At 43.2% G+C, this 286,479-nt stretch overlaps 18 protein-coding genes across 21 annotated transcripts in view; 10 read left to right on the top strand and 8 right to left on the bottom strand.

Annotated features, from left to right (window-relative positions):
• LOC142959002 (zinc finger FYVE domain-containing protein 1) overlaps positions 1 to 6,954 on the top strand; it is a 7,073-nt gene extending 119 nt beyond the window's left edge. The window contains exons 1-12 of the mRNA XM_076100098.1: positions 1 to 111; positions 776 to 1,057; positions 1,247 to 1,469; positions 1,578 to 1,795; positions 1,923 to 2,029; positions 3,101 to 3,209; positions 3,346 to 3,443; positions 3,550 to 3,667; positions 3,879 to 4,049; positions 4,193 to 4,385; positions 4,736 to 4,834; positions 5,044 to 6,954. The exon at positions 1 to 111 is cut by the window's left edge and continues 119 nt beyond it. Coding sequence (XP_075956213.1) covers positions 1 to 111; positions 776 to 1,057; positions 1,247 to 1,469; positions 1,578 to 1,795; positions 1,923 to 2,029; positions 3,101 to 3,209; positions 3,346 to 3,443; positions 3,550 to 3,667; positions 3,879 to 4,049; positions 4,193 to 4,385; positions 4,736 to 4,834; positions 5,044 to 5,303 — 1,989 coding nt within the window. The 3' untranslated portion in view covers positions 5,304 to 6,954. The remainder of the gene's footprint in view (positions 112 to 775; positions 1,058 to 1,246; positions 1,470 to 1,577; positions 1,796 to 1,922; positions 2,030 to 3,100; positions 3,210 to 3,345; positions 3,444 to 3,549; positions 3,668 to 3,878; positions 4,050 to 4,192; positions 4,386 to 4,735; positions 4,835 to 5,043) is intronic.
• A 9,585-nt stretch (positions 6,955 to 16,539) lies between these two features.
• numbl (NUMB like endocytic adaptor protein) lies at positions 16,540 to 30,757 on the bottom strand. The gene is made up of 10 exons (XM_076100529.1): positions 30,632 to 30,757; positions 27,826 to 27,900; positions 26,236 to 26,310; positions 23,649 to 23,789; positions 21,861 to 22,065; positions 21,367 to 21,636; positions 17,782 to 17,967; positions 17,468 to 17,699; positions 17,285 to 17,294; positions 16,540 to 17,217 (listed from the first exon to the last, which is right to left on the bottom strand). The coding sequence occupies exons 1-10, from the start codon at positions 30,755 to 30,757 to the stop codon at positions 16,540 to 16,542; spliced, it is 1,998 nt and encodes a 665-aa protein (XP_075956644.1).
• A 41,467-nt stretch (positions 30,758 to 72,224) lies between these two features.
• coq8b (coenzyme Q8B) lies at positions 72,225 to 83,337 on the bottom strand. The gene is made up of 16 exons (XM_076100324.1): positions 83,180 to 83,337; positions 82,470 to 82,651; positions 82,216 to 82,366; positions 81,559 to 81,764; positions 81,198 to 81,264; positions 79,573 to 79,647; positions 79,084 to 79,203; positions 78,922 to 79,007; positions 77,842 to 77,982; positions 77,670 to 77,751; positions 76,500 to 76,593; positions 75,727 to 75,868; positions 74,949 to 75,056; positions 74,776 to 74,841; positions 74,402 to 74,488; positions 72,225 to 73,365 (listed from the first exon to the last, which is right to left on the bottom strand). Coding segments are annotated over exons 1-16 (1,929 nt in total). The 5' UTR covers positions 83,181 to 83,337; the 3' UTR covers positions 72,225 to 73,044.
• A 2,273-nt stretch (positions 83,338 to 85,610) lies between these two features.
• Positions 85,611 to 95,199, top strand: fbxo46 (F-box protein 46). 2 transcript variants are annotated; one of them, XM_076100869.1, is made up of 4 exons: positions 85,611 to 85,977; positions 86,962 to 87,118; positions 90,838 to 91,471; positions 91,573 to 95,199. In XM_076100869.1, the coding sequence occupies exons 3-4, from the start codon at positions 90,986 to 90,988 to the stop codon at positions 93,376 to 93,378; spliced, it is 2,292 nt and encodes a 763-aa protein (XP_075956984.1). In that variant the 5' UTR covers positions 85,611 to 85,977; positions 86,962 to 87,118; positions 90,838 to 90,985; the 3' UTR covers positions 93,379 to 95,199. The 2 variants fall into 2 exon arrangements, with proteins under 2 accessions (XP_075956984.1, XP_075956983.1); XM_076100868.1 differs by lacking the exon at positions 86,962 to 87,118.
• A 4,181-nt stretch (positions 95,200 to 99,380) lies between these two features.
• Positions 99,381 to 104,572, bottom strand: LOC142959549 (kelch repeat and BTB domain-containing protein 8). Its single transcript, XM_076100870.1, has 5 exons — positions 104,065 to 104,572; positions 103,351 to 103,504; positions 103,146 to 103,224; positions 102,285 to 102,512; positions 99,381 to 102,164 (listed from the first exon to the last, which is right to left on the bottom strand). The coding sequence occupies exons 2-5, from the start codon at positions 103,502 to 103,504 to the stop codon at positions 100,667 to 100,669; spliced, it is 1,959 nt and encodes a 652-aa protein (XP_075956985.1). The 5' UTR covers positions 104,065 to 104,572; the 3' UTR covers positions 99,381 to 100,666.
• Positions 99,406 to 111,835, top strand: sars2 (seryl-tRNA synthetase 2, mitochondrial). The gene is made up of 17 exons (XM_076100871.1): positions 99,406 to 103,475; positions 104,119 to 105,286; positions 106,065 to 106,160; positions 106,277 to 106,306; positions 106,454 to 106,594; positions 106,724 to 106,778; positions 106,855 to 106,918; positions 107,114 to 107,219; positions 107,312 to 107,359; positions 107,656 to 107,764; positions 108,396 to 108,441; positions 108,527 to 108,614; positions 108,817 to 108,929; positions 109,070 to 109,163; positions 110,059 to 110,151; positions 110,248 to 110,313; positions 111,305 to 111,835. The coding sequence occupies exons 2-17, from the start codon at positions 105,005 to 105,007 to the stop codon at positions 111,443 to 111,445; spliced, it is 1,572 nt and encodes a 523-aa protein (XP_075956986.1). The 5' UTR covers positions 99,406 to 103,475; positions 104,119 to 105,004; the 3' UTR covers positions 111,446 to 111,835.
• Positions 111,836 to 119,211: 7,376 nt separating this feature from the next.
• Positions 119,212 to 124,188, bottom strand: LOC142959499 (inositol-tetrakisphosphate 1-kinase-like). The gene is made up of 10 exons (XM_076100804.1): positions 123,923 to 124,188; positions 123,565 to 123,589; positions 121,505 to 121,627; positions 121,280 to 121,397; positions 121,081 to 121,182; positions 120,780 to 120,820; positions 120,525 to 120,690; positions 119,965 to 120,032; positions 119,595 to 119,757; positions 119,212 to 119,519 (listed from the first exon to the last, which is right to left on the bottom strand). The coding sequence occupies exons 1-10, from the start codon at positions 124,129 to 124,131 to the stop codon at positions 119,368 to 119,370; spliced, it is 1,167 nt and encodes a 388-aa protein (XP_075956919.1). The 5' UTR covers positions 124,132 to 124,188; the 3' UTR covers positions 119,212 to 119,367.
• A 172-nt stretch (positions 124,189 to 124,360) lies between these two features.
• Positions 124,361 to 128,236, top strand: LOC142959448 (proteasome subunit alpha type-6-like). Its single transcript, XM_076100711.1, has 7 exons — positions 124,361 to 124,615; positions 125,510 to 125,604; positions 126,002 to 126,083; positions 126,309 to 126,464; positions 126,720 to 126,898; positions 126,979 to 127,073; positions 127,658 to 128,236. Exons 1-7 carry the CDS (start codon positions 124,540 to 124,542, stop codon positions 127,713 to 127,715), a joined length of 741 nt encoding a protein of 246 aa, XP_075956826.1. The 5' UTR covers positions 124,361 to 124,539; the 3' UTR covers positions 127,716 to 128,236.
• An 11,746-nt stretch (positions 128,237 to 139,982) lies between these two features.
• LOC142959128 (homeobox protein otx5-like) lies at positions 139,983 to 144,883 on the top strand. The gene is made up of 3 exons (XM_076100311.1): positions 139,983 to 140,805; positions 142,030 to 142,181; positions 142,427 to 144,883. The coding sequence occupies exons 1-3, from the start codon at positions 140,709 to 140,711 to the stop codon at positions 143,063 to 143,065; spliced, it is 888 nt and encodes a 295-aa protein (XP_075956426.1). The 5' UTR covers positions 139,983 to 140,708; the 3' UTR covers positions 143,066 to 144,883.
• Positions 144,884 to 159,231: 14,348 nt separating this feature from the next.
• On the bottom strand, positions 159,232 to 162,313 carry LOC142959637 (histone H3.3A). Its single transcript, XM_076101011.1, has 4 exons — positions 162,163 to 162,313; positions 161,131 to 161,274; positions 160,862 to 161,015; positions 159,232 to 160,772 (listed from the first exon to the last, which is right to left on the bottom strand). The coding sequence occupies exons 2-4, from the start codon at positions 161,256 to 161,258 to the stop codon at positions 160,644 to 160,646; spliced, it is 411 nt and encodes a 136-aa protein (XP_075957126.1). The 5' UTR covers positions 161,259 to 161,274; positions 162,163 to 162,313; the 3' UTR covers positions 159,232 to 160,643.
• Positions 162,314 to 162,898: 585 nt separating this feature from the next.
• On the bottom strand, positions 162,899 to 165,830 carry LOC142959638 (histone H3.3A). The gene is made up of 4 exons (XM_076101012.1): positions 165,675 to 165,830; positions 164,615 to 164,758; positions 163,911 to 164,064; positions 162,899 to 163,820 (listed from the first exon to the last, which is right to left on the bottom strand). Exons 2-4 carry the CDS (start codon positions 164,740 to 164,742, stop codon positions 163,692 to 163,694), a joined length of 411 nt encoding a protein of 136 aa, XP_075957127.1. The 5' UTR covers positions 164,743 to 164,758; positions 165,675 to 165,830; the 3' UTR covers positions 162,899 to 163,691.
• A 383-nt stretch (positions 165,831 to 166,213) lies between these two features.
• Positions 166,214 to 172,110, top strand: nop53 (NOP53 ribosome biogenesis factor). 2 transcript variants are annotated; one of them, XM_076101007.1, is made up of 12 exons: positions 166,214 to 166,589; positions 167,235 to 167,311; positions 167,437 to 167,536; positions 168,080 to 168,282; positions 168,664 to 168,719; positions 168,835 to 168,930; positions 169,105 to 169,206; positions 169,310 to 169,468; positions 170,043 to 170,218; positions 171,213 to 171,279; positions 171,669 to 171,745; positions 171,870 to 172,110. In XM_076101007.1, exons 1-12 carry the CDS (start codon positions 166,384 to 166,386, stop codon positions 171,928 to 171,930), a joined length of 1,380 nt encoding a protein of 459 aa, XP_075957122.1. In that variant the 5' UTR covers positions 166,214 to 166,383; the 3' UTR covers positions 171,931 to 172,110. The 2 variants fall into 2 exon arrangements, with proteins under 2 accessions (XP_075957122.1, XP_075957121.1); XM_076101006.1 differs by having other exon boundaries at positions 166,224 to 166,589; positions 167,434 to 167,536.
• Positions 172,111 to 173,545: 1,435 nt separating this feature from the next.
• gjd1b (gap junction protein delta 1b) lies at positions 173,546 to 204,979 on the top strand. The gene is made up of 4 exons (XM_076101008.1): positions 173,546 to 174,306; positions 174,469 to 174,542; positions 175,873 to 176,885; positions 204,130 to 204,979. Exons 3-4 carry the CDS (start codon positions 176,815 to 176,817, stop codon positions 204,977 to 204,979), a joined length of 921 nt encoding a protein of 306 aa, XP_075957123.1. The 5' UTR covers positions 173,546 to 174,306; positions 174,469 to 174,542; positions 175,873 to 176,814.
• A 26,097-nt stretch (positions 204,980 to 231,076) lies between these two features.
• dmac2 (distal membrane arm assembly component 2) lies at positions 231,077 to 234,631 on the top strand. Its single transcript, XM_076100844.1, has 6 exons — positions 231,077 to 231,121; positions 231,379 to 231,569; positions 232,295 to 232,375; positions 233,139 to 233,278; positions 233,462 to 233,624; positions 233,708 to 234,631. Exons 1-6 carry the CDS (start codon positions 231,104 to 231,106, stop codon positions 233,877 to 233,879), a joined length of 765 nt encoding a protein of 254 aa, XP_075956959.1. The 5' UTR covers positions 231,077 to 231,103; the 3' UTR covers positions 233,880 to 234,631.
• Positions 234,632 to 235,132: 501 nt separating this feature from the next.
• On the top strand, positions 235,133 to 241,293 carry sirt2 (sirtuin 2 (silent mating type information regulation 2, homolog) 2 (S. cerevisiae)). The gene is made up of 16 exons (XM_076100444.1): positions 235,133 to 235,271; positions 235,416 to 235,468; positions 235,689 to 235,737; positions 236,004 to 236,114; positions 236,236 to 236,277; positions 236,371 to 236,477; positions 236,863 to 236,919; positions 237,074 to 237,142; positions 237,219 to 237,348; positions 237,430 to 237,489; positions 237,614 to 237,669; positions 237,770 to 237,846; positions 238,058 to 238,109; positions 238,201 to 238,268; positions 238,854 to 238,920; positions 240,327 to 241,293. The coding sequence occupies exons 1-16, from the start codon at positions 235,256 to 235,258 to the stop codon at positions 240,471 to 240,473; spliced, it is 1,161 nt and encodes a 386-aa protein (XP_075956559.1). The 5' UTR covers positions 235,133 to 235,255; the 3' UTR covers positions 240,474 to 241,293.
• A 600-nt stretch (positions 241,294 to 241,893) lies between these two features.
• rinl (Ras and Rab interactor-like) lies at positions 241,894 to 252,692 on the top strand. 2 transcript variants are annotated; one of them, XM_076100242.1, is made up of 11 exons: positions 241,894 to 242,148; positions 242,293 to 242,565; positions 245,664 to 245,775; positions 246,460 to 246,532; positions 246,762 to 246,850; positions 246,951 to 247,033; positions 247,620 to 247,833; positions 248,275 to 248,979; positions 249,089 to 249,406; positions 249,494 to 249,625; positions 250,522 to 252,692. In XM_076100242.1, exons 2-11 carry the CDS (start codon positions 242,386 to 242,388, stop codon positions 250,989 to 250,991), a joined length of 2,376 nt encoding a protein of 791 aa, XP_075956357.1. In that variant the 5' UTR covers positions 241,894 to 242,148; positions 242,293 to 242,385; the 3' UTR covers positions 250,992 to 252,692. The 2 variants fall into 2 exon arrangements, with proteins under 2 accessions (XP_075956357.1, XP_075956358.1); XM_076100243.1 differs by having other exon boundaries at positions 250,568 to 250,764.
• A 7,038-nt stretch (positions 252,693 to 259,730) lies between these two features.
• Positions 259,731 to 269,324, bottom strand: meis3 (myeloid ecotropic viral integration site 3). Its single transcript, XM_076100332.1, has 12 exons — positions 269,313 to 269,324; positions 265,285 to 265,424; positions 264,783 to 264,957; positions 264,639 to 264,689; positions 264,502 to 264,552; positions 264,166 to 264,315; positions 263,889 to 263,997; positions 263,310 to 263,455; positions 262,618 to 262,694; positions 261,585 to 261,643; positions 261,383 to 261,466; positions 259,731 to 259,965 (listed from the first exon to the last, which is right to left on the bottom strand). The coding sequence occupies exons 1-12, from the start codon at positions 269,322 to 269,324 to the stop codon at positions 259,766 to 259,768; spliced, it is 1,254 nt and encodes a 417-aa protein (XP_075956447.1). The 3' UTR covers positions 259,731 to 259,765.
• An 8,396-nt stretch (positions 269,325 to 277,720) lies between these two features.
• Positions 277,721 to 284,395, bottom strand: prss16 (serine protease 16). The gene is given in 13 exon segments (XM_076100058.1): positions 277,721 to 277,780; positions 277,873 to 278,027; positions 278,863 to 279,042; positions 279,185 to 279,326; positions 279,556 to 279,720; positions 280,812 to 280,928; positions 281,019 to 281,066; positions 281,516 to 281,593; positions 281,691 to 281,835; positions 282,058 to 282,250; positions 282,717 to 282,816; positions 283,406 to 283,548; positions 284,237 to 284,395. Coding segments are annotated over 13 exon segments (1,587 nt in total). The 5' UTR covers positions 284,298 to 284,395.
• Positions 284,396 to 286,479: the final 2,084 nt, after the last annotated feature.

Raw genomic sequence — 286,479 nt, 5'->3', positions numbered from 1 at the left:
GAAATACTGATGAAAGAAATGGAGAGTATCTCGATCGGTCCAATGAAGGCAGAGGAGTGTCCCGACGGCGGACGGAGCTTCCTGCTGGTGGACGAGCAAGAAAACCTCCAGGTAGAGTTAAGCTAACGATGCTAACAGCTAGCCGCTAAGCTACACAACACACATTCTGATGAAGGCCACCAACTGTCGGTTTGTCACCGATGCTAACAGTGACAGTGCTGATAAATAAGACGTATTAGCTTTTAAAAAAACGAGCTAAAGTGAAGTAATGTTTTTTTAACTTAAATTGACAGATGTTTACTCCACATAATAACAACACTCGTCGTGTTTAGCACGTAGCAAATGGACTCCTCACTGGGGAAGACCCAGGTGAGTCATGCCGCCCAGCTGACACCTTCTCATGTATTTGTTGTGGCAGAAGGACAAAGTGCAGGCGATAACGAGGGTTGTTGTACTTATATCCATATAGTCTGGGATGTATTATGTGTGTGTGTGTGTGTGAGAGAGAGAGAGAGAGCAGATCATTGTTAATGAATATACAGTCCTCATTTCAAAGATTTCTGTCTGCACTGAATGTAGATAGTCTCTAATATAGTGGCTAGGTCTTTGTTTAGTTGTGTGTTAAAGCTCCTTGTCACCCAAGACAGAGTTGTTCTCACAAATTCAATACGCTTGATTCAATGAAGTCAGCAGGGGAGCCAATTATATCATGTTAAGATCCGTCTTCTGAACACGCAAATGACTCTCCACTCACCATTTTCTTCTCCCTCCAAAGGTCCGCGACGAGTCTGAGTTCGTGGACCGACTCGGCTGTGGGGACGTGGCGGGAGTCAAGGTCCTCTCCATCTTTGGCAACACCGGCGACGGCAAGTCCCACACCCTCAACCACATCCTGTTCGGTGGTGAGAGCGTGTTCTACACCTCCAAGTCCCCCAGCTCCTGTACGGTGGGAGTATGGGCCGCCTACGACCCCACCCTCAGCCTGCTCTCCCTGGACACCGAGGGCCTGTTGGGGGCCGCGGCCAATCAGAACCAGAGGATGCGGCTGCTGCTGAAGGTAGTTTTAGTGGTCGCTGTATCGGTTTTGTTGGAATTGACTGATGGCTGGATGTATTTAACTCTCCTTATGCTCATACTGTAACTTCTCTGCAAAACTGTGCACACTTCATCTGTATTCCACTTCTCCATGTCTCCTGTTTTAGATGCTACGTAGCTCTGTATATTTATCCACTCCCTTGTTTACCAGGTGTTGGCGGTGTCTGATATAGTAGTCTATCGTACGCGGGCCGAGCGCCTCCACAACGACATGTTCCAGTTCCTGAGCAACGCCTCGGGGGCCTACCTGAAGCACTTCACCCCGGAGCTCAGGGCCCTCTCCAACCGCTGTGGTATGGACGTGCCCCTCTCTTCTCTTGGGCCAGCTATCATCATCTTCCAGGAAACGACGCACACCCAGTTACTCGGTCATGGTAAGGGAGGGGAATATACTTTTCTTTGCATGAATATACTGTAAACACAGTTCTACGAGCATGATTCTTTACCCTCTTACAGGATTAATGTTTACGGGTTTCTTGTAGATTCTAAGGGGGCCGGCAACGCCGACACGCTGCTCCAGAAGCGTTTCCACGATCTGGGTTTGGGGACAGAGGCCTTCAACTCGGTGCAGTACGTTGGCACTCAGACCATCACGCCTCCCACTGACTACAGCAGGCTGCTGGAGGCCGTCAGGCAGCAAGTGAAGAACACTCACACACGCTCCCCCCGCCAGCCCGGGATAGTGTTTCACGCACTGGAGGTGAATGGTGGATTTAGAGAAATTGAACAGAGATGAAGACAGTTTTGTCTTGCGGTCTCTCATCTTGTTTTGTGTCCACGTTTCCTCTCTCCCATCTCCCTCTGGCTTCCTTTTTTACATCCTTAAGGCCCTAAGTGAGCGTTTCTGTGGGGAGCTGTCAGACGATAAGATGACCCCCCACTCCTTCTTCCCAGACGAGTACTTCACCTGCTCTGCTGTCTGCCTCAGCTGCAAGTAAGTTTCTTTTTTGTCTTCAGTTTTTCTATTCGGTCTGAAATTTTACAGCCACTCTTCTGCACCTTTTGCTAAATTACATTTCTCAGCACTTACATTCTTCAGTGCTCCCAAATCCCTTTTCTGTACTTTCTAAAGATAAAAAAAATATTCTTTGGAATAAAAATAATCATGTGAATCGTTTGGGTATTCAAGAATGTCAGAGATGGCTGGATCACACTTTTAGATTTATTTCTGGGCTGCAGATGTCAGAGTTCACCGATGCTTTATGAGAGATGAGAGATCTCTTGCCCCACTGCTCGCCAAATTTTTCACTGAACAGAGCATTAACGTATGGTAATGTAATTCAATAGAACTTCTGTTAGCTGTTAGCCGTTAGCTGTAGCTCTCCTCCTGCAGATTCAACTTGGATATGTTCTTCACAATGTAGCATTGTGACTAGAAAGCATTGATGCCGATCTCCCTATGACATATCTTTCTGAATATTGGCCGATAATATGATGGTTAAACTGTGTAATTAATCCGCGGTTCACATGCTTGCCGAACCCCCACGGTACAGTCTCCAGTTTAACAGCGTTTCTTCTGATGCTTAGAATCGTACTGTGGAGACGTAGTCGATGTATTTTTATACGTCCTAAATCATGTCTGGTGCAGATCTCTAATTTCTAAATGTTTCTCTGAATGTTGTCTCTTTACTTGAGTTGGGGAACATCCTTCCTCTTCAACATCTTCACACAGCAGTTAAAGGCTTTTATTGCCAGATGGAAACACAAACAGAGATCTTTCGGCTGCCTCTGGCTGAATAACAGATTTGTAATTTATTCTCTTAAAGCAGAAGTCTGTTGTTGGTCTTCTAGATGTCTCCCCAGTGGGACACATTAAACGTGATGTGTTTTCCATATTTGTGGAAAGGAGAAATGGAAGTCCTCTTCTCTTTGTGCTTCTTCTGGATGCAAAGCTGAGAGTGGGAGAAATCCTAACGCTGGTTCTGAACGGAGCCGGTCCGCCTCACTGACTCTGACGTCTGTCATGTTGGTCTGTAAAGGTTTGCTTTCTCTGTGTCGTCTCCAGCGTTCGCTGTAAAAATGGAATGAACCATCTGAGAGACAGGGTGCCCCACATGGCAGATGGACTGTGCCAGTATGTACACCAGTACAACAACAAGGTCCTTATCTGTAAGGTAAGACTCCTCGCGCCAGCTGGGTCAGGGGAACTGGGTCCCAGTTCAAAATGTGATGTTTATATGGTTTCATCTCACAATAAATAACACACTACGCATTACAGTTTCTGTATTATTGTCTGTGTCGTGTCCCCAGAGGTGCTATGAAGGAGGAAGAGAAGTGATTGTTTTGCCCAAAACGTCAGCTTCCACTGACAACCCGTGGTATGGACTGGCCAAGTATGCCTGGTCAGGGTACGTAGATATGCACACACACACACATGCACACCTTTTCATTGCCTTTCATCCGATCATCATGCATGTTGTCCCCCCCCCCCCCTCCCCCCTCTCTCTCTCTCAGCTATGTGTTGGAGTGCGCTACCTGTGGTGTAATCTACCGCAGCAGACAGTACTGGATGGGGAACCAGGACCCTGAGAGTGGCGTGGTGCGATCTGAGATCAAGCATGTCTGGGAGGGGGTGAGTCCTCCACGCTTCTTCTACAAGATCACTAAATACTGAGATCATTGTTTCAGCATCTGGTGGACGAGATTACTAAGAGTTATCTTGCATCCATGTTCCTCGGGGCCTGTCATCCCTCTCTCCCTTCTTGACTATAAAACCCTGCAACCCTCTCTATTTCAATTGTTTGTATTTTTTGTCATCCCTCTTTCCTCTTTCTTTCTTTCAGTCGGACACCTTTCTGACCAACCACCAGAACGCTGCCCAGAGGGTCCTGGACGGGATGAACTACGTGATCCAGTCGGTGTCGGAGTACAGCACCGGGCCCACCAAGGCTGTCGCTGCCTGGGTCACTGACCAGGTGGCACCGCCATACTGGAGAACCAACACCGAGATCACTGTGAGTATGAAGAGCTGAAGCCGAGACAAAGCTGTTAATTAGAGTACAATTAAAGTTGTAATACGCAAGGCCACATGTGAAAGAAAAGGGCTACCATGCAGAGCCTGAGAGTGTTGAAGGTTTTTCTACCTTTTGAACTCGAGGCCTGTCACGGCTGTCGGAAAGTGTTCGAGGAGGCGGAGAGGAAGCACCACTGCCGGTCGTGTGGCGAGGGTTTCTGCCACCCCTGCTCCGGCCACAGGATGCCGGTGCCGGAGAGAGGCTGGGGCAGTGGGCCGGTCCGGGTGTGTAAGGCCTGCTACCAGCAGGGAGGGCCAGCGGACACCAACAGCCAGGGTAAGACACCTCCAACCAGTCAGTGAATCTCAACCAGCCGCTTTGTGTTTAATTACAGAGAAGTCATTTTAATACAGCAACAAATATTGATAGATCTTTATACATTGTGTGGTTTCATGCAGAGCAGGGTTAATAATGATGAATAGGCATTTCATTTTCAAGCATGTTATTCCTTTAATTTGTCATTTCAAAGCTTAACTACACTTAGATTTCCATTTAAATGAATTTACAGAGAGCGTAAATCTCTGATTTTGTGTATTTAAATGCGTATTGTGTCCGTGATGGCTGCTTACATGTATTTATGTAATCTGCTTCTTTCTCTCACACACACACACTTTTCTTCTCTTCAGTGAGTAAGGTGGAGCCTCGTGGGCTGATAGCTCGCAGAGTGACCGAGGTGGCCCAGTCTACACTGGACCTGGTCACCACAGCTGTGGACTACCCTCTCTGTGAGTGCAGCGGCATTTCACCTCTACACACAATAACTCTGGGTTAAATGGCTTTTGACCAATCAGATGTTTTGTTGAACATGATTCTAATTAACTTTTTTGCAGTACAAAAATACATTGTTTGGTCTGGAAATGATCCGTCCATCATGAGTTATTCAATAGCAGTTTAGAGATTCACAAATATCTACCGTTCCGTCCGCTCTCCTCAGGTTTTATGAAAGATGTGGCTCGGCCGGACTACTGGGTGCCAGACCAGGACATCACCCAGTGCCACCAGTGCTCCAAAACCTTCACTCCGGTGATGTCCAAGCACCACTGCAGGGCCTGTGGACAGGGCGTGTGCGGCCCGTGCTCCACTCACGTCAAGCCTGTTCCCTGCCGAGGCTGGGACCACCCGGTGCGAGTGTGTGACGGCTGCCACGCTTCCTCAGATGATCCACACACACACAAAAACACAAACCCGCTGTGAATCCCGCTGCTGATGCTGCTGCTCCAAGAGGACGAGGAGAATCGATTATGCAGCACTAAATGGCGTCAGCCTTGTTTTAGCGTGAAGAACGACGGGCTGTTCCGGTCTGGTTTTCTCAGTGCTGACTTAGGATCAGCTTTCCATCTCATCTGCAGCGGCTATGAGGTAAAAATCATCATAGATCACCGTCTGACTGGACACATGTGATTTTAATGAAGACATGCAGACTCCTCTCAGTTCCCGTCATAACAGCAGAGCTTTTACTCTCAACTGCACTCAACTGTAGTCTCCCTTGTTCCGTCATTTGTGTTTTCAATTTGACCAGTTTGTCTGCTGAAAATGAGAATATGACGAGAACAAGTCAAAGGGAGGCACTGGGAATAGTGGGGGAGATCTGAACGTTGGGGATTTTGAAACCGGTCTGTTTGAAAATCAGAGCATCGAGCAGAAAAGTAGGGATCGTGTGAGGTGATCTTTGTTTCTATCCTCCTCACAATCATCCTCTTGATGGACGGAGGGAGGAAACTAAAGCAGTTCAGACTCTGTGTGTTTCTGTGTTACTCTGGACAGAAAGATCGACAGTGTGCCTTCATGGGAATCTTCATTCCCATTTCTATAGCTCATAAGAATAGTTTTCGGGGATTCTTCAGTGTAATCTACAGCCTCTTACAGTTGTATCTACAGTACGGGGAAGCGGATAGGAAGAGAAAACCTTTAGCACAACACATAGACATTCCAATGCATGGAGATACCTGTGTACTGATGTAGAACACTCTGTTGAGCCACTGATGCGTCAGAAAGCTCTCTTAATATAAAGGCTGCACTCGACTGGACTCTTGAGCTCAAATCACTTGTGTGGTGTTTATGGAAACAAAAAGAGTTCCTCTGTTTAACATACTGGATAAATGAATGCAGTTAATCTCTGTCTAGAAATAATCAAGTCATATTTTAAAAGATGTCTTCCAGAGAAATCTGGAAATTGACAATCTTGATTTTACTTTCTTAAATCGGACGTGTCTAAATAAAGGAAACAAAGGAAGCCTTTGTGTAAATGTATCACACGTACTGCCTTCCTCTCTAATCTCTTCATAATAATCATTTAATAGCATTAATGTGAAACACAGTAACTACATGACAACAGAAAGACGATGTGGCAATAACAAAGACAACTGCTTGTCACTCAAACAATGATTAATCTGCTAAATGAGTGAAAACTATCTGATGGTGAGGCTGAAATCTGTAGATAGATGTGTGTGTGTTTTCACCCAGCAGGACACAGTTTGTTTTAGCCTGTATTAGAAAAGACATGTTCGTATATATCCCAATCAATAATACCTCCGTTTTGCTTTTCTTTAAAGTTGTTAAAGTCAGGGAGTTATTTAGCTAATTCTATGCACAATTTGGTGATACCGTACTGTACTACGTTCTTTTTGTTTGATTATGTTTTCCCATCATAAAAACCACCTTTAGCAGCGTTCATTTCTTATGTGGCTGCAGGTGGAAGAGACGTTTGTGAACAGCTCGTTCTCGTGTTTTTATATAAAAAGCTTAATAACGAGGCTGGATCAGTTCTTTTCCATTTGCATTAGCAGTAAATATGTTCCGTTTGTTGTCATATGAGATGAGATTAAAGAGTTCCATGCAAATTCTACTTGGTGGAGTAATACGTGTGTTTTCTGTACATGTAACTGGCACAGAGGTTCCTTTTCCTTCAGGCTCCGTATGAACCTGTGTGTCAAACACACATGAGCTTAAGTTCAAGCCAAGGTAAGTGAAAGCGGGTGGTGTGTTTGTCTGAACATTCAAATTATGTTTACGTCTCTGAGAACTTGATCTTTCATTTGTGAAATTATCAATAAACAAACACAAGATGGAAGTGATTACCTCCATTAAGTCATTCTCCTCTCGTGTCTTGGTTCCTTATAGTGAGCGATGCAGCGCCTCCAGCTGCACCTCAGCCTGTTCACACCTGTTTGTTGTTTACTCCTCCTCTTGTTGTTTGTCTTTGTATCTTTCTCTCTCAGAAGACGTGAGACTTTCCTCCAGCTGGTTTACCCAGAGAATCTCTCTCTCTCTGTCTGTCTGTCTCTGTCTCTCTCTCTCTCCCCTACATCGTCTGATTCTAGGTTATCTAAAGTTCATGGTCCCTGATGTCCAGCGCTCTAATGGACTAATATCCATGAAGCAGTGTTCATTTCCTTCACAAACCAATTATGCGAGGCTAAATTGACTTAAGCCTCACAGTCACAGACTCCTACACAGAACGTCAATGTGGAGACAATAGACAGGAGTGTCTGTATATAGACTGTAGATGCTATTCTGTATGACAGAGCACACATCAAAGTATATCACTTATATATATATAAGTGATATATAAAAATATATTGAAGTAGTTTTATTGGTTATTGAATTGAGGTAATGATCAGCTGGAGATTATCGTGTTCTTTTTATTTAATACTACAGCACTTAGCCACTCGGTGCTCATTCCTGCACACACTTTAAAGTTACTATGCTGTAAAACTGATTTATGTGAACCTGCACTTGTGGAAAGAGAGCCTGAAGTTTAGCTGAAAGGTTGTGTTGGTGTAGACAGGCTGAGGTTTAGCCTCTGGTGCTGCTGCAGATACATTGCGTTTCTTCCCCAGTTGTCTCCACTGTTATTCCTCTGTGTGGTCCCCGCAAACTGGAAATATCCTTCAAGACTCGTTCAGGCAGTGATGACAAAAACCACCAGTTTTCTCTACAGGCCTCTGTCCAAAGCCTGGTCTGAGAGGCAGAAACAAGCTCGTTATGTAATTGCATTAAAAACGTCATAAAAAATGTCTTGCTATACTATGTCACGAAAAACAAAACAAAAAGTCATAGTATCGTATGCCATAAAAATCGATTGTACGTATTAGTATTAGTATTAGTACATAGTACATACAAGTGTAGTATGTCATCAAAAAGTCACTAATTTATCATTGTATTATCATGAAAATGTCATTAGTAATGTCTTACTATATATACTATGTCTTGAAAAAAATTTGTGTATAGTATGCCATGCAAATTACATAAATAAATGTCATAGTATAGCGTGTCATAAAACACTCAGTCATGAAGAAATGTCAACGTAAATATGGCTTAAAAAAAGTAAAAAAATAATTATTACAGTATTGTCATGAAAAGTCAAAATATGTTTTACCATTATGTCACGAAAAAAACAAAATGCGATGAAAATTGTATGTACAAATTGTCATAGTAAAGTATGCCATAAAAACGTAAAAAATGTCAGTGTTGTATGGTTTAAAAAAAGTCACAAAAAATGTCATCGTATGACGTCATTCTATGACTGTTTTTGTGACATTTTCATGACACACAATACTACGACTTTTTATGACTTACTATACTATGAAAGTTTTTTATGACTCATAACTATGACATTTTTACAACATTTTTTTAAGTTGGTACTGTGACGGTGTCCATCAGTGTGAAACAGTATTTGTCACGAAATGTTATGCCTCGAGACAATTTAGTATGAGAGCGATCTGTAAAGGTTGCTGGTACCACTGCAAGTCTTCTGACATGCTCAGTTATTAAACAATGACCTCAAAAGAATGTAAGAGTCTTGGCTTCTGGTGGCGGGCCTACTGTAAAGCATGAAATATGTTGTACGGTCCATGTTGTGCTGTCCTGTTTCTACACAGGGGGGCGCTAGATGAGCAGAAATACTGTAGCTGCGCCATGATTAATTATACATCAGACCACCTACTGTTAACTGTCCTGGGTGAGTCCCAGCAGGGGACCTTACTATAAAGCTGTCCTATTTGGAAGTCAGGAATTTGCATCATCTCTGCAACTAAGTTATTCATGTTTCAAGAAACCTCTCTTCATAAGCAGAGCTGACACGACAAAGATGGTGCGGGGAAACGTATCAAAATGTTGTAATCCACAGTGGTTTACCCGTGAGCCACATGTTAAACCAGCAGAGGTGATTGGGTCTGTATATGATTACATATGTGTGTTTTGTTTGCAGCGATGATGTCACAAGTCATAATGCATCATCACATACTCAGAGGAGCTTTATTCGATTACATAAGCATAAACAGTTGGATTATTACAGTTTAATCAGAGCTCTATAATGTTAATAGAGATGTCATTTTAAATATAGACTTATATATTAGATATGCCAAACGGGGAGTGAGCAAGTGATTGAGGTTGTGACTGAGCACTCAATTGACTTAGTTTTAAAGACCTGTCATCTCCGTGCCCTTTAGACCTGTTAGGACTGCAGTCCTGGTCCTCTCTGACACCCAGCGCTGATGAGTGACAGCTGCTGGGAGGGGGGGAGGGGGGGGTTGGAAGCTGACACTGTGTGAGCGTGTGGACTGCAGGTCTGGGCAAAGATGGAAGTCTCGCCTACGTTATTTCACAGTCCTTAACCCTCAACCAACCATCTGTTGTTTTAAACAAAGAGGTTTTTTTATCTTTAAATCTAAAAACTGCCGTCCAACACAGTCTGACGGCAGTTTGTGAAATAGTCACAAAATGCAATATATTGGTTTGGTGTACAGGGACACGAACTCATTTTTAATCGTGACGTTTGAAACACTTTTTTTACTTTGTCAAATGAAAGTTAGGTTCAGGAAAAACATACTGGTTGGGATTGAAAAAACTACGTACAGTTGGGTTCAAATGTTAGATTTAGGCAACAAAACCACATCAAGGTGTTGAACATCGGTCTCGTTGTTGAAAGTCACCATAAGTGGTCTGTCTTTATGTTCAAAACTACATCACTAACTCTGATTGTTGCATACGTGAATGTGTTTAATTCGTGTGTCCACCACGAAAAAGAATCCTAATTGATTTTCCATTTGCAGTCTTTTCGTCCTGAGCGACATGGAGGGAAAAAAACAACGTACAATTCGTGTCCATGCACACAAAACCAATAGATTGCATTTCCTGCCATGACACTGGGCTGAACCATCTCATGCGTTACACCGAAAAATCTCTATATCTGCCGAGTCAATCGCTGCGTTTCTGCCCTCAACTCTGATGGGACTTGTCATTTTGCGACGGGCCTCCGATGTCATAAGAGACAGCAGTGGTGTCAACACGTTGCCTGTCACAAATGCCAGAGTCGGGCACAGTTGTTGGATTCTGTTCATGTCTTGATGGAGAATGTGTGTGTGTGTGTGTGTGTGTGTGTGTGTGTGTGTGTGTATGTGTGTGTGTGTGTGTGTCCGGTGTATGCATGCCCTTGCCTTGGCATTTGAGGTTGCTTCAAACCCTGAGGGCCAAAGTTAGTATGTCTTGACGTGTGCATAATTCTACACACACACACACACACACACACACACACACACACACACACACACACACACAGACACACTGCATGCAACCCCTTCATGGGAGCCTGTCATAGCCTGATTGCTCCATACACAAGCATTAAAATGGATCACTCCTTTACGTCCTTCCAGCGTTACCCTTACGGTTTACGTTATTGTCCCTGTCATTGATGTTGGAACCAGCTGTGTACTAAACAATAGGCAAGCTGCTGCACTGATCAATAGCAAACACATGCAATTAATCAATGTAATTACTTCCTTCTAGCTTCAAGACCTGCAAGGTCACATTGCCAACACTGTATACATTGCAATTAGCAGCATTCGACCAATGTGTGTGTGTGTGTGTGTGTGTGTGTGTGTGTGTGTGTGTGAGACTGAGAAACAGTGATGGAGTGCAAGAATTCTTGAAAGAATTCCTGATATGTCACTTAAAATGCAGGTAATATCATATATCGGATCTCAGGTAAAAGCTTTTATATACAATGCAGTGTGTGCATGTGTGTGTCTGTACCTTTCTGTAATGAAGTAGCGATAGAAGGATGTGTGTGTGTCTGTGTGTGTGTGTGTGTGTGTGTGTGTGTGTGTGTGTGTGTGTGTGTGTGTGTGTGTGTAGCATCGATGCATTATCCAGTGCTGATCTGACAATCTGGGCATGGCCCATTACACAAATACCATTACCGAGTCTACGCTTATACTGCTATCAGATGTTGTCATCAGACCGACGCGCACACACACACACACACTGCATGGACACACAGGCACATCCTTCCTTTCCATCTCTATTTAATTACATACATACTGTATACACACTGATGCAAAGAGTTGAAAGTGGCAACAACCTTCATTTGGCAGACACTAAAAACAGTGAAGAGAGAGAGAGAGAGAGAGAGTGAGAGAGAGAGAGAGACAGAGAGAGAGAGAGAGAGAGAGAGAGAGAGAGAGCGAGCACTAATTGGAAGTGAAACAACACAGCCCACAGGGATGTTTTCTATCCACGCACTTAAAGATATCTGCCTCTCCTCTAGTATTAGTTGCAATAACACAACACACCCTCTGGTATGATTATTAGCTTGAAGTAATCTGTTCTGAGTGATCAGAACACACACACACACACACACACACACACACACACACACTTCAAATTAGAGCAGCTGTGCACATAAATTATGCCTTTTAAACACAAATGAAGAACAGGGGATGTCCTCCAACACACACATGCACACACACACACACACACACGCACACGCACACACACATTTGTCCTAACTGCCTTGAGAATCCATTAAGATGATATTCAGCTACTATCATTTCTTCTGGCACTTTAGTTTTTACATAGGAGGCAGTTTTTGCTGACTACGGCGCTTTTCAGCAGTTATAAATTAGCCTTTCACTGCGTAACCATGGTAACCAAGAATCTCCGTCTCCTATGTAGGTTGCTGCAACTAAGTTGACTATACAGAAGGAGGCACAGTGCACAGCTAGGGGGAGGCACTGTGGTTGTAAGGGGGGTGGCAGATATTAGGTAGTATTGTGATTATAACTATAAGCTAAAGAACCATTTAGCAGTTTTTAACGATAGTTTATTTACATGCTTTATAGTATAGTGTTTAGATGGTACATACAAATATAATTATCTGTATTTTGTGAACATGTAACAACGCTAGCTGCACCTGTAAACATCCCAGAAGTGGCTCAAAAATGTGCGGATGTTACAAATAGACTTTACTGTAACTATTTATCTATCAATTCTTTATATGACAATATTACATCACTGAAACCTAAGAAGCATTTATGTTTGACAGTTGATTTTGATATTTTGCACGTGTGGATTTACACAAAGTGGATTTTGATGAACACGTCTGGGGAACTAAACAGATTGTTAGAAAATCAGTGCAATCAATTTGGATCATTTTGAGGCTAATGTAGTGCATCCCTGGATCAGCTTGTTTGTTCATTCGTATATTTACAGTCTGTGTGAAAGCAACAAGAAATGTCTATACTGAACTAAAGATTTGGGAACTACACTGTGTTTTGTGAATTATGATTTTCATTCAACGATTGTGCCAAAGCACCTTAAAAAAACGTATTAAAAAAACAACAAAGAGCCCCGATCAAATAACATGAAATCCTCTAATTTGGCCTCATCAACGCTGCTTTTGATTTAACTTTCACACGAGCAGCACGATGAACGAATTAAAGAAAACAAGTGTCCGTCCACTGGAGTTTCATAACAGTTATAAAGCTCTTTGGCTCCTCGGCAACACACACTCACCGACTGTCCTCAGATCAGAGGACAATGGCCGAGTGAGAGTTACTGCTACCACCGCTCAAGAGCCCAGTGTGTGTGTGTGTGTGTGTGTGTGTGTGTGTGTGTGTGTGTGTGCGTAGCCGTCCCGTTTCTCACAGCCCTCAAGAAGAAAAGAGGCCTTGTCTCGTTCCATTAGTGACCTGAGCTGCTGCAGCACCGATCAGTCCGGCCGACTGGAAGACAGCACTGGTTAGACAGTTGCATCCAGGAGCTGGAGGGTTGGGGGGGGGGGGGGGGGGTAACTCTGAGAGGAGAGAGACAATAAGGTACAGACCAAAGAAGGAGATGTACCTTTGGATGTCGTTGTCTTTGTATGTACCTTTGGTAAATCGTCACAATGTAGCTAAAGAGCAATAACACATTTAAAGGAATAGTTTTGGGGGATTTTATGTTCTTTCCTTCTGAGGCACCGGTGAGACGATCGTTACCTCTGTCTGGTGTCAATCATCTCATGTAACTCTCAGCAAGAATGCGAGAAAATCTCCCAAAATGTCAAACTATTCACTATTTTCCCCCATTCTGTATTCCCATTTCTGGATGGAGTGTTTTGTACTGATGTATTCATGTTCATCCGAGCAGTAGAAGTGCCCGGAAAAAATAATTCGACATGTATTTTTGGAACCAGGGGTGCCCAAATTAGCTTTTCCCACTTTGCAATTCTATTGCTTTATACCAATTAGCTTTTAAAGCCTTGCTCTGCGATTTAAATACATTCAGAAATCAGTTTAACCTGTTATGCACCATTCACTGAGTCAAATTCCTTGTTTGTTTAACGTACTTGGCAATAAACAGTTTTGATTCAGATTCAGATTCTTCTATCCAGTTGAATAAAATACACATGCTTCACTTTTTAGCTTTTGACATGTTTTACAAGTTTGTCATAAATTCATTTAAAAACTGGATGGAAAGAAGAAAGTAAAGTAAGAGTCAGCCGTTGAGATCCATGAAGCAGAAATAAAAAGAAAGTGAAGCGTAAAGGATGAAGAGATAAATTGAGAGAATGAAAAGGTCATAAAATAAATGATGGAAAAGATTTTTAAAAACTACAGCAGTTTGTGAAAAGCTAAAAAGCCACCACTTAACAAACCTGAACAGGAGTAATATTATATTACTTTATTTATCTTTTGTACAATGTAATTACAATACAAATATGTAGGTTTAAATACAAAACTTCTGTAAATAAAGATTAAAAATAAATCCCACTGGTTTGCTTTGTTACCATCACTAAACTATGGTTTTACAATCAAGTTTATGAGGTCATTTAGTTTGCTTTAACGCGGAACACAATTAACCTACATTTCTAATTTGGAGGGCCGGCGAACAAGAGTCGAGGGCGAAAATATATCTTCAAAGAAATAAAAGCATTGATTTCAGGAGCGAACCAGTCTGGTCTCGTACAGAGGGGAGGGTAGAGAGAGACATTTGGATTTGTTTTTTCGTGGGGAAGAAGTATTGATTTGTCCGAAAACAAAGGACAAAAACCCTGGAGGACCCGAGATGGTATAAATTAGGCCTGTGGCACAAACATTTTATGTTCTCTGAGAAGGCAGCCTATCCGCCACAGGAAGAGACCTAACGAAACTGTAGGGAGTTAATGAGCAGGAAACCTAATAAGTGGCAGTCCATATCCATACAATTCAATTCCCGGGCAACATAACAGGAGCATCTCTGGTCAGTTTACAGTTTTTATATAACATACAGAAAACCACCTGCTCGCTACACGTCACGTAGAAAAGCCCTTCTATAGAGAACGTCTCTGCTTCGTAATGTTGCATTTTCTTTTACGACTCAAAGTGAAAACACAGAAAGCTCCGTTGGTATTATTGAAGTTTGGACTACATTGTATGAGGACTGTAAATATATAATCGGCAACATATTTTTAATAGGATGCAAAGTGTTGATTGTGAGGTTTTAGGAGCTGAGGAACATGGTGCCGAGATGGGCGTGGCTTGGCCTCGAGACAAAAAAAGATGTTAGAAAAACAGCAGACAGTGCTCTGGTTGTGGGCTACGCGATGAATGTGTCTTTGTTCTCAATATTTTCACACACTCTGGCCCTCACTCTTTTCTCTTTTTCCTTCCTTCAAACTTCCTCCATCTCATTTTCTATAAAGGCATGGCTCCATTCTCTCCTTCAGCCTCTCACATACAGGTTATCCCTCGTTTTGTTTCCCTCTAGCAGTCTATTCTTCTGCTACTCTGTTTTCTTTCCCCATTTGTCTCTCAATCAAATATGTATCCGAAATATATCCATTATTTCTCTCTCATTTGCCACGCCTCGGTTTAAGTCTGCACATGTTCCTCTTCTCTTTTTTTTTTAACCTCAAATCATCAAGCCCATCATCTGTAATGAGTGCAGTACTACTACAGTAGCACAATAGAGGTGAAGACACAATCATACTGTACGTGATGAGACTATACCCTGTGTTTTAACACATTCAAAGATTATGAAAGTCGGAATGTAGTGCATCGTTTTTTTCCAACTATAGTTCCACAGTGTTGTACAGTGTTTCCACTGAGTTGTTAGAGTTCCTCGGGTTCGTCTGGAGAAGATGGACTTGTGCTGTATTGCCCAGAGTGTCTGTGTGCTGGATATCCTGAAGTGATGTTTGAGTGACGCCATGTTGACTCATCTGGCATCACCAGCAGTGGAGCGTATATATGTGAGGGCCAACAGGTGGAAGAAACATGCCGCTATATACACTTACTGTCTCACATGTCGAACTACACACTGCTGGACCATCAGCCCGGGGTTGTTTTGGTTCCTGTTACATAACTCAGTTTCCCACAATGCTTTCCCTCTACCTGTGTGCGACCTGTAGTTTCCCCTCATCTTTACGGTTCAACTAAAATAAATACGGGGGATGAAAAACGACACTGCTTTAAAAATTAGATTTTTAAGTATATATAACTTGTTAAAAAATAAAAATGAAGTACAATAAATTAAATAATTTGGCCATAAATCTCTACTATTAGTCAGTAAGTCCTTTTGGGTTGGTAGAATCGGGTCTGACAACATTGGCTAGTCCTTTCGGGTGTCCAATCTTTTCGCTGTGCTCGGCTAAGATCAGAATCCGTCTGATCGTCGGTCAATCGCTTCTCTTGTGACGTAGCCGTATCCGCTAAATTCTCCACCAGAAAAAAAGAAAACAAACATCTCATGGGTTTGGAATGCATCTGAGTGGAGTCCCTTTTTAAAGAAAGAAACCACTGAGTTGTGTCCCCCCCCCCCCCCCCCCCCCCATAATGTCCTCAGGGGGGTCACATACAGTACATCCAGGGTCTTGCAGCAAGTAAAGTAAAGCCAGAGTGGAGAAGTGAAAGCAGGAGAGAGAGGTGGGCAGCGGGTGGAGTCGAAGGAATTCATTCCATCAAGTCTGGTGAGCTAGAGACCTGATCCTCCAATGGCAACTTCCTCCAAAGCTCTCATGGGAGTGTAAAGGAAGCAATTAAGATCATTTTCACATCGACTCCTATGAGAGCTTGTAGCAAGTTGCTAGGCTGCCACAGGTCAGATGCTAGGCTAGCTTTAAGGACCTGCTTATAGGCCCGCCTTTCTCAGGTATTAACGTGAGCTACAGCTTTGGGAGGCCAACTCTGGCTTAAAGCTCAATCTCAAAAGTCTTTTGAAGATTGTTGGAGAACGGGTTGGCTGCTGCAGCTGGTGCCTTATTCCCAGGCTGCTGAGGCGCCGGTTTGGCCTCCAGCGCCGCCCACTTGGCCTCAAAGCGATCATCGTCTTGGGAAACGCTAGCTGCCGGAGCTGTTAGCTGGCTGCCCTCCGGCGGCCAGCTGCTACTGCTGCCGCAGTTCCCGCCACTGTTGCTGGTCCCATTCTGGAGGGCCATCGTGGCGCTGCTGTGCGGTGGTAGGCCATTAAGGGCTGTCGATAACGGCGGAGTGGGAGAGAAAGGCGGTGTGGAAAACCCTCCGGGGTGCCCGACTGCACTGGGTACTCCTGGGTAAGAATGGTGCTGCCCGGCTGCTCCGAATGCCCCTCCTACGGCCGAGCTCATGGCTCCACCTGCACCGGATGAGCCTGTGGCGGTGCAAAAGACGTTAGCCACCATTTGCGATGGTGTGATGCCTACCACAGGTACGCTGGCGTTGGAATATGTCATACTGCTGGCGAGGCCTGGCATGTAGGTCTGCATATGCACAAATGCCGGTTGGACAGGCTGGCTGGCGAACATTCCCACAGGAGCCGGCATGGTATCAAAGGCCAAGGGGAAGGGTTGCATGGAGTTTGGAAGTGAGCCTGGGGGCCCGGGGAGGGAGGGCTGCATCATGGAGGCCCCAGACATGCACGGACCGGACATGGTGGGAATGGACATGGAAGGTAGAGACATAGGGGGGCCTGAGACTGGGGGGCCTGGTATTAGAGGAACCGATGATATTGACATGGGTGGGAGGGGCATCGGCGCCTGACTTGAGAGAGCACAGGGGCCCGATAGAAGAGGTTTGGGCATGCTGCCAAGGGGCAAAGGGACAGTGGACACCGTGGCAGCTGACATGACTGCCTGACTGGACATCTGCTGACTCGACATGGAGGGCGGTCCAGGGATGATGGGGATGGCGGGGCCCGGGGGAGGAGTCTGTTGAGCCTTGACAGCCTTGGAGACCTCCTCCAGCCATCTCTCGGCCTCGGAGGGTGTGCGCCTGTGTCCACTCTGCATCTGCATCTGCATCTGCATCTGCATCGCCACAGAAACGGGAGGAGGAGAGTGAAGTGGAGGCTCCGGCTGCACCCAGGAAGAAGTGCCTAGAGGGATGAAGTTTAAGAATTAGACCACCGCTGCGTTCAGTTCAAATTGTGTTCTATTTCACCCTTTCTTCTTTCTTACCCTGCATTGGTCCAGGTGGTGGAGGCAGGGCAGGGGGCACAATGCAGGCTGGGGGGCCATTTGCAGGCAAAGAAGGGTTGGAGAAGAACTCATCCGAAGGGTTAGTGAAGGAGTTGTTGATTTGGCTGCACAGGGCGTTGATACCACAGTCTCCCTCACAAGGCAACCCCATGTCCATCTCTGGTACTAGCAAGAAAGGGACACACAGAGGGAAGGCGGGGTGGGAAAGGAGAGGAAGACAGTGGAGATGAAAAGAAGAGGTGGAATGGTGGACGGAGGGGAATGTGTAAAAGGGACAAACAGACAAAAAGAGAGAGAGAAAAATGTTTATTCATTTGTTTAACAGAGCTAGTTAGCGTCAAAGAAACTGAAGGGGTGAAGGCTTGACCTAAAAAGCATCAAAAACACAAGATTCTCAAGACAAACATGGCATTGTGCTAATCTCCACCTTCTTACTAAAAATAAAAAGGTTCATACTAAGTCACAAGCATGTGCGCATGCCAAGCAAAAGCTGTGCAAACAAGTATATATAGCGTTTTATTCATGTGGTTTCAGCCTGTTATGTCACTGCCTGGTGTGTCTTGTGCAGTGGGATGACTCAGACAGAGGTGAATTTGGCTTAGCTTATCCATGTTTTTAAACCAACTGTAACTGATCCGACCAGCGAGGGATTAGGCCGCATAATGTTCCTGTCTGACTTTGGGTTTGGACTACAGCTCTTTAACCGTTCCTGCACAGACCGCAGATATAAATAGACATAATATCTAATTCCCCGTTCCTTGTCCCCTGGTCCCTCCCGTAACAGCGAGGGCCTCAGAGACAGAGGAATTTTGTTTCTTCCTCTACTCCCTCATCCTTCTGTCATCCTATTGACAAGGCATGACAGAAATCCTCCCTTGGAATCTTGTTTCCCAGTTTGACGCCCAAATGGTCTAATTTTGGTTTTTGGTTTACTACCTCCCTCATCCTTCCTGTTTTTGCTGCCCCCATCCACGCTCTACATGCACAGTCGACCCAAAACACTGGACAAATCAAGAGTTTGACGGTGGCATTTTTGACATTGTTGTTTCGTTTTACATCGTGCAGAGGAATGAATGTAAAGAGGAGTGGGATTAAAGTGAAGTAAAATGAATGCATGTTTCCCACAGAGTGGCCCATTGTGGGTCAAAACCCCAAACCTTTACAAGCCCACTCTTCTTATTCATGCATATCTCTCTCATCTGTGTGCATTGTGTGGCTACAGGCCTTGAATTATATTGCAGGGTGCAGAGGGCGCTGGAGGCATGAGTAAGGTCTCCCATTAAAGATGTCTCTGTGTTTTGTTCTGCAAAGACCGACCCTGTGATCCTCCCCTTTCCCCATTCTTGTCAACGTCCCGCAGAGTTCAGAAGCCCTCTAAGCACCTCCCATGTGTGTCTATATGTGTATGTGTGTGTGTGTGTGTGTGTGTGTGTTTCTCTCAGTGCAGTTGCAGGTTAAGGGCTTGTAGGGGGCTTGCTGAAGGCTAACCAGGACAGCTGATTGACCGCACAAATCAATACACACATTGTGTGAGAGTCACAAGGGATCAGGGAGGCAGTGTGAATGTGTGTGTGTGTGTGTGCAGAGGTAGAGAGAAAAAGCACATAGGATTCAAACTGCATCAAATTCACCACTACTGGATATATACTTTAACCAGCATGGGAGAATAGAGGAGACGGAAATGAAAGGAGTGGATGTGAGTGAGAGTGGGAGTTGAATGTTGTGGTTTAGTATTCCAGTCAACTCTCTCATCTCTCCTAATGACTATAATCAACTCCGCAGCGTTCTGATCCTGTAGCACCACACTGAGTGGGTGTGTCCATGTAAGGGGGGTTACCTCTGAGGGGTAAAGTGAAGAATTACACATTGTCTGCAGGAAAACATGAATAACTAGAATTAACGCCTCGCGTTTGTATGCCTCCGTCAACGAGTCAAGCTGCGGTTTGTCTGTGCGAAATGTCCTCACTTCATAATTTTATCCTATTAGACATTTGTGAGAGATTGGTTTATGAATTCTTGATTTACGGGTAACAACGTGTTTCACAGTAACTTTGAGCTTTGATCACCAAATTCTAATCAGGTAATTTGTGTGTCCAAGTCGAAGTTTCTTCCAAATTCCCTCCAGGCCTTCCTGCGTTCACTAGAATGGGATGTTCGGATGGACAACCCATAAACATAAAGCCTCCAGATACGGGTGTTGCCGGTGCAGAGGAATAATAATGCATCTGACATGTGCTGAAGGTTTATTCTGCAATATGTTTGCTCAGACCTCTTCAGATGGAGGTCACTCATGCCACACTGAAGCCAAATGGAAAATGTAATAATGCTCCAATCAGCAAACAACCATGACGTCCGTGGAACACGGAGTCCCACATGTGTGCTTTCTGTTTGTGTGTACAGGCAGCAGTAATGCTCCTTGACTTCTTTGAAAAAACAAATAACAATTTGGGTGTTTGAGTTTACGAAATCCCTCAAAAAAAAACAATGTGTGAGTGAGAGATCCCAGCTGATTTCAATGAGCGAACTGGGGAGACATTGTGATACCAAGTATGAGTTAAATGTGGATCAAACACCTCTAGAAACAAGTCCAGTGTTCGTGAAATTAAGTTGATGCATTTGCATTTTGCATCTGCAGTTAATATCATGAACCTCTATGATTTAGGTTCCTCTCTGACTACAGCTAGTAAGCTTTCATTTATTTCTACATGAATGATTTCTTCATTATTTGTTTGATCAGATATATGATTAGAAAATAATATTCTAGTGTGACGTGTGATGATTTTGTTCAACAGCTTTAACCGTGTCGGTCTGGTAAACTCTTTGTGAACCCTGCATCCTGCTGCAGATCCACAATCATCCCATGATTGTCTAAATGTTGCCCATTTGCTTTTCCACTTGAAAGGAACTTGGAATGAAATTCAAGGAAACAAATTTAATCAAAACTAATACTGCCCCATAATGTAACGACCCATCAGTCTCAGAGAGTGAATTATTGGGCTTAATAAGGGGTCTGAACCATAAAAAACACACAAATTGAGTATTCGTTTTAAGATAAATAACTAAAAGTGCAAATATAATTTGATATGGTACTGTGTATTAATATATCAACGGAACAATAATTTGCAAGTAGCCACCAAATCACACACCCAATTAGAAATTGCTAAAATATAAGAAAATGTTGAATCCTGTCTGTCGAACCTTCAAGACTTTCTCTATTTTTGAGCAAACAGCCAATAACTGCAGAGTTATTACTGCCGGCACAAGGCACCAACTGCTGCTGTTGAGGGGCTTTTTTCACCCCCCCACAGATTCCACATAATGAATCTGACCTGAATATAAAATTCACAATGGAAACATTACATAACTTTCCCTTTTTACTAACCTCAACTGGCCCCTAATCATGTTCATATGGTCCCAAACCCCAGCTTTTAATAAAACCAGTTCAACATAATTAACAAATGAAAGTTTCTGCAGAGAGGAAACAGAAGTTACCAGGGTCAGAAGGTCAGCAGGTCACCACCACCAGCAGCATTGAGTCAGTGAGTCAAGAACGTCTCAACTCACCAGGGTTCTTGTCCTGGTAGTCGGTCTTGCGTTGCAGCGTGGATGGCAGGTCGTTGAGGCGGAGCGACAGCTGCCTCTTGAAGGGAGAGTTCTTCTGGCTGAGGGCCGGGAATCCCCGGAACGAGCCTTGACGCACCAGCTGCTCGATGGGCGCGTGTCGGCGAGGGATGGCGTGAGGCCCGCCGGGTTCGGGCCGCTCCATGGGGGACGCCGATCCCTCGGGCGGGGAGGCAGTTCCGGGTGGGAGGGCTGGGATGGCAGAAGGTTGTTCTGGAGGAGGAAGTGGGTGCATGGTCATTTCTGTTCAAACCCTATCACCCCTGTACATATTCTACAGATGATCTAATCTTAAGTGACTTCTTGCTATGACCCTCTATGAGTTTCCTCAGCATGTGCTTGACTTTTAACATTTTAAAGGGGGCAACTCACATGTCACATGTATGAGCAGTACTTGAAAGACACACATGAGTATGTGCGCACACTTTGAAATCTACCTTTCTTCTTGTCCTGCAGCTTGTCGTCTCTCTCGCTGCCGCAGCTCTGCTGGCAGGTCGGGTTGGAGCGGAAGGAGCCCTCGCGCACGAACGAGGTGCGACTGGCGTCAAAGGACGCCGTCACGCCGCACTCCTTCTCCCGCCGCTGCTTCCTCTCCAGACAGGCGGCAAAGGCACAGCCGACTGCGTGGCTCAGCCTCTCCCCCTGGTGGAGCAAAAAACACACAAGTGTTTAAAGGTCACGTCTACACTTGACCTACACACTCCTCCAGTCTTCATTGTGACATTGGTTTTTTTTGTTGTCAACCTTCACATCAAGTTCATACGTTCACGTAAAATAAAACATCACAGAGAACATCGGATTAGGCTGCAATTATCCAACTCAAATCTCTTCTGTTGTCAAACGTCAAAATGAGTTCACGCTCCGCGGCTCTGAATAAATCGAATACCCGCCTGCCTTTTTTGCAATTTATTCCTAATTCCCCCGACTTTCTCCCCCCTATCGTCACTCCGTGTCTCTTCATAGACAGCCATGACTGCTGTGGGAAAGACACAGTTCCGTTTAAGATGAGCAGATGGAGATATGGAGAGTGTGGTGGAAAATAGAGACAGACAGAGATGGACAGATAACTCCACAGGCTTCTGTCTAATCCCGCAGCTCTGCGCTGCGCTCTCTTCCGTCCACATGAATAATCTATCACGCAGTCTAAGCTGATGAAACCGCCATGGGAGTGACACCACAACGCACCACGACAGCATTGTTTATATTGCAGTTGTCTTTAAATTACAAAACTCCTCATCCCAAAGGTCGGTCAGATGGAAACACGAGAGGTTAGAACTCAGCTGAACACAACTGTGCAGGATGGGCTGATGTGTCTGAATGAGACATGCACGGCAAATTGTACCGTATGTGAAAAATGTGGAATGTAACTGAAGCTCATGACTGTTTCATAACCTGATAAATTGCCTGGTGTATAAAGTGCCCATCACAGTTTCCCAAAGGAAAGTTATCGTCGAAAAACAAAACGTAAACACTTCATAATCTTATTAAATTTCACAAAATCGTCACATTGCAGAAGCTTAAACAAGCAAAATACTGTGATTTTTTTGCTTCATAAATAACCTGTGCAACAAACAATGAGTGATGATACTTTGTTGTTGATCGACTAATTGATCATTTTATCATTTAGCTCGTTAAGTTCATTCATCCTCATTCAAATTCATTCATCTGTAAAAACCTAAATAACTAAAAATAATAGCCTTGAAGCGGAGCCTTTGTATGTAATGTAATTCGCTCTATTTTGAAAGCTTCATGGTGTTATTTCTATTATTCAGCAGTTCAGTTTTTAGTAGCCTTAAACAAACACCATTACCCATAATCCCTAGAGTAGACCATCGCGAGTAAACGTCACAAGCCAAGCGGCTGTGTTTAGCTCAGACATGTCTGCGTTATAGTATCTCATGTCATAAAAAAGTCATAACAAAGTGTAGCACGACATGTAAAAAAAGTAATCGTGTCATAAAAAAGAGAGCTTTGGTGAATATTATGTTCGTGGACCAAGTTACGATTACATAAGTACCTGCACTGCCAGCCTGGTACATTGTCATTGGGGGTGTAGTTTATTTTTATGCTCATCAATTGTTTATAGTTTAACTTTGTTGAATTCATAAAGCTTTCAGTTTTAGTAAGTTTGTCTGAAAGGACGATGAACTGAAAGGCTGAATGAGGGCAGAGTGCAGCTCCTGTGACGAGCAAAGAGGAAAATGTTAGGTTAACCGTCCTCTCACCGAGTCTTTGAGAGCCATGAAGCAGTGGCACATCCACCGTCTGGTAGTGCCGTCTCGGCAGATGTAAGAGAAGGCCTTGTCATAGTTACGATCGGGGGCGCAGAACGAAACCTTCTCTATGGTCTGGTCCACAATCAGGTCCTGAGAGAGAGAAACGGGGACAAAGAGAGAGAATCAGATTTGACAGTTCACACAAAAAACACTCAAAGTCAATCGCATCGAGCAGCTAGATCGCATCAAATGTGACACGGCTTTCAACCTCTGCTAACCCCATGAAACCCCTCTCACTCCGACCTATTTACACATCCACCAGTTACAAAAAAGAAAGTGGCTCCAGACTAACGACACTGAACCCTCTTTTCATCTCTGCGATGTTTCCACCACTTGCCCTTCCTTCTATAAAAGGGTTATTCAGCCTGTCTCAGCGCCTATAGTCACTGCAGAGGAAACTAAAAGGGGCCCTTCTCTTTCTCTGTGTACATTAAGGGGCCCCCGGCTCACCTCTTTGACTCACCGAAAAACAGAAAAGGAAGGAAAACAAGGGGGCGAGAGGGAGGAGAAAGGGAGGAGAGGGTTCACACACTCATCCACGCACTTCCTCCCTCTCCTGCGGTGTCGCCCCGAAAAACAAAGAGAGGGGAGGAGGAGGAGAGAGGAAGAGGGAGGACGAGGACGGGAAAGAAGGGGAGGAAGAGGTAGAAGAATAACAGTCCATTCATTGTGGGCCAATTAGTGACTGAAGGGGGATGCTGGTACCGAGGTGAAAGGCTGAGCAGAGAGCAGTGGGTTACAGTGAGTTGCTCTGTGTCACATATTACTGTTCCTGTTTCTGTGTTTTCTGTTTTTATGACTCACGTGTGGTCATGTGAGGTGGCGAAAGTGCGAGAAGAAAGTGTGTGTTTGTGGGTAAAGATGACTCAGCTCGTGTCCCTAAATCACCGAAAGGAAGGACACCGCGCAGCAGCCTGTGACTCAGAGCGTCTCTGTGCCGTCTTCACCGTTTCTTTCTATCGATGCATTATGAAGGTCGTTCGGAGCTTTTGTCTCTATTGTGCACGCAGACGCATATACGAACGGTGCCTTCACTGATGGTGGGAAAGTCTGAATAGACGTGTGGGAGTCGTCAGGTGCGCTTGCTGATTCATAAACCGAGGCTGAGCTCAAGATAAAGCTCTGATGATGAAGAGGCGAGAAAGAAAGAAAGAAGGACTGTAAGAGTCATCAGTGCTCGGTTTGTAATCAAATATTAATATGTTAAACTTGTTCACAGTCACCAACTGTTTGGTGCTGGGCGGGTCGTGTACGGTGGGTTTAGCAGAGCTTATTTTGCTCAAAACAGTAAAGTTGCTGTTTGTAAAACCAAACCAATGAGATAAAAGATGCTAAAATGCTCCGTAAAGCTGAGATGAAATGCAGTTCTCATAGTGTGTTCATCACCGTGAGGGACATTTTTCAATAACTCTTTACAACGCTGGATAATCTGAAATGTTTGGCTCACTATTTGGATTACAAATAGTATAATACTAATAATAACGGACAATGTGGGTAAAGTCTGAGCACATTCATCCAAAAACATTTTCAATTCATGTCAATCTCATTTCATTTCTATTACAAGTTTTCTGTTGTGTTTAAATTAGGCATTATCTAAAGCTACAGACCGGAGAGATAAAGTATTAAAATAAACACCTAAATGTGTATTTTGGATGTTTTCTTTCTAGTAGTCTGAAAGAATACATGATATGAAGGCAAAATAGTCCAAAATGTCAAAATTGAGCAGTGCATTAAAAAAGAAGAAGATGTTTTTGCCTACAGGGTGTCTCGCCGTAAGTTTGTTGAAAATATGCAAAATATAATACTGCAGCTTTATCTTTGAATATGTTTGGATGAGACACATCCCTGAAGGGAAGAAAAGAGGGAGATCAAAGTGGGGGGAGATGAGGTCACGTGTGTGGCCTCGAAAGATAAAAAAAAAAAAAAAGGCTTCGCTCTCTCTTTTCTCTGCTGCTCTTTATTCTGCTCGGCTTTCAATAGAGCCTCAGAGATCTGCGCTCACTCTGCTGGAGGCCTCCCTGGCCGCCAGGCACTCCTCAAGTGCATGTTTGTGTGTGTGTGTGTGTGTGTGTGTGTGTGTGTGTGTGTGTGTGCGTTTGTGTGCGTGTCTATGTTTACTTGATCTTCCCTCCCCCACTAGGCACCTTCAGCAAGAAACCATGAGTCACATATGTCAGGTCTGAAACTATACACACACACACACACACACACAGGGGCCCAAACTAGCCTGGCAGCATCAAGATAGTAGATGCACGGTGGTGTCATCAAACTGGGACAGAATGAGACTTTTGTCTTAACTGAATTTGAGAGTATAAAAGAAAGAAGATGCTGCGCGGAGGGAGGGAAACTCTTTCTTGTTGTCGTCAGAGACTTGAGGACGAAGCCGTAGATAGAACACCTGTGCGGTGTGTGATGCACATGACTGCAGGACTCACACTTCCCCTCCTCGTCCTTGTTGCCGAGTGACTGATGCAGTAGATAGAAAGGGAAGACAGAGGGGAGGATGGAACAAAACAAAGAAAATGTGTTCGCTTACCTTAGTTTTTTCATCCACCACCCTGAGTCCATCTGCTGAAACCCACAACACTGCCTTGACTGTCTTTTTCCCGCTCTGGAAAGACAAAAAAGGAGCAGTAGTCTAAGTAAATCATTTTTAACTCAAGAGGCAAGCGAACCAAGTCGCACAGTAAATGCATATCACCAGATGTTGCTGTATTCTGGCAGCGGTGTGAACAACAAACAACTAGCATGTAAAAAGCCACTTGTACTACTACTCATGGTCATGTAAAGTGATCGTTACATCGTTACAGCAGATGAGGTGGTGCTGAGTTAAGATCGGAGAGGCGGGCAGAGTCAAAAACTGTGCCAGCTGGCACTGAGGATCATTTCTCCAGAGGAGGGCAGCAGGCAGAGCTAATAACACACTCAGCAATGGCCGCGCTAAAAATATACACAGGCTAAAAAAGCTACAACTCCATGTGAGTGTGCAAGTGTGTGTGTGTGTGTGTGTGTGTGTGTGTGTGTGTGCACACGAGTCTGCATATGAGCTTGTGTGTGAGTAAGGGAAACAGAAAGCCAGAGCACTGCAGGAAATGGCTTTGAAACCCACTGCGAAGCGACACGGAGCCTCAATTGTTTTGCATAATCCCATTGAGAGGAAGACAGCGGGAGTGAGAATGGAGGTGAAGAAACTGAGAGTGATGGAGGGAAAAGAGGGGAGGAGGAAGAGATGGAGGAGAGGAAAGCTAAATTGGGAGGTGGAGCGGAGGGAATCAAAAGAAAGAGATAACTTTGGTAGAAAGTTTTTCAACTGCGGAGAGAGAGCGACGCTGAAGGAGGACGCGAACATAGATGGAGGATAGAGTCGACCCAGCGAGGGAGAATGAAAAGAGAAAAACAAATGAAAGGGAACGGAGGTGGGAGGAGAGGGAGACGAGAGTGAATGCATGAAACATTTCTCCTGTATGCAGTTCAACTGTGATTCAGTTAACTCTCTGAGATTTTCTGACAAAGTGGTGCCTTTTGTTCGATAAAGTTTCTACTTGGGGGGATTCAGGTTTGGGGTCAGTTTTGTTGCGCAGCCTGATTCTTACATGAAAGTCGAGGTTAACTCCAGTTACATCAAATGATACATCATACAGATGTGAAGACACAGACTCACAGTTTTCTTCGCTGCGAGTGTGTGTGGCTGTCTGACACTGGCCGGTCTGTGTCACTCTGTTCACACCCTCTTTGATCCAATCCAGCTTCCCCGGGGGGGAAACTGTGTGTGTGTGTGTGTGTGTGTGTATGTGTCAGTGTGCATTTCTATGTGTTTATGCTAGCCCACATCTAATTTGCTGCTCTCTTGAGCGTAGTGGGATCAGACAGACTGATGAGCAGACAGACAGATATGGAATAAGACCCACCGGGGAGGGCGATGAGGGAGATGAAGGTGGTAAAGAAGAGAAAATAACAACAGGGGGCAACTGCAGACAGTATCGAGTGTGTGTTTGTGTGTGTTTGCTCCTTTGGTCGATACTTTACTGCATGAGCTTTTTCGCAACTGGGTCTGTAATGAGCTCTGAAGTACTTCAGCAGAGGACTGTGTGTGTGTGTGTGTGCGTGTGTGTGGGGATGTACTTACAACTTTTAGCTTCTTCACCGCCTCCTCGCATACGTGCATCCCTCTCGACTCCTCCACCTCGACCAACCCCAGGTACTGCAGAGAGATCAGAGCAGAAATATCAACAGATGCAGCTGAGCTGGAAACTATGTGAAAACAACAGACAAGAGACGAAGTGACATAAAAAGCGACCAAAGCCTCATTAGTTTCAGTATTTTTAAGAGTGCTATGAAATTGACAAGGAAAGTAGCTAATAAGCAGCCATACTGGATTTACAGCCACATGTTGCTGCTGATAATAAGGAAGGGGTTGTAATAATCTATAGCCTCACGACCCCTTATGTTGTGTCTCCAGTGTTGTGGGCTCTGTGGTTTTACGGGGAGCCCACAGAGACTCAATTAAAGCTCCATTCAGAAGCCAAGTGGTGAGGCAAGTTTTAAGGAGAGCTCTGAGTTTTTTGGGGGAGAGATTGGTCCCTGAACTGATATACCTGTTGTAAACAATAAGTGAAGTGTGGCAGAATTATGAATGAGAGTTGTTTTTTTTTAAACATTGCAGGTTTTAAGCTCGCAGAACACAAATAGACAGTTCTTCCAGAGCGATGTCGTCGTTAGATGCGGATGCGTGTGGGAGGGTTTAAAACAAACCAGATTTAAATGACTGAGAGCTTGCAAGGAGGTCAACAACATGAGAAGTTGTTGTTTCATAAACTGCACGAATCGCAAAAGTAATTGGTGGAAAATGTTCAGAGTGCATGATTAGCAATTAGCATCCAGCAATCTGGGCAAGAAGACGTGGACTTTAACAAGGTGGTGAATGGTTTTGCGCAGAAACTGTAAATATATTGCAAAAGTTCACCAGGTTTTATAATCAAAGCTTGATGGTCTATTTGACTCTAATTGGACCATAATGTACTAAATGAACATCATGCTGTATTGAAGAAGACTTGAAACTAGAGATTGAGACCATAAACTCATGTTTACAATGTTTACTGAGGTAATAAATCAAGTAGAGTTATTTTCTCATAGACTTCTTTCTTAGAGGAGTTGACCCCCTGCTAGCTATTAGAGACTATGCAAGCTTAAAAGACTTCCGCATTGGCTTCACCTTTCAGAACCCTCGTGTAATATTTGTCTGTTTGCTTCACTTTCCAGCAGGACATTTTTTTAGAACTTTCCAAACTTCTCTAAAAGTCAACTTTTCACTCTGAGCAACAACAACAAACAAAAACCTGTTTTCTTTCCTCTGGTGCGGTTGAGCAGCTCTCACAGAGGCATTAATAGTGCATGAGTCGTGAATACATTTAGAGTGAAAACGGAGATGAAGGCAGAGATGTGAGAAAGGAAGGATGAACAAAGGGGGACGAGGAGGAAAGAAAGGCTACAATAAAGAGACTGAGAGGTTTTTTTAGTGCTACCGTGCCTCATCGCGAAGTCTGCGGAGCATTACCATCAGCACCGTTCTCCATTAGCTTGCCACTCACGCTGCCTTTTTCAACACTATTCTCTTCCTTCGTCTTTCTCTCTCTGCCTCGTATTCTTCTTCTGCTTCTACATTCAGTCTGCAGCCCTTTTCTGTCTTTTTGCCCATCTTATCCCCTTCTATGTCTCTCTCTCTCTCTCGCTCTCATTTCATATCTCACAATGTCTCTCCGTCCCCCTCTGCGCGCCCTCATCCCTCACCCTGTCATTTCCTGTGGAGTCCTTAATCTACAACTCCACCTCGATGTTATTCCTCCCTCTTTGTCCTCCATCTCTCACCGTCATTGTCTCTCCGGCCGTTCACATACTAACGCTGGTTATCAGTAAATTGGGCCATCAATAATGCCTCTTATTTGCACTTATTGCACATGAGGCATTTATCTCAGAGTGAAGAGACATTTTAATTACAACCTGGTTTGTATAAGGATCAAGGCTTTTCAGTCCTACTAATATAAAGAAATATCTTTATTTATTGGACATGAATATATAAAAAAGCTAAAATTCACATGTTTCCAATATTAAGGCAACCAATCCACCAAATACGTACCATTAAATACACCAAACTCTGCCATGTTTGTGTGATACAGTCTGTAATCCATGTACATTTTGGGGATATTCACCTACACAATGAGATGGACACTAAAATGCTTACATTTGTGTCTCAAACCCATTAAAATCTCCAAAAATCAAATCAGTTGTCTTGCGTTTTTAGAGGAACAGTTCAGCATTTTGAAACATACGCTTATTCGTTCTCTGGCAGAGAGTTAGACGACAATATGGATATCAGTCTCATATCACGCTGAATATGAAGCTACAGCCAGCAGAAGCAAATTGGCTTAGCTTAGCTTAGCATAAAGAACCAGGCTGGTTGTTTCCAGTCTTTATGCTAAGCTAAGTTTACAAGCACATTTTTCCAAAATACCAAACTGCTCCTTTAAGAAAAACAAAAATTAACCCAACCCAAATCGTACATAAATTACATCCGTGTAACGCTGTTGTATAACAGACCTACATGTGTGAGGCTTTGTCCAGAAGCAGATTCTGGATTTGCTCTTCTTCTGTGGTGTTCAAGGATAAAGTGCTGAATAAATGAGGATCTAGTGCACCTTTTATTTTAGAGCATCCTTAAACAGGAAGCACTGGCGTGGGTTGTGATAAATATACGGTGTTCTAGGTGTACGGTGTACCCATCTTTCCCCCTTTTTGCTTGGCCCTGCAGAATTATAGTGTTTATTATGTCAGACGTATGCTGTGAGTTTATGGTGAGAATATTCCCTCTGGGGAGGAAACACATTGACATATGATTATCACAGTGGACCAGAACTGTACCGGCTTTGGATACTCACCCGAACGGGGAAGTTACATTTGCCCTTCCGTACAGCCTCCTCGTCCGCCTGCCACTGATGCGGTCTGCTGGCCTCTGGCACGTAGGTGGGCTTCTTCCTCCTCAGGCTCTGACGAAGCTTGTTCATCTCCGGGGTCACGTGCTCCCTGGTACTGTGGACGACAGGAAGGGACGCTGGTTAAGTGGTGCAGCACAACATATAGAGCAGCCATTACTAAAACATGTGGGAGATTTTATTTAAGTTTGTTCCATAGTCTTTTGTCAACGTATCCTCATACAACGGTTCGTATGATATTTTACACAAAATTCAGTTTGTTTTACTGATAAAAAAATGTCTAAATGCATTTATTTAATCTAAATTCTACATGTTTTCAATAACATACTTAAAACAAGGTTGTGATTCATCAAATGTGTATCCCTCAGAAATAGCTGTGATGGTTTGTCATTTTTAAAAAGTGGGTCCTTAGAAAAAACCTTTTTGGGAACCAGTAGCCTAAAGGGCTGCATGTTACCTCTGTAATTTTAAAAACACTAAGAAAGTCACACACGACTAACTGACTCCCTTTAACACACACACACACACACACACACACACACACACACACACACACACACACACACACACACACACACACACACACACACACACACACACACACACACACACACACACACACACACACACACACACACACACACACACACACACACACACACACACACACACACACACACACACACACACAAACACACACACACACACACAAACAGCAACCATTCCCACTCAATCTAACAGTAAGGCTCGTTAAAAAGCGAATTAAATGCAACAAACTATAATTTAAAGAAAAGCCGCTTGAGAGCCTTTGAGCCGAGACTGTGGTCCTGCGTCTCATCCAGGATTATGAGTGAAGTGGGATGCATTTCATTGATTAGCTGAAGCTCGTTATGCAGTTATCATCCCTAACAAGGCAGTCGGTGCATTAGCGTCACGAACACCACGATGCTCCATTGATTCCCCATTCAGAGACGGGTTTGTACAAATCACACAGGTAGAGCGTTAACGCTAATGAACACAAAGCATAGGGGGTGCTTTCATCTCTCCAAGAAACAACGAGAACGCTGAGGGAATGCTGATCGCCTCACACACACACACACACACACACGATCCTCTCTGTGCTGCTTAATTAGACCATTCAGCCCCTGGCCTGTTTAGCGATGCTAATTTCCCATGCACAATGAAACATGACGCCATCAAAACATGACCTGCTTAAAAATGATAATTACTGTTTTCATTCCTCCACAGTCACATCAACCCTCAACAGAAGCTCGGGAGTACAATAAAAAACATCTCTCATGGCGTGCGCCCTTTCTATCAAGACTGAATTAACGGCATCAACAGCTCCTCCGCTTTAAATTTAAATTCCCTTTTCCTCCTGTTTTTCTTAAGTCCACATCATCCAGACAAGTCTCTTTTATGACTCTCCGCACGTTCCTCACTTTAAAAAGTATTGTAAATAGAGAAAAATCAAGAGCAAAGGGCCAAGAAAAGAAAATAACAACAGAGGAGAAATGTCTAAAGTATTCTTGTATTATTTTCTTACCGTCTGGTTGCCCCATGAATCGGCATCCTGGCTAAAACAGGCCGTGAAATCACACAAATATCACACTGAACATATGTCCATACGTAAGAGGTGATCTGTATACTGAAGGGAAGAAACCTCTCTGCTCTGCCACACAGAGTTTACAAGCACAGGTATATATACACACACACAGACACATCACTTCTCATAATCACTGCTATGTTACTGGCAATGGGTGCCAAAGGCAGTTAGACGTTCCCCGTGGGTTTCACACACGCACACACACACATTCAAAGTATTCCAATGAAACAGCTCGAGTGGCTTTACTCATTTCTGGCATGTCAGGCACGCGTCCTCTGCCAAACACACACACACACACACACACACACACACACATGCTCTGCAGCTCCACACATGTCGAGGCTTGTGCCAGTCATTTCTGGGCAGAGCGCCACCTGACTGGCACCTGGTTGGCAGCAGGTGTGTGTGTGTGTGTGTGTGTGTGTGTGTGTGTGTGTGTGTGTGTGTGTGTGTGTGTGTGTGTGTGTGTGTGAAAGGGGTAAAAGATAGCTGGTGTGTAATACCCGACACAAGGTGGTGGAGGGTTGCGTTATAGTGGACAGGGTGTGGGGCTGCTGGTAAGGGAATACAAGAAGCCCTGTAACTGCCCTCATATGGTTTGGGACAGCAGGAGAGGAGGAGTGAGTGAGCGAATAGACAGCTCATGCCAAGCCAAAGACTCATAAATGAAATGATGTGAACTGACGGTGACGGGACAACTGGAAGAAGTGGAAGAAGTGGAGGGAAGAAGGAATGACTCGTTCTAATAAAATGGAAATGCGTGGGGTTTGCGTGGTTTGACAGAAAAAGTTTAACTGGAGAAAATACCAGAAGGATAAGGACAGACAGAAAGAACAAACCACTTCATGTTTATTCTATCATTGAGAAAATCTAACAACCTAGATCAGATTAATTCTCTTTAGAGCACAAGAGAGTATACTGTCGGATGACACTGACATTAATATAGTCTCTGAAACATTTATCTGACACATTCTCCATTGTACTGTCCTCTAAAGTGACAATAAGGGCCGAGCACTCTCATGCTTCAGATTAAATATAGAATTGTAAATCCTTTCGCTGCTGAAGAAATGTGAAGACAAACGTTTTATACGTTCTTTCACTGTAAGATTACATTTCTCCGGGATGGCTTCATCCATTCAAAGCTCAGGACCGAATCAGCAAAAGAGAGCCTGAACTCATCACCAGCACCAAAAACTTCAGCACCACAACACACAGATTCACAGGTATTTATTTAGTCATTGTTGTTAATGCTTCAATGGAGAAAAAAGAAATGAGGTGAGAAAACGAGTATTGTGACACTTGATAACAGCCATCAGTCATCCTGTTTTAATTAAAAGGAAATATAAGATGGTTAAAGTAACAGTGTGTAGCTTTTGGGGGGATCTATTGGCAGAAATGGAATATATTATTATTAAGTATTTTTTCTTTAGTGTACAATCCCCTGAAAATAAGAATAGTTGTGTTTTCGTTACCTTAGAATGAGACGTGACTCATGAGGAGGAGGGACTTTCCTACGAACCGTGGTATGAGGATACTTTGCGTTGGCATGCGATTTCAAACACAGCCCCTTGCCTTTATGCTAAGCTAAGCTAGCAATGTGCACATTTACTCTATAGCTGTGAGAGTGGCGTCAATCTTCCCGTCTAACTTTAAATACGCGTATTTCCCAAAATGTCAAAATATTCCTTTAAACTGAGATAGAAATTCCCTCCGAAATATACTCAGATGGCAATGTGGAGGAAGCCCAAAATAAAGTCCATGTAGGTGTCTTGGCGGGAGGACATAAAAATATGAACAAAGCCAGACTGCAGTTACAACTCAAGTGAAAACAAGCTGATAGACCTTCTCCTGCCGAGCAGCACAGTGTGAAATGAACAGAAATCTGGTAGCAAACCCTCTTTGATGAAGAGACACATTTGGGCGGAGACATTACCCAGCATGCAACGGGTAAAGGCCCTGCATAGCAGTGACCTTACCCCGCACAACAAGAACCATCTGCATGAGTTTAAAAAAAGACAAGAGAGAGACTTGGGGTGGGTGCGGGTGGGGCTGGCAGGCAGACGAGGACGGAAAGCATCAAAGTAGATCTATAAATCACAAGTCCCGCTCTCGTCATAAACCCACGCAAAAATACTCATAAGCACTTCAGCGCAGACTACACAAACAGGAGGCCTGGTGCCAAAAAACACACATTGTTGAGTTAGCAGCCATCTGGGATGCATTGTAGCAGAGAGACGACCTACGGTCATATGATCGCACACTTTCAAGTCTGCTCACCCGGGTTGACCTCCCTCCCTTCCTCCCTATATACTCCTCTTCATCGCCGGTGTTTATACTCCAGATCTCTCCTCTCACTTCTCTGTTATTATCGCAACAGGCGGACGCAAAAGTGGATTTTATGACGCTAAATGTCTGGAGCTCTGGCAAATATGACTGCGAGGAAATGGGTTTCACAGGAATGAAATTTAGCGAAAAAAAGCTTCGCCCACGCGCTCAGACTAATAAACTGTTAAGTTGGTTTTTTAACTGTTAGCAGGTTGGGACAAGTGTCCCTAACAATGCGTTTCAGTAATATCAGTTTATTAGCTTACACAATTAATAAATTATGTCATTCTGCATTCGTACGTGTGTGAGTGTGTGTGTGTTCACCTCTGTATCACCTCTACATAATCTATGTTAAGACTGCATGAACTCACGTGTGTCCAGCTGTGTTTTGCGCTCGCCAGATGTGAGTCTGATTGATATGTTTGGCCCTCTCCCTCTCATTTGCACACACCCATACACACACACACACACACACACACACACACACACACACACACACACACACACACACACACACACACACACACACACACACACACACACACACACACACACACACACACACACACACACACACACACACACACACACACACACACACACACACACACACACACACACACACACACACACAGTGCTCCTCCCTGATCCAGATGTTCTGTGTTCAACAGCGGCTCAGAGATTTTGGCAAAAACGGGATACACTCCTCCCTCACACTTCTTCTCAACCAGATGCTTGCAAAACACAACTCGTACAGGGAGGGAGACAGAGGTGTGATGTCGCCCCACACACACACACACACACACACACACACACACACACACACGTAACACGAACACACACAGTGAGTCATTGCCACCTCGCATTACGGTAAGCCATATGTCTGTGGAGCTCCGGGGAGACCGCGAGAGGAAGTGTGTGTGTGTGTGCGTGCAGGGGATTGTCTTGGCTTAGCCATTGAGCTGACCACTTTATATGGACACGGTGTACCTCTCTCTGTTCACTCAAACTCAGGTTGTGACTTATTGGCTGAACAGCGAGAGAGGCTGGTGTGTTTTGTCAAAGCATCTAGTGAGACTGTGAGGCCCAGTGGAGGGAAAAGGCATCGTAGGTCAGTACATCTGCACACAGTGAAAAGTGATGTACTGTTTCAGGATGCAGCGTTATGCTTTTGGTACAACTATCTGACAAGCATTTACACATTTATGCAGCAAAGCGACTAAATCATTTCTCCACTTTTTAGAGTTTTTGCTCCAGAGAGAAGGCAGAAAAATATAGTGACACACTTTTTATTCTTGACATTTCTTCAACATAATAAAGACTTTTGTTGTAGTTTCTTGGCGAAACACAAACTGCTGACACTAACTTTGTGGCCATGAAACAGAATTTCTCTGCACAAGAATCAGATCAGAGTCTATGATATAATGTAGAAGTAGTATTTTTTATCTCATCAGTACCACAAATATAAAGCCTGAACATGTAAGACCGTCTTGGTAAATGCTCAACAGAAACCTGACGATATTACATCACACGTGACACAACTTTCTAATAAAGCACCATTTATAAAAGTTTGTCCTAAATGCTTCATCAGTAGTTAATTAATCGTGAACTGAAGCTTCATCAGTCAGTTATTAGCCATTAGTAGAAAGAACCTTGAGGAGCATTTGTTGCATGTTTTACAGAATTATTCTGTGACCGTCACACTTTATCTGTCTTCACATCTTCAGCTTCATTAACCTTACGATGGATTGTCTTTCATACTAATCACGTTACAGACACACACAAAAAAGCACGTGCACTCACATAAACACACAAAGTTTCTCCTCCATTCATTTTACAACCAGCTTTGAATGTCACTCCAACGTTGACTCATCTCTGGGCTAATATGAGGCAGTATGCAAACACCCAGTGAAAAGAATTAATTCAAAAACACAGTAGACACAGGCGCATTATGCTGACACACACACACACACAGAAATCTGACCCACTTTTTGGGCCCCGCAGACTTTAACTGACACAGAGTGACCCGAATAAGGACACAGACTCTTACTATCATCCAAATCCCTCTCTTCCTCTCTCTCCTCCTCTTCCTCACTCACACCAATGTACAAAAAGTGACAGGTGGTCTGTGTTTGTGATTAAAGAATAAGGAGAGGACGTAATGGAGGAAAAGTAGGGCGCTTGTGTTTAGACTGAAGGCTGACAGGACAGGACGGCCTTATTCACAGCAGTGGTTTATATGAACGTGTGAGAGAGTGAGAGACAGAGAGCGAGCTACGTGCTCCTCGAAGCTCTTCCTTCCTGGAGATGACAGTGTATGAAGTCTTTTTTTGACAGACAGCAGAACCGCTGCAACAAACACAGATTTTCATATAACACACGTGAATATTCCAGTGTTTGTCTTGTGTTTTTACGAGGAAAATAACAATCAATAAGACAGCTTTGTAGCACTGAATATTTTTCAAATTATTGCGCAGTATAAAAAAACACTTTTTCTTTTGGCTTTTAAGAGATTTCATACATATATATTGGCCAACAACAGGTATGGCAGTGCCTCAGATATTGTGTCCTTATTGTGACGTTGATGGCTTTGGTGACAAGATAACAAGTTGAGAAGATACAACATGAGTATGAGAAAGTTTTGGAGTTGTTGTTAATTCGATTTTTCTCTTGCATGCTAGCTGTTTCCATGTGCTGGAAGTTGAAAATCAGGTCTGGTGAAAACCCTGAAATTGATTGAAATCCCTAAAAGTGCAAAGAGTTGCTCCCTGCTTAAAATAACATCAGAACACAACTGTTAAAATGTGTTCCGTCTCTCTGCTGCTGCTGCTGATCATCAGAAGTCAGACTATACAGAACCGACTGTGATTAAACTTCTACGGCTGTTAAACAACACAATGCCACCAATCATTCAATCACTACATCAACAAGTATAACGTATAACAGCTGAAATAAAGTCATGAAAACCGCAATGTGCAGTCTGCACTCGCGCTGCCTGTGAAACATAAACACCTTTTAGTGCTGCAGCTACAACGGGCAAAAATATGCTGCATACTGTACACATGTAGGGGGCTAATGAAGCATAGTCTTCTGTCAGCGAGGAGGCAAACACAGCTGAATGGCATCAGTGGTGGTCCTTTTTGTTGAGATTAGGTGTGTGTGTGTGTGTGTGTGTGTGTGTGTGTGTGTACAGACAGATGTACAGTAACAGCTGAAGCAGTGCCACATGTTTAACCATCAGCCTGGCACCTACTGAGACTATTGTTCCTCTGTTTCTCCTTTAGAGACACACACACACACACACACACACACACACACACACACACACACACACACACACACACACACACACACACACACACACACACACACACACACACACACACACACACACACACACACACACACACACACACACACACACACACACACACACACACACACACACACACACACCATAAAGCAGGTCCACTCTATACAAAATGGGGTGTGTGGGTTCATATATCTCTCTGTCGTTGAAAATCAGAACCAATGCACAATCCATAGTCATTTATAATGCAGTAATGGTCAATACTATATTATATAAAATGGTGTGTATGTCTTTGAATGATTTTGCCATACTGTTAAATTCATTATTTATAAAGTGAATTCCGTTTGGTTGCGGTGCATTCCCTGTAGTGTGCAGGGTTAATATTTTATTTGAAGAGAAAGCCAAATGTGACTAGAATAGAAGAGATACACTCACTGCCAGCGTCTACCTTCACCGTAAGCACATAATTACACATTTCGAAGCACACCGGCAAGAAGGAAAGTTAATTTATTTTGATTTTCATGTGAGGGAATGGCACAGCAAAGTCATTTCTCAGTACATTTGGCTCAGCGAGGAGGCTGCAAACGAGACAGAAATGTGTCATAAGGCGAGGACACGAAGAACTTGGGAGAAACGCTTCGGTGACTCAAGCGACACCGAACCAAACACGGCTACTATATGAATTGATTTCCAGCTGCGCTGATTCGATTTTCTAATAACAAAAGGGCGGCAAACGCTCATGATTGATAGTTTCTTTCACTGCCATTTGCTTTGCCCCGCCTCGTTGGGTGGGTCATATTGATTGACAACAGTATGAGCTATGGCTGCTCATCAGTGACTACAAGAAAGATTAGAGGCTCGAAGGATTAAAGGAAGATGAGGGGTGTGTGTGTGTGTGTGTGTGTGTGTGTGTGTGTGTGTGTGTGTGTGTGTGTGTGTGTGTGTGCGTGTGTGTGTGTGTTTGTGTGTCACAACGTCAACTTGGTTACAGATGCCAATTACTGCAGCTTGACATTGACGGGTAGACACATCCTGTTCCTCCTCTGACCCTCTAATGCAATGTGATCTTTCAGGGGGGTTTCTGAAAGCTGTCCTAATATAATTATAGTGTGCGTGTGCGTGTGTGTGTTTGCAGTCTGGTGGTCATCTTGTATAATAAGATTGAATTGCACTCTGTGACTCAGGCTGCAATGCACTGTGGGAATTCTGTGCGGCATCACGGTAACAGGTGGACTGAGCGTGAGAAAAGATGACTGGACGAAGCGGTGACTCAACCTGCTGATTGGGGACCAGTGCTGTCACTGCAACTTGGATAGCTTCTTTCAGCTTGGGTCTTTTAATCGTCGCTGTGGTCATAAGATAACTTCCATCAGTGATGATTGCATTGTTCTCATTTTACATCTGAAAACACAGCAACATCGGGGCAAGAAGCACGAGCAGCCGGACAGTCAGACAGGTTAACGACATGCTAACAGTTTAGCCAGATTGTCTGAACCACTTCATTTAACTAGAAATGAGCACAACTGAAATATCTGTAATATTCTCAAATGTCAAAGCACACACAGCCAGTGTCAAATGTGTGTAAATTGTGGTGGATGGTAAGTTTGGCTACTTTGGATAAACCAGTGATAGTCGTGTGAACGTTTGTGTGTCTGACATATTTTTAATCGATGTCGCAACGACGTTCCCAGAGCAAATTAATTCACCAAGTTAATTGTGATCCCGGCAATTAACGGTGAAACCCCTGCACAGAGGTTTGTAATGTAAAAAAAAAAAAAAAAAAGTTGTAAACATTACAAACTAATCGTACCAGGAATGTGCACTGGCATGTGTTTTATTGGCCACTGCAGACACACATCAAAGTTAACCTTGACACCTTAGGGTATATAAACTATAAAATAACTTAATAACTAATCCCGACTACAGTGATGGGGTGCTATCTGCAGTGGAAAACATAATTGAGAAAAGCACCTGGTACCAAAGAGTGAGTCGAGTCAAGCCGAACCGTGCAGTGAAAATGAGACATTAGACAACCTTTAGACACGATAGGTAAACTCTAAAGAAAGTACTTGGAATGAAATGAGACGTCAACACCATGAAGACGGATGGATCCAGCACAGGTTTCCAGAGCCGACACGGTTTGACTGTGGCTAATGGAGATTTAGTGACACTCACACTTTTAAACTGACACACAAAACCACGACACGCTTTTCTAATTTTCCGCATATACATAGAATTCATACAGTGCACACGTCATGTTCTCGCTCTTCCTGCCTCCCTCGTTCGAGGCTCAGATGAAACGAGGGGACCGAGGAGGTCAGTCAGTCTGAGAAAACATCCCGCAATTAAAATTATCTGCTTCCTCGGTCTTTTTCTGCAAATGGGATTTTCGCTGGGAAAACTTCAAGTGAAGTCGTGTTAGCTTTGTGTGACGGTGCAGTCACACGTCTACACACACATGCACTGTCACCTCAACACCGGGAGACACACACACACATGCACACACAGCTCCCACACCTATTATCCTCTTCCTCCAGGCCTATCATTACAGCACTGTGTCACTGCCACTCCTGCTGCTGTTTCAGTCCCCACCCACCCACGTTAAGCCTGGAGAGGACTGTGTGTGTTGTGTGTGTGTGTGTGTGTGTGTGTGTGTGTGTGTGTGTGAGTGAGTGTAGCTTGTGTTTGTGCAGGGAAACTTGCGTCCGCACTCTTTTTTTTTTTGTATGAAAAATAATTCGTTTTTCAGTGTACACATCATTGCATGCATTGCGTTTGTGCACAAAAGTCTGTGCATGCTTGAATGACCTCATACCTGTGTGTGCGTGCGTATGTGCGTGTGTGTGTGTGTGTGTGTGTTTGTCTGAATGGGTTCCAAGATACAAAAGAGAGGCAGATTAACATAACAATATCCAAATCCCCCTCTGCCCTTGGACCATGCAGGCAAAGAGGGCACGGACCACGCCGCTGGCTTTATGCTTGTTTGTGATTGTGTGCCTGTAGATGCATTCATGTGTGTCTGCATCCGTGTCCAAAGCATGCCCGTGTTTGCATGCATATACGTACATGTGTCTATGATAGGAAAAGTGTGTGTGTGTGTGTGTGTGTGTGTGTGTGTGTGTGTGTGTGTGTGTGTGTGTGTGTGTGTGTGGAGGCTAATCTAAACAAAGTGCAGCCAGGCGTGAAGTGGAGCAGTCTAGTCGATATGCTCCAGTATCATAATGTCATGCTGTGTTCCCACTTTGTATTCCCCGCTATCAGTCTAGACCCGTGCAGAAGGCCGGCTTATCAGCTGTGCTACGTCTCTGATACGACAACAGAGTATACGCGGCACACTTTCATCTCCGGGGTAAGAGATGAGACTCACAAACCAGGGACATTATGGAATAACTTGAGTTTATTCCAGTCAGGATGGAAATTCACACCGATGCTCCTAAACGCCATATTTGCCATCAGGTGTTCGCAAACACACGTTGGACACTATGGTTTACTTTTGTGAAGTGACTTTACAGTACTTTCAGAACCTATTGTTGCTGCTGTAACTTGTCGATGTCTTGTCAACCCCACCCTCGAGCTTGAATTGTGCAGGTTTTACGTCAGACTCTTGGGTCGGAGAGGAATGCCAAGTGACCCGGTGTGACTGCAGCCTGAACTCTCACAGTCAAACTAAGCTTTCTATAAAGTTCTGAGTGTGATAAAGTCTTTCCTCATCTCTTTCCCCTTCATTTCAGCCCCATTAGGCCTGCTTTCTCAGGTCTCTAACCTCTTCCTCTTCCCATTTTAATTATAACCCTCTCTAATGTTGGCACAAATCTGCAAGATACTTTTCATATTCTGTCATTCTATGATGATAGAAACCAAGAAACACAACCGTCAATCTATTTCTATCTCCTACTTCTGCTGAGAAATGGGAGGAAATTCATATTTTCTCCATAACGAATCTACTTTTCCTCGGCTTTTCCCTTTCACACGCTCTATTCACACATCCCATCTTTTTCATCCTTCCCTTCTCAAACTCAACTTTCACTTTCACACCCCTCCTCTCATCTTCTCCCTCCCGTTGTGTCTCCGTCTTGCCGTTCTTCGTTTGTCCTCATTTCACTCGTTACATTGGTCTCTTGTCTTCCGCGGTGTTCTCACACTTTGCCACGTTCTCTTTCTTTCTTTCTTTTTTTTGGCAGCACACATGAGAGCTGTCCTTCTCAATTATCTAATCGCGAGGGCAGAAAAGAAAAAAGAGAGGAAGTGTTGAATTCGGGAGGGAATTTAAGCAAAGCGGTCCTTCCCTACAGAAGGCATGCAAACACAAATATTTTCTGCTCTGTGTATGGCAGGTGGACACGCACACGCATGTGAACATACTAATATCTGTATGTGAACACAAAAACATGTGGAGGCTCTAACGCTATGCAAGAAAAAAAAATGTTGGGTGTTTGTGTCAGAGAAGCGGGTTTAATCTCTTCCATATGGGCATGGGGGCTAATGCATCTGCTAAGGCTATTAGCCGCTATGAGCCCTGTGGATCCCGGCTGGACTAGACCTATTATCAGTTTGGCAGTGACTGAAAATACTCCATAGCCAATAACCCAACAACAACAACCGCAGAGGCAACAGCAACAACAACAACAAACCACAGCTATCACTGTCACGAAGAAAAACCCACATCTCCTGTTGACCTCTATAGAGCTCGCAGATTCCCGCCATTTCGAAACAGGGTGAACTTGATGGACAGAAAAGGAGGCGAGGCTGAGAAAAATAGCCCAAAGGTACTGACTGCTATGGCAACAGTCGACCCAGTTTGAAAACCGAACTACTCCCAGATGCACAAACAGACACGGAAACGCAGAAAAAGCAGATAAATCTATGCATGGATACACATAAAGTGCATACGCATGTCGGATGTCGCCTGCCAGCATCTGAACAAACACTAACACACAGCTCACGCCCCACCTTACTCTGTGTTTGACTCACCTGAGCTCGATGGCCTCCCCCATCTCGCCACAAGAACTCATCTCACGCCCAGGGACGACAGCAGATGAGAGGAGATGCAGAGCTGACGAGCTGAGAGGAAACAAACTCCCTCAGACTCGCGGTGACGACAACAGCGCAAGAAGAAGAAGAAGAAGATGAGAGGAGAGAGAGAGAGAGAGAGAGAGAGCATGTGATGATGTTGCGCTCAGAGTGAGGGACAGAGAGGAGAGCGAGAGCAGAGCCGAGGAACAGAACCACACCTCTTCTTAAGGGATTAACTTGAAAAAAAAAAAAAAGGATCTCTGACCACATTCGCAAAGACACGCACAGTGATGCACCCAAACACAGTCAAACTGCCCACGGCCCAGCATGCCTGGTGCACAGATACACACACACACAAACAAACACTGCACACGCACGCATGTACGCTCACAGCTGCTCTAAAAATAAAAGAGAAATCAATGTTTGATGCAGCAAATCCTGGAGGAAAGAAGGGAGTGGGAGGATAGAAAGAGAGAGAGACAGAGAGTCACAGAGAGAAAGAGAAAGACGGGAGGGGTGAGTGAGCGAGTCATGGCTGGTGGTTGAAACTGTTTTCTTTGCTCTCCAACTGCTATGGGCGCACTGGTCAAGAGTGCACTGGGGGAGAGGGCAAGAACTGGGGCTGGAGTGTGGGGATAAAGGGCCAGAGCTGGAGGATGTGTTCACTCAGCCTGGTAGTGTGTTTCCACAAGAGGCGTTACTGGACATGAGGGAGAGGGCTGCTTCCTTCAGAACACACCCAGTGAGCACCTGGCTGTAAGAGCGCTCCATGTTCAGAGCGTCGGTTGCGGTTTATGTTCCAGATTTCAAAGCTGGGAAAGATTTGCTGGCAAAGTAAACCTTGACTGGGTCCAGACCTTTGAATCCGCCCACTCCACCGAGTGTAACGAGTTCACAATTCTGTCTGATATCAGGCAAAGAGAATTCGTCTGCACATTTTTCGAGTGATCTGTGTCTGAAAACGTTGAGGTGAGAATTGGCCGGACAGTTTCTTATAAAGGCAAGATCTTCTTAAAAAACATTTTTTTATATTTTGCTGAAATTCTCTTTACATCCCGACAGCAATCAATGAATCGAATGCTGGAGAAAATAATCTGTTATTTGTGGCTGTGACAGGACAGTAATAAGCTTGTTTAATCAGTGATGATTGGATGGACTTATTCTGTCTGTGCACTCATTACTCATCACCAGAGTCTTCGACAAGCTGCCAACTTAACAGCTGTGAGTACTGACAATAGTCATGTTCATTGTTTACGTTCATTATGATAACTGAGGGTGAGCGTCTTTGGAGCGATGTGCCATCTTGGCGACTTTCTCGCTAGATTTAGCAAGATGCCAACTACTTTTACAGGAAAAGAGTCGTCAGCACTGGTCTAGGTTTTTCATTTGGATCATTTTTTAACTCTAGCGTACTCTTGCTAGTTTCTCAAGATTACCGACCCTGCCTTCAGCTGTAATTCATATCAGAGCTAAAGTTAAATTAAATAATTTTTTCACAAGAGTCGGGAGTTTTGAAAAGGTTTGTGGGTCAAAGCCCAGATTTACATTCTGCTTCTACTGTATATCAGATGTGGAGCAGTCAGTTCAACACACTGCCTCTTGCATTGCAAGGCCATTGTACAGTAAAATGAGGAATAATACGATTTCATTTTCATAGGTACAGCTACAAACGCCGTACGAGAACAGCCTGACCGAGTAGAAGATAGTCCTGCAAAACCTACTACCACAACTTAATGCAACATCATCCGGCGAGGCCATTAAGTACAGGGACTTATCACACTTGGTTAAGGTTTGATTTAATACTAAAAAGGTCAACAGCCATTTGAAGCACAAGTACATAATTAGCATTTAACTGAAACCATGATCTGTCCTTCACTCTCATGGATCTACCTCAGACTGCGGATCGTATTTCATTGTCTCACCGGTACCCGAAGCAGCAGGCCTCCACCAGCACAGCTGGATACCCGCTGAGTCTGGTTGTAAAGACGAGCAGGGGCTTGGTGAGAGTTGGAACAAGAAGTAGAGTTAGGTTGAGGGCCAAATACTCGGATTGGGGCTTTATAGGGAACAATGCAGGAGCTGAGGCAACAAGGGAAGATATTGAGAAGTCATGCAGGTGGAGGAGAGATAACTGAGCTTGAAGTGGAGCGGTGGAGCTCTAAACCAAGGAGAAACTAACCTTGTGACTCTCGGGGGGTTCTGCATGAAAATGACATTCCTGAACCTGTAGAGATGGATGGTGAGGGAGGTTTAAAGGCTTGCGGGCAGTTGGTGGTTGATTGGGTTCAGGATGAAATGAATCATACTTTGCACCATGTACCCACCTTGCGCCAAAATGCATCGTGGGACATTTCAGCCTGTGTTTCAGGCTAGAGGAATGCTGGAAGTGTGTAGCTACAGAAATAACTCAGTGTAGTGTTAATGCCATCTCTCCCTTCTCACACATTCCTAGCCATCCATGATGCCAGTTCATCCCCTAAGCCGTTTACCATGTAACACCCAGAGCCAGAGATCAACAACAGATGAGGCCGAGAGGGATCAAAACGTCCTTGTTGTCCTTGTGGGTATTTGTAGCTGACTGGCAACATTCAACACCCGTCTCTCTTTACGCTTACTGTCAGTTGTTTCAGTTTCACAGTCTGTTGATGGAGGTGACACGAAGAGTTGACATCATTGTGATTGTGATTCTGATGTACTTAATTGTCCCCGTGGGGAAACTTGTCAAAGCGTTCATCGCAGTCGAGCGGCTCTGCTTACAAAACGCCGTATGAATAAATATGCACAGAACATCCGCAAGCAACACTGAAATCTGTTGCAGCTTGAAAGAAAACACCTATTGTTATTAAAGGGAACAGTGTTTAGCATTTAGGAATGAGCTGTTCATGTCTACATACGGCCGCAATGTTTCTACGGGAGCCCAGAACGGACAAACCAAACACTGGCTCTAAAGCCATTCACACCGGCCACCGTAGTTCTCCTACACGCTTGGCACGTGGAAGAAGTTTAAGTTGGTTGCAATATGCACCCCTCACCCCTAGATGCTGACACATCCTACACACCGGCCCTTTAAGTCAGGGGTTCCCAACCTGGGGGTCCGGGTCCGAACCTGCTGTAACAAACACAGAACTGTGTAGTTTAGGTTTTACGAATAAAGAAAACTGTCACACATTCACCACATTATGATCTTCTTTTGATGAAATGTGCACAGAAAGAGCACACAGAAAATAATAAGATAAAACTCAAATGTCACCATCCAATAAATGTTGTCCGTCTTTTATTTTGTAATTTTCTGCTTCGGCAATTGTGTGATTGCAAAAACAGCATAAAAGTTAAAGGTGATAAAAAGTTGCCTCATAGTAACATTAGAGTGAAGGTAAGAACTCCTCATTTTGAGCTCCACTTCATTTAATTTTATCTGCATTCAACCTCCTCCTCTTTTCTTTTGCACTCCTCTGGGAGTGAGCAGCACAGGCAGAAAGAAGAGGAGGGTGAGAAAGAAAGGAATCTAAAAATAAGCGAAGACAAAGAAACACAAGAAGAAGACAAAAGGGACAGAATTCTAAACTAATCAGAGGAAGGTACAGGAGATGCTATCTCTTTAGTGCTGTAGAATAGCTGCCCTGTGACGTTCATCCGTCTACTCCAAAGACACTAACATGAGCCGATTATAGCTGCTGTGTATGAAACGTGATGATCCCACCAACCAGGTGGTAGCGGACACACTTCCTGCCCTAAATAAATAAGCCTTCTGGTACGCGTCTCCAGTGAGCTTAGCCACCAGTAAGAGCCGAAAAACATAGAAAGCTAATCATGCTTACTGTGTCTGTGTGTGTGTGTGTGTGTGTGTGTGTGTGTGTGTGTGTGTGTGTGTGTGTGTGTGTGTGTGTGTGTGTGTGTGGGGGGGGTGTGTGTGTGTGTGTGTGTGTGTGTGGGGGGGTGTGTGTGTGTAATGTGTCTGTGCCTGCGTACATGTTAAATCTGAGACTCTGTAGTTGTATAACCACCATGCCTCAGTGACTTCATAACAGCCTGTTATTTCAACCAACACTGTCTGACTGTAAATGAAACACACACAAACACACACACACACACACACAACCACAATTAATGGTCCGTGGGGTTACAAATTCTTAATAATCGAACTAGTAAGCACATTTTCAATGCAGCAGTGGCCTGCAGGGCCTCAAGCACAGACTTGGATACACTAACAAGCAATAACCTACTTACTGGGCTCCCTCTGGAAACTGTTATGACACTAAATTATGAGCAAGTTATTAATTTTTAGGAAGTTCATCAGAGTTTATTTGCGTTAATGTCAGTTTTTTCATTTTTTGATACACCAATCGGGAAAATCTGACATGAAATTAGGCCAATTTCTACCTAAACGTCCGGAGAAAATTACATAAATCCTCTATCTGACCCAATAGAATTGAATTATATAAAGGTGAACAAAGCCAAAGTGGAGTTAATTTCATTGCGCTTCATATGGAAATCCTAAACATAATCAGGTTCACACGATCAAGAAACAAAGTTGTGTTTTCTTGTTTTCTTGTTTTTCTTTTCTGAGCCAAGTGAGGAAATTAAAAACCAACCACACTTTCTATGACATAACTTCCTTTAACATACCACATGCTTCAGGCATTTACCCAAAACCTCGCAACTTATGTGTGTGTGCTTGTCCACAAACCATGTAATGACTGGTCTGTATGGAGGATATGTTTAGAGTTTAACCCACTTCTTCAACCTGCATTCTAACATTGACAGATTAGAGCCGTAAATCAAAACGTTTAAAATCAAAACATTAAGCTGAAAGACTCTAAAACGAAGCCCCACCCTCGTGAAGCTGAGGAGAGCTGTGGATTTGTCTACGAGTGACACTTTTCACATTACAGGTCGCCATTAAATCCACGCGTTATCTCACCGCCCCGGTGACTTCTGCTTTAAACCAAACACGAGCTATCCATTCATCTGCTGATGAGAATCCACCAAAACGCTTTTCCAGTCACGCTCTGTAAAACTGCTCTCAGACGGACGGGCTTGTCCAATAGTGAGGCGTGACAGCCAAGTCCACTGCCTTATCCTGACCGCTCATCGATTTATGCCTCTGGTCAATACCACTCTCTTCTTTCTTCTTCCTCTCTCTCTCTCTCCCCCTCCATCCGTCTCTCCTCTCCTCAATGACTCTCCATCATCATACGTCTCCATTATCCCGGACTTATCTTCCTCTACAGACCAACGCAAGGCCTGTAGTTACAGACAAAGCCTCAATGACCCACTGTAAGATGATGGAGGTGTGTGTGAGACACACACACACACACACACACACACACGCACGCACACACACTGGGTGTATATGTCAACTGATCAAGCTTGGCACTAGATTACATGATCAACAGCTTGATGTCCTCTAGTGTGTGTGCGTGTGTGTGTGTGTGTGTGTGTGTGTGTGTGTGTGTGTGTGTGTGTGTGTGTGTGTGTGTGTGTGCGTGTGGGTCAGGTGTTTGGGGGCTGACCAGTTTGCAGCAAACCTCACATCCTAACTCGACACCACTCTCTCTGCACTCGACCCAATCAACATGGCATCCCAACTCCGTCACGCTCCGGTGGACACGCATAAACACGCGAGCGCCATGTGAATACTGCTGCATGGCAACCGGATCCCATGGCAACCAATGGTATGGTTTTTTGTGTGTGTGTGGGGGGGGGGGGTTGTGGGCTGTGAGAGAGAGGGGAGAGGAAAGTAGGTGAGGATTTGGGAGAAAGAGTGGCAACTCTGAAAAAGAACGAAAATAGAAAGAGAGAGGAAGTAGCGGAGCAGCATGACCACACACACACACACACACACACACACACACACACACACACACACACACACACTTTCACTGTGCTGAGATCAGATGAGCATGAGGAGAGACAGACAGTAGCAACATTGTGGGTGAAAGGAGACCTCCCTCTGCGCTGATCACGGCAAGGTCTTCCTGAGGAGCAGAGAGGAGGAGGCTGATAACAGATTAAACTGTAAACATAAATTATACAGTAAAAAACTAGCTGGTGTATCTGCTAATAGTTCGAGGAAGGAGCACAAGGAGTGGTAACAAGTTCAAGAGCGGCCCGGAGCTAACTTTTTAATCACTATATTTAAAGGGGACTGTTTTTACGGCCTGTACACTCCAAACTAACACGATTACAATGAAGCCTTCTCCTTAAGAAAAGTGGATAAGAACAACCACAACATTTTATTTGAGTGATGAATATCTTGCTACACTATTCACTATGTTGTATGTTGTCCAATTTAAACATGCATTCCCTGCAATTTACTATTTCATACCATTTTACAGATATCGAGGAACCACTTTGTTCCTGGTTTAGCCTCATGCTTTGTTCCCAAGTAACAATACTAGTTAGTCCAAAAATCTTTTTACAATGTCATTCATTTCCTAGTTATTTTTTGTAACAATATTAAACATAAATAATACTATTAAGTTGTTATCTCCCCATTTCTTAATCTTTTGTCTTCCTGTATTGTACATATTTGTCCCAGTTTGCTGATATCGTCTATGTACACAATAATTACACTGTAATTTAAAATCTAATTGTTATGTACACAGCACACAGATTGATGGATGGTGCTGATAGAAAGGAGGAGAGGAGAGAAGAAGATAAGAGAGGAGGGGAAAGGCAAGGGGAGGAGAGGAGAGAGGCCAAAGCACGGACCTCTGCTGCCTGTGTAACAGCGCCCCTGCTGGATAGTAGGAGTATAACACACTTTCATGGTAACAGGCCAGCTGCCTGTGTCCATTCATGTTGTGTATTGTGTGTGTGTGTGTGTGTGTGTGTGTGTGTGTGTGTGTGTGTGTGTGTGTGTGCGTGAGTGTGTGAGTGTGTCAACATCCAGGTCACTCTCTGTCACCTCTAACCTCTGACCTCCTGTCAGATCTGCCCAGACAGGAAGAGATTGTGCCACACACACACACACGAATGCGTGTTTGCCGTCTTGCTGTGAACCTCATGTAAAGTCACGTTTCTTTTGGGATTTCTAGCGTTGAACGTCGATACAAAGTATTCATGCATAATGCATGTTTGTGCACGTAAAGCCACTAGATACAAGGCCGGTACTCTAAAATCAATAAGGCTTTTAAAGCTTTTAACATCTGCCCCATCACTCTCCGTCAGACTGCCAGTCTGACTTCTGTTTGTCTGAATTCCTAAACAGGATACAGTTGGAAGTTGACTAAATGTTGATGCAATGGTCATAAAGTTTCATGTCGTTGCTTCTACAATCTTTAAATGTTTCTTTTTACTTTGAACTTGGCCACCTCCTCCTACACACCGCAGACGGCCGAAAGCTTGCTCTGCATAAATTAATCTATTATCTGTTTATCCATCTGTCTGTCAATCTATCTATTCGAGCTGTGTGACATCAACCATCTGTCTGCCCCTTCGAATCTGCGAACCTTGCAGCATTTTCTTGCACCACAAGGAAGCAACAATCCTGGTTGGAGCAACATCTGGCAACACAGAAGCTACGCACAAAAAGAAAGAGCATTTCCCTACAGCGGTTTGGGAGTTTGGGCCGGTTGTGGAGAAGCGAGACTGAATGACCTTCACAGGGTGGTCGAGTCCTATCGACCAGCACTAAAAGCCCTCGTTGTTCATGCAGAAACACAGGCCGAGGAAATTGGGTGTAGAAATTCAGGCAGACACGTACCGTGGTGGCGCTGCTGCACTCGTCTGACAGCTGATATCTAGAGTATACACATTCGATGATAATCCTCGTAGGGACGTTCATTCATAACTTCTCTGTACAATAATTAGATCTTTAAGCTTATTTTTAAGCAATATTTGCACAGCAAAATGTTCCAGAATGATCAATTCCCAGCTTTTGCAGTGCCGGCTCATGCTCATATCTGTCTGAGGTTTACATTTATCAAATACATGTCTTATAAATACTGATGTAAGTAGCACATGGGAGAAGTTTGTGTTCAGGGCTTTCTACCAGAGAGGGTTCATTTTAACCCAAATCATACATTTTTCTAAACCTAACTAAGTAGGTTTGCTGCCTAAGACTGAGGATAATTCTGGCAGAAACTTCTCCCACGTGCATGGAAGGAGTGTAAGAGAGAAGAACAAGAACAAGAAGAAATATCAGAGAGGATTTAGAAAAGGAAATTAAGAAATGTCAGTCACAGGAACAAATAAGGAGCAGCGAACGAAAACTGACTAGAATTAAGGAATTAAATAGAGAGAGACTGAAGGAGAATGAAGAATGAAGGGAAGGAACCCACAATGGAAAACTGAGGAAGTGAATGAATGCAGGAAATATAGACGGAAAGAATGAAAGAAAGATGAGAGGAAGGAAGGAAGGAAGGAGACAAGACATCCACTGGACAAGTTATCTCAGCTTGGTGAAAACATCCCGGCTTCCAGAAACACGCCTACAGTTCTGAGAACATCAGTTAACATCCAGAAAAAGGAGGAAGTGGAGGGTAAGCAGGGTAAACACTGCTGAGGTGAAGACCCTTCAGGCGGACTGGGTCATCCAGGGTCAGGGAGAGAAAAAGAGAGAGAGAAAGAGAGAGAGAGAGGACAAGTGGACTGGTGTTTAAGCCCATTGCTAGAAAACCGGCGCTCAACAATAGTCACTTTGACATACAGAGAAGATGAGAGGAGATCTTACAGGCACTTTCTCTCCAACATAGTAGCTTCACTTCAACCATATCGGCCCTCTGTGACACACTCTTTCTCTTGCAGTGGTAACCAAACCCCCCCGCCCCACCTTAAATAGGCGTCGCCGAGAAAAGTGTGGCGAGACAAAAGAGAGGGATTCTCTTAGAAACCGAGAAGTGTGCGTGTGTTTGTGTGTGCAGTCACTGCAGATTACAGACACGGACCACAGATGGCCAGCGCGTCTCGTCTTTTCACCGCCGAGAATAATGGCCAGCGGTGGCCCCTCCTCCTCCACCTCCTCCTACGCTCCCTTTTCTCTTTTGACAGCACGTGTGTCCGTCAAATGGAAGCGTGTGTCTGGGGACAATGGCAGCGAGACAAAGGGCCCGCCTACCCCCCACAAGGATGCTGAATAGGGGGGCACGTGGGCCTTGTCATCGAGGGAACAATAGCAACTGGGGGAGAGGAGAGAGAGAGAGAGAGAGAGAGAGAGAGAGAGAGAGAGAGAGAGAGGGTGTGGCATGCCAACACCCACTGCAACCGGGGATGGTAAGGTGCAGCCTGGGTGGCCCGAGTTCAGATTTGAACATGTAGGGGTTTAGCTCTTTTAATGGGTGGGGGGGCAAATAGCAGGAAAAAGAGACATAAATCAATATCTAGGTCATATGATGAAGTTTAAAAACAAATCAAGGGAGATTGAGCATCAGTGAGCATTTGGTGAGGTTAATAATTTATCATCAAATCACCAAATTATTGCGATCACTTCTTCGCCTTGTCTCCAGATTCAAAGATAATGCGTGTTAGCAACAAATCAAGTATTTGTCACATGAGTGCTGACATTTTATCAAAGCATGGCATGCTGTCTGTTTAAAGACTTGGCTTTCTACCTTCCAGATCAGTGATGCATCACAATTATGTCCCCGAGATTATTTTTTTGTTGTTTAGTGGCCGAGCAGTTGGAACACCTAAAGAGTTTACTTGTTAGTGCTTTCAAACAATTTCAGACATACAGGATTTGAGACTTGGTTGTTGGCTGTAGCGCCAGGTTAAGTCTGGATTGCCATGACATTTTGTACAGACAGTCACGGTCCCCAGAGGATTTACCCTACTGACTTCAGCAAAAGTAATGGCACACCTGTCAGCCTCAGCCCGTGCTGTCTTTATTGTTAGCATGATTAGCGTTAGCTCAAACCACCACTGTAAACTTTTACTCCTACTTTCTGCAAGCTCACCATCAACGTGCCTGCGTTCATTTTTGTTTCCTCATGCCTCTGATTATAACATAAGTAGTGTCTGGTATTGTAAACCCACATGCCTGTGCAGCTGTTTGATGTATGACATTAAAGATATTAATTAATTCACCGCTACTTTTAATTAGAGCCAGACAGTTTGCCAGTCTCTGTTGGCAACACAATGATGACGTTTGCCGACCTCGAGCGCGTTTCAAGTCTAGGCAAGTTTAATTTCCTCACCATAATATGACAAAATGAAACTGATGGCTATAGGGAAATGGCCAGTGGTGACGTTAAAGGTGCAAGATCCGTGAACGGGAGCGTTTGGATTGCGTCTCAACATGTCGTCAGCGAGCCGGCGACTCGCTAACGGTGCCAACAGTGCAAATTACGGCAAAAGTGCTGACAGGGCTAACAGTGTTTCCCTGAGGGAGAACTGGAGGGTGGGTGCTATGCTTCCAGAATGTTATACAGCTCCTTTAAGTATTCACAATTTGTAGCACAAAACGCGCAAAAACCATCAGCATGGCTCAGTAGTTGTGTTTTTATGTAAGCTATACAGTGTAACGGATGCCCATGGCATTAAGCAGAAAACCAGGTCCACCCCGAAGAGCCCAGACCCAGCTGGTGGATTTACACCCACCTCAGGCTTCTACCCGCCAGTCAAACAGGCGCTTTACAGATATACCACCACTCCTGAGACACCTTTGATGTCACTTGTGGGATTATTGACTCGACCGGGCAGAATATATCCGTGCTTATGTGTACGTGTGCACACTCAGGAGCATGCACTTGTTTGTAAATGCATGAGGATTTTTTTTCTCCCAGGGGTCAGGGTGCAAAGTGGCAGGGGAGGAGAGTAGAAAGCTTGGAACAGCTGGGCTGAGTCTGCAGGGAGACGGGACAGAGGGAGAGCTGGGTCGGAGGCGGGGGGGTGATGATGAGAGGACAGACAGCGAAGGAGAGAGGCCGGCACGTACAGGCAGGCAAGCCGGCTGCTGACAGGCTCTTTTGAGGCAGCAGCTGGTTGGAGTGGGGGTCTCACCAGCTGTGCCTCCGCTGACCTCTCCCCACACTTCTCCACCTCCTCTTCCTCCCCAAACTCCACTTCCCATCCCCCCCGGGAACTAGCGTCCTCACCCACATGTAGGCAGAAGAACCATACACACAACCATCTGTCAGTAGGAGGAGAGTTTGTCTCTCTGATTGCTCCATAACGTCATTGAGACACTCTTGGTAAAACACAGCACCACGCCCCAAACAAAAGCCCCGGAGACATGGAACTATTCTTAACCAGACATCTCCCAATAAGCCTTCTGTGACGTTTCCAACCGAGAGACAAGTTCCCTGACGGATAGATCACTACGGCTCAAAAGCCTGTGACTCATACACCATTGTGAGGCAATGGAGAGGAGCAAACGTTGCCTTCAGCAGGGAAAAATTATGAAAGCAGACTGTTGTTGATATGAGACATTATCGCATTACATAAGTTCTGATAGTAAGGAATTGATGCACTTTTTGTCTGTAAGAAAAACTCCTTATGCTAAATTATTTGGCATAATTATGATGATTTAGTGGAGGAATTATCATATATAAAAGTATAAAAGTGCGATTCCAGCAGCGGATTTCATATTTCTCAAATCAGTTTAAGGAGAGAGGCTGACTCACGGATCTCACCACCTCCCGGTTTGCCGCCTCCTTCATTATGATCTGCATCCACGCTGACAGCAGATCAGCGCCCATCAGCTCTGATTTATACAAGGAAGACAAACAACAACAAAGTTGCAGATGCAGCCAGCATCACTTCAGAAGTGCTTATTCAGAGCGCCTCTAAATCAAGTGCATCCACAGAGTAATTGATTCAAGCTCTGTTCTTGTTTTTCACTCCGTCATGTTTAGCTGGCGGTGGTGAATCTGCTGCGTCGGAAGAGAACATCACAACAAAGAGAGAGAGAAGCAGAGAGAGGAGAGAGAGAAAAGGCTGAGGCCAAAACACGGATTGCTCTGGAGAAAGAGAAACTGGGGGGGGAAGAAAAAGTAATTTAGGCCCACGCTCAGGCTGTTTTGTCTTACTTGTCCCGCAGGAATTGTACACACTTTGAGTGCTTAAAGGAATAACTACATCTACATGTTTACATCCCCAACAACACGCGATATCAGGGTGAAAATATCTACTGCATATGATTGGTCCATGCGATGGCACATTGCAGGGAAGACGGACTCTGAAACAGTTATGAAACAGTCTCAAGATAATACTGACGCCTCTATATGACCTACATAAGCAAACAAGACCATCAGCGAGAAAGCAGGTCAGATTCCCTGCGAAATTAGACGAAACAATTTACGGCACGCAGGTTCACCGGAAACCCCTTCAGCTCAGACTCCAGCGAGGCCTCCGGCAGCACCCAGCCCACCACGGACAGACCCAGAATTGGCTTTCGCTGACGCCTTCGACCTGCAGTCTGAGCTCCGGCGGGAAGAGGAGAGCTCCGCTCCCGGCAGCATGCGGCTTCTCCTGCAGCCGGGAGCTGAGCTGAACCACACTGAGCCCAACATCTACACCACTCTGCTGGAGACCCAGGCCGGATTTGCTAGGCCCGTTGGAGGGAAGGGAGGCTCGGGAGAACCAGAACCAGGACTGCACTGAGAAGACTGTTAAGCCCTGCTGCAGTAAAATGAGAGACACAGCTGCTTTTGTCCACAGGGACACAAAATGAAAGTTCCTCGTGGTAGATTTAAATATTCATCACGTCTGTAAATACCACTAAATACTAAATATCATGTTGACATTTTGAAATAACATCCTTAGTTATTAACTATTTAGAGTTTAACTTGAGGTAATCTGTTCCATGAGAAGCATGTGTGTGGTTTGATCAGAAACCACCCCTGATTGGAGCACAGCAATACATGACATCACCTTTTTCCGGCTAAGCCCTGCCTACTTCAAACCAATGAGAAGAACAAGAACAAAACTAAATACAGGAAATCTCTCAAGTTATATAACCAATACTGTTCCAACTTGGCAGGGAAATGTGTGTATATGTGGGACACCATCTTTTATAGTAAGAAAGCTGGTTGAGTAAGTAGGTTATAGGGCCTTTAAACCTCACAGTAAATGTCACGCCTACCTGGGCATGAGTTAGTGTTTAACCGTCACATTTAAGTAACTTGCAGCAGTAACTTATCTTTTAATCCATTGACTGAAGTGTCTGCAGCACTGCACAGACAAACTGGACCAAGCACTGGCTAACTGAGAGCAATAGCATTGGCCATTTGAGTGCATGTGTTTCTGTGTGAGTATTAAATCTGTTTTGTGTAGGACTCCCTTGCACATCCTTGTTATGGTTCTATATTTAAATACACTTGCCACTTTTACAATATACTTGTTTTAAAGTACTGTTATCTGTTTCTAGTACTGTTTCTATTTTTAAATGATGTCTTGATTATTGCACTGTGTTCATTGTTTATTGTTATGCACCATTCACCAAGTCAAATTCCTTGTATGTGTAACGTACTTGGAAATAAACGGTTCTGATTCTGATTCCCTTTCACAGTAGGAAACTTCTGCTCTCCTTTCCTCCCCGAGTCTCTTTACCCTCAAGGGTTAGCAGTGTGAATATTGGATATAGGGACAGATTGTATTAGATAACACAGACCTACATACTGTAGAGCCATGCACAGATTCACACACTCGGGGAGCTTTATTACAAATACACACACGTGCATAAATCTGCCCTATTCACGACTGCTTAATGGCATACAAATGGTACCTGTATAACAATACATTTTGCTAATTAAATATAAGAAAAGGTTATTTAATTTGGTGTATTTTGTCCAATTTTCAACTTTTACTGTGTAAATTAGTTAATTTCTTATCACTGTCCTGTTTAAAAAAGTAAGATATCGAGACTAAATATGAGAAAAAGTACAACACTAATTAAATACTGTGTTGCTTCTCGTCCTTGCTTTCATAACAATGCATATTTTTGTTTCATATCTTGTAAGTTACTGATATACATGAGAGCGAGGGGGGGTCTAACAACATCTCTCCTAACTTTACTTTGTAAAGCTGGTGCCTCAGGCGAACAGTAAGATTAGAATTGTTTCACACATGGTTTAAAAGCTGTCAATATGAGCTGAGGGGTTTATGTGGAAATATTGGGAGTGAAAGAAATGAGTGTAGAGCGACGCAGAATGCAGCATAATGGGGGTTTGAAAGTGTATACATAATGCATGTACAGAATGGTTTCAGCATGCGCCTCACCAGGCCTCTGAGCATCTCATAAATGACTTGGCCTTTTATATATATATGGATCAGATGATTATGGTTTTCCCAGAGAACAAGACGTAGAAATCCTCCCCACTATCAGTTAATAATGTGCAGCATTTGTTGTGGTGCAGCAGGTATCACGCAACTACATGGACACGGACAGCGTGCATAAACAGCCCTGCGCTTCAGAGGCGGTGAGGGTGCATACAACCTTTCCTTCTCCAGGCTAACAACCAGCCTGTCTTCAAAAATATTTCCTTTTGCAAAGGGGTGATGCCTTTTTGTGGCCCAAATCATCCACATGTAAACACAGCCTGACTAAGCAACACCTCACAGAAGTTCCATATACGACCTGTCAGTCTGTCTGAGTACTCTGGGAGTTGGCTGGACGTAAACAAAATCCATGTGAGGAAAGGAGTGGAGTGCGCAAGGGTGTGTGTAAGTGAGAGAAGAGAAAGAGAAGAAGAAGAAAACAACTTCAAAGCTGGTCTACAGCTGAGAAGAGGGGAGGGGGGGAGGGGGGGCTAAAAGGGGTTGAGATTTTCCTCTGGCTCTCAGGAATGCGGAGCAAGAGCAATAACACTTTCCCTATGTGGTACTTGGAGAGCAACAGGGATAGCATGCACACGCATACACAGGAACAGAGAGTCTGGTGTGTCTCGGGCCTGTTCTCACTGCACATATCAAGCAGCCATCTGGTGAACTGGCTGGTCCAGGACGTGGCTGAGTCAGACTGTCGTCCAGCCCTGCAGCCTTTTATTCTCCTCACAACCGTTTATCGTCTCCGCCGTCTCCTTCCCAGCTCCTTCCTCTCGTAACCCATACCGTTACCCTTGTGCCATCCTTTGAAAACAGCGAGACAAGGGGTGATGTCGAGGGAGGGAGGGCGTAAAGAGAATGGTAAATGCACGCTCACCTCTCCTGACAAGTTGACTTCATAGAGAGTGCTACAGGGCGACAGATGAAGGGAGCGAGGCGCCACTAATCAAACCATAGTGTTCCTATTACATCAAATCATTTCCGCGCTGGCTGGGTGTCCCTTTGGCATCACCACGTGCTCCTCTGTGAGCCGATGCGAGAGCAGACGCAGCCTGTGGGAGGACAGTCTATATAGTACTTTCTATTGATCTCCTTGTTAAGGCTTGTTGAAGCCTCATCCATTAAATCATAACTGTAAAAAAAAAAGCACTTTATTCCAGATTTCATCATGCTTGTAGAGTAATTTCAGAGGGTAGGCAAAGCTGTGAACGAGATATCCGAAGGATCGTGTTGTGCGTAATGATGTGAGGCAGTTTCAGCTTTGAAATATAATAGAAAATCAATGTTATTGGATGTTTTTGGTTTCCTATCCTCAAAAGGGCTTGGTAGAAGAAGTTTGGATCCGATTCTTAAAGTGCGATCATATGAGGTTGTGCAAACAAGCAAACCTGCAGCCAATAAGCTGGTATTGTTGCTGAGTGACTTCTCGGTCCCACTTCAATCTCTGCTCTCTTACCAAGTTTATTTATTTCGCCGATTTGTTGGCGCCTTCACACTGCAGAAGGAGAAGCGGCCTACTGACTTATTATTTCAGTAAAGCTAGGAAAATAATAATGACTTTAATGTACATTTTCTTTAGAGTAGGACTTTAAATGAATATGGTAAATATATGTATTCCTTTTCAAGGTTTGATACCATTCTTTATCCTTATATCTATATACTTTATATCTGTCAAATAAACCCTATAGCTAGCCTAGCCTAGCTTAGCTTAGCTTAGGTATCACTGCACCCTGGAGTCTATTTCAACCAAGAAATAGTCCAACATATATCTGCCCATAAAACCACAACTTGGTGTTTTTAAACTTTGCTTTTTGTACAGATAATATAGTATTGTAGGTGTTGGTTTAATTATGAAGCCAGGTGACGGTTAGCTTTGCTGAGCACAAAGCAGATGGGAAACAGCTAGCTTGTCTAAATTATCACTTTCACATAGTTTCTAAACAAAATAAAAGATGCTGATTAGTGAGCTTAGAAGATATTTTGTGAACTTAGGACAAAGCCTAGCTAGCCCAGCTAGCGGTTTACGTCCGTTTCCAGTCTTTGCGCTACGCTAAGCTAACTAGCCTCTGGCTATAGGTTCATATTTATTCAAATTCACTTAGTAGCTTAAACTATACTCCGACTCTTCTCAGCATGTAACTTCTGGTGGGTTGATATATGTAGTTATCAATAACTAAAAACTGTAATTCTTATGTTTCAATATCTCTTCCAGTTAACGAAAACACTCAAAACCCCTTGCCTCTGATATCTGTGTGAATTTTGTTATTTTTTTCCTCCATCACACACCAAAGTATCAATGAGGCTACTTTGTGGAAGTTAACTGTCAAGAAAGAAAAATACAGTTTAATTACATTCAGCAATTAAAATAAATTCAAACATATGATGAAATGTTCCCACCGGTTGCTCTCAGTTTATGGCATGAGGTAATAAATGTGGCCGCAATATTTTCACACTTTGGAATTTGTCCAAGTAAAATGGGGGAGTTTTTGAACGGCAGCGCCTCAGGATTCAAAGTCGTTGCACAGTTTTGGTCATGCTTGGAAAACATTAAACCGTCTGTCTGCATCTGCCCCGGGCTTTTCCCATCCATAGTGCCTAACATAATACCTGACTGACTGGCTAGCTAGCTCTACAGACCGGGAAGGCCTTGGCTTGAGTGGCTGGCTGATTAACAGGCGTTCTGGGTGGCTGCCTCGAGCACAGACAAACCCCTGAATCCCTACTGGGCTTGCTGGGCTTGCTGGGCTTGCTGGGCTTACTGGGTGGACGGGCTCCTCATCCTCTTACAGTGCAGACGGACAAAGGCAGGTCTGTTCCTCTGGGAGCCAGCAGGCAGCGACTGCCACTTCCTCTGACCGGGAGAGGCAGACAGAGCGAAGGGGGTGGGCGGGGGTGTGAGCTAGATGAAGAAATTGATGTTTTGAGAGGAAAAGGAGAGGACGGAGAAAGATAAAGAGCAAAATAGAGGGAGCTTTTTTTAGGAATGGGAGGAAATTGGAAGAAGATAGGGAGGATTAAAATGCATTAGGGAAGGAAGAAGTGTCGAGAACAGGTCTGCAGGTCGGACACCAACTAATAGCTGTATATAGTCCAATATGGTTACTGTGTAATGACCTACAATCAATCAAAATGTTGCTTTCTGTTGCCCTTTTCACAAAGCATTTGCCCCATAGCCTCTGAGCAGTCATGACAGGAGCAATCCACTCTAAATGCTAACACTATCAACAATATCCATGCTTGTTTCTTTTTTTTTTTTATATTGGCATTTTAGTGCAGCTCGCCTGCGAAACAAGACACCTCTCCCTCCTCCATCTTCCCTCCCTCTGCTCTGTCCATCTTTCGAGCGCCTTCAATGGCTCCTCACCTCTTTCTTCTCGGCCTCCAGCCTCAACCATCTGCCCTGGCAAATAGCTGCTGTCGTGTGAAAACCAGTTTGGATAAACCGGATTTCCCAGGACTTGTTTTTCCAGATTTCTACCATTTTTAAATCCTAAATTGCATTCAATTATCTTCTGAAAATGACAACTTTTGTAGCAGAAAATATGCACTAGTTTATTCCACTTAATTTCAAGCAACTAAACATTTTTGTCTAGGAATGTCAGACCCCTGCTAGAGGACATTTTGGGTAATCACACTCAATATCACCAGTCAAAGTTCAATGGAAGTCATGGGTAACTTAGCTAAGTTACCCATGTTAGTGTTAGCTAACTACATGAGTAACTTAGCTCACATTAACATGGGTAACTTAGCTAACATTAACATGGGTAACTTAGCTTCTAACACACAGTTAGAAGCTACTTCACCCAAAACAAAATGTATACTGTATGTATTAATAGTTGTTTTGTAGTGACTATAATATGCTAAGTACACATTACTCCACAGTATAACTTGTGTAAGAAATGCCAAATACCTGATATCAACACTTTCAACTGAAAAACTACTCAAAATGAATAGACAGTTAACTTAGCTTCGCACAAAGACTCAGCGGGAAACAGCTAACGTTAGCCTAGCTCTGTCAACAACTTTACACTTTGAGTTTCGTAAGCATAAAGCAAACAAAGTACAATGTGTTAATTAGTGAGCTTTAGAGGTGCTGGTAGGCTGATTTTTTTAAATCTCTCAACATAGTCAGGCTAACTGTTTCCCCCTGCTACCAGCTAAGCTAACCAAGCTAGCTTTAGCTTTATATTTAGCGGACAGACTTGAGAGTGGTGTCAATCTTCTCATCTAACTCTTGTCAAAAAAGGGGAGTAAATGTTGTTCCCAAAATGTCAAACTGTTGCTTGACAGGGATAGAGGAACACGGTCTGTGGGGGGGAAACGTTTCTCCAAGCATTTTACATTTTTGATAGGTGACATTTGTGCGATATGTTTTCACTCAGCAGCAGCAACACTCCTCTTCTACTCACTCCTCATCAAAGTGTTGATGTTACTGAAAACATTTTTCCTATTCTCATGCTGGTTTGTCGCATTTTTCTCTGCACATGTGGTTTCTAATGAATGCAAGCCTCTAATGTCATAATAGGGACTTACAGTAAAGTCTGGCTGTGGTACTCAACAGTGACCTTACACTACTTAATGGCATTTTTATCTCCTGTGGCATCACTGTAATGTTCTTATGGGGAATTATGGCCCGTCTGTGGTACTCACTACAATGATTTTGATTGGCTTATATGGCTCATCAGTTTATTTAAATATCATACAGCATGGCAGAATATTACTGCACAATCCCTGTACTAGGCCTTTTATATGTTTTGTGTGTTTTTGTTTTATATTTCCTTCCTTCTTCCTGCTATTTTGATATATTTCTCTTTCTCATGTGTACTATGAAGAACACAGCGCCTCGTCATATCCATCTCAGTCCTCCCTTCCTCATGACCATGATGCCAACAGCTGGGAGAGTGGGCCACATCTGGCACACATCTGGCCACCATACAAAGACAGGCAGAGAGATATGGACTGAGAGGAGAGCAGGAGAAAAGAGGAGAGGAGTAGTAGCGATGGTGTGATAAGAAAATCTATACAAAGGTATATTCAAGGTTGTCGAGTGCTGCAGAACTAAAGCGAGGTGATGGGAGAAGGAGTAAAAGGAAGGATGGAAAGATTGTGACACCTGCAATTCTGAAGTTAACTTAACACAAAGAGAGCAGTGTTGAGAAATATAAAGATGATGGAAAGAGGCACAAACCAAGAGCGATGGAGGCAGAGAGAGAGAGAAAAAAGGAGTACAGTCATGAGGAGTCAGATGCTCCGAATCAGCTGTGCTGCTGTCAGAGCGCCTCTCCATAGCAACTGTGAGTCACAGCACCGGTAAACAGACAGAATGTTTTATAAACCGAGAGCCTCGTTTTACAAGCGTATACTGTAGCGGGAGGAGAGCCCCAAACTGGTCCGCACAGAAGATAATACGTGCTGCTTACAGGATTTATTCTGTTCCCCTCCAGCCAGTCGTTTGGTTTTTTTACAGCTGGATTTATTACTGAGATTACAGTGAACTGCAGTGAAAAAAAAAACACCTGTAGGAGTGTGAACCAGAAAAAAGATGGATTCCTGTGTTTTTCCCCGGAGTCTGTGATGGATTTTAGCAGGCGAGTCAATTCTCCAGTATTTCAACTGTGCTAGTATACCACATACATTACAATGACTGATGTACAGCAATAGAGTTTTATTTGGTCAGTGGTCAGTCATGATAGGATTTCTGCTTTTTTTGAAGATGATTTTTCTCAATTTCTTCGCTTCGTCTTTGCTCTCTACTGAATTACACAAACTACACGATCATATTGGGGCCACGAGCTGAAACCTCTGTTTGATGTGACGTGAAGAAGAAATGAAAGACCATAATTTACTGTAGTGACCAGAGGCCGGCTAAAAATCACTGCAAAGTCGATGCATTTATAAAACTGTGACAGCACACTGCTGCAATAACAAATCAAGAGCTCCGTGTTCCTTTAATCCTTTTCATTACCCGCTGATGCTCATACAGTTTGTAACTTTATCCTCTTATCAAGATTTCTAGCTCTTGAACAACAGCTGAACAAAGTATTTGCTGCCATATCATTAACAATAAGGATAGTGAACTTTGGTATTACATTTTAAACGAACCCGTCAGCTCATGGTAATTTATCTGGTGTTAAACAGCCGCTGACACAGGCAATAAGCATTAGCCTGTCCAATACAGATGTATGTGTCAAGAGTTTTAAAACGTGACAAACTAGCTGATAATCATTACTTTATAAACAGATGTCACATATACAGGTGTGGAGGGAATTTCTGTCAGTTATTTGGATCTCATGAATTGGTTATTAAAGGGGAACTCCGCAGATTTTACACATCAAACTCTGTTTACAGGTCATGGGGAGAACTACCGCATATGTGGAAAAAAAGTTGGATTAATTGCCTCAAGTGATGTGTTGCTATATTTGTAGTGAGATAATTATTCAGTCTAGTCCCCCCCCCCCCCAAAAAAACACTTCTTAAAAAGCATTTATATTTCAATGTATGCAAAAAAAAACAGGTGAACCACCGTCACCTTCCCCCGTGTCATTCCTTCACCCTGTGGTGAATTTCCAAGTTTTGATATACAGTCATCTTCCTTGACCTTTATTTTGTCCCGCTTTGCCACGTGCACAGTACATGCACACATACACACAGCATGCTTGTGCACAAAAAAAAAAAAACAGTGGTGCAGACATGCATACCTGATTCCTCCGGTGACTCATTCTTTTTTCAGCTGGATGTAACTTGCGGCTGCTTTTCCTCACATAAACTGAAACTTGCACCCTCTGTCCCTGTCTTTCTGTCTCACACACACACAGAGCTTGATTCCTATATGTATCAGCTGTCCTCCATCCTTCACTGTGTCTCTGGGTCTCCAGACAGGCCTCTGGAGCTAAAGAGCACACAGATGCACGCCATCAACCGTAAAAAAGCACTTTAAGCTCTCTCTCTCTCTCTCTCTCTCTCTCTCTCTCTCTCTCTCTCTCTCTCTCTCTCTCTCTCTCTCTCTCTCTCTCTCTCTCTCTCTCTCTCTCTCTCTCTCTCTCTCTCTCTCTCTCTCTCTCTCTCTCTCTCTCTCTCTCTCTCTCTCTCTCTCTCTCTCTCTCTCTCTCTCTCTCTCTCTCTCTCTCTCTCTCTCTCTCTCTCTCTCTCTCTCTCTCTCTCTCTCTCTCTCTCTCTATAGGCCCCTCTGTGCTCTGGAAGATTTAAGTTGGGTTCTCTCTGTCACTAACAATCTCTCTTCCTCGACATTACACTGAAAAAGTGCAGCGGGAGAAGCCAGCCTCGTATTAAATAGTTGTTTTTTTCTCCACGCTGTGAGAGCAAAGCTCAGCTGCACAGTGCGCACACACACACACACACACACACACATACACTGTTACAGGCGGAGTGCAGTGGAAAGTCGTTGTTACGTGGGTTGTAGGTACCGTAAATAACACAAGATTAGAAACTAACAATGCCAGCGTTCCAGCGATGAATAACAGTGCAGACGGGCCATCTGGGCTCGTTTACCCCCGTGTATAGATCAAATGCAGAGTCCTGATTACGCAATCATGCTTGTCCTTTAATCCAGGGAAGCTTGAAAGCATGTATACGCTGTTCTGCAAGCACCCTGCCATCACACAGCTAAATCTAACTTGACCAGGAACGGCTTTGTTCTCACAGGAGATGGGGGCTCTGTGCCTTGCTCAAAGACACTTTAATAGAGGTTTACCTAAATTGCCCGAGCTGATTGGAGGTTTCATAACCTTCATGGTCGACACACTTCTTTCCTCCGTCTTTAAGCTATTTAGCCATCAAATCTATTCCTTTAACCCCCTCGAATCTACCAACAGTCCATGTGCTCTTTCCTCAAATGTGACCCGTGTGGAGCAATGGAGGGAAGAGATGATTAATTATTTGGTAATTCTGTCATTCTGACATGAATCTCACACTGAGACTGTGTTCAGCTTCCTCTGTAGGCAGTCGAGGCTTTTTGTAGAAATCTTGCACACCAGTGTGTTCACACTGCAGAGGGAGGTTTGGGGCGAAATGAATTCTGTCTTTGGATGTAATTTGGGACAAACCGTGTGAAAAATAGGGTTGGGCGATACGGAAACAAGTCAAATATCTCATTATTGTTGACCAAATACCTCGATATCCAGACGATGTTGTATGATGTGAGGTTTTTGAGTAATGTGGATATAATGACTTATTATAAAAGGCAAACAATAGAACAGCTGGAACAGTCTTATAATTTTAGAAAATATCAATTTACCGTAATGCAGCCTTAAGAAACAGGAAAAGACAACTCTTGCCATCTTATCGATATCTCTTATATCACGATATCGATATATTATCAATATGTTGCTCAGCACTAGTGAAAACTATGGACAAGCAGCAGACAAAGCAGTTGCTAAAAACATGGGAAAAAGATCAAATCAGACCCTGAAGGATGCGTTTGTTTTTTTGCATTGCAAGTTTTCTGCACACGTTCCTCATCGAGCTGCTGCATCCCAGCGTCAACAGCTAAACAGGCTGAAATAGGTCATCACCAACGAATAAATCAAGAGGCCAATGAGACAAGAAATGAAACCCCTCGCAACTCAAAGTGACAGTTATTAGCCGGGATGAGCGCTCCTGCGGCTGCTGAGAAAAGACCCGTTTCCACTTTCCCCGTTATCTGCAAAGAGAAACGTCACTGAAGCAAAGAAATAAACTGCTGATCGCCGGGGAAACACACACACACACACACACACACACACACACACACACATTGTCAAACAGAGAAAAACACAAACCGCAGCCTTCACACATGAGTGTCCACTTGACAGGCATTTAAATCCATCGCTCCAATCGTTTATCAATCCGGATCAACACAACGCACGGCAATAAGCGCGGATCCAATGCACACAAACAGAACAATGGGCCTGTGTCTTTGCACCATGAGCATGCCATTAGCCTGTGCAGTAATGGAACTGTATGTGTAGGGGGGGAGTGGAGTGGTTGCATTTAACTAGCCTGCAGAAATCAGATAACTCCACTCAGCACATACTGGAGGCACTTAGGCGTCAGACAGCAGAGTTGGAAGTATGTGAGAGAGAGAGAGAAAGTGAGGATGACGTGTGGATTTTAGATGGAAAGTACATCTTCTGCGCAGACTGACGTGATGACGTCCAATGAGCAGAGCTGTTTCTACCACAAATGGAAAGCCAGCGACCAGGGAACAAATGGTTTCTAGTGTCCCCGTTGGCTGATTCACACGTTTCGCTCTCCCTCGTCTCTCTTGTTCTTTTTACATCCACAACTCTCTCTTTACCTCTTCTTCTTCTTCCTCTCTGTTGTATTGTCTCCCTCTCTCCTCCTCAGCACCTTGCTGTCTTCATTTTTCCACCACTCTATCTCTTTCAGTCCCTCATCTCTTCACCGTCTTCACTTTAAATCTCATTATCGTATTTCTGTTTCTTTAATTAAGCCTACCGCCAGAAAAAGAACTCTGTAGTCAATTTAGTTGTTTTTTTTTTGGTTGCAGGGTTTGGTTTCACTCATTAACGCCCACGGGCACACATTTTACAAGGGGAACACCGTGAATCCTCTAAACACTCATCGCCATCCAACATGCAACGTGGTGGTCGTCACAGAGAATCCACCTCGGTGCATGTCTTACACTTTTTGTGCTTGGACTCTCTCTTTGTGAGCCAGAGGAGACTTCCTCTTCCTCCTAACTGGACCGGCCCCTGACCTGCAGTCTATTAAAGTGTCCGGTGGTTGCTGTGACTGGCTCTGAGGAAGCACAATGTGGCCGCCGGCAGTAGCAGGGCCGGGGGCTGGAAGTGGAACCGCTTGTTTAGCAGACCCACCCTGACCAGCACAAAGGGGGGGGGGCACGCCCTGCTCCGCCACCAGCACACCCAGACAGCCCCCTGATTGGCCAGCTGGATGACCTCTGATCCCCGCTGTATTGTGGTCTCAGCTGCACCAGCCCCCTCCCCCTTGTGTGTATGTGTGTGTGTGTGTGTGTGTGTGTGTGTGTGTGTGTGTGTGTGTGTGTGTGTGTGTGTGTGGGGACAACAAAAGACAGCCAATACCTCATGCAGCAATCAGAGCAGTGGAAGAGGGCAAATGGTCTGAGGGGAAATGGATAGTGTGTATATGTGTGCATTTGTGTGTGTGTGTGTGTGTGTGTGTGTGTGTGTGTGTGTGTGTGTGTGTGTACTGCTGTTTGGATGGGGGTGGTGTAATTATGCTCCAGTTGTGACGACTGAGTTGCAACAGTTATTAGCTACATCAGAGCAATTTATATCCAGCAGCCCCTTGGTTTGGCACCTCTCTCTTCTAACCCCAGCTTGAGTCCAAGTCTAGCTTTTCTCTAGCCCCAGTTCAGGACCAAGCTTAGCCTTCATCTGGCACCTTTACAGACCAAACTTAGCCTTCATCTAGCCCCACAAATCTAGCCCCCTCGAGCTCTAACTATAGCCCCAGTCATAGCTTTAAACTAGCCTAATGTAGCTCACGTTCCAGGCCAAATTGAACTGCCCTCTGGCCACAGCTTTTAGCTCAAATCGAGCAAAAGCCACAGCTCCGGACCAACTCTGGCCTTCCTCTAGACCCAGATCTAGACAAAACCTAGCCTTAATGTGGCTCATACATACTCCAGACCAAACCGCGTCATCCTCCAGCCTAATCTCAGGCCAAATGCAGTGCTTTAAATGATCGAATCCTGAGCCAAACCAGGCCCTTCAGCCTGACCCAGGAGCAGTCTATGCAGGTGGTCTAGGGCTTGTGGGCTGAGACACCCTGAGCACTGCACTTACTCTCTTAATACACCCCATGTGACTCTCTCTCTCTCACACACACACACACACACACACACACACACACACACACACACACACAGAGGCATTGGGTCGGGGTAGACCACCCCCTAACTGCATGACTGGCTGTCTGAGGAATGCCATGTCATGGAACAGATGGACAGACAATAGAGCCGCATGCATTTACTGGGCCTATAGACGCAGGCATGTGCCAAGTGTGTGAGCGTGTGTGTGTGTGTGTGTGTGTGTGTGTGTGTTAATTACAGCCACAGTCTCGATTTCTGCTCTAATGTGCTCTGAATCTCCTATTGGTGTTCAGGAAATGTGGGAGCTACCACATTAAGCTGCAGCACTCCGCCCCCTCCCACCAAAGAATAAACCCTGAAGAAGTTTTTTAAATGACGCAATCAAACCCAACAACGACACAATTAACCAGGCAGCAGTGACGCAACGGAGAGAGAGAGATCCCGCAGTCAGGTAGAATTATGGTCTTACATATTCAAACTGAGGGGCGCGTGTTTCGGTGGCCATGCTGTCCTGAATAATAATAAAAAACACCGCAAAGCCCCATGAACCGATAATTACCCAACAACCAACCAACCGATGTCACATCATCTCATTCCCACGCCAATAATGACGTAACCACTTTACAATAATCGGTATCATATAGGAGCATAATAAGGAGCTATAAAACATACTAGACCTAGAAAGTTGCAGTTTTTAAAAAATCGAAATGGCATTATTGGATTATTCCTGAATATTCATAAGATTGTGTTCACATTGAGACCTTCTGCGTGCCGGTAGTTTAGTGTGAGAGCCGATCAGAGTGCTGCTACAATACTTCCTCCTCCTTTCTGGATTAAGGATGTAAACGGCTATCAAAGGCTGGCGCTGCCACATTTCATTCATTTCACGCACATATGGGCCCACTGGCGAGATCCGTGTCCACGAGCGCTGCAGTTGCACCCACAACATTTAGAAATAAATTACCCCGCTAACTCACAAAATCGTGGATTAAAAAAAAAAATGTAATTATAGAGTGGCTCGCGCACTTTCTCGGTTCATTCATTCTAAAGACATCAGAATAAACCCAGTAAAGTGTCAGTAAATGTAGGGATGCCAGGTTGGACAGGGGGGGGGGGGGGGGGTGAAGTGAACTCACCCAAGACAACGACGGATGATCGGCTCCCCGCTCCTCCTCTGGGTAAATCCAGGACCCCGGACCAAGAAGGATATATTTATATATATCTCACAGGATAAACGAGAATGATCCGGTAAATCTCACCAAATCTTCTTCATCCGCGCGGTGGAAGCGATGGGTTGGAGGCGATGTGGAGCCGCGAATCAACCTGGTTGGTGCACACACACACATATATATATATATATATATATATATATATATACACACACACACACACACACACGCGCGCGCAATTACAAAAATAAAAAAGGTTGAGAAGAGCGATTGAAGGGAGATTTCGGTGGGATGTGTGTGTCTGTAGTACTCTCGGATGCTTTGGTTGTTGACTGTGTACTTACTGGGCTGCGTCCTCCGGCTCCACCCGTTAACCCAGCCTTCCCAGTGCGCCCATTGGCACAGGCGGCCGGACATGCAAATCCGCTCTCCCCATTGATGTTTTTCCAAGAGAAGAAAAAAAAGAAAAGAAACTAACAGGGCTCTGTTTTCTGTCCTCCATTGCGCCACCGTGCGGCCTTTTAGCCACACTGTGATAATGAGTTCCTCCAGTCATCCCTGTCAGGAAATCCTCATTGTGCTTACAGAGCCTTTATGATCCTTTACTGAAGTAAAAGTACAAATAAAATGGTGTAAAAGTACTCGGTTACAAATAAAAGTCCTGGATTCTAAATGTTACTGAAGTTAAAGTACCTAAATATGCAGAATGGCTCCTTTCAAAGTGTCATATATGCTGTTTTAACATGTAAGAGCATTTAATGTTATAAATTAGTTCATCACTGTGGGGCCGATTTTGTATATCAGTGAGTCTGCTACTGAGCAGATTAGTAGTAGTATCACAATAAGCATGTCATGTTTATATATGTATTATGATTCTCTGACACAGTTACTAGTTAACTTATTTTATATCTATATCTATCTATATATATATATCTATATATATATATATCTATATATATATATATATATATATATATATATATATATAGATAGATATATATATATATATATATATAATAACTAATAACTATAAGTGTCAGATAATCAGAATCCTAAATGGTTTACGTTGCCAAGTACGTTACACATACAAGGAATTTGTCTAATTGATATAACAATATAACATAACAATAAACAGTGCAATAGTAAGAGACATAATCTACAAGTATAACATTTATTATAGTATATGGTAAACAAACAAAGTATGTTAAAACAAGTGTATATTAATAGTGAAGAGTGGTGAAATGTGGAAAGAAGTAAAGTATGATAGAATGGAAACGCTGTAGTAAAGTACCTCACAATCGTACTTAATTAAGTACACTACTAACTCTACTTGCTGCACCACTGCACCAGGGAGCGGCTGCCTTGCTGAAGGGCACTTTGTCAGGTTGCTAGTGTGAGCCTGAGCTCAGGTCCTTTAGGTCATTACAGTGACGTTTACGCTGTTTAAATGCACTCTGTTGAATAATGGATGTTGAATAAAGGCAGCGTTCAGCCTTGATAGCACTTTACTTTGAAGATATAAATATAATGGAGTCATTTGGAAAATGATAGTATATGTAATAGAGCGTTTGAATTATATTGTATTAGCTTTTCAATTAGATTCACTGTCATATTTCCCAACATGAGGACCAAAGGCATTTCAGATTACAGACTTTATGTCAGAGCCCTCTACACGCGGTCAAGAATGAAAATTATATTAGAGAAATGCTGAATAAATTATTTATTTTTTGGTTGGCCTGAAAGTAGTCAAATTTAAAGTCTGTGTTAAATCTTTGATATTTGAGCTTGACTGTGCAGAGTTTGACACTAGAAGGCTGTTTTCAGAAGACGGTTTCTCTGAGCTCTCCTTAAATCAGTTTAACATGTCGATGTACATTCGAGCAGCATTTGGTGACATCACAACTAGTCTGGAAGCCAATCAGGGTCCAGTATGCTAATTTATACAAGTGTGATGTGGAAACCTCCAGCATAGATATGCGCATGAACTTCACAGTGAAGGTTGTCTTTGTGTCCAGCAGCTACAAATGATTCATCATCATTAGTATTATTGGTATTTTTGTTTAAAAATATGTCTGACAGGGATCTTTAATGATATGGAGTCTAAATGTATATACTGGAATCTGCCTTTAAAATATTCAGAGATAGATTTTTAACTGCTAAAAAAGGCGACCCCCCCCCAAAAAAAACCTTAATTGTCCACAATGGTAGCTGCAGTCCTGCTGATAAATATTATATCGATACAAAATCAGCTGAAAGTCATAAAACAAAAATGGAAAAACAAGCAAAGAAAAAAAAGGTTATTATAACAGGGAATATATAAAAGCCAGTTAAAGCCTACTGGGCCAGCTGTCCCTCAATGTTCACACAGTCACTACCTTTCATTCAGCAACATAACGTGAACACAAACATTCTCCGGACATGTTTTAAACCTCATAAAGGAACTGGTCCTGGTAGGAATCATCGTCCTCAGCAGTCCAGTGTTCAGCCAACTCTCCTCCAACAAACTGCAGCCAGCTGCTTCTGACACGCAGAGAAACCGGCTCAAACTTTCCGTTGCGTGAAACTGAAAGAGAAGAATGCTCCTTTCTTTTTTCCTTCCTCCTTCTCTCGACATGTGCTGCAGTTACTAACTGTGGCCGATTCCCAAAAAAAACTAAAAGGGTGAGAGCCAGCCTCACTGTGCTGGGCAGCTGTACTGTACAGGATGCAACAGAGGGCCACTAACTGCACTAATGGAGATCCAGCAAAAAAAAGGCTCCATCGGGTTTTTACGAGGTCAGTGAAAGCCTCACATCTCAGCTCCTGTGGTGTGAACAACATTCTGTGAGCAGGGCAGTAACGGCTCGATTGAGGACCAAATAAGACGGCGCTACCTTGACATGAAAATAGTTTCTGTGAAAAATAAATAAAGCCATCAACGCCACAATTAGCTCATATCTCACATTTAGTTAGACGGTCGATAGAAGAACAGCGTAGCGTGGAGAACGAGGTCAAACATGTCAATATTCCCCAAAGAGGTCTAAAAGAGAAATGGAAAGATCAATGGAGTGAAGGAAGTCCTTCTTTGACACCTGCCAGTGAAGCTCAAAGTGTGAAACGGGGAAATATTATTTTATTTTATAAAAAAAGAAAAACTCACAGCACACCGTCTTGTTGGTTACAGAACTCATCTCTGTCATAAAGAAGCCATAAAAAGGGCCGAAAGCATTTCACATTATGGAGATTTATGCCAAATATTCTCTACAATGCACGGCCGTTACTCACCGGGTTTCCATTAGACCATCACATGTCGTCTGCCAGGCTTCACATTCAGGATAAAAACGTACTTCGCAGCACATTAAAGTCCTTCTAGCACAAACAGAAAGAGCACTTGGCGGAATCAGATATGCAATGCAGGCCTTATCATGCGTCCTTGAGACAGAAGATGTTTTCTCTTGTAACATGGAGGACCTTTGCTGTGAAAGTATTAATACTTTCTAACCAGGGGGAGGAAACAAAGGAAATGTACTTTTTGCATTTTGAGGATCTGCGACGGCGATGTAACCATTGGGCCATGAAAATCAAACACACACACAACACGCCAAATGAGTTAAATAATCCTGTCTTCAGTTCACATATTTAATCAGTAATATAACCGTTTTGGGCATCAGTATATATTTTCTATGGCACAGCTCACATTCAGTCAGAGTCACTGCACAGGACAGTGAGAGCTTAAAGTCAGTCCTCGATGAGTCAGCGTTGGGTCGCGATCGCCCAAATCCTCATGACCTCACACTGATGTCAGTGATCTTGTACGTGAAGGAGACGACCATAGAAAGTCGTGGTCCTCTTTAGAGCACGTTGCCAGTTACATATTGATGAAGTCGCCATCTTTTCTGTCTTTACTCTCGCTCTGACAAAGTCCAGAAGCGTCTACGCACTGGCCCGGGCCACCTGCTCCGCCTGCTCCTCCTCCTCCTGCCTCCGCTGGTTGTAGGCGTTGTACACGTCCAGGAACATGTCCCTGCACGATATGCGTGCCTTCAGCTTGGAGCAGATGAGGAAGGAGCCGGCCATCTTGCGGTGGAGGGAGTACGACTCCTCGGGCGGAGGGGTGAGGCGGTGGCGCAGCATGACGGGGAGGAGGCTCTGGACGCGCTGGGTGGTGCTCTGGGTGCCGAAGTCGAAGGGCTCCACGGACGAGAAGGCTTCGCCGAGGATCATCACGGCCTCCACGTGGGCGTCCTCGAAGGCCTGGTGGGGAGCACGGAGAGGCGTTACAACGGTGTGTCTGTGTGTGTGTGTGTGTGTGTGTGTGAATAATGAACTGATGTTTGAATACTGAAGCTGACAGCTGTAGAGTAGAAAAGTAAACTGTTTGTTTACTCACTGAAACAGACTTTAAGCTGTTTTTTGAGTGTGTAAACTCTGAGTGAGCCTGAGATGATGACGTGTGTATTATATCCATGGTGTATGTACACATTTTCATATCTCCAACTTCAAATAAATAGTGTTTATTTATGCATAACAAGTAGTTTTCTCTACATTTTATAAACAATACTAGGGCTGAGCGATATTTGTGACCAAACACCTCGATATTGTAGGGTTGACTTAGTTTTGACTTTCACAAAATACTTACAGAATGAGGGTTTTGGTAAATAATCGTCAGTAATATGGATATTATGATTAAATGTGTCCGCTAAGTTCAGAAAATTGCATCACTTTACTGTAATGCAGCCTTTAAAACCAGGAAAAGATGAAACTTAAGCCATCTTCAGACTTAATAATTGTTATTCTATTGTTCATACTTATATGTTTGTATTATATTCTATTCATTTTTTGCTTTTCTTCTGTTGTAATCTTAATGAAGCTCTGGCACAAGAATTTCCTTCAGGATTAATAAAGTTACTTATCTTATATTACGATATCCAAAATCTAAGATGATATCTAGTCTCATAACCAGATATCGATATAACATTGATATATGTGGCCCAGCGCTACATAATACGAAGGAAAACACCAAGAAAGAACCCACACTAGAGGACACTTGGCCAACACTGAAACACCTGCTGCAGCGCTCACTCTGACATCATTCCTCACATTTAAAAAGTAAAAACACGAGTTCTTTAGTAAAGATACAACAAACATGTAGAGAAGAAGGAGGCTCCTGCACTATAACTACAGGGAGAGAGACTGAGGTAGAGAGAGACACAAATGAATGGAGACGACCGAGGAGGATAAACCATATCAAAAATAAATGAGCACAGCAGCAGAGACCAAAATACCTCACCTTGGCCTCGAAACCTGTCAGGAATTTCAAATCCTTCGATTTGGAAAGAACGGTGGCTCGATCACCCACGGAGGCCGCGTGCACCACCTGAACGAACACGAACACGAACACGAACACACACACACACACACACACACACACACACACACACACACACACACACACACACACACACACACACACACACACACACACACACACACACACACACACACACACACACACACACACACACACACACACACACACACACACACACACACACACACACACACACATTTTTTTTTTCAAATTTTGACTCGAGTGCTTCTTGATTCAAAGAAATCTTGTTGCATGAATCCTGTTGTGAGGTTCACTGCTGGGCGTCTTCATACCTGTATGTAGTCATCTGTGAATTTCTCTTCGTAGCCTCTGCACGCCCCAAAGTCCAACAGAACGATCTACAGATAAGACGGGAGAGCGTCACATTTGGTCCGGTTAAATATTTGGTCAACGTGGTATCCCTCAAGACAACTCATTCACAGCTTTAAATCCACACCGCCCTCACCTTGTTGGTGTCCGAGTTGTAGAAGAAGTTGGACCAGTTCGGGTCCGTCTGCATGAACCTGAACTCAAACACCTCCCTGAGACACAGCTGGAGGATTTTGTAAGAGATCTGGAGACGAGAGACGAGGGTTGTGTTCACAGCCGTGTGGTTATTATCAGTATCATTTCTACTGCGGTAGCTCTCACCATGTCTAAAGATGCTGCCTTACTGTAGGCTATGCTCCAGGTGCATTCATCTCAACTGTGAGATGCTTTATTTTGACAGTTTTCACTGCTGCTGCTGCTGCTGCTGTCTTTTTCACGCTGTTTGAGGTCCTGCCGTACAATATGTGAGCAAGAAACTTGTTTCTATGAGTTAATGAGCAACGCTTCCGCTCGGTGCTGCACCTGTCACATCATGTCCTCCTGAGAGGAGGAACAGGCCGATATAATCAGCTCCTTCTACTCGTCAGAGGGTTTCAGCTCTAATTGGGTCCCTCAATTAGAAGTCCAGACTGTGATGTTCAATCCGCCTGTTAGCGTCCGCCTTATGTCAAACTCCATGACCTTTCTTTCACTTTCCATAAATAGATGAAGATAAATAGATTCCAGCACTTGTATCACTTTAAAGTGGTTTATAATTCCTGGTTTGCTGAAAATTAAATTGAGCTTTACCACCTAATACAAACATAGTTGATAATGTTTCCTTTAAAAGAACATCCTGCTGTAGTCATTTGTAATATGCCAACAGAATTAGACACATTCCCAGACTCGGGACGCCTGCTGACTTATCCCCGTACATCGTTCCTGGTCTCCTGGTCCAGGTCTACGCAGCGGTCCAGTGGGACTCCTTGTACCAGATCCATGGCCAGCACCCTGTGGCCTGACAGCTCATCGATCACCTTCGGGATTTGGAAGTACTCATTTCCCTCCAGCATGGACCTGGAGGCCAGACATAAACAGTCCATAAAAAGAGAGATTATATGTATATAGTGTGTGTGTGTGTATATATATATATATATATATATATATATATATATATATATATATATATATATATATATATATATATATATATATATATATATATATATATATATATATATATATATATATATATATATATATATATATATATATATATATATTTATTTATTTATTAAAGGTGCAGTGCGTAGGATTTGGCAACATCTAGCGGTGAGGTTGCAGATTGCAACCAACTGAAACTTCTCCCGTATATGACAATAATATTAATAATATATTTGGTTCTAATAGTAGCAGGAGTAAAGTACCTCTCAAAAGAATATATAAGTGATAAAATAAGAAGAAAAGGAAGTACAAAAGTACAAAGCTTTGAATTTCTGATGTTTTAACAAAATCAGAGCTACATACAGTCTATGAGCAGTTTAGTGGCAGGAGCAAACATTTAGTGAACGGCCTGTCTAATTATAGAGTAACCCTCCTGAATCTTTATGGCTAATTTGATGTGGTTTGTGTTCTGTGCAGTTAAACGGCGTGGAACGCCTCACCAGTGGGGTTCAGTGGAAGAGGTTTTATGGCTCAATAAACCCACCTGAACTTCTTGGCACACTCGGCCTCCCTCTTATAGTCGCACTCCCACGCCAGCTCCCTCTGAAGAACCTCTAAGCTGTTGTCTGCAAACAGACCTGTGGAAAAAAACAAACGGTGCAAAACTCAGCAGGGAAAACTGAAGAGAACGTGGAAACATGCGTCACGGTGTCTGTGGGACTGTGACGGTGTGTACATTACGTTTGGATAACTATAGAACGATGTAATCATTAGTTATAATAAATAGTTTGATGTTTTTGACAGAAGCACGGGATTGAACATAATAAGGACACAAGTAACAGCTGCAGACGTCCTCACTCAGTAACAACTGTGTCACCAACAACAGCACCACCTCATGGTCTACACTGAAACAGGGAAATGCTGGAATGAAGGGACTCAATGGGAGAACAATCTATAGTCACCTCCTAATATCATGATGGGGCACAACAGCAGTATCTTAAAATATCACGCTGCCTCAATATGGTTTTATTAATTAAATATAATATGGGGTGCGCAAAACTCACGGTTCGGATTGTAACACAGATTTGAGTCACGGGTCGGATCAGCACAGAAGAAAAAAGGGAGCAAATATAACATTTAGAGACGTCCCAGTCACACCTTTTTGTTACCAATTGCCGATCGTTGATGATCCGTATTGGACGATACAGATCATTTTTGTTGTTTGTTTGTTTTCACCACCAAAAATCCTTTCAACCACTCTGAAGTCAGTAAACCATCAAAAACTCTAAACTCTTTGTTGTAGTCATCTATAGTGGTTATTTCCATAAATCCCACAGTTTAAATGATTATGATTTAATGATTATAAAGCTGCTTACAGCTCGTGTTAGAAAGTTAAAACAGCTCGTACTCTAATATCTATTTATGTTGCTGTGAAAACATCTCCTTCAAACAACGGGATTTATTCAAGTTTCTCACCAGAACTACAAGATCACAAGTGAACACATCATGATAACGTTATAATCTACCTTCACTCATTTTCACTGAACAGACCCTGAACGCATCATAATGTAACTGAATGGAACCTCCGTACGTTAGCCGTTAGCAGCACGGTCAGCGTTATTAGCTCTACTCCTGTTAATTTCAACACGGATTTGTTTTTCACATTGTAACATCTTCAGGGATTTCACCACTAATTATAAGGTGTCGCTGTTACCTCCTGGCAGGGCCACGCTCATTTTCAGCACAGACATCAGGTTGTTTATGTCACTGTGGATGCTCTCTGCCACTCCGGGGTACTGGGAGGAATATGGGAATAACAGGATAACAAATCAATGCAGATAAAGGTTATTATTAGAGAGACAGAAATAACGAGTGTGCATGAATACCTGGATCTTCATGGCGATCTCTCTCCCGTCTTTTAACACCCCATGATGCACCTGGCCGATGGACGCCGCAGCAAACGGTTTGTCTTCAAAGGAAGCTAGCTTCTCCCGCCAGCCGGGCCCCAGTTCCTCCTCCAGAACTTTCTACACAAGAAAAAAAGTTTTTAACTCTCCAAATATGTATCTGAACTTCACATAAACAGACATAAATCAAGCTCCACCTGTGAACTGACACACAAATGAATACTTGGTCAAACCATCTTTAAAGCAAGACTCTGCGTCGTGTTTCACTTCAGTAGATTTAAACTGCAGCGTTAAGGCAGACAAGCATCATCTGGGAACGTTTCTTCATTTCAAATTCAGCTAAAATGAATAGAGTTATGTTAAATAAATCATGTTAGCTGAATAACTTAAGAAATCACAAATTACCTTTTGTAAGCAGATGTTTACCGGTGAGCTCGGCTCCTTTAAATTCAACAATATGTAAACAGAGGTTTTCTCGACAGAAGGACACGGTTTGAGATTGTAGTTGCCTCGTCGTCAGACATTTAACTTCTGATAAACTTGTTCCAACATGAATGCGAACAATCTCGACAGAAAGATAAAACCCCTAACTCAGCATTAACCAAGTCCGCTTGGTTGTGCACCTCTGAGTTTTTGTAACTAGGCGGATCAGGGTGTCATTTTTGTATAAACAACACTTTAGCTCCACAACACAGAGGAGGAATTGTAATTAACTGTAAACTCATTTCTCATACATTAGTGCCTTCATACAGGCCCTGTATGGGGAGGAGACGAAGGTTGAATATCCTGAAAACAATTTGGTTTGGCTGCAAAATATTTACTCAAATGAAGCTTTTTAAGACTTCGTGTTTCTAAAGCGAATAAAAACGAATTGTCTGTCTTTGTAAAATCACAAATGTAAACATCTTTTTATCAGTGAGCTATTTGGGACAGTCGTGTCTGAAAACCTCAGAGGTGCACAACTAAGAGAGTATAAACCAAGCTTAGGTGTTAGGGAGCGTTCATGCTTAGGTGTTAGGGAGCGTTCATGCTTAGGTGTTAGGGAGCGTTCATGCTTACGTTCATCTGCCAGGACGGCATGAAGTCGGCGCTCTGCCGGACCCTCTCAAAGATCTTCTGCAGCTGAGGGTTGATGAAGTTGTTGTCTGAAGAAGGAATTATGAGAAGATATCAGAAATGCTCCGAGACTGCGAGGACATCTGACCACCGTTCGACGTGTACCTTGAATGCTGAACATCTGTCCGATCTTGAGTGCAGCCCCACGGACCTTACACAGCGTGTTGACTATTCTCTCGGCGTTGGCCTCCGACAGGAGAGGAGAGTCTGACAAAGCACTCTCATCTACAAGACAGATCAGACGACACAGGATTATTAGCAGTGATATAAAGCACAACAATAGCATGAAGAGCAACAAGAGTAATTTGTCCTCGAAAGCATCTTCAAAGTGCTCCATGTTAAAGATAAAGCTCCCGCCTTGTAACAAACGCAGGCAGCGGCCATTAGACACTGTTCATTTAACACATATTAAAGCCTGTCTTCAAGTCCTTGTTAACAGCTTTTGATGTAATGCCTGTCCGGACCCTGGCAGGTGCTGACACATGAGAACCTTCTCCAGGGCCGAGCAGCTGTCCATCCGTCTGCTGGGTCTGCCGAGCGTGCACCGGACCGCACGCTCCTTCACAGGACGGGAGGACAGAACAATGTCTTTACCTCCTTTGGGTTTGCCTGCCAATGACTGTTTTGCCATTTCTGCGATGGCACCGATCCCGAGTCCTACTGCCAGTCCTGCAGCACGGAGACAACGAGAGAGTATTTCATTTAGAGGCCACTTAACAGATTGCTTGAGGGAAGCGCTGAATCGACACACAGCTGCAAACTGCTGCTAGTTGAAGAGTGAAATCATATTTCATGTCTGATATCTAAAAAGTCTGACACTTCAGAAATACTGCAAAAACAGTATTAGTTCACTCATGAACTAATAACGGTAAACATTTCAATCTTAAAGCATCATTTTTACAGAGCATTAGTATTAATCACAAAAGCACGCACATCTGGACGATAATGTTTATGATGGTTTAAACCAGACGCTTAAGTCTGGTGGTATTTAAGTTGTACACATCTTGTGGTTTTCTTATTGATTGAATTCTTCACTATCTCACTATGCATGAGTGTGTTTATATATGCAGTCACATAGAGACCACGTACTCAGCACAGATGTGTATGATGTATTTATATCATGTATTGTATCTCAGGGAGCCTCTTCGGACCAGGTGACCCGTCCTCCGATGTATTTGTAGGTGCGTCTCTGCATTGCATCAAATAAATGTTTATGGGAGCATTATCTAATGTGCAGAGGCACTTTTCTTTCCATGCGGTCGCGCATGGCGGGAAAGCGCGAACGCCGGCCGGCGTTCGCGCTTTCCCGCCGGCCGGTCGCGGTCGATTGGTCCATGAATGAGAAGGACTTCTTACTGGAACTGAAACGATGTACTGAGATTAAACTCTTTGTCAACAAAGAAAGGAGCATTAAGTGAACAGCATTCGGTAAGTGACAAACTGCGTTTTTGTTTTTTTACATCTGCAGTAACTGTTAATTTGTCTATCGTGTCGTTTTTATGAATAATATGAATGGCTCCCGCTCTAGCGCTGCAGTGTTGCTGGATTGATTTGTCATACTTGACATTTTATGTGACTGGTTCTTGTCATTGTGTTAATTACATTGATTCTGACTTGTCCGTTAATAACGAAGCATCCCGTCATCGCGGGGTTATTTCGGACATTTGACTCTCTGTTTGAATCAGTAGGGAACAGCTAACTGCTGTTGTTTCCCCGCTAAGCTAGTTAGCTTAGCCTCCCTGAACACACGCGGGGCCTCAGCTGATTTTTTTGTTATTGTTCCGGGTTCAAAAGGTCACACATCCCGTTGTCTGTTACGTGAGCGCAGTCCACCGAAAACATTATATTTCCCACAATTTAAGCTTCTGCATTTTCCAAATGCACTAGTATTATTTAAACGTATTGTTCGGTTAGTAAGCCTCGTACCCAACGGTTTAATACGAATACGTGTATTATTACACCAACAAATAACCATAGCTCAGTAGGACAGCACAGAAGGCCCAGGTATTAAATGCACGGCCCGCCACTGCTGACGTGTGAATTCTGAAATTATGGTTTTATTTAAAGCTACACAGCAGGAGTGTAATTATTGCTCCCTGTGCTCTTCATTTCGAGCAGATAGTAAACTTGTGTGTTTCATAAGCTATATACATTCTCTCTTTGCAAAATATGATACGTGCAACAACTGAAAAACGAATGAAATAGTGTATCGTTCTTACCCCCAAAATTAACCAGCCTGCTGATTCTTGTGGCGGGAACCTTGCTCTCTCTGGCACGGTCACTCAGCTGAGAGAAAACATACCAGAGCATATTTAAAAAACGTATTCTGCGTATTGCTTCTACCTCAGTCATCTATCTGAACAATCACTCACATGACAAGATCAAATGTTTGAATGTCTCCTCAATACAGGATCCGTCTCTTTAGATACTAGTTCATCAAAATAACCCCAAAAAGATTAAACACACAAATTAAGATAAAACATAAATATTCTCTCTTTACAGCATAAACTGCTTCATAGAGAATATTCCTAATCTGCAACAGCTCACATTGCTTTTTAAAAAAAGTCAATCTAAACCCACCTTCTGTCTGACAGGTTTGACCAGGGCCTTCTTGGCCTCCCTGGCCTTCTTGATGTCCTCTGGGTTGAGTCTCGCCACCACCGTGTCGTGGACAGACCTGGTCTGGCAGTAGTACCGGTTAAACCGGGGGGTCGTGTGGAGGAAGCGAGCGCTCTGTCCCGGCCAGCCCGTCCCGGCAGGAGCTGCCTCCGGGGAAGGAGGAACTCCTACAGTAGAAAGAACCGAAGTGTGACTCTTTTAAAGTCTTATTGTATCAGTCTGAACATCAGACTAGTTGACGGACAAGAACAAAAATATCATGCTCTCCAGTTTTTTCAAGAACTTGAATATTCAAAGGTAAAATACTGTCAAAAACGTAGCACTCAGAGTGTAAATAATGAGGACACATTCACATTGGATGCATGCTATGAGATTTCCATTATTCCCTTTCTTTTACAAGCCCTGAAGATGCTTTGATGACGGAAATACGTTTTCTAAAAATCAAAAATAAAGCATATTTTGTACTTAATTTTGGATGTATTTATTGTTGTGAAACCTCGCAACATTATATAAAACAATCTTTTCTATAATTTCAATGCTTGAAAACAAACACTAAAATATTCTTAGACAAAAAAACTAAACTTTTAGTGCCACATACTAAGTGTACATGTCACATACCTGTCGGCGTCTCTGCTGCGGCTCCAGCTTCCGTCTGGTTTTGCTCCGGAGCATCAGAGGGGAACTCGGTCCCCGTGGCCCATTTGGCTGCTTCATCGGGGTCCACATTTTCCCAACCCTCCGCGTCCGGAAACACGTCCTCCTTTGTTGACTGTTGGGACAAGAAATTTAGCCAAATAATTACTAACTTGGGCTGCATCAAACTGTATGCATTATATGAAATGCCCATCATGAGTCTATGCAGGGATCCTCACCGCAGTGCTGCCGCCACTGAAGTTGCCCACCAGTCCCTCCACCGCATCCTGAGCCACTTTGACTCCCGCTCCCACGGTGGAGTTGCAGGCCATAAATTTGAGATGTTCTCCCTGAGAGCAAACCAGGGCGGAGCCCACTTTACCTGCCCCACGCAGCACCTGCATCACCTCTGATAGCATCACTGTAAAAAGGGGGGGTAGAGAGAGAGAGAGAGAGAGACAGACAGAGAGACAGAGTGGGAGAGACAAAGAGAGTCAAGTTGTGTAACATGTTGAGTGACATTAAATTAAAAATGATGTAACACACAACGATGTAAAGAACATTGGGACAACCACATGTTCCGTTATGTTTAACCTTGGACGTAATTGGCTACACATGTTTCAAGACATGCTAATGTCATGAACACGTGCCCACTACAGTACGGTGCACGAGTGACCTGCAGTCTAGTAAAATACAAATGCACAACATATTTACAGCGTTAAGGACAGCAATTGCCTTTTGTTAGGCTACGTTAACTAGCTTATTAGCTATAGCTGATGTATAGTCGGTGTCTACAATGTTGTGTAGCGTCAGTAGCTGCTGACATTTATAAACAAGGTTTATTCTTCCACATGAAATATATATATATATATATATATATATATATATATATATATACACACAACTAATTGCATGAAACATTCTGCTCTTTACAAATGAAGTGACTCACTTTTCCTGAAGCTGTGTTATCCAGGTTTTCCTTGGTGACTGTCCTGCTCCACTACCGTCGGGACTGTTTTGCAACGTTTTCACTAACCGGAAGTTCAAATTTGATTGATTTGACTAGGAACCAACCACAATCCGAGTTTTTAGCAAGTAGGCCGAACCCAGATGTGAAGGGAGGAGAGATGTATTCTTTTAACCAATAGCAGGGCAGATCACGACATGTTGTGTCAGTGTTCGGCCAATCACAGTCAACATGAGGCGGGCTTTAAATGACAACATGACAATAAGAGACAGAGTAAAATGCTGACATTCAAACTGAAGAGCCAGGGGGTTAATTCGCAATAAATAAGTAAAATAGACAGAAATAAACACTTACAAAATAAAATAAAATAAAATAATAAAAACATAAATGAAGTACATAAAAAAAAAATATATATATAAGGCACAAATTCTAATTAATTACCTACATACTTCACAGGTAACACATGCCCTACAGTCTTTCATGGCCTCTTTGTTGGTTCAGCATTTAATAGATTTTTATGTAAAGTTAAACATCTTTATAAAAACACTAAAAAGGGGTCTTTGTCTTGTAAAATTCCACTTGCGAATAAAGAATTTGGCGAGAATAATCAATAGATGTATCATATATGCCCTTGCCTCAAACTTTCTATCATATACAAAACAAAAATAACATGTTCGTAAATTTGAAACATCTTCCTATAATTCTTTAGAGTACAAACAAAATCCAGAAAACATCAGGCACAGTTTCAGAGCAAAAAGTACAATTTATATTAAAATCGTACTTTAGATTTTAGATTATTTATTTTCTTAATTTCTAATCATCCTCGTTTTGAAAGAATAGTCAGGATAGCTTTTTATTTGATACCAAATTAGATATGTGTATACAAATATAAAAACAAATATAAACATATATTTAAGTACTAAGTACAACTTGCTTGGTATAATTAAATATGACAGAAAACAGTAAATCCTTAAACAATAAAATGACGTCATCATATAATCACAATATGATTCTAAAGAAAAGTGATAAATAATAATTAAATTGCCCTAAAGACTGATGGATGGAAGTCTTTTAAAATACTTTGTTCCTTAAAACAGACCCGTTTTTTTCCCTCATGATTATCTGTAGTAGCTCATCCATCTTCTTCTTCACCACTAATCAGTGACTCCAGTACTCCATTACTAATACAAGAGTAATACTACAGATTAAGTACTTTGATGGTGACTCTGCTGGACTCTGAAGATGCTGCTTTTTTTTCTCCAGCCTGAAACACAAACATGTGCACAACATACTGACCACTAACACGCATGCTGTATTTCTCCACCACTGTATATACAGTATATCACCATTCTATGGTGTAGGTGTTTTGTTGTGTGTGTGTGTGTGTGTGTGTGTGTGTGTGTGTGTGTGTGTGTGTGTGTGTAAAGTTTCCTCTGTGTTTCATTTCTAACACTCAGGCACCCAAAAGGTTTTCAAAGAAAAGATGAAACTTTAATGATCCCTGTTGGCAAACTAGAAACATACTGTGTAGATAAAATGTGTATATAATTAAAATAAGAGAACACAACATTATTAATAGTATCCACTGAGTAATAAAAATATATTAAGATGGCAAATAACTATAAAGCGAAAGGCCATTCAGCGTTGGCCTACGTGATGAAATGATGACTCATGTTTATATCATCTGGTCAAAATATGGAGAACAAAATACTGTTGATGAAATATTATTATACAAACATCTAGTTTATATGTAATAGATGGAGAATGGTTCTACTCAGAGAGCATGTTGTGCATTATGTTGTATTAATATTAGAGTAGTATGATAGTAAATATGCCTTATAGGTGTGTGTGTGGATTTTCCCACCTGTCTTTGACACAGTGACCTTTTAGTGTAGGTGTGTGTGTGCGTGTGTATGTGTGAGAGTGTGCGTGTGTGAGTGTGGGTTTGTGTGTGTGAGTGTGTGTGTGTGTGTGAGTGTGTGTGAGTGTTTGTGAGTGTGTGTGTGTTTACGCGCAGGCGTGTGATAGTGTGTGTGTTTGTGTGTGTGTGTGAGTGTGTGAGTGTATGTGAGTGAGTGAGTGAGTGTGTGTGTGTAGTTGTGTGTGAGTGTGTGTGTTTAGATGTGTGTAAGTGTGTGCGTGTGAGTGTGAGCGTGTGTGTGTGCGTGTGTGAGTGAGTGCGTGTGTGTAAGTGTGTGCGTTTGTGTTAATGTGTGTGTGCGTGTGAGCGTGTGTGTTTAAGTGTGTGTTTAAGTGTGTGCGTGTGTATATGTGTGTGTGTTTGCGTGCAGCAGAGGGAGGGAGATGTGCACACACCATATATGGGCACACCACCGACTCTGCGCTGCTATTGGCTGTGGGCCTTATGCAGCTGCTTGTCAACAAGCTGGCCTTCCTCCTCCTCCTGCCGTTTTGACACTGATTATTTTGGTATCCCCGAGAACATACCGTAAAAAGCTGCGTGTCTCTTCTAAATAGATAGCGGCAGAGCGGCCGCCCAGAGTCCCAACAAGGCGCACAGTCAGCTACACTTTGTCCAGAGAGCTGACAACGAGCGTCACTGGAACACGGTCGATAATAGAAAGTAGCTCCTGATGCTAATGTCGACCGTTAGCCAGCGAGCTAGCTTAGCTTAGCTACGTGGACACGGATAGTTAACTCGTGTCACCTGCGTTTCACCAGACAAACTGTTTTTTTGGGTTAAGAGGGAAATACTACGAGGAAACACTTTGTCATCGACCAAGTCAATACGAGTGTCTGTGGAGATTAACGCTGTTAAGGTGAGTAACGTGAGGTCAGCTAAACACAAGAGCTTTATATATCTATATAAGATATATTGTTAGCTTGCTAGCTAGCCCTGTCATGTTATTATGCAGGTAAGTTGTGCTATCCAGTTGGCTGGACGGCTCTATTTACTGTGTGCAACAACCCATTAATAACCCATTAAAGTGTCCAGACGCCTATTGATTGGGGTCTAGTTACTGTTAAATATTAATATACTGATAAAGTATTTACTAAGACCTTAAGCTAACTGTTTGCTAGTTGGGTAACTAGCCAGTGGTTGATCAGAGACGTCCCATCACACAGTCAAAATGTGACAATTAAGATGAACAATCAGAGTATTGTTGCTATTATTATCTTTTTTGTGTGCGTTTGTGACTCCACACTTGTTGGTTGGTACTGGAGAAGTTGCTTTAATTTCAGCCGGTGTTTGTAGGATTATAAGTAGAAGAGTAAATGGTCAAGTGACCTGCAGGCGGAGGACGTTTGAATCCTAGTAAACATAACATGTGTTGAGTGACGCTGACCATAATATTAAGTGTTTTTTGATTATGCATATGTGAATAAACTCGTTTATTGTATTGCACAACGCAGCGTGAGTTACAAGGAGATATAAGCTAAGGTGATTGTGTCTAGAGTAAGATCTGTTGTTGGGACAGCAGCATAAGATCTCATGTTGTCATTGCTGTACAATTTAAATAACCAGTTTCGTTGGGTGTGAATTGAAGTAGTCTATTCTATCTGGTGTGATGTTGTTAGACAACGCATGACTTGCCCTCCTTGCATCAAAATCTTACTGGTGACAATGTTACAGATGCTCACACAAACACTCAGACAGCCCTGCAGGGTCACATCAGCCCCTCTTCCTAGGTGTCTCCTCGATGTAATGAAGTTCCTGAGCAGACTGGCTTGATGCACTCGGCCCTATTGTTCTGTTGACAGTTGGCCTGCTGGCTGTGCTTTCTGTTGCATTGTCTTCGCAGGCGCACACCCAGAGAGGGAGATTTGAGCTGAGACGTTTTGGCATGCCTCTGTATCATCGTTCGTCAGCTTTTGGCCGTCTAGTGCAGGAGAGCTGCAGGATAGTATGCGTGGGCCGAGCTGGAGTGATGCGGTGTGTTTTGAGCTGATAGGTTAAAGGTAAATCAACACAAACTTTTAAGCAACAAGCTTCGAAATTGGTGCTCCTTTTTGCCAATCCGACTTGTTAAATCTTAAATTAGCTTTTTAAATGGGAATGTGGTACATTCTATGTTCTGAACTGCAGAGACCTACCACAGTGAAACCAGTACCCTGGTGAGAGAGTGCATGACAAACTGGTTTTGATTTGTACAGGGAAATGACCCAGTCAAACAGAAATCTAGTTTTAATGTAGTGGGACAAACCTCTCAATATTTCACCATGCGAACAGCAGGATACTAACTTATAGTAACAGACCAGTACCTGCAGTTGTGTACACGTGTTGTGTGGATTTCCACATTTTGACTGCAGCAGTAATCCACAAGAATTTGGCAGAGGTGATGAGACTGGTCTGGTATACTTAACACTGCTCTTCATTTTAAACCGATAAATCCATAGCATGATTAGACTTATTTATTATACCGTCTGTTATAAAAGCTTAGTAGCACCATCACTGCATACTGTGGTTCAGTAGCTAGTGTGATCCAAGTTCACGTGTCCTACCTGCTGCCGACATTTAGACCCACAACGCTCTCTATGTATGGAAATAGTTCAACGTTAAGTGACGCATACGGAAAAGCATTATTCTCGTTAATTTGTCAGACGGCTTGGCAACCTAACGAAGCCGTCTCTGGTGCTGCGGCGCTGCTGTGGTGTCGCTGGCTGCCACTGTGCTTGGACAGGATTTGAAGGATTAGGTGGATGCAGAAAGCTTAAAACCAAACCCAAGCCTTCATTTGCAGAAAATGTTTCAAATTAAGAGGGAGGGAAAAAAAAGTTAAGACAGCTCAGCACCAACTTAAACCGACTGTTCGGGGAGTACTGAATGATAGAAGACACTCCAGCTGTATCTGTATGTGAGATAATGTATGTTAAGTCTTTAATAGTTGGCATTGTTTCTATTGCAAGAAGCATATTTTGAAGAGCAGCTTTTGGTCCGTGCACAGAGAGGCTTGGGTGATGTCAGTGTAGCAGTAATTTTAAGAGGTTGTCATCAAGTCTGTGATCGCTCTCGTGTATTATCGGTGAAGCCGATCAAACATTAGACGTGTTGTCATTGTTTTAAACTGTGTGTTTTGCTGTTTGCTAACTCATGGAGGAAGATGGATCAGTATAGATGAAGGCCAATCCAAAAAACGCCAGTGTTGTGGAGTTTAGATGTAAACATCGTGTTCACATGTATCTGCTCTGCTCTAGTCAGGAGTGGACATAGCGTCTCTCTCGAACATCCTAAATTCACAGGAAAGTGAGAACGATTCAGATCTGTAGTTTGTCCAGGTGTCTTATGTTGATTATAATGAAGGCATGAGGGAAAGATCAAGTGTGTGGTGGAAAATGAGGAAGTGCGTGTGTGTGCGTGTGTGCGTGTGCGTGTGCGTGTGCGTGTGCGTGTGTGTGTGTGTGTGTGTGTGTGAGTGAGAGAGTGTGACACACGTTGTACTGAAGCACTGCAGTGGGCAGGCCGTCTCTCTTCTGGCCCCTCGTTTAATACCCTCCAATCTGTTATATGAGTGATGGATGGCACGATGCAGTGAGATGGAGGAGGGAAGGGAGAGGAGATAGAGAACGTGGTTAAAGAGAGTCATAAGGGAACACGCAGAGAAAGGGCAGTAAAAAAGGTTCACCAGCAGCAGTATAATCTGCCTCTTAGCCGAGTCGTTGCCGTGTGATTACAGAGGAAGCATTTGAATTGGTCCACCACTCCGTGTGGGCGGTGTTTGCTTTTTGCACCTCTCTGAGCCATTCCATTAGTCCAAATGCACAAAGCACCACCCATTCAGTGAGTGTGAGTGTGTAAGTGTGTGTGTGGGGCAGAGAAGCACAACAATGACCTGTTTTTAAAGCCTGTGGATTGAAGGAGTCAGGTGGCTTACATGGAAAGCAGGCAAACTAATCTTAAACAAATATATCAACCTTTATTTTTGTGCGAAATAAGCTCTTTAATTAACTTTGTGTTATGCAACAGAAAGAAATATTTTCAAGTGCTGCAGAACCAGCTTGTATTGACCAATAAAACACACCCTGTTCCTCCGTAGCTGCAACACCTGGGGATGTTTGTGTGAAGCCAATCTCATTTTAGGCTGTTGCTGTTTAGCTGTACTACACCGAGCTGAGCCCGTCCTAATGGTTGGTTACCTGCCAATAATGCAGACAACTTCTGTCAAGTGGCTGCTGCCACACCCCGAGATTTAACAGGCAATCTGAAAAATGAACACTGCGTAAGAGGACAAGTTCCTCCAAGATACATGGAGCGGACTGCATGTCTGGACCTGTGGAGGTGAAGAAAGATAGAACAGGAAGAAGAGATGGGAATGAATAGTTTGTTGTTAATGAAAGTAAAGGACAAGCTGTTGAGCAGTGACGCATTCTTTTAGTTGCCTGTTTTGGTCAATATAGGGTTGAATAAATTCAAATCAATACTAATCTAACCTTTATCACATGATATGCTTCGTCTGGATGTCGTGCTTCTCAACACGCGGTCTGACACTAAACAAAAGATACCAAATAGCTTATTGCGACCGGGGGAATCTAACATAATTTATAGTGAACTACTTGAGGGTGACTTGTGGTGGTGTATGCATATATGCGGTTGGTATAATCAGGATGTTGTATATTGACTGATGAGTGAGTTTAATTATCTCATCATTCATGCCATCATATCTCTTTAGTAAAGTCAATAGTGTCTTTTTTGGCTTCTGTCCGCACCATTAGAACTACGGTATAAAGTGACTGTGCAATGGTCCGTTGCAACTTATCTTAAGTGGCAAATTGCAAATTTAAGAGCCGGTTTAAAGCTATGAGTTTAAACATGTAGACTAATGTGTAAATGGTAACCTTAAAGGAAGCGGCTCAGGACTGAATCGTGGGTTCAAGCTGTTCTGGGAAGCAGAGGATGCCTTCAGATGAGCAGTGAGCCAACAATGTCGGTTGCCACTTTGTTCCTCTTCTTAAGTACGCTGGCACGTTCCTGGCAGCCCCTACAGCTGGCATAGCTGCACCGAAGCACGCTGGTTGGACTAAAGTCCCCCCCCCCCCCAAGCCTGTAGCATGGGCTCTTTGGCTGGGAGAAAGGGGTGAGGACAGGCAGGACAGCTACTACCCACCCCCTCCTGCCGTTTGCTAAAAATAGATCCAGCATATGCCTGTGTGCTCCTCCCTGTGTTGCCTCCTATTAAGCAAGTCCTCTTTGAAGCACTGAGATGCAGGAGAAGAGAGAGAGAGGGAGAGGGGGGAGAGTCCATTTGGAGCTTTTGTGTTCCATCTCTCATCCCTTTCATCTGCCGGCCGCAGACACCAAAACTTGAAATGGAATCCTTTTAATTTGATTTAGAGGCTCCAAAGCGGGGAGATGATCATAGTACACGGTAGCTAATTGAGTTTGGGCAAAGTAGGAGGCAGGCCGGTTGTGATAAGTTCAGTTAGTATGATGATAGTTGGGCTGGGCTGCCGGTGTACAGCGCTAACACCCTGTTTGAGTTGTACCTGGAGGCTACGACTCGATACTGCCTCAATTGGTCATCGATTATCTGAACTGATCCCGGCGCTGACGAGCTTTGTTGCCCTAGAAATACAAACTCTGTTTTCACTGGGCCGTTTTTTCTCTCTTCTGTCATTCCTCCCTCCCTCCCCCGGCTGTACCCCACCCTTTCCTCTCATCTCTCCCTTTCCTATTGATGCAGGTTGTATGCCTGGTTTTGCTGGTGGCCCTGGTGACAGGCAGTGCCCATCAGGTTGGCACTGGAACAAGGGAGCTGAGAATGAGAGCTCTGGTTCTGGGTGTTTGCTGGCCAGCATAGATGCCGATATGCCCCGGTGGTCCGCATCCTGATGGACCGAGACACCTTCTCCCACATCCGCCTGTGGTGCCCACGCCCCTTTGGCACCTACTCCCAGAACAAAGCCAGGAGCCCGGGCTCGGGGGGCAGCGGCGGCGGAGGTGGCGGCGGCGGCGGCGGGTTGGGGTCCCCCTCCCTCTGCAAGGCCGAGCCCTCTCCGGGTGCCAGAAGGACTGTTGATGGAAGTGAAGATGGAGGGATGATAGTGGGTGTGCAGGAGGCGAACGGAGAAGAGGAGGATGCGGGCTCAGAGAACACTCCGCCCGAACCTGAGCTTGTCCCCAGCTCACAGAGCCAAGCACCTCCACCTTCTTCAGCACCTCCCTTGCCACCCTCCTCCGGGTCCCAGATGGAAGATGGCCGCGTGCTGTTAGACACCTGGTACGTCATTAAGCCGGGCAACACCAAGGAGAAGATAGCCTTCTTTGTTGCACACCAGTTCAGTGGAGCAGGCCAGCCCAGACCGAGCGCCATGAAGGTAAAGAGCTGAAACTAAAAAAGCTGTTGTTTTTAAGAGCTTTTAGTTCAATTAGTTTATTTTTTGAAAAACTAAATATGAATTTTTTTGCTTCTCCAAAGGTTAAAGGTAACTGGGCAACTGACTGCAGTAAAGCCAAAAGACGAAGACGATGCTCATCCTATGACCCTCCAACGCGCTCCCAAGCCTCGGAGCCGAGCCTCAGCCACGACTCCTCGCTTTCGCCTCCTAGCTCTGATGAACCTCCTCTAGGAGGCGTGACTGAGACGGACTTGCTGTCGGTGGCGGAGATGGTTGCCTTGGTTGAGCAGAGGACTGCCATGGCCCTCCAGGGAATCGTGGCGGTCCACGGGACTCAACACCACCACGAGGCCCCGAACACCACTCACAGTCAGGGCCTTACCACGCACCAGCACACTCTCCTCCGGGGCACGGTGTCGGACCCCACTCCTGACGTGTTCGTGTCGGACAGTTCAAATGGCCAGCCCTCCAAAGAGGCCCGGGAGTTGTCATCTCCTATCCAAACGGACCAGGAGCTGGAGGAGCAGCAGGAGTCATTGAGGGTAGCCCAGGCCATCGCGCACTTTGAGTCCCAGAACCAAGAGAACCGGTTTCATCTGGACGCCGGTCCTGGAACAGACTCTGCTAATCGAGACAGAGAAAGGGAGCGAAGGAGAGGCGGGGAGTCCGGCGTTGCAGCCCCTCCTCCGCCCCCCAGCCACAGCCATGGTGAGGTTAGAATAGCTTTCCGAGTGTCGAATCTGGATCCACGGTCTCAGCTGGAGCCAGCTGGCAGGTCCCGCTGTATGTTTATGAGCTGTGGCGGTGGGGGCAACCAGGCGGCGGCCAGGGCCAAAGAGAAAATCACCTGTGACCTCTACCAGCTAGTCAGCCCCTCATCTAGAGACCCCGGTAGTCTGCTGCTTGCCGCCACAACTGCTGCCCCCAAACCAGATGGAGACCTCCATCACCCAGACAGGCAGGCCTGTGGCAGCCCAGACCCGACCCAGGAGGAGAAGAAAGCCGGGGGTGTGGGGAGGGAGCGGGTGACCGGCTTCCACGTGGAGGTGGTAGTGACGGGTGCTGTGGATCAATGTGTGTTTTATGGCAAGGACAGTACAGAGAATGTGCAGGAGGAGACGGTGTGCTTCGCTATGTCGAGTGGGGGGGGAGGGAGTGGGGGCAGCTCTAGTGACCCCTCATCTGATGATCCCCCTCCTGGACAACTCTTCTTCCTTCAGCCCCCACGGGGCCCAGAGGAGGATGTAAAAGGAACGGGCATTGGCAGCGGGTCAGGTATTTGCTCTTTGGACTGTGCCAACAACAACGGCCCCGGGGTGGCGGTGGGCTCGGGGGAGCGGGCGACCCGACCGGATTCTCCCAGCGTTGGGGAGGACTGTTCGGACCCCTCGCTGTGTCGCCTCTACCGCCACGTGTCCCACGACTTTCTGGAGATCCGCTTCCAGATTCAGCGCCTCCTCGAGCCGCGCCAGTACATGCTGCTGCTCCCCGACCACATCATGGTCAACATCTTCAGCTACCTGCCGACGCGCTCGCTGGCGGCCCTCAAATGCACTTGCCACTACTTCAAGGCGTTGATCGAGACGTACGGGGTGCGGGCGGTGGACTCGCGCTGGAATCAAGACCCTCTCTACAAGGACGACCCCTGCAAGCAGTGCAAGCGGCAATACGAGCGCGGGGACGTCTCCCTGTGCCGTTGGCACCCCAAACCTTACCACCACGACCTGCCTTATGGACGTTCCTACTGGATGTGCTGCCGGCGGACGGACAAGGACACGCCGGGCTGCCGCGTCGGGCTTCACGATAACAACTGGGTCCAGCAGCCCACTGATGGCTCTCAATCCATTCGCACCAAGAGGGAGGACAGGAGGGAGGAGGCCAGGTAGAGAGGGAGGAGGACACGTATATCATCTCCTCCTACTGACCTCCTCCTTGGAGAGGAATGAGCACTCCAGGATTGTTTGTTTTGTCTTTGCTCCAGCACTCCTTTTCTCATATTGTTCCCCTCATGTGAAGGGAAGTTGAGAGGTAAAGAAGGAAGAGAGGTGTGTCACTCTCCTTGCCTTTTTTCTTTTTTCCAAGCCCCCCCCCCCAGAGTGTGCTCCAGAGTGGCACCTTTTTAAATGTTTGCATACCAGGGTTGGGGTCCCCTCCTGCTGCCGTCAGTCGGCCCTCTTTCTGCCTCTTACTCGTTCTGGTTTCGGTCTAACTCCACACAAGGCTGTTTGGTCACTCGTGTGAAAACTTTTGCAGTGTATTTGATTGAGATTAGCATTCATAAAAAGACGACGCATAGAAATGTATTGCCCTTCGAGCCTGCTTACCGTTCCCAGTACTTGTTCTATGTTCCGTGTTGTTTCACAAACTTCCACGTTCGCTGTACAAATGGTGCTTCAAGGAACGAGTCGTACCAACAGATGTAAAAGTTTTTTTTAGTTTTGTTTTTTTCTCCAGTGGTGGAATGTTCAGCGTCGCTATAGAAATGTGATTGTATAAAGCAAACTTGACTTTTCCGTTGTACAAGATGCCATTTGTACCCGTGTGTCCGGCGCCATGCGTTTCTATCTCTCTGAATGTGCTGTAACGTAAACTATGTTCATTAGTCCCCTGATGATGCTGCTGAAATCATTGCCTGTGTCGCTGACGTTAATTCTGAATAAAGGGCCATTAGCATTGGTTAATGACACCATACTAGCCAGTCTCACTGGCCACTGAGCCCTGCTCCGAGTGGACCCTAACCTTGCTGACCAGCCATAAAATAAAGAGGAGCCACTGAGTACTTTCTGGTTTACAGAGAATTGTGGGAGACGGACTTTATTGATTTAAGACCAGTGGGATTGAATGGGATTAAAAAGAGAAACTTGATGTCACTTTGGAAAGGCCTGATGTCACTTTGTATGGTTTGATTGACTTGCTTGTTTGCCATTTTTTTTTTTTTTTTTTTTTGGGGTGTGTCAGAGAATGTTTGCTATTGTATTTGCTTTTATTCTTGAGGACTGTGTTCTCCCTGTATCAGTCTGTCATCCTACTCAACCTGCAAAGATGTATTTTTTTAAATACTCCATCTTTGTTTTAAACCTCCCCAGCTCCCTCCCTTTCCTCCCCCCTCCGTCCTACGATTCGGCAGAGGGCAGGTGTTTGCCAAAGCCGTCATTCATGCTTCGAAGCGGGTGAAACCGACTACCACAGACCGCAGAAACTCTCTACACCAGCTTCCAGCCTTAAAAGCCCCCCCTACCTCTTCCCCACCCTGCAGGAGACCGAGGCGTCGGATACCTCACACACACGATCAGGAGTATTGGGAGTTGCACAGGACCCTGTAGGTGGCTAGACTTCAGACGCTCGATAAGACTCCATCCAACTCCACTGGATCCACCCATAACTCTGTGTGGGAGTGTTACGTGAACAGTGCCTGGTGACGGCTCTGACTCTTCATTCTAGGAAAACTCTACATTCTTTCCATTCTCCTCTCTCATCCCCCCCCACCCCCCCCCCTCTCTCCCTTGCTGTTAAACTCCTCCCCCTGCTCGCTGACAGACTGGACATTAAAGAGCTGATGTGATGAATGATGCTGAAACTCTGCATGGAGGTGGGACGATAGTTGGGTATTCATGGGAGAACTCTGTAGGTTCCAGACATGTACAATGCTAATGGGAAATATCTGCTTAAATAAAAACAGAAGTGATGATTAAAACTGGAAATCTGAATGGCTCCCTAGTTCCTGTGGTGTCTAATAAGATAACGTCTTTAAAGCTGATCATTGAACAGTGATGATGTCCTTTCACAATGACGGATACAATGCTCATCAGAGCTGAACTTAGTGAGACTAACGGCCCAAAACGAGTATGATATGGGGCAGAAAAGTAAGTAATACTTACCAAATATTTGGCCATAATTAATGACTTATGATGTATCTTATGCCTGATGAAATGACCAAGCACAATTATATACAAATCAAGAGTCCGCACTGACTCAGCAGAACTAGACATGCACTTTATCCGACAATATGAACGCATGAGTATTCATTTCTTCGTACAGGAGTTTTGCAAAGTGACTCAACCTTTTTATTGATTTCTTGAGCCAAAGATTCAAAAACCAGTCGGGGGGGGGCTTTGAAAACAAATCTTCAGGCTACTTGAGACTTTATTGAGTTTACCTGGCTTCCAAATTATACTTTTTTTTTTTTTCCTTCTCACCTTTTATCTCGGTGCTGGAAGCAGGCGCAGATTGAATCAACATGTAACAGTATACAGTAATGGCATCGTAACCTGATGAAACATTTATAAACTGCATTACACACATTCTTTCAAACCCACTGTGCTCCACAGAGAAGTGAGAGAACTTTCTTTATTTTTTATTGTGACGTCTCTATGATTTGTAGTGACAGGTAATTGGCACCAGGTGGCGCCACGGTTACTGAATCGTCCCAACAGAGTGATCAAACTTCATCACATGTACATCAGTATGACTGCTAGGTGTAGTAACCCCACATAAACACTGCTACAGCCATCATCATGAGAGCATTAGCATCCACCGTGTACCTCCACACCGGGTCCTCGCTAAGAGAGAAAACAACAGAGTTGCAGGAGGTGGTTGTTGTGTCTTTCGCAGCGTCAGCATACTGTACACCGCTGCAGTGAAATGAATGATTACTGACTCTAGTGCATGTCTTCCCTGTTGTGAAGCTGCTGAGGAGGAACTGACAGAAGTAAAAAAATAATGATGACAAATATCTTCATTTTAGAGCCTTACTAAGAAATCACATCCACATTTATCAGTTGAAAGCCAATATTGCAAATCCCGTTGAAATCTGCTCTATGGTATGGTAATGATATTTCGGTTTGCAATATTGGAATAAAGTAGTTCAAGTACTTACAGAGTATGTCGTTAGCGTGAAGCATCGTTTATTCCGTCAGCTTGTTCAACTTTAAAATACTCCTGCTTGATTGCATGATTTCTAAATTTGTTTTTAATATATATGTATAAATAAATATATAAAAACAAATAAATATAAATATATAGAAATAAATATATATATATAGAAATAAATACACACACACATAAACTCGGTGGCATCCTCTGGTGGACAAACTCTGAAATGATAATATAATGGTGTTTGACCTCAAGCACATCTTTTGAATTCATTTCTACTTCTTCTCATCGGCCAATAAGAACATAATAAGCTAATATCGGGCTGTATATTTTATATTTACTCACCGGCCACCACGTCATGGTGCGTGCTGCCAGGAAATATCCTCCAACCGTCCCACGATTGGTGCAAAACACATGGCCTAAAACACAGAACAAACCACATGTCACCTCTCCTTTATGTGACACACGTCATATTCATCTCCTCCTCATTATAGTTATACAGACCAACACAGGTGCACTCACCCAAATGCCGACACTGATCACCACGATGAAATATCAACAATGACGGTGATGTTGTTGATGATCACTTTGTCTGACGAGAGACTCTCCATCGCTGCACTTTAACACCAGAGTGCACTTTGTTTGACCTTTAATCACCTGAGATTTATCTGTCAGAGACATCAACGTGACCAAGAAAAGATGCACTGCATCTGTGGTCGGCAGGAGATTTGTGGAGGTCAGCCTGAGTGAGAACTTTGGCCAGCTGTGACAATGAGCCGTGTCAGCAGTTTATTAATGAGAGTACTTATTAACACCAAACCATGAAAAACAGGGTGGCAGCCGTGTGGTTCTGCTGGATTTTCAACTTTTTACATGCAAACATGTTTATCTATTGTCGGTTAGACGGAGCACGACATCATTAAGCTCCTGTAGTTGTAAAAACAACAAAACAATAATAATAAAGAAGAAGAAGTGGAAAACACATAAGCAAACAGTCCTTTAATCATCTGACAGCACTGCCTTCATCTAAACATCCGTTCGCCTTTCAGCTCACCGATCAAATTGTACAAACGAGGGCAGCTTCACTTCTCTGAATGGACACACGGTGTGCAAAAGAGCTTCATAGAAAACATGCGCACACATACACACACACATGATCACCTTTCACGGCTCATTTGACATTTCAAGGTGAAAATTCAGAACATTGTTATTGGAAAGTGAAAAAAAAAGAAACGGTCACTGTTTAACCCTCCTGTCGTGTTCGTTTCTCCCCCCTTACTTTAGTGTTCCCGGTCAAGGTCTGTTTTAACTGCTCTTACATTAACACAAAAACCATTAATCATCACCAAATTTTATTTAACACTTTTAAGCTGTAAACAATGTCTCAGACTAGTGGTTTACATGAACAACTGCTGTGAATATACAAAGAATAGACACTGAAAATGTATCACTAAATTAAATGAAACTGTTGTAAGGACAGTGTTGACAGGAATATAGGCCTCCCGGACTCTGCATCACAGACTTTTTCTAGCCTCATTGTTTGACCGATATACTCCTGCTAGAATCAACAGACCCATGAAGGCTTGGAGGTCTACCTGGTCCAATGCTCTTCACTTGTTCCCAAACACACGCCTCCCCTCCAGGTTTGTCATGTCCAGTATAATACCCTCAATGGACTCTGGTAAAAAGAGTTGGAAGCTGGACTTTGGAAGCTGGAAGTTTGAAATGTGTACAACTTTATATATGGGCCTGTGAACAGGTGTGGGTGTGTATGGGGCTGTTTTCCATCTGATGAATGGACATAATCTAGTGTTTCCAGGAACACCATGGGTGTTACAAATGGTGATTTGACCCGAACACAACAGGAGGGTTAAAAAGTGGTTGCCGAAACAGAAAATAATCCCAGTAGTGAAGATACTGTGCCATTATACGTTGGCTTAATAATGAAAATGTGACATGTAGACATGTCATGTGTATGTTGTAGATGCTTTGCAGGATCATTTGACGTCCAGCACAGAGATAACGGGGTACTTCAAACTTCACAAATGTGACATCTTCTTGCATCCCTCACTGTCGAGCCCTGCAGTGTGATGTGAATTTCTTTCTTCAAACACAAACTGAAGCTCACATCTCTTCACCAACCAAAATGAGAAGAAAAAGAAAAGAATGATATAATTTGTGAGTTTAGTGAACAACCTACTGAAATAAAGTAAAACATTAGAGATCTGATAAGAAACAGCTGTGGGAGTTCTCACTAGAAATAACTCGACATCTGCTGTTAGCTGAGAAATTAGGGGAGTTCCACTCTTCTGTTGTCAAGTCACGGAAAATGATGAAATGTTCTTTTGATGCTATTGGTTTGTTGATTCAGAATAATCCAGAGTTATGAGACAAACCGGACCACAAAGCTTTGAGGAGCTACATGAACTTGGATTCAATGGTCTTGTTTTACAATTTCGTTATGGGAAAATAAACTCTTTCTCACCAAATTATTGCTTTTTAGCAGGTTTAAATTCCTACGTTCCAGACTTCAGTAAACTTAAATAAATCCACTTTGCAGGACTAGGATCCTGTACAGAGTCACACTTTGTCTCATCCCAGGTGTACGAGATTGGAAAAATAAATCATATTTTGCCACATCCTGAATCCATCTTCACGCTCTTGCATTAGGTTAACGACGTACTCACAGTATCTAAACTGTATCAATGTTAACTAATCTAAAGTCATATCTAGCCTGCAGTGATGCAAATATTGATCGTTAAGATGGTGAGAAAATTCCAAATTAACAAAAAAATTATTTCCTGCTGTATTTTAGCAATAGAAACCCATTCATTTCAATGTCATAGAAATCTTTTTTCTGACTTTTAAGCTCTCCGTTTCACGAGTTAGAGGGCCTCCATCATGGCAAAAATCCCAAAGTATCCACATATTTTCCAGCTGTTTTGTAGTGTGCAATCTGATGACAACACTGGTAGAATTCTGCCATTTTCAGACACAGCTGGCGATGTTCCCCCCCCCCCCCCCCCCCCCAGAAGTGTCTGGATCTGATCAATGTGAATAAATAAGAGAGGAAAACAGAAGAAAACATAGCGGCTTACAGCAAAACAATGTGCTTACATTTGTGGGTAACCTTTCTAACCATAAAATAAGAATTTAAGAATTAAGTTACTTTAAAAAACTTTCAGATCCAAACACATCTGCTCCTGTTTGACGGGTCTGTCTAAGCTCAGAGTGAAAGTCAGAGCAAAAAGTTACCATTTCAAAATAAAACAACAAAAAACATTTAAACATTTCAATAAATTAGGTGCAGTGCTAATGTCTTCAGATATTCCATAACCTCCATGCAGAACACATTCACAGGTCCTGTGGCTGCAGCAACCGAAAGAAAGAAAGTGTAATTTTGACACGGCTGCTGAGTCACGTAAAGACAGCTGAAGGTTTAGGAAAGGTACGGTAGTTTAGACACAAGGAGGCCATGGGTACTGTCATCAACATAAAGCACACATTGTCATATATATTAATGTGGAAGATGTTCTGGCTTTTAGATTTTTGTGCGTGTTCCAGCTGTATTTGCACATTTCTCCCACTGCTATGTTCCACATGTTTGAGGCATTTAAGAACACCGAACATGAGCACGGTTTAAGTAAAAAAGACACATCTGGTCTACGTTCTGCCGTGTTTGGGACCAGTGACCGGAAGATCCTGATGTTTGTGAGGGATGAACCTTTGACCGATGTCCTCCAATGAGACGAGGACAATACAGGGCTTTCAAGTCACGAGTCAAAGACCGAACAGGACGTCTTCACTGTTTATTTCTAAAGCCCTTAAGTGCAGTTCCAGAAGGCTTTACAGGCCCACGTTAAAGAAGAAGGAAGGTAAATAAAGTGGAACATAGAGCGGTCGGAGATGTGCCGGTATCCTTGTGTCTAAACTAAACGCTGCTGAAAAATTCACAGCATTGAAACAGTTTTTTTTTAACAGCCTTAAAAAAAATTACGCCAGCTGAAAATAATATTACACTTTAAGAAAACAATTAATTGAAAAAAGGCCCTTTTGTTCCCTCTCAAATGACTTTACTGTTCTCACAAATAGTAAATTGGGTGATATTCAGGTGCATGTTTCCTGACTTCCAACCAGTTTCTGGCTCCCTTTGCTCTCCGCCTGTACATCCGACTTTCCACAACACATTTTATACGATCTGCCTGCATCCAGTCCATTACAGGTCTGGGCTGCACTCAGACTGTATAAAATGGTCAATGAGGAGCTACTTCAAACCCTTCGGTCGTACTGGTCCCTATCAAGCTAGTCAGCTGCCTTCTTGCAGTTTTCTTTGGCTAGTCTCAGTCTGGACAGGATGTGTTTCTTGGGGAACTTTAAAGTGGTGCACCCGAACTGGCTCACCCCTCCAGTGTCTCCGGGGAGTTTCTCCCGTCTCTGGACCCAGCTGCGCCAGCCGGGCTTCCAACAGTACACGCTGTCGTAGAACCGCGTGCCATTCTCCCCGCCCAGCACGTAAATCCTGCGTTTCCACCTGGCCACGCCCCCGGCCGCTATCCGCCGTGGCAGCCCGGGAAACACCACGGGGCTCGGGGCGCGGTCGCTCCCGCCGCCTGCCCCGCCCCGCTGGTCCGCGGTCACCATCACCCCTCCCCCAGTCACCTCCCTCTCTACCCCAGACCCCCGGCCCTCTCTGAAAAACAGCACACGCCCAGTGGCGTCTAAAGTCTCCAGATTGGTGTAGTTCCCGTCCAGGAACTTGGTCGTATCCCTCATGTATCCCCCGATGGCGCACACTCCTCCACGCACCGCTACCCCTCCGGCGAGGCAGGTGGCGCCGGAGTCCAGAGCCACTCGTGTCCAGCAGTCTGTTAGGGTGTGATAAATAAGCACCCCCGAGTGGACCACGGCCCGGTTCTGTTCGAGTGTGGTTCCCCCCAGAAGGTAAAGTCGTCCGCGTAGTGCCGCGCAGGCAAAGGCGCGCAGAGGGAGCGGTAAGCGAGGCCCCGGAGCCCACTGAAGCGTCGCAAGCTCCAGGGTCTCACTGGAGTCCAGCAGAGCGGAGCGGTTACTACCCCCCAAGGCAAAGACCGAGTCTCCACAGCCCAGCAGGCCAAGCATAGCCCGCGGTTGGACCATGGAAGGCCTCTCTATCCAGCGGTCCAACACCGCGTCATATTCATGCACGGCTGCAGACACGGAGCCTGTCCGCAGGATCCCGCCTGCCACAAACAGCCGGTCACCTACAGCCGTGCAGCCGGGACTGACCAGTGAACCCAGCGCCGCCAACTTCTCCCACTTCCCTGTCCGAGGGTCAAAGCAGTCCACCGTGTAGTCTCTCGCGGCTAAATTATCCTCTTCCCGAGGCGTCAGGTCCACACAGACGATCTTCTTCTCAAACATGCCCTCCCGTGGTCTCAGAGGGCCCCCGAGGCCCTCGCCAGCCGCGGCGGGCCCCAACTCCTGGCAGAGCCTGCGGCTCTCTTCTTGGGACAGCAGCCCCGGCCGCAGGTGGTGGAGCAGCGCCGGCATGTGGGCGTAGCGGTCCAAGGGCTGGTGCTCCGCCCAGCGGCGTGCCGCGTCGTACACCTCCGCTTCGGAGTCCACGCCAAGGCGGTCAGAGCTCAGGAGGCTGCCCAAGGTGCCGTGGTCGAGCAGGAGGAAGTCCTTCTGCCGGGCCACCCGGGGGAAGTGCTGGGCCACCAGCCGCAAAGAGGCCCGCAGCAGCAGCTGGTCGTGGTGAGAGCGAGCCAGAGAGTACATCCCCAGGCAGTTATCCACCGAGAGGTGCTCAAATAGAAACCTGGAGAGATAAGAACAGAGGAAAACCACAGGTGGAGAGAAAGAGAAGAGAGGAAGTGAGACAAGAGGGTTTAACGTCCAGAAGCTGGTTTGATAAAGCTAATGCAATATTAAAATCTACCTGGAGCACAGGTCTTGAAGGGGCATGACCTGAAGCCGGTTGGCGGCCACAAACAGATCCTCGGCGGTGTCCAGAGAGAGCCCCGCCTCACCGGTGTACACAAACTGGATGACGGTCTCCATGACAGACGGCGTCACTTCCTCCAGTCGGATCTCGGTGAGGCGGGACTCGACCAGGGGACTGGTGAACATGGCCCGAAAGTAGGGGCTCACGGCTGCTAGGAGGACTCTGAGGGGAGAGAAGACACTCGTTTCAGAGACATTTCTACGTTTTACAGTGTTTAGTTTTGTTGATCTTTCACGCTCTTTTATATCAAACAGAGGCTGCGAACAGCTTTACTACAAGAACAGAGATGTATCAGTGCAGCGTCATCACAAGTCACATCTGATTTGCATATTATACTTTAATAGGGGGTGGAAATGTTTTATTGTTGGAATTGATTCAACATTCCAAGTATTATTCTTCAACTTCTTCCGTGTGTTTTTTGGCACGTATCTCCTTGGCACGCATCTCCTTTTTTAAGCATTACATTACATTACAGTCATTTATAGACGCTTTTATCCAAAGCGACTTACAATTCAGAGTCTATCACATTTCTACACCGTAGGCACAGCTACGGGAGCAATTTTGGGGTTAAGTGTCTTGCTCAAGGACACATCGACATGCGACTAGCGGAGCCGGAGTTCGAACCGCCGACCCTTTGATTAAAAGAAGGCCCTGCTATCCACTTAGCCACAATCGCCCCAAGCTACGCAAGCTACACAAGCTACACAAACCGTTCAACGATCAAAATGTTCAGCTCTTTAAGGACATGCCGGCTATGACTTTTTAAGTTTCATAAATTCCAACGCATGTTCATACCTGTGACACATGAACTTCTTTCCCTCCACAAGAAGAGTAACATCACACAGCTGCTGAGCATCCAGGAGCTGCTTCAATCCTAAAAAATACAGCAGAGAGTGAAAGGAGAAGAAGAAGAGAAAACAGAGGCAGGGTTGAGTATGAATTAAGACGGAGCAGAAGGAGTTTTCCAAAATTGCCCAACGACACCCTTCCTCTTTCTCACCGTGTGTGATGTAGTCTCCCAGCGGTGTGGTGCTGTCATCAGGGAAGTCCTCCTCCTCGGAGTCGCTGTCCGAGAGAGGCTCCCCTCCTCCCCCGTCTCCGTCCTGCCACGGCTGGGGACGCCAGGTGACCGTCCCGCCCCGCACAGCATTCATCTGAAGTAGATCAAATAAGATAATCCTTTATTAGACCCGCAGTGGGGACATTTACAGGATTACAGCATAGTGGATAGTGCAAACAACATACATAGTAAAAAAAACAAGATCAAAACAAGTATAAATAAGTAATAAAACAGTAAAGAATATTATTACATAAGTAAAAAGGTAAAAAATCCACAATAACTAAAATATTATATATACAGATAGATAGACAGTTACTATATTAATCCCGCAAGGGGAAATTTGCACAAGATATACAATGAAATAGAATAATATTAAATTAACTAACTAAAGAGGAGTGCAACGATTTAACCAACAACAAACAAACAACAGGACAGATATGACCCAGATAACTCTCATCCTCTATGATTGTTTGTTTTAGCTTCCCAGACTCATCTAATGCAGCTTACTTTAGGTTATGCTACAGATTTACCCCACTGTATTGCTGTATGTTTCAATTATGATTTTTTTTACCATAAGGTCAAAAAAAGACTGGCTTTAATAAATAGCAGACTGCTGTTGTAGCATCAGCTTATGAATATGAATAGTTAGCTTACCTTTGCTCTCCTTCTCGTTTCCACCGTGAAAGCTGATTGGGTCTCACTCAACAGGAATTGGTGAGACAGTTTTTTAGGGCCCCGGCTAACTGTATCCAAGAACCCGGTGTACTACCAGGAGCTTCGGGAGGCTTTCCGCAGTCTCATCTGGGTCTCCCTTTTGGTTCCTCCGGCCTCAGCGGAAAGGCTCGTCGACTGGTTACTAGCTCATCCAGCCCCGTGCAACATCCCCAAAGGCTACTAACGGACTGACTCGTGCAACATCACCAACGGTTACTAAAGGACGGACCAAAACTAGCTTACAAAGGAACAATTCTCCCCCTGTGCCAAAGCTCGCGGACATATCAGTCCACCATGGCGGTTATCCACACGGGTCCGGCTCGGTGGTGGAGAGTGTACCGTTAGTTTTTAGAGTCTACGGGGCATTAAAATTAGGACTGAGTTCAGATCCAGTCGGCCGCACTTGTCACGTCTGAACCGGATTACCGCAACGTTGAACTTCCGCCCATCTGATTGGCTGACCTTTGGATCGTGACGACTTGTGTTTGGGGCTGAGTCGTTTTCTTTCTGTCACTGGGAAAAAAAATTAAAATATTTTCCCGCTCACCTCTTTGACATTATGTGATAACCGTTGCGTTAAAGAGTTGATATATATATTTTTAAAATAAAATATTTCGATTTTATTTCCGAAATACTCACTTCCGCATTAATGCTGCATTCATGGCCGATACGGGCGTTTCACTCCTGACAAAGAAAGACATAAACAATTATAATAATTGTTATCATTATACATTATCCTTTCGTTTACATCACAATTTAGTATTGAAACGCATATCCGTTGAAAGTAAATGGCGAAAAGGCTGACCGGGAGCCTACAACACAGGAGTACAGCACCAGTAATTCCCACACCCATGAATGCGACATTGACCACAAGACAAACATGGCGACCTGCATCAGCGTGGTCGTGAGATTTGGAGGCACTGCACTGACTGCGTTAAAGCCGGTGGTCAGACAATGTTCACGGCAGAGGGCGAGTGTGTGTATCCCGCAGCACCGCTGTTCGCACGGAGGAGCCCGGAGCAGTTTGTACGAGCATGTCCGCGAAGGGTACAGCGACAAGCCCGAGCTGGATATGAGAGCAGTGTGCGAGGAGACCGACAAAGTCATAGCGAATGTGGAGAATAGGAAGGGCGACCTGCGAGGGGACGATGTCAGGAGTATAGTGAGTGTTTCTTCAGATGCTGATTCAGTGCTTTTTGTGACAACTTAATCTTCTGCGAGGTTACATTTCTGGGCTCCTTACAATCAAAACACAGACTGTACATATAACTGTATGATATTCATATTATGTATTGAGCCAAAGCATTTGTGTAAAACAGTTTGCATTGTGCAGTACTGTTGGGTGAGGAGTGGACTATGATTGGTGTGTCATATAACACATACAGAATTAGAAACATTGGGATTAAAGATGTTTTATGACATATAAAAATACTCTTTATTGGATATTTATTTGTCTGAAGTTTTTTGTTATTGTTTGTGTTGTCGTGTCACAAATCCTGCTTTTATGTACAGTTCAATGTGAGCACAGAGAAACCTTCACCCTTCAGCAAGTGAATTTGGAAAATAGTTTTCAAGTGTCACACTCTGAACATATATCAGTGTGCACAGTGACGATAAACAAAATACATTTTTGAGTGGAGTGGGGTCTTAAAACTCTCAAACTGTCTCACCAGCATTATATTCTATTCTATTCTATAAGTAGTTATTACAACGTTTGAATCCTAACTATAAACTCAGTATTCCTTCAAGGAAATAACTGTATTGGTCCACTATGTTAGAATCTCTGAAATACAACTAAACAAAGTCGACAAAACCAGATAAGCAAACATAAACATAGAGCCATTATAAACATTGTCATGGAATGTGTAAATATGTAATTTAATGGAGAGCCCACTGTTCCACTGTCATTCTAATAGATCGGTTGTGTGTCCACATTGTAGGTGAGTGTGTGGCAGGAGCTCCAGGCAGTGAGGACGGAGATCTCAGGACTGGAGGAGCAGAAGAGACACATCAGTGACACAGTCAAGGCTATAGTGGTCGGTAAAGGTTATTACAGCTCTGCTCACAGTCACCACGAATATGATAAAGGTTGTTTGTTTGGAATATATATCGATTTTTCCATTATTGTGACATGAACATTGTTTCTTCACAGGCCAAGAACGACAAGAAATCCCTTGGTAATGTAAGTTTGCCACTTAAGAATTTAAACTCTTTAATGCTTTGTTATTGAGTCAGTCATTCTTGGTCTTGCTGCTCCCCAGTCAGTGTACTGGTCGGTGGTAAAATCCCACGTGGGACCAGTTCTGACTGCTTGTGGTTCACCACGCAGCTTCCAGAGTACACTCAGGCTCTGCAGAAGGGCCGCGAGATCCGCAGCAGACTGAACCAACTGTACCCCAAAGAGACAGAACTGGACCAGGAGCACTACGGACGAGCGCTCAGACTGCCCAACGCCTCGCACCCTGATGTGGTGAGGACACACACACACACACATACACTTTGTCCAGAGCATGTGGGGAGAGATTATTCTGTGAAGTGTGTCTTTTAAAAGAAAAACCTAGTTGTAAAAGTCTTAAAGTTCCTCTTTCCTTTTTTTCAGCCAGTTGGAGATGAGAGCCAGGCGAGGGTGGTGGAGCTGGTTGGACAGAAACCAGGTGAGTGAATAATCTAAAACTGCTTTGTCATTCTTTGTACAATGACAAATCTCATAATCGGCTTTCTCTGCTATAGAGTTTGACTTCAAGCCCAGAGGCCATGTAGAGTTGGGGGAGGAGTTAGGTCTCATCCGGCAGAGGTGAGGACGCCTCTGGTTGTTGGTTTTGAGGACTTGTCTCACTTGATATTCCAGTTGCTTGTGCACTATTAGGATTAAGCCTTGCGTTCACATGATTGAAGGATAAACTGAGGATGTTAGTTTAGTTCTTTGAATGTGTTAATACCATAATATCTAATAACTTGCGTAATATAATCAATCTAATACCTCCTGCAGACATCTGGCTCATGTCTCAGGCCACAGGTCCTACTATCTACGGGGAGCCGGGGCCAGACTCCAGACTGCACTCCAAAACTTTGCCCTGGACACACTGCAGCAACGGGTAACCCTGTGTTTGGAAATATTAGTTATAAAGGGTGCACGCCTATTCTGTTATTATACATATGAGAGAAAACTTCCCTTTGACTCCTACAGGGCTTCATTCCCATGGTTGTACCCGACATGATGAAGGGGGCAGTGTTTGTGAGTGTTCCATCTGTTTCTATAATATCGTGTGAGGAACTTTAACTGGTTATGAAACAGTCTCAATGTAATGCTGATCCTCTCTATATGACCTACATAAGTAAACGAGACCATCAGAGAGAAGATGGTCTATTTCTATAGAGTTATTCTTAATGCTTTTCATGAAATATTTTGCATCAAAACACTCGGACATAACTGTTTAAAGACCAAAGCATCTTTTAAGCCACTCAATGTCCCACTCTCGTTGACCCCTCCTCTCTTCGTTCTCTACATCCTTCTGTTCTCTCCGCCTCCAGGAGGGATGTGGGATGCAGCCCAATGCCCATCGCTCTCAGGTCTATTCTCTTGACCAGGCCCGCTTCCCAGACCTCAACCTGGCAGGGACCGGAGAGGTCGGAGTGGCAGGTGAGTGTTATTGTGTTGCAATCACCATGAGGTTTTAATTTCCCTCTAACAATTCATGACCAGTACGAATGCTTATCAGTACCAGTCGTTGATCTCTCTGATCCTCTTGTTGGCTTTGTTGCACCTGTTGTGGCAGAGAAGCTGTATCACTTCTTATTGGTTCATGAAGTTTGGTGACCTCATGTGTTTTGCAGCATTGCTCTGTCCAACTTCAACCTGAGCGAGAGTCTAATTATGGCGATCTCAGCGAGACACGCCCACGTAGTTTGGTTGTGAAACACTCTTTTGGGGAAGACGTTGTAAAGCGTTCACTACATAGTTTATCAAATCTTTAATATATGTGTTTTTTGTGATCTTATAGTTTTGTAAGCCCAGAGTTTCACCCAGAAAAAACCTGCAGAGACTTTGACAAACACTTTTTTCTGGACTGGAACTGAAAAGACGTTAAAAAAGTATGTTAGATTTACACAATAGTCAACAATGCTGGAGTTCCAGTTATTTTACTAGATATTACAGGTGCTTATGATGGTAATGCAAATGTTTTAGTAATAAAGTAACATGTTTAACAATATTTTACATCCATTTTACATGTGTATTAAGTAGCTATGTGAAGTGTGTCTCTCTCCTCCAGGCTATTTCATGGATCATGCAGTAAACTGGAAGGACCTGCCTGTCAGGTGAGAAGCTCCCCTCGCTCCTCGTTTTGCTACAGATGTAGGTGGAGTAATTCATGCTGACATGACGTGTCGCCTCCCGCTGCAGGACGGTGTGCAGCAGCACCTGCTACAGAGCCGAGACGGACACGGGCAGAGAGACGTGGGGGCTCTACAGAGTGCATCACTTCAACAAGGTTACAAGCACAAACATTAGAGACACCAGAGTAGCTTGGATGGAAATATGCTAATGTGTTTTGCTCTTTGTTAGCCGTTAAGCAAACCTGCAATTGATTGCAAATCATTTTAAAGATCATAAACAAGTGCCTACTCCATGATTATGCTAACGAGCGTTGTAATTAACTGTGTGTGTGTGTGTGTGTGCGTGTGTGTGTCCAGGTAGAGATGTTTGGAGTGACAGCAGATGAGACGGGAGAGGAAAGCTCTCAGCTGCTGGAGGAGTTTATCTCTTTGCAGAAAGAAATGTTCTCTGCACTGGAACTACACTACAGGTTAGTACACGCACGTGCACACACATGCACACACATGCAAAGTCACAATCTAAGTCACCCTGTTCTTTCATACATCTATTATATTTTACATGATATTTAGGATATTTGTATGAGTTGTGGCTATATATTTTTACTGTTAGAGTGCTGGACATGCCGACACAGGAACTGGGTCCTCCAGCACACAGGAAGTATGACATTGAAGCCTGGATGCCTGGGAGAGACAGCTATGGAGAGGTCAGTGCCATTAGATCAGTTACCTACTTACTTTATAAGTCAGATGATGGGAAATTACTGGACGTTATGTGAGATATCTGCTGACTATGACTTATGTAAAGGTGTTAGTTTGTGGTAATTTATGCTGCAGGGTGTGCATGAACTTGTGTAGTGGAATATTTCTAGGTTAATCGGGAGAAGAGAGTTTTTGTTCACAAATCAATATCATCAGAAGATTCAAAGTTGTCTTTTTCCGTTTATTCTCTTGCAAGAGGGAAGAAAGCACAACAGCTAAGTATTCAGTAGACTGTGTGAATGCTTCGACTAAGTTCAACATTCAACATCATTTATGCATACAAAAGGGTCACGCCTTTACGCTTTCAGATAATGTGTCAAAAGGGGAGTGTAGGTATTTCAGACACAGGCTGTCTGTTTCTGCTCATTAGATATTTCTGTCAGGACATTCAGTTCTGGTTTCAAGGTCTGTCTGTGTTTTTGCCTTAGAAACAAAGACACAGTGTCTCTTCACTTCTCACCCTTGTGGAAGCGTGCAATCAGCTAAAAGATAACAGGACACCTGGATTCAAAACTAATTAAAATCGTCTGCAGGACTACTGTTTTGTGTCTGTCTGTGTTCATCACTTTCAGTTGTACATTCTTTAAAACTTCACATGATACTATAACATATTTTCCCATTACACTTACACGAACATGCTTTCAGTCAATGACTCATCATTCCTCTAAACACCTGAATTAAACTTGAATTTTGTCGCCATATCTATCGAGCTCCACAGAGCCAGAAGGCTGTATCTTGATGCTGATTCTGATCACAGTTTCCTCTCTCTCTCTCTCTCTCTCTCTATATATATATATATATATATATATATATATATATATATATATATATATATGCCAGATTTCCAGTGGGTCCAACTGTACAGACTACCAAAGCAGACGCCTCAACATCCTGTATGAGCGAGAGGACGGCAGCCTGCAGTACGCCCACACAGTAAGACTGCAGACGAGGCAGCACTGCTGTACATTCCTGAGGGTTTAGCTCACAGCAGTGTACCACCTCCATGATGCTTGTTTTATTCCTCTCTAGGTGAATGCCACAGCGTGTGCTATCCCCAGAACCATCATCGCTATCCTGGAGACTCACCAGACCAAAGTAAGGCTCACTTCACACACAAGGGCTCCCATAAACCTGGGACACCCAGAATCCTTTACTGCTTAACAAAATGACAAAATAGATTCAATGAGTAGTCGTGAAAAAGGCTGTAATATCCCTATTATATATATATAAATATTTTAAAAAGCACATGTCCGCAACTGAAACCCAGACAGAATATTGTTGCTTTTACAGACAAAGTTTTAAATGAAAATGTGTTCCTTTAATATATATATATATATATATATATATATATATATATATATATATATATATATATATATATATATATATATATATATATATATATATATATATATATATATATATATATATATATATATATATATATATATATATATATATTTTCTTCCTTCCAACAACATGTTACCTAATCCACCTTCCACTGAGCTACACGTGTTTCTTTGGATGCACCTGTGTTGAAGTGGCTCCCCCTTGTGATTGTTGTCAGTCAAAACATTTTAATATTAATTGTAATGTCTGAAATATTAATATAGAAATAAGACTGCAGTTACCTCTATAATGCCCATTAGAATATTACAAGGAGCATAAATATGTTTATTTTTCCCTGTTTATTTAATTGAATACATTTTTTTTTTTTTGCTCCTCTTCACTTTGTTCTGTGTTGTGATTTGATTTTAATCCCAATGATTAACGATTAATTCAGTTGTTATACAGAAATAGCTAAATAAATGTAATTAAAATGAAACACATATACCAATGTGTGATATATTTCATTTGTTTTTTGTTTGTTTTTATTTAGGCATTTTAAATCTTCCATAAAAATGGGCCTCAACAAACTCCAAAGAGCAACTAGATGTCAAATAGAACAAATTTAAATTTATTAGAGATTTACTGCAACCCAATCGGGGGAAACGCAGCTACTACCAACTTCAAGACATTTTAGAAACCACTTGACTTAACATCAGTGTTGTTGATGATGCTTTTTATTTTATGTCTTTCTCCCCAGGAAGGGACCGTGCGTGTCCCCCGAGCCCTGCAGCCTTATTTGGGCCTAGAAGTCATCGAGACACCAAAGTACGCTCCGCTGAAATACATCGGACCCAACCAGCACAGTCGACCCCCCCGGCCGGCTCCCAAAACCAGATGACACAAACAAAAGCAAACACCTGCAAACACCAAGTCAAGACAGGAAGTAGATATTTAAAGGGACTTTGGTTGAAAGAAAATAGTTCCTACATGACACTGCTCACGACGAGGTCTGTGGATAATCTTGAGTCATGATTTCTGAAAAGAGACTTTGCTGTTGAGTTTTTCAAATGTAATTTTTTGGCGCTTTGAGTCCCATCTAGTCCCATTCTAGAGATAAACAGACATCTCTAAATAAGCTATATTGATAACTAGCGCTACAGGTACGAGGAAAAAAATATGTATTTTTGATTTTGGGTGAACTGTCCCTCTTTTAAGACGCATAAGGATGTTTGTACGTCTGCTGGTGGGTCGAATGATCTCCATTGTTCATTAAATGAAATCAATTGAATTGAGTGCATCGATGTTTTGAGGCAGAGGATCAAACCTTTAATAATGCAGTTCACTGTCACTGTAAACATATTTATGTCTTATTTTGTTGAATGCCATGAAATCGCAAATGTACGCCCAAACGTCATGAGGAGGAACAACGATAACGAATAACCAATAAAAAGATAAGTGTTTAATTTCTGCCTTCTAGTAATTGCTTACTAGCCAATACATTATAAATATATTAGCAAACACACTGACTGTCACCTTAAGGAGGGGGGAGGGGGGGGCTGGAGAACAGGAAAGAAATATATACAGTGCTCCCAGAGGTGACACACCAGCTGTTGCAAAGTATCAGAAATTAATGTAATTGGAGTAATTAATTAGCAGCCAGGGGAGGTGATGGGTGTTTGCATGGTTATAATAATCTTCTGTCATAATAGCTGTTATAATAATATTCTCTCTGTTTAGTGGGGTTTTAATAGAGCAGGATTACAGGTAATGTGTTTAATTTTTCTATAAAGCTCATTTTGTATCTCTTAGTTTTGCTTTTGCTTTGTCTGTCGTAGCACTTTTGTAAAATGTACAATCTGATTTTAGAGGTGCTTTATAAATAATAATTATGATTAAAATGGGCTAGCTTTGAGAAGCATATTGAAATGCCTTGAGTTACGCATACTAAACATTTTGTTGACATACTCTTTAAGTACAGGACGACCAACTGACATCTCTGGCACCGTAACAGGGTTTGGGCTCTGATCTGGTCTCAAGTCACCTGACACCACACACACACACACACACACACACGCACACGCACACACACGGCTCCACGGCTGCACCTCGCCGGTGTGTGAAGAATATCCAGCCCGTTATTTTCAAGGTTATCTCCTGCAGGAACCTCACTTTCTGGATCCTATGGGAATTCTGATAACCGCGGTTTTTCTCTGGGCTGCCGTCGGGGGTAAGTGGGCTATTTATCACATGCACTACATCGTGTGTGTGTGTGTGTGTGTGTCGCTAGGTATGAAATGACGATACAAAATGCGAGTAGCTAAGCCGGAGACGAGCCTCATCTGCAGCCCTTGTTATTGTTTTTACCGGCATGTAACCATCGTTAAAGAAGGCTGCAAATAGACGCGTCACAATCAGACTTTATGTGACAGAAGGTGTGTGTTAATATAGATCAAGCCTCAGAGGGTTCAGACTTAACGGGCTAAACAAAAGCGTTGTTACATAATTTCTTACGCGTCTACCTTTAACGTGTCCGTCTGGACTCACGGTGCTGTCACTGGTTGGTGGACATTTGAAACACAACATACATTTTACTGTTTTAATTAACGATCCTCTTGAAACAACATAAAAGCGAATTAAAGCGCCGCACAGGTGAGCGGAACGGCGCACGTGTGCGCGCGCTGCACAGTGCCATGCGCCTGCTGCGGTGAAAACATTTAAATTAGTTTTTAATTTATTTTTTTAAACAAGTGTATTCTAGCGTAGAGTGTTAATATGAGAGGGACGTCTGCCTCCGCGGATGAAAACAGGGTAATAGGGAGTCTGCAGTGGTGTCACGCGCTCTGTTATAACAGGAAGATAACCTACATAGAGCAGACCGTAAACTGTTCAGCTGCCTCAGTGAAAACAATCACTGTCAGGCCACACCCACACCGAGTACAACTAAATCTATACATCACAGGAACAGAGACGGTGATGTTCTACCTCTAAACGACACTATAGACGTCAATTAAACGCAAAAATTAGGATTAATCTCACTCTAAACTCATTGTAGCGCATCTGTGAGCATTATGGTCCTGACTCAGATGTGGCTCTATAGTTTTTAAATCCACGTTTTTTGCTGAATTTGTCACCAAAACCATTTTTGTTTTAGACAGATGCTTTTTGATTTTTCTCAATTTCTAACATGGAGGTTTGGTTGGGCAGCAGGACAAGCCAATAAAACCCAGAGCCATGTTTAATTATGAGGCCGGGGTGTCCCAGCTTAGACACACACACAAACACACACACACACCATCACATGGACATGCAGAGCTCACGTGTCTGTAGGGGGGGGGGGGGGGGGGTATCAATTAGTGCTATTGATCCTGATCTGTACTGATCCGGCTGTGTGCTGACACATGAGTTGAGATCAAACTTACAACATTTGTTGTGTCAGTGAAGGTACTAAACTGAGTATCAGTGTTGTGTTTCAGTCTCACATCACAGTAGAGATTAATAGTAAAAGTATTTTGGTGTCAATTTAACAGAAAACGTGTTTCTAACATGACCAAAATATTACAGTCTGACATTTAGATTCAGGACTAAATGAAGGCGCAGTAATTGAACACGGTTGTTGTGTCTCAGTCGGCCCCTTGCAGCCGATACATAACAATAAAATACAAAGGTCACGGGGCTGCGAGATGAACATGGATTGTGATCTATGCTGACATTTAGGTCCTTGTTAGATTCAGAGTGTCTCCGTGAGAAAAAATGTGCTGATGGCACAGCTGAGTGTGCCTTTAATGATCTGCCGGCATGGCGGGGGGGGGGGGGGGGGGGGGGGGGGGGGTACTATACCTGTGAGCTAAAGCCTTTGGGAATATCTGCATCCTGGAGACAGAGATAAGCTTCTTTGCTGTGTCGCTTTACCAAGGTAACTGTGCTTACCTTAATAAGGGAACAGCTCCACCCACGCAGCACTAACCATCGCTCAGTAAACGAAGCAGTTCATGTGGTGCTCCGTGACACCGTTTGGTGCAGCTTTCTGCTGATGCAGAAATGCTAAATGTATTGATCTGTGTTCTCATTCTCCTTGTTTTGTGCCTCAGTGGGAAGCCGGCCAGTAACCTCACCTCTTGATGATGCGAAGGTCAGAAACAAGTCCTTATTTATTCCCCGTATCATTCAGTTTATTATTATTATTATTCATTTTAAGTCTCAAACAAGTTGTGTCTCTTTTCTTTGTATTATGCCTCTATAGGTTGAATGTATTATTCAGGAGACTCTGAATGAAGACGGGCCACAGCATGAGTGTGGCCCACAGCTAGCAGGTGGCATCTCTACTTATCTGTTCTTCAATATTTAAATAGAAGTATTTCGAGCTAAAATAAGTATTTAAGTAGTTACATTTTTGACTTTTTGTGGGACAAAACAGACTGAGATTTGATAAACTTTCAATTTAAAATGATGAACTAATTCATCTGTCTTTTAGCTTTATTTGCTTATTTGATTTATTCTGTGACGCTGTTTTGTTGTGTCGATACTCTGTTGATATTTTTGGGTTGCGCTATTGTATTATTGAAGTGTTGCGTGTCATTATTTTTGCAGAGGAACTTGATGAAGTGCAAAGACATCATGGTCTGCTCAGGGAGCTGCAGAGGCTGGCTGACGATGGTACGAACAAATTCACAAAAACAAAGCAGCTCTGATTTAGTGTTTCACTTATTGTTGATGGAATGAAATTAATGTAAATGTCAGTTTTGAAGTGATGTGTCTTCATCCCAAATCACACACTGATTATTGCAGTCTGACCGTTGACCGTTGCAGAGACAGACAAGGAGCGATACGAGTACAACCTGGCTGACGACCAGAGCGACTTCAAGCAAGGGGACGAGGAGGCAAAGGAGGCGAAGGAGGAGAGAGACGTGACCAGCCCTCCAAAGGAGATAGAGGAAGATGACACCAAGGAGAAGATGATGGAGGAGCCACGGATCGAACACAGAGGGAGGGACAAAGAAGAGGAGCAAGCCAAGGAGCTTGAGGAGCTGCTGGCTGAGGAGATCACCAAGAAAGGGAAGGAGGAGAGGAATGATGAGGAGCTCAAAGAACTGCTGAAAGAGCTGAAGAAGAAGCGCTACGAGGCAGTGAAGGAGAGGGAGATCCAGAGAGGCTCTGCACCAGAGCAGAAGGAAGAGGTGGAGGAGAAGAAGGAAAAGGAGGACAAAGTGAAGGAGGGAGATCCGGCGGAGGACTCGGAGAAGCAGAGGTTCGAGGAGAGGAGGAAGAATGAGGTGGAGCTGATGGTGGAGAGGGAGAAGGTGGAGAAGGAGCTAAAGGAGCTGCTCAAGGAGCAGGAGAGCAAGAGCAAGCTGGAGCAGGAGAGGGAGCGGACGGAGAAGCAGGAGGAGCTGGACGAACTCGTCAGGAAGATGAAACGGGTGAAGGAGGAGGAGGAGCAGGAGACGCAGGGCGGGAAGGAAGAGGACGGCGTGGATCAGAGGCTGGCAGAGGAGAAGAAGGAGGGCGAGGACGACAAGGTGCCCGATGAGAAAACAGAGAATGAAGTCAAGAAGAAGAAGGAGGCGACGGCGGTCGAGGTGAAGGAGCCACAGCAGAAGAGAGTGATGGAGAAAGCGAGTGATGAAGCCACGCAGCAGTTTGAGCGTGAGAGGTACAAGGACGGGAATGAGGAGGACGAAGACGAGGATGAATACGTTAGAGAGGACGGGGAGGGGCAGGAGGAGGAAGACGACGAGGAGGGTGATGCCGAAGAAGATGAAGGGGAGGTAAGTTGGTGCAAGTGATATGTGACTGTGTTTGTTGACACAAATAAGTATTAGTATGTACTCGAGAGGCGAAGCCCCGCCCCTTCCAGTTTACCCCCATGGTTCTTTCGTTTGGAAAAAATATGTACGGTAGTCAATGGCTAGAGACAAAAAATGTATTTGAGCCTGTTTGAATTGTACCATGAATTACACACATATGATGTTAGCTAGCTAGCTGGCTAGCAAGCCAAGGTAACGGCCGTTCTGGTGACGCATATTGCACGAGACGAGATGTAGTTTACGAAGCGGTTTCACACAAGACTGAATGATTCTACGACAAATCCCAAAACTGCGACTTGCTTGACGTTCAAAATTATCTTTTAAATTGACAAACATCAAATGTGTAATTCATGGGACAATACAAACGGGTTCAAAAAAATATTTGTCTTTCGCCATTGACTACCGTACATATTTCTTTTCACAAAAATGTCCAAGAAGGGAACCCCGGAAGACGGGCTTAGCCTCTCCATTCCTGGCCAAATATGTAGGTAACATCTTACTGACAGACTTCTTGAACAGTAATCAAAATAATTTGATCCATAAACAGATACAGGTGTCTGCTAAACAACAAGTTTAAAAAAAAGTTGAATTAGCCATGGCTCACTAGCAACAATGAAGTTTGCATCCTCATACCCAGAATGCAACACTCTACAGATCTTGTTTTTTTCCATTGTGAAGATTTATATTGCTATTATAGTTTTAACCCTTTCTGAAGCATATTCAATATGTACCAGGTAGTTAAAAGAGTAATTACAAGTTGAGTTATTTCTGTGTTACTCTACCTACCAGCAGGTATCCAGCAGTTTCCACCGGTACACCATAAATTAATAATATTTTCGCTGTTATTTACAGGCTGTAATCTAAAGCACAGTGTGTCCTGTTTTGCTGGATCAAACATTCTCATATCTTCGGTCCACAGGAGCTGCTGGAGATTGAAGCAGAGTTGCGCAAAGTCGCTGCAGAGCTGAGGGAGCTTCGCAGAGGATAAAACACACACACACACACACACACAGCAGACTGACAAAACCCGTTCACCCATTCACAGTCACACATTCAGCTCACACATTTTCCATTTCACAGCCTTCAGATCCCCGGAGCACACAGAGATATGTCTTCCGGAAGTGAATCTGTAAAAGGCCATTACTAGAAACTGTACATACTTGTTTGATTTGTGCTTTCATATTACCTGGAAAAGGCTGTCTCCGTTTCCTCGCGTTGAGGAAAAAGAGACGCTATTATTTCCAGAATATCTGAACAGCTCCTCGTGTCCCTCTCCACCCGCGTCCCTGTCGCAGTACCTGTAAATGCTGTTTGTATGGTAGACAGGTGATTTGTAAAACGCCATAGATGCAACGCTTCCAGCACTTTTTATTCAAATGTTACTTTTGACTGCCGATTGCCAACCATACAAACACCATCCTCTCTGAAATGTGAGTCATGCACACACACTGGCAAGCAGCTTTCCTCTTCTCTGAAGGAATCATCCTCGATGGTGTGTTCTTGATGGGAAAAAAACAGATTCCCTTCTCTAAGTAATATGTGTACTTCAATATATATTTTGTGCAATAACTATGTGTAAGCTGTTCCTGCTGTTCTGACTGTTAAAGATAGGTATTACTGATGTTTCTACACAGGTGTTAAGTCATGATTTCCTCTCAGTTCCTTTGACGATAAAGTAGAAACAAAGGATTGTGTTTCATTTGGCTCTCGCACTGTTAAAACCAGACTGTTTGTGACGAACCCAGGGTGACACGGACAGAACACGGAGGACGTAGACATTTCTGACACTCGGGTCGGATGTTGAGTTTGTCTTGAGCGTGGTTAGCGTGTGGCCACGGGATGCAATGTACTTAGAGCTTACAAGGTCTAAAAGTGTCACTCCAGGTTCTCAGCCAGCTTTGCACTCTTATCTTAACAAGCCAAGGAGGAGACGAGGGAAGAGGGAGTCACTAAAAGCCATTTTGTTGTCTTTCGGTAACAGCAACGCTGACTATAGCGTCGGTAAATGCTCAGTGGTGTTCCGTCACAGATTTCGTGGCCCTCATGTCATTCCTGTAAATATCAGATATCAAGGTCTGTAAGCCAAGGTCATAGGAAATATGAAGCAACAGCGCCCCCAAGAGGACACAGGGTGGACATGCACACAGTGCAGGATTTACAGGGTCGATGGAGGCCCACTTACTGCAATAACACAATGTAGACTACAGCACATGTGAATGCAATAATTAGCCAAATAATGAATTATTTCATGTATTTTAATATGTTATCAAAGTGCATCATAGAGTGCTCGTATAGCAAATACAATCTTCTCTTTTTCTACACAGCCAAGATTTACAGAACATGTATGTATTTGAACGCCAGGCAAAGTCGCCGGTCGGTCAACTTGTGTAAACACGTGGTGATAACACACATCGTCAGTCAACACTGACGAGCTCATTACCGTCTATTCCAAAGATGAGGTGTTTGTTCACTTGAGAATAAATGAAGAAAAAAAAACATGTACTGTAGTTTTCTTTTTTCTATATTAGTGCAAACGTTTTTCCACAAAATGTATCTTACAAGCCAGCAAGAAAGATTAAGGAAATGTCTCTGGGGGGGGAGGGGGGTGTCCACATAAGGGCATAGAGGACATTTCGAATAACAAAGGAAAACAATATTAAGCAAAACACCATTTGTAATATTACTGGCCAATCAGATTGCTGTATTTTGTGCCTGCTGTATCTTCTTCTATGCTTCAATCAATAAACAGAAAGTGTATTCAACCCTCATGTGTCACCCTATGGTTTGTAAATAGAGTAAAATCACTTAAAGGCACAACATTCTCAGTGTCATTTACAGTTTAACTTCAAGTCATGTCACGGACTACATATAAATAATGTATTTTAATGGAAGCAAAGTCTTGGAAAAGGCTGAGTTTGGTCCCAACAGAACAGTGAAGAAGCCAATGCCAAATGACTTCACTTGCCCTGGGAAGCTGATGAGACACGTACAAAGCACGACGTCTTCCTGAGGTGACTTAAAGGCCGGTTGTTGCAGCAGATGGACCTCCTGTGGTCTGTGATGACTCAGGAGAATCAGCCGCCGGGGGGCCAGCAGACGCCTGTTTGTCCAACACTGACTTGATGTGGCTGAGCAGCGAGGAGAAAAACTGGGGCACTCCCTCATAGCCTGGTAGAGAGAAGAGTGTATCAGTGCACCTCAGTGAGTCTGTCGTGTGTGTGTGTGCGTGTGCCGCTGCAGTACCTGGGAAGATGTTGATGTCGATGACGGTGAGGGTGTGCGTGTGAATGCTGACGATGACGTCCACGCCGAACAGGGCCATGCCGAGCTGAACCCGGAGCTCTCTGACCAGAGCGGCCACGGCCTCGGAGCTGGGAGGAGGTAGGCACGGCATCTGCTCGTCCAGCTTAGAGATCAGGGGGGGAAAGGGACATTTTTAGGGTTGATTTCAGCCCAGTCGGGTGCCAAATGGGTGAGGCTCTACCTGTGAATGTAGACGACTATGTCAAACTATTTATAAGTCGTGTGTGCACCTTAGTTTTGCCGTTATATTGGCCCTTAGGTAAGGATATCAACGCGAGAGAATGGGTATTTATAAAGTATTATTACTCACTGCTGTGAGATCAGAGTTTGACTCCGGCTTGGACACCTGATGGCTGTTGAAGAAGATGGTCTTCCTCTCTGGATGCAGAGAGAAATCACAAATGGGTGGAAACAGGCAACAGACAAAGCAAAGAACAACAAGGTAGCGAAACATAGGACAAAGGAAAGACACAGTAAGGACATGGCAGGAAAGGACAAGGAAGGGAAGGAAAGGTATGAAAGGGAAAGGAAAACATAGTAGATGGCAGGGAAGGAAATGAAAGGAAGGGAGTAGACAGGAAAAAAGAAAGGAGAGGACAAGTCAGTGAAGGGACAGAACTGAAAAGATGGGACATGAAAGGAAAGGAGAAGAAAGTAAAGGACAAGGAAGGGACGCAAGTTGATGGAAAGGAATGGACAAGACAGGAAAGGGAAGGAAAGGGAAAGACATAGCCGGAAAAGGAAGGAGAAAAAGTAAAGGACAAGGAAGGGTGGCAAATGGATAAAAAGGAAAGGACAACACAGAAAGGTGGGAAGAAAGAAAAGGGAAGTAAATATCTAATATATTTTGTCGATGAGGTGCAGACTGACCACAGGGACCTGAGGGGAAGTTCTTGAGCGAAGGCCTCTCTACGCAGAAGTGTCTGTCTCCCACCACGAACACCTTGTGCAGAACAGCTCCGTGGTTGACGAAGCTCTGGAGAACACAGGGAGGACGGATGTCAGCCAGACCTCCTGCGCTGAAGATCAGAGACATCTGCAACTCACACAGATAATGCACAGACATTAAACGATGAATGGAGAGAAAACAACCGTGAAGCACAAAGTTCAAGCAAACCCACTCACCTCATGGGAAAGTGAGCCGTGGGCCACTCGGGTTTTACAAACTGGGGAGAAAAAGAGAAAGTGACTGTGGGTTCCTGTCATACTTCACGAGGCGGAAGCAAAAAGGAAAGAAGGATACTACTTCCATATAATCCGACCAATACGTCTGTATGATTGTTTAAGAGCAGCAGATGAGCTTTTAGGCTTCACTTGCAGACACAAAGAAGCTGAGAGGTGGCTCACAGTTAATCTAAACGTCCTTAAGTAATTCAATTTATCATATAAGAACTAAATAAGTATGTGAAAGGCTGAGTGAACTGACTGAGAGGAAAGCTTAGGCCCTGGGTCATCAAAGTCTGTTGAATGGAAGGCAGGTCACCGGCACTGTGGATCTCTAGATAAGGAGGACTGCAGATGCTCCAGTCTGCTGGAACAGCATATAACAAGGAGAGGCAAGGGTCAATAAATATATCTACAAGCAGCATAAAACCTACAACATACACCACGGAGCTGCACTTCACCTCGGAGTGACTTGTGCAGCTCGCTCATGATCTGGTAAGAGGCAAAGCGGTCTAGTAGCTGGGTCATGGCGGGCAGCGGGTCCAGAAGCACTGTGCTGGGATGAGCCGACACATAGCTCTGCAATGTGGAACACAAGATTCATTTCAGCAGGAATGACTGATAAATGGCTCGTTAAGAAGCAAGCAGCAGCATAAAAATACCTCTCAAAAAGGCCTCATCCTTACCTGGAAGTTGGCGAGGACCTGCTGCGATTGGCTGTCGTGCTCGGCGTCCACGATGACATCCGACAGCTTGTGGACGATGATGTCGAAGGGTCCCTGGTGCACCAGTGGCTGAGTGAGGTCAATCTGACGGACGAAAAAAACAAAACACACTCTTACATCCTACATAGTGGAGCTGACACTTTTGATATTGCTTGAAGTTGGGTAATGTTTGGAAATGTATGAAAATGACTACAATAAACTATTGTGTGCAGTCCGGTGGTAAATTAAACTTTTTTCCTCACATGATTGGGTCACCAACGTGTATTGAAGAAAAGCAAACCGACTCTTGTTTAGAGTCAAAGTAATATTCTACAATAAGGAGTCTCGACTCTTAGTCTGTGCCATAAAACAAAAGGTAAGATTGGCCTCTGTCATTACAGACGAGTCATAGCAAGAAAAGCAGGTGTGATGACGAACCCTGATTATAGCTCTGTCCCTCAGCGGGGCCCAGTCGCTGGCATAATCTTATTAGTTACACCTGTGCTTAATGAGTCACCGTTTCTTCATGGGTGCTATACATCTACACCGTTTATTTGTTTGTCTTCTCTCTCGTGTTTATGACTAATCGCATGAATACATTCATCTGAGAAGGAAGCGTGGTGATTAAGCGCAGCGGACTTTTGAGACCAAACGCCACCAAACTGCTCGGTGCTCAAACATCAGTGACCGTTGATGGACAATAATAATAATAATAATAATAATGCATTCTATTTGTCACGCACTTTTCATGAAAAAAAAATCTCAGAGTGCCACAGAGCCAGTACATAGTAAAAAACATAGTAAAAAAAAAAATAGTTAAAACATAGTTAAAACAAACTATAATAAAAGAAGTAGTAAGCATAAAAAAACACTGAATGAACAGAAACACAAAAGAAATAACTGACAGTGATTTAGGTCAGAAACGCCATCCTAAATAGAAAGGTTGTTTTCCTCATGTTGAATTGTATTAATGTGAAGATGTCGGCCATATTATCTGCCCAGACAAGTGCCTTTGTTGCTGTATGTTTACATTCCTTATGATGCAAATTCAAAAGACGCACTACACTGTGTTTGTTGCGTAACAAATGGGCCACAACTAAATTTCCTTGTGCATCGCTGTGTGAGGCATAATGACAATAGATGATCCTTGAATACATGGCGTGAATGATTTCAGCATAAAGTTCTGGGAGTTTTATGGAATATAAATGTAAAGACCTTGTTTATGCTATCTTCATGTATAAAGAGTGTCACCTAAAACAAGTCTGAAAGCCACTGCCTCTTTACTTAAACTGAACTATGGACACCATTGTTTTTCATATTTTTCACCCCTGCTCCTGAAATGTACACCACCATAATTCACACTGCTGCAGTTTTACACAACAACGCAGTCCGACAGTATTAAATGCAGTATCGAGGCTGACAGCAAAGGATCCCCCCCCCCAACTGATGTGATCCTACTATTCATTTGACTGTTTTTGTTTCCGATATTTGTGCCTGCTTGTGTGTAAAAGTCCCTCATGCTCCTGTGCAGATATTCACATGCAGGGAAATTTCTGAGCAGTTACAACCAGGCTGCCATTGTTCACCAGTTTTGCCCCAAGCAGATTGAAGCAGGAGGGGCTGCAGGTGGCTGTGACAAGGACTACTAGAGTTGTGGGCATCTGTACATGACACATGTACAGGTGTGTGTGTGTGTGTGTGTGCACAGTGTTCCCAAACTACTGCCACTACTGTAATACTAAAACTGCTTCCTCTACAATAGAATTATATGTATGTGTCCTGGCATCGAGACAAAGAAAATCATGCGACAGACATCAAGCCGTCTTCACATGCACACACACACACACACACACACGCACACACACACACACACACACACACACACACACACACCCCCCCCCACACACACACACACACACACACACACAGATTAACTTCCTCATTTTCCACCACACACTTGATCTTTCCCTCATGCCTTCATTATACATCTTTTAGATTATATTGATTTCATGTTAATATGTGAAGAAGAGAAAAACACTTACCTCCACCACTTCCACTCCATGGCCCCTGCAAGAAATGTTTATAATTGAATGGAGATGATAGCAGGAGTCACCTGAACAGGGTTGGCAATGGATGGGGCTTGTCCTGTATAGCAATATAGCTCATCAATCATTCATGTTGATAAAGGATTGCACAACTGTGTACACTAGATTCAAGTGAGGGTGTTAGTACAAGAGTTAAACTGAGATATTTACTGCGTAAAATACAATGAAATCAATATGTATCGTTTTTGCTATGGGAGCCCTTTGAATATATTTTAAGAAGGGCCCCATTATGAGAACCTGAGGGGGGCCCATTCACTTTTACCAGATATAAATTAAAAAGTCGGCTTCAACTTACTCACAGAAGACCGCAAAGGCGTCCAGGTTCATCCTCCTGCGCTTCTTATCGCTGAGACAGAAGCCAACCCGGCGGCCCGACATTTGACCCGAGTGTGAGGCAGCCAAGTGACCGCGGAGACGGTCAGAGAGCGAGAGAGAGGGGGAGACAGCGCGCGCGCGAGAGAGAGAGAGAGGGATGTCTGGTGTCGGTGCCTCGCTCCTCTCCATTCAACCCTCCCACCTAATATTTCTGCCCACACAATCTGAGCGTCTGTAAAGACGCGCGTTTCCAGTTTCACAGGTGGAAAAGAGAGAGAGAGAGAGAGAGAGAGAGAGAGAGAGAGAGAGAGAGAGAGAGAGAGAGGGGGCCAGTCCAACTGGTAGAGTCACTTGACTTCCTTATTGCTGCCATCCAATAGCAGCGAGGCCACCTCTGTGAACTATAAATGAAAGAGAAAGTAAAGAAACAAACTGTCTTTGGGAAGTATCTCCATTATCCTGCGTGTCGTTCAGTAGCAGCTAAAGCATGTTGTTTCCTCTCAACTGACCGTCTAAAAGAAAACACAGGACGATATAAAGATACATTATTACGATCCGTGTGAAGTTCATCTGAGGTCACCAGGAGAAGAAACAAACATGTCCCGCGGTTCAAACCCAGGGTTCGACCGACACATCACCATATTTTCTCCGGAGGGCCGCCTCTACCAAGTCGGTAAGAGAGACACTTTCTCCGGTGCTGTTCTCGTGCTGCAGCATGACTGTACTTAAAGTCTAACTATACCATTACCACCAGTAGTTAACGATACTGTTGTTATTATTAGGCTGCAGACGACACACAAGCACATTATAATAATGCTAAAGTGATTAGCTTGTCCGGTACAGTGCAGTTAGCATCAACATTTGCATCCATTTATTGTGTTTTTAATATTTAGTTTAAACCCAGATGGTCTGAAAAGTGAAGCCAACAAACCTAAATAAACAGCTCTATGTCTGATCCTTTTACAGGTTTATAGAAGCATATTTGGCAACTTTATTAAACATAATGAACAGCTGGTTAGTTGTTGATAGATGCTCTATCTATCGGCTTTAGTAGAAAATGACCCTACCTCTCACTTGATATATTAACGTAACCTCAGTAAACGTCAACAGTCTCTAATTCAAGTCATCTTCAATACAACACGATGTTCATTTAGTACATTTTGGTCCCGGTTAGAGTAAAATAGACTATGAAGCAGTGATTTAAAGTTAATTGTAACGGTCCACCCTCCTGTATCACTTCTGGTTGCAAAAACCAAGATGGCGGCGGCCAAAATGCAGAACTCGAGGCTCTAAAACCCAAATGGCTGTTGACAAACTAGGGGTTCACGATGACTACGTATGGTTAAACCTGAGGTTCTTTTGTAATAGCCTATACTCCGCCATTTTTAAGTAAAACTGCATATGATTTAACAGGTTAAAGTATGTTAAGTTCTGCTTATTGGAGCAAACGTGCAGTTCTCCACTGATGGAACAGGATTTCAAATCCCACACTGTCACATTAATAAACCTTCTATTCTTATTCTTTTATTTTTCCTTCTGTCTGTGTGTCACATGTGCTGTCACGCAGAGTATGCCTTCAAAGCCATCTCCCAGAGTGGGTTGACGTCTGTGGGGATCCGGGGGATAGACAGCGCTGTGGTGGTCACACAAAAGAAAATACCTGTGAGATATTACACACACACACACACACACACACACACACACACACACTTGGATGATGATGATCTGAGTTCAGGCGAAGCAGTGAAGCCTGTCGGGAGTTGTGACTCCAGCTTGTTGCTGACTTGACGGTCAAGTATATGAACAAGACGCTGCCAATAAAAACGAATGCCAGTTCTCACATTACCAAGCCAGAGACTACTTTTATTTTGTCAAAAGTTGTATTTTGTTCATTCACTGTCAATTTCAATGTCTTAAACGTCATAATCAGGGATAGTCCTATCTGATCATAATGTGTTTGTTGTAAATGCGGCGTCGATTTTCACATGCACCGTGGTACATTGAGATGTGTCGGCATAATATTACTATATTATATGAGTTGTCCTTATTCTGACTGCAGGACAAGCTGCTGGACTCTTCCACTGTGACCAACATGTTCAAACTAACCCCTCGCATTGGCTGTGTGATGACTGGGCAAGGCGGTAAGTATCAATGTCCGAGTAGCTGTAATACTTTCATGTAATGATCATGAACAAATGTGACCAGGATCAGACATTTTAAATACTTTAAATAAGCATGACAAACAACTGGTAGACATAGTGTAATATACTGTTTATGGGGCGTTAGTCTGGGTGACATTCTTGTTGGTTTACTGTGATTATGTCTGGAAGATTATTTAATATTCGTGGCCCTTCTGTTTTCTGCAGGGGACAGTCGCTCCCAGGTTCACCGGGCCCGAGCAGAAGCAGGAGAATGGAAATATAAGTTTGGTTATGACATCATGGCAGACATGTTGTGTCGCAGGTTGGCGGAAATCTCCCAGGTCTACACGCAGAACGCCGAAATGAGGCCTCTTGGCTGCTGTGAGTGGGGGGGGGGGGGGGGGGGGTCTTGATTTCTGCCTCTGATCAACAACTCACTCTTTCTTCTTCAATCTATTCTGTAATCAAATGATCAAATCATCTAAGCTGTAATCTAATCCCACTTAAGTGTAAGAGCTTGGAAGGGATCATTGAAAAGTGTCTGAATATACAGTATATCCTCATAATCTGAGGGATATGGATATGAAGGTTTTGCCTCCTTTCATCCTCCTCTTGTGCTCCTCCTGCTCCCTGCAGGTATGATCATGGTGGCCATAGACCCCCAGCAGGGCCCTGTCCTGTTTAAGTGTGACCCTGCAGGCTACTACTGTGGCTTCAGAGCCACATCAGTCGGCGCCAAACAGACGGAGGCCAACAGCTACCTGGAGAAGAAACTGAAGAAAAAGCCAGAACTGACCCACGACAGGGCCGTACAGGTAGAGGGAAACCCTGTGAAGTGTTCCTGAGGCGTCTGTGTGTTCAAACATACTCACCTAACTTTTCCTTATTTTTCCAGATGGCTATAACATGTCTGTCCTCCGTCCTGTCCTTGGACTTCAAGGCCAGTGATCTGGAGATCGGCGTGGTCACCAAGGAGAAACCTAAGTTCAGGTAACTTCACTCAGCCCTACTGTCAATTTATTTAAAGGTACAGTTTTTATCTTTTAGGAGGGTCTGTTGACAGAAATGGAATATAAAATAATACAAATGTATTCTTTGGTGTACAATCACCTGAAAATAAGAATTTTTGTGCTTTTGTTACCTGAGAACGAGCCGCCATGTTTCTACTGTAGCCCAGAACGGACAAACCAAACACTGGCTCTAGATAGCGACATTCATGTTTTCGCGTCGGCCACTGTAGTTCTCCAACATGGCTGGCACATAGTAGAAGTTTCAGTTGGTTGCAATCTGCAACCTTACCGCTAGATGTCGCCAAATCCTACACCCTGGCCCTTTAAGATTAGATATTCTGTCAAATAGTCAGGAGTTGTATGATGGATTTCCTCTGATCATGTTGGATGTCATGACTGGAAAAACAAGTAGAGTGCATTATCTTTTAGTGATGTTAAAATGCAAACAGTTTTTTGAGTTATTATCTGCCTTGCGTCTTTCACTGTTCAGTTCTTACTCTTTGTTTTATTCCTCTGGTTATTATTCAAATTTTCCTCTTTTTCTTCCCTCCTCACTTCCTGTAGGATGCTGTCGGAGGCAGAGGTTGAAACCCACCTGGTTGCCATAGCAGAGCGGGAGTAAAGGTGCCCTCACAAACGGTCCGTCATAGTGTTTCATTGCTTCATTTAGCCCATTTTAGCAGCACTGTTAGCAACAGTCTAAAGACGAAAGTACACACCTGTGTGTCCAGGAAGGTTAATCATGCTCACCTGGAGAAGAAACTCTGTTGATTGATATATGTTTGATTTTTAATCTGGGCTTTTTAAAAAACTCAATATAGACAAAAATAATGCAATGTTTAAATACTAGCACATGAAACCATCTTTTGTAGACAAGCAACACACAAGCAACACATTCCACCCAAAATACTCTGCAAAGTATCTGCTTATTTGAAATAGAAAAGTGTCTGGATCCTAGTTGTTTTGTATGACTTTAGCTGGTTTTGTTTGTGTACAGAATATTTGTCACACAGCTTGTTAACTGTATGTTTTTAACAGCAGCCTTGTTGTCATCTCCACTCTTGCAATAAAAACATCAGACTCATTGTCAACCCCTTTAAAACAAAAGTTATAATAAAATAGAACTGAACAGAAGACTACAAACACTGTCCTGTTTTTACTTTAAATCAAATATATTAACTTTTAGCACTAAAATAGATAGTTCAGGTTTTTCCCAAAGTTTGACAAATATCCCGATGAAACGAAGTTCCCCTTGTTGAACAGCAGGTGGCGTCAGTGAGGCGGAAACATTACCTGAGGTTTAATGGTAGAAGGTCAGTTTTTTCATCGATGAGGCGAAGACGGAACTAAATCCACAAGTTACTCCAACAAACAATATTGTGAATTTGTCGACGAGGACTAAGCAGTGCAGTCACTGATGATCACACAGAGATAAATAGCAAATACTCTCGTAGGAAGTGAGATGAGCATCACAGAGGCCGATGTGTCCAGTTATTTTAGCAGCAATGATAGTAACGGTACAATAGCAACATCATTTTATATTTTATATCGCACTGAAATGCATACCGGATGTCCACATTGCATTAATTCTTCCCACTGTGGATGATACTGAGATACTTCACATGACCACTAGATGGCAGTGCTGTGTCTGTAAGTCCCTCTTTGAGTATTTCAGAACAGAATTCAGTTTAGTTCTGCGTGTACTCTTCTATTTGGGGAAACCTATTTTGAATCTTGTAAACAACTATACTTCCGAGTCTTCGGTGTTTGCGTGTGTCAGACAGCCAATCCTGTCGTGACATGTTGTTACGTGTGCCTCTGTGTGTGTGTGTGTGTGTGTGTGTCCGTCTCTTGAGTTTCCACCAGTGACCCACCAATCTGTGGATACGGATCAATGTCCTGTTCAATTACCGAATGTCACTTGCAAATGTAAATGCGGAAGTATTTCTGGTTGCACACATAATCACACAAAAACACTGATGCATACAATAACAGAGAGAACAGCAGTCTGGTTTTATTTTATTTAAAGCAGAAGGTGACACTTTGGGGGGAAAAAGCTGTGGATTTACAGAATCTGATTACTTTTACAGGGTTGACACATGAGAAATAAACTTTTCTTTACACATTGACACAATATTATTGCAACATTCTATATTTAACACAAACAAAACCTTTTTTATTCTCGCTTGCCTGCGAGGCATTATATGAAGTAGAGTTATTATACGGCCTCTCTGTGTATTTGTGCTAGTGGAGGTAAATCTGAAAGTTGCTGCACACTGAGTATCTAAATGAGATACGCACGGTAGACATGGTGCAATTCTGCAGGCTCCAAATTCCAGATAGATCGTCATTTTAACAGGAAAGAGCAATGCTGTAGGACCATTAACAATAAAGGACTAATCTGTCACAATCACTCACTTCTTGGACAGAGAGGAGTGATAGTTAAATAGAGGATGCTCAGTTTCTTGGCAGACACAATTAGGATTTAGGCTGAGAGGCTTGTGTCAGTGATTCTCAGTGAGAGCAGCAAAAAGCCCGGCTAGTCTCCTTAAAGTCACTAGTGCGAGACGGTCCTCGGTTACATCGATAGGCCTTAACTTAATTCTGTGTCCACTTTTACTCACAAGTCTTTCTTGTGTTGCACTGTAGCTTAACGCCAACGAGAGATGCATTACTGTGAATCAAATACACGCACATGTAGTATTTGTTTTCAGCTTTATCCACGGAGACAAAGGGACGTTGGTAAAAAGCAAAAACGCCTTAAAAGGCCTTTAAAAAAACCATGAAAGAGATTTGGGAAGGAGGTCGGTGTTCTAACTGGTGACGTGGAAGATGCCCGTCTCATGTTTGTCTCTTCATCCTCATGTCTGGCTCTGCATGCACATCATAACCTGGGAGAACAGAAAAAAAGAGAGAATCCCCCGTTAGGACCGACAGGAAACACGGAAGAGAGAACCAGACAGTTCAGAGTTGTTTTCATGTAATCTTCATGTAAGCCACAGCAATCAGTGCACCATGTCATGAAGTGTATGGGGGAGGCTTGTACATGTGTAAATAGTTTCACTAGCTGGCTCTTAGACGCTTCTTGTCTCTCATCCACATTCCCGAACCAACTAACCTCTGCACCTTACAGGGCTGCAGGACTAGTAGTCGTCAGTAGTCCCTGGTTTTCAAAAACACAAACCAGCCACATTTATCATGTGAAGTAAATGCAATGGAACACAACATTGACGTATCGTCAACTTTTAGGTTTTTATGGTTTATTTACACGTCCAGCAACATTATCGTTGGTTTGGAGTCGCGTGTCAGTCCACCTGATGTGTTGAAGTCCAATATTTGCTCTGTTTTTGGTCTCGAAATGTCTTGCTTTTGTTGCTACATGCTCCACTATATAGTTCACCAGCTAATCGCTTACAGTTGCTAACTCTGTCTGTTTGCCAATTGGTGCTGAGCGGAAAGAGTTCAGTGGGTTTTCACAGCTTTTTAGCAGAAAATTGCATCCGAAATTGACACTTTGAGAGCAACGACAGAGAACCACAACAGTAAGGTTGTGTGCCGGACAGCTACACAACGAGCTGAAACTCTCTCTGAAGCTCCGTAACGCTGCAGATTCAGGTGATAGTTCTCTGTAGGTTTGTCACCTCGTTTATAGCCGCTTTAATTTCGACAGTGGCGGTTCTTATTTTCTGGGTTTTGGCTCCTCACTTTAACACATTTTCTTAAATCAAAATTCTGTCAGTAACAAACTGATTTTGGTGTTTTTCAACCTTTTTCTGCTCCTCTACCTGCTCTCGCCTCACCTCCACCACCACCCCCACCTGTTCACCTCCTCCTCGTCCCCAAAGTCCTCAGACTCCTACTCCTCCCCTTTCGCATTCTCCATCCTCTCCGCCATCACCCCCTTTCCTCCCTCCCCTGATAGGAAATGTTGACCCTGTGGCTGGTGTCACCTGGTACCGGGTCTGCCTGCCAAGCTGAATGGGCCCACGGCATCGGGTAGCCAGGCTGTATGTGTGTTTGTGTGTGTGTGTGTGTGTGTGTGCTGGGTCACGGCGTGCGGATTAGGTGTGTGTGAGTGATTGAGGGTGACAGCGGCGCTAGCATTAGGGGCCCTGTGGCAGATTTCGTAGGCCTGTTTTAGACACACTAAGCTGGATTTACCAGCAGCAGTGTGTCAGCAGTGATGCAGCCCGCCTGGACCTCCTACGGAACACACACACGAGTACACACACCCGCGCGCAAGCACACACACGTTGACCCACGTCACCCTTGACCCCACCTATCTACCTGCAACCGGGCCGATCGTCCCATCATCCCTTTCTCTCAGTGTGTTTCTTCTATCCGTCCCTTACCGGTAACAGATAAAAATGTCTTCCTGCTGTAATATTTCTAATTTCCTTAAGTTTGTCTTCACACTACAGTAAATAAGCTGAGGACTCTGTGGTGCATGCAGACTACTGTAGCATGCACCAAGCATCACCCGCCTCCACCCCAAAACAAATATTAGGGCCCAGTCAGCCGAAAACTTTGCACGGAATCCGATTCATTTTAAGGGAATAACAGTGGACCGATTCCTTTAACGGGCAGCAAAGCAAATCAAAGCGCAGCTTACTTTGGTGAACTTTGATGTGAAGTTTCACAATCAAAAGGTCTGAACGTGGTAGAGGCACTGACACAGTAGAGTATGAGGAAATCTACTCTTTAAGCTGATACTGTTTAATTAAATACTGAAGTGGCAAAGTAAAATGGAAGTGCTTTGCGACGTAGCATGTTGAGATCGTGGTCGTGTAAATGTTGTAACTGTGCGTTCGTAAATGTGCTTTGCTTTTGGTGTAGCGAGCTAGCAAGCTACACAGGCTCTGATACTAATAATCATAATTTCGTCCTCTCTCTGTGACTTTTTGAGCCCGTTGAACAAGCAATGGATACAACACATGCAGCTAAATGTAAGAGTGGGACAGCGTGAAAAGTGTTTGTTCAATCTCAAAATCACTTGTTCTGCATCTGACTGTTGTTAGCTTATCCCACAGTGAAGTTGCATGCTGGGTGTGCTGCAGTATATGTGTGGTCACTTTGTGTGTGTTAACGCAGAGGGTATGTGAGGCCACTGTGGCCCCGCGTGTCTGCACACACATGTTACTGGTGCTTGATCGTTGGCGTGACTTGTACGCACCTTTGTCCGCATGTCTGTGTGCGTGTGTGTGTGTGCATGCACCAGTGTGTGTGTGTGAGATCTCTGTTACAGCCTGTCCATTGTGAAGGAGAGTGTTGAGCAAGATCCTGACCCACCGGCGGGTACTAATCAGACGCATTCCTCGGGATTAAACGTCCAATTAACAATAAGAGAGCCATTGTAGCCCCTTCTCCTTGTGCGTCACAGTTAGAAGGTTTTGTGTGTGTGTGTACGTGTCGCAGTGAGCGCGTGAGTGGCTCTTATTTGTGTGTGCGTGGGCATGTGCTTCTTGTGTGTGCAAGGTGCTTTTTGGCCGTTCAAAAAGCACTCTTTGTGATATTCCTGCCAGCGTGTTGCACTGTTCTGGTTTTACATTAACATGCACGCTAGCTGCATGGAAAAAAATCACGTTTTTTAAATTGTGTGCAATTTAAAACAATCTTATAAATACATAATAGAGCGAGAGATGGTGGATTATGGGCGCTGCATGCCAAATAGTGGCTGCAAGTCACAAGATGTGCGTGTGTTTGACACAGTGTTCTTAATGATGCATGTTAATCCAGGGTTTGTTCGGGCACCGGTGGTGAGTCCACCTGGCCTCGTTTACACAGTAATGCAAACCAAAAAATGATTAATATTCTATTATATCTATTTGTGTTTGAGTGCTGCTGTTGATGTAGTGTGTCTGCCGTGCGTTTGCATAAATGTTTGCATAAATAGTGTCTTCAATAACTGTGTGTGTGCGTGTGTGTGTGTGTGTGTGTGTGTGTGTGTGTGTGTGTGTGTGTGTGTCCGTGTAGGATGGGTATATGCATCAGTGTGGCACGTGGCGGAGTGTGGCAGAGGATTAGTGAGGCTCAGGGCCTGTTGCTCCACTTCCATGATTACTACTGTCTACTGCCATATGGGGTGGTGGGGGTGCAGGTGGGGGCGGGTGGCGGTGGGTGGGTGGGTGGTGTGTGTGTGTGGGGGCAACGCTGTACCACGCTATACACACACACACGCACACACAGAACACATGCCCAGGGTTTACACACACACAGCCTTTTATAAAGAAGTGCATATGAAACCACGCATGGATGCACATATGAGCTTTGTTTTAACAAGTTGGAACACTGTGTGCGTGTGTGTGTGTGTGTGTGTGTGTGTGTGTGTGTGTGTGTGTGTGTGTGTGTGCGTTGCACCTTGTCCACTTGCCTGCCTAAATGCTGAATAACATAAATTGCCATACATTTTAAATTATTTAATGAAACACTGTCAATTTTTATATTTTAAATCTCTATTTATTTTGCTTTAAATCAGTGGTTGTGACCTGACTGATAAGCTGTTAAAAATCTTTTTTTCTTATGAATTCTAATAGCATAGAAGTATGAATTAGCAGTGAATCATTATTTAACTGTAAAGGAAAGGTCCGTCATGAATAACCGGTTAGCAGCTAAAGAATACGCACGTATTGCTTCCATTGAAAATAGTCATGGAGCTGCATTTCACTACAGTAAATAAGAGCTCTTTATTAGAGGTATATTATGTACAGAAACACAAGATGCACATTAAGTATTAAAAGTATTAAAACATTTCACTTTGTCTGATAACAGACTGGACAAACAAATACAAATAAAATTGCTCATCTTATCTAATTACAAGTGTATGAGTATGAGGGCATGAACAGGTGTTAACTTGATTTAACCCCAGACAGTGGTCGAGGAGGGGGCTAAATGATGACAGTGAACACACACGCACACACACACACACACACACACACACACACACACACACACCACCTGCTGCCGTCTGCAGTGGATTAGAGATCTGTCTACTATCAGAAGACAGCAGGACACACACATGCACGCAGCGGGGGGTCCTCTGTCTGTGAAATTGATCAAGATGCTGAGGACATGACATTATTTACAGATGAACTCACGGCCACAGACACGATGCAAGGCCAGCTGTGAAATGTGTTCTAATAACAGAGAAACATGCCATCTTAACTGAGTCTTAATCACGCAGCGCTCAGCTGGTTAACACGCCTCATACAGGGACATAACTACTGACTACGAGGTCGTCGCCCTGTGAAGACGTGTCACCCTGTCGGACGAAGGCCCTCGAGGGATTTGACCGACCACTGTTGGTGACCAGTTTGCTGGTAATTTAAAGCTGCATGTTCCTGCTGCAGACCGGAAGTGTGTCTTTACTCTGAGTTGGTAAAAGCTGGAAGTGCATGTACAAAACAAACAAACATGTAAAAATAATTGAACAGATGAATTAAGGGAAACACTGGCTTGTGTTTGAGTGTTTTTGTTTCCTCAGACATAAATGATGTCTTTAGAGCATAAATAGAAAATAGAGAATTAGTGGGGTTGTTTTAACTTCTAGAACATTTTAAAAATACTTTTATTTATAAAAGTATACTAGTATAGTATAATAGTATAGTCACAACTAACTTCCATAATCAGAACATGAAGGATAACTGGTAGTAAAGTAGATCAAGTCATTTGTGCATATCTTGGCAATGCACAGGTCAAAATGTTTGTGCATATAAAACATATTTAATCGTAAAAAATTATAAATATATCAGTATTTTAGTTCTGTAATGTGCACTACACTATTAATGTGAAATGGAGCAGCTAATGTGTAGCATTAATACGTGCTAGTAAACTAAATAGATGTTACTGTACAAGACCCTGTCGGTGATATATATATATATATATATATATATATATATATATATATATATATATATACGTATACTGTATATATACATGCATACTTTATATGGAATGTACACTGGTACACTTATGTAGTTCCTCATTATATAAGCGACTGCAGCCTGAGTTTATCTTTAGCCTCGCCCTCTGCTGACTGCTGACAACCCAAGTCCTGCACTAAATGGACACACACACACACATGCTCCTGCACGCACACACACACTTATACAAACACTAATGGCATGTAATGGCAGCCTAACAGCAGGGCCCTTTAATGTAACCTGTATACAGTGTGGGACCTTCATCACTTTGTGTCGCTGTAGATTGAAGAGGAGTGCTGAGTGCAGAGAGACACATGGTCCGGCCTGGACTCCCACAGAGTAATCCCCACATCACTTTAATGACTCTGACCTCGATACACGCACACACACACACACACACACGCACACAGTTTTTAACGATATGAGGATATTGATATCGCAGTAATATGAAGAATATTTAAAACACAGAATCGAACCGATCTCTGTTGTAAAATAATCAATAATTGAATCTAAAACAAAATAAATGGAGACAAAATTCACAGCGAGACTTTTGTAAAACTCAGACTATAGTCTGCCCCAATGCCCCTCCCATACTCTCCCCCTCTCCTCCCCCTTTCCCATCTGCCTCTCTCTCTCTCTCTCACTTCTTCCACTTTTTTTCTGTTTTATCATCACGCTCCTCATCTCTTCTCTTCCTTCCATCCCGTCCTCAACTTTTCAATACAGTTTCCTCCTGTTACCTACTTGTCCCTCTAGCAGATCCCTCACAGTGGGGCCACATGCCTTCCTCCTCTCACTCAGTCACACACTCACGCACACACACACACTCACACTCACACACACACAGATCACTGTGGCCCTCTCTGTCAGCGGCCCTCCTTTCCCCCGGCCCCTTAATGCCCCGTTTACCTCATCAATAGCGATCGATCCGGCCCTCAGAGCTGAAGGTCCCGCTCTCTGTCCCCGTGCAGCGAGCGCTCGGTTCTCTCCGTCCACCCTTCCTCTGTCAATCTGGCCACAAACCCCTCTTTCCTCCCTTTATCCCGAGGTAAGATACTTACTTTTCAGATAAAGCATATTATGATAAATCGGCTGAACTCTGTGCACGCGTGTGTGTGTGTGTGTGTGTGTAGCTGTCACACACACACACACTGTAAGCACACAGTGTGCACACACAGACAAAAATACAGTGTGTGTGTGTACATGTGTATCGAATAACATGATGTCAGAGGTACTTAGCTGGAAAAGTGTTAATATGCGTGTCTGTGTGTTTGTGTGTGTGTATGGGTGTGTGTGTGTGTGTATGTGGGTTTTGGGTCTTTTGGGACGTTGTTGGGTTTATGTCGTGTCATAATCATTCAATAATGGCAACACAAATGATTGGGAGCTTTATCTCTTTTCATGTTTCCATCTTCAACGTCACACACGCGCACACACACAGGGGATTGGAATCAAATGCACATAACAAACCAAGGAGGATTCTGGGAAAAAAATGTTCTTTCATTATACTCTGAGTATTCTGTGAAACTGAATAGAAAGCCTATAGGTCCGTAGGTTCTGTTTATGAAAAGGGCCCAGAAGGCTTCATCAAAAATGATGATTGCGTTGACGTCAAACTTAATTTCAATTCAAAATACTTTTCGTCATTTTTCATCTGGCAGAGTGGTCGAGCGGCTGATTTAAAAGTTGAAAAGAAAAAGCTGATGAAACATTCAGGAGCACAGATATGCAAACATGCACTTTCCAGCAGGTTTTCCTTTTCTCACTCTTAACTGTCTGGAGTGAATGAGTTTGCTCTCGGCCTCTTTTTGAAGGCCGCGTGATGCTGAGCGTTTGCTGATGAAATGGGACGAGAGGAACGGAGCATATGGGCCAATGTTCTCCGGCACAAGTGGGATGGAATAAGTTGAGGTCAACAAGCGGAACAAAAGAGTTTGGAGAAAATGAAAACTAAATGAAAATACAATGTGTTTGCCTTGGGGACGTGTATGCGTGCTTGTTTCAAAATGGGATATTTATGAAATGCTGTGTGTGTTCGTGTGTGTGTGTTTGTGTGTTCGTGTGTGTGTGTGTAGGAGTATAGATTAGATGGACTAAGCCTCTTATGTGCTGGTTGTCCTTAATTTGTGTCTGCTCCGGGTCCTAGTGCGTCAAAACTCACACAAACAACCTAAAACCTCACATGTCATGCAACAATAAAATGCATAGTCGTGGTCTTAAAGTGCATTAATATAAAGTACTTAGGCTATGCTTATATAATTATGTATATTTACATTAAAAACACAAGATTAAACTTTTCTAACTCAACAAAAAAAGACTGAAATTAATTAAAAAAAAGAAAACCAATGCAGTTAATCCGTTATATAAATTTATGTCTTATAAAAAACCATGAAGGCGGAGTTGCTGGTGACATTTTTGATCGTTCAATATAAATTAAAGATTAAACAAACTAGTGAACTCATAATTTATCTGTATAGTGTGTGACTGTTGGGCTTATTCCACTAGACTGTATAATTAAAGGATCACTATGGGAATTTAGAGTTTAAACTTAAAGTGATATTTGCACAGTGGGCCTATCTCAACATCTATTATTAATCATGTTCATTATAAGGGATTGGGAAGTTACTGAAAAGCAACATCCATATCCTTTTTTATGTTAATATTTTACAATGTAACAATATTTTTAGAGCCATATAGAGAGCCAGAGATGTATTTATCCTTTTTCAACTGGTGCACAAACGTCGTGGTTAAAGGCCTCTTGTATCCAAATGTAACAAAAATGATTTTTCCTGCGTTATTTCTGTCAATGCATTGGGATAATTACTTGGTATTTTATCGGCCTATATATATATATATCGGGTTTCTTGTATTATTAATCTTGTAGACTCATATTAAATAAAGCTGAATGGCCTCACTCAAAGTTAAAAACAGGCCTGATTGATTTGTTCAAACAGCACAGAACTCATAGTAGCTAAAATGCATGAAAACTATGTTGAAATAATGCAGAATAAGTTTCTCAAAAGGCTACAATAGAAAATGCATCAGTCCGAGCGAAGCAGGTGCACGAAGTGTGCGCGTGCACGGTTGTTCTGCGCGCAGTGTCGCGCGCTCCGAGGCATATCTGAGGTCTCTTGCAGTTGTCTCTCTCTCTCTCTCTCTCTCTCTCTCTCTCTCTCTCTCTCTCTCTGTCAGTTGGAGGTCTCGAGACATTCTTGTCGTCGGACTCCCCACATTTAGCTCGAGTGGGCGGCAGTTCAAGCTGCTCGAGCCACAACAAACAAAACAGCAACGAACAAACAAAAACAAACAAACAAACAAACAAACACGTACCTGGATGTGAGCTATACAGGCGAGGCGTCCGCTGGAGACGGAAGGTATCCAAACGTCACACACACACAGGCCTCCTACTCAAACAGCAACACACACACACACATACATCAGCAGGTGAAGACACATTTTATGTGAGATTTCGAAACGTTCAAACACGCCGGTAAAGTCTCTCTGTCGCTCTGTGTGTGTCTTTATATCTCCGCTTTGGCTTTACAGAGCTAGATAAACCCCTTATACAGTTTGGGCTGTAGCTACATGTGTCTGTGTGTGTGTGTGTGTGTGTGTGTGTGTGTGTGTGTGTGTGTGTGTGTGTGTGTGTGTGTGTGTGTGTATGTGTGTGTGTGCGCGTGTATGTGTGGATTTTAAACTATAAGAAATCCGATTCAATTAACAAGCGCAGAGAATCGGCTTTGGACACTGTGAAATTGTCTCGCAGCAGAGGATGGCACACAGACCAGCGCAGAGAGAGGAGACACGACTCAGATCGAGGAAACAAACGAGGCATCTGCGAGAATCATTTGGAGATATTGTAATAAAACGATAAAAAAACAAATTACCATTCGAAATATGTAAACGACTATAGAGCTGTAGATACAATATATGTTACAAATAAAAAGTGTGTCCTGACTCAAATTATTTCAGTAAATTATTTATTTATTTAACATGTTATTTTAGTGGACTATAACCTGTTTCCGGTTTTATTTAAAATATAAAACATGATAAAGGCAAGGTCTTCAATAAAACACACATGTAGCCTAAGTTTGATATCAAATGTATATTATCCTACATGTCTGAATTTATACATCAAGAATATCCGCCAACAAATTATGTAAAATCAACCTTTGACACATGATACAAGGCAGAACATTAAGATTATTATTATTATTATTATTATTGACTGCATAGTGAATGAGAGGATGAATGGGCCGGAGGGAGCATGTTGGGGATCAGAAGGGGATTTAAAAAACAGAACAACGTGGTCTTTGTGCTGCCTGTTAATCCGGCCTCCATGTACCCCCTTCTCCGCCTCTCGGTTGCTCTACCTCTGCCTCTACACTCAGGCGTGGGTCGCCCAATTATTGCTGGAGGCCAATTTAGAAAATGGTTCGTAACAATAAAAACGTCCATCTGGAATAGACTCGACAAGGCCAATGTGGCCTATTTAAGGTTCTTTTACGTTTGACAGAATAATCACCATAAGAATATGAAGCATAGGCCTAAAACTTGCCACTTTATTTTATGAACCACAACAAACACTTCTCTCTTAATTAACTTTTTTTTATTTTTATAGCATTCATTAAATAAACCTTAAGCCTGCTAATTACATAGGCTATCAACAGGTGTCAGTTGCGACTTGCTGGATCTTAGCCTGAACGTTTCAACAAATTTGAATATAAGAGACATATCGAATAAACCCTCCATATTTAGCACTACATGCCCAAAATGAATACATAACGACAGAATCTGTGTGTGTGCGTGAGCGCCCGAGAGAGAGAGAGGGAGCTAGAGAGAGAGCGAGAGAGAGAGAGAGAGAGAGAGAGAGATAGAGAGAGAGGGAGAGAGAGAGAGAGAGAAGGAGGGAGAGAGAGAGGGAGGGAGAGAGAGGGAGGGCTCTGTGTCTACTTGGGTAAGAAGTTACTTCTAATTAGCCAGCCTCTTCTTGCTCGCCTCACTTATCCACTGTGCAGATCCAGATCCTCTCCTCCAGGACCAGGTACCGCAAAGGGGCCCATCCGCTTTGCAGCAAACCACCAGACCGCAGCCAGACGGCCGAGCTGTTGTGGAACTTGTAGCTTTTTGGTACCTGTCACTTGGCGACTTCGGTGCGCACCGCAATTACGCACGACTTGGAGGGAGAAACTGCATCTCATCACGGGGCTTTTTGTTCTTTTTAGTTAGCCTTTATCATTTTTAATGAGGTGTCTGCATTTATTGTCTTTGGGTTGATTTTAGTTGTTGCATTGGTTGTAATCTGGATAGAGGAGACATAAAATACACATCCGGTTTCAATTCAGCGGGTGTGTTTTTTTACGCATCAGTTTAAAACAGGCGTAAAGGCGCAGCGCCGTTACATCTACAGCTAGAAGCGCAGGTGCCTGGTTAAACAGCACTAAGTCAGAGTACAAAGGAAGGACAAGGCCAGCAAGGAAAACACAAAACAACAACTTAGTGACAAACAACCCAAAGAAAAAACAGAGAGGGAGGGAGAGAGAGAGAGAGAGAGAGAAAGAGAAAGAGAGAGAGAGAGAGAGACAGAGAGAGAGAGAGACACCCCCTGGAGACTAGCTAGGAGACCCAGCCCCCGGCCTGAGAGAAGGAGAGAGAGAGTGAGGTAGTGAGGGAGTGTTTTAAAGCCAGCAGCAGGCATGATGTCGTACATTAAGCAACCCCATTACTCCGTGAACGGGTTAACGCTGTCCGGCCCGGGCATGGATCTGCTCCACTCCGCCGTTGGATACCCCAGTAAGTAATGTCTTATTTTTCAAATAATTTAAAGCTGTCGTTTAGTTGTAGTTTCAACAAACAAAAAAGGTAAATTTTGAAATGCAGTTACTGAAAGAATTCATGGAAAATGTTTGCTTAAAATGATCAGTAAAAAAAGACCATTTCGCTTATTTTGTCATTATTTTAAAATGTATCAAGGGTATGCTTTATGAGTATGAATAGATGTCTGATTCTTCAGCCATCAGAACACGTGTTCACTTGACCTATAAGTTCGGTGGATTATAGAGTCAAAAAACAACAAGAAACGTGTGTGAATGGAAACGCAGCCTGTTCTCACACAGACTTAACACCGAAATAGACTCCAATCTGTTGCTCTTATCGTGTAACCTATTTACAAAAGGATGCTCATTGTATTTTACTTTGTGCCATTGTGATGAGTTTTTTTCTCCAGAAGTGAACACTTCTTATATTGTTTGGGTGAGCTACGTGGCATCTGTCATCCTTGAGAGGAGAGTTTGAATGAAACGATGCCGAGGTTTGGCACCGATGACAGAAGGCGTGATACAAAGCGTGGCCTTCTTGTTGCAGATTAGAGTTAAAACCATTCATTTGAAATTCAGAACGTTTCTTCACTTTGTATATTTCGATTCAAACAGCCTCAGTTATGACGGATGAAACCATAGAAAACGTGTTATATAACTTTAATCGATGTAATAAAAAATACAATATTTTACTCAGCGACGCTTTTCTTCTGATATGTCACGAGAGGCCGATAAGGTCCGAAGAAATGTAGAGACCACAATTTATTAAACTTCATTCGGTATTTTGCAAGACAGTAAAATAATATCGAGGCCATAATATAAAAAAACAACACTCTCGGGCAGTTTATAAAATAATTTATTTTTGTGAATTCAAGAGAAATAATTCAAATAATTAACTTTATTCATGAGCAAAAAATGATTATATTTTGTGGGCCTTAGTAAAATATCCCACCTTGATTATGAATAAAGGGATTTTAATAGTCTGATTTAGAATATACTTTGGTGCTGCAATCTATTTATCTGTTGAATCCAGAGGTTTTTTAGTTAAATGTTTGAACCAACACACAACAGGCCTTTTGTTGCAGATTTATTTTTAAATACGAACATAAAAAAACAACGCAAGCAAAATCATGACAACAATAATGATCATAATACTAGTCATCATAATAATAATAACGTTTTCTTCTTCTTCTATTGTTAGACACTCCGCGTAAACAGCGTCGGGAGCGCACCACCTTCACACGCGCACAGCTGGACATCCTCGAGGCTCTGTTTGCCAAAACGCGCTACCCAGACATCTTCATGAGGGAGGAGGTGGCCCTCAAGATCAACCTGCCGGAGTCCCGAGTCCAGGTAACGCATTATTAAACAAGTATGCAGAGAAATGTCATGTCTTACTTTTCTTTTCTTTAAAGGCCTTAATTCATGTCATAATTCATTTTAATGATAAAAATAAATAAATAAATCACCACTGACTTGCTGAAAGAAAGAAATGTGAGCAAGGTTTCCTCACAATAGCAGTTTTTGCAGTAGGACTATCTTAAGCATTTGATAATGAATGGTGATGATATAACTGATGCACCTCTGCCATCCTCCAGGTCTGGTTCAAGAACCGTCGTGCCAAGTGCCGCCAGCAGCAGCAGCAGAGCACGGGCCAGTCCAAACCACGGCCCCCTAAAAAGAAGGCATCGCCCGCTCGGGATGCCAACTCCGAGGCCAGTGCCAACCCCTCCAATGGACCCTACAGCCCTCAGCCCCCTCCTCCAGGCACCTCCATCACCCCCAGCTCCAGTTCTGCTAGTGCCACGGTGTCCATCTGGAGCCCGGCCTCCATCTCCCCGCTGCCAGACCCCCTGTCCGCCTCCAACACCCCCTGCATGCAGCGCACCTCCGCCTACCCCATGACCTACACTCAGGCCCCGGCCTACAGCCAGAGCTACGGAGGCTCCTCCTCCTACTTCACCGGCCTGGACTGTAGCTCCTACCTGTCCCCCATGCACCCGCAGCTGTCGGGCACCGGAGGCGCCCTGAGCCCCATCACGGCCTCCTCGATGGGGGGGCCCCTCAGCCAGTCCCCGGCCTCGCTCTCCTCCCAGGGCTACACGGCCGCCTCGCTGGGCTTCGGAGCCGTCGACTGTCTAGACTACAAGGACCAAGCTGCCTGGAAGCTCAATTTCAATGCCACTGACTGTCTGGACTACAAAGACCAGAACTCCTGGAAGTTCCAGGTCTTGTAAATAGCAAGTAGGAGGTGGGGGAGGGAAGAGGGGTAGGGGAGAGAAATCAGAGTAGGGCGAAATAACCCCAGATTGGTGTGTTGGTAGAAGAAAGGAGGAGACCTTGGGACACAGAAATCAATTAATCACATCAGCTGAAGAACGAATCAGCTGAAATTAAGTATTTTGCCATTTCATGATGAAAAATGTGTGTGGAAGTAAACTGATCTGTCGATAACAGCCAGTGTTCCTAAGTTGAAATGGCTGCGTACGATATCTGTACACTAACATGTAATCAGTGAGAAAGAACAGCAGCTGTGATTCTGTAGCTCGGTGGTGTTCAGGGCCGAACTGGTTGTGATTCAAATGCAGCATTGAGTAAAGAGAACATGCACGAACAAAAGGGCATTCTTTTGATTGACGACTCAGTAGTTTTGGTTGAGAAACATTCAGAAACCGCTCTGCTGGCCTCCACTCGGACCAGCAGAGTGTTCGACAGTTTACAACAGTTTCCGGTGACCTCCAAGTTTACGGCCTTGAAATCGACTTTTAAAAGCACACGAACCGACTACAGCCCAAGCTCATGTTTATTTCTTCCTTCTAGACTTTGTCTTGTATTTTCTGTGATTATATACATATATCATCAGCGAGCTGACTCAAAAAAGCTTTGAGCCAAAAAAAAAAACGACTCAAACCAACCCAGACGTGACATCTCGAGGGAGGACCGATGGTTAAACACCGTGTGAAAGATGTTTAGCAGACAGAAGCTGACGATTCCCAGTAGCCTTGTGTGATACTGACCCTCTGCAGCCTGCGTGTGTCTGCGTTACAAAGCGGAGGGTTGTGGAGTTGGTCACTGGAGTGACTGCAGTACAAACCTGTTGCCTTTGAGCATGGTTGAAATCATTAGCAGAATGGCTCGTGCATTGTTAGTTTTAATAGGATCACTTCCAGACAATTTGTGCGACAATGGTCGCATTGTGGCAGCCGAGTACTCCCCCCTCCCCCCCCCCGCCCTCCCCCTCTCCATCTCACAGTGTTTGCGTGAGGTTAGCAGGTTGTTGAAGCAGTTCTTGAATCTACGAACGACTTTGTTATGAACTGTGTGTTGCTGATAAACTGCTCCAGATGACGGGAGAGACGACTGCACCAGAGAAAGAGAAGGGACTTCCTTTGCACAGAGAGTGTTGGTGCCTCTCTCAACTCCAACCTGTAAAGATGTGATGGGTACCACTTTATGTGTTTGATGTATCTGTTGATTTCTTTTTTTTTTTTGTATTAGACTTAAACAATATTATGTTTCTTTTTGAAAAAAAATAATTGTGAATTCGTTAAAGTAAGAATTGTGGTAATTTGTTTTGAAGTTGATATTATTATCAGTATTATTACTATCATCATTAATATTATGTCTTCAGCGGACATGGACGTTGCTAATATACTTTTTTTTTTGTTCTTTTGTAAATATTAAAACTTGAAAATGCAATCATGTCTGGTATCAGCAGGCGCTCCAACACAATCTCTCTTTTTCTTAATTTCTAGAAAACTGCCAACTTTTTATTTTTTCTGTTTATATTTTTTCTGGTTTCTTCTTCTTCTTTTTTTTCAAACTCAGGGGTTTATCCAATAAAAGTAGCAGTATTAGGATACAATGCTGTTCATGCTTCTTAATCATTTACTGTACTTTTGTTTTTCTTTTGCATTACTATAATCTTCTCTGCTTATTTTTCTGACATGAATTATTTTGTATATTTCATTTGTCTCCTGTGTTTTCGGCCGGTCTAACCACTACCATGCTAGATGATGTTTCTGAGACATTAAAACGACTTCATTAAAACTCTTCATCGTCATTGTGTTCTATGAGTGACTGCATTTTGTGTGCAAGTGTTGAATCGAGGTAGGGCTTCACTTATGACATGTGTCATCCTGCTCTTCGGGGGGCACAATAGGAGAGTATCTGATGTCCAGAGAGGGAAGATTGGAACTCAGTTTCTGGGAGCGTCCCACTAATCCACACCAGAGGTTGAGCGGGTGTAAGGCAGAGATAGGACAGAGAGGACAGGAAAGAGATTAGAACTAACAATAATACTGAGTCCCAAAGTGAAGTATCAGAGAGGGGCAGATTATTTTGGATTTAATGTTTCTGTGCGTTCCTGCCACCGGTGGGCCACAGGGTCAGCACCACGGAGGGGTGTGAGGAGTGAACTGGATGAAAGGTTTTAGGTACGGTATATATTAGCTTGAAATGCATAAAATCAACACAATACACCTATTAGAAGACTGGTTATCATGATGAATATCCACCATCAAACATACTTGATATCTCTTATTTCATTAGTGAATCGATTGCCATTAACTTTTGTACAAACAGTCTGCAGTGTCATGGCAGGTCAGGAAATAGTCATATTACATTGACTAATATCTATTGGTTTCGTGTACAGGGACACAAATTGTCTGTTTTTTTTTCGTGTCGCTCAGGATGAAAATAATGCTAACGAAAAGTCAATTAGGATCCTTTTTCGTGGTGGACACACAAATTCAATGCATCAACGTCAGAGCAAGTAACAGTTTTTATTATCCAAAAAGACGTGAGAAAGGACGTGGATGGGTCCAACAAACAGGACTTTCAACCACGAGGCTCGTGGTTTGATGGTTGTGGCTTTGTTGTTCGTGACAGTTTTCCGAAACCTATTACGTGGTTTTGTTGCCTAAACTCTACTTTAGTTATTTTAAGCCCAACCATGACATTTTCCCAAAACCTAACTTTTGTTTTTAACGTAATGTCGTCACGGAGAAACAAGTCGTTTCGAGCGTCACGAAAAATACGGAGAATTGTTTTCCCTGTGCACAAAAGGAATAGATTGCATTTCGTGACTATTTCACGAAATACTGTCAGACTGTGCTGGTTCCCTACCGGTTGAATCCTACCGACTTTTCCTCTGGCACATCATCAGGTCAAAAAACTTTGTTTATGACTAAATACCTGCAAAGTGAATGACCTTCCCATTTAGCCCAAGCTGCACTTTGGGTTCAGTGCTAATTTAGCAAATGCTAACACGCTAAACTAAGATGGTGAACATGGTGAACATAACTTCAACACGACACGGTAGCATTGTCCTCAAGCTGGTCTCATCCAGCATTCGTAGCTATACCTACGAAAAAGAATGCACCGTAATTCATAGATATCACATAAAATGATTAGGTGTTGAGTTGATTTATTTGTCACAGCGCATAAATATCCTGCACCAAACTATATTTGATCATAACTTAGCTATAACTTAGCTTGATGTCTTGCAGGTCTAAGGGAGTTGCACTCTGCCGCGTCCTTCCCGTTGCACACCGTGAAAATGCTACACCACAGTCCGTACTACTTGTCTTGGCTGGTCGTTGCACCTCAGACTGCCAACAGTGAGCGTCTGCCCTCGGACTGGGATTTAGCCTGAGAACACAGAGCTACGTTCAGCCTCACGGTGACACAGCACAACGCTGGACGTGGAGCCCAAGAGCTCATTACAAAGTGCAGTAGACTATCCGGTCACTCACAAGCTTATTGTTCATTCTTCATTTACCAAGTCACACAGATAGAAAACAACACCTTGTTGCTCTGACAAATTCATTTTTTTTAATCATTTTGGTGTAACTGATAGTCCAGTCGGCGAGGAGAGATAGATGATGGATGGATGGACATATCGATGGATAGATAGATAGATAGACGGATAGATAGATAGATAGATAGATAGATAGATAGATAGATAGATAGATAGATAGATAGATAGATAGATAGATAGATGGATAGACGGATAGATAGATAGATAGATAGACGGATAGATAGATAGATAGATAGATAGATAGATAGATAGATAGATAGATAGATAGACGGATAGATAGATAGATAGATGGATAGATAGACGGATAGATAGACGGATAGATAGATAGACGGATAGATAGATAGATAGATAGATAGATAGATAGATAGACGGATAGATAGACGGATAGATAGATAGATAGATAGATAGATAGATAGATAGATAGATAGATAGATGGATAGACGGATAGATAGATAGATAGATAGATGGATAGACAGATAGATAGATAGATAGATAGATAGATAGATAGATAGATAGATAGATAGACGGATAGATAGATAGATAGATGGATAGATAGACGGATAGATAGACGGATAGATAGATAGACGGATAGATAGATAGATAGATAGATAGATAGATAGATAGATAGATAGACGGATAGATAGACGGATAGATAGATAGATAGATAGATAGACGGATAGAGAGATAGATAGATAGATAGATAGACGGATAGATAGATAGATAGATGGACGGATAGATGGACCCCCTCCTGTGCTCTGCAGACGGTGTGCTCCTGTAATCCCCCTTCAGCAGCATATGGACTCAGAAGCACAGAGACGCAGACACAGATACACTCAGGACTTAGAAATATGATTCATTTCTTTCCTCTCTCTAATCCCCAACAAACAAGCTGGTGGCCAGCCTGCTCTGGAGGCACACTGTAATCACGCTGACCGGACTCCCCTTCCTCCCCTTCCTCCCTTCTTCCTCCCTTCTTCCTCCCTTCTTACTCCCTTCTTACTCCCTTCTTCCTCCCTCCTGCCTGCAGTCCATTTGCCTCTTAATCGATTCCTAATCCCAACGCCGCCAAGCATGCACGCTCTGAGCACACACACACACACACACACACACACACACACACACACACACACACACACACACACACACACACACACACACACACACACACATTCACATAAAATGAAAAAAGGAAATCCATGATGAAACAGAGTTGAACTCTGATTATTTCAGAGTGAGGAACATTTTGTGCTGTTTTGTGAGAAGTCAGACCAGTCGATAAAAAACAATATGGTTTTGTTTGATGCGCCAGGGAAGAAGAATGTGTGGAATAAAAACAGATGATATATCTGTTGTTCTGCTGCATCGATTTTGATCATTTAAAAAACTAAAACTGTCAGTTGTGAGTTTGATGTTATCGAAGTGCAATGCTAAACCAGTGAAGTACTCTTTTAACAAATTCATGCTGTGCAGCCAATCCAAATTCAAATCCACAGAAATAAAATGTAATGTTTTTATGGGAGAGCCCAAACGTTCCAAAAATACTTAATACATCAGGCGGGGAACATTGTAACTTCAACCAACAGTTGAACAAATGTCACAGAAGATACAGTATGTGATACAGAGTGGAAAACTATATAATTATACATATAAGTGGATCTCTGTAACCTGCTTTGACATTTCTGTATTAAGTATGATACTCATGGCAATGTCAGTCATTCCACAATAAAATATTTTTACTATTAAATGATTAATGTTGTTTTAGAACAAGTACTCATTTGTAGTCAATCATTAGCTTCCGCTGCCTTTCATTATGTCCCAACACTGAACACAGTGAAGCCAGTCAAATTAATATCAAATCAATATTGATAAATCTATAGCATTTGCCAAGTTACAGTCAAATTGATCATACATTTAAAAAAAAGATGTCACCATTTGCATAAGTCATTAAATACGGTGCTAAATCACATGGCGCTGCAGAGTAGGTGTGAGTGATCTGCAGCTAGCAGTGGTAACAGGATCAGTATTACAGTATGAATGGATCAACCAGCCACTGTCAACCTCAGCATACACTTCTGCTGAGGGCTTTGCTGCAGATTACAATTTAACACCTAGTTAATATCACTAATAGTAAAAGTCAGAGTTTCAGACCCACAGATTAATGTGTATGTCGGACTACAACAGTCGTCCGGATTATGGTTTTGGAATATTAAACACAAACGTGAAGGCGATGCGAGCATCGATAAGCTGCTCTCTTCACCTTTGAGCTGCTCGGGTTGTTGAATGCCTTGCTCAAGGGCACCAACTGTAGATGTTAAAGGAAGAGCGAGCGGCATGAATTTCTCCCCGTCAAACTTGATTCAAACTGGCTACAAATTTTTTAAAATTTGTTTTGAACACATTTTCTCCTCAGAGGTTTCCTGCCATTCTCTCTTCTGTCCCTCCTTCATGCCACCTTGCCTCATCGGCCCCTTCCTTCATGCCACCTCTCCTAGTGTGCCCCCTTTCCCCCGCTCCACTTCACCTCTCCTTGTAGTTTGTTATTCTTGCTGATCTAATTTAGGGAATGTCCCAAATCCTCTTAGTGTCCTGCTCCCTCAGCGCAACACTAAGTGAATTAGACAGGATTACTGTGTCCCTCTTCCTCCTCCTTCTCGTCCTCCTCTTCCTCTTCTTCTTCTTCTCCGCACTCCGTCCTCATCATCATCAGCTTCCTCTATCTCTCTCTCCATCTTTCTCTGGACATTTCTCTTTTCATCGGCAGGATTAAAGCCTTCTCCCCCTCCAGATGACAAATTGGTTCCAATGTTCCCCCCGGTGACAGATGCTCTCGCAGGCCCAGTGCATCATGGAACATAAAGTATCATTAATTAAACTCTGACCTCTTGTAAATAAAAATAGAAAAAAGAAAGAAAAACCCTGCGGCCTGGCGCAGATGAAGTCCACCAAACATCAGCGTTTACAGCTCGTACAGGGAGATGAAATTGTAAGTTAAAGGAAAATGAATGTTGCTATTTCTCCCTGTCGTTTTCTACTTCCTCCTCTCACAATAAACAACAACGCTAAAAGGTAGAGAGCTCCTTGTTTTCCACTGACGAGAGCCATGTTTCCTTGTTGTGTCTTGGTTGGACACCATCAGCACAGGAGAACCTGGGGCCCATGTTTGAAGTAGTTTAATCTGTCGTTTGGCTCTCACAAGGTTCACCCTGATCTCTCACCGGGACAAAGACGCTGTGACGTCATCTAATTCTTCTTTTAACGTGCTGGGTTTCCTGTTACCGTGCAGGATTCACACATTGCCAGAAGACCATTAAATAGGTCAAAGTCTGTACACTTTCTGTTATCAGATTCCTATTAAAAATCGTCCACACGCGACCATCTGAGGCAAAGAGAAGGATGTATGAGATGAGACGAGGTGGTAAAAGATACAAGTGATGGAAAGGATTTAGAATAACGATGTGACAGAAAGATGCATGCAGAAGACCTGAGAATAATTCTGAGGGTGTAACACCAGAACCAGAACAAAACATATCGATAATTATTTTTCTTTTAACCGTTTCCATTTTAGAACCAAATTACTGGCTAGTTTACCTCTTCAGGCCTCTAAAAACACAATGAAAACTCTTTAAAACGGTTTACAAGCAGAGGAGTAGACTTTATATCATTTTAGAAAGTTGTGCACCACTGATTCAGAGCATTGCCGAAACAAATTTCTGCAAATTCATCATGCGTGCTTGTTATTCTGACGTTGTTTTTCTATGTTGAGTTTGAAATACCATCTGGAATGAATGAAGAATTAAAAAATATATGAAAAGACGGGAATGTTTTTTCTGTTTTCTAAACTCGGCAGTGAAAAAATACATTAAACTTTTTTCTCACATTTAGTGTTTAAATAAACTTTAAGTCTTTGACACTTTATTTTGGTACGTTGCGACAGATGTTGCTGCTCTTACAATACTCTTCAAAGTTTATCGTACTTTACACTTTGTATTATATTTGCTGCTTAAACAATGTGTGGAGGTAACTTTACTGTGAGTAAACTGTGAAATTAAAGACTTAGATTCCTCCATGATATGAACATTGATAACACCAGCCTGTGAACCACAAAGTGTTGTTAAAGTCTGGTTATTGGAACTTTTTTGTTTTTGTTTTAGTCACTGTGCTAAAAACATTTAATTTGAACAACAGCACTACATGTGTGAACAATGAGAAATATTCCACGTTCATTCAAAGTACGCATGAATACATTTGTTATCTTAAATATGTTTATTCTGCGTGGCTCAATAAAGCCTCCATGCTATTGTGTGTAATAACATTGAAAAAGAAAGAGGTACTTTCTACATGTACACGTATAAGTACATAAACATAAACTACGGAGCAGTTTGTGAGTTCCTGCCTGAGCTCTTGAACTCTGCCCCCCCATCCCTCCACCACATTAATGCTCAAACACATCTTCTGCAAAATGATCTTACAAATGTTTTATTCTCACATGGCTCCACTTTGTCGAACACACTTTACTGCATTTAGAGCATCAGACACCAAGACCGTTGCATTGTTCAATCCCCCTTTTAGTGTAAACCCCTACATATCTTCATCCCCCCTCCTCTGCCTCCCTGCTCCTCTTTCTTTGTCCCAATCTCTCGTTATCTCCCATCTCTCTTTTCTTCTCTCTCTTTCTCTTCCTCTCTTCATTTGTGGGCCATCTGAACCACCAGTCCTCCTCCCCCTCCTCCCGCATCTCCTCCCTCACTTTCAGTAATTCCAGCATTGCCTCTCTTGCTCGCCCTAATCCAGCTCTGACCTCAATCCCGTGATGTAACGGATCATGTGATGTGGAGAGAGAGAGAGAGAGAGAGAGAGAGAGAGAGAGAGAGAGAGAGAGAGAGAGAGAAGAACAGGGGACGTAAAGTGGGGAAACATGGTCTAATCCCCAATGCTGGAGCCAGAGACCAATCACAAACTGATGGGGTAGGGGTGGAGGTCAGGGGGTGCCTCCATTAAGTTACAAAATATAAGTCAGACACACACTGGTGCACACACACACACACACACTTACACACATGCACATACCAGCACACACTTCTGGTAACAACAAGTCAACATGTTTGTTTCATCTCTGTGACTCTGTGGCTATTTACATGCCAGTTTGTCTGCGTACTGCCAACAACAAACGCACAAACCAGTCTGTTTGTGACGGACAGGCGGCTTCACACTCATAAATATTTACTGTGGGTCATTATATGAATATATATATATGTAAACCCTTGTAAAAAAACACTACATTAATATATGTACCAAAACCTCAAGCATCACAGCTAAAGTCTGTTAAATGTCTCGCATAATTTGCAAATCTTATACATTTACATAAAAGGGCCGTTACAACACAGTGGCCATATGGCTGCTCGTTTAAATATCACGACACTTTGTATATATCGACTTACTTTATACACTGTATATTTTAAAACCTTAATAACTATGAAATGGAAGCACATTTCAGTGTTGTTTCATCATTGTTTTTCATCAAATATGAGTTATTTGGCACTGTGTCATAGGTATAAGATTAGATAATATCTCATAATCATGATATAGTATTTAAAATAAAATAATGTAAAATACAAAACTCGTTTCAAGTGTCATAAATGAGCTTCGATAAAATAAAAGAATAAATTAAAAAACAAATTAAGTATGAATTCATGTGAAATATGCTCATAGTTTGGATCATATAGCAGGATATTTATTCCATTCTTTCAGCTGTAATGTATTTTGAATTCTTGTATTATGACTTTTGTGACTTTTTTTGACACAGAATAAGAAAATAAACATGTTCATTCTAATGTTTTATCTTTTTTTTGGGTACTTGTTGGGTACCTTTTCCTCCACCATTCAATCCAATGCATGTTGGAATGTGTTTGTTCAGTATTCACTTGTGTGTTTTTGCCTTTACTCTGTGTGTCTTATGTGATGCCATAACTGGTCATTAGGGGAAGCTGTAGAGAGAAAACCACGGCACAATGATGGAGAGAGAGCGCACAGAGACTCCTGTATGTTCTCCTCTCCCTCCCCTCTGGTTTCTGGAGAAGCACATGGCCTGCGACACATACACACACACACAGACACACACACACTTGTATATCCGCATAACTCACAGCCATGAACTACAAGTGAGACTGAACTTTGGAATGACTCAAAATGAATCGAAACGCCCCGACTCTGCTCTTACAGGCTCCATCGGCTCAAAAACGTGTTTTTCTTATTGCTCCTCGACTGTGATTTGTTTTCACATTCATCTGATGAAGGGTGTGCGTACAAGGACATTAAATCTGGTCCAGTACGCAGGCTACACAAGATTTGAAATCTCCAGCACATAAAGAAAAATGACTTAATTGTGAAGTAGCAGCAGTTAAACTTTGAATTTGATTCCGTTTTTTCCCGTTACTCTCAACGTACATAAATAAACAAAACAAGGAAAATAAAGTAGAAAAAAGGAAAACATAAACATTTAACTATTATCTACACATACAAATATAAATATATATACAAAAGTATATGAACATGGAGATAAAAGTGCAATGATGCAGATGCTTGAATAAATATGGAAGTATTGGCAGGATACTTTAGTTTGCAGTTTATTCAAAGGGTTTTTGTAAAAGCATCTTGATTAAGATAAGATAGAACTTTATTAATCCAGAGTAACAGTGTTACACAAACGTGTTTTATTAAAGATTACAACAGAAGAACAGCTAAAAACAATTGAATAAAAATGAAAAATACATATATGAATAACAATTATTAAGTATAACTAAATAATACTGACACCATTAAAAAATAGAATACAATAGCAATAACAGTAAATATGTAAATAAATAAATGAAAATAAAGAATTCAACTAAAATAGAAAAAGTAAAATACAACAACAAAGTGTATAAGAAGTGATACTAACACCAGTGGACTAATGGAAACTAAAATAGAAAAGTAACAATACAGAATACAGACTCCTTATTGGATATTATCTGCATCATAAATGCTGGCGGGCAGCTTTGTGATGTGTTGAGGCCTTTTTGTTTTTAGGTCTGGTTTGGTGTTTTATAGATAATTAAGTATCTGAGCTCAGACTCTACTGAAGCCAGTTTAGCAACCTCTTTAACCTGAGTTGTGTTGAGTTGTTGAGTGGAATGACAGGCGAGAGGTATGTCTATATTTATGTGCTTCATTGGTTCACAGTTGACACTTCATAGTCCAGCACAAGGCGACTAGAACCACACACTGAATGTTTTTAGTTTTTGTAGTCTAGTTATTGTTTGTTTCCCGTTTTAGTTTGAAAGTCCTCGTCTCTTGTGTCTTGTTTTACTTCCTGCTCTTGTTTGTGATTGTCTTCCTCTCCCTCATGAGTTCCACCTGTCCCTCGTTATCTCCCTCCTTACTCGTGTATTTAGTCCCTCTGTTTGTCTTCTGTCGTCTTCCCTCATGCACAGACCTTTGTTTGTTCGTGTGTGTATCTTTGACTCTCGGTTTGTGAGTCTTTAGTTTGTTAAATCATTTAACTGCACCAGTCGGCCTTCATCTTGCTCCTGCACTCCAAACTACAACATCAACTTTAATCATGTTTTGTTGTTTTATTTAACACTGAATCAAATGACAGTATAATGTGAGGGAGTCACTTCTGCTAACCTTACACACAACCTGAAGCGTTTTAGCCACTTTCAGCTTGTTTTGTTTTTTCACCGACTGCACATGACCTGGATGTTTGTGTTTTACGGCTCTTATCGTTACCTTTAATACGTGACAGTTTGAACCCTTCCGTGCTGCTGGTTGACTAGCAGGTTGTGCTAATGGCTGAACATGGTTAATCCCTGGGAGCGATGCCCGACTCGCTCCACACCCCCACTCTTTGTGCTCCGCTAGTACACCACATTAATCTCATCTAGTCTGAACCCCCTGCCCTCCACCTCCCAACATGCGCCCCCCCACCCCATGTCTTTCCCATTTACTGCTAAACATCTCACCTGCTGGTTAAATCAGACGGTCACACACACTTAATGCAGTGATCGGCCAGGTGTGACCGTACGACAAGGTTTGAACTACTTTCTATCTTTTTTAATTCATCACACTACTTTGTCACTTTTAGTGCAGCACCACGAATTCCTACAAGGAGAGACTGTCGGGAAGTTTGAGCTGTTAAATCCTTATTTGTATTATTTGTTCGGTCTCTTTATGAGGAGATGAAGTGATGTATGTTTGTAGGCTAACCCGGAAGTTAGCGTCGCTCTGGTTCCCTCAGCAAAAAGCCAACGGGATTTTTTCCATTGGCTTTTGGATTATTGCACAAAATAAACTCCGTGGAAAACACATGTTTATAATTCAGAGATGTTTTGTTAAGCAAGATCATTTTCTCAAATAAACGTGAATGCAAATCACCAGAAATAAAAAGCTTAATGTTACACTATAAATGAATAACACCATGAGCGCGAGACTGTAAATGTGGACTACAATCGTCTTTTTAAAGATGCGTAAAAGCTTCTCAGTAGGAAATCTACTAATGCGTTTATCGAATATTTTTTTTAAATATCTTTTTAAGATTGTGTTAACCACAGACCTTATTTCAGGCTTCTAACCAAAAACCCGTTAAAAAAAAACCATTGGCCAAATCCCAATGTCCCCCCTTACGGACTCACGGACTTTGAGGCGCGCTCCCGCGAAGTCCGTGAGGGTTTAGGGCTGTCCCACTGTCAAATCATCGAGTGTTTGAGGCTCTCTGGCAGACATTTTGAGCCCTTTATGAACCCTTTCCGTAAGTCAGCATGGTATGCTGATTTAGCCGAAGGGAATTACCCACAAATCATTGCAATGTGACGTTAAACACGGGGTAACCAGTGGACGCATGGAGACGTAAAAAAAAGGTAAACAAAGAGGACGGCTCACATGTGTTCAGCCTGGAATATTAAATTTACACAGAAACATTAAGGGTTAAAGATCAAATATTTGATTTAGTCATTGAAGCTGTTTTCACAAAAACGAGTTAAGGCTTCATAAAATAGATTTTATGAAGTTACTTCTTGTCCTTTGAGGAAAGAGCCTGGAAGACTTTCAAATCAGGGAGTACAAAGTATAAAATAAATACCCACAATTATACATCATATTTTTTGTCGTTTTCTCAGTAAATCCTTGAGGGTTCAGGGTTTGAGGCTTTAGGGGGGACATTGGGATTGGGCCAATGACTTGGAGACGAGGGAACCAGGAAGTGCAAAAATGCTAAGTCATATCGGTCTTAGGACTCATTCCTGCAGCCCTCTATTTGGGAAAAGTATGAAGACTTTTGCCTTTGGATGTGTTTGGACAACACTAGTTCATAATAATGATACTCCACCATTTACAACAACATTTTTGGATCTTTCCTAAACAAATTCGATAATCAGGACAATTTAATGCTGTTATTGCCAGATATGTGACAGCGGTGTAGTAATTAGAGTTTAAACGTCCTCAATCTCTCTTTTTTTACAATCTTTACAAACTTACTGTATGTTATTTTTTGTTTTGCGTGCACCATCTTGCCTTTGAGGAGAGACTGTCTGAAAAATGTGCACCCTTTTTAACATGTGTGTGATTCACCCTGCAACCCGTCCCAGCTCCGTTCATTCGGAGGTGTATGACACACAGGACCTGGTACTCTGAAGACTTTATAATACAGTAGCGTGCACCGGGGGGAACGTCGATGTTCACATTGAAGCTGCAGTGGAAGATTCACAGAAGAGTTACAGCGTGTCCTCCATGAAATGTGAACTGTAGCTCCGGCTCTTAATGATGTAAAGGAGGGGAAGTTGCTCTTAACATTTCCGGGTTAATTTCTCTTTTAAACAGACTTTAAAGTGTCTCCATCTATCTCTGCTCCACCACTCCAACTGCACTCCTACATTCCGGTCTTGTTGAGCCGTGAAAACTACCTCAGGAACTCCTCATTCCACCAGGTTATGTGTTAACTGTGACCCCCATCCATCCACCCACCATAAAGGCCTACTGTACATCTGTCCCTTGTCCTTCTTCCCCTTCTGTCCCTCTGTCTAAGCCCCCTCCCTTCCTAAAAACACACACACACAAACACACACACTGTGCCAGTTGTGTACTAATCACAGGTTGGCCTCTCAACCTGCCCCCCCACCTTCCCCCAACACACATACATATCTCTCTCCTCCTCAACATCCATCCACCTCTCTCTTCCACCCACACCCCATCTCTCCTCACCCATGCCCCCCCCGTACCAATCCCAGCACTGTGTTAATCTGGTGCTGGTCTGACGGTCAGCACTTTGAGCGGCAGACAGACAGATTGGCTTTAATCCCCTGAGTGCCACAGATGGAGCACCACTACGCAGACCTTGGTGGAAGGCGAATGCACACAGTTGTGCGCACACACACACACACACACACACACACACACACGTACACAAACACACACACACATGGACACAAACACACACACATGGACAAACAATTAGGAAAAAATAACTATGCACATATTTAGATGGACATGTACGGTCCATTCCACGCTCAGCAGTTAGGACACACTGCTGATGAGTCACGAAGTCATAGTTTCACATGATGCTCCTCTGATGTAAACACACACACTGCATGTTTCTGATGAACAAAAATGGACACATATAAAAAAGGGTTGTGGAAAATATAAAAGTTTTGATCTACGGCTGGTGACGATAACATGACGTTGTCATCACAGGCCCGTTTTTTCCCTCTCTTGCTCATTTAGAGCTCCAACTCCTAGTTTGCAAAAATGAAAACTCAGTGGACGAGATGATTAAATTACGTCTTTTTAGAATAATAAAAGCCTGACAATCCTGGTCACATGTGCTGGACCAGACTTTTCTTCAAGTGTTTGGGTCCAAATCCTGAAAAAAAAACCGAAAAAAAACCTCACTGTCATCTTGGAAAATGTACGTTTATGAATACAAATGAGAAGAGATTAGAATGAATCATTATGTGGTTGGCTTGTCATTGGTTTACAACATATTCACAGTACAACTGTAAACATTCTCAGAATATATGTAATGAATGAAGTACCTTTGAAATGATAACAGCTAGACATACAGTATATAAGTCCAGTGAGTACTTGTACTGTACTTTGTGCTGAGGTGGAAAATATAATGGATGGTGTGAAGCTGATGTTTAGTCTATTAACCGCCACAGTAACCGATGAACTACAAGCTACAAATGGCCGACCTTATCAGTGGGCTGGGATTGAGACTGCACACAAACTAGTTAACAATAAAGCAGAAATTAAATTAACATAGAAAGAAATTGTTGTTTACAAATGCAAACTTCACAAAACATGTTGGGGGAAAGTATCAATCAGAACAACACTGAACTGTGATTCCTGAAACACTTAACTGGGGGGAGACAGCGCTGACCCTCACCCTGATGTAGTGATTGACAGTGTGTGTGTGTGTGTGTGTGTGTGTGTGTGTGTATGTGTGTGTCCACAACACTGTTGCCTGTGTTGCCCATTCAAAACAACAGGATTAAAAAGATGGTGTTTGATTAGATGTTTGTTTGTGTGTTTCATTGTAATGAGTATAGTCGAGGCAACGGTGACATGGTGAGTGAGTTTGTGTCTGTGTGTGTGTGTGTGTTTCATTGTAATGAATATGGCTGAGGGCATGGCTTCATCCCTTTTAATCAAGGAAGTAGAAGGATGAAACGAAACACTGATAAGGGGAATGATGTCGAGCCAGAAAAGGATATTAATTGTAATGCTGGAGTCTGTGTGTGTGTGTGTGTGTGTGTGTGTGTGTGTCTGTGTGTTTGTGTGTGTCTGTGTGTTTGTGTAAGATAAAATGGGCACACAACAATTTTCCAGATAGAATTAAAAAATCGGGTAATGAAGTCGCTTCTGAGTAAAATTGTATCATCAGACAAAATGTGTAAAGAGTGGAATTCCTGACTTAAATTTGTATTAATCATAATCCATTCGTAGAAAAACAAAGATGGAAAGTGGGAAATACATGTAAGTCTGTTTGTGTTTAAGAAGGAGAAAGGCTACGGCACTGGGATGAACATTTAAAACACTGTCCTAATTCACTCCAGTTTAACATCAGCAGGAGATCCGTCCATTCCTCAGCATGAGGGACAAACGTGGTGTTTTACTGCCATCTAGTGGTGGAAGTGCCTTCAGGCCTCTCAGGGGTTTGATCCACAGAGTGAATTCAGTATTAATGAGGAATTTATTGATCGAGGATTATAGGTCATATCATGTAATGGTAAAATAAAGGCAATGAATTCTGTTTATCAATCAGGGAAAGGTTGTGCAGGTTTGGAGCATTTCTTATTCAATGGTTAAACAGGAGATACTTTGAGGTTTTGGTGCTCATTTTAATTCCGTGGGTTGTTTTTGCCATGGCAGTTAAATGTAAAAGAAGTTTTACACAGAATTAGAGCTTATTGTCGGGAACCTTAAAGCTTTACTGAACAGTGGTGTATGACTAGTATTGTAACTTTTCTCTGAACTGTTAGTCTCGTGATAATAGGACATTATATGTGTTATTATAATAAAAGTGTGTGTGTGTATACCACTGAGACAGAGTGTGTGTAACATCCATTTATTACCACCTTATATGACAAATCTGGAAATTACAAACATTGTTTAGTTGAAACATCATTCTCAACATTTCAAAAAGAAAAAGAAAATCAAATTCAGCAAAAAAAAAAAAAAAAAGTTTAAAATTAAGTTAAAAGGTGACAAGACGACCTGAGAAACGGTATACAGACGATCGACTGATCCGGAGAAAACAATAGAAGCAAAGGGGGGACGTATACAGAAAACACCAGTATTATTATCATGTAACACTGATTTACAACACATGTTCACATTTTAATCAGTTAGTTTGTTTAAAAAATAATGATTTTCACACTTTGAGAGCTTTTGGTTTTGAAGAACATTACAAACCTAGATGAACCTTTGTTACAAAAAGGTCTTTTTGTATTTAAAAAAATGAGCCACTGCTACAAAAGCATCTCTGACACCATACTCGAGCTCTCAAGCTTTGGCTTTAAATTATTAGATAAAACCAATTTGAACACCACAACAACAGGTGAAGTTAAACTCTTCTGTCAGTTAGGAAAAGAGCTTCTACAAGAGGATCAAACTTTGGTGCCAAAACAAGTCAGTAGCTTCACATCTCAGTAGAAAAAAACATGTTCAAATCAGTTTGTTTTTGTACTCTGTCGGTGTTGTAATCTGATTTATCCCCCCATCTCCACGTCATCTACAAATACTTTGAAGTGAAAAAAAAAAAAAGTGAGACTCATTTGAAAGAAAAAAAACAAAAACTCTAACCTGATGAATGACAGCAACGATCAATATGGTAAATATATAAATCAAGTTCTCCAAAAAGATGCTGATGGATTGTGTACAATATGCTGTGGTGATCAGAACCAACACTCATGCAGACACAGACAGGGACAGAAAATACAGCCTCGGCCATCTTGAAAGAAGAGACCAACACCGTCGTCTCTGAGCGAGGCTGGCGGAGGATAGAGAGCAGGAGGAGAGGACCTGGTAAGTTCTTCTAGCACCCTGCTGTAGAAAAGAGACAAGAGTCCCCCAGCAGACACGTACCCATCCTCTCCTCCTGGCTGTCCCGCCCAAATTTGCATTGTTCTAGTCCATGTTTTGTTTTCTCTTATTCTATCCAGAAGTCATCCTCACCCCCGCGGAGTCAGATTAGAGACAAGTGCAAACCAGGAGACGTGTGCTTGAGGAGATCTCATCACCAAAGAGTCGGTACATGCACAAAAAGAGAGAGTACCCTAGAAGCCTAAGAAAAACACGACTATACACTTTATTCCATAATATAATCAGTTTTCCTCTACACACTACTAACACAGGGAGGAGGGAGAGAGGGAGGGAGCGGGTGAGGGAACGAGAGACAGACTGGTGAAGGAAGGGCAGGAAGAGGTGAAAAAGGGAGAAAGACCGAGAGGAGGAGAGGGCGTTTAAGCGCGCTCCCCGCGGATGCGACGTGCCAGCTGGATGTCTTTGGGCATGATGGTGACACGCTTGGCGTGGATGGCGCACAAGTTGGTGTCCTCAAACAGACCCACCAGGTAGGCCTCGCTGGCTTCCTGCAGATGACAGAGTCAAAAGCATTTAGGTTTCAATGATTAAAACACGTTATTATTTGGTAATTTATATTGACGTGAGAGCTACTGACCTGCAGAGCTCCGATGGCTGCACTCTGGAAACGCAGGTCGGTCTTGAAGTCCTGGGCGATTTCTCTCACCAGGCGCTGGAAGGGCAGCTTGCGGATCAGCAGCTCGGTGGACTTCTGATAACGACGGATCTCACGCAGAGCCACGGTACCGGGCCTGGAGAGAAATTGATGATTTTGTGAGTTTTTTTTGTACTTCTTTGTTTTCTAGAAACATTTGTACGTCTTATTTTATATGATTTTGTCCCCACCATTGTGAGGTATCGTCTCACCTGTAGCGATGGGGCTTCTTGACTCCACCAGTGGAAGGGGCGCTCTTGCGAGCAGCCTTCGTGGCGAGCTGCTTACGTGGGGCTTTGCCTCCAGTGGACTTACGGGCGGTCTGCTTGGTACGGGCCATGGCTGCTGAAGATCACCTGAAAAAGATTTAGAAGAGGAGGATAAATGGCCTTGGTTTATTATGAATATTCAATAATCAAGAGTTCTCCTTTACATCTACTTTTAGCTTTGTTTACCCTGTATACTCTGAAAGTAATGCAAATATGTCTTCATAGCTTTATGTTGTTGGTTTGATACTCCTACACTTCCTGAGGGTGATTATTAACCCTTTCAAATACACATATATAAAATTAAACATGTTATATCGTTTTTAAAAGGGAACAGGCAACTTGAATTAAGTTAACTTTTTCGGGAAGTAAACATACAAAACAATCCCTACCACTATCGGACTGACAAACGTCAGTCAAAGACGAACTACGGTACTATTGGCTGGGAGACCAATACGTAGCTAAAAATATAACGTTCGAGCCAATCAGCGCGCACAGTCGTCAAAAGTAGGCGGGACCTCCAGCTTGCCTTCCACTGTTGCTAGGTCCCGCCCACCTCAGCTCTGATGATGGCGGCGGTTTGATGCGCAAACGGGATAAAGACCGAGGGCAGAAGAGCTAAAGGAGTAGCGCATAAACAACTTCAATTTGACAAATAACCGCAGTTCCAGCGTATCGGGAAATAAGAGAAAGACACACAAGACATTTCAAGGAACTCATAGATAGGGTTAGGAAAGCCCAACGGTCCCTAATGGCTGCGTAGAATCGAGCTGAACCGGGCGCATAATTTGAATCTCAACGGCTGCAGAGACTGCATTTCAACCGTCGGTTCGACAAGCCCGTGTTTTGTTTGTTTCTTTCCACACGACAAAATTATGGTTTTTTCACAGTTAAATGTGTCTAAAAAATAAAATAAAATACAACTTAAAAAATTTAAAGTCCATTCACGAACCCCGTGACAGATTTCAAGGGGCTTACCTGGGGGGAAAAGTGAGTAGAAGTCGTGAGAAATGTTTCGCTTGTCTCTTATTTTCTTCTTCGTATCCACAATGGGAAGCAGTAGAGCGTCCAGCGGGGAAAATGGCCGCCGCGTCAATCATCTGTCCCACAATGCAACAGCGTTCACAACAATAATAATAATGTGGTCACTTTTAGCCGTTTGATGTACGTTTGTCGTAATTAGTATGACTTAGTTTTATTAATAATAAGCGAATAAGTAACAAAACAAATTGTGTTTTTTTTTGTTTTTGTATTTTGCCCTACAATTACAATTATTTTGTCTGTATAATATTGCAACACAACAATTATAACAATTCTGTCTGTATATATAATATTTTAGTTATTGTGGATATTTTACTTTTTTATATTATTTACTGTTTTATTACTTATTTATAATACTTGTTTTGATCTTGTTTTTTTTATTATGTCTCTTGTTTGCACTATACTATATATATATATATATATATAAATATTCATTATTACAAACCCTTTTTTGTTGTTGAAAAAGAAGTTACTGGAAGGATGTGTGACAATATAAATGTTGTAAATGAATGCACAATAATGTGAATTAGGGCTGCAAAAATCTATTATTTTGGATATCTGCCTGCTTGAAAAATTAAGAGTAAATTATCAAAGAAGATGCAGAAAAGTTTTCTGTTCATAATTGTTTCAGCTCAAATATGAATATCATTTTAATGTAAGTTATTCACTCATATGTCTTACCACAAGAATCCGTTTATTATGTTTGTGAATTTCGAGTACAAATATTTTGCCTTTTAAAAATGACTGAAAACATAAATCAAAAACACAGTAGAAAAAGAAAAAAAATAGGTTATCATATCAACCTGAGAGAGGAACAAAAAGTCAAAACATTACCTGGACATAACGTGGCTGAAAATCAAAATATGATCACCATAGGTCTGCTACATATACGCCGCTGATTCTGCCAAAAAATGCAGTGTCATCATCGCACAATGACGTTTCTAATTGATAACCAGAATCAAACTTTTGTATTTTCATACATTTAACACTAACAGTAGAAATACACCATTATTGTAAAAAAAAGAAAAGAGGGAAAAAAGAGAAATCACTACTTTTACAACAAATCTCTATTTAAAAGAAAAATCAGAAGACCCATTATATGAATGTAAATGTCCATCTAAAGATGAAAATGTCTTAATCTTAATGCAATTTCCTATGTTCATCTCAAATCACACACTATTCTTGGCTTGCAAAAACACCTGATGCATGGAGATAACAACCTGTGAGCTAGCTAGTTAGAAGAGTAACTGATTCAAAAGTTCAAAACGTACATGAAGACATCTCTAAGGAAACTCTGCTACTAGTAGCACCAAAGAAGACATGATCACACATTTTACGGTTATTACAATCATACGATATATATATATATATAGGACCTCAAACCAAACTACTAAGTATAGAGGGAGGACAGGGATGTAAAGAGTGGTGACGGGATGAAAGGACAGCAGATAACATCGGGAAACTTTTTAAGCGCGCTCCCCGCGGATGCGACGTGCCAGCTGGATGTCTTTGGGCATGATGGTGACACGCTTGGCGTGGATGGCGCACAAGTTTGTGTCCTCAAACAGACCCACCAGGTAGGCCTCGCTGGCCTCCTGCAGATGACAGAGGCAAAAACATTTTGGTCTCAATGATTAAAACACGTTATTATTTGGTAATTTATATTAACGGTGAGAGCTACTGACCTGCAGAGCTCCGATGGCTGCACTCTGGAAACGCAGGTCGGTCTTGAAGTCCTGGGCGATTTCTCTCACCAGGCGCTGGAAGGGCAGCTTGCGGATCAGCAGCTCGGTGGACTTCTGATAACGACGGATCTCACGCAGAGCCACGGTACCGGGCCTGGGGAGGAATGGCAAAAACAAATCATAATATGGAAAAATTTGAGGTGGGAGCAGCTCAACTTGACCTGCTTTTTTGCACATAACACATGTCATCCTTCTTGGATTTTTTTTAACAGAACACATTACTCTTTAATTTTGTGCACTATTTTTCATCTTCACCTTGCACCTCCGCATACTGTTGGTAGGGCAACTGAATGATTGAACCCCACTCTCAGTCTTTTTCTACTAGTAGGAGTCTGAGAGAAACCACAGGATAGAATATCAGCTCCACTCAGATGTTCTCCACATAACAGTCCAAATACACAATGTACATAAACTACTGTGTTTTGTGACAGTATGTTCATAGAGTAGAAGTAAAAGTATAAGCTTAAGTATGTCCCAAAGTGATGTCCCAAAGTGCTTCTTTGGGGCTGCAGGACAGAGTCCATCTGTAAATCAGTTGAGTTTTACTATACACCCACGTGTACAACAGAGGGGGAATAAAACTGTAGCGTGCCTTGTGTTGTTAATCTTTCCATCACAAACAGATTAACCACGTGAGAGCTCACCTGTAGCGATGGGGCTTCTTGACTCCACCAGTGGAAGGGGCGCTCTTGCGAGCAGCCTTTGTGGCCAGCTGCTTACGTGGGGCTTTGCCTCCAGTGGACTTACGGGCGGTCTGCTTGGTACGGGCCATGGCTGCTGAAGATCACCTGGAGACAAGTGACAAAAGTTTGCTTTAATGCAGTTTTAGGGGCACATGTGAATCAGAATAGCTCAAGATGTGAAGGATAAAAATGTACTTTTCACGTTGTATTTTCATTAATATAGAACTTTACATCAACATGGCAAACTAGTCTTCAGTTGGAGTGGGTTGCAAAAGAGCATAAATCAGAATCAGGAGCCTCAGTTTATATTTTTATTATATCCTAAGCTTATGTAATGACTGTCTTCAAAACGGACAGCTAAGCCGTCCAATCATAGCAGCGCTCTTTATCGCGTAAACCAATCACACTCTGTAAACAAGCCCGAGAGGCGGGATGTTGCAAACCTTTCGACCAATCACAGTACGATAAAGGCCCAACAAACCCCGCCCCTTGCGCAACGAACGTGGGTTCGTTCGTTTCTTCGCAGCGTGCTCCCCGGTTGCGCGCGAGCCTTGAGTTTTTATTCAGAATGAGCTATTTTGAAGGAAAACCAAGCGACTCCGCCCGCGTCGGCTGCCCGGTGTTAACAAACGAGCACACCTTAAAGATGATGGCTGTCTGCTGGCTGGAAGAACGCAAACGGGAAGGAAAAAAATCGTTGTTATCGATGATAAAAACGACGGAAGAGTATAAAAACCACGGCGTGAAAGTGGAATATACTTTTTGAAGATGACACTAGACATGTCTGGGAATCTTTTGATGAACAATTTTTTGTCAGATGACCCCTCACTTTAGGCGCATTTCCGAGTCAAATGTGACCAGATCACAAGTGCTTTTTTAGGTCTCCCCGAGCAGGCAGATAATGGCTCGACTGCTCTGCGTTTATCGTTTTCAACAAAAATAAACGAAAAAACACGTCCATCCGACAACTAACACGACGTTAAATGATAGATCGGAGTTTTATTGAAATGGTGATACTTACCTTTGGGAACTTAGTGACAGATTGCGGCTCAAAAAATGTGAACGTATTCTTGAGTCTCTAAAGCGTTGTTCTCGCTATAAAACGAAGGGACGACAAAAAAAAGGAAAAAGAACATAGGAGAGCAACAGGAGACACGTTTCCCATGATGCATCTGGGGACAAACACGTTACATACATGCATCAACATGATAAACAATGACCACACTCAAGTGGTCATTTTTTTGTTATTTAATTTTTTTAAAATCCTGATTATATACATTTTTGTTTGTTTAGGTTATTACATTTTTTTTTTATTAAATGTATTTTTTTCTAGAAAGAAAAAAAGTAACCAAAGCACAATCAGTGTCCGAGGGAGAGTAGAAAATGAGTGATATTTGGTGTTTTAGACTTTTAATACTATATTGACAATTTGTATATATGTGATATTAAGAATATACACAATTTTAATTTAAACCAGCACACCAATACTCTGAGTATCACGCAATGTGTTGATAAAACCCGTAATTTGTTGTAAATAAATATATCCTAACATTATAAAATATGATATAATGAAAAATAAAAATAACAAGTTTTACTTAAACTTTTATTTCCATGGATAGTTAATACAGCAGTTACGCCGTCCGGCCTGCAGGCGTCGCTGTGTGCGTCCCTCCACCGCTTCAGTATAAAAGAAGAAGAAACGTGTTTCTTCTTTCTCAAGTCCTCCAACAATGGCGCCGATCAGGAGGTTGAAACGCGTGGCGGCCTCACAGCCAGGTTTTCTCAATTTAAAGTCCAATTCGGGCGCCGCAGGTTCGCCCGGTGGTCGGAGAAAACGTTTGAACAAGAACAAGAAGAAGAACTGGAACAAATACAGCGACATAAACGACGTAGAGGGTTTTTTAGCGGACGTCAGACTCCAGGAGAGGACCACGGGGTGAGTTTAGCTAAGTTAAATGTGGCGGAGACGAACACTGTGTGCTTCCTGTGCTCTTTACGTCAAACTAAAAGTCTTTTAAAAAAAGTGTTAGCTTAAAGTTATGGCGGCTAACTGACGTGTTGTTTATGTTTAATGTCTGTGGCTCGTTGTGTTCACGTAAACAACACGTTCAGTCAACTAGTGCTAAAGCTGTGGTCGGTGTCCTATGGACGCGTCTCTCATTAGGCCTTAGACTGTATGTAAGACTTGATAAATATAATAATTATATAATAAACAAGCATTAGGCTTTAGTGCTTGTCGTATTTCACACAAATTCCCCCAATAACGTTAGTTCAATTAATGTTTAACACGTTTTTTGTATTTGTATTGAAATAAAAAACATCTGCTGCCTCTGGATCACAAATATGATTTTCATCTTTTCCATCTTTCATTTGAATAATTTGGGGATTTTGGACAAAATTTGCAATTTGAAGACGTCACTTTGATGTCATGGAATTTGTGATTTTTGACATTTTATGCAATTAATGGTTTAGTCACCTGGAAAATTACTCACTGTATCGGAACTCATTGTTGGTTCGAAATAAAACAAACAAGTGTCTTTCTTCAATTGTAAATTCTATAATATGACAATTTGTGTTTCAGGGGTCTGCTGTCTGAGAAGTCAGATGAAAGTTTATTCTTTCTGGATGCTGGACCACCAAAGAAAGCTCAACTAAGAGGTAAATACACAAAAGACATGTTCATGGTCTTACAGATGGGTCATGCATTTCCTCGTCTCATAGTAGTTTTTATTTTTAAACATATGTACGCAAGAGTGTATAACCTGTATTTCCCTGTGAAGTAGTGGCACCCGAGGAGAAGAAGGGGAGGAACGGGAAGGCGTCACGTCCTCTGAGGATAGACCTGATCCTGCAGCATGACTCCCTCATTCCACCACCTAAAGAGTAAGTATCCATCACAGCCCTCTGTGCTTCATCCTCCTTCACTTTCAGGAGAAACTGAGCCCAGTGTCCTCTAAAAATGTTATTTCCCGGCTTGGATTTAGTCCTTTAGTTGCCTGCAGTACGTGTGACTGAAAGGCAGCTTCAGTGTGTGGGAACACATTGTGACTTTTTCGGTTTATTAAAAGTCATGGGGCTGCTGTGGCTCAGCTATTTCATGGTGTTACATTGTATGTCTGGCCTGACTGGGGGAAGAGGTTCCCCCAAGTCTGTTTGTAAAAGGATTGTTATTTTTTTGAGCAAACTCGTATCTGTTGCGTCCCGTGATGATCTCATCCTTGCGCTCCCAGTATTTCCTTCGTGGGAATGTGAAGTCAACACAAAGGAGCTCAGGAAACTGTTGTGTAAACGGTGTCCTGGGATCTGAGGATATGTAAACGTGCATCATAGAGTAGGCACTGTCAAGTCCAACAGGCCTGGTTTCGATATCTCGCGGCTCCTCTCCATCATGTGTCATCTCTCATGTCTTCTGCCTCCCTCCTCCAGCGTGCTGGCCTACCAGCTACCTAACGCCAAGAAACTCCGTCGCATTGCCCAGAAGGCCGAGCAGCTGGCAGCCAAAGGTGTGGTGCCGCGGAGGCAGAAACGGCTGCTGAACAGACAGCCGCTCGACGGGACGGCCAAGAAGGCAGCGCTGGAGGCCAACAACAACCCAGAGAGAGCATACTACGACATATGGAATCAAGAGTGTGAGTGTGTGTGTTGTGTGTGTGTGTGTGTGAGTGCTGTGTGGTGTGTGTGTGTGTGTGTGTCCAGTGATGATCTCATCCTTGCGCTCCCAGTATTTCCTTCATGGGAATGTGAAGACCAATATGGAGCTCCGGTGACCGTTGTGTCAACGGTCATCTGGGATCTGAGGATGCACACAAAGAAGTAAAGAGTTTGTGAAGTTCCCATTGTGAAAAGAGGGATAAATAGATTGTTAATAATTGTATTGGTTCTTATTATTATTGTGAGCCGTGTGCACGCTGCGAGTGGCTGCAGCTGTGTTTGCTGTCAAGTCCTGATAATCTGTCTTTAGCGCACTTAAATGCTCATATATTTGAAACAATTTTCTCTTTTTAATGTAGCCAAAGATACATCCGACCCCTGGTACCTTCAACAGACGGGAAAGAAGCGTGTCAAGGTGAGAACAAATATCTGCTTTTGTGAGTTACAAAGTAAACGCCTGTGGACTGATACTTTATATTGAATGTGTGTTTTTGATTTTGACTAATGTGGCTGCATCCCTGTTTTGTCAGCGTCCGGTTAGGATGAATGAGAAGCCGTCCGTGCTTCCTGCGGTGGAGGTGATCGCTCCTGGAGGATCCTACAACCCAGACTTCTTCTCCCATCAGGTCAGTCACAGCTCTACAGCTCACTTACTTACTGAGGGCTGCGGATGTCCGGTACAAGAAACGGCTCATTTATGCAGATGTGTTTTCTGATAAAGTTGCCTAAAGAATATGTTCCTGGTTTGTCTTGTTGTATGAGCTGCCCTGACTGTCTCCTCTCTTGCTCTGTGAACACAGGCGTTGCTGCAGGTGGCCCACGGGGTGGAGGTCAAGAAACAGAAGGAGGAAGACAAAATAGTGAAACAGCTGGCGGTCAACAGAGAACACTTCCCAACAGAGGTGCAGATGACTATTCCAGCTCGTCCGTCATCTTCGGTTTATAGTCGATGTCGTGGTGGTTTAGATCTCTTGAGTTTAACTAACGCGAGTGTTTGTTCTGCAGGAGACGGTCTTCAGAGAGCAGGTGGAAGGCCTCGTGGAAGAGGAGCATGAAGACGATGCTGCTAATGAGGAAGAGGAGGGTGTGGCAGTGGGAGCCATCGTAGTGGCCGTGAAGAAGACCGAGAGGCAGAGGAAGAAAGAGAGGGCAGAAAAAATAAAGGTACCTCGACAGTTTAAACTTTTTAAAGACTTTTCCTTCACGAATGTCTTAGTTCAGAGGATTCTACTATAAAAGTAATGAAACTATTTCACTGATGGTGTCTGATGTGAATACAAACTATTCATGGAAATAATACCATTTATTTATCACATTAATTTGTATTTCTTCACATCAGATTTATATAGATTATTATAATTATATCAGGTGGTGTTTAGAAGGTGGAACTTGAAGAGAAGCACTCGAAAGGACATCTTAATTGATTCGTCGGCCGAAATTAGTTTTTTGATAATCGGTTAATTATTTAAGGGTTTAAACAGCTATTCTGACCCACAATCCTCTGCACAAGAGGTGTATATAAGCAAGAGGGTCGAAGTTAAAGATAAATGGTTATAAGGAAGACGTTTGTCCCAATTGACTGCATGCAACAGTTTGTACTTTTTAAGGGCTGCACTGTGTACTAAAAGTAAAAACTTGTGAATGTATCACTTGTTACTCAAAAAGTTGCCATATTGTCGTTGCTCCACACACCATCTGACAACCCTCCTCTCTGTTTCTCTTCCTCTCTCCATCTCAGGAGCAACGGCGACAGGCCCACAGAGTTCGGTCTGACAAGCGGCAGCAGCTCTTCCAGCTTCGCTCCATAAAGACGTCCATCAAACAGCAGGAAGAGGACACCAAGGAGAAACAGATAAAACGCAAGCGCAACCAGGAGGCCCAGAAAGCTCAACCCAGACGTCTCGGCAAACTCAAGTAGGCACCTCTGATACTCTTATCCCACATGTTCCATATGTTGAAGGGACACTCAGGGAGTTAGTGTTGCACTTTCATGAAGCTGGAGGACTCGCAAGAGACAGATTCTTTTAAAAATGAATCTCACTAAACCTGGGATATCCTGACTTTTGTACGAGGGGAGCTCCAAAATACATGATTCTACATTTCCCGTAATGCAACTCAATGGCATACTTTGTTAAGACCTTCCCTGCCTCCTAAATGCCCACTTTCTTCAGACACCAAACTGATTAATCTAATCTTTCTCCCCTTGGTCCAAATGAACCAAACTCCAGGTGTGAAATCCTTGTTAAACACCACCAGAGGGCATCATATGTGAGGTTTAACTTAACTTACTGCAGACGTGGTTTAATTATTAAGAGAGGACGGTCTACGTTCCTCTCATCTGAACCTTGAAATTATTTAAAGCCAAGCAACTTGCACAACCTTTAATTCAGGTCTGTTGACATGAAAACAATTTGAGGTACAGCCTAAATTATACAACTAGCTGTACGTGTCACAGCAATGTTTTTGCAGCGCGTGGTTGCCGGACCTGAGTTAACCCTCTGTGCAGAATAAAGTGTCACATGATCACAAATCATAGCCAAAGCGTTCATGGTTTTAAAAGTAACTTCAGGAATCTTAACGTGACCTCTTTAGGAAGCCGGTGTATTCCATCCATGATGTTGTATTGTTTGTCTGATTTAACTGTCGAAGTTTTAGTGTACAAAATGATTAGCAAGCAAAGTGTGACAAAGAGCAACATCCCCATCAGCTTTAAATATATGCTAATTAGCAACAAGGTTATTCTTAATAAGACCACGAATCATGAGACGGATAGCAGATCAGTTTTTATTTGCTCTCCGGTGTTATTTCAGCAACACAAATGATGTATTCTGGTACTAATTAATGCTGTGTGGATGGATCTCGTGTTCACTCTGGAATCAGTTGTAACCGTGGGGTTCTTTATTTGCAGGTTCCAGCCTCAGGACATGGAGATCCAGTTGAGTGACGAGCTGGCCGGCTCCCTGAGACAACTCAAGGTACTTCACTTGTTATATTTTGCTCGCTCAGCCACTGTGACCTCTCTGCCAGTGAGGACACACGAATCTTTATCTGTAATGAGTTTTGCGTCATTGAGTTGTTTTATCTTCAGCTCCCTGTATTGTCTTATTCTAAGCCTTATCCTATTCTGTAATACTGCGATGACCCACTTTCCCCCCCCACAGGGGTCATTACAGTTTCATGTGGAAAATTCTTCTCTCTTATCTTCCTGCCATTAAGTCTCTGAATAATACTTTAAATCAGCCTTTTATGGCCAGACTGGGGTTTTATAATTCGGGTGAGAGTTGCTCGCCAAGTCAAAGCAGAGTGTTTTTTGTCTGACGTGGATTTGTCGTCTCTCACCCCTCGCAACGCCGGGACTCTGCAGCCAGAGGGCAGCGTCCTCAAGGACCGCTTCAAGAGTCTGCAGAAGAGGAACCTGATCGAACCTCGAGAGAGAGCCAAGTAAGGACCTCGGCCTCGCTCTTGCGTAACGCCTCCTCAAAGGCTCTGCGGGATGTACACATTCATACGGAGGGTATTGATTTATTTTTAAACTTGTGTTCCCCTCCCTCCCGCCGTCTCTTAGGTTCAAGAGGAGACTGAAGCTGAAGTATGTGGAGAAGAGGGCTTTCAGAGAGATCACTTAAAGCCGACCCGCAGACCAAAGGACCTGAACACACGGAGCTGAGCAGCATTTTAAAGACTAACGCATCATAATGGAACTGTGTATATAGACAACTTAATGACTGTTGAGGGCTTGTTTGACCCTTTCAGACGATTATAACTGATTTAATATGTCACATCAGTGAGATAAAGTGAAATGAAAAGGAGGCATTTCCTGTTCTGGTGCATGTTTGTTATGTAATGTGAACTCTTATCAGGAAAGGGGCTTTCTAAGGGTTTATATGTTCTGCTGAGGCCAAGTGTCACTGTCACTACTGCGCTCATACATGAGTAAAGACTCGGCTTAATAACAGGGTCAGCTGTATGAAATGTTCTGCTGCAGGGATAGTGGTCCGGTTTATGTCAGTTGTCGGCACGCCTGATATATCACAAAGATTATTGCAGCTTTCGATTCAATTTATTTTGTATACGCCAATATCAGAAATGCCAAATTGGCCTCAGAGGGCTCTACAATATTTAACACCCTCTGTCCTTACACCCTCGCATCAGAAAAGGAAACACTCTGCCCCCAAAAACCCCTTTGATGTGGGATATAAAAGGAGCGCAGCAGGATGACAAGAAGTACAATAGATGTCATGAGTACAGAATAAACATAATAGAATAACACCATAGTTAATCCACATGACAAAGGATACATATGAGTAATAATAGCTGTAGTAGCACCAATAACAGAATAATTACTACATATTACAGCAGCAGTGGATTAAATGCATAATAATGCACACGTGTTATTATATTTCAAACCTTTCTTGGTGCGTTAAAATGTTTTTTAAGGTATTTCCTCCGTATTCGAGCCGTTTCTGTGCTGCTGCTTTAAATGTCGCGACACCCGGATCAACATGCAGCATAAAGTTAAGAGAGGCAAAGGATAATTAAAAAGGAAATGCTCATTTTTAAACTATAATTAGAATGCTTCATTAAGAGTTTAATTGAAGTAGATCCATGATTTTTTTTTTTTTTTTTTCATTATCTTAGATTTAAAAAGAAAAAAAACCCCAGACAGACAGATTGGCTTGAGGAAGTTGGTGTGAGATAATTGATTCTAACCCGCTGGCATAAAACCACAATTGCCTTCAGTGTCCTGCTGGTGTAAACAGGGACTCGTATACACACACATGGTGCCTGGAGCTACGCCAAAGCTCCTTATCCATTAATCAGCGTCAAAATGTAATCTTTTACCTCCAGAAGCCCCCCCCCCCCCCCTCTTCACGAGACAAGTGTAGAGAAACCTTGACCACCTCCCATTTCAGCAGCTTATCGATGTTGTGCCATCTTCCTGCTGATGAATTAACCTGCAGACTCATAAAGCCACAGTTTGTCCCTAAGGAACCTTCATTACTTTTCTACTTATAGGATTTAATACACAGCGGTGAGGATAATATGAATCCTTTACCACAGCCACTGTAATATTAAACTAATGTAATAAACTATTGTATTTAATCTCTGACTGAAACTCAATGAAAGTCCCCCAGCCTTAATAATGCGTCCTTGGATAAAATGTCTTGTAACATCTTTACTGACAAAGCTGACCTTGCCATCCGTTTATCTTTTCATATATTATGACACGTGCTTCTGCAAATCCATGGAACCCGTTTATAAGCGCTATATAAGATAAAACAGCCTCTGTAGCTAACGTTAGCATGATAACATGCTCACAGATATTTGGTCCTAAATTATTGGACACATGTTTGTCTTGAGCTGATGATGCCACCAAATAAAAAGTCAGATTCTACCATTCATCCTGAGAGAATGATGAATGTTTGTACCAAATGCCATGACAATCCTTCAAATAGTTGCGCTGAAATTCTCCCTCGAAGCCCAAATGTCAACCTCATGGTGGCGCTGGAGGTAAAAGTCAGGGCATCACCACAAGTTATCATGGTTCATCCTCTGGGGACCATGGATGTCATGTGGAAGAACTAAATGGCAATCCGTCTAATTAAGATTTCTCCGTCGGGATCAAAGTGGTGGACAAAACATTCTGGAATAATACAGATGTGATATATTTTGACAGAATATTGTCTTGATAGCTGAACGAGGATAGTGTGTGGTTAGAGAAATATGTCAGTGTTTTCTTGTACGGAGGCAGATTGCAGCCAGTTTGGTTTTTTTCTTCTTCTCTCTTTTTCTTTACTCTCTTCTCGTGTGAGACACGGTGCTGCCAGATTGTCTTGGCATGGGGTAGGACGGATTACGTGTGTGTGTGTGTGTGTGTGTGTGCGTGTGTGCGGTCGCTCCATACCTCCTTAAGAATAGATTACTACTACTCCGGTCTGGGGATCCGGGAGTGACAGAAGAAGCCACTGAAACACTCAACCATGGAGATGCTGCTGTTGTGTGTGAGTATTTGACTGAACATTGTCATGTGATACCACGATTGTTTGCTCTAAAGTGACACAAAAATCCGATACCAACACTATTAATATATTTTTGAATAGCTGCTGCAAATGCGTATGTACTGTCCTTATTCTATAAATGTCCAATATTTACTCTCCTTTTAGCTGATTGTCTCCATCAACTTTACTCCCAGTCTGAGAGCCGGGCTGTAAAACCAAGAGAGAGGAACTGCAGTCAGGTGATTCTCCTTTTATAATATGAAAAATGTTGATTATGACTAATTCAAGTCAGTTATGAAGCAAAACATTTGAGACGTTTGCTTGTTCCAGCTCCTCAAGTGTATGCTGATACTCAGATTTTAATATCATTTGCAAACTGAATATCATTTTGTGTTTAGACTGTTGTTTGGGCAACACATGCAAACTCAAGCCAAACCCCCCTCCAAGAAACTCTTGCCAGCAAAAACAAAAAAAAGAGATAATTTTGATCCCAATATGATTCTCCAAATACTTTTGGAATCTTTCCCTACTTTGCCAAGAATATATAATATAATATAATTGTGTACAAATATATTTAGGGCCTAAAACAGTCCAGTTTAAAGGCAGGGTTGGTAATAAGCAAGATTTAAACAAATTTTCCAGCCCAGTGTTGAACTATCACAGGGTGTCAGCTTAAATCGCTGACACCCTGTCCCTCCAAAGCCACTCCCCCCAAAAGCATCATCGTCATCATTAGTAACGTAAAAAACGAACGTGGCTATTGTTAATACTCACAGCTGTTAAATTGCACGTTTCAGAGTGCGATCAGGTAGACAGGCAGGTAGCTTATTACAGCCACAGATACCAGATTTCTTTACGTCAGAGCATCAATGAATCTATTGATTTCTGTCAGGATGGAAACAGTATTTCAGCAAATATAGCAAACAATGTCTTTGAAGAGGATTACCAACCCTGTGGCTTTAAGAATGTGGACTCTCAAATATATCTGAATCAAACTTGAAATGTAATCAGTCTGCAATTGTAGATGTCCTCAAGTGGAACTGCCTCTGCCCATCACTAACCCCAAAAGACCCATGATTACTGTGTGTGTGTGTGTGTGTGTGTGTGTGTAAGAGAGAGAGAGAGAGAGAGAGAGAGAGAGCATCCAACTCATCGAGCAAATTACTCTAAGTCTTGATGACTGTCACTAATTCCATTTCCATCTCTCTCTCTCTCTCACACTCTCTTTCTCTCACTCACTCACTCACTCACTCACTCACTCACTCACTCACTCACTCACTCTCTTTCTGCATTTGCATGGCACTGGCTTTGATGTCTCTGTCTGGATGTGTGTGTAAACAGCAAAGATCATCCATGTATTCAATGCACTCAGACACGAAGATGATAAAAACACAGATGGAAGACAAAAATCATGAGCGTTGTGCGCTGAGAGTGGAAAACGGTTTGTGTGGTGTTGGTGGTGGAACAGTAAGAGATGAAGAGGAGGAGGAGGAGGGAATAAACACAGTGATGGAGAGTGAGTGAGAGGGGGGAGGAGCAGAGGGATGATTTCTCTCTCTAATCCTCTAGACACACGCTCGGTCTGGCTGCCTACTGGCTCAGAGAGAGAGAGACGGAGGCAGGTGGAGGGCTCAAACGGAGAGAGAGAGAGAGAGAAAGAGAGAAACCAAGTGGGAAGGGAAAAACAAGATGAAGGGAAGAGAGGAAAGGAGAGCTGCCTCTCGTAAACCACACTGACAGAAAACACCGAGAGAGAAAGAGAGGGGCAGCGAGGACGAGGAGGACTGGAGAGACTAGCGAGTCTCACACGGTTTCAAGCAGAGGGAAGGAGACGGAGGAAGAGGAGGAGGAGCGCAACGCTTCAGTCCAGCACTGCCTGAACCAAACCTAGGAGAGAAGGAGAGGAGCAACAGAGTGGAAGGGGAAGGAATCCAATCGAATAAAATAGCTGGAAGAGAGGACAGAGGGAGGAAGTAATGATTGAGGATGGAGGAGCGGAGGACGAGCAGAGACACAGATCCTCGGTTACTCAGGCTCACATGAGTGTATGGACCTGAGCCCGCTCCAGAAGTTACTACCACAAGATGCTGTCAAAGAAACCAGAGTGTGAGGGCGGAGTGATGGGCGGTGAAACTCAGTAGATGAGTCTCCGGACCAGGTCTGTGTGTGAGAACATATGACGGACCAGCTGTTTTAGGAGGTGAACAGGGTCTAGGTGCACCCATAGGAGGGCAGTGGGGAAGAAGGACGCACAGATGGAGAGTTACACGTTTTACAGCTAGCACGTAGACGAGCTTCAGTCCGAACCATCTCAGGTGCAGTTAAGGGCGCGTGTGAATGAACGGAGCTCGGTCAAAGTTGCTTTTTGTCTGAAGGCCTCCCTACCTCATCTCGACCCAACAAGTGGATTCGAAAGACTCACAAAACGGGACTTTTAACTCGTGCGCTGCCGACTGGGGAAGACCCCCTTCCTGATTTCTAGTGCCCAGTGAATGCCTCCGAACTCCAGCCATGGGAGAGTGGACCATCCTGGAGCGCCTCCTGGAGGCCGCCGTGCAGCAGCACTCTACTATGATCGGAAGGTGAGTTCTCGACAGAGTGTGAGGGTGTGTTTGATAGCGGCCAGGAGTGCATTCATCCTCATGTTTCAATATTATATGCGCATGCATATACACACGGTATCTAAAACACAAGTATGCCAATGCATGAAGAATATGAGTCCTTCCCTGCTTTCAGGCTTTAATCCCTCTGAGCGACATGATGGGACACAGAGGCTTTGGCCATCAGAGCATCCAGCGCTCATTCATTCTCTACACTACCTCTCCGTGCTGATGTTCTTCCTCCCGCCGTCCTGTTACACAAGCGTGCCTCATTTGAGCTTTCCCACAATTTCCTCCCCTCCCTTCCCTCCCATCTCTCGCTTTCTTCCTCTGTCAAGTATGAAGTCATTCCTCAACCTAAAAACAAAAACGGCTGTTGCGATTTATGCATCATCCTGCAATGGCGAGATGTCTTGTATTTTAGTTTGAATAACTCGTCCTCGTCGGCCGCAGGGCGAGCAATTATTGATGAGCGATTTAGCCACAGAGGCACATCAGCTCCGTGGACGGTATCAAACACGATTTTACATCTGGTAGAGGACACGTTCCGGAGTTTGAGGGTTTTCCTGGGACATGTTTGAAAACCGCAGGTTCAGCATGGGTTCATCGGAGACCATCTGAATTAGCGGTTTAAACCAATCCCCTGAAGCTCCTGACTCAGTCTGGCTAGTGGTACTCTTGAATTATTGAGTGAATAAATGTCAGCCAGTTCAAGAAGAAGAAGTAAATGATGTGGAGAAACATCCTTTCTTTTGGCAGAAGATGAGTTGTCCTCTGCTGACAAAGCTCTTGAGTGTGAATTTTGTCGGGTTGTGAAACTGAAGCGATTTGGAGTCTTGTTGTGAAAGCAGTTTGCCGGTTGGATGGGTTAGTTGGAGTCGCTTCCTTCGAGTGTTGTGATGAACGATTGCTCAGCATTTGCCTCCCTTTCATTCATGAGACACTGAAGGAGCGGCGCCGCTCATCAGCTGGACGAGTCATCCTGGCTGCAGGGTCCCGGCGAGAAAGAGACAGAAAGAGGAGGTTGTCGAGGACTAAGAAGAAAAAATTAAATCCCCAAAGGAAATCGAGGAAAAGAGAGAGAGAGAGAGAGAAGGAGAAGGAGAGAGCAAGAGCGAGAGAGAGAGAGAAAACAAGTTTGGTTTGCAAAGTAGAGAGGAGCCGAGCGGCACAGAGTGCGAGATGTGAGAGACGGGAAGCGGATGACGGGGAAAGAGTAAAAAAGACGAGGGGCGGTTATTCACAGACAAGCGAGCAGACACATGGCCTCGGTCTGCAGGGTGTTGGGAGGAAGCCAAGAGGACCGTCTCGTCACGAGATGGTGCCGCGTGTCATGACCCGGGCGTGGGCAACCAGGACATCCGGCGGCAAAATAAGTCGTGTTCACCTTTTGTCCTGACAGTTTGAAATGTTTGACGAGAGGAACCGGCAGAACTTTTACAAAATATTAGAATTCACACTTAGGATTGCCAGCAGCTTTGTACCGTTTCCCTTGCATTTGTTTAGGCTCAATACCTTTGGTGTCCATTTCCACAAACCCTCACGATACTGTGATGTTTAAACTGTTTCAGTTTAATTTCAGTGTTCAAGTTTTGAACTTTTTCTTTCTGAGAAAACTGAGGTTGTGAGTTGAGCTCTGGTTGACATGTTGAAGGATGTAGCGACTGCTGCAGACTCTTAATCTCGATGTGTTATCGAAGTCAACGCACAATAGCGCTATAACATGCATTTATAGTTATTACAGTTAGTACTTAATGTAGCAATCCTTACGATTTCAGTCCTCGTTGATTCAGAATTTCTATTTGAGTTAAAACAGTGGAGGTGTGCCTTTAAATCCACAGTCTGGAGTCTTTTTGGTGATACAAGAGCTTCAGGTTTTGTGTGCATTCTATTTTTTGTGAGTACACAATGTAGTAAAACTGTAATACTGCTTTTTTTCGGGAATGTCGCCCATCCAGTTCATAATACTGCAAAAAAAAAATATATATATATATATATATATTGCAATACTTTCATCAGTGGGTCCTAAGATCGATCACCTTTGTGTTACCTCCTTTGGGGATAGATAATGACTAAACAGATATTTATTGAAATGGAAATCTTTAAATTGTTTAGCGTTCAATCTCAGTTCCACAGCTGTAAACTCACATATTGACTAACCGTCCAATTGGTTGTCGATTCCTTGTGAAAGACACACTGACTCTATAAAGAGAATTACATTTGTGGTTTCCAAGGTAAAAAAACAGTAATTCATTGGATGTAACAACAAAGCAGGTTTGCACTTATTGGAACTCTAAGGGGCTGTGCACAAGCGTTTCAGGGTGCGACGGCTGCACCTCGAGATAAAAATAGTTACATTGTAAATAGAACAAGCAATCACAGCCGGCAGATGTCTTTTTCTTTCTTCCGTAAACATAGAGCTTCATAGCCCCACGGACTATTTTACTTGCTTCACCCACCTTCCCGTCCAAAGACGTCACAACATCCAGTTGAAAGGTCCGACAAACTGAGACAAACCAAGTAGTAAAGCTACTCTGAGGGATTTACAGTGCCGGAAAATGTATTTATTGTTGTTTTGACTTTGTTTAGTTCAATCATTGAGGCCTCATGATAAATTACCGCAACTTCTTCATCATCGTCATCGCAGTGCGCATGGTTTTGGTTGCTTAGTAAAGGCAGGCACGACAGGAGTGCAACGTCCCTTAGCACCTTTGGATAAAAGAATGAAAGGTGCACGTCTGGCATGTTCCACGCGTTTTTAGATGCAACATGTGAAAAGGGCCATTGCTGCCAAGACAACATCCGTAGCCTTTGACATTTATCCAACTTGTCCAGTTCGGAAAACAAATGGAGGATGTCCTTCATGGTAATTAATTATCTCTTAAATGTTGTTAAAGGGAAGCACTCCTAATCACTCAGTGATAATATGAAAAAGCTAGTCAGCCATTATTTATCTGTGGTGTCGGTGCGACGGCCTGTACGTTCCCACAGTAAAGTGCCATCCCTGCAACTGGCTTTTTCTACGGCTCAAAACCATCTAATCTGGGACATCACTGCTGCTGACATGAATTTTTATAAACGCACGCTAATACTCCCTCAATCCTAAAAACCTATTGCGATCCCATTGGTCGGCGCAGGGTGCCGTCCTGCGTGAGGAAGCGTCGGACAGGTTGCTGTCCCCGAGGCGAAGCCAGCGTGTGCTCTCATGAGCCAACCACTACAACAGCCCTACAGGCCCCAGTGCATTCGTCATACATGAGTCACACACACATTAGGGGGGGAATATTACACTTGTTGTTTGTGTGTAAGATTACAAGCGGCTGTGGAGATCCCCTTCTACGGTCAGGGTTTGTACGTGCGTGTGCATAAATACTCTTCTGTGTGCTTTGTGGGGGGTTTCCGTCCCGTCTGTGTGTTCACCTGCTACCTGTGATTAATTCCTGCCATTACGGGCAGTGTGGCGGGTGCAAATTGACTTCGACCAATCTGACGGGCTGCAGTTCTCCGGCGCCTTGATGGACCGTGATGAAGCGCTCTCTACCTAACTACTGTCAACACATCACTGTGGTCCCGCTCCCGTAGGCTACAGCCCCACACGTGAGCTGCCATTGGTCAGAGTGGGACCGCTAAACATGCAGGTGCATCCTCCCACCACCACGTTGGACATTGATCTCCAATAATGGATTAGGAAGTGGAGCCTGATAGAAGACAGACAGGGCTTTAGGCTTTGAATCATGACGACAGACTGGAAGTGGTCACAGTGACGTCACCTATTGGTTTGTAGACTGCCAGTTTGGAGCCTTGAGTTTGGCATTTTTTACCGTCGCCATCTTGTTTTTTTTTGCAACCACAAATGACACGAGACGGGGGAGCTGAGTACAACTGAATGCTGAATAAGACTTTTATGCGACCAAAAATGTTACAATTAACTTTTATGAACTGAAGACACACTGTGAAAGATTTCAAATTCTAAGATGAAAACTCAGACAACTCCCAGACGGGACAAGGCCGTGTTAGCGACCTGTCAATCAAAGGCAGCCACACATACCCTGCTGTATGGTCTATTTGACTCTAAATGGACCATAAGTTACTAAATGAACATCATGCTGTATGGAAGAAGACTTGAAACTCGAGATTGAGACCATAAACTCATGTTTACAATGTTTACTGAGGTAATAAATCAAGAGAGAAGTAGAGTCATTTTCTCATAGACTTCTATAGAATCTGGGTCAGTCGAGAGAATGCAAGTTTGGCTTCAGACAACTGAGTTGTAAGCACAAAAAAGTGTTAGAAGACATACAGAGTCAACTTCCTGACCTGTTTTAAGTGGCTGTGATTGTTGGAATGTCTATTTTGGATCTGGCAGTTGTTACAAAAATTGTCGGATGTCACCCCCTCTCCAATTCCACTGTGGGAAAGGAGGTTTCAGACGCTGTTGTCAAGGACTTTAGTTAGCCCACCGAGGCCTTGAAACAGCACAACAGGAGCTTTTTAAAATACAGTCCTAGCAGCTGTAGTTTACCAGGTAGAATCCCTGAAGAAGAGATGGTTGAATGTTTGATTGCATCTCAGCATGCCTTTGCACGTGTGCACTTTACAGGAGGTGATCAAGTGTGTGTGTAGGTGGGTTTCTGCAGAAGCTCTGCACCCATCTCTAGGCCAGCTCGCTCAGCATGACTCCTCAGCACGGCTCCCCCTGAGTCAAATGAGTGTTGTCACTCAGGAGCCATCAGCTCATCCGTCTAAACCATGTGTGTGTTTGTGTGTGTGTGTGTGTGTGTGCCACATGCACTCTTTCAGCGCAGCACATTGAGCCAAAACCAATATTTTTTAGTGAGCAGTGTGTACAGCGTGTGTCCGTGTTTGACGACGGGTTACAACTCCGATCGTCACGTGACCTTTAGATCATCGTGAATCCCCTGCGGAGCGCTCGCAACCCCCACGGAGGTGATGATTTTGTGTGCGCAACAATGATTCTTATCTGGCAAACGTGTGCTATATTGCGGAGAGAAGAGGTACAGCGAGAACGGGGCTGTGATATCGCCTCGCTTGCGTCAGAATCCCCAGAGAGGGCGTTAAAAAAGGAGACTTACAGAAGGCCAAGCGAGACCTCCGAGATCTATTCCCTCCGTTGCTCCTTGTCTCTGCTTTCACGCTTCCTCTTCCACATGTAATGACCCCCGGGATGCTGGCGGCTGTAATGTCAGAGCCTTCTCCGTGCTGCCATAAGAAACCAGAGATTAAAACGACCTCATGTATTCCATAGGGAGATTATGACTGGGAGGAAGATGCATGGAATTCCTGCTGTATCTTGGAATTTGTCTTTATGCAAATATACAGCATCCTCCGGCTGATAAAACCTCAATACATGGACGTTTATCGAGTGAAATAATCATAATGTCAAAGATAAGATGATTCCTCAAGTGAGCATTAGAGTTCATGTCAGCGCTGATAGTGGGATTGATTTACTCCAGCTGTGCTGCTGGAGATATACACACATCCTGGAAATGAGCCCGGCAGCAGGGAAGAGCTTCTCGCAGCCTTTTCATGACTGGAGTACTACAACCAGCCTCTGTGGGGACCGCCGGAGATGCACAGTTGTAGCTGGGGGAGAAAAATAGGGAGCAACTGTGCGTAATTATGCAGCTTGTGTTCTCATTTCTTTCTGCTTACACTTCATATACACTTCCCCCCCTCCAGCTTCTCTCTGCTTCTCTCAGCTGCTTATACTCTTTTCTCCTGATCCTCACAGTCCGCAAAGGTCAGGGGTGACGAGGTGTAATCGACTCTCATTGCATGTGTATGCGTGCGTTCATCAGCCACTACGTCGGAAGATAAACCTCCATCATCATCCCGGGTTAGCGGAACTGGAAGACAATAACACGGATGACGATAGAGAAGAGAGGGATGAATGGATAAAGATAGAGCGATTAGGGCAGGCGAAGGGGTCCGAATTCAGACGGGTTTCACCTTGAAGGGCCCATGGGAGAAACCGTCTCTGGCAGGGTGACTCAGTAAGGCTTACAGGTTTAGCGTTAGCACCTCGCTGGAGGACAGAGCCGGTCAGCGTCAGAACTGGAGGGGTAGTTTAACCCGGACATTACCTCACACGCACAAACACACGAGAGCAAACCTGCAAAAATATTTAGCCACCTGCACGAGTCATTTAGTCTCGTGTTCATTTGTGATTCATGTTTAAATTTTCATCAATATAGAATTGGAACAGAGACCTTGGAATGATTATTCTGTTGCCTTTACTTTTTTTAGTAAAAGTTATGTTTTCGTGTTGAAAGCAGTGAATCCAGTTTGAAAGCTCGCCGGTGCATTCAAAGACCTGTGATCAGTTGTGACATCCAAGGGAGTGAAAATCTCCCGCCAAGATCTACAGCACGCTGTCAGAAAATCAATACTTGAACACTCTTAAAATGAAAAGCGTGTCCTCGTTCGCATCTGCATTACCACATGATGACGAGCGATGCGATGAATTATTTATCTTAAGTTTTACATTTCTGCAAGATGATTTTCATACCTTGTTGACGTGAGCTATACAGCAAGGCATACGTTATTGATGTATTGGTTTAAAAAAAATATTAGATGCCAGCTTTATTGGAAAGTTAAGGCCTAATAAGGCAGGTGATTTAATGTCGAGTAGTGTAACCATGAATTCTTAATGGGACGGTGTAGTCACTCTGTGGTAATACAGTTTCTCTTCGGATAAATCTTCTTTGATCAACATCAACATGACAGGACGGTAAAACACCCAACTTCACTCTTGGTTTTTCACATTAGACTCTGGACTTGTAACTGTCACCCTAAAACAACGACAGAACCAAAAGCACTTTGAGGAAAGCGGACATGAATAAGTAACCCACGCATGAACAGTAACGATAGTCTTTGAATCGTCTTTACAGAGCGGAGCAAAAACTGTGGTTTAATGATAAACAAATGTAAAGCTAAAGCAGATGCGCTCACTCGTATGTTCTGTAACATCGGACTCTCTTATGCAGTCAGATGCAAACAAAACTACATAAAATATGAGGGATACAATTAAGACAAATAGCAAACTTTGATCTTTGTTTAGTACGAAGCCGCGCTGCGGCGTTTGAAGTCTTTCTCCGCTGGGTCTATATTTGTGTGAGCTCGTGGCTGTGAGATCATTGTCTTATTTATAAAACCTGCTTTCATCATTCATGACTAACAGCATTTCAATGTCGGCATCATAAAGTTGACATTCTCGTTTTGCTGTGATTGTTTGTCTGCTGACGTTCTGATAAAATCTTCTCACTTTATCTCACTCAATCTCTCTGTTTGAAGATGAAAAGGACTTCTTCCATTGATTTATCCTCCTTATCCTCGCCCCCGCCTCAACTCCCATCATCGGCTGCATCTTCACACTTTTCTGTGGTCTTTAATGAACAAGCTGAGACTGCGGTACATTCATCTCTTTTGTGTGTGTGTGTGTGTGTGTGTGTGTGTGTGTGTGTGTGTGTGTGTGTGTGTGAGAGACGACTTCCTCAGAGGCAGTATCAGCCTGTGAACAGTGTGATTGACTCAACATGAGTAAAAGAAAATCGTGAGTGCACAGAGTCGCACCTTGCTGAAGCACACACCGTCTCCGCCAAGACCAACATGCTAAAAGGAGACATCTGATTCACTGCCCCCTCACAGGGGTCTACACACACACACACACACACAGTCACACACACACACTGTCTTAACCAGATGGTCATCCAAACATGTGCGTAAGCAAACTTGCAGCGTGGTTAATATATTTAGTCATAACTCAGGGGCAGAAACATAAACATAGACGAGCTTTCTCACACATACACACACACACACACACACATTCTGCCAGAGCTGTCACAGTACTCGTCTTTGCATATGAGCAACCAGATAGAGTGTGACAATGCATTCACACCTCACCACATACACACACACACACATGATCCCATTCACAGATTGTCCAATTAAGCAGTGAATTCAAGCTGCGGTGAGTGCGTTTGACTGTCGGCAATATGCTGCATTCACACAGCCCTCTGAGCCAATTATGAACAAGCTACTTGGTGGACAGACGCATACATTAACGACCTTTAGAGTGACAGCATGCAGGACTAGCACTGGTGTTTACTGGAGGAAGCTGTACCTCCCATCCCATACTAAACATCTACTGTATTTAGTCCAGAATATACAAATGAGATGTAATGTGATGATAGTACAATAGTAGATGGTTATTATAGTTAGTGAACGTTAGAGGTGCTGGTAGGTGGATCTCGAAACCCATCGGCTGTCTTTCTAACAACGATTTAGACTCTGGGTGCAAGGGCCAATATTTCAGGGGTTCTGATGTGATATCCGAGCCAAGACTTCCTCTTCTGAGCGCTGGTCATTGTTTACAGTCCGATTTGCAACTTGAGCAATGAGAATGGAGCAGGAGTTGAGAGACGACGTCTACGAGCCAACTGTTTCACAAGAAGGTCGTTTACGCTCAGTTAACAGTTTGTTTAGCTAATAAAAAGCTAAATCAGACGATAGCCGCTGGTTTCTCGGATTGCATTTTCGGCCAATGCGGCCGAGCATACACGGAGGCGTTAATGCATTATTCTCGGAAACGCCAGAAGGCTGTGAAGAAGCCATAAACCGTCCTCCAGAATGCCGAGGAGGGATCGTAATTATCTGTAAACTCATATCGCTTATTCATGCTCTACTTTGTACAGGCCCTGAAAAAAATAAGTCAATTATTAAATGCATTATAAAGAAACAAAGGTTGAATATCTTGTAAATTTGTTTTTGCTGCAAAATATGAAGATTCTTTTGACCCCTAAAAACGAAATGGCCTTCTTTGTATAATCCCTAGACATGTAAATAGTGCTTTTATCAGTGAAATATTTGCGACAGTCACGTGATCTGAAAATTCAGAGACCACCTGCTGACCCTTTACGCACGACGCGCCGGCCGTGATTACGTCACTTTCTGGCGCGCACACCTCACCCCAGCTTCACGAGTATAAACTAAGCTTTAAGCCTTTGTTGCTGCCCTCACGGACTGTTTACCTGTGTGCAACCAAAGCCTGCTCAAACGTGATCAAACTCATTATAAGCAGGAAACGAGATGTTCAGACGTGTAAAATAAGAATTAAGACGTGTCATTTAAATGGTCACATCTTCTGTGCAGTTATTTCCCATTTGAGCTGAATGATGCATTACAAGTCTGATTTTAAACAGGCCGGTCAGGACTTGTTGTACTCTTTAATTCATGGGTTGGGACACTTACCCTCACTGTACTTATAAACCCAATTTCATCAGACATGTATCGAATCAGAAAACACATTAAATCCACACGTCAATGCACCTCAGAAGATCCAATCATCCACCACGGACAACACAAGAATCTTCTACCAACCCTAAAGCAGAAATGAAAGAAAATGAGATGTGATGTTTACTGTCATCTATAGCACGAAATAGAAAAGCAAGAAATGAATACTTCAGTATGCAAATTGAATGTCTGATACCCACTCTCGGATCAGAAATACTCAGATCTTTTACTTAATACCACAGTGTACAAATATACAGTTACAAGTCCCCCATTCACAATCTTACCTAAAAGTACATCAGTAGCATCAAAACAAACTAAAAAGTAAAAGTACTCGTTGTGCAGAATGGCACTTTTCAGAATATTTTTTTATCACGTCACTGGATTATAATTAGTAATGAATTAACGTGTGAATCACTGATGTTGCAGCTCAACTACTTTATATACTGCCGGCGAGCTTAATCCCTAATAATACACCATCATGTATCAGTTGATTGATATTTTGTATTAATAATCTCAATCTGCAAAGTAACTCAAGAAAAGTACGAGTACCTCAAAATTGTACTGAAGTACTTGAGTGACATTCCACCGCTGCCCACTCTGGATACTAGATGCAGAAATGTAATTTTAGTGTTTTTCAGTCATATTTTCCGTTGGAGGCAGCATTGTACATCAAAAGCACAGTAATGATATGTATAAGAGTGTGTTTTTTGAGTATGTGTTTGGGATGTTCCCTGCTCAGCCATGTGCTGTCTGTCTGCTTGTGTGTCATGGAGGCTCCCTGCATGTGCCAGAGCTGCTGATTTGAGTTGGAGTTTTGGCACGGGAGAGTCGCGGTGGGCGGGGAGTTGGCATAGACGCGGCGGCCCTAGCTCGGGATTGTCCAAAACCCACCGTTTTAATCCGGATTACGCCCATCATCATTTCTCTCCCTCTCTTTCTCTCTTTCTGTATTTCCATCCATTGACCCCCTCCCTCCCTCCCTCCCACCTCTCCCACCCACGCATTCGTTCCCTTCCTCTCCCCCTGCTGCTCTTTCTCTCGCTCCTGCCTCACCCCTCCATCACAACCTGCCCAAAAAATAAAAACCCCAATGCTCACTGGCTCTTCTGTTGCCATGGTGAACACTCGTATCGCTTCTTTTTTTTTGTCGTTTCTGCCGATGATCTGTCCTCAACGATCACTCAGAGTGGGGTTCTTTCTTTCTTTCAGCAAGTCTATTTTTAATGCCCGGGCTCCAATTTTAAACTCTTACTTTTATCGCCTTGTCCGTTGCCAAGGTAACTGCCACAGCTGGTATCGCCATGGAGACCCTTTGCATACACGCCACACTTTGTGTACCGGTGCTCCGGAAACACTCAACCTCCCCAGGGATCAATCAAAAATGTCCTTTTATAGTCATGAGCCAGGGTAGATTGGTATTACTGTGTGTGTGTGTGTGTGTGTGTGTGTGTGCGTGCGTGTGTGTGTGTGTGATTGTGTGCACATGCATGTTTGAGACCATGTGTTAAATTTGAATTATTGTCGGCCTCTGTAGGACAATGATCTTCATCAATTTATCTCCAGAGCCCGTCAGTTCACATCCATCACCACGCTACTTAAATACCTTTGTGTGTGTGTGTGTGTGTGTGTGTGTGTGTGTGTGTGTGTGTGTGTGTGTGTGTGTGTGTGTGTGTGTGTGTGTGTGTGTGTGTGTGTGTGTGTGTGTGTGTGTGTGTGTGTGTGAGTGAGTGAGTGAGTGAGTGAGTGAGTGAGTGAGTGAGAGAGATGCATGGAGGGACACAAAGAGATGGATAGATAAGTGTACAGTATTAGAATATGCTATTATTAGATTTCCATTTTAGGAGTTTACAGAACCAGGATTACACACAGAGACGATAGAAGAGTAGAAGAGTAGTCTGTCACCAACTACTTGTCATTGCAACAGAAGTACACAGTACATACAGGCTGTTTATCTGTGTACTTATATTCAGCATGTCAGGAAACATTCTATTTATAAGACAATTAATAGATGAATAATCCTAAAAGGTAACAACTAATATCTACAAGTACTTTATATAAGTAAAAGTACAGAGGTATTATCAGCTTACTTAAAGTATCCAAAATAAAAGTACTTCAGAAGATTGGCCCCTGTGAATGACATGTTACCATATATTACATTATTATTACTGTTGCATCCATGCACATGTGGCATTTCACTGTTTCACTCAGCTTTCACTGCTGATAATACACAGCTGAGGCTTAGTCCAGTGTTTTCCAACCTCTGGGTCAGGCCCCTTCCAGAGGGTCACAAGATAACTCTGAGGGGTCGTGAGGTGATTAAAGGGTGAAACTGCTTTCAACTCACAGACATCAGAAACCAAACAACCACACATCTAGGCTTATCCTGTTATTTTATGCAAAAAAACTAACCAGTGACCAAAGCATAAAAGGCATAAAAAACTGAATTTGAGGAGTGGAAATATTAAGTAGCATGAAATGTATATACTCAAATAAAGTGCCTCAAAGTACTCGAGTAAATGGACTTAGTGTCACAATGTATTCTCATACAATGGTTCATGTGGAGTCAAGGAGCAGAAGTAGTATTGCGTGCAGTATACATGCATGTGCATATATACTACACGCAAGCCAAATTCATCCTGCCAGGATTATTAGGTTTAAGGTGCTTTGCACATACCGCTCCTTCAATATTCATTCAAATAAGACACGATGGTACATTCTGTCCCTGAACCGAATTCAACCCGAGAGCCTCGGAGGCCACCTGCTTGGAGTTCAAAGGCTCCCCGGCTGAACAATGATAAAACCATTATGACTGGTTGGTCTGATAGAAATCTTCATCTTTTCCAGAGAGGCTGGAACTAACACCCGGCAATGTCAGACACAATCGGCTTTGTGACGCCCTGCAACAGCTGGATGAGAGTGTGTGTGTCTGATTAAAATGTGTGTGTGTGTGTGTGTGTGCACATGTGCATGGAGAGGTGTCCTTAGTGATTTCCTTCTCTGATTCTCTGTATTCCTGGTAAATCTGTGCATATTTGTTGTTTTATTGGTCTGAGTGTGTCAGTCAGTGCCTCTAAATGTTTGTTCGGTGGGATGAAGGTCTGTCAGCAGCCCCCTCTCTCTCCTTCTGTCATTGGCCTGAAGCACTGCAACCCTCTGAGTGTGTGTGTGTGTGTGTGTGTGTGTGTGTCTCGTGTGTGGTCGGATACAGCTCGGTGCCAAACGACCCGCCGTGAACCCCGAGCTATTGATAAACCGTGGCAAAGGAACAGAGACAGAGGGACGGCACGAGAGAGCATGACATGTGTCCGTCCGCATTTGATGTGACAGGATGAGATTTGTCACAGCTGCTGGCGCGCTGTATTTGGGTTACCACCTGGCATCCTCAAGACACACAAGACAGACACAATGCCAAAAACATTGTGAGGTGAAAGAGGAAATGAGGAGAAGAGGGGCAGGATGAGGGTTGGAGTAAACAAAGAGATGGAGGGACTCAGGGGGATTTTCCCAAACCGCTGCTGACACTGATGAGCAAAAACATCGCTGCAAATCCCAAATCTCAACTTCACGTTGTGGGGGCAGCAGTACTGCGCATCAAGCAGGCTGATTGGTTGATTCAACTCCCGTCAGGAGGCGGGTACAAAACAAAGATTAAAAAAGAAAGACTGATTTAAACATATTACATGCAGGTATAGAAGAAACACATTCGCCGGTTTTATAGTTTAGGAAATAGGCTCATTTATTTCTTATCAAGAGTTTGATGAGAAGCTCAATCTCATATCTTGAACCTGGAGCCAGGGGACCGTTAGCTTAGCTTAGCACAACGATTGGAAGCAAGGGGAAACTGTGAGCTACATAAGTTAGCGGTTTCCCCATGCTTCCTGTCTTTATGCTAAGCTAAGGGGGGCTAGTCTGAACCAAAAGACAGCTAACTTTTTTTTGTCCTTTCAACAAGGCTCTTTTCAGAATAAAAGCCCAAGGCCAGTATTTCGTATTTTTGTCGGTTAGCATCACATCCTCGGTGTGTAAAGGCCTTTTACATTTAACATTTTCTAAGTTAGCATGTTTTATATCTCATCATGTTCTGCATGCTAACTAGCTATACGTTTACAGTTATTAGGGTTTGATTATACGAGTATGACCAAAGTCAGGAGCTACAAAAATGTACTTCAAATATCAATCCCTTTGTCTTTATGTGCTGATGGGTCAAATAATTGAATAATTAGTAATGATAATAATTGAAGAAGTGTGATGTAAATGTGATATTTTTGCCTGAACTCAACTGTGGCGATACTGCTTAACTGTATTACATTAGGCTAACTAATACGTTCTACATATTTTAACATTGCCGTCACAATCCCATCGTGCTGTTTTCCCACAGTTCCTGAAATTACATTTGGTGTTTAACCACAGTAGAGACGCCTGGTTCCAGACCGCTCGACTCAAAGTGAAACGGTAGTACAGTCTGATTGTTATAGTGATTGTCACGCAGATCAGAGGTCGTGACACAGAAGACGGGAGGCTGATTGGTGAATCTCTCGGGGAACTGGGGCGCTAAATCTATCGACGGAATTAATAGTAGATACAGATACAGTAGATACAGCATGGAGGCGTAGAAAATGGGGGGGGGGGGGGGGGGGGGCTGTGCAGAGAAAAGGCAGAGCTTAACGGTGACGGAACAGGTATTGACGGAGGCTAAAGGTGAGGCTCTGAAAAAGGATTAGCAGGTCAGCCATAACATTGGACTTGTTTACATCGCTGATCAAGGCCGCTAACTCACTCCTCAGCCTGCAGAGACGGCGCTAAGAGCTTTTTACTGTTTTGTCCGACATGATTTCATCCTAAAAAACTGAAATTTAACACAAATTTGAGCTAGAAATCAATTTTGAGACCATGCATCCATGTTTTAAGATTTTGAAAATTCTTAACATTGTTTCTTCTTCATGGCTTTTGAACAACAGTAGTTTTTTTGGTTTTTTTCCCTTGAAATGGGGCCAATATGTTCTGGTTTTCCATCGGCCTCGTCTTCTAAAAGCGTCTACTTCGCTGTATCCTCGTTTCCTTCCCCCTCGCTGGCGTCATTTGTTGTGAACCCTTAAAGTAAACAAGTAACCGAGCTCCTCGCGGCACCTATATACTGGTCAGAAACATGCTGTTCTGTCGTTGACTTAGCTTCTACTCGGCACACTTCATCTCCCTTCGTTTTTTTTTCTTCTTCTGCCTCTCGCCTGTTGCCGTGGTAACCAGCAGAGGGGAGATTAAAGGGAGGGAGGAGAGAGGAGAGGAAAGAAGAAAAAAGAGGGGGGGAGGTTTGTGTCGGGGTTTCTGGGTAAAAGAACCTCGGCTGCTCTTCCTCCACCCTTCTCTTCCTCCTCCCTCTTATCTTTTCATCTCCTCCGCCACATCTTCCAAACTCTCCAAAAACCTCGCGCTCCTTATCGATCCCCTGGCCAATGATTTTCCGCCTCCTCTTCCTCTTTATCCTCCAACAGTTTTGCCTCCTTTGTCCACAATTTCCTGAATTTTGTGCTTCTCTACTCAACCGTTGTCCCTGTTTGCTATCACGTCCCAGTGAAGAGCAACACACTGTGTTCTTTGCAGTGGACACGACACTAAAAAGTGCCTCACAACAAGTGTGTACATTTTTCATTCGCCTTTGCCTCACTAAGCCCTAAAACTTCAGCTCTACTGAGCAACACTCAAACTCCAACCTCACCACTACTTCTATTTATATGCAGCTCACCCTCTCCACTCGCCATGTAAATAGCGTTGACGGTTTCATTAGAAGAGGCTGACGTTAAACATAAAGGAAGATCTTCAATAATATCGAGGGAGCCGCACTGTGAATGGCAATTCAGTTTCTCTGGAAGTTGAATAATGCAGACCGCTGGAGCAGCACCACTATTTCTGTGTGTGTGCATGCACACGTGGAGGAGGGGTGGTGGTGGTGGCACTATTTCTCCTATCAGATGCGCAAAATGATTATTTTTCACACCACTGCACACGTTAAATTTTTGACAATTAACCCTTACGTCGGCAATAAGAGCTTTGAAAATGAAAAGCGCCCCCTCAGTGCAAGATATCGGCGTCAGACAATGAGGACGAGAGAAAGAGAAAGACAGCAGGTCGGGGACACATAATTGCTGGAGAAGAGGCGTTTTTTGGACTTGGACGTGTTGGCACAATGTTTCTGCATAATCACCAGCGCCTGTGTGATAACACAGTCAACATATTAGTCGAAGGCAACAACAAACACTGTCTGCCGGGAGTGTGCCGAGATGTGTGCCATGTGCATGTTTGATGCAAATGTATGCAACGTTTTCGTCATCGGTTAAATTCTCTGTTGTTGTTTATTTTTAGATGAATCGATGAAACTGAGGACACCTTTTTTAATGATCCCATAAAAAATTGGAGAGTCCTCAAATTGCCTGTTTTGTTCAAACAGTCCAAAGTATTCAATTTTCAATGAGATAGAACACACCTTTCCAGGGTGCATTAGAAGGACTTTGTTTTTAAAGGCGTCATCTGACTGTTTGTAGAGAATGGAGGCTCTTTATAAAAAACCAACTACAGACACAATCTGGAGATTATTCCTGGCAGAGAGAGAGAGAGAGAGAGAGAGAGAGAGAGAGAGAGAGAGAGAGAGAGAGAGAGAGAGAGAGAGAGAGAGAGAGAGAGAGAGAGAGAGAGAGAGAGAGAGAGAGAGAGAGAGAGAGAGAGAGAGAGAGAGAGAGAGAGAGAGAGAAGGGCCACAACAGGAGCCCTGGGACTACAAATGAAAAAAAGAAAAAACAGAAGGATGCTTTAGAGAGGAGAGAAAAAGCAGGTGGGGGTTGCTGTGTTGCGTACGATAATCTAAAGCTATTCGATGGTATTAACATAAAAAAAAAAAAAACTAATGCAAGAATCCTCCCTTGGCCCAGCCACAGATTACAGCTGTGGGTTCGCGTGTGGAAGCTATTATATAATTCATTCTCTATGATGAGATTTTCCTCCATTGCTGGTTCTCCTTTCTCGCGCTCTGTCCCAGCACTGGCAGGTTTCTCTTTTAATTTAAGGCGGAGATGTCCGAGCCACACTGGGTCTTTTTTTTTTTTTTGGGTGACTTTATAATCTTTTTATCCCTGTCTGGAACTAATTCATCTCAAACAGCGATTTGATGTCTTCTTTCAGTGCTTCAGTTTCAAACAGCCTCTCCACTCTGTGTATTTGTTGTATGGTTATTTGTGCGAGTGTGCACGTGTGTGGCCATACAGAATGCATGTGTGTGTGTGTGTGTGTGTGCGCGCCCATGTAGTGCAACACTGTCTCACTCTGGTATTGTGAATTCTCTGCTCGCTAAGCTCCTTAATGGAGTCACTACAAGGGCAAAAAGCATTCCCATCATTTTGCATGTATCCCCCCCCCCCCCCCCCCCCCCCTTCCCTCGGCATGCCAGCTGATCACAGGTGTGCAGATTTGCATTAAGTCCTTTATTTTTCATTTTTGAGGTCATCCCTGATGACCCCCCATTTTTGATGAGAGGTACAAGCGAACCGCACGCCGTCAAACTCTGGAAAGGATTAATTTTGCCCTTTGACTCCACATCTGCGCTGTGATTGGTAGATTACCCTTCACACGGCCAAATGCCATCTAATGATTATCTGGCCACGTCTGAGGTGCGGTAACGTGGGCCTCCCCCCGGAGATCCACTGTACAGTCAGTGTGGTCCGCATAAGCAGATCTCTTGATTTGATAAATCTTTCACAGATGGAACTCTTTCTATATGAATGCAGTGGATCGGCCTGAGGAGGATTCCAGTGACAGCTACTCCCTCTTGTTGATTCTATCTGATAAATCCAGACTTCTCTTGAGGGGGAGTTGCACGTGAAGTGGAGGGAAAAGGTTAAGGTGGGATTTTAAATGCAAAGCTGTGTGCTGAGGCTGCTGTCAGAGGAGTGTTTGAGAAATGTCGTCGTATAAATGTTGGTCGATCTTGAGAGATGCGTGAGGGACTGAGACTAAATCTGATGTTTGAAGTTTCTAGATTGATAAATCATACTTGACTATATCTTTAACTTTATTCAGCCTTTGACATAATACAAATACATCATCAAGCAAAACAAGCCAATGATTTAAAGTGATGTATCAGCCCCTTATACCTTTTACATACATGTATCTGTTACAGTGATGGTATTCTGTCTTTTACGTATACTGCATCTGTTGCACTCACACGAATGCAGCCTGGTCATACAAAGAATCTACATTGTAAATTACGCTTCGAGGGAAACGTATTTTCTCCCCGACTACGTTTGCTTTTGACGTATCACAAATACATTTGCAAACATACTCTGCATAAGTGAACACAGGGATGTCAGGAAGGATGGATGGGTCAAATAAACAGGACTTTCACCCAGGAAACCGTTGTTTGTGTGCCGTGTGAAACCAGAAGTCTGACATGCAAAACTTAATAATGTAACTAACATACGTATTTTAACCCAAACCCTGATGTATACTGACTAAACCTAACCAAGTGGTTTTCTTACCTAAATATAATAAAGTCATTTTCCTGCTTTGTTGATAAGTTATGGGGCAATTCACAACGTTAAACACGTGTTTAAAGCTGCGACCGTAATCTGGTTTCCCTCGAAACGTAGTTGTGAATGTAGTTTAGTTGAATGGGAATGTCATTTTGTCGGAGACGGGGCTGAAAAATGTATTTTTTCGACAGCAACATGTAAAATCGGTGGGGCAACAATGGTGGAACATTGATGTCTGAAAGGCGCTTATAGTAAGTTTGCTGTGAAGCTTTATCTCTTTAAATTTAAACGCTCTTTGTTATGCACATTGACATTTTCTCAGGAACTAGTGGCTCTTCCGGCAGCATGTTGTACTGCCCATCAGCACTGCCTCCAAAGCCATTTTTATATGTCACCATCTATTGACCTGTATGCACTTGTATAAAAACCCCATAAATCTATGATAAACGTAATGAGGTCAGGTTTTGATGGGCTGCTGGGATGGCATTCACTACGGGTTCATATGAAGTAATGACAGCGATTCATCATGCCGTTATTCATGGGATTATCATTAATATAAATGGTGTTAGAGCCAAAAATGGTATTATAAATACAACTGTACTTCTTTGTGTGTACATTGGGTGGCGCTGTATGCCTGTCCGGGGCTCGGGTATATAGGTCCTGAAATCACTGTGTTTGTCAGGTGTTTGACCCCGGAAGGGCAAAAGGTTTTGACCGCGATACTCTACACATTTTACCACATCGTGAGAAAGAGTGGCTTTCTGTACATTGTTCCACGACGAAAATAAATGTGCTATCGATCAGCAAACAAAGGTCTCTGTGATGTGTCAAAAGCACCACACCTCACAGATAGTTTAGCATAGCCTACCGCAAGCGCGTCAACCAGGCTACTCCGAGGGAGGAGCACCTCAGGAGCTTACAGACACACGACTGGGCTTCTTTAACATTAGTCAAAACCTGGTGCCAACGTTGGAACTTTGTGTGGAAAACATCGGCAGCCGTGGAGTATTCCAGCACGACGAGGGCTGCTCGGATCTGTTCGGGTCTCTGGCAAGGGTTGGAGGACGGAGCTACGGGGTTAATGCTAACGCGGCCGTGGAGCATCGGACCACCGGATCATCGCCCGGCGCCAAATACACAGAGAGGTATGCGTAGCGCTACTCTGTTTATGGCCATTTACATTGTGTGCACACATAACTGGGCATAAACCCAATGCATTGGTTGCCGAAGCGTGCGGACAAGAACAATATACTTTGCATTTGACATTTTGACAATTTATCATGGAGAGCCGCGAGGCGGCGTTAGACGAAACTACCGGGACTGGTGTGCTAACTGAGGGTAAACCCAGCACTATGACTGGTGGTGTTGAAACGCAAACCCGTGTAGTTAAGCTCACTACAAAGGCGCTTGCTAACAAATTAGAAACGTTGCAAAATGGTAGAAAAGTTAAACTAAATAAAGCAGCCACCATAAGAAAATCAATACAATATTTATTGTCTGGGGATGATAAAACACAGGTATCAAATGTTCTTGGAGGATTGATTGGGTGTGTGATGAAGCAAAATGCATGCATGAATCTCTGTTGGGTTTACTACCGTGTGATGAGAGGGAAAAACATGAAACATGGTTTAAAGCAAAAATGCTGTCTAATGATGAATGTATTGCTGCTACAAAACTGGGTTTCATCCAATGAAGGTACTGTGTATGAAAATGGTAATGTTGAGGACGGTATTAATCCAAATGACAGTGTTTCTAATGCTGGTAGTAAACGTTCAAGTCAAAGGAGTAATAAAAGTGGTAACTCCAGTACCACGTCCTCTGCACGGATAAAGGTGGAGGCAAGTAGAGCCGCACTTATCGCCCGCACGTCAGCTTTAAAAGAAAGACATGCGTTGGAGGAGCAGGAGCAACAGCTGAGGAGGAAAAGAGAGCAGCTTGATTTGGAAGCCGAACTAGCTGCTTTCAATGCTATGTTGGCAGTATATCAGGCCTCTGATCTGAAAAGTTGTTCTCAAGGACCCTCAGATGGTATGGCTTCCTATTTCGAACGGGAGAAAAGGAAAAAGGAATCTGTCAACTGCTTAAACCCTATGGCAAAGGAATACAAACCGGAGGGAAAATCAAAGACACAAAACGACTTGACAGAATGGCTGTTACCACCTGATAACCCACGATCAACGGATGTGCGACCAAAGGAAACTGAGCAATGGGTTAAAGCTGCTCCGCAACATCAATGCAGCCCCAAGGAACAACAGCAGGAAAATAATATACTGGGAATGCATCAGTTTCAGTACCAATTGACGAAGGCTCAGTCAGAGGAAGAAAGGTATTCTACAAACCACCATCAAATCAGTCTAAATCCGCCTGGAGATATACTTGCCATCATGCACAGGCAAAATGACATAACAGCAGCTCTGGTGCACCAGCAGCATTCATCATCACTGCCACCACGACAAATTCCCACATTTGAAGGGGACCCTCTCCAGTACAGAGCCTTTATCAAAGCCTTTGAACAAGGAGTAGAGAAAAAGGCAGGAAGAGCAGATTGTTTATACTATTTGGAACAATTTACAGGACAGCAGCCAAGAGAACTGGTGCGCAGCTGCCAGCATATGGCTCCGGAGCGTGGCTATGCAGTGGCTAAGGGACTTCTCCAGGAACACTTTGGAAATCAGTATAAAATTGCAGCTGCATACATGGAAAAGGCTTTGGCATGGCAAACGATAAAATCTGAGGATGGCAAAGCACTTCAAGCCTATGCTTTATTCTTGCGTGGCTGCTGCAATGTCATGGAGGAGCTCCAGTACATGCAAGAACTGGATATGCCTGTACACATGAGAGCCATTATATCAGTTACCATTCAAAATGAGGGAGCAATGGAGGACCATAGCTCATGGGATTATAGAGACAACTGACCACAGAGCTCACTTCATGGATCTAGTCACATTCATTGAGCGTCGTGTCAGAATTCTTTCTGACCCTCTGGTGACATACAGGACCCATCAACCAGTGTTACTGGGACAAGGACTTATGACAGGTTTAAATCCCAGCCCAGCAACAGAGTGAGGGGAAATATTGTTGCCACTACAGTAACCTCTATGGACTGGCCTGAGGAAGCTAGGGAACTAACATCAGATACAGGGAAAGCCGAAAAGGCTGGATGCCTGTGCTGTGCCCATAATCACCCATTGGAGGAGTGCAAACAGTTCAAAGGAAGGAAGCACAAGGAAAAAATTGACTTTCTGAAGGAACAGGGAGCTTGCTTTGCATGCTTGTGTGTTGGTCACATGAGCCGGGACTGCGAAAGGCGCTTGTCTTGCGAAGTTTGTGGTAAAAATCATCCCACCGTGCTTCATATCAAAAGGCAAATAACAGCTTTGGAACAGTTAAAGGAACCATCTACTGACCAGCCAACTTCACTGAAAACATGTGGACATACAGGGGCTGGTAAGGACCATTGTGTTCTATCGATTCTCCCTGTAAAGGTGAAATCTGCAAAAGGAAATCACATTATCAAAACGTATGCCTTCCTGGATCCTGGTAGTTCAGCTACATTCTGCTCAGAACATCTAATGCAGAAGCTGAATATTACAGGCAAAAGAACCAACTTCTTGCTACAGACAATGGGGCAGGAAGCAGTTGTTCCAGCGTACACCTTGAGTGGTTTGGAGATATCTGGTCTGGACAGTGATGATTTTTATACTTTACCAGATGTTCTAACCCAGAGAAACATGCCAGTCACTGCTGATAACATGGTGACTCCTGAAGAACTCACTACCTGGTCGTATTTGTCAAAAGTACACATCCCAAGCATAAAGGCAAGCGTGGACCTTTTGATTGGAACTGATGCTCCCAAGATATTGGAACCTTGGGAGGTCATCAACAGCCGTGGAAATGGCCCGTACGCTATCAGGACAGTGCTAGGATGGGTTGTTAGTGGTCCGCTGAATGGAAACAGTGGTGCTTTAGGGGCAAAGACTTCCTCTGCTACGGTGAACAGGATAACTGTTTGCAAATTGGAAAAAATGCTGACCAATCAGTACAACCACGAATTCAATGAAAAGGCTGAGGAAAAGGAAATGTCCAGAGAAGACCTCAAGTTTCTGGAAACCATGGAGCGCTCATCAGTACTTCAGGATGGGAAATATTGCTTGAAGTTGCCCTTCAGGAACCAAGAGGTCTATCTGCCCAATAACTTTGCTGTGGCTAAACAAAGGATTCAAGGTTTGAGAAAAAGATTTCTTAACAATAAATATTTACACCAGGAGTATGCAGGGTACATGAATACGCTCATCAGTAAGGCCTATGCAGAGCAAGTGCCTCCGCAAGAACTGCATTGCGAGAAAGGGAAGGTGTGGTACATTCCCCATCATGGCGTCCACCATCCAAAGAAGGGATCCCTCCGAGTGGTGTTCGACTGTGGAGCCACGTTCCAAGGAGCATCATTGAATAGCGAACTCTTGCAGGGTCCTAACCTCACCAGCTCACTCCTTGGCGTCCTTACTCGTTTCAGACGGGAACCTGTTGCATTCATGGGTGACATTCAAGCCATGTTCCACCAGGTGAAGGTGGCTGAAGAGGACAGAGATTTTCTTCGTTTTCTCTGGTGGCCAGATGGAGATGTCACGAAGGACCTGGTTGAATATAGAATGACTGTACACCTCTTTGGGGCTGTGTCATCACCCAGTTGTGCAAGCTATGCATTGAGAAAAACTGCTGAGGATAACCAGTCTGAGTTTGCGACTGAAGTATCACAATCTGTCAAGCAGAATTTCTACGTGGATGACTGTTTGAAGAGCTCAGCTACTGAAGGAGAAGCTATCCGGATGATAAGAGATCTCATTGCTCTGTGTCGAAAGGGGGGCTTTAACTTGGAAAAATGGATCAGCAGTAGTCGTGTTGTTTTGCAAACCATTGCAGAGGATCAAAGGGCCAAGGACTTAAGGGAGTTGGATTTGGACCGAGACAAACTTCCAGTGGAAAGAGCTCTGGGTCTGCAGTGGTGTGTGGAGACTGACTCTTTCAGATTCAAGATGGAGTTAAAACAACAGTCTCACACCAGACGGGGTATGCTGTCAGTTACCAGCTCAGTGTATGATCCTCTGGGGTTCCTGGCACCAGTCACTTTGCTGGCCAAAATTTTGCAGCAAGAACTCTGTAGGAGAGGATGTGGCTGGGATGATGCTTTACCACAAGACATCTTACACCCATGGAAAAAGTGGTTGGAGGATTTGGATCTGCTGGCTGCATTCAACGTGGACAGGTGCGTTAAGTCAGTGGATTTTGGAGAGGTCAGACAAGCCCAACTACATCACTTTGCTGATGCCAGCACAGATGGGTACGGAACTGTAACATACATCCGGATATTAAATCAGGAAAACCGCATCCAGGTCACCTTTTTACTCGGCAAAGCCAGAGTGACACCACTGAAGGCTGTAACTATTCCTCGACTCGAGTTGTCAGCAGCCGTCCTTGCTGTCAGAGTGGACTTGATGTTAAAGGCAGAGTTGAATTTCCAGTTGGAGGATTCAGTGTTTTGGACTGACAGCACTGCAGTGTTGAAGTACCTTAACAATGAGGACAGGCGCTTTCACACGTTTGTGGCCAACAGAATCTCGACCATCAGAGAAACGTCTGAGCCCTCACAGTGGAGACATGTCAGTTCCAAGGACAATCCAGCGGACGATGCGTCGAGGGGAATGAAGGTCTCAGACTTTCTGAAGAATAGCAGGTGGCTTGAAGGTCCTGCATTTCTTTGGAAGCAGGAGGAAGACTGGCCTAAAAGTGTGTTGGAAGTGTCCGTGGACTCGGATGACCAAGAGGTGAGAAAGAAGGCCACAGCAAATGTCATCTGTGTGTTTGACGTGTCTAGTCCTACTGATCAACTCATTGCATACTTTTCTGACTGGATCAGGCTCAAGAAAGCAGTTGCCTGGTTTCTCAGGTTAAAGGCCATATTGTTGGCACAGAGTCGCTCGAGAAAGCAGTTGGAAGCGTCTGTGGCTAATCATCCGGAGAACACCAGTCAGGATAGGTCGATGCAGGCTAAACGACAAGGTGTCATAGAGAAACCAAAGATTTACATCTTGACACTGGATGATCTAATGGGAGCAGAGATTGCCATCATTTGCTACTGTCAGCGAGAGAGGTTTAGTGAGGAGATTTCTGCCCTGTCATCCAGGAAAGCAACCGTGAGTCGACTGAGTCCCGTGTATAAGTTGGATCCAATTTTGGAGGATGGACTCTTGAGAGTTGGAGGGAGGTTGAGCAGAGGAGCAATGCCTGAAGAAGCCAAACATCCACTAATCCTTTGCAAGGACCAACATGTATCCATGCTCATTCTCAAGCATGTACACCAGAATCTGGGCCATGGTGGAAGGACTCATACACTGTCTGTGGTGAGGAAGCGGTTTTGGATCACCAAGGCCAATTCCGCTGTCAGAAAGATCATTGCTGAATGCAGCTTTTGTAAACGCTACAATGGAAGAGCAGTGGAACAAAAGATGGCAGATCTTCCTACGGTGAGAATTCTTCCCGATCTACCACCATTCACCAACACGGGGGTAGATTACTTTGGACCAATTGAAGTAAAGAGGGGAAGGTCAACCTGTAAGCGATATGGTGTTATATTTACCTGTATGGCGAGCAGGGCCATTCATTTGGAGGTAGCCGTTTCACTGGAAACAGACGCATGCATCAATGCTTTACGGCGCTTTATCAGCAGTAGAGGACAAGTGGTGAGCTTGAGGTCAGACAATGGTACCAACTTCATTGGGGCAGAAAGAGAGCTAAAGGAGTCACTCACTGCTTTGAATCATGATCGGATTCAGGGAGTCCTGTCACAAGTTGGAATTCGTTGGAGTTTTAACCCACCAGCAGGTTCACACCATGGTGGGGTGTGGGAACGGTTGATCCGCCTGGTGAGAAGGGTTCTCAGCTCCGTTATACGTCAGCAGAGCTTGGATGATGATGGGCTTCATACAGTGTTCTGTGAAGCGGAGGCTATTTTGAATGATCGTCCAATTACCAAGCTCTCTGATGATCTCAATGACCTGGAACCGCTCACGCCTAATCATCTACTTCTCCTGAAGGGTAAACCAGCTTTGCCACCTGGAGTGTTCGAGCCTCATGACCAATATGGAAGAAGACGATGGAGGCAGGTGCAGTACCTCTCAGATCTTTTCTGGAAGAGATGGGTGAGGGAGTACTTACCCGTGCTCCAAGAAAGACAAAAATGGAACCAGAGGAAAAGGAGTTTGGTCGCTGGAGATATCGTGGTAATCATGGATCCTTCAGCTCCTCGTGGTTCATGGCCACTGGGCAAGGTTCTGGAAGTTTTTACGGACAAAAAGGGACTAGTGCGTTCGGTGAGATTACAGACCAAATCTAACATTCTTGAAAGGCCAGTCACAAAACTATCTTTGCTACAGGGAGTGTAAATTGATTTGTCTGTAATGCACTTGGTCATAACTTAACATTTTGGCTCCTTTGTTGTATTTTGTTTGAATTGTTATGTCTGTCTGGGTTAACAATTAGGGGCCGGTGTGTTAGAGCCAAAAATGGTATTATAAATACAACTGTACTTCTTTGTGTGTACATTGGGTGGCGCTGTATTCCTGTCCGGGGCTCGGGTATATAGGTCCTGAAATCACTGTGTTTGTCAGGTGTTTGACCCCGGAAGGGCAAAAGGTTTTGACCGCGATACTATACACATTTTACCACATCGTGAGAAAGAGTGGCTTTCTGTACCTTGTTCCACGACGAAAATAAATGTGCTATCGATCAGCAAACAAAGGTCTCTGTGATGTGTCAAAAGCACCACACCTCACAGATAGTTTAGCATAGCCTACCGCAAGCGCGTCAACCAGGCTACTCCGAGGGAGGAGCACCTCAGGAGCTTACAGACACACGACTGGGCTTCTTTAACAAATGGTATTGATTAGCGAGAGTTGATCTTGCTGCATGCCGAACTCATATCTGAGGGATTGAACTACAACGCAGCGATCAATCAACAGATTAGAAACAATGTCCGGGGCTTGTCTTCAGTCTGCGGCCTTGGTCCGGACTTTAGTCACAGATTACAGACAGCCAACTGGCTCGCACTGACTGTAAAAGGCAAAAAAAGCCTCCTGTCTAAAGTGCTTGCTTGGTCTCAGATCTGAAAAATAAATGAGGGGCTGAGTTGAGTAAGAGAAGAACAAAGACAGAGGGATGTCTGCAAGAAAGCTAGGGAACAGAACAAGAGTGCAGGAAGGAATAGAAACCTGTAGTCCGCCCACTGTGAGTGTCCAACATCATGAAGCACACACACACACACACACACACGTGAAGTCTACAGGATATGCCAAGTCAGTGCATCTAAACACACGGTAGAATAGACACGCGTTAATGTGCACACACGCACACGGAGAGAATTGAAGTGAAACCAACTTCGGCAACAGTTCTCTCAATGTCTCACCACACTGAAATAGCACCTAATCTGCAAACAAGGTTCACCTCGGTGTCACCTGCTGCAGAGACAGAAGGCTACCTGTGCTGTTATAACGTCAACAACTGTGAGATAACTCCGCATAATCGTGTGTGTGTGTGTGTGTGTGTGGAAACTGATCACAGCTCCAATTTAAGTGAGTACGTCAAGGTTGCCACGGTAACTTTGCCGAACTACGCAAATAGACACTAAAATTAGACAATATCCCACATCTTTTTTACCTGTATACACCCTCACATAACACACACACACACACACATGCACACACACACTGTTCTTCTTCTGGAGTATTTACTCTGGTTCTCATCAGGAGAAACAGTGACTTAACAGTAAGACAATGTCCCTCTCCATCAGCACATTATTTTCTCCTTCCTCTGCGCCTCCTCTCCCACTTCTCTTTTCTAATTAAGGAGTTCAACGTCGTTCATGAAGCTCACTGCTGTGATTTCAATCTCTAATCTCCTCCTCTCAACCTTCAGTCTGACTTGAGCATGAAACATGCATGCTTTATGTCACAATAGCTCTCTGATGTGCTCTCTGTTTTCTCTGTACTGTAACTCTTATTTAAAAAAAGGTTTCACCGGGCCTTTAGGGTTTTGCTTTTAAAAACTAATAATAGAGCAGAATATTTTTACACACAGACATTTTTAACGCTGCACTTTGTTTTATTGTCTATTATACTCTTTTCAAAGCTGATTATGCAAACTTTCTTCTGTTCATTTAAATTCCTCCTTCACCGGCTCACTTGTCTCTGTAATTCGTCCTTCTTGCTTTCTCACTCTTTGGTATTCAGTATCTGTAGACGCATTGCTGGGAAGGAAATCTGAGGACATATCGTCCTTCCTGACACAGTAAACCGCTGTGCGTCTCTGGCTATTAACCCCATTTGATCTCTCTCTTTCTCCTCCAGGATCCTGCTAACAGTAGTGGTGATCTTCCGTATCCTGATCGTGGCCATCGTTGGTGAGACCGTTTACGAGGACGAGCAGACCATGTTCGTCTGCAACACCCTGCAGCCCGGTTGCAACCAGGCCTGCTACGACAAGGCCTTCCCCATTTCCCACATCCGCTACTGGGTCTTCCAGATCATACTGGTGTGCACACCCAGCCTCTGCTTCATCACCTACTCCGTCCACCAGTCGGCCAAGCAGAAAGACCGGCGCTACTCCTTCCTCTATCCCATCATGGAGAGGGACTATGGGGGAAGGGACGGGGCACGAAAGATCCGCAACATCAATGGAATCCTGGTTCAGCACGGCGGCGATGGCGGCGGAGGGAAGGAAGAACCGGACTGCCTGGAGGTGAAGGAGATCCCCAACGCCCCACGGGGCCTCACCCATGGGAAGAGCTCCAAGGTTCGCCGGCAAGAAGGGATCTCCCGCTTTTACATCATTCAGGTGGTGTTCAGGAACGCACTGGAGATTGGCTTCCTGGCGGGCCAATACTTCCTTTACGGCTTTAGTGTGCCTGGGATTGTCGAGTGTGACCGCTACCCATGTCTGAAGGAGGTGGAGTGCTACGTGTCCCGCCCCACGGAAAAAACGGTCTTCCTGGTGTTCATGTTCGCGGTGAGCGGCATCTGCGTGGTGCTCAACCTGGCGGAGCTCAACCATCTGGGCTGGCGCAAGATCAAGGCCGCCATCAGGGGCGTGCAGGCCCGCAGGAAGTCCATCTGCGAGATCAGGAAGAAGGATATGGCGCATCTGTCCCAGCCGCCCAACCTGGGACGCACGCAGTCCAGCGAATCGGCCTACGTCTGATGACGAGGAGAAGAAAAAAAAGGAGGCGGAGTGGGGTGAATGTGCAAGAGAGACAATGACTTGATTATGATTTTAATTTGAATGAAGATGGTGTGGAGATGACCCCTCCTCTGCGATGAGATGAATGAAACAGAATGTAAAAAGACAAAACCTCCGGCTCTTCGGCTTAGAGAGTCAAGAAGGAGGAGGGGAAGAGGAAAATGAAAAAGCCTAGAGAGGACAAAAAGTTCTGTTCTGCAAATGAACATGATGAACACATTTTAGTCCCATGGGGAGAGACACTCCAACTGCCATTTTATACTTTTCTTTTTTTTGTAAACTAATTACCTGCTCCTCTGCCCCTCATTTCTTTCAAAGCGGGGAATTAAATCCTCAAGGGGCTGGAGAGGGATTGAGAGGATGAGAAGATGAGACGACGGGAGAGGAGAACGGATGAGAGGCTGTTTTGTATTCTTTGGGGATATTGGGAGATGACGGCAGCGTTTGATGCATCCCATGGTGCTTTTCTTCTGGACTGTGTCAGCCTCAGTGAAAAAGGGAGGACTAGTTATAGGGGATGGGACAAGGAGGATGAGTAACAACGTTATTAAAAGAGGAAGGGAAGAACTGTCAAAGCCACGTCGGACGCTCGAGAACGAAGGCGATTTTATGAGAGAGAGAGAGAGAGAGAAGGTGTGAAAACATGTGATGTACCCAAAGAGGGAGAGAAGAGAGTTCTTATTTCGCTTCCTTTCCTCGCCGGAGACTCGTGGTAGAAAGAGCTGCTCCTGATCAGTGTCAGCCTCGCCTCTGCTGGAACATCGTCACGAGCCAAAACCAAGAGAAAGGACTGACTATGTTTATGTTTTGTCTCTTGGCAAAAGATGATTTTAACACAAACACAGCGAGTACCATAAACACTTTTTTTGTCTTCTCTCCTCTCTCTGCTCCGCGGTTGGCAGCTATATAGACCCCTGGCGCTTTTGACGACAGTAATGACTCTCGCTGCTCTACTTCTGCGTAAACTTTGGAGAGGAACTAATGAACAAATGGACAAGCAGCGTGTAAAAGTCTCTCCTGAAGCACAAACCAAACTTCCCTCCTCTCCGGCATTCCAGTGTGCTGAGAGGCGAAGGAGTGACAGAAAGAGAGGAGAGAAGGGGAAGAAGGAGCTCGTAGAGGAGAGGAACACATCACTTTATTACAACTTTAAACAAATTTTATAAAAATATATCACCATGAGTTATTGGTTGTTTTTTTTCAGAGAAAGCGATGGTGCCATTCTTGAGATATTTAATTATTGTTGAAAAGTTACATAGAGTATATCATGGTAATATTATTTATCCATTTAGAAAATATCCAAATAGATTTATTTATCTTTGCGTGCGGGTTGGTTGGAACATCATGTTGATGTTTTTTTTCCAAATGTATAAACTGTCTGTCTTTTTTTCCATTTTTGTTTAGTTTAAAGCATTCCTCAGCGATGGAACTGATTAACGGCATGTGGGGGGTGGGGGGGGGGGGGGGGGTCACGTTTGTGAGCTTTGTTTTGAAACGTACGTTATTGAGGCTGTGCAGCTGATTATTATTTTTTTTTAACGTGCAAATATTTAAGAAATCTTCATTGCAATTGTTACTGTCTTGCATTCAACCCTAACACAATGCATCGTTGTACGTTTTCTACAGAGAGCCTTCTTCAAAATCAGCTGCACAGCTTCAGGCGATGACGGCCTGTGAGCCATTTGAAAAAGGCATGTTTACATGACGCAATGTTTCTTGACTGATCAAGCTGTGTAGCCGATGAGTAGTAACTCCCTAGGGACAGTTGTGTTTTTGTATCTCAGTGGTTTTTCATTTCCTTCCCGACGGGATTTCAGCATGCATGCCTTGTAAGAGAAAAGAACGTCATGAAAGAAAAAGATAAAGATGACAGAGAGTGTTGCACCTTGATTAATGCAGACGAGTGGGAGAGTGGCAGACTGAAGGAGCTCATGTCGGCAGCATGTAGGCCGCCCTGTCGTACACGAGTGCATCATTTAAAACAGGGAGCTTTACCGTGAAACCAGACATGGGGACCGATTCAATACACAACATGTGGTGTTTTTTAAAAGAAAATTCACACATACACCGTCACGTTCCTCATAGCAGTTCATGCCTCTATTTCGTCTGAGGAAAAATCCACAAATGCGTCTTACACCAGGTCTAAACTCACTGTAGCAGGTCAGTGGTCTGAGCTTCAGCATCTTATCTCCCGCTGCAAACTGAATGGCCTTAAGTAGCTCAACACAGTAGCTTAACACTGCCACGTTTGAGAGTTTGACTCTTTGTATGGAGCGTGTCTGTTCCCTCAGTCCTGTGTTCCCTCAAGCCTATGTTCCCTTAGTCATATGTTCCCTAAACTCTATGTTCCCTTAGTCCTATGTTCCCTAAACTCTATGGTCCCTTAGTCCTATGTTCCCTAAACTCTATGTTCCCTCAGTCTTATATTCTCTCAGCTTTACATTCCTTCAACCCGATGTTCCCTCAGTCCTATGTTCCCTAAACTCTATGTTCCCTTAGTCCTATGTTCCCTAAACTCTATGTTCCCTCAGTCTTATGTTCTCTCAGCTTTACATTCCTTCAACCCTATGTTCCCTTAGTCCTATGTTCCCTAAACTCTATGGTCCCTTAGTCCTATGTTCCCTAAACTCTATGTTCCCTTAGTCCTATGTTCCCTAAACTCTATGGTCCCTTAGTCCTATGTTCTCTCAGCTTTACATTCCTTCAACCCGATGTTCCCTCAGTCCTATGATCCCTTAGACCTATGTTCCCTTAACCTTATGTTCCTTCAGTCCTATGTTCCCTATGTTGATTAAGGATTTCCGACATTTCCCACAATGCCTTTGCTCAAAATTAGTTGCATCAGCATCGTTCAAAACCCCTTATGTCTATCTTTAGTCAACTAGTTTACTTTACATTCTGTTAACAAAAAATTAAGCAAAATAAAATGCACCACATTGCAAATGTATTGTCAACATTTTGAGTGCAGCTTTCAACAAACAAAGCTCGACAGTAGATGAAGAATGTTTACGTTCGATATTTTCTCTGTCTTTTGTAGCTTTTTTTAAAGAAAAACCGTGCGTGTCATCAAATGGCATTGCAGCTGCTCTGCAAATACCTTGACATGACAATAAGTACTTCTGTGTAAGCAGCATAAACACACATTAGCCGGATCTACAGTGGGACTTGGAGCAACAGCGACAGCTGACGTAGCAGAAGAAATCCCCCCCCCCTCCAAAATCTCTGTTTCCCCAGGCTGTCATAATCTCCGTAATTCTTACAGGTGATAATCCCCAGATTTAGACTCCTCTGAGCAACTCTGCGGGGATCGGTGCAGTCTACTGTATGCGCTAGGAGGGACGAATATGCTGAAGGGGCACGCCTGGAAGCCTAATAATAGAGGTTTAGTCATGGCTTCCCGGTGCTTCTAGCGAAGGCTTACGCGCTGTCCTTGAGCTTAAAGGCCAAGCAAATGTTCTACGCAGCTCCTGCTAGACGGTCACTGCGCAGTGCTGATCTGATCGCCACAGAGCACAGGTCAACGCTGGTGTGAGGCCTATTTTTACACATGCATTCATTCTCGGGAAAAAAACACAGCACATCTGGACGTGAGAACGTCAGTTTGGATTCAGTTGTTATGTCTGGTTTCATTCAGGTCAGAAACACGTATACACACACACACACACACACAGCGTGACATAAATATGTCCTGGTTTTCTTCGGTTTACATTTATCCAGCGTTCATTAGCGACTCACGACTCCTGCAGTTATACAGTCGGTGGGTTCACCGCTTTCCAAAGGAAAAAGCAGGCTCCAGTTCTTCCAACAGTCCACTACTCTCCACAGTCTACTTTTCTATTTGTCAATGTGAAATTAATTATGCAACTTTTTTTTTTTTCTCATTTGCTTATCTTTTTGACTTGTGGATTCATTTGTTGTCTGTTGCTCTTTTTGTGCAGTGACATATCCAAAAAAAAAAAAAAGGAAGATGTTTGTTTTTTTATATGTAAAGGAACAAAACGTTTTGTTTTTTTTCAATGTGTAAAATCAAGGGTAGAATGTTGAAATATAAGACTAGCAGAAAAAATATATTATATTTCCTCCCTTGCCAAAGTGATATGCAAAATCTAATTCATTTTCAAAGGTTTTTTAACTGCATGTGTAATGGCTAGAATAAGCATGTTTCTATGTTTTCTTCAGCAGAATCTTCAATGAGAGACTTTTTTTTTTGTCCGAACTATGAAGCGAAGCTATTATGTCTCGATGCCAAGTGTGTATATTAGCTACCCAGTTCTTCAGACGGTACAGAGCCAGGCAGACAACACCAACTCAGTGATGTTAAAACTTCCTATTACAGTTCATCAGTCTCAGTTTCTACTCCCAAAAGATTTTGAAATCAACTACATACAGTAAATCTTCTACTTTGAGAAATTTGCACATGAATATATACCTTTATAATCTGTTGTAGAAGAGGATTTATAAGCCAATCAGTCAAATGATCTACTGTAAAACACAGGGTACACCGGAATATAAGCATACAGGTTGAAGGCTGGCACCACGAGATGTCAGACGCCAGAACATTCCAGGGTTTAGTCCCCAGCACAATGTGTAGTTACCCTCCAATTCACAGCCTCTCTGTGTTAAATGTGATGAAATCCTCAGTGGAGCTCCTCACAGGACGCGTTGTTGGGGAACGGTACACTGACAGCAGACTCAGGAAAGAAAACAATGCTGATCTTTTACACCAATCTTTTCTAAGTCAAAAATGCTGTTTCTGCATTAGAACACGCTTTCAGAGAAACACGTCGGCACACTTTCCCTCGACCATCTTACCTTGTACTGTAAAGCCCACCTGAGAAAACAAAATGTCTTCAAACCTGATTATTTACCTGTTGGTGCTATCGAGGTTGGACTCTTAACCAAAAAACATGAATTCAGATACATTCCCTTGTCTTCAGCACACTACTGCCCCACAGACCACAGGTCATGTAGCAAGGCAGGTCTCCTTAAAAACATCACGCTGTTACTCTTGACTGTTACTAACGAATCCACAAAAACTAACAAACTTTGTTCTGCGGAACAGTAGCGAAGGATTTGATTCCTCAGGAATGCAGCACGTAATTGAGCTGCTTCATTCATTAACGCAGATGCTCACTGAACGACCACCGTACCCTTTATACTGCCAAAAAGACGTTAGATTAATTTAGTAATCACATTATGGAGCCAATTGGTGGCCCTTGAGCAAGATTTGGAAGCGCCCCTCTTATACAGTCACGGGCTTCTTACTTATTGCAAACTAAAAGCCATAGTTTTTAAGAAAATAAACTTGACTCGGCACATTATTTTCAAAGACACAATGTGCAAAGATTAATCACATTCATATGTAGTCAATTAAGCGATGATTTTTTCGCATTCAAATTGAAAATTAGACACCTTGTTTCAAATGAAAAGCGATTTACTGTTGAATGAGAGAAAAAAAGAGTCAGTTATGAAGCTCCTTTTATCCAGATGTCCATCTTAAATTTGTGAGAAATAAAATGCTCCCTCCTCCTCCTCCTCCTCCTCCCTCCAGCCCCAGTCTGACACTGGTGCTGCTGCACCGCGTGCTAGATTATAACCGTTTCCGGGTTCAGAGAAGGACCTCTCACTAATCTGTCATGATATCAATCGTGATTACTTCGTCTAATTACGCTGAGTGGCAGATACAGGCAGAGGGGGATTTAAAAACCAACATCCGGATTGGACCAACTAGCCGCCGGTGCATCTCTCTCACCTCTCTCTCTCTCTCTCGCCGGCTCTCTGCAACCACCTAACTGGCAGCAGGGTCGTGGATGTGAGATTATGTGACCTGAGATATAGCTGCAGTTTGTGGCTCTAAAATGCATTGTTGATTCATTGTTTTAAGTGGAAAAAGAAGATGAAAATACCTCTTGTCTTCCCACTTCCTGATCTTACACCAGGTCACCTCTATGTCTGCTGTGTGAGAAGATGTTACGATGAGAGAGATAAACAAAACCTGAATGGGGAGTGGGGGAGCAGGGTCAAGTTTAGCCAATATTTGGCATCCTATATAGTGGTAAATTAATTTTAAGGGATCCGAAAGGGAAAATAGTTAAATATCTTAGCCCTAGAAACTTGTCTTTCTTCAGCATAGCTTCTACTGTGACATCTGTACGGATGCAAAGGCACGGACTGAAAACAGAAACAGTGAAACACTCGAACACACTCACGCTTTGTAATCTTCATCTGCTGCATCCGACTGCAGATTTCTATGGTGTACCTGACGGACCTTCGCTGAAGGTTCACTGTATATTTCTGACTGGTGTACTGTATGTAAAGACTGAATAAAACCTTGAATGTTACATAAAGCCTGAACCGGCCTCTCGCCTGCTGATTTACGACCAGTAAAGCGTGTGTTCGTGCATTATGTGTGTATTGTTTCCTGTACAACGTGATATTTACGTGTGTGTGTATATAAAAAGAAGAAGAAAAAAAACGTGACTGGGAGGATGTTCGAGCACGTGGGAGGGATGCGGATTTAGGAAATAAAAAAGCCTTGTTTGGTGTGAGGGAAAGAGAACAAAGGTGGCTACGATTCATATTGATACAGCTCTATATTTAGCTGCCTGAAAACAATATTTGCAGAGAACCACAGCTGGTTGGCGTGATGACATTTTTGAACTCAATAGGTGACACTGAAACCTTTCAGCAGGATTAAAACCTTTAGACCATGGCAGTGATGAGAGGAAGAATGAGTGTGTGTGTGTGTGTGTGTGTGTGTGTGTGTGTGTGTGCGTTTGCACTAACAAATTACTGTAAATGCATGTATGCTTCATATCATCGAATTATGGAGCGTGTGTGTATCTGTGTGTGTGTGTGTGTGTGTGTCCACCAACCCCCAACCCCCCTTCCTCAGCAAGGTCACATGGTGGCTGCGCTGGACTGGGATTGAAGGCTTGTTGCCACGGCGATAAGCCAGCCGGTAATATCTCTAAGCACAGCCAGGATTAATCTGCCGACAGATGGCTGGCTGCTCAGCGTCACTTCCTGAAACACACACACACACACACACACTCATACTCATAGTCATATTCACCATCATCATCATTGTCCACTTTACTGGAAATCGCCTTCGCCCACGTAAAGGGATCAATACCCCCAGGAGGCTGTTAAATCACCCCGCGTGCTTCTGAATGCAGCTTCCTCATTCATCAACACATCCTGGTAATAATAGAAGAAAGGGGCCTCAGTTCATGGTTCAGGGCGTCTGCACCTCATCAACACAAAGATTTACTTTCTGGAGAATTTCCATAAGCTTAGAGGTGAGAACATTGGATGCTAAAAGCATACGTGTATAATCTCTGTGAACTTTTAACCTGGACAGGACAGTCAGATCTAAGAAATGAAGGTAGCATCTACTGCTGCATAATACTGTTTTAGTGGTGATTGGGCAACAACATGTTCTTTGAACATATAAGCTTCTGTCGAGGGTTATCAGGTTCATTCATAAAGCAGACAGGTTATTGGTCCTGTGTTTCCCTACAGTGCTGTGTATGATGCAACAAAATGCAACAAGCATCACCAGGGCTGTACATCATGCAGCAGACCTTGAGGCGTGATGAATTATCATCTGTCAGTTGTTCTTTAGTATGACAGATCACCTCCAGACTTATTAAACCAACGCATCCTCATGATATCTTACGAAAAGTTATTCCTAATTTTTTGTGCGTTCTCCGACAAAAGTCAGTGTCAATATCTGCTCGTTACATGCATACAGTCTTTTCAAAATAAACTTCTGTCTACAGGTTTAGATTTTGGTTTGGGCTCAAGAAACTACGGAAGTGGTGTAACAAATAAATCCAACAGCCTCTTGGACAACAGACTGGTCATTGTTTAACCCATGCACCTCCCATCCCGCCTGCCTATTGTGGGTTTTCACGATCTTCATACTTCCTGGTTCATGATTACGTGGATTAATTATGAATAGATGTTGTGGGATATCTACGCAATCACTGTTCTCAGTGTATTTGCGCCGGCGGTCTCAAGTTCACACTTGGCTCCTAAATTGATGTCACAAATCCAGCAGCTGTGTACTCAGCGTTAAACAGAGATTTAAGGTGAGCACAGAATAACTTGGAATGTTAAAAACAGCCTTCCATTGTCAGACTCTGCACAGACATCGTTCTGCACAGAGAAGCTCAAACAACCAAGTGAAAAAGAAAACTGTCAGCAAAGCACATTTTAGAGTGAAGGGAGACTTTGAGTAGGTGATTTACTCAGCAGTTATAATTACTTTAGCCTGAAACTAAGATACTGTGACCGTCAGTATGATCTTAATTAGTTCCCCTAATCCGTTAGTCACCGAAGAGCAAACTGCATGCAGCTGTGTTTGTGTTTGATGATGTGGTCAGCATTTTGTATTCGTTAGGGCGCGTCACAAAGGCACTTATGAAGACAAAGTTTTAACCAAAATGAATTGATAGTTGAGATAATATACAAAGCCAATTGAAGCCAAGTCAGATACTACAACTGTGTGCTTCAGATCAGGGATGGCCGATACCAAACCTCTTTTATTTCAATATGAAACCAATACTTTTTGTTACAATTTGAATAATACCGATACTGATAATTCCTTAAATGTGATTTTTTTTAAATAATGGCCATATTTTAGAAAACAAGAAGATCATTACGGAAAATCAAACAAGAGTACAATTAAGTACAAATGTTTGTGCTAATATGTGTAAAAAATAGTCCAGTATTTTATTTAGAAACTATGATAAAACAATAATAAAATAGATAAATAATAATACTTATTATATATTAAATGTTCGAAGAGGTTACTCATGTTGGTGTGGTGTGGAACGATCTTGTCACAACTTCTTTAATCTACAGGTGAAAAGTAGCACCACACAAGTCTACGTTTCCTTTCTTTCATGATTGATGAGGAAGTGCGTCTGCGCGCTGCGTTCTGTTGTCACACATGTTCCCACATGTGACACAGGCCAGCATCATGTGTCAGGGTTGTTTTGGCACAAACATTATCAAAAAGTGGCGAATGCTTGCGGGTGAAGAGCCAACCAAGTTTTACTCAGATGACATCAGATACCTTGGAGTTTTCACAGTTGTTTTTCAACACTGCAGCAGACGTATTGTTGTTGGTCGATGAATGAAGCTTCATATTGGGGTGTTGCATATTGTTACAATGACAAAGAGAGGCAACAGAGGCAGAGGGATGAAGAGCTGAAAAGAGGCTGCTTTCAAATCAGCAGCCAACTTATTATGAACTCATTATGACGGAAATAACTCGCTGCCGTTTCCTACACTTACTTAACTAAAGTGTTTTTGTCGCTGTATCTTTTATGCAAATTAACGTACTTTCATTCTTTCTTTCTTTTTTAACTCACACTGACTTTCGAAAGTGCTGCTGTACATGATGTGAAAGGGCTGTAGGCAAAGTAAGGAGGCAAGTAAGTCATTACCATAAACATGAACCCATATGTGACACTGGTAGAAAAGAAAATAACTGCACAGGCAAGAAGGGAGTAGATGATGAGAATCAGGGAGTAAATAAGAACTGAGCAGAGCAAAGAGGGAGATTGGTGGAGAGTTGTTTTGATGCTGAGCAAAGAGGAAGCAAAGGAAAGAAAGAGGGAGGAGGCAAAGAAGCCATTCCGTTTGTGGTAGAAACACAGGGAGGAAATGAGAGAAGGGAAGAGGGCTCAGGGAAGAAAGAAACAAGAATGGCCTCGAGCAATGTTTAGCAGGGAAGGGAGATAGAGAGAGAGAGAGAGAGGCAAAGACCAAGGATAAAGCCTTGGGCGAGGGAAGGGTGAGGAGGCAGAGGAGAGGCACGGTGGAAGGAAGCGAGGAAGGAAGGAAGGAGAAGATGAAAATGAGGACATTGAGAGGTCAAGAAATTAAAAAGTAAGAAGGAGAATGAGGATGCCAATAAGCATAACGTGTCCTGAGGAAAATTAAGCATAGGGAAGTAGAGGTTTGAGAGGGCTGCTGCAGCCGCAGAGAGAACATGGGAACATGCTGGCTGTTCTGCCTGGCTGCATCTGCTCTGTCTTCGGGGAGAGCAGCTGAGGAGGAGGAGAGGAACAGGGTGAGGAAGAGGGGGAGGAAGAGATGTAAGGGGGGGGTGCTTAAGGATGGAATACAGAGCAGATATGGAAAGAGAAAGAGGTTAGGGAGGGTGAGGGAAGGAAACATTCTGGGGGTTGAAGGGGGAGAGACAGGGAGCGAGAGGTGACGAACTGCTTCATTGAGGATGATGAAGTGGCTGTCAAGTTGTTAAAACAAAAGTGGCCTTCTGAGAGTTAAGAGGGAGAGCAGAGAGAGACAAATGGACAAAGACTGGGGGGGAAAGGAGCACTATGATATTGGAACTAAGATGGAAAGAAAAAGGAAAAGAGGTGAAAAAGAAAATGAGTGAAATAGAAGCGGAGATGCGAGGAGGCATTTAAAGAAAGGCCGAGTCGTATAAGACAGAGTAAGAAGGACAGTAAGTCACTAGAGGAGAACAACAGAGAGAGAGAGAGGAGAAGAACAAGAAGAAGAGGACGGGAAAAAAATAAGGAGAAGAGAGGGAATCGTGTCAGAGTGATTGTGAGACGGCGAGGCAGTAGCTCTGGGCAGGGTGAGAGGAAGTGATGCGTACGCTAACAGGAAGGAGCAGATCTCGGCAGCACGCGCCAATCAAACACCAGTCCTCCCAGGCACCCTCCTTGACCGCCAGCACAAACACATTCATTACCAGCACACACACACACACACACACACACACACAATAGAGGATTGGCAGGAGCATCGTATAACCTCACATGAATGGTTCACACACACACATACACACACAGGTCAGTTGGCAGGCCCTCAGTGGCATGCCACGATGTCCAGGCGATGTCTGGCTAGCTCCTCAAGCACCACTGAGCCACAGTCTCTTCACACACGCATTGTATGTAACATATAACTATTGCATGAGATGAAGGATCACGCAGTTAAGAGCTTAAAGTAAAGTGTAAATCACACACCAAGGCTGACTGATATGTACCTCACACTAACAGTTAACATCATGTACATAGTCGTAGGGTAAAGGTCGGAAATGTTACAGTATCTCTTTTTAATAAATGTTTTGTATTCTTAAATTGTTCACTTAAGTTTGTTTCCACTGCTGTTGATCCAATCTCGTCGCCAGAAGATAAATGCGTTTCTTATCAGCTTTGTATCGTGTCTGCAGAAATGCTCAATGCCACGTGGTTGACAGTGTGAAATGATTGGTTAGATTCAGGCTGCAAAACTACTTGGTTATGGTTAGCAAAAAGATCATAGTTTGTGTTAAAATAATGTATGTAAAAAAAACGTAATGTACCAACGCAATATAACAACATAATGTAACATCGTAACATAACAACATGACAGTCGGAACAACATAATGTAACAATACAACAACGTAATGTAACATTGCAAAATAACAGTTGTAACAACATAATGTAACAATGTAATGTAGCATCATAACATAACAACATGACACAACATAACAACGTAACATAACAACGTAACATAACAACGTAACATAACAACGTAACATAACAACGTAACATAACAATGAAACGTTACAAGGTCATTATTGTAAGCGTCAATAAACAACAACTGCTCTTAGCGGACTATGTATATATATAAAATGTTTGAATTACTGTGTTCCAATATTTTTGAGTGATATTAATTGTCAGCTACCTGTGACTTAAGCCTATATTATTTGTGTCACTGTAGATTTTCAATCACACCCACAATATGTGGCTTGTAAGGTGAATTTCCGTCTATATTTAATGTGGTTTATGATGTATTATACACGTTATACCCTGTATAGCATAAGTAAGCTCATTTTCCCAGATTCATTCCTTGAATCAGTGGTTTAGAAATAAAGAGATCATATAAGTATTACTGTGAGACACAGACTTACACCACAGCATTTGAAAGGTCAACAAAGGCATGCGCACCATTATATCATGTAGCCTACATGAGAATATGCATAACAATGTTGAGATCATGTCATGCACAGGTAAATATGTAAGGCAGTTACTGACATTTAACTATGTACATAAGATGTGATAGCAAAGAATAAACTAAAAGAATAATTTGTGGTGAAATAACAAGAAATTCCATTTCCACAAACAGTCATAAAGATCAGTCAGCAATACACGACAGAGCCTTCCAGCGCCCGTGACACTTTATAAACAGTCCAAGCCACCGGAGTTACTGCACCTCCTGCTCTAACATGGAAGCCTCGTAATATTTAATATTTTCATTCATTTTTGATTTGTAGATGAACTTTAAGTGTTTAACAACATTTGCATTTCATACGAAAGTGGGCATTTGGCTTGCTTAACGTATTTAAATCCTCTTATGTGACCTTCGTGGTGTCTTCCAATGGCAGGTTGTGAAGCATTGCACAAATATGGCATATTCAACCTGACATGCCCTTTAAAGCAGCCTGACTCTGAAGGCCTCCAGCAGGCACTTGCACTGCATACTGTTAAAGTCATGAATATGAATAACGTCCTGTGATTTATGAGTGTTTTTCTAAACTTATTCAGAGAATTTATTCAGCTTCTGAACAATGGATTTTGACTAATTATCACTGTTCAACTTGTTAAAACAAGTGTTTTCTGTGCAATCATGCTTATTCCCTCTTTAATTAATTATTGACCATCTCTGAGGGAGTCTGTCTATTCTTCTGGGCTGTGATGCCGCTGCAATGTAGGCTTCACATCTCTCCCTTGCAGTTGCTTCAACACAATGGGCCTCATTGACAACACTTTCTAATTCAAGCTTACAATCTAAATCCGTCCCAAGGTAAATGTCACTTACTCTCTTTGGGATTTAAATAGCAGAGCTGACTTAAAAACACAGCCATGATTTCCAAATTAAGAAGAGGCTTTTTAATAGACTTTCGCAGTGCCTTTGATGTCGTTTTCTCCCCACAGGAGCCTTTGTGTTATTTTCAAAGAGCTGACACGCTGTAATCTTCCTCTGCTATGTTTAGGATTTCCAAATTTAGTCACCAATCAAAAGCTAAAATAACAAATTCCAGCCTCGCCCTAGGTACAGCACAGCACGTCTGCAACTGATATCTTTTTTTTCATGTCATCGCAGTTGTTGGAATGATTGTACGATGAAATCCAGGATGAAGTCAAAGAGCATGTTTTTATAAACGAGGCCCCAGTGTTTTCTTACCTAATGGAACAGAGGGATAGTGGACATTAGACAGGAGCTCTTACCGGGACGCTGGACTGTGTCTGCTAAGTGCTTTCAGAGAGAGAGAGAGAGACAGTGGCAGGGTGACTTACACTGACAAGCACACATATACAAGCGCAGACATATACATCAATACACAAAAACACGTGCACGCACCCATTCCCTGTCCCCTATGAAACCACTCTCCTCTTCCTCCTCCACACATACACAAACTGCGGAGATAAACCATTCATCTACATGACACGGCCTCCAGTGTCTTAATCCTCACCACTACACATCGTTACAGAGGCTTTAAAGCCCCGATCCGTCACTTTAACAGCGTCTCGAGCCCCTGCCACATTGTTTAGGGTAAGCTGAGGGATGTGGCCCTGCATGGCAAAGCATAAAAAACTGTGCCAGGAAAGTTGCTCTCATGATGTTAATCACACAGTGCATACATTACAACCCAGAGAAAGAACAAAGGTCATCCGTCACAGCTGGACCTTTTAGAAGTGCAGCGTCCCATCAGACCAATCAGGGTCAGGTTTTTGTGGGGCAAGTGTTGCCTTCACTTGTAGGATATAATAAGAAGCTGACAGGAAACAAGGGGAGAGACGGAGGGGGCAGTGGTGGACGATGTACACAGATCTATTACTGAAGTAAAAGTACCAATACAACAATGTAAAAGTATTCAATAAAACTAATATTCAAGTACTTCAGTACAGACGTGTTATCAGTAAAAAGTATCAAAAGTAAGAATACTTGTTCTGCTGTGGTATATTGATTCTTTATGAGTATTAGGTTGGTAACACTGATGCCTTAATGTGTAAGCAGCCTTTTACTCTTGTAATTAGTGGAGGTTGAGATTATTTATTTCTCAAATGTTTTGCTTGTTGTGAGTCTGATTAATTCAAACTCATTTGGCTTCAAAGGATTATTTAAATGAGACCATATGAGAGGTTGAGAGGGTATATTTCTCTATGGTGGTACTGCTAACAATGCACAGACCTCTGAAATGTTACAAGGGCCGCACAGTATATAGCAACAAGCCCTCCATATTAAACCACAAACTACATCGTTTGCCCATACCCCGTTGTTTGGAAATACGCATATTCCCTTCCTTGCTGAGAGTTAGATGCGAAGGTGCAGCCTGGTAGCTTAGCTTAGCACAAAGACTTGAAACAGGGAGAGACAGCCAGGCTCCGTCCAGAGGTAACAGAAGCAGCCTACCTGCACCTATTAACAATATCTCATTTGTTGAATCCGTATACAAAACCAGACTTAAGCAGGGTTATGTGGCGGACAATTTCTTGGCTAGATGCATCGAGTTTCTGCTGTCTCTGCCATCTACTACAACTGACTGTTGTGATATTTGTTTGTGATGTATTCAAACGTTGTGTTTGTCTCCTGAAAAGAGGAGTTTTCTTCTGAACGTAGGGACACTATCTATCCCCTCTCCCAGTTTGTCCGTCTGCGTCAGCAGTTAGTCATCTGACTTTGGATGTTTCTTTAAGCCAAAGCACCATCAATAATTCTTCCCCTTCGGGATGATGGAAGTGAGATAGGCAGGCAGATGGACAGATGAGTCAGCAACGGGAGAAAGCTGAATGTCAGGAAGAACATCTGTGGTGAGGTTTGTGTGGGGTTAAACAGAACTTTATAATAAAGGTGAGTCCACATAGATTACTCAGGCAACACTCAATCTGTCTTATACATTTTCATTTCCAAGTGTTTGAGGAAATATGAGGAAGAATGGGGCGTCGCTTGATTAAAAACACACTGTAAACATACTGAAAGCATTGCATGGCTTCGGTTCAGTGCATACGGTACATAGTTATGTTTAATATGTGACATATAATACAACACGTGGCAGGAATAAATGATTGACTTTCACAGTCTGAATTCTGCTCCAGCATATGCTGGCCTTCCAGCCTCTTCTGAATCACCGGGACACTCGACAGGCCATCAGCAAGGACGACGCAGCATCACAGTCTAACTCCACTGTCAGTCACAAGTGTACACCTTTAGCCTGCATCCACTGCAGCAGATGGTGTGTGTGCGTGTAGAGGATGTGCTACTTTATGCATGGGTGCATACACGAACATGTGCCGTCATCTGTCTGTATGTGTGCTACTATTGCCGCATGATTACTGCATTCTATCATGTATATTTTATGCATTTAAATTACATTTCAACATCACATTCTCCCTCATCATGCACTATTAACACAAGCGATGTTTGTCGGAGTCAACCGGGTTCATTTTGAAGTCCCTGTGTAGTGAATGTGCTTGTGTTTGACACCAGAAGAGATGAAAAGAGAGAATAAATCATGTGTTTTTTTTACTTGTTTTTAACTGTTTAGACTATATGGAAGCTGAGCAGACAAGCATAAGGGAAAAAATGAAGGTCTGGTAACATTAAAGCTGCAATATTCCATCAGTCTCACAGCAGTACGTGAAATAGTCACAAAATGCAATCTATTGGTTTCGTGCTGAGCAACACGAATTGTCCATTTCTTTCACGTCGCTCAGCACGACTTATTTTTCAACACATTACAGTACAAAACAAAAGTTAGGTTTAGGCAACAAAACCACTTAGTAAGGTGATGGAAAAACATCATTGTTGGGTCTAAATGAACTCCGTACAGTTAAGTTGAGGAAACGGGTCGGATTGCAACAACTCTTTGGGACTCGTAGTTGAAAGTTCTGTTTGTTGGACTTTTATTTACTTTTGATAATTAAAAAAAACTTTAAAAAAACTCTCATGGTACATTTAACATACTGTAGTTTATACTGTATATATATATATATGGAAATAAAAATAGATGAATGAAAAGGAATGTTTATTAGTTGAATGTGGATCTTTTAGATCAATTTGAGTCTATGTGTTTTCCCTCCTTTTTTTCTGTGTATCACCTGTGTTGTATTATCCTTTGTTTCCAACACCAATTAGCTTTCATCGTGCCCTAATGTCTCACCTGTGTCTTGTTGTCTGATTTGTTCTTCTGTATTTATATTTCTGTCTTTTCACAGTTGGTTGTTGGTTTGTTTTTCATCCTTCCGTTGCTGTATGGAGTTTCTTGCTACCTGTCCACCTGTTGTTCCTGCCTGTTTGTGGACTCTACTGACTTGTAGGTTGATTTTTTTTTTCATTAAATCATTCAACTGCACAATCTTCTTGCCTTTAATGCGTTTGGGTCCTTCCCTTGTGACCCGAGCTCCAGCAACCTTGACAGCAGGAGGGGGAGGAGATGAGTTAGGAGGGGAGAAACGGGTGATAAGAAGGGAGTGGTGAGCAAAGAGGATGATGCAATCAAGGAGCGCATCAACTTTAACCTTCAGTGATCTTCACAAGGACAATGACCCCAACAGGAATCAATTACATTTTCAGAAATGCATCTTACCTTAGAAAACACATTCTCATATACATCAAACAGCACATAAACATGGTCCTATTTTTCTAGTATGTGCATGAATGAACGCGAGAAAAACTGTAGGCTTAGAATGATCCTAAAACAGGTGGTTGAATTCAGCTGAGAAACACAAACAAATGGAGGAAAGAGCACAGAAATAATGCAACTTTATTCTAAAGACAGAAAAAAACAAGGACAGATGGAGGTGACAGAAGATACAGTAGAGCAAGACGAGAACGTTGAGTAGAAAGCCCGACGGCTGCAATATGCACTTCTTCTATTCTGGTTTCCCGACTCGCATGACGCGGAAATCATGGCTGAGCATGTATTGAGTACGAGGCTCGTTAATTAGCTTTCAACCTCTGTACTTCAACATGATAGAGTAAGTGCTGATGGCACACATGCGAAGGGGAATGATGAAGAGATAGAGGAGCTGATAAGACATTTTGAATTTGCAAGCAGAGGCCAATTTCTGTTTTAGGCCATTACTCAGAATAAAACCCCTGAATTTCTATTGAATTCGACTTCAGCGATATGAACGCGAGAGGCAGTGAAATTGCTGAAAAGGAGGGTGAAGCAAATGAGGAAGGTTGAGCCGCATGGATGGATGGGTGCACAGCTGGGTGAAGGGTGAAGGAGGAAATTAAAGAGACATTATGGGTATGTCAGAGGGAAAAAATGAGCAGCGGATGAGGAACAAAGGGCAATGATAACACCAGGAGGGAGGCGTGTGAAGGACGAAGGCGGTCGGATAGATAGAGGTCTTGGGAAACGGGAGAAGACGGAGAGTGTGTGCCGTAGATGTGGATTGGCTTTGTTTTCGCCGCTATCTCTTTATGTGGGGCCAATCATTTCCTGCAGCCATCATTCGTAGTCGATGTTGTTTTTTGTGTATGTATGAGATCTAAAAACATCAATTCGATTTATTATGTTTCGTGTGGAGTTCAGCCAGCAGGCACACGAAGAATCAGTGAATCATAAAATGACGTATAACACTTCTTGAAGAAATAAAAATGACTAATTGCCTAATACTCTCTCTTCATCTCTTTGCATTAAACAAACACAGACACGCCCAGCAGCTTCCCTTTGCTCAAATACGCTTATTGATTATCTGATATAAATTGTAAATCATTCATGTATTCAGTCACTGGTGTGTCTCACATCTCTTCCAAGAGGTTAACGAATGCCTTTATGGTGAATTGGATTTTGGAAGTTAATTTTGCATTCACGCAATATCAGTCGATATTACTATTATTGTAGTCACACAACGTATCCTCACACTAAGGCTCGATTGATATCTCAAGAAAAAGCTGCTTATTTTTCCTGCATATTCTGATAAATCCACGATACCGACTAAACAGCAGACAAAGTTAACGACCAGCTGGTGAACATAGTGGAGCGTTTAGCAGCTAAAGAGACAGATATTCACCTCAAATGTTGGTGGAGACCAATACTGAGCTGTAAGGAGAGTGAATATTAGCCTACATTTATCAGTATGCAAATGCTAATGTATCAGCAAAATGCTAATGTCTGCTGGACAGTCAACCGCCAACGCTTTTACCAACTTTATAAGGTGATAGTAGGCCAGTTAAAAGATTAATTTATGAAGGTTTAACAAGTAAAGTCCGATTCAAACAAACAGAAATGGTTTATTTGTCGCTGAATTAATTGTGTCACTTTGGTATTTTATTGATCTGTACTGTGACTTCCCGAGATGGTGGCTTTGTATCCTCGTCGCCACAAGTTCATTGACACTTCTGTAGCTTTCAGAAATTCTCTCACTTGGAATTAAAACTTCGGAGGCTGACGTGAACCAGATGCTTTCAGTCTGTAACATGTTGAGTTTGAATACAGTGCACTGATGAGTTAATGGCCCATGATATTGACGTCACATCATCAACACGTTACCCCATATTTAGGGAGGCTACAGATAAAAAAAAAATGGAAATAATTAACTGTCAAATTATTCATATCTGTTGCTGTAGAGCTACATTAGTTTCTCAAGGAACCCTTCACAGAGCCGTCATGGCATAGAAAACACAGCTGCAGCCAATAAACTTAATTACTTAAATACGTTGATTTAGCAAAGTTAACGAGCGAAAGAAATTTACAGTAGTCACTATTAATGTCATGTGTTCGTTAATTGGCACATCCCAGTCAAACTTACCCTTCATTAATCCTGTCAGCTGCAGCTGTGTTCACCCTGCTCTGACACTGTGAAAAGCCTCTGTGAGTGTGGAGCAGCAGAAGTGTGCTGACAAGTGCTGCCAGTGTGATTCATCATAAAGCCTCAAATCACAAGTTCCTCTCAGAGGGCTTTTACTGACGTCATTTCCAGTCAGGGAGAAAAGATCTCGACGCTTTTTACAGTCTGTGCTGGGAATTTTCTAGGGAGCCGACGCTACAGTCACATTATGAGAGATGGGCGGTCGTGATGAGACACATCCAAGCAGTTATGGTTCAAATATTCTGACAGCTCCAGATGGTGACTGCCAAACTAACTGAAACATTTAGAGGAATCGTTATTGAGCTACACTCAAAAAACTGCTGGGTTGAAAAAATAACCCAATTTTAACCCCACTGCTGGGTAAATATGGGACAGAACATTTGACCATTTGACCAAGCGTCATGTTCTGTTCATATGACCCAAACTACTGAGTGAAATGAGCTCTAATGCTGTGTTATAGCATCCATACCCTGGGTTATAACCTGTCTCCCTGCCTTGCTACTTAATAATAATAACACAAATAATAATATTAATAATTATAATAATACTTATTATTTTATAATTATAAAATAAAATAATCATATATTGGTATACTATGACCTTTGACCCCTTTGACCAAGCATGAGTCACCAAACAATGTGTTTACAAAAGCAAACAAGCCAGGATTATCACCATTCACAGAAACAAACAAGCACTTTTTTTGAGTGTATGATTGTTCGATTATAGACGGTGGTCATTAAATAAATAATGTGCATCATCAAATCTGCATCAAATTAGACCGCTTCACCTCAAATGATGGCGGTTGACGTCAAATGTCCAATCATTTGGAGAGAAAAAGGGTCGTAATGAATATTTTATGTTACTGCATGCAACAAGTCTTTGGTGAAACAAATCCCTGCTGAGATTTGGAGTTGCTGCCAGTTTAATCTATAAAAACACATGCATGTGCTTCCTAAAAAACAACAACTGGTCATCTCCGAGAATGATTTTTGATCTCAGCATTAAAATGATTTTGGGAAACCCGCAGTAGGATAATCTTCAACCAAATACTCAGACTTATTCGGGCCAGACGGCAAAAACCAATCGGTGTTTTGGACACGGGTTTGGCTCGGCTTCATCATCGGACCTCCTGCTGTGCGTCTGGAGGTCTTCATCCCTCAAATCAGCTTAACACCTGAAAGGGCAAAGGGTCACGATTTCGGTAATGGGAGGGGAGGAGGCAGAAAGATTTTGTAATAGCTCACAGTCTCACCATAACAGATTTAAAGCATTTACAAATGACAATTTCAATATTTTACATCCACGACCCCAAAGGTATTATTGTACAATGAGATGCCAACAACCAGGCTTTCAGAACTATTGATATGACTGCACACCATATCATTTTCTATACTGTAGGTTTATTTGATAAAGCGTTGTATTAAAATACAACATATTTATATAATATATTATAGTGAAGTCATGCCTGATAAAGCTGTAGCCTAGTGGTGCTCAGTAAACCCACTAGTAGCACTGAAAGCCATTTATCAGTTAGATTATTTGGCGGCAAACACACTTCAGAAGGAGTTTGGCTGCTCAGAGAGGTTATTTAATCATAGTTTGATTAGAAGCAGATATTGCCTGGTTGACATGCAGCCCAGAGTCCATTATCAGCTTAATGAAGCTACAGCGGAGCAGAAAGACAGGGCCGTGATTGATGACACCGCGAACGAACAGCCGGAATACGAACTTGTTATTAGTTATTCATGATTTGCAGCTCGATCTCGGGAGTCATTTTCAATCTTCTGTCTCCTTTTTTCTCTCTTTGCTCTCTTCTTCTCTTTTTCTGACACGTAGGCCTGTTTTTCTGTGTGTGTGTGTGTGTGTGTGTGTGTGTGTGTGTGTGTGTGTGTGAGCGCCGCATGTGTGCTTATTACGCACCACAGGCTGAACTCAATATTCTGCTGACAAAGACGGAGAGAGGGAGAGATTAGGGAGGAACGTGAATGGAAATGATAAGGCATGAGCTGAATGCCTGACTTGCATGTTACGGGGAAAAAGGAGGTCGTAGAGGACAGAAAACCCGGACGGATGTGAGACGAACAAAGGAAGAGAGGAAGTTAAAGAAGAAAATGGGTGGAGAAAGAACTCAAATAGAAAATTGTGACAGGATATAAAATGACTGAGATGTATAATATATTAACCCTAACTACATCTATTTATAGTCTTAATGTAAAACACATTAACTCATTGTTGACGAGAGTGAATGCCACTTGAGCTAAATAAAAGCTCATGACTCATCAAAACAACCTACGCAAGTATCCTTGTGTTGAATGCAAGGAGTCATTCAAAAGTCACACAGCAGAGATGGCAAGCCGAGCAGGCGTTTTGAGGTCAGCATCAGTTTACGGCTTACATCTGATGTATCATAGCTCGCGTAGCTGCCGTGCAAAAAAAAGCCCTTTATTTCATCTGCATTATTCATCTGCTGCTATGTAGCTGACACTTTTGAAAACTCTCGTCAACCTAGCAGGAATACTCATACAGTATGTACAGTCGCTGTCTCACAGAGAGAGAGAGAGAGAGAGAGACGAGAGATGGAAAGATACAGAGTTATAGACCTTTGCAAACTTGACAAAATAAACATTATAAATGACCCCTTTTGTATTTCCTGTTGTAATGTTTGCTAATGCAGAAACCTGGCAGGAAGTAAACTTGGACCAAAGCTGTTGCAGTAGCAACAGGATGGCAATGAGAAGGTCTATATATAGAAATCAATTCACATTGATTAAATGCTGTTTATTTCTGTTGTGAAGTCTCAGAGGAAAACCCAACCCTAACCCTCTGCTTTTTCTTTGTATGCTGCACATCCACACTCGAGCTGCTCATTCACACACGGGAGAGTATTGATCTCCAAAGGGAAGCAGCCTGCATCCTTCATCTCCATCTCCATCTGCATGTGCATGACCCCGATTTCTGTGTCAGTGCAGTATACTGTGTGCAGACACCACATGAAGATCTTGAGTGAAGAGCGGGGATTTTAGGTGCATCAGAAATTACAGGTCGCCGCGGTCTCTATCCCATGACATGCTCCGCCAGCTTATGCTATTTTTGGCTGACGTGCTATTTTAAGCGACATCTCCCTACAAGATAACGGTGCTGTGTAACTCAAGGCGTGTGTGACATTTGGGGTTTGGTCGCTGGGCTGTTCGTCACCTCTGTAATTAATTCTGTCAATGGGAATTAGTACAGATGTGTGGAAGAGAGAGATAACAAGACGATGATTATGTGCTCTTGTTCAGGCACACACACACACGAGCAGTACCCAAAGGTGTCTGAATAATGAGCGAATGTACAAAAGATAAGAGGACACACATCACATTAATAGTGCAGCAAAGGAATGCACACTTAATTACGGAAGATGTGTGTGTTTGTTTGTGTGTGTAAGTCAATTAGGGTATATTGTGAGAAAATTGGTTCATTCATGACAACTCTGTACGTATATTAAATCATATTTGGTATCACATTTTCCATTTAGGTGATTTACATGTATATTTGCACGAATATGAAGTCAACTAAATCAATTTATATCTTAATTTTAAGCATGGATTCAGTCATTTGTTTGCTTGTCGTGGCCTTTGTGGCCTCCGGTCGTCCTCCCAGTGACTGTCCCTCAATGTGAGCGTGAACACAACGGGCCCAGTACGACTAACGTCCACTAACGGCTTCTTTGCCGCTACTGTAGAGATTTGCAGACTCCACACTGACCTTATGGGAGCTGGTCAAAACAAAACAACCCTGACAGCTGCTAACGGTCTTGAGATTGCTGCAGAGGTTTGTGCATGTGAGGATTGTGTGTGTTTACCACATCTCTGCAAAAACAGAAGGGAAGACATGGGGGCAGAGAGAGAGAGAGCGAGAGATAGAGAGAGAGAGAGAGAGAGAGAGAGAGAGAGAGAGAGAGAGAGAGACAGCACTGGCTAATGGTTTCCCACAGGGCCATCACTTACACCAACTCTCAGTAAAAAAGTGGGGCGCCACAGGGGAGCAGCTATTAGGAAACCTCAGTCTTCATCTGCTAACAAGACTGTGGAAGTAGTTCTGCCTCTTCCCGCTTACAAGAAAGGGATAATGGATTTATATGAATGTATAGGACTCCATTTTAAACTGGATTTGAGGGCGGCGGAGTAGAAAAATGACATTGCACATTATCCCGTAGGGCTACAACAAACTATTATTTTCATAATTGATTGATCTGCCAATTATTTTTCCATTAATTTCTAGTAATTTGTTGGTTTCACGCTGTCATGGTTTGGATGATCGTGCTCGGAACGGATTTGTCTCACATCAGCCTCCTTTTTAACAACCGAGGGGGTACCGCAGGGATCTTTGCTGGGTCCATTGCTATTTAAAATCGTCCGAAACAACATTATTACTCTACATTATTAGATGATGCAATCCTTCACACGCTTGACTCTTCTCGAACTCAAGCCACATCTGGATTACAATCTGACTTTAACGTTCTTCAGACATAACCTCTAACATTCACTGAATGCAGATAAGACTAAATGTCTTTTAAACTTAAGAACCCGTGATCCTATGTTATATTTCCCTACCGTCCATAAATATAATAACACTGAAATTGAAGTTGTTCAATCTTATAAATGTCCTGGAATTTAGTGAGATTGTAGGTGGCAAAAATGGGTTTCTTATATCAGAATCAGGTATGTCTTTCTCTTGAGGACAGAAAAAACGTTGTGCAATTGAGTGAAAAAATAGTTAAAAGTCAAAGGAAATTAATGTAACTTAAAACACACACACACACACGCACACACACACACACACACACACACACACACAGACAATACAAACATTCTCTATCTGTCAGTGCTGTTAGAGCATTAGAATTCTGGTCCAGTAGGCAATCCATCTATTCCAGCATTTATCGATTCATTCATTCCCTCTGCCAGTCATTCTTAACTTCATTGGTCCATGTGTTCATTCAACCAACCCTTCAGTAATGTGATTTGCTCGGGCTCCAACACGGACCACACGGACTTTGAATCTCCCACTGCCTTTTCCTCCATCGTGTTAACCCTTTTGTCATTCTCTCTAACTAAAACCAAGCAGCTCATGACTTGCAAACAGTTTTCCTGATTAATTTAGCATGTCGTGACCCTCCTTTTAGATGTGATACGTGTGTACAATTGTTCATGGTTTTACAGTAAAACATTTACATTTTGTTCTGACAGTATGTTGTGCAGTTTGAACCAACTGAACATAACCGATCACTACATCAATGAACCCCTCTGTTTGTCTCACCATCCACTGCTGCTTCTTTTCTCTGCCGGTCCTCTACAAACACACCAAAGCCGAGATCTCATTTATTAATTGTTTTCACCAGCAGGTGTGAGCCGTCTGTCATATCACACTCACTGTGAGTGCCAGAGCTCTGGGAGGTGTATGCGTGTGTGTGTGTGTGTGTGTGTGTGTGTGTGTGTGTGTGTGTGTGTGTGTGTGTGTGTGTGTGTGTGTGTGTGTGTGTGTGAGATGGTGACACTAGCAGAGTGGGTATGCTTGTTTTTCAGTGACACATCTGTCATGCGAGCAGAGTTTCAAGTCGTCTTCTCTCCCTGTGGAGAGGAGACCAGACAGTGCTTGGAGGAAAATTGAATGAAAATTGGCCCGGAGATTTAATACAACACACACTTACAGCAGACTGAAACGGTTGGCTGCCACCTTGAGGTGATTGATTTGGTTAGTGCATGATTTATTCTGCACCAATCAAGAGTGAGCTGAAATATCTATTCTAGGGGAACATGTTTCAGCAGTGATACATCAGTGTTTTTATCTTCTTCTGGCAAACTATAGTCGATTCATATTCTTAAATTCAAGGTTTTATTGTCACAACCTGATTGCTATCATAGACAAGACACAGGTTTAACAGGAGAATATGTTTGGAAAAAGCTAAGATGAAGTTTGATTGCATAATAGCTGCTGAGCTGTTGTTGAACAATTATTCTATTTTTGTTGATTTTTTGTTATTTCTATCTGATTTTTTTTTTTTTTTTATATATATATATATATATATATATTGTCAACAAAAAAAAATGTCTCTTTAACCTCCAGTAAGTCGTAATTGTTTCTAAAAAGCATGAAAAAGGTGTATTGTGTTGTACTTACGGGGCGATACTAAATATGTTCAGTGTAGACTAAACATCTTGTAACTTTGCAGATACTTCCAATAAACAAGTTCTTTCATCATGTTAATTTAAAGAACGTGTAATCTGGGTTGCATTTAGTCCACGCAAAATGTCTTTGCATTAGAAATCAGGAGTGTATGAACATGATTTGTAGGAGTCACAGCCGCTGACCAAACAGGCAGCAGAAATGTTCAACTCAAGCATTCAAACGTAGATCTCATTTTTGTTTGTTTCAACCACAAAAAAATCACAATGATGCTGAGATTAAATGAAAAAACACAGAATCATTTCTATTGGAGCCAGCGCTCACCTGGGATGTGCAGCTCCTGGTCCAGGTGCACGCTGTTGCTGATGTAGTGTCCTAACAGGAGAGCAATCCCTGTTACATTAAGGGTCTTAACATGAAATTTTAATTAGAGTTTTGATAGTGATGCAAATGAACCTTCAGCAACACCAGAAAAATGTAAAAACATATGGTTATAAATGCAAAGTTATTATTCAATATTACTTCCTGTAGTGCAGTCAGTCAGACAGTTTGAGAGTGTTGCAGGGTCCTATCGTGTGTTTTCAGTTTTAATACTGGGGATGTTTTTTGTATAATTTAAGGCATTGTGCTTTTAAATGTCTAAAGTTTAATTTTACTACCTCCACGTTGACTTGTTGGACACTGATTCACCTTAATTCTGCCAAACATGATTTCAATGAACTCTATTTTGCTGTCTTTGATCATGTGAACAAGTAAAATGACCACCTGGTCTCATGCCCCGGTAATTACAGTACGATCTGAAAAGATTGCACAGACTTTTTCAATTGTTTTTTATATCCTTTATTACCGACGACCATAATAACCAGAGATGTTTGTGTGCTCCTCCACCGGTGTGGGAGACTCCTTCTCATTCGTGTCTCTTGGGTCAGGTCAGGTTACTCTGCTCGGCGTCAAAGACGTGCGTACAGCGACACTTAGCGGCTGACATGGTGAACAGCAACTGCTTTTAAAATGCAAAACTGCAACGTTGGTCCTTTACGACTTTCCGTTGAACGTGGCTGTCATGGCGGCCCTCTTCATGGTGAGTTACCCTTCAAATTTTGGCTTATTATTACAGTTTAGAGCAGATTTAACAATATTTGACTTGCTCTTTTTAAACGCCAGAGTACACGCTCAGTATAACGTTAAGCTGAATGTGTGTGCTGTTGTTAGTAATCTGCTAGAGGACTTTAACACGCTGCATGTAGCTGTTAGCTGACGTTTAACGGTGTAACGCTGTATTAGTCGTCCTATTAAAGCTTTATTTTGGGTTTTTATTGAATGTGTCTCTCCGTACAGACTCTACGCAGATGTTGCCAACGGTCGACTCTCCTTATGGTTGCAAGGCGACCGTGGCGCTCGAGCTCGGTGTCCTCTCCTCCTCTGCACACGAGATTCCTCCTCTTCCTCACCCAGCGTTTCTATGACGTAGAGATGCTCCTCAGCTGGGGGTCTCAGCAGAGGAGGAAGGGGATCCAGAGGAGGAACGCGTGAGAAAACTTTTTGGCTGTTTTGTGTAGTATCGTGAAGCTTTGTTTCTATTGGGCTGAAAAAAGTTCATAGTTTTGTGCAACACCTTCCTGATTTTAGATGTGTTTACTCTCGTGTGTTTGCAATAAAAGTTCAACAGGCCTGCATGATATTATGAAATATGCAATATTTGCATCAGCTGCACTGCGTCATATGTAGATGGTATTGTGCAACATGTTGCAGTAAAATAATTAATAATGCTTTGTCAAAAAATTATTTTGCACTGGTTTTTAAGCACACGATGTATGATGATGTATTTCTAGCCTACGTCACCACCTCTCAATTTTTCTCCTCTTTTTATCCGGCTAATGTGCCGATCATAAAGTTAAATTTAAAACTGAAGCACCAGTGACGTTTTACAGCTGTGTGCCATCAGTCACGTGGTGTTCCTCATTTGACACAAGCTCTCTCTTATGCCCTGTCCACACTACTCCGTTTCTCCTTGGATGCAGATTTGTCAAATAGAAACGATCTCCGTCCACACGGGAGTTTCAGCATCATTCTCGAGTTGATCTGCGTCCACACGGCAGCCGTCGAAGTGTATTGAGTTTATGCAAGCTTCGGTATCATCCACCCATCTCATAGAAATAGTACAATTCTCAGAAATAATGGGTGTGACAAGGTGCTTTAAGTCCATTTACTGTAGATATTTAACCATCACTGATTTATTTGTTGTCTCTTACAGATACTTCGGCTACACTCGGGGTTTATATGGCGCAGACATAGCAGCAGCGTATTATATCTTGAGTCTAAGGGGAGGATTTAGGTAAGTGCCCTGCTACCTTGTCTCTCTACTGTTTGTCTCTTATATTTATATATATATACACACACACACACACACACACACACACACACACTGAGCACACATAATATTTTATTACAACTCTTAAAATTATCCTGACAGCTGAACCTGTTTAGGGGTTTGATTTGTCTTCCTGTTTGAGCTAATTTCACGCAAGAACGCTGCAGTGAAGCTTTCACGTAAGGCTGCAAGTAACTATTATTTTCATCACTGATTGATTTGCCAATTCAGATAATTCAATCTATTAACGGTTTGGCTTATAACATGTCCAAAACTTGTGGAAAATACCCATCAAAAGTTCCCAGGGTGGCATCCTGAAATGCTCGGTTTTGTACGAACGGTCCAAAGCCTCAACATTTTGAATGTACCTGATGTGAAACAGAAAAGCAAAAAACCCTCGCACTATAAAGACTTTGTTTGCAGTTTTGCCTTTAAAAAAAAAAAAGACAAATAACCAATTATTAGATTAGTTTATTAATTTTCTGTTGACTGACTAATTGATGGGGGGGGGGGGGTTTAATGTTTACTTCTTGGAACTCATACCATAACAGTTTGGTCCCTCATTTTTCATGGCGTTTATTATCATATTAAGTTGTTTTCTTTTGCATCGTTGGGGTCTAGTTGTGACATGTTATTGCATATAATCTGTAATAATGCAGCAGAGATGACCATTGAATAGCCGTGTCTGAAATGTGCCGCTGTGATCCGGTTGTCATGTGATCATCAGGTATGTTGGCCAGTCAGACTGGTTCCGTGCAGACCGGAGAGGCAAATTCAACTGGGACTTCTTGACTCACAAAGACACACCGCTAGAGGAAGTGAACATGAGCTACACGGTCATCAACTACAGCGGATTGGGGAACCTGAGTAATGAGCTCCAAATCAGCCTTGTTTTTTGTTTTTCTGATTATTTTTTTCCTTTTTAAAAATCACTTTTGCTTTACTGTAACCGACCTTTCTATCTGTCGTACACTGTCAGATACATGCACTGTTTTTTACTATATTTAGCAGGCGTGTCCAGTGTTTTTGATCTGCTTTGTCGTCTCTCAGAGGGGCAGAAATCTTTGCGGACTCTGTCAGTACGAGGATGTCCTGAAGTGGACGACTGGTTCCTGGCCAGGCTCCATGTGTTCCAGGACTCTCTGGAGGAACTGGACATCTCTCATTGCCCTCGCATCACTACAGGTGGCCTGTCCGCACTCAAGAATCTCAAGTAAGTATCCAAACACTTACAACGAGTTGGTGTTTTCAAAACAGTACATTTGTATTAAGTTCCTCTCTTTTTGTGTGTGGTAGGGGACTGCGGCGTCTGGACGTGTCGTCCCTCCCTCGGATCTCGAGTCCTGGGTTGGTCGTCATCCTGCTGGAGGAGATGTTACCGCACTGCCAGATCATCGCTACCGGCTACGACCACAGCCTGAGGCAGGAGGGAGGAGAGGAGATAGAAGAGCAAGGGCAGAGGAGGTAGGGAACGGGCAGGAACGGGAGTCAGACGAGTCAAGAGACTGTGTTCGGAAAGAGAGAGTCCTCTGAGAGAGAACCTGAAAGACATGTAGAGAAAACATCTTGCAGCAATTCAACCATCACAGCTTATTTTCAGGTTCAAATCAATTTGGTTGATCCCGCCTCCCAGCCTTGTTCTCGGACTCATTCATATGAACGGACGAAGGAAATATCTCTGGATTTTTACAACTTTTAGGACCTTATGATTTAAATAAGGGCTGATCATGTGTTCTCACCGGGAAGTGTATTTACCTTTTTTAAAAAGAAATATCCACTGAGTTACAGACGTCTCTTTCCCTACTCAGTCTATGGGAAAAAGTATTTTTGGGCCAATAGGGCATCACATGACGGACCTGGAAATTCCACCATTTGTCCACTTTGTAAAAGTAGCTTCAAAGCATGAACTAGTTATAGACTCATATTTGATTTACACTGCCAACGTCTAACTAGACATGAGCATACGAAAAAAAATACTGTAAGTGTGGAAGAAGTTTGTTGGATCATTTGTCTTTGAAATGTAAAATACAATACATGTCATCACAGTCTGCTCGTGTTGTTTCCACCCCAGAATCAACTTGTTGTCTCGAGTGTACACATGTATGATGTAAATGCAAAATCAGCTCTTTTTCAAGCAAATTAAGCTTTGTCTGTAAATGTGGTAAATGTGGTTTTATTTGCTGGAATGTAAATGTGCAGAATAAAGATTTTAGTTTTTAATATGTTTATTGCAAATGTACTATCTTTTAGGAATTCACAAGTCTTGTTTGACAATGAGAACCATGTGGCGACACGTCTTTGTGTCTGCATGGATGTTCTAATCTTCACAGTGGAGGCTTATGTGAGGAAACTAAAGCCCGTAATCCAGTATGAGCCTTGTTCTGCTGCAGTATCGGACTCTACAGTGGGATGAAGACACACCAGTAAGACTGGGAGACTAAGAGTGGATGTGGATGAAGAAATCACTGATACTTTTGTATGTGAAGATGTCATCTGCAATGATTTGGTTGCCAGTTTTGATGTGTACAGAACTCGTTATATGAGCTAATTTTACTTCACACCTCATGTTGGGTACTAGTGCCTACGATAAAGTTATCAATTCTCATGTCATCCGTGTTTATTCGCTGTGAGTTTAGAGTTTTAGGATGACATTAGCGGTAGGAACCTATTGTGTCATAGGAACTGGGTTACAAGGAACACGGACAGTGTTTCTGACGGACAACAACAAGAAGATCCAGCCCAGTGCTCGCTGCAGTAGATACCTGTCGTAACTTCGTAATATCTGGGATTTAAAATAATTGCCATCCTTACCCTTGTGGTTGAAGGGACTCAGTAGAAGGATAAATGTCTGATGCATCAGGTAGGAAGTCTGATTTGTTAAATTAAATCACAACTTTGTCAGTCAGACGGTGCTAGCTAGTTTAGCTAGCTAGTTTTAATGCTAACTCGTCACACTGAGACGCATTTGTTGAGTTTGACGTGGTATTTAATTTTGCATTTCTAGCACTTCCTAAAGAAGAAGAAGAGGAGGAGGAGGAGGCTACGCCTGAACCAGAGGTGAGAAAGTATTTCTATCTGCTGTTGTGATACCAACATTAGCTGGTGAGTGTTAGCAGAGAGTGACGTTAGATGAGGTCGCCTTTCCAAACAAAGCCGTCGTCTGTCATCGTCTGACTAACGCAGATCTGTTAAAGAGAGCAGCCATTCACAACAGGCTCATCCCGTAGAGTCGCTGCTTTAAATGTCATATACACGTCATGTGTTGTGTCTTTTGTAGGACCAATCCGACGACAGCAGTGGGGAAGAGGCTGCAGGAGACACAGAGAGTATGTGGAAAACAATGACACATCTGACACTGTAATAGAAATATATGCTCTTTTACAGTTCAGTTAATCTGTCTTATTATTACACTGTTATTTAATGTGATGTGTCTCATACACCAGTCATCATTCTGTAGATGTACTGCGCACATTCATTTATTATTCATGAATACATTTTATTTTAAAGTTGAGTCTCTTGTTATTGATTTCTACCTGCATACACGGTGCTGTGTTTACTCTTGAATGCGTCGTCTTCTTCGTGTTTCTCTCAGTGGACTTCCTGCGTAACCTCTTCTCCAGCACCCTGGGTCTCGGCTCGGCAGACAAAGTTCTGGACGAGCTGACTCTGGACGGAGTGGCGCAGTACATAAAGAGCGGCAAATGTGAGTCTTTGCCTGCTTTCAGGTCAGCTCGTCCATAATGGCTGACCATAGTGGATTTATTCACTGCTTTACACGCCTGTTGTCATAAAGCACTTATTTATTGATCTCTGCGTCCTCACAGGTAAAAACATCATCTGCATGGTTGGAGCAGGAATATCCACATGTGAGTATCTCAGTTTGAAATATCACAAAACGATTGTTTTTGAAGTATCAAACTACTTTAATCTGTAACTGTCCACATCATTTCCTCCCACAGCGGCTGGGATCCCTGATTTCCGCTCACCAGGAACCGGCCTGTACGCAAACCTGCTAAAATATAACCTGCCTTACCCGGAGGCCATCTTCCAGATAGATTACTTTAAGGTGAGCGAACGACTGCTATGTTTGAATGTTTGAAGAATGACACCAGTGAAGGACACTTTACAACAGCTTTCACAGGAAACCTTGACAGTTTTGACAAATTGTTAGACATAATAATGGAACCTTTATATCTTTATTTAAGATCAAAGATTTAGCTAAGAAGTCAGCCTCTTGGTCCTTTGTTTTCATGTGGTGTAATACCATGAATAAGCCACTTTTAGGTTGTCACTTTTAAGAAAAGGAACTCATAACCTCAACTCAGAAACAAAAACACTACACGGGATACACTTGTACAGTCGTCTGAAGACCATCCTGCTCTTTATGATTTGAGACACTCTTCACTGTTGCTTCAATAACATGTAAGATGTTGCTGCATCGTCTTTCTCAGAAACATCCAGAGCCTTTCTTTGCCTTGGCCAAGGAGCTGTACCCAGGACAGTTTAAGGTACTAAACCCTTGTTGCTGCCTTGTAGGTCTCATATTGAGTGTTGAAAACTCAAACATATTTGAATATTCAGGCTGAAAATGTTAATAAAGAAAACTATCAGCTGCCTTATATGTGATTGTCCTCACTACTTCTTTTTTGTTTTGGTGTGTAGCCGACAATCTGTCACTACTTCATGAAGCTGCTGAAGGACAAGGGGCACCTGAGACGCTGCTACACACAGGTCAGAAAGAGTCTATTCCCTTACTGTATATTTAATCTGTTTCTGTATCGATGTTTCTATGTGTATGTTCATTCAGAACATCGACACTCTGGAGCGTGTGGCCGGGCTGGAGGGAGATGATCTGATAGAAGCTCATGGAACGTTCTACACATCCCACTGCGTGAGCTTCTCATGCCGCAAGGAGTACGACCTGGACTGGATGAGAGGTGCCTTTTGCTTTTGTTGGTCTTTAGAGAGCCTGGGAACGTTGAGTTGTTTGACTTTAACATCGTCCTCTTGCTTTGCAGATCAAATCTTTTCTGAAGACATTCCTCGATGTGACAAGTGCAGCAGTTTGGTGAAGCCAGGTCAGTGGATCTTTGTCTCCACCGACCTTTCTGAACCTTTTTCTTACTTTACAAACATGACTGCTAGATAATTGTGTCACCAATCATCTCGGTATCTCTGCGTCCCTTTCTCCTCTTCCCCTAGATATCGTCTTCTTCGGAGAGAGTCTACCCGTCCGGTTCTTCACGTCAATGAAGATGGTGAGCACACGGTGGTGGTTTGCGTGCATGTTTTGAAGAGAATGTGATGTAACCCCTCTGCAGAAATAAACCCGCTCCACCGTCTTCCTTTACCTGTCAGGACTTCCCTCGCTGTGATCTCCTCCTCATCATGGGGACATCTCTGCAGGTCCAACCGTTTGCAGGTCTCGTCGGCAGGTAATGCAGATCAAGTTCCATGTTCCTGACATCTACTGCTGACCACAGACACTGCTGCAGTCAGAATGTGGCAGCTGCCAGAGAAACTCTCCTGCATTATGAACGATTCAGGCTTGATTCCAGATATAATCTTTGTTGCAGTTTCTTTTGAGCGTGATTTACCACACTTACTGTGGATTTGTTTTCTCTGCTGTGTTTCTTTGTCATTTAGGGTTTCAAAAAGTTGCCCCCGTCTGCTCATTAACATGGAGAAGGCCGGGCAGGTGAGCCTTCATCCCTCCACAAACAGTTTCCTGACCTTTTATCCAAACTCTTTTCTTTCTGTCATCGATGTATTTCTTGGATTTCTTGCAGGCCGATCCTCTGTTTGGGTTGCTGGGTTTTGGAGGAGGGATGGACTTTGACTCAGACAAGGCGTACAGGTGATACAGAGATGCTGCTGCTTCTTCTTCTCTGCAACCGTTTTACCATCTTTACCTTTGTCCTCCCGTTACAACTTACATCCGATAGCAGAAATACACATCTGATCTGAATCTGATCAAATGCACTGGATCAGATAAATAGGAGAATAAAGAGTTTTTAAATATTGATCAACTGAGCCAAAATGATCAGTAATAAATGATGTGTTAATAATGTGCGTGTATTGTGTGTAAAACATGCAGTTCATCTTTGTACCACCAGAGGGTGCAAACGCTTCGTCCATGATGATCATTTAGTGAAATACTTAGTTTGTGCTTTACTACAATTTTTCTGCTATACTTAATATTCGTAGTTACTCGGTAATTCACTTACTACTGAATCACTCGACAGTCATCATGAAATACAAACATTGTTGCTCATTCACGATACCAGTGACAAACTGTTGAGTCATCTCTGGTGATGCCGGTTTGTGAAAACCAGGAGGAGAGTGTTGTCATATTGGAATGTGCATCAGTGCTGGAAACGAAGAAGCTGCATGGAGCTCTGTCCAGGTTTCAACACGGTGTCCTTTTCTTTCTTCTCTCCAGAGACGTAGCTCACATCAGTACGTGTGATGACGGCTGTTTGGCTCTCGCTGAGCTGTTGGGATGGAAGGTGAGTTACACGATCATCTCTCGTAGATCCTCCGCTCATTCTAGGTTGTGTACAAGCTATTTATCACCGACCAATCACGTGATTCTGAGGACAAATGGCTTTGGAGCGTATGGTGATCACTTCAGTCAGGAGGTAATTAGGCCAATATTAAAATATAGGCTCGTTAATGTTTAGTGATCTAATTTCTGAGGGTATGTTTTAGGTTGTTGTGCCTCTCATTTCCTCTCTGATTGCATTCCTCTCATTTAATTTACTTTAAGCTCCCACCATATCCTGCAACACAAACTACAGATGCACAGTATCATTAAAGCTTCATTCCATATTTTCTGATTTGACTCCTCCCACACTGTATAAAGTGCACATGAGTAGGTCCTGCTGCGTTAAATGATCATACGAACGGATCATTATGAGAATGGATCATCTATGTAAACCACACCGAACTGTATGTGTTGATAAAATAACTTAAATTAGGATTAAATGAATAGTTATGTATGTTCCAGCTACCAGCACGTTGTCTCTAGTTTGTTTAATCTTCAACAACAGAATAGTAAAAACCACACTTTAGCAGGAGCTACGTGCTGAAACTGTTTCTTGGTCAACAGCTGAGCGCAATGACTTCACCACGTGACCACAAAATGTTTTCACATTCTCGTGTACGAACGCACATCAGCACAATAAGGAAACGACTTTTGTCACATTAAGTGCAATAAAAAGAGACTCCAGGTCCAATCCTCCCGTTTCGTTGTTGAACCGGTTTCTTGAGAGAGATTCCGCATCCTCATAAAACTCATCTGGGTCGAGTCTGTCCCTTAACTTTCTTTGAGGAACTTATTATTATTTTGTTCAATCCATCTCAAACAAAACAGTTAAACGGCCTCAAGTCTACGTTTAAAGTTTACACTGGATTACATTTTAAATTGGAATTTAAAGTTGTTTTTTTGTGCAATTAAATAGAATCTAGATTTGGAGTACAAATTAAACTGACGTTTTAAAGAGGTTTAAATTTAATCTTTCTAAATGTAAAGCTACTTTATATTTAATTGGGTTTAAAATTAATCCTTGTTGCCTCGAGGTTCATTGAACGCGAATGATTTTAGTTTGGTTAGTATATGGTCTATTTATCAAGACAGAATATCTATTGGACTTCAGTAGCTCTCATCTAGACGCATCTGTTTGGATCCACACTCATGTGCCTAAATATACAATGTAGTACAAGGTGCACCTGTGGTGTTCTTGTAGAACTGCAGCAGAAGCAACAAAGGTGAGATCTTTTGAACTGTAAAGGTAACCTACAGATGATTTTCCTGTGTGAAGTTGTGGTCGCAAGTCACCGCCACCGTGGACGGACTTCTTCTCCATGCATGAGTCATGTTAAAATCACTCCCCCCCCCCTCCCCCCTCTCCAGGAGGAGCTGGAGGAGCTGGTGAAGCAGGAGCACGCAAAGATCGACAGCCAGGACAAGAAGGAGAAGGCCGGCGAGAGCAAAGGAGAGTCCGCCCAGGTGAGCTCTGCTGCATCAGTGGCACCAGAGCCCACGAAGGAGGAGGAGTAACTTATTAAAAAGCTGCCGTCGGTGTGGAGTGGGTCCTTTAAAGGGAGATGAAGATGATGATTCCAGGGTTTTTGTTTGGGCGTCACGCTCTCATTTTCCATTTAATTCTTCTGAACAATCCTGCTCTTGACGTCCCTGGGTTTTATGCTTCTGTTTATCATTTATTTGCACCTTACTGACGTTCTTCTACTTCCCTTCTGTTGCACTAGCTTACATCTGTTCCAGCTGTATATTTCTTTCTGAGGCCGGTAACTCTATGCATGGACATATTTTACTGCAAGAGAGGGTGGTGGTGTTGAAGTAATGCTGATATTGACAGATGTCAGAGCGTGAAGGTAATTAATATCTTCTAAAAGCCCGGCTGTGTGATCAAGACTCACTATATTGTCTCCAAACCATCAACTGTGTCACAGAATGAACTTCCTGCTCGGAGAGCTGAGGTAGTTGTAAATATAACGGCAGGTTAAGTGGAACTTCTAAAATGTTTTAAATTGTTTTTCATGTTAATCGCCTTCTCCGGTTAGAACTGATTTCTATCATTTCTTCTCACACAATGTTTATGAGGCAACATTTATATCTTCTTAATCGTATGGAGCAACAGACTGTACATGCACAACGTAACAGGTCTGCTGTTGATTCTCAACCTTTAAGTGCTGCAGGTGTGATAAAGTAGTTTCATAGGAAACTATTTGGGTTATCTGCAAAAAAAAAAGCGTGAATTGTTGCATCATGAAATAAAAAAGTACATTACCATCTGTATAACATACTGGAATCCAATGCAATAATCTTGCAATAAAGTTGACCAGTGTAAAGCTGAAAATGTTCTTTTTTTTTTTTTTTAATAAACTGCCAATATCTGCCGCTAGCATGGCTCAAAACTAAAGACTAAATGATGAGAACCTTATCTAAAGAGATAATTCTTCAGGCTAACACCATTGAGGTTATTAGTTGGTTTTGCTCCCTTTCAGCTTCATTTGATGCCAGCCGTGTTGGTCATTGCCACCGGGCCGACTGCGGTGTTGGCAGGAAACAGAAAGAGCGGCACCACTGCACGTAAAAGGAAGGTGATGAGTCTTGCTATGGAAACGCTGACCAATAAACAACACCTCCATCTGCGGCCACCAAACCAACCTGCATGTACACGAGATACAGTGAAACCCCTCAGTCTCTCATTTATATCTTCTGCACGTTACCATCGCTGACTGATGGAGTGTTTGCATTTCTTCCTGAGCTGCGAGATTAAAATGTGTAACATGGATGATCATAGAGTGGTAGTGAAGCATTTTCAACACTTTATTAGAGTTCATGCAGTGTGTTCTCACTGTTCACAGGGCTGGGTTAACCACATGCAGGCCTGAGGGGAGGGGAAGGGGAGGGGAGAGCGCCGATCAAACATGAGCTCAACAGTTTCACATGAAAATTGAAAGTTTATTAAAAGCCTGCAGGAGACAGAAGAGCGCGGCAGCCGTACGACAGTTAGCTGAGTTTTGAAAAACATTCTGCACGTTGCGCTGGTAAACTTCTTGAGGATGTACGTCTGAGGAGCATGTGAGCTTCCTATTTTGAGCTCTTGAGTAACATCTTGCAGAGAGGAAGAGTTCAAGAAGATTGGAACATGCGGAGAAATGTGCTAACAGGGTAGAGGAGAGAAAATACATGACGCAGTCCGACACATGTAAGTAACAACCATTTTCAGACCACAATAGGATTTTAAGTGTTTTTATATAAGAGTGTGTAAATGAATGTTCAAAAAGGCAAATCTTACATAAAATACCACCAGAAAACTAATGTTAAACCTTCATTTTGTGTCAATCTCTAGGCATGAAGGCATCAGCAGATCCATCTATCTAGTGACGAGTTGTGTGAATGTGACCGGTCTGTTGTGGATGCAGTGCACATAAACGTGTCCCGTATGTCTGCGTCCAGGGCGGTTCACAGTTCAGTCAACGGGACGACGGCCATCCCGTGGAGGGGCAGCAGGAGGAGGCTGTCGCTGCTGGAGCAGCTGAGGGTCTGCCGGGAGGCCTGGTGCCCCGGGGCCCCCTGGGATAGAGAGGGGGCCCACGCCGCTATCTGTGGAACACCTGCCGGGGTGAGCTGTCCTCCTCGAGTCTTTATTGTTTAATGTAACATCAAGTCTTCAGTGTGATGGTGAATTACATTTAAAGCTGAGAGTAAGTCAGATCACTGATCCACACAATCAAAGAAACTATTTTTATTTTCTTCTTGAAGTGTTTTATACTTTAAAATTAATTAACTAGTGAATTGAATACATGTCTTGTCCTCCAACAATAATGAATAATTCTCGTGTTTTTTTTTGGGAAAAAGCCTTCAAGCGCACAGTATTATTATCACAAAAACGCAAATCTATATCGTCACCAAAATTGAATCGGCTGACTTAAAATGTGCTGCCGGACTTTGGTCCCTATGTCCAGTCGTTACAATCTGACTCATCTTGCAACACACGAGATGAAAGAATATATTCGTTGGACATTTACTGATATTCTTCTCGTCTTTCCCAACTTTCTGTTCATGTTTTTGAGAGGAATTTTATTTTTTTTGTGTCCATCTAGCTCTATTAAGTCTTTCTACTTCCCCCATCTCTTTGCATGCCCTCTCCCTGTTCCCATCATGTGTACGTATCCTAACTCACATCATCTCATGAGCTCTTGGTTGGTTTGCTGCTCGTCAAGTGTTTTATGAAACTGTGTAGCTTCACTGAAGGCATGTGTGCATGCTTCACTAAAAATAACATTCTGTCACAACAGAAGTATTCTGAGCCGGTCTGAACACTGACATGCACATTTCTGCGACACGAAAGTAGTTCCTTTTTCTGTGTGACATCTCATAACACAATGGACGCTCTGTTTTTTCGGGGCTGAATGCAGAAGTGTTGTTGAATAAAACGGTTGTGCATCTCAGGGAAATTACATCGACAAAATGGATAATACATCTGCAGCAAACGGAGAACGTGAGGAGGTCAGACAATCGTATAGAGAAGGGCTCGTTTGAAGGAGTGACATTCAAATAAACCCCCAGAAATTCAAACCTCTAACTGGAAGCAACACGTCATTGACCCGTGAGTATAAGTGGTCATGGGGAACGATGGGATGTCAGTTTGTTTTACTGCAGAACAAATTTGCATCATTATGCCTCATGTTGGTTGTAGGCCGGCTGATTATGTCGTAAAGCTGAACGGAAAAGGTTCAGCTTGAACGGGTTCCCGTTGTTCTTCCTATGAATCAGATGCGTGAGTGACTAAATGTTACCGTTATGATTTAACAGAGTAATGGCTCATATCTCATCTCTGCTGCCAGTATGTGTTTGTGCTCAAAGTGTGGTGACTTGCAGTGAACTTATCTCTATTTCTGCGCTCACTGACAGCCACTTCCTGTGTGTGCGTGTGTGTGTGTGTGTGTGTGTGTGTGTGTGAGAGAACACCTCTGAATTCAGTTGTGGTGTGACTGACATTGGTATGCTGTACATGGGATTGCATGTGCTTGGTTTTACCCAGTTATTTTTGGGTCAACAAACTGCGTATGCTGTTTTAGTTCAGTTCTCAAAGACGCCGACGTGATCTCTACAAAAAGAACGTCTACGCAGTTAAAGCCAAGTTTAATGTCTTAAGTAGAATAGAAAATCATATATTAGGAATAAAAACACTTTTTTATCATAAGCTTATTAAGTGTTTAAACTGCTCTTTCATCGGGGTTAAGTCAGGTCGAATTGTCAACTCACTGTGTGTCATCTTGATTCAAATGTTGCTCAACTCTGATTGGTGCATGAACATTACTGTCATCCCCTTTTTTTCTAACTGAGCTCTGCTTACTTCAAGCCAGTGACAAGATCACAGAAAAACAAGAAAGAATTAGAAATATTTTGTGTGAAATAACCAAAACTTTTCTAACTAACTGGTAAAACCTGTTTGTTCACAAAGATGATTGGGGAAAATAGTATTTATAAGGCCTTTAAATTCAAAATATTCCCTATTTTTCAATCTACATTAGAAGCCCTTAATGAGTGAGGAATCGTTGCAAATGAATTCTGAATAGAAATATGGACTGAGTACTATCTCTACAGCGCTGCATTCGTCAGTCAGTTGGTCTTTAGGAGAGAAGCCCTCCTTGAGTAACATTCAGAGGAAGTTTGGCAACCGTACGTGACAGATTCTGTAATGTGTAATGACAACGTTGCTGGTATGCTAATATGCTCACAATGCTAGCACGCTGATGTTTAGCAGGTATAACGTTTACCGTGCTCACCATGTTAGTTTAGCGCGTTAGCATGCTGTCCTTTGCTAATTAGGTCTAAACAACGGGTCAAGCTGAGGAAAACTATATTAGTTTTGCAGGTATTTCGTCATAAACACGTGTAAATACATTTTTTTTTTAGCGTGGCTAAAAAGGTAGTTACTGCACTGCTCATCCCGCTAAAAAACAACCATGGCAGTTATGTAATGCTATAAAGATGCTTTTCAGTAATGCTGGACAGAGCGGGGGTGAACCAGGAAGAGATTCAGCTTCAATTTCAGTTTTAGTCAAAGCTCTACTTACTGGCAAGCTCTTTCCACAGCTTTCAATTGTAACGCACAGTTTTTATTAGCAGATGGAACTGGCATGAGGATGGTTAATACCCTGCTGTGAAAAGTTTGCAGGAGCATCATTAAGAGCAGTCATTAGACTTAGATTAGCAGTCACAAGCTTTACATGTATATATACATGTGCGTATGTAAATCAACGTGTTAGTTTTTATTTTAAGTATGTTTGGTCAAGGATCAAGGATCAACTTCAACGCAGCAAAGCAGACGTGGGTGGTGGGTCCACACCCAGATAGTATTAACCGGCCTCCGTATCAGCTTAATGCGTGGCCAAACAGCTCTGCATCACTTATCACCACTAATGAAGCCTGGGGAATTTACTGTTAACTTCACTGTTCGTTTGGTCACAACCTGTCATCATGACGGATTTTCAAGAGGAAAAATCGATCCAGTCATAGAAACACTGACGCAGTGTTGAGTCTTTAACGCACACTTCTTCTTTTTTTTCCTTTCCTGAAATGTATCCATTTCTCTCTCTCTCTCTCTCTTGTATAAGCATTTAAAATAAAAACCTGCCCAGCGAGCTTCCCGCACGTTTCACATACATAAATGAGTCACTGTGTGTGTGTGTGTGTGTGTTTGTCTCCCTCCAGAGTTTCCTGGTTGTGCAGAACTCTGAGACGTCTCAGCCCGGCCTGCTGTGTGTGTCTGCTGGAGGAGAGAATGGAGCAGTTGTTGATTATAATATCAAAAGCACAGGCACAGGTATGGACTAACCGCATGTACCACCTTCTCTCTTTTTGTGTGTGTGTGTGTGTGTGTGTGTGTGTGTGTGTGTGTGTGTGTGTGTGTGTGTGTGTGTGTGTGTGTGTGTGTGTGTGTGTGTGTGTGTGTGTGTGTGTGTGTGTGTGTGTGTGTGTGTGTGTTGCAGTCAGATGCATGTGTGACTCTTAGTGGTTATTTTGTGAATCATTACATCTGCTGCAACTGACAGATTAGACTGATAAATAGTTGCAGTGACCCGATAACGTCGCAAGTTGTGCAGTTCTGCTTTTCTGCTGTTGAACTGAAGTATTCAAACCTGACATTACAGGAGAGAAGGTGAGAGCAGGTGAGCAGTTACCTCATCAATTAGGCTCTCAATATGCAAATACTGTTTCCTTAAACTGAGCTCTTTTTTACTGATGAGATCAGCACCCGTTAGTGCTGCTTTTACTGCTCTGCAGAAGCGCGCCGTGTGCTTAAAATCACAGGCTGAAGAGACTAACATGACCGCTCAGCATTGGAAACCGCACGGCTGATGTGAAAGATAAAATTGATGAAATGTTCTCTTTGGCTTATCTTTAGAAGTCCCCCCCCCCCCCCCCCCCCCCCCTCAGTGTGTTTCCAGGAATGTAACTTTCGACTGAAATGACTAACTGCCTACTCTTTCCTTGTTTCTCGTGTCAGTCTTCCAGCTGTCTGAGTCTCGTCTGTCTTTCTCTGACTTGGCTCAGCTCGTGCTCTTCTACTCTCTGACCAGGTAAGAACCTGCTGTGTCACCGATGCCTTTTTGTTTGTCGTGTGTGATTGACCTTCCATTTGAACTCGGGCTTCTCTAACATTTTATTTGCAATTGCATAAATGCGGCACAAGCATTGCTACGAATACCTTTATGTGTTTTCGCGTGTTAACCATGTAAACATAACTTTTTTGTATTTTCGATTCAGTTGAAAAGTATTGTCATGTTTTCATCTCTTCCTGTGTGTCAGGGATGTGTTGTCTGTCTGTCTTTCCATTCCTCGCTGGATCTACAGTGTAACCGAGCAGACCAAAGATCGTCTCTCTGAACTTGAACCCAGTGAGTCCTTCCATCTCTCTGACTTTCAGTCTCATATCAGAAACACAAAACCAGAAAGATATTTTTTAACTGTCTCATTTATAATACCTCTCTACGGCAGATACTTGGCTCTGCACGTCGACTGACCAGCACACTGATAAAATGACCCAGCGGGAGCCAAGCGACGTAATGTGCTCCATACAGGTATATACTGAGTGTGTGTAAAAGAACAAGTGATTGTAACAACTTCCTTATTTACAAGACAGCATGTTTATTAATGCCTTAAAACTGCATTAATCAATGTTTTTAAATTAACAATGAACATAATCAAATATTGATGGGTAGTATGAAGTCGCTCATAGCGACGAACCTACAGAAATTCACCAGCTCTGCAGTCACCACCGAGCTGGCGACTGGCTTTGCCTCTTGTCTACATAGTGCAGCATTCAGCAGCTAAAGAGACAGATTACTCTGAATTGGTGGAGACCCAAAAGTAGAGTGACTGTTGGACTTGCATTTACCAGGTGGCAAGAAAGACGACTGCTGGATGCTTAATCGGCATCTGTTTCCTAACACCTCGGCGATATAAACTTCATAAAGTGATAATATATATAATTGTTGCGCTTACAAGTTGGCAGTAAATCAATTAATACCGCCTTAAAGAAGAAGTTGCAAAGCTTATTTTACGCATGCAATGTGGTGAGCAGTGTGTTACAGGAAGCATCTTATTTCTTCACTATTTGTGTGCGTGTGTGTGTGTGTGTGTGTGTGTGTGTGTGTGTTCCCCTAGCTGACTTCCACCAACGGGGCCCTGTGCGTCATCAATCCCCTCTACCTTCATGAACACGGAGATGATTGGCTGACCCGTCAAGCCACGCAGCCATCAAAGTACAGGCGAGAGCGACGCCTCAGCTCCACCAGAACATGGGCGGGGTCCGGGTTACAGAGCCAACGAGCCATCTCGTTGGATCAGGAGTCCTCCGCTGCCAGTATGCAGAGTTCTGGTGAGGACTCGTTACTTGCTGCTCTATTTGCTATTTGACTATTTGTTACCACGACTCGTTGTTTTTACATTTTTGTTTGAACACAAATTATTCATACACTCTATAACCTGTTAATTAGCAAGGTGTTTGCTGGTAGGTGGACTTTGTTGCTTTCGGACAGAGCCAGGCTTTCCCCCCTCTTCCAATGTTTATGCTAAGCTAGTCGTCTCCTGCACACCGCCCTATCAGGAGGCAGTACCTTCATAATTTAGCATGCAAACTTGATATGTTATTATCTAACTATCTATATAATTATTTCTTGATTTAGGAACTATTTATCCAGGAAACTTCTCTTAAAACTGTCCGTATGGCAAAATCTACTGTTGTTAAGTGGAATAATCCAGCTGAACTGACCCTTTGAACACAAAGGCCAACATGATGTTCATCATCTATGTTTTCCAGGTCTTATCAGAGCCATGTCTGCTGATTCACCAAATTGCCCACCAACCCCGTCAACCCCAGCTGTTCCAGAAGGGGTGATTCTCAGGAGGCCCAGCAGAGATTTGGCCTCCAGCCCTCTCCACAGAGCGAGCACGGGGAACCTTCCTCCGTCTACTCCCTCCACCCCTGGAAGTTCAAATACAATATTTGAGCTGCAGGACCATGGCAGCCCGGTGCCTCAGTCTCCTCACAGGGTGTCCTGGATTGAGGATGGATTTTGGCTGCCTCCGCCCAGGCCTTCCTCTTTGCTCCACCCCCCGTCGCTGGAGTTAGACTCGCTGTCGGTCAGCAGCATGGAGGAGGAGCAGGAGTCCCAAGTGTCAAGCCCCACCCTGCACCACCCGTCCGCGCATCGGTTGGCCGAGAAGGTCATCCATCGTCTCTCGGCGGTGGGCCAGGCTCTCGGCGGGCTGGTGAGTCAGAAGAAGAGACTAACCAATCGCGTGCAGGAGCTGAGCGAGCGGAAAGGTGCGGCGTTTGCGGAGGCGGTGAAAGGGTTCGTGGAGATGACGCTGAAGAGAGGGGCCGATCCCGGCGGGCTCACAGGGTCAGAATTCTTACAGGAAGTGAGGTCATCGCTCTCGTCCCTGAAGGAGACACTGTTGGACTACCAAGAAATCCAGGCGTTGTTGGACAGCATCACTGACATGAATGACTTAGAGACCGGTGAGTGAGCTGAAAATGTAGATTTCAATTAAGTGTTTACATAATTGACAGAACTGTTATTGTTTTACAACTCCAATTTCTCCTCACGTACCTTTCGACCCTCCTGCAGACTCTCTGCTCGAGCTCTCCCTCCACAGGGTGGCTCTGAAGCCCGTCTCCGAACACCTCTACTCCTGCATTCATATTTCCCGGACTGATGACGGCAGCTTCGAGCGTCTCCACAGCAACATGCTTGTGCTGGAAAAGAACAGCGTGGAGGATCTCGGGGGGTCGGCGGGAGTTGGAGTTCCCGACGCTGTCAGCCTGGAGCGGATCCAGCAGAGGTGGACTAGTATGCATGATGCCTACTCCCCAAACAAGAAGGTCCACATCCTTCTCAAAGTCTGCAAGAGCATCTATCACAGCATGAGTGCTAATGCTAGCTCAGGTAGCAAGCTGTTTGTTTTTTAAATTATAATTTTCATTTTATTCGTCTGTTAGTTACCTTTTAAATTCACACTCTCCTCTCCTGCAGGTACAGCGTTCGGAGCGGATGACTTCCTGCCCTGCCTCACATGGGTGCTGCTCCGTAGTGACGTGGTCACCTTACACCTGGACACAGACTACATGATGGAGCTGCTGGACCCCACACAGCTGCAGGGAGAAGGTAAGACACACCGCTCATGCTCACACACACATTTCCTCAAAAACACTCCTAGACTCGGTTGTGGCAGCACTTCTTACGTTCAAACTTCGCCTCGTTATAATGAAAGAAAATGGAGATTTACACATCACTAAATTAAAACAGGTTGCGCCACACCAACTTTCTTAGATTCATTTTATCTAAATAATCTTCTTCTAGTAGCTGTTGTGACTGAACCAGCCAACTGACTACCATTAGCTTGTTAAGATTTGACCTGTTTCTCTGACTCGACACTTGAAAACGAAAATAACACGACGACAACAAAATATGCCAATAATGACCAAGTACCGTCAACTCTGTTTGCATAATCACATTTCCCCACTCATTACTCATATAGGAACTTTACTGCATGTGTTGCCTTCACAACACGGACCAAAGTTGTTGTTGCACCTAGAGGATCAGGCTATAAGTAGTCAAGACGTGTGATAACGACAATAACAAGCATGACTACGTCCATGTCACTTCTTGCATGTGTTTTTGTGATAACTCGTAGTTCGGAGACCTCCTAGGGGGATTCCTCCTGGGGAAAGATCTCGTTGTCTCCCTGTCAGCGGTCAGTCATGTCGTGTGAAAACCACGACTTGAAGACTCCCGATTGCAAGACAGCAAGCGCACAGCGGTCTGAAGACTTGAAAGTCGTGTAGTGTGAACTCTGCTTGAATTGCAAAGGACTTTACACACTAAACTTAGCGATAGTTCTGACAACTTTCTTCTCATCTCCAAATGGAGGTGTGGGTTTGATCCCCACCTGTGCTCGTGTAGTAGATGTTTTTTCCCACTGATTATAAGGATTCAGATGCTGTTTAACTACGTTTACAAGTCACAGACCGTCTCCCTTTCTGCATTCCCCATATCAACAGGTGGCTACTACCTTACAACCCTATACGCCTCTCTTTACTACATCAGCAGCTTCCGGCCGCGGCTGGCCGCCCGTCAGCTGAGTGTCGAAGCCCAACACTCTCTGAACCAATGGCATCGCAGGCGAACGCTGCACTGCAACCAGTCGCGACGCAGCAGGAACCGACGGACCATTCGCAGGCAGGCGGGCCGGGACAAGCCGGCGCAGAACTCCGAGACAGACGCCGAGAGTAAAGAAAAGGAAAGTGGAAAAGAAAATGATTCTGTTAACAGTGAGGAGTCACAGCAGCAGACGGAAAGCACCGCTGAGGCTCTGCAGCCGCTGAAGGAGGAGATGAGCACAGGGCGAGGAGCTGAGGACAAATCGCAGGAGTCCTCTCCGGCATCAGACTGTAATCAGCGAGACGTGATGAGGAGCAAACAGGAAGACAGACAGACTCTATGTACAGAAGGAGAAGAGGAACACAGATGATTGTTATGGAGAGAAGAAGAAGAAGAGTTTCCCTTAATGCAAAGAATGGCATTAATCATTTTATGATCGTGTCTCAGTGGGTCAAACACTCTTAAAAGCTGCAACGCAAACCACCTGCATGTTTCGTGCTGCTGAGGTTCCTCTTCTCTGGAGACCAAAGAAAGCTTTTTAATAATGTCATTAACACTCTGGTGTCGGTTGATTATGAAATTATGGTCGGGAGTCCTTCTAGGATCCTTCTTAAGATAAATCTGAAGGATTAGTTTAAAGGGAAAAGGAGATTTTAGAGAGTTAACTTAAGCTTCCTTTTTCTTACAAAGTACTTAATATATTTGACCTCTTCAGGAGTCTGACAATCTTTCAGATGGAGAATTCATAGAAGCAAAAATCCCTGTCACACTGCCCATAACTTGGGACAAAGGGGTCACAAGTGCACACTGCTTCATCAGGTTAGGAAGCACCGGCCTTGAAGTCATAGTTTTATTGTGAAGAAGAGAAGAGTTCATATAAAAGTATTATTAATATATTCATTTGGGAACAAACGATTTTTTTTGAATATGCTTTACTGAAACTAATGTCATTTTTGATTTGTAAATATTAACATGAAAGCAACAAATGTGCAAAGAAGAGTGCATTAATGAAACCGATCAAGTTTTGGTTCTCTCTTAGTACCATTTACAGCAGCAACTCTTCATGTGTTATTATTATTATTGCAGGTCATTTAACAGCACTTATATATAGAATATAGTGGCGAGTGGTTGTTAAATGAGCAGATAAAGCAAACAGGTTCCCTTTAACCTCTCATCAACCCTGAAGTTACGTCCATAGCTGGTGAACTTAGTTTAGCATTTAGCAGCTAAAGATCCAGATGTTTCCCTCACAAAACAGCTAAAAGAGAGTGAATATCGGAGGAACATTTATGTGATGAGTGTGTCATTCTGCTTGATGCGGAGTTCTCCTGAATATAATGCTGTTGTACCCCTTTGAGCTTTTGCCTTTCATTTATATACTGTTTCTTCTTTGTACGTTTGTCAGGACTTGACAAAGACAAGCTCACTGGTTGGGCCACTAGAGGGCAGCGTTACACCTCCTGTGAGATGTACAGTTTGTATCCTCCTTCAATGTTTGCATTCACAGTTGGCAGAATAATCACAGGTTTCTGTGTTCTGTATTTGTACTGGGAGATATATATTAAATAGAAAAACATATGTTAAATCTTAAATACTTTACCCATACATTGCTTAAAGAATACTAGCATTTGTTGTGGGTTTAAAGATGTCAAAATTGAGTTGAAGTGACAAGTGTAGGAGCTGAAGTAGGTGTTGAAGTCAAAACACCAAAAGGATTGAACGTAGGAGATAAAGCTCTAGAAAAGCTGAAATGTTTTTGAAGGACTTCGGCAGCCGAAGGAGCTGAACGAGAGGCTGAGACACTTAAAAGTTCCTCAAGTTAGCGCTGATAAAATCTGAAGTGACAGTCGAAGCGTAAAGAATTTAAGGCGGTGAAGTTGTCAGAAGTGAAGCTCTTAAAGGCGTTGCAGTGAAACAGTCCAAGCAATGAAGTTGACTTAACTTAGAACTTAAAGTATTTGAAGTTCAAGCACTTAAAGTAACAACATTTACTGTAAAGGAGTGGGATGTCATGATTATTGCTTTACTTGCCTCTTTTTAAATATATTTAAATATTTTACCTACTGTTAAATTGACTGCTCTTTTCTTTGTTCCTTTTCTTTTTTACTTTAAGCAGATTTCTTTTAATTACAGATGTTTAGACACAGCATGGTGGGGAGACAAACTGACAGTTGGGGTTTAATGGCTTCAAATAATTGAAGTGGCAGTGAAAGCAACTGAAGTTGTTTAACAAGCACGATGTTGCCGCCGAATCCTGCACACGGGCCCAAAAATAACAAACACCTGAAGAAGTTGAAGTTTGAGGTTAAAGTGACGGTAGAAGTTCAAACGCTGGAGGAGTTGATTAAACAATAATAATAACAAACAATAATAGTAGTGACTTCAGTGGAAGTGAAGGAGGAAAAGTGAAAGCTAAGGTTTAAAGCACTGAGGAGCTGCTCACAGTAAAACACAAATAGGTGTTGAAGCGTTTTGTAGGAAGTGAAGTAGCAACATTTTAGTGCAACTTTCCATTTCATCTATTTTACTGGAGTATTACTTTGTTCAATCTCCTATTATCACGATTTTACGTAAACAAGAGCCTGTAAATTCAAATATTAACAAAATAGCTAATGAATGCACATACATCAGGCATGAACACATGTAAATAGTTATACAGGGGGCCCTCTTATGTAAATGCACACACACACACATATGGAACTGTATCATTGCTGCATTCTAAATGACCGAGCCAATCAAATTTGCCTAATGAGACATCTGGCATTCTGCCTGCATGTGGATGTCAAACCTAGAAACAGCTGGGCCTTTATACACACACACACACACACACACACACACACACACACACACACTTCCCCTTTCTCCTCTCACACTTTATCAGATCTGGTGGAAGAATGAGATGGAAACACTGATACGTGATGGATCACATATTTATTGGAAACACATACACCCACACACACACACACAGAGCAGAACTCAGGGACTCGTTGAGGAAGGAGTTGTGGTCAAGACTTTACTGGCCAGCGCACAGTGTCGTACACTCGTTCTCCCACACGCACCGCTTTTACACATGTGATATATTATGCATACATGAGTGTGAGTAACGCACTCACCGCGGTCATAAATTAGATATATGGCGGTGGTGGCGGCGGCAGTGGAGGAGGGGGTGCTCAGAGAGGAGTGTGTGTATTTGTGTGCATGCGAAATGAGGAGGGGAGGAAGGATGGAGGGGGGGGGCACAGATGGCTGTGGCCTGAGGCATTCGAGGTACTGCAGCTAAACATGGAGACTGCAGCACGCACACACACACACACACACACAGGAGATTAAGTGTTGGGGGCTGCTCACATATACAAACACTTCAACATATACTGTATAGAAGCAGAAATAGGAGACACACAGACGCAGACAGTCGCACTATTTCCTCAGTGTCCATATCAGAAATAATATCAACCTCTAAAGAAGAAGAAGAGAAAAATATCAGTATAAAATATCAGTAAAAAATGTTAGATTAATGATTGATTTCAGGGGTGGATAGAAGTACATTTACTACTGTACTGAAGTACACATTTGAGGTACTTGCTATATCATGCTTTATACTTCAATTAAAGAAACAAACATTGTACTTTTTGCTCCACTACATTTATTTGATAGCTATAGTTACTGATTACTTTACAGATTAACACACACACATATATATGTATCACACTTTATTTGGATAGTCGGCCCACAAATAGTTTGTTCATTTGTAACATTTTAACAACCTGTTAGTCGCAGTGTTCAACAGATCGTCTTGACCTAACAGATTGTTTTGAGTAGTTCAAGATCTAAACTAAATTATTCTCGGACTACGTTGGTGTCTTAACGAGTTGTCAAATAAACTCGACAGAAATAATCTGTTAAACAAATGCAGAACAGCTGAATCATAAGTGATCAGATGTTCCATACTCTATAAACTAAACTGTAACAGAATATCCAAATAAAGTGTGAATGAATTAAGTACCTTAAGGTATAAATAATACAGTACAATGTCTGAGAGAATAGCTGTCTTGTTTTATATCCTGGTTGTATAAAAGGTAAATCACATTTATATCTTGTAAAGAATGCAGAAAACATTGAGCTATGACGATTAGTATTAGTTACTGAAAGTATAACATGTATTTTTATTTTTTAAAGAAATAGAACCATTACAAATACATTATTATTTTTAATATTATTATTCCTAGACATAACAAACTTTCTTGTATATCATGTGAAATATCAACTTTTTGACCCTATTCTATTGCCCGTTTTTAAATATTTTTCACATTGTGCTCAAATTGCCCTCCAGATGCATTTCGCTGCTTCACTTTCAGCTCAGTAATCGTCTTAAATCAGGATGAAGGAGAGGAGTCTGACTGCCAGCCTCGGCCTCATCTGTCACTCGTCCCCCGATGATTCATGTAAGTGTCTTTTGTCTTTACTGTGGCCTCTCGGATTCTCTCACCGTCCAACAGCTTGCCTCTGTCACGTCTTGTTCACACACTACGACACAATACAACTTTCTCCCATTCTCTTTCTCTTTTTAACCCCCCTGGTCCTTCTTCATTCCTTCTCTCTCTCTCTCTCTCTCTCTCTCTCTCTCTCTCAATCAGTTCCTCTCCTGCTCTTCCCGCTGCATTCCCCCATTCCTTTCTCTTTCTCTCCCCTCCCTCTCTTTTACTCCCTCCCCACCCTCTCTCCCACTTGTCTGAACTCTGACAGGTGTGTAATTGAATGATTAATGACCACCACACAGTACCCCCTCCCCCCCCCCCCCCCTCCCTAAAACACACACTTTATGTTAAAATGGAATTGTACATATTTATGCACACACACACGTTCATGCGCCGGCACACGCAGACGTGCACATTTTCACATTACACATGTGTATTCATTTTGCTTCAATAGCCCAAATGGTCAAATTCAAACCAGTGGGAGTCTTGAAATGATGGAGACATTAGAAGGAGTGCAGCAATGCACCGAGTGCAAACATATATTATCCCGCACTGTGCAAGAGCTGCCCATTTAAAAAAAATGACACTGTTGTCATTTACACAAAGTGTTTCAACTTGTGGGAATTTCCCACAAAGATGTTATTCGTTTATAGTCATTTTCTAAAGAATTCTGCCAAAACGCTGCAGCTCTGACTTGTGCAGTTGTATTCTCTTCTAAGCACAGCACACAAACAATCAAACACAATGCAGATAAATACACCCAGGCTCCTTCTCCCCCTCTGTTTCACCCACCTCTTCATTTGTCAACATAAAGGCAGATTTTATGCGGTGTAATTCCCACCTTCTAATGGAGTCCGTGTTGGCGAGAGGAAAGGCTGTCGATCTATCTGAACCAATAACACGCCGAGGCTATATGACTGTGAATGATGGTGTGCGAGAGAGGGCTGAACACTGATGTATGAATAAAGTATGTGCTGTTGATTTTTCTTCATATGTGGTAGGATACAGATTGTGTGTGAAGTAGAGAACGACTGATTGTTGTTTTCTGAAGGCCGATGCTGATAACGACCGACTAGTGGTTCAAGTCACTGTTTACATTTTCTGTATTGAACATAAACCATAAAAACTGTTTCATAACATACATTCATGAATCGATATTGTTGGAAAACCAATTTCATACTTTGTCAGTGAACATTTTACTGAAACATTGAGGATCAGCGTCTTTAGACTTTACAGATTCAAAAGTCTGGGATTTCGGGTTATATTGATGTTTTTCTTCTTTCCTTCATGGCTATTTTAAAAGAGATAAAAACGGTTTGATTCAGACATCAAATGTATTACATGTGCTTGAAATAGTTTTTCTCCCCAAAAAAATTAAAATTAAATAATTCAAACTTCCATTTTGTCGATGTCCCCACAGTGTTGCACGACAGGGGAGAATACTGTTGGATCTTGGTTTTAGAATTCGTTGTCCTGTCCAGAGAAGCGTGTGTGACCCTCGATTGTTCTTGTTATTGAATCACAACGCTGCAATTGGGCTCCACATATTTTGAGAAGCTGTTTATCGTTGGGCCCTCTGCAGTCTACTCAGTGGTCAGATTGATTGTTTAAACTGTGATTAATCAATCCATAGTGTGTTCAGCTGATATTCAAATTTAAATTCTATTGTGGAGTTTGAAGAAGCGCTTTAATTTAAATCAATCTATTAAATTCGGTTCCTAATTAAATCTGCACGGATGTTGCTAAGCTTCCAGTTTCTATTACCAATGACCAGTGTTTTCTTGTAATCTTATTCAACTATTGCTCGGAGGGATATTCAGTCTGGTTGAACATTGTACAGCGTCTTGTTCTTCATGTACAAAACAAACCCTTCATACAAAATAACGTTTTGTTAAAAAGGACTCTCTACAACCTAAAGTCATGAAAGCCCATTTTAAAAGTACAGAGTATCCTCTCAGACATCTAACTGTAAGCGTTTATCTCAGGCGACTCTAAACCTTTGAACGGCAGCGTTTAGTGCTGAGCTATTTTGTTCAGACATTCATAGTCCCCAGTGGATGCATCTTCATGACTTTGATTGTCCTTTGACTTTCTATCAAACGCCAACATGAGGTTGACATTGGTAAAATGTAATGAAATATCTATTAGATACATTGCTATGAGATGTAGTGAGCACATTCATGGTCCCTTCAGGATGAATTTTAACAGGCTCTGTTAGCTCGCTCGGCACTTTCTTCGTAGTTTGCGTCGTTAGTGCTGTTAGCACCGTTAGCTGTGAGCCGCTATCTAACGGAGGTGGAGTGTGAGGAGGGACACAGAGAAAGGAAAAGTGGAGGGATGCCGAGGTCAGGACCCGGGTGCCAGGGAGAACAGCCATTTCCTGTTGACCTCTTTATGAACTCTGGCCCCTGACCCCGCCCTCCCGCTCCGGGCCGAATGGGGGCAGGGTGGGGGGGGGGGGGGGGGGGTGATCAGTGTTTGTTGTGTGTTTGGGGTGCTGTGGGTGACTGCAGGGTGAAATCAGGGATGGATGTTTGATGTCCAAAAGGATGTACATCAGAGAGGAGGTGAAGGTTATGGATAGGACGTGGAGGGAAAAGTTAGGAGGGTTGTTTTCGCTTTGAGTGTTTGTACGTGTTGACATATGATATTCTCCTTACTTTAAGTTTAGGTGATAAATAAGGAGAAGGAACTGGAAATGTGATAATCCTGCCTGCGTGACAGATCACTGCAGCTGCAGCCTGAGGCCTCTGTCAGAGTCTCTCAGAGGATGGGAAGCAGTGACGTGACTTATGGTTAGAAAAAAAAGGAAGGAGATTACACTATTTGTCAAGGAAAGGCCATGTAGAGGTGAGTGGCTTTTATTGTGGTTTATTTAATGTGTTTAAACTTCTCATGGAGGAGTCTAAATATTCCTTAGTGGTATGGAACGTCATAAAGCAAGATCACCAGATTGCACATAGAAGTAGAAGGTATAGAAGAGTGAAAGAAGGCACCTGAGACCTTCAAACAGAGCATATGAATTTTGGAAAAATAATTGCTCCAAAATGAGGAACATTTTGCACATTAAATGAAATTATTGAGTTGTTTTTGGATCAAACTGACTTTCAGAGATCCTAGACATTGGCTGTGTCCAAAATCCACACTAAATACTATATAAACAGTATAAACTTCATACTAATCTTCTTACAAAGAAATTCATTCCTATGTGGGAGTTCATAGGTATACATAAGTTAGTAGTACTTGTACATGCAAGACACAATAAATGGCTTGACTAGCTATAACTAAATAGCCAACAATGCTAAATGCTAAAGTACATCCTGAAATGAAATGATTTTGCTGACGAGTTGCTAATCAAAAGTAACTTTTTTACTTCTTATTTAATTCTTTAACTCACAAGATTTACCTGGAGCCGTCTAACCAAAATCTGCAATTTTTCTTTTTTAATCAACTGCACACTCATTAATAAAGTAAATGTATGCACAGCGCGGACTTCATTTAATAATAAAACCTGCATTTTCAGTCAGAAACTTAAAACCCGTCCCCCTCCTGCACAAAGCAAAAAACTGTCCGCGGGTAGAATCAGACAACACACACAAACAGACAGCCAGTGACGCGTTTTTACAAAAAAAAACATTTTAATACTTTAACTGTATATTTCCCATCATCATTCAGAAACGTTTCAGCAGTCCGAGCAGAGCGGAGAGGGAGCCGAATGTTTAGAGAGTCCTTTGGCTGCAGCTCCTCTCACACACACCGCTGTGACACGCACACAAAATGGACTAGAAATGCTTACAGAAAATTGTGTGTGTGTGTGTGTGTGTGTGTGTGTGTGTGTGTGTGTGTGTGTGTGGAAATGGCTTTCAGTGTATTGTGTTGTGTATGTTGGTGTGTGTGCGTGTAGGAAAGATCTTAAGGTAACGGACACCTGCTGGTGTCTTAAGGAGGTCAGTGGTACGAGAGCGAGGCAGACTGGAAGTCATTCATAGTGTTTAGTTCATGCTGAGGAAGACCACTAATATTTAAATCGGCCTGCAGTGGCACACATAAATATAAAAATAGAATAAGAAAAAAATCAGCTTTAAGTAAAGTGTGTGTGTGTGTGCGAGTGTGTGTGTTTCTTTGACAGTTGGCGTGTGCAGGAAGACAGGGAGTAGCGAAGAAGGCGTGTTCACAGGATCAAAGTCCCATCCAGTAACGTCCATGTGCTGTCTTCCTGTGGTTCAGCAGGCATGATGGGAAGTGTAGTTTAAAGCATGTGTCTCACCCACAGGACACAGTGGAGACATTTGGAGAGGAGGAAGCACTTCTACTCTGAAAGAGGTATGGCTTAAACCTGTGGGTCTAGACAGTGTGCGTGTGTGTGTGTGTGAGTGTGTGTGTGAGTGTGTGTGTGTGTGTGTGTGTGTGTGTGTGTTTGAGTGGAACAGCTACATATTGAGGTCAGTGTCTTTCAGTGGGGAATGTAAACTTTCGGGGCAATGTGTCTTTTTTTTCTTTTTTCTTTAAATAGTGTTCAGTATGCGTCATTACACATACACAGCAGCACACACACATACATATCTCACCGCGCACTCACACACACACATTCATACAGTAATTTTCCCTCACACACACACAGACACACACACACACACACACACTCCGACTCCCCCCTTCCCCCCCACAACTAGTGTGCGTGTATGTCCAATCCCTGGGCGAGGAGCGGCTCTGCGGGGTGTGCGTGTGGCGGCGGGTGGAGCAGCATGGCGGGGTGGGGGTGTGGGCCCGGGTAGGGGTGGAGGGAGGGACCTGGGTGCGGAGGGTAGCCCGGTTGGGACAGTAGAGCGCCGGGGTAGTCGCCCTGCAGGGAAGACATCCCCTGGAGACCTGGGGGGGAGACACACAGAGGACAAGTTTACAGTTTGAGTGTAACGTGGGACATTTGTTAAATCCATTAAAGTGAATAAACAATGCGCAGTATTTAAAATACTAAATCCTGCTACTTTAACCAGTTTTCTGCCTTTGTTTCTCCCTAAGTAGCTTTCACTTTGTTAAAATCATCTTATTCCACACTGACATACTGACACATTCAGCTTGTTCCTGATCGTATCATGTTAAACATTAAAAATTTACACAGATGTATTTGGTACTTTCATAATAAAGCTTTGTGGGTTTTGAACAATGTTTCGCTGCACAGCATGAATTTGTAATGACTGACCCACATGTACACCAGAAAACATTAATATCCTTAGATTAGATTCATTTATTGTCCAGTGTTTTGTGTAACTAAAAGACTTGTCTGAGAGCTTCCAGGCTTTTGTTGTGGTTTTTTCGTTGGAACCTTTTTTTTTTCACATTTAAAGCACAGATTGTTCTTCTAAAGGTTCAGTCCACAACTTTCCACACAACGCTGCCTTCTCCAGCATCAGGACGTAAACACGGTTTAAATCAGTCGCATTCATGTTCATATTACAGCAAACATTGATAGGGGAGTTGTGTGAGGCTGCGTAGGGGTTTGTACAGAAACCACCGCTAACGCATCACTAAATAATGACCGACATCACCCTTCACTTGTGCTTATAAATATTCATATTCTTAGTATTTAATGAAAAGGCACAGTGAGGATTAGGCAGAGAGTATAAACATATATATTCTATTTAAAATGACTCCGTTCAACTCTGTCTACTTAAGGACTTATTCATTTTTATTTTGTTTTGGTAATATACTCTTTACTTCCTTAAGTGGACTTAAAGATTAGGCAGCTGATATTCTGTATTTTTCTTATTATCAGCAAATTCTATGAGACCAAAGACCAAAACTAGCAGTGTGATAGTCTTCTGCCCATTTGTTCCTACTGCTGAGGTAAATCTCTAATAAATAAATATATAGTTTAATATTTAAAAAAAAAAATCACTCAAACAGGAAGAAACGGTGTGTTTGTTGGGGACTATTTTCAGCGGCGGATTAATCCACATTCGACGCTCTAGTGAGTTTTTCCAGCAGCAGGACGGTGTGTGTGGGATTGAGTCAAAATGAATTAGTGTGTGTGTTCATGGTGACGAGGGAACATGTGATCGAGTGCAACAGTGTGGCTCATCGATGTGCTCTTATTAGTTTATAGAACATGATAAGAGCTCAGAGGATAATATCAGGCTTTTGATACACACTTGTTAGTAGCATACATTTCTTTTGTTTTTCAGTGACTTTGTTGACAGTAAATAAATATTATATTCAGCCTAATTTATTTTGCACTCTGCAGTCAGTATGTGAGAGCGAGCAGTATTTCCCCTCCAGACTACTGTACCTGCTCGGAGCCCAAGGTGGGCCTGTCCGTCTAAGCCGTAGCCCCCGAGAGCTGCTCCCTCTGGGCTGTAAGGACCACCCTGACCTGTGAGACAACACACACCGTCAGACACAGAATATACAACACACACACACACACACTCGTATATGCACAGAGTTGTTTACTGAGCGACCGACCAGATGACTGACTTATAAACACCGACCTGAGCGATTCGACTGGTCAATCATCGGCTGAACTATTCTCCTCCTGGCGTTGATGAACCTGCATGAGGGAGAGAGACATAAAAACAGAGGGAGAGAGAGAGAGAGAGAGAGAGAGAGACGGAGGAGGCCACCCATTAATGAAGAAAAAAGCTGACCGGGAGGCTATTAACCTTTTCCATTTTACAACCACTTAACCCTTTCAGAGGGCTGAGTAAATCAACGTTATGGCAGAGATGGTATTGATCGCCCTGTGATAATTGATTGATCTGTATCGAACGGGTCACCCTCTGTGTGTGTGTGTGTGTGTGTGTGTGTGTGTGTGTGTGTGTGTGTGTGTGTGTGTGTGTGTGTGTGTGTGTGTGTGTGTGTGCTGCAGCAGGGGTGCAAATAAAAACAAGTACGTTATCAAATTACAATATCTATTATTTAACATGTAACGCATACTTCATAATTGGGTTTCGTATGTGTTTCCGTGTCAATATCTGGGCTAACGAAATTGAACATTACGAAAGAAGAAGAATTGATCAGCTGCATGGAAATGCGCCGTGTATGTGCGTGTGTTTTGCCAGCGCAGATACATGTGCGCCTGGGGAGCGAATGGGGGCAGTAAACCATCTGATTATTGGATATTGACTTTACTGTTCTGTTTTATGAACATACAGCAAGTGGATTTTACTCTGCCGCAGTTTCGAGGGGAAAAAATGCTTAGCAGGACATTTCTTCCTCGGTCACGAGCCTTTCTCTGATAAAGTGAATTACAGTCTTCTCTAAAAGTCTCGTAAAATCACAACCTTTCGTTTAACTGACATTTATTTGCACAAATTGGTCACGATGAGGAGTTACTAAGCAGAAAAATATGACTTGTAAAATATAGACAATGTTGGTTTCTTCGCCACACTATCGCACCGCTACGTTATTGATGTACAGCCAGTTAAATTGAAAGTTGACGCTATACATTCAAACATGACAGCTTAACTGATTATTGATAAGCCACGGAGCTGGAATTAGTGTATTGATTGAGAGTGCACTGACCAGTTGTTGACCTGTAAGATGGTCAGTCCTGTGTCCAGAGACAGCTGCTTCTTCTGCTCCTCGGACGGGTACGGGTGCTGGGAGAGGACACGCAGAGCGAGGGTCAGGAGAAATCACAACACGCCACACAAGTGAAGCTTTCTTCATCAACGAGAGAAGAACATCGAGGCTACTAGAGACGTAATGTTTGAATCTACAATAGAACAATGCGCGTGAGAGAAATCTGACAACCTTCCATCCGAATTTCACATCTGCACTCACAGTTTCAACCCCAGTAAGCCCTCAATCTCTCTCTGTATTTATCTCTCACACACACACATACTGTAATATAATATAATTGGCGTGAAGTAACATTTGACCTGCCTCATTTAGTAGATAATTGCCTCGCCAACAATTACTCACTCCATTTCTATCGCTTGCACAGCTATTCAATAGCGAGCATATTCACATAATCACTTAATCCTTTGATTTTTTCATTTCATTTAATTGACCTCCATTAGGCGCTCGGTTCAGCTCTCTGTCTGTTCTCGTCAGCGATGTTTCGCCTCGCACTAAATCTTCTCTTTCAGTAATTAGTCTCTCATGCAGCGCTGGACACCAGCTTTCTTTGTTCATGACGGGCTCTCCGGGATGGTTTTAATTATTGTGCAAATTTAATATTTCCCCGTGTAATAAGTTCACTTTGATCTCACCGACAGGTGCTGGAAGAGCCACGCCCTCATGATGTTTGTGGCCACTTTGGGGAAGATGCCCCTCTTCTTGTTGTTCCTCCTGTCTCTGTCGGAGTCGTCGTCGTCCCCCGTACTGGGGGAGGCCCCTCCTCCGTCCAGACCATCGCCTGCAGGGATGCACACATCATGTCTCAGGGTACGAATGATACAAGGTCATATTTATCAGCAGATATGTTCTATTTATATTTTTGCCATAACATTTTTGAGCCTAAAAGTGTTTTTTTTGTAGAATTTCTTCTATAGTTTCTTATGCAAATTCACTCTAATAGTAATAATAATAACTTTAATGATTTCTTATGTGTAAACTGAATAAAAAGTCACATTAAAATGAATTCCACTTTAATTGACTGCAATAATGATCAATTCTGCTGCAAAAATTAATTAATTAACAACAATGATTAGCAAATGAGATGCATTTAAATGGTTAGGAACTAAATACTTAAGTGTTTTTCCTAATATTTAATACAGTGCAGTGTTTTCTCACAAATAGTATTTTGTGCGTGTGTGTGCATGTGTGTGTGTGTGTGTGTGTGTGTGTACCTGGGTCGCTACAGTTGTCTAATGTGCTGTGTGAAGGCAGGCCGCAGGTGCCCGGCGTTCCCAGGGGAGTAGTGGCACATTCATCTGGCTCCCGTAACCATGATGCATTCTGCAGGAAGAGAAGAGATGGAGAGGAGGTTGGAGGCGGAGTCATGGGAAGATGGAGAATGCAGCACGGTCACGCAACACTATTCAGGCCTCCAGTAGCAGCAGCAGGACGGGTGAACGTTGGCGTCTCTCCTACACTGTTAACTTCCTGCTATCCGACATGTCTCACCTGCTCCGACAGACTGGTGCAGGATCCGGTGAAGTCCTCCATGTCAGACTTGGAGCCGCCCTCCCGGTCATCCAGGATGAGGTCTGTGGGCATTTTGCCCTTCAGACAGGTGATGTAGCGATGGCAGAAGTTATCGCACAGGTCGTGCACCTTCGGAAACAGATTTACACTCATCAGTGCACCACCACTACTTAATCATCGCCTAAACAATGTATAGTAGTGTGGTTAACATTGAACATTAAAGAGCAGGGTCACATATTTTTCAAGTCTCTTCTAAAACAATATACACATTCCCACAAAAGTGTTCAAATAAAAACATGCTTCTCTCCCACCAACCTTCTCCAGCTCCAGTAAATGAAAGCGAAGAACCTGTATGGCCTGGATCATCTGTGGAGAGGAGAATGTGGATTACTTAATGCATTTCCCACAATGCACGTGTGGTTAAAAGCGGGTTCATATTTTCATTATCATACCAAGTTGTCGAGCTCGGGATTGGAAGAAAATATGGGCTTCTCTGATCGGATCTGCGGCACAAAATTAACGAATGATTACAAATCTGGAAAAACGTGCTTTCGTCGGCGTCTGCTCTGCGATTGGCTCGCGCTGCCGTCACTCACCTGCTTGGCAAACGCAGCGATGTCTTCGTTGAAGGATTCAGAGGAGCAGACGTCGCTGTGGTTGGTCATGCCGGGGAGGTGGGAGGTGGCTGAGAGGGAGGCGGGGTCTCGAGGGGAGCAGGTGGCGAGCTCGCACTTTTCAAACACTAAGGCCAGCAGTGGAAACAGTGGGTGACTGCACGCACACACAGACACACACACACACACACACACACACACACACACACACAAACACACACACACACAAACACACAGTTAACATACTATACATAAACACAGTAACAGTTGACACAGTGTACACACGATACATTTACAGAAGGTGAAACTTTATAGCACACAGCAGCTGTAAACACTTCACATGTATTTTGATATTCAGTACTCAGATATAGACTGTATGTTAATCTGCCAAACGTGCAAATATAATTCAAACAACTATGTCACTAACAGGCTGCATAAATCATTGTCTCCACCTCATCTGGGCTTCAAACCCACACACGCTTACCCGTAGATCTGGTCTTTGTGGTGTTTGAGGGAGTCGGGGATGGTGGGTCCGTAGTGTGGGGGAGGAAGCGACCTGACGTCGTCCCCGTACCCCCCCAACGACATGCCCTCCGACCCCGAGTAGTGCACCAGCTCTTCATACTGAAACACAATTAGACGGAAAGACAGAAAACATGAGACACGTTCGACATCTGTGCCTGACATCAAATCTCGTTGTGATTTTATTAAGCTGTCAGGGCGCTTCAGTGGCACGGCTTACTGGACCAACACACTCAGATATCGGCTGCATGCGCTTTTATATCTGCAGCAGTGTTTGTGTCCCAACTGCTGAACACATTTTGTTCTGCCGTTAATGTTAGAACTTAGTGTTGCATGTTTTTGTGTGTGTGTGTGTGTGTGTGTCTGTGCGCGTGTGTATTCGGGCTGCAACTAACATTTATTCTCACTGATTAATCTGACTATTATATTCTTAATTAATCGTTTAGTCTGTAGCTCCAAAACCCACGTTGACATATTTGATTTGCTTGTTTTGTCTGACCAACCTTCCAAAACCCCAAAATACTCAATTTTCTATCATAGAAAACGAAGAAAATAAGCAAATATTCACACTCAAGAAGAAGGAACCAGAGAATTTTGGGCATTTTTGGTTTTAAAAAAGAATGCCTTAAACGATTATTAAAATAGTTTCTGATTAATTGTATTCATTATTCTATCCACTGATCTGTAATTGTTTCAGCTCGTATACACTACATGCATATGTGTCGGTCAGTTGTAGTTACAGTAGAGTTGTAATGGGAATACGCTTCAATCACTGCAAGCACAACAAACACGGATATCAATACACATATCAATAATCAAAAGTAAAAAAAGGATGAACTTCTTTTTACTCAAATCATTCTGTCAATATTTACAACGGTGTAATGTAGCTATATACTACCCCCTGAATGTGTGTGTGTGTGTGTGTGTGTGTGTGTGTACATTGATAGATGTCACTGCAGTTTTGTGTACTGTACAATCCATTTGTGTGTGTGTGTGTGTGTGCTTGAATATCCCCATTCCGTCATGAAGGGAAAGCTCTCTTGCTTAGAAGGCGAAGCGTGGAGGAGAAGAGAAAGAGGGGTGAGATCCACGGAGGAAGACGGCGAGCCTGTAGCTGCTAATATCGTCTCCTCCCTCCTCGACTCTGACTAGACAGGAGCCGTGCTGAGACGTCCCTCATAACCCGCTGTGGCAGCCTCACCGGGGGCCCGCTAACACACACACTCTAACAGTGAGTCAGACACACATATGGCAGGCTCACACACACACACATACACACACACACACACATACAGAGATACAGCATCTTGTACACATAGCATCATGAATATACATGTCTCCCTCCCTGGTTTACCCCCCCCCCCCCCCCCACCCCCCCTCTTTTTCTCTGTGTTACGGAGCTAATTTGTGCTTCGCTGCAGCTACATGTCTCTGAGGCGGCGGCGCTCAGGTCAGCAGATCTGCTTCTGTTCTCTTTCTGCTGGATTAAAGGGCCGCGGTCCCAAAGGGCCACTGGGATCACACAGACAGGCAGCACCTGCTGGGTGACCTGGACACCTCTCACTTCTGTGTTATTTTAACCGAGCTATAAAAGTTATTATCTGTTTAGTTTTTCTGTGGACACCATTCCCCAAAGAGGCTTCGACAAGAGGTTGTGATTTACTACAGACGTGTGTAACTGCAGACAAAAACAGGGACAGTGACTCCTTTATTTTTGTTCTTTCAGATTTGCAGTAATTTAAACTATATTTCTATTTTTTAAATACTTATTAGCACTTTTAGTGCTCAAAATGGCTAATGAACAGGATTTGTGTCCAAAAGTGTCCATATATATTGGACACTCCCCAACATAAGGTCCGTTATTCTCACATATTCTCTCAATGTTGACCTCTGTGAATGTAATGAAATATAAATAAATAAATCCTCCTCATGTGCAAGCACTGTCGTCATGCAAACCCCTCTGCAATACCCCTGCAGGTCTCCGGACCCCACTTTGGGAACCACTAAATGGCTTATCAAATTGTTGTATTCCAGAGTCCCATATGGCCACCGGGATCACAGAAAGCACCTGCTCTGAGGCCCTGGCCCGGGACACCTTCTAGTTTTTATGGACGCTGGCTATTAACACAATCACCGCTATCGGATTGCGCGTCTCTCTTTACGCACGGCTCCTATCGGGTTTCTGTGCGTCAAGCGGATCAAAGCGCACAAGTCGAGATGACAAATTCCGCGAATTTCCCCTTTTTTTTTTTTTAAGTCACGGAGCTGGTAAACAGCCATCAGATGGCAGGACAACAAGTTTGAATTGTTTATTTCAACCGACGCAGAGAAGTTGTTGAAGGCCTACGAGGCGTCTTTGGGCTTCTCGGCACATTCAAGTAACATCATTTAGCTTCACTGGATTTATATTGGACTAAAACGTTATATTCTGTAAAATGAAAAGTAAAAAATGAAGACGGAGTTTGGTGCAGAGATCGTCTCATATTTCAGACTAAAAGTCTAACTGAATCAATAAACCTTCACAATTAATTAGGACGGGTCTATTTAACTTTGTTAACAACTACATTTTATTCTATAATAATGGCTATTATAAAACTAAAGCCTCTTTAAAAAGAGTCCTGTAGAAAACAAACAATCCATAGTCCAACTCATTCGTTTTCTCACTGCGCAGATTCAGAAAAACAAAAGTGTGAATTAAATTGACTTTAAGTGTCGTAGTTCTCTTTCTGCACTTTAATGAACACGACTGAGAACAACAACAAACTAACGGAACTAAGCTGATATAAACACAATGCATATACAAAGTAATCACGCATATTGAATATGCCTATAGTTGTGATACATTGTTTAAAATGAATGATTCCTGCATTTAAAGCAAATGAATCGAAACTAAATCAAACTGGACTTTCCTACACGGTGCCAACAAAATACAACTTTTTAAACTCTCTCCCAACGTTTTTCCAAACATGCGTCAGACCGATCTCCATTTGATTTACTTATAATTTCATCCTGTTTGACTTTTGTTTATCATACAGCGTTGTTACTGTACAAAATAAATTTCATCCAAAATCCAGTACATAACATTTGGCTGCAAAAATGACCCAGTAAAGTACATTTATATTACTAATAACAGCAGAAAGTTACTTGATTCTTTATTTCATTTTTGATGGAAAGCAGAGTTGGTTATCTCTGTGTGTGTGTGTGTGTGTGTGTGTGTGTGTGTGTGTGTTTTACAGTAGGCTACGTGTGTGCTGTACAGTAGTGTGTGTGTGTGCTCCTCTCCTTCCTGCTCTGTTTTCATACAGCAGTGATTTTCTATCTCTAATTGCTCTCCTCCACTCAGCCACTGTCTGTCTGTTTCTCCAGCACCACGATGCATTTGAATCACTATAGCAAAAAAAAAACACCACCTACTTACCAAGCTGCAGAGCTGCATCTCCTCTCCTCTGCATGACCTACACACCACTCTAACCCTTAATGTGCCATTATAACGCCTGACTGACATTGCACAATACAATTATTTTTAAGGGAGGATGACATATTAGATCCGAATCAACAGTTCCTCATGAATCGCTTTATGAGATTGCTGATGTGCATTACAACTCACACAGGACTTTCATTGAAGTGCATTTCACCTCATGAGCTAGGGTTTATGACTGTTTAAAGTTATTTATTTGCAGCACAATAAAAAAGCTCATAAAGACATTTGAAGAACATTTCTAAGTTTTTTTACTTTATAAAAAAAGCACGCTTTCCTGTTGTTTTCCCCTAAACATGAAGTCCATGCTAACAGCCTACAGTAGTCTGTTTCCACTGGGCCTTGTGTTTTGACTGCTACACCCAACCAGCAGTGCAAATAGGATTCCTAACCATATACTCCCATTAATATGCTTTTTCTAATTACCTCGTCTCCATGCCAGATATGAAATCTGGTATCTCATTAGGCTCTGGTCTAAACCATTCTCATATAAAAAAAAAAAGCAGACCTACCCTCTTCTCCATGCGACTCGACAGCCAGTCCTACACCGGAGATGGTGATGTGCTGCTCGGTTAGTCCAGCGAGCTTTGCTCCCTTCCTCTGTCCCTGGAAATAAAAGTAAAAATGTTTTTATTTTTTAAAAATTTGTATTTTAATTGATAACACTAACATTGTAAACACGATTAACACCATGCAAAACCCTCCCATATGGAATCAACAAAAACATGAGGCTGTGGGTAGAAAACAGTGAAGACCTGCTTCGTGTGTGTGTGTGTGTGTGTGTGTGTGTGTGTGTGTGTGTGTGTGTGTGTGTGTGTGTGTGTGTGTGTGTGTGTGTGTGTTTACTCCGAGCCCATCGCGTTTTAAATTACAACATTATGATGTGACTGGAGAGATTTTATGGACGTTAATATCCTTGTATACGCTTTTGTCGATGTGAGCGTAATGGTTTATAATACACTCAGCGCCAATAAACGCTATAATAAAGCTCGCAGCCTATTAAACGCTACTGGCTGATGGTGCTGAGCAGGCTGATACACACACACAAGGCTCCAATAAATGGTGTAAAATGTCCCACCGAGACGTAAATATCCAGTCCTGCTCGGGCCGTGTCCGGTGTAGTCCAGAGCCCCGGTGAGAAAAGAAGCAGCGGTTTCCTGCAGCGCCTCGCCTTCCGCCTGGTGCGCCTCTCGCTCCGGCTCGCAAGCACGTCGGGGGGATGCTCGGTGCTGTGGACGGCAGACGGAAAGCGTCCCTTCCTTTTTTGGCTCCTTGTGCTCGCTGTCCGCGCAGCATACGGCGACGGGCTGCAAAATGTCACGGCTGGGAGTGAGCGATGGTGTTTTCTGTCTCAAGAGGAGAGGAGAAGAAGAAGGAGGAGTGGTGATGGTGGTAGTGGTGGCGGTGGTGTGCGGGGAGGTTTCGGAGGGTCAAAACGCGACGGGGTCTCTTGCCCCCCCTCCCTCCCCTTCCTCCTTTACTCCTCCTCCTTATCACACACACAAACGCCAGAGAAGAAGAAGAAGAAGACCCCCTCGATCGTTTTATCTCGGCTCTCCTCCGAGCTGATATCACTCCTCCATCATCCTTCGCCACTCTCTCCCTATCCCTGCTGCCGCAGCTGCGCTATCATCTCCGGGATAACTCTGGAGAATAATCGTGCTAACTGTCATTCTAGCGGTTAAGGTGATAAGAAGAGGCACAACGCAGATATGTAATCCCCTACACATATTATATATTATATTTATATTTCTACATCTATATTTATTTCTTTAAAAGACGGCAGGTAATTTGCCTCAAAATTTCAAATCTAATTACAAATTAATTTGAAATATGCACAAAATCATCTACATGCTTTTTTTTTACCTGCAGGAGAGTTCATTTTAAGGGCAATTGCATTAAAAAAAAGAGTTTTAATCAAGTCGCTCCTCATAAATAAGTCATAAATAAGTTTTAAGCGTGCTGACATGAAATGTTCTATCTGGTAATAGCTTTCAAAGTGTTTTATTGGTTTTCTCAATCAGTTGTAGCTCAGCCTTTTGACAGAGCCCAAATGTCACCCTTTGTCTCTCTTTTTGTTGATTGGGAGAAGTGAGAAAACAAAGCTTTCGTCGTGAGAAAGTTTAATTCTAACCACAGAGAGAAAAAAGACCCCTTTCACATGTTGGTGGAATAGCTAAACCCCCAGTCTTGTGTTGTAAATGTCACCTAAGTAACATAATAATTATTCAAAACGCTCCCCTTTCCCCGGTCCTGCTGTGAGGGGCCAACAGGCGGCTGCACTTCAATCAGCAGCGGCTTTGCGGGGAACAGCGGGCCGGGGCAGGCGCCTCCGTGGGCGGCATGGAGTTTGACCGTGGGCCGGCCTGTGCGGGGCCCCGCACAGTCCGTACAGCCAGGGGTCTTTTTAACTCTGCAGGGTGCTGGTTTCCTGCAGGGGTGATCACAGCGCTCACCCCCCCCCCCCCCCCCCCCCCCCCCCCCCCCCCTCCTACACTGAGCCCGTAATACAGCCATCAAGCAGCGTCAATGGGCTGGAAAAGACGATCCGAGGCTTGTTTTCACTCCGTTAACAGGTTGAATGAGAAGGATTAACACGGACGTGTGCGTCATCTGAAGAATTCATGTCACAGGGCTTTATATTTCCTCATTCCTCTTCATGCAAAACCTTTACAATCCACAAATTACTGGCTACTTAAATGTTATTGAGAGTGACTTCTTTCAGTGTTTGTCTCCAGGCCACTTTAACTTGGACCATAAATCTCAACTCTCTGTAACATTTATCTAACAGACTATTATCTAAACATGCAGATCACGCTCATTTACATCACAACGCACTAAAGGATCTGCCATTTTCTTCACATCTCCTTGTGTCCTGTGGGATGACACCATACTTTTATGCACTGCATATGTTAATGAGAACCCATTTTGACACAACATATGTTGTTAAACATGTGCTGAAAGGTAACACAACTGTCCCAAAGAAGACACACAGATGTCCTGTGATATCTAACCAGAATTAGAATAAAACAAGATTTAATTCAGATATCGCCATCACATAGAAAACACCAAGGTGGATTTGAAATAAGACATATGAGGTGAAATGAGTTAACGAGTAAAACATTTAAATAACCACATTTGTAAAACTTGAATCAGTTCAAACACATGAACATTGTTTCATCAGTTTGATTTTTCACTTTTTTTGAGTTTTGCTTTTCGTCTGTTCTGTGATTAATGTCGACTGTACTTTCTTTTTGCACACAGCGCTGTCTTCCCAAATCCCAAAGAAGTTGCCGGAGTTCAGTTTGTTCAGAAGACAACAGAGAGTCTCTGGGGTCAAACGTAAGTAACATCACCGATACACACACACATAACATATTTGTGTATGAATGCCTTTTTGGCTAACACATGGACTATAGATAATACATAAATATATATTTTCTTATTTAACAATCGTTTGTCCTGATCAACAAATTGTTTGTTGCAAGGATTATCACTGCAATACTTTTCCATACACTGAGATCAGAGGAAAGAAAGAGTAAACATAAACCTTTGGTTGATCTTATTATTATTAATAATAACAGTTTTACACATACAGTGGTGCAGTGGGATCTATGGGACCCCAAACAAAACACAAAGTTTCAACCATCTGCTCCAACATGAAATAGATTTCCCTTTTAATGCCTTTGGAAGATTTTTCTTATCGCCATCCGAACATGATGTCAAACTGAGTCAAAATGTAAAACCTAATTATCTAAAATGCATCACGCTGCATGTTTTCAGCAGCACATTACTTGCATTTCCACTTGTTTACTACTTCCTCCCGTTGTGGAGCTCCCCTGTCAGAAACAGGCTCCTTTCCTGCACCACACAGTTGAATATCAGTGGGGCACGTTACTTCTGCATGTCAAGGCTGCTGCAGTTATTTGTCACTCCCTGTCGAGGCTCAAGCGCTCGCTCCTCTGCACCCACCGAGGCCTTTTGACTTTGTGCGCTCGGACTAGCAATGCAAGTGTGTTCACGACGGGTGTGTGTGTGTGTGGATGTGTGTGTCCTTTGCTTTGTGTGCTTGCCTGCTGTAGGGTCAGTGTCACGGTGCTCCTATTCTAAGTTGGGCCTCACTGCAGGCGATGCCCTGGGCTATTTAACAGGGAACAACAAGCAGAGAGTGTGTGCATAACTATGGATGTTTACCTGCAATGACTGCATGTGTTTCTGTAGCTGCTTTTGTGAGATTATAATGGAATTCACCGCTGTAATATCATAAAGTTTTGACTAGATTGCGAACTAAAGATGGCAGACTTTAGGCTTTTACAAACTGCTCTTGTCCCGCCTGTAGTTTTCTGCCCAACGTGATGGTGTTTGGTGCAAATGGTTCACATGGAAGTGCATCATCTGCAAGGCGAAAAAAACAGCCACCTCCACAAACTGTTGTTGTTTTTACTTTGCCAAAAAAGTCGAGTTTACTTGATTCCACCAGAGAGAGAGAGAGAGATGGAGGTAGAAGGCCACCCAGCCTTGTTGACTTCAGTGACTCCGCCATTAAGAAAATATGGCTGCCTTGACCTCTGGCACAACCGCCCAATACATCAGAGAACTGTGACCCTCCACTGCCTGCATGAGAGAGAGAGAGAGAGAGAGAGAGAGAGAGAGAGAGAGAGAGAGAGAGAGAGAGGAAGGCAAGTGATGGAGGGAAGTAAAGGGAGAAAGGGTAAAAGTGAGGGTAGTTGAGGGGGTGCAGAGTGCATTTTTATGAGCCTGTGCCTCTCCAGTTTCTGGGTCGTCTGGCTGCATAGACATACATTTCCCCCCTTCCTCCCTTCCCTCCATACATCTCTCCTGCTTTCTTCTGGCACGCTCGCCAAGCAAAATCCAGCCTTATCTGCTCTTGAAGCCGTTTGCAAACTTTTTCCTTCAGTTTCTCTCAGTTCCTCCCGGGTCATTCCTCTTCCTTTACTTACCTGTTTGGGCAAGGCCTCTCACCATTCCTTCCCTCCTCCCTTCTGCCTCCCCGTCTCCATCTCGTTTTGTTTATAGTAAGCCAACACTACCTTTTCCCACTTCTGTTATTTTCTTCCTCTCCTTCTCCAGCCCTCCTCCCCCACCCCCTTCTTATAGATGGAGATTAACTGGGGGAGCGCAGCGCCATCCGTCCTCCTGACTGTTTGTTGTTAAGGAGATGGATGGAGGCTCCCTCTGCCAGCCCCACGCAGCCGCAATTACACCAGCCGCCATGATGGATGGAGGGGAGGGAAAGGGGTGGGGGTGGGGAGTTGTGGGGGTGCAGCAAGGGAGATACAGAGAGGGGCATCTATCACGCCCCTTAATCTACCTGTCACTGCTAGGGCTTGGGTAGAGAGGGGGGGGGGGGGTGGTCTGCTTCATCCTGACTGCTGGTCAAAGGTTCAATTCTTTTCTTTACTCTGAATTTGTTTCTTTCTGGAGAATTAGGCCTCCAAGTACTGGACTCATTAAATGTCCTGATCACTCCAATTGATTTCCAGCAGCTTATTGGATTCTGTTGAAAATACTGTGTGCGCGTGTGTGTGTGTGTGTGCGTGTGTGTATTTGTGTGTGTGTGTGCGTGTGCGTGCGTGCGTGCGTGCGTGCGTGCGTGTGCGTGTGCGTGCGTGTGCTTGACAGGCATTAACATTAGCGAAGGGGGTGATGCTGCTGGCCAGAGAAACAATCCCTGATAAAAAAAATAATGTTAACAGTTTCCTTCTAAGTGCTTGTGGATGCATCATTCTGTTGTAGTTAAAGTACAAACAAATATGGTAAAGGAAAGAATAAACGTATATATGTTTTTCTACCTAAGTACACATACTGTATGTGCCTTCACCTCAGCTAAAACTCAATACATCCCCCAAAAAAAATGTTTCTGTGCTCATGGGAGTCAACAGGTGATGCGTTGCCGTTTCTGTTACACTTTTGCAGAGATGCACGTTTCGCATGTAGACACAATTTTTGCATAGACGTCATTATGGCACATACACTTATACACACAACCCCGCACTGCATAAACATGCAAACAACTGGATAGCACACACACACACACCTCCACACTAAGTTGTTTTTCATCCCATCTGTAGCTATTGCCTCTGCACTGCGCCCACACACACTCCCTCTGCAGCATCTTCTCATCCTCGTACCTGTTGAAGGTACCAAAGCAGTGACCTATTATCTTGTAAATCTACATATATTGGCTGTAATGCCTCTCCATTTGTCCCACAATGCTACGGAAATATTATGAAAAGTAATCTGAGGTCTCCCATCTTCTACCCCTCCTCCTCCTCCCATTTCCATCCCCATCTCCCTCCTCCACCTCCTCATCTGTCCAGAGGAGTGAGAGATGGGATGGAGGGATTAATACTCTTCCGCCCAAGCCAACCCTGGGAATGATAGATGGACAGATGCAGGAAGGGAGAGGAGGAGGAGGAGAGGGAGATTAAAGGAGAGAAGTCTTGAGGGTTCATAAATCCAAAGTGAGACCTGGTCCGCATCACACACTAATAAGATCTGCAAGAAATCCATGATGGGGGGGGGAGAGAGGTGGAGAGAGAGAGAGATGGGAGCGGTGTAATAGCATTAGATGTAATCTAATCATGGCAATAAGATGTGAATGGATGAGTGTGAGCATGGTGATTATGCAGAAGAGGGATGGCGGTGTGTTGATGAAGCTCTGAGGCGCGAGGACAGGCCGCGTTATTGAGCAACAGATCAGCGGCGTTGTGGTCCTCACTGGGGACTTTTTCTGCTGCAAACACCGTGTTCATTTTTATTTGGTCTGATTCCGTCGCTCTAACCGCTCCCCACGAGGAAGCAGTGCGAACACAGTGGGTTCCACTTGGCGGCAAAAAAAGGCCTCAATTTGATGTAAATGTGAATCAGGGATAAAAAATGTGTCTGTTGAAGTGGGATAGCCCGTGTGTGTGTGTGTGTGTGTGTGTGTGTGTGTGTGTGTGTGTGTGTGTGTGTCATCGTTATGGTAAGAATCAGCTGTAAGTGCACAAAGTGCAGTCGTGCAGCCGTGACCTGACTCGGATCAGATAGAGTGCTCCCTCACCTCCCTCTTCTCCTCCACGACCCCGCTGCCGCCCTCCACCCTAAACTACCCCCCCTCCCCCCCACCACCACCACCACAACCTCCCCTCCATCCACCCGGGCCACATTTTTCATGGCCCAGCTGTCAGAGGGCCGTGATTGGTTGGCTCTGCAGACAGATAGCCGATAGGCTCTGATTAATAGTTGAGGCCCAAGACCTTCCTCATTGATCAACAGGACAGGCTGGAGGAGGAGGAGGAGGAGGAGAGAGAGAAAAAGCATGCCCTGTCGCTCTGCAAGTGCTGGCTGATAACCCTGATAGTGGCTCTTGGAGTGTGTGTAACTGTGTGTGTGTGTGTGTGTGTGTGTGTGTGTGTGTGTGTGTGTGTGTGTGCGCGTGTGCGTGTGTGTGTGTGTGTGTGTCTATTTGTGTGCTTGTTTACAATAGCAAAGAGATGAGCGGATGAAATGGAGGCACTGCAGTGAGAAAAAAAAGGTTTCAGGTTTATTCGCTTTCCTTCCAGCTTTAAAGCTTTGTCTCCGGGCTGAAGCGCGTGATAGCATCTGTGAGTTTTCCATGAATAAGAAAGCACGTATGTTATCAAACAAAACACACGCTGTTTGGCTGGCAGCTAAGTCTGAGGGGCCTTTATGCATGCAATTGTGTGTGTGTGTGTGTGCGTGTGTGTGTGTGTGTGTGTGTGTGTGTGTGTGTGTGTGTGTGTGTGTGTGTGTGTGTGTGTGTGTGTGTGTGTGTGTGTGTGGGCTGAAACATTTAATATGTGTTTGATATCTATTCTATTCATCATACTTGTTTGATCCAAATGTGCTTTTGGTGTATTTGTTTTGTTGCCCAGGTACATCTGCAGAGTGTATGTGTTACAGTATCTATATGTGTGTGTGTGTGTGTGTGTGTGTGTGTGTGTTTGTGTGTTTGCGTGTGTCCCCTGCTGCTGCTCTGTCCAGCCCCTAGTTGATTGATGATCTCCACTCCCACGGGGTCAGCGGGGTCATGACCTCCCACTTTTGACCCCCTACAGGGAGGGTCACGCACACACACAAACGCAAGCAGACACACACCAACACACACACACACACACACACGGAGCAGCCCAGAGCAAACAGAGCAAACAGATGGCCTTAGGACAACTGGTGCTTCCTCACCTTTCCCTCGCACAAACACTGTTACAACACAACAACACAACACCGTGACATGACACATTCAGTGTCCCTGCCAGCTCATCAACCAATGCTGCATAATGCTTGGAATAAAGCTGCAAGTGTTCTAAATGTGCTGCCTTTTATTACAAATAACAGAGAGCAACCAGCATGGCAAACTATTCTGAGTTTTAATTTGTTATGTTTGTGTTTTACAATGAATGAGGATCAAGAAATGGGTTTGACACACATGTAGCAATATCGCACCCTAGAGGTTATACAGGGTTATGACAACTGATGAATATTTAAAAAAGAAGAAGAAAGAAGCTAATATGGGAAACACAGACATTATATCAGGGTTATTATAAACATTAACACTCGGTAGATATAAACCTCAAGATCCTTTATAAATCTAAGACAGCTAAGATGGCAAGGAAAAATGAGCATTAACGAAAAATCTTTCTGCATTTGTAAATTAATATTAGTATTAAAAACAGGGAAAACATTTGTAAAGACGCATAAAAACAAAAAAGATAAAACCAAACCACACAAACACACAGATCAGTGCTGAGATGATTGTAGATGGAGGAGAACAGGAGGGGCAGAGAGGAAATAGAGGATGATGATGATGAAGAAGCAGAGCAGCCAGGCAGACCATGCTCATGAATCTGTTTCAGGGAACAGTGATAAGAGCTGATCAGGTTATAATGTGTTTGGATCAGACAGTTTTCTCCAGGGCAGCCATCTTCAGCCAACTGTCCACATGTTTCTCGATCTCCTGGGAGGGAGAAGGAATGTTTTTGAGGATTTCATCGTTCTACGTGTTTGTTGTGCAGATTACACAATAACATATCAGTGAGGCACACATACCTGTCTGGCTTTCTGGAGCGAGCGGCGGTCTGTGACTCTTCTACTCATCATATCAGCACAGTGCGCAGTGTCCTTAATGAAGATGGTCTGGGCTTCTTCTCCTTCCTCAGCCCTGTCCTGAACCACCGACAGCTCCTTCCACGGGTCAACTCCACCTGTGGCAACGATGAGGAAATAGATTTATATTTGTACTGTTTGGCCGCTCCCTCACCTCCTTAGCTTCAGTTATTATCTCCGCCAGGCGCAGGCCACGGGAGAGGTTATGCGTTTGATCGTGTGTATGTGTGTGACTATGTGAGTCCATGTGTCCGTGACTGAGTGAGAGACTGTGCACCTCTGTGTCTGTCCACGGCTAATCTCACATTCTGCTGCAGCAAACTGCACAATATTTTGGGTGGCCAGTTATCACTGCATGCTCAATTACCTCTTGTGTTCGTGGTGACTCACACCTTCTCAAAACACCTTTTATTACCTGTTTTATTAGCATTGACTGCCTGCTGACTCCTCTCTCACCATTCCACCCGGCTGGTAGTACGCTAGTGATAACACAGCTAAGTGCATCTACAATCTTGCCACTCTGTGTCCAGAGACACGGTGGGGGGAAGCTGTTAGCACGCTGTTATTGTTTTGGATGGTGTGTTCGACAAAGAGCTAACGGTACTACCAGTGCACACTCTGCTGTACCTCGCTGCCAATCAGTTGTTGCTAAACGGGTAGACAGCTTGGTGACTTTACCTTTGTGTTTTGGCATGATTGTATGAAGCGTGTTATTTAACAACTTCAAGCCCACTGCTTGTACAACGTTACATCGCTGCTGGTTTTTGAGTTTGAAAGAAGTCCGTTTGATGACGCTTTGCAGCACTGGTTGTATTCGTTCAATCACACAATACAACAGTAGTCATTACAGACACATCCAGGCGGAGATGTGCACTCTACTAAGTCCATCTTTATAATTTGTTGTGATTTTGCCTCTAGTAAACCAAGTCTCACCATTGACATAGAGGATCCTGTGTGTGTGTGGGTTGTCTCCTCCATAGTAAGTGTTCGTAAAGGCAACGCGTCCAGGCAGGGAATGCTGGGAAATGCCAAAGAGCATTAGACAGAGTTCAGTGTGGGTTCGCAGGGTCACCATCCCAGAGAACGGACAAGTAGCATCCTCACAAGTCTGGTCTACACACACACAAAGACACAACGAAAGGGTGTCAGATGATAGAAAGAATGATGGTTACCTATATCTATTGTCTAGTGTGTGTGTGTGTGTGTGTGTCTGTGTGTGTGTGTGTGTGTGTGTGTGTGTGTGTGTGTGTAGTACAGAAGCCAAACTCGGTGCAGGTCTGGTAGGTCCACTGTCTCTCTGCTCTCCTGCCCGAGTGGACGGTCGTGTCCATCAGATCCTTCACTGTTTTCTCATGGGAGATGTCCAGACATGGTTCCTCACTGGAGGAATGGTAGATCTGCACAAACACACACACAAAGGAAATAGCACACAACACATATAAAACACCACACTGTGGGTCCCTGCTCCATAATTCTATTAACGAGAGAAATCCTAAAAGGTTGCACCTTTGCTTCAAGCCTGTCTCATCGAGGAAATAGCTCAATGGTGACACCTGGTGGTTATACTGTGCATGAAAAGGGAAAACCGCAAGCTGGACATTTGTGACATCCTTGTGTTTTCCTTACCTGGGCAAGTTTAACAAGGCGGTTGTAAGCCTCCGTCTCCTCCACGTAAGCCTCGCTCTTGTTGGTCATCACACCACAGAGCTCATCGATTGGCATGAGCGCCCCTTCTTCATTGTATTGCACCGTCCCCATAACTATGTCGGCCAGGTTTTGCATCAGCTCAATCTGAGAGGTGTAGAGGGAAATATTTATTTTCCACACGGATGCATTTGTTCTGTGTTAGAACTGAAAAAACAAAACAAAAACAAAGATGACGGATAAAAAACAGAGCAAAATGTGATGAAATGATTATTATTCAAACAGTGAATCCCAACCAGGGGTTAGGCATATTAATTGTGGAGTAACTCAATTAATTTCAATTGATTCGAAATTAAGATTTGATTACAAATATGTAGAGGCCCACACATATTAAGTGGCTGTAACAACTGAACATGTGACAGTTAGTTTGCAAGCGAGCAGAGAAGTCTGACACTTAGCAAAAAGTCATTGATGTGGTTGAAATAGTTAAAAGTAGAGGCCTACAGTTCAAATAGTACTAAAGGACAGTTTATTAATGGTGGAAATTGCAATAGTTAAACAATAAACACCTAAATGTGATGGATAAATGGTTGCATGTCATTAAAAAGTCATAAAAAGTCATAGTCTGTTATGATTACAATTTCAAAAAAAGATAATAGTTAGCCAATAGTAACGTAAACAGATTAAAAGTTGAAATAGGAGTAATGGATAAATGGTAAAAATAGTAAGATTTTGTGTATATGTTTTGGGTTTTTGTGTGTGGAGTTTAAAACAAGAGAGCACTAGTTTCAGAAATGGTGTTTTAGCAACTGTAACTATCTGGTATAATGTAACTACCAAGTTTAATGATGATAATTGTAACATGATGGTTGGTGCTGCTGCCGGGGTAGCCTGCTCAAATTCATCTGATAGGGCTGTGGGGTATCTGAAGACAAAGGTTGGTTACCAGTGATTTAGAGTAGGCCTACAGGTTTGTCCAACATGTAAGAACTCCTTAACACTCTGATAGTGCTGTTCAAAGTCATGTCTAGTGGTCGCATGTTGATCATCAAAGTATTGAGAGTTCACTACACCAGCATACGTTGAAAAAGTCTCTAAAACCCTCAAAACAATAGCATAAAAAATACAAAAATGCCCAAACAAGATACCACAGAGAGGGATCTTTGTTCCCCTTTCTTATGCCTAACAACCTCTAATTCCTTCCCCCTAAAGCGTCTCATACAGACCAAAGCCGTCACCTGATCATCGAGATCCTTGGGGATCTGACAGCATCCGAAGTCCACGGCCACCCGGCTGGCGTTCCCGCCCATCACTGCTTCCACAGCAGCGAAGGCTTCTCGCACACCAGCCAGACACTGCAGGAAGAGGATGAGATTCAACACGTGTGACGGACAGAAATGTAATGCCAGTCATACGATGCACAGACATGGTGGCTGCCTTCACACCTTTTCTGAGCCACCAACCGCTTCGTTCATGAGACTCAAGCCGACAACCTGAAACAGGAAATCACAGAGGTGAGAGCAGGCATGCATCACAAGGCTAACTGGTGACGAATTTAGCAGTTCTGCATGTGTAATAATTTCTGGGCCGTATAGGTAAAAATGAAGTGTACGAAGGTCACGTCCATGGTAATATTTCTGGGAACTGTGGGGGGTTTGATGATGTTCTGTGATTACAGGGAGGTTGAATGATTACACACATAAATAATGAGTTTCAAACTACGTATGAGGGAGGCTTTGAATCAGCATTTAGTCCCATAATGTAAACATTTGTGACTAATTTACTCACTTCTTTTTCCTGAAGCTTGTCAAAAAAGATGTATGTGCAAGGTTGAGTTGCACAGGGACTCATGACCCTAGTATTTCAAAAAAAATCCTGTCTACATCTCTGATAATATGCTAATATTGAATATTAATAGTGACCATGGTTTGTGCCAGTTTACATTGCTGTAGGCAGAGAAGTCCAACGTCGCCTTGACAGGAGCAGAGGAGGCCACGGCTCCGTACACCAGGTGAGGAAACTGCAGTAGGATGAAAGAGGAACACAGAAAAATGTGTAACAATTGCTAAAAGGGAAATAATATGTAAGTTGTGTGAGATGTAAAATTTTGTTAGCACCTTTCCTCTGAACCAGGCGGACAGAGCTCCAGCGTACGAGCCTCCGAAGCTGATCCAGGTGTTCCTGTGGCTCAGATTGAAGCTTTGGCTGATGTGCTGGTGAAATACAGCCAAGTCAGCAAGCCTGGACAAAAAAACAACAACACTCAAAACAACTCTTCAGTCTTTCACCTGACAAACACAAACAGACACACACACACACACACACACACACACACACACACACACACACACACACACACACACACACACACGCACACACACACACACTAGACAGAAAGTAGAGGGGAAGCTGAAAACAAACCAAAAAGACACAGATGCACATACATTATGTATTGAGGGAGTGAGGTGAAGGACACACATTTACAAGCATACATGTACTTGTACACACACACACACACACACACACAAGCTGGTAGCAAACACTCACGCCTGCTGGCTGCTCAGGTCTGACAGGTTCTCCGTTTTGAGGCCGTCAGGGTTGATGCTGTCGCCATAGAAGCGATGCTCCAGGGTCAACAGCAGCGCCCCGTGTTCCTCAGCCATGTCAACATGGTGACCTGGGAAAGCAGATAGGATTCAGAGTGGTCTAATGCTTCTTTCTGTTTTTTAAAAATAAAACATACACAGACAGTTTGAGGGAATTAAAGTTTTAAAGAAGGTATGTGTGATGGGGAGATGATGCACAATCAACCGGATACAGGTGTGTAAAAAAAGTGCTTTCATGAGGTACTATTTCCAGCAGAAAGATAGTAAAGAATGTCAATTCTAAATATATCTGATGGAAACATGGGAAGCAATGGATCTGATGGTTTGGTAGGTACAGACAGAACACAGAACAGGACAGATAAAGCAAAGAAAACAAGTGTCGTCTTACTGACACACAACATGATGCTTCACTCAATGTTCCCACTTTTATTTCCAAATCTGCGAGGGAGTGTCAGACATTTTCTGTATTTGAATCCGTTTGATCTGCCGTTTGAATGCGTGTGACAGACAGGTGAGGACATGTTCATCCTACTGTACCTGCCAGAACATCAAACTCATAGATGGGCCCTTCTCCTCCGATGAAGAGGAACACCGGACCATCAGGACGCCGCCAGTACGCCTCGTTCACAAAGAACCTCTGGGGAGAAAGACAGGAAGAGAGAAGGAGAGAAAGAAAGAAATGTTTTATTCAGCTTCACCCAAACCAGCAGCACATTTCTTTGTGTAAGTAATCCCTTATTTAACGCTCCAAAGGACACATTTGCACATTGGCAGCCACAAATGAAAGTGAGAGCTAAACAGAGCTCAATACACACTGTTAGGAGGCGTCGTCTCGTCGGTGGCTATGCTGGAGTTGAGGTGATGAAAAGGTTCAACCAGTCTAGATTTATCCAGACGGAGAGCTCACTCACTGCTGCTTCAGAGCAGATTTAGCAAAGTTTAGCTCTTTTCTGTAGAGCAGGACAACAACATCAGATCCCAGCAGCAACAATAGATACGACTAAATAAATGACATCATCCAGTGCATTCACAAGGCAGCATTGTGACCATGAGTTTGTTAGTTAGTTGAAGCACCTGCAGCTAGCAGCGACCACTTCCTTCTCAGTTTAAAATCATTTAAATCTTGGCCTGCAGATCGTTCCAGGACCAAGAGCCTTAGTGGGCCAAGCTGGTTTCCCCAGCCTCGAGAGGGCCCCACACCGGATAGACCACTGATCCGTCTCTACCTGAGGGAAGGTGCTGAAGTCTAGTCGGTTGAAGTGGTCCAGCTGCTGGTGGATCCTGCCCTCCTTCACATGTTGAAGAGGCTGCTTGGCTTTCTGCAGCAGGAGATTACGCACACGCTCCTTGATCTTCCCCAGAATCCGTCCTGGCAATAAAGAAGAGACCAAGAGGTAGGGAATATGAGAGAAGGGCACTTGTGCAAAGTCATTGAAATAATACAAACATCAATGGCCTGTTTGAGAGCAATTGCTCTGGCTCAGTAACTGTGTGATGGGGGTCATTCCAGCAGTCCCCCTTGTGTTGCTTCTTTGCTCAATGTTGTATAGCTTTTAAACTATTTTAAATTGTTACTATCATTGTTTTGTCTGCCATTTCTGTCTTGTAAAGCACTTTGTAACCTTTGTTTTGAAAAGTGCTATATAAATATAGTGTATTATTGCTGACCTGCTGGCCTCCAGAGCTGAGAACTTCCTCTAGAAAGTCTCCTATGTGGCTCTATCATCCATTTGATTGATATAAAATAGTTTATGTTCATGTCACTGATGTGATGATTGGCAAAAATCCTTTAATCTCCACCTAGAAAACCTCTGATCTATTTCAGTAACAGTCAACACCTAACGTCAGCCTCCCAAAGGATTGTCTGTCACCACCAGCGTCTTTTTTCTTTCGTCTTCCAGCTCAAAATATTTCCACTTTTCAAAAACCTTACAGCAAATCCTCACATCTGTGAAGTGCTTTGATTTTGATTTTTTTTTGTATATCATGAAGCTGTCAAGTTATTAAATCCATGAGTAAACCCATTATCAGATTCAGTGGAGCATTCATCAACTCACCAGCATCAGTTGAGTTGAAGAGGAGTAGAAGGATGAGACAGCGAGCCGGTGAGAAAAGCATCTTTACCACCGAATCAGGATACTTTAAGATACATGTAATGCATGTCCAGTCTGCAGGACTCAGGAGGATCTGCACCGCTCATCAGCTCCCTATATAGTCCTTTGAAGGGTGGGAACTGTGATATGACCTGTGTATTATTATGATCTACATATGGCATTTCATGAGAACAGAAAGAGAGTGAGAGTGTGTGCGTGTGTGTGTGTGTGTGTGTGTGTGTGTGTGTGTGTGTGTGTGTGTGTGTGTGTATATGCCATGTATAAACTGCTCAGCAAAATCGAGCATCAGCTTGGTGATGTAACTAGATCTTTCTGCCTTGTAATGGCTTTCTTTTCCCTCTTTCAAACACTCAGTGCGTCTCTCAGTGTTTTATGTTCCTCAGTAGCAAAAGCAGCTCAGTGAGTTGCTCTGATATGGGAGTTGACTAAATACTTAAAATGTTGGCTAATTATAGTCCTAATACATTAGTATTAGTATGCCATATTCTAAACATTTCATAAAAAAATAGTATGCCATGAACTTGTCATAACAAATGTCATAGTATAGTTTGACATTCAAACTATACTATGACATTTGTTATGACATTGTCATTAAAATGTAAAATAATATGTCGTAAAAAAGTCATAGCTCAGTATGTTGAAAAAATCTAAAAAGTCAGTTTAGAATGTCGAAAAAAAGTCATACTATAGTATGTCGAAAAAACTAAAAAAGTTATATTATAGTATGTCGAAAAAAAGCCAAAGTACGGTATTTTGAAAAAAGTTTTTAAAAATCTGTATCGTATGTCACATTTCAAAGTCATAATTTGGTATATCGAAAAATAGTCTTATTTACCTATGTCAAAAAAAAGTCATAGTATAGTCTGTCTAAAGAAAAAAAAGTAAAAAAGGTAATAGTTTAGAATGTCGAAAAAATGTCATAAAAAGTCATTGCATGGTATGTTGAAAAGATAAAAAGTCATTAAGTATGTTGAAAAAAGTGAAAAAGTCCTAGTTTAGTATGTCGAAAAAATTAAGAAAAGTAGTAGTTCAAAAAAACTAACATGCAATAGACATGCAATCACTCAAATAGGTCATGTCATTTGACTGTTGCAGCTGTGTACAGATGTCAGTGTTTTTCAGGTCCACTTCTCCACACCTTGATGTCCTCATCGCTATCTAATCTGCTGCTCCACCTCCAACACCTCGTGTCTCTGAGAACCAACAAAGAAGATAAGCAAGCTCCTTAAATGGGCTGTAATTTCATCTTCAGGGATTCTGACATTCTGGACATCAGAGACAATGATATTCTCAAGTGTAAAGTGTAAAGCACACTGAGATGTCTGAAAGAAGTCCATTTCTATTACAGACCATGTCCTATTATTTCATATAGTCAACAACATCAACACATAACACAGCTGGTAATGAGAACAAATATTGTACCACAGAGCTTCAGCACAGAGATGTTCTCTCAGTCGGTCTGTAAAATGTTTTTATTTTACCTATGAAAAGAGCCATGCTAGCTGTTTCCCCCTGCTTCCAGTCTTTATGCTAAGCTAAGCTAAGCGCTGCCGGGCTTCCTATAGCATACAGACATGTCTGAGAGTGGTATTGATCTTCTCATCCGACTCTGCGCATTAGGGCGAATAAGTGGATTTATTTATTAACGTTTTCAACTATTTCTTGAAACTGGCAAGCAAATGTTCTACCATTTTGTAGCTGACTGAATGTCTGCTCTTTAGGTCATCAGAACTAAACTCTGATGAGTAAGAAACACAGCTATTAAGTGAAAAATAGGACATATCTCATTTTTAGCAACATGGTATTGTTTGTCATGTGTAATTGTTTTATGTAATAACACAGTTTGACTCTCCTATGTGTGCTGTATGTTATAAATAATTTGATCTCAGGCTTTTGTCTTCTTTAAAAGCATCTCAGTCACAGAGCCAGCAGCTCTCGAGGCCTAAGCCTCGCCAGATGGAAGGGCAGCCGCATAAGCCTCCAGCAGACTGCAAGGATCTAGATTACCTCATGTGCAGATCTGAAATGATCCAAAAGTAATCGTTGCAAAAGCAATTAGTCATTAAGGATTGGCAAAGTAGTCTGGACTGGATATCCTCTCTGACATTAACCTAATATTACACACTAGCCTGTCAAATGAGGCCACTGATGGAGCATTATGAGCATTTCTGTTATCCGGTTAAAAT

This window comes from Anarhichas minor, unplaced genomic scaffold, assembly GCF_050575085.1.
Source record: "Anarhichas minor isolate MPS153535 unplaced genomic scaffold, ASM5057508v1 ptg000026l, whole genome shotgun sequence".
Taxonomy (NCBI): Eukaryota; Metazoa; Chordata; class Actinopteri; order Perciformes; family Anarhichadidae; genus Anarhichas; species Anarhichas minor.
This window is presented reverse-complemented; position numbering and strand designations above follow the sequence as displayed.

Bases quoted from the DNA above. Each gene is read 5' to 3' on its own strand.
- numbl (XM_076100529.1), bottom strand. From the start codon at position 30,757: ATGAACAAGCTTCGTCAGAGCCTGAGGAGGAAGAAGCCCACCTACGTG. The intron at 27,901-30,631 runs GTGAGTATCCAA...ATCTCTCTGCAG, and splicing joins AATGTAACTTCCCCGTTCGG to TACCTGGGGTTGGTCGAGGT. The intron at 17,700-17,781 runs GTAAGAAAGAAG...TCATCCCTCTAG, and splicing joins ACCACCTGGACCAATGCAGG to GCACTTCTTCCTGGGTGCAG.
- coq8b (XM_076100324.1), bottom strand. The intron at 76,594-77,669 runs GTAACAGCGACA...TTTTTTCCACAG, and splicing joins GAGCGTGGCCCTGCCAGGAG to GTCTGTTTGCAGACAACAGC. The intron at 74,842-74,948 runs GTGAGGGCGGTG...TCTTATCTGTAG, and splicing joins ACAACTCGGACACCAACAAG to ATCGTTCTGTTGGACTTTGG.
- fbxo46 (XM_076100868.1), top strand. From the start codon at position 90,986: ATGGACCGAGACACCTTCTCCCACATCCGCCTGTGGTGCCCACGCCCC. The intron at 91,472-91,572 runs GTAAAGAGCTGA...GCTTCTCCAAAG, and splicing joins CCAGACCGAGCGCCATGAAG to GTTAAAGGTAACTGGGCAAC.
- LOC142959549 (XM_076100870.1), bottom strand. From the start codon at position 103,504: ATGAATGCTGTGCGGGGCGGGACGGTCACCTGGCGTCCCCAGCCGTGG. The intron at 102,513-103,145 runs GTATGAACATGC...CTCTCCCCTCAG, and splicing joins AAGAAGTTCATGTGTCACAG to AGTCCTCCTAGCAGCCGTGA. The intron at 102,165-102,284 runs GTAGATTTTAAT...TTATCTCTCCAG, and splicing joins CTTCAAGACCTGTGCTCCAG to GTTTCTATTTGAGCACCTCT.
- sars2 (XM_076100871.1), top strand. From the start codon at position 105,005: ATGGCGACCTGCATCAGCGTGGTCGTGAGATTTGGAGGCACTGCACTG. The intron at 107,765-108,395 runs GTGAGTGTTATT...TCTCTCCTCCAG, and splicing joins CGGAGAGGTCGGAGTGGCAG to GCTATTTCATGGATCATGCA. The intron at 108,930-109,069 runs GTTAGTACACGC...TTTTACTGTTAG, and splicing joins GCACTGGAACTACACTACAG to AGTGCTGGACATGCCGACAC.
- LOC142959499 (XM_076100804.1), bottom strand. From the start codon at position 124,131: ATGGAGAGGAGCGAGGCACCGACACCAGACATCCCTCTCTCTCTCTCT. The intron at 120,691-120,779 runs GTGAGTGGGTTT...TGTGAGTTGCAG, and splicing joins ACGGCTCACTTTCCCATGAG to ATGTCTCTGATCTTCAGCGC. The intron at 120,033-120,524 runs GTCAGTCTGCAC...CTCTGCATCCAG, and splicing joins CTTCCCCTCAGGTCCCTGTG to AGAGGAAGACCATCTTCTTC.
- LOC142959448 (XM_076100711.1), top strand. From the start codon at position 124,540: ATGTCCCGCGGTTCAAACCCAGGGTTCGACCGACACATCACCATATTT. The intron at 125,605-126,001 runs GTGAGATATTAC...TTCTGACTGCAG, and splicing joins TCACACAAAAGAAAATACCT to GACAAGCTGCTGGACTCTTC. The intron at 127,074-127,657 runs GTAACTTCACTC...CACTTCCTGTAG, and splicing joins AAGGAGAAACCTAAGTTCAG to GATGCTGTCGGAGGCAGAGG.
- LOC142959128 (XM_076100311.1), top strand. From the start codon at position 140,709: ATGATGTCGTACATTAAGCAACCCCATTACTCCGTGAACGGGTTAACG. The intron at 140,806-142,029 runs GTAAGTAATGTC...TTCTATTGTTAG, and splicing joins CTCCGCCGTTGGATACCCCA to ACACTCCGCGTAAACAGCGT. The intron at 142,182-142,426 runs GTAACGCATTAT...GCCATCCTCCAG, and splicing joins TGCCGGAGTCCCGAGTCCAG to GTCTGGTTCAAGAACCGTCG.
- LOC142959637 (XM_076101011.1), bottom strand. From the start codon at position 161,258: ATGGCCCGTACCAAGCAGACCGCCCGTAAGTCCACTGGAGGCAAAGCC. The intron at 161,016-161,130 runs GTGAGACGATAC...ATTTCTCTCCAG, and splicing joins AAGAAGCCCCATCGCTACAG to GCCCGGTACCGTGGCTCTGC. The intron at 160,773-160,861 runs GTCAGTAGCTCT...TGTCATCTGCAG, and splicing joins CAGCCATCGGAGCTCTGCAG to GAAGCCAGCGAGGCCTACCT.
- LOC142959638 (XM_076101012.1), bottom strand. From the start codon at position 164,742: ATGGCCCGTACCAAGCAGACCGCCCGTAAGTCCACTGGAGGCAAAGCC. The intron at 164,065-164,614 runs GTGAGCTCTCAC...ATTCCTCCCCAG, and splicing joins AAGAAGCCCCATCGCTACAG to GCCCGGTACCGTGGCTCTGC. The intron at 163,821-163,910 runs GTCAGTAGCTCT...TGTCATCTGCAG, and splicing joins CAGCCATCGGAGCTCTGCAG to GAGGCCAGCGAGGCCTACCT.
- nop53 (XM_076101006.1), top strand. From the start codon at position 166,384: ATGGCGCCGATCAGGAGGTTGAAACGCGTGGCGGCCTCACAGCCAGGT. The intron at 168,283-168,663 runs GTGAGTGTGTGT...TTTTTAATGTAG, and splicing joins CGACATATGGAATCAAGAGT to CCAAAGATACATCCGACCCC. The intron at 171,280-171,668 runs GTACTTCACTTG...GGGACTCTGCAG, and splicing joins GCTCCCTGAGACAACTCAAG to CCAGAGGGCAGCGTCCTCAA.
- gjd1b (XM_076101008.1), top strand. From the start codon at position 176,815: ATGGGAGAGTGGACCATCCTGGAGCGCCTCCTGGAGGCCGCCGTGCAG. The intron at 176,886-204,129 runs GTGAGTTCTCGA...TTTCTCCTCCAG, and splicing joins CACTCTACTATGATCGGAAG to GATCCTGCTAACAGTAGTGG.
- dmac2 (XM_076100844.1), top strand. The intron at 233,279-233,461 runs GTAATGAGCTCC...GTCGTCTCTCAG, and splicing joins CAGCGGATTGGGGAACCTGA to AGGGGCAGAAATCTTTGCGG. The intron at 233,625-233,707 runs GTAAGTATCCAA...TGTGTGTGGTAG, and splicing joins TCCGCACTCAAGAATCTCAA to GGGACTGCGGCGTCTGGACG.
- sirt2 (XM_076100444.1), top strand. The intron at 237,143-237,218 runs GTCAGAAAGAGT...ATGTTCATTCAG, and splicing joins TGAGACGCTGCTACACACAG to AACATCGACACTCTGGAGCG. The intron at 237,847-238,057 runs GTAATGCAGATC...TTTGTCATTTAG, and splicing joins TTTGCAGGTCTCGTCGGCAG to GGTTTCAAAAAGTTGCCCCC.
- rinl (XM_076100242.1), top strand. From the start codon at position 242,386: ATGTCTGCGTCCAGGGCGGTTCACAGTTCAGTCAACGGGACGACGGCC. The intron at 242,566-245,663 runs GTGAGCTGTCCT...GTCTCCCTCCAG, and splicing joins TCTGTGGAACACCTGCCGGG to AGTTTCCTGGTTGTGCAGAA. The intron at 247,034-247,619 runs GTATATACTGAG...GTGTTCCCCTAG, and splicing joins ACGTAATGTGCTCCATACAG to CTGACTTCCACCAACGGGGC.
- meis3 (XM_076100332.1), bottom strand. The intron at 264,553-264,638 runs GTATGATAATGA...TCCTCTCCACAG, and splicing joins ATCCCGAGCTCGACAACTTG to ATGATCCAGGCCATACAGGT. The intron at 263,456-263,888 runs GTACACACACAC...GCATCCCTGCAG, and splicing joins AGACAACTGTAGCGACCCAG to GCGATGGTCTGGACGGAGGA.